Below are 216,059 nucleotides of genomic sequence, written 5' to 3' on the forward strand. Positions count from 1 at the left end.
CTAAACCTTGTTATAATCAACAAACTTAAAGGTTATGCCATCTTGTTGAGAAGCTTCTAATGAAGTATCTTATTAATTTTGTATAAGTCCCCATAGACACGGTATGCCAGTTTTCCTCCTTTCACCATCTTGCTGATGTCTTTGAAAAGGATGATCAAATTGGTCAATTGCAATCTTTCTCAGAAGCTGAATCATGTCCCTGGGTCTTCTGCTTCAGTTGCATCCATAATGAGTCCCTTGTATATTTTATCTATTACTAACATTAATCTCATAGGTGAATAGATTTGGGAAATTGCCTACTTCCTTTTCAGAAATTGGATCTAGACTCACCTCCTTTCAGTTGAAGAGTTGAGAATCCAATCAGCTATTAAATAAGAGGGCAAGTAGCTGCTTTAATTCCTATTTCTATCTTGAGGGCCTCAAGTGGATATCATGTCGGCCAGAATCCAGTTTCAGTTACTTGTTCTTTCTAAGTAATATGTTCATGTTTAATGTTATTGGTAACAACACGTAATTCTCCATTGATATGAATTTATTTAATATTTTTGATAGATACCAGAATTCTATCTAGATTATTGGCATCCATCTGAGAAGGCAATGTACCCAGATTACTTTGCCAAACGAGAACAATGGAAGCAGCTGCGTCTTATGAGTTGGGATAAAGAGGTGGGTGTAATGTTTTATATGCTGTATTTATCACAGAGGTTACAGTATGGAAGTAAGTCATTCAGCCCATCAAGTCTGCACTGGTTCTATGTAAGAGCAGTTCAGCTTATCTTATTCCTTTGCTTTCTCCTATAGCCCCTTCAGGTATTCAATTCCCTTTTGAATGTCACATTCCTGTAACAACTCCAGGTATATTGGTTAACTGATTTCTATTTGTTCACCAAGTAATTTATTTGAGTGTCCAATCACCAGTACTAAGAACCCTAATGTGTAGTTGGTACATAATTGTTGCAATCAATGGGCATTGTAGTAGGTTTATAGAATTTTAGTAACAGAATGAGATAGACATGCTGTGACATTCAATTATCCCTGATTTAGTTTGGTGAGGTGACTTCTTTTTGATCAATACAAATTGAAGTTTTTATTCACTCTGATCACAGAGCAGATAATGCTAATCTTGTGTTTTTCATAAAACTGTCTCTGCTCTTGTAAGCTGCTGGGCTGATCTACGTCCCAAATACAGGACTCCGTAGTCACTTAATGAATCTTTGCAAGAGTTTTACTTGATGTCAATTAACACGAGTTTTGTTTGCTACAGCAAGGGATGGAGGGAAACACATTTGGAGGTTTTTTTTTAATGTTTGAAACACCATTGACATTTAGCAATTTTTTCCTTTGGATGAATGGGAAGGAAGCTATGAAATAAACTTCTTAAAATAGAAAAAGTCTTGAGCACTTGCATTCTGCTTTTTGCCAGCATTGACAACTGGATGATTGACTTGCAAGTTTTAACTTATCAAAATAAGCATGGTTTGCTTTTGACTTTCTGCATTCTTACAGGGAGGATATTGACTTGCTTTTGATTTCTTTTCCCATCCACAGCAACTTTCTCCCGTGAAAGTTAAGGGTTTACTGTACCTCCCGCTAAATGTACTTTTGCATAACAAAGGGTTCTTCATTAACTGGGAACTAACTGCATGAAGAAATTCTTGAATTTGAGAGTGTTTTCATTGGAACAAAATATGGGTTAATTTGATACAGGCATCTGAAATGATATAGGAGAAAAAATGGTAGGTTAAATACAATTTCTAGTGATTGGGGAATCTGGTTGTAAGATCAATAACATTTAGGACAGCAGGTGGGAGAAACACTTTTGAAAATGGTTCACTGTGAGGCTATGAAAGGCACATGTGGAAATGGTGATTTAAGCAGAAGCCATGTCACTATTTAAGATTAGGTTAGTTTGGTGGTTGAAAAAAGTGTACTATGAGAGATATGAAAACAAGCAAGTGAAGTAAAAGAAAGCATAGGCTATTTGTATTTTAATTCTTCAAAAATTATTTACAACCTCTCAAAGTATGAAAATGCTTTGGAAGTGGCTTCAGCATAATATGTAAGCAATACACATCACTTCGTAATAAAATTTTGTTGCAGTGATATTGTCTGAATAACTATTAACCACTTGGAATTGGAAGAACAGAAGTGGCATTTAAGGAGGCACCTACTAGTTTTCAGTAAATATTACTTTGATTCAGAGGCAAGTTTACTATCAGGTGACCCATTGGTGTACACGTCCTGCAGGACTGTTGAATGCAGTGGGATTATCTCTTTTGATATCTTTATTGTAGGGTTGGTTGAGGGGAATAGCTACCATTTTTATCAGAGGCACATTTTGTATTTCTGTTTAATGTCTTGCTGGAGATATTCAACAAACATAATGTATGAACTCTGTGTGAACAGCAAAGATAGGTGTGCCAGTTAAAATTATAAAATGAAATTACTTGTTCTTAGTGCAGTATCGGAGGGACTGAAGTGAAGTGCATCTCCAATGTAACATCTTGTGTTCTTCCACGCTGTAGGTGAAGCAACTGCAGGAGGAAGTGACTGAAAATCCTGAGAGTGAGGTTCTGCCTCCAGCTCGTAAAGAAGGTGATCTTCCTCCACTGTGGTGGAACATTGTCACAAGACCCCGTGAACGGCCAACATAGAGGCAGACCAACTGAAGCGGATGGCTAAAAATGTCAGTGTTGTCAACAGCAGAGTATTTGACAGTTGACATTGTTTCAAAACAAACTCAATGAAGTCTAATAAATATCTAAAATTTAAATGTTTGTATTCATTTTATGCCACTGTAAAGCAAACTAAAAAAAATACCTATCCTGCTTTTGAAAATTCTTCCAATCATAGACATTGCATGCTGCTGTCAACCACAAGAACTGTGAGGCAATCTAATAACATCCAAGAAAATATACTTGGGTCTATTATCCAGATTCATTTCCTTCCATCCCTGATTCTGGTTGTATACTTTGGACCATGCAAAATTATACTGGGAATTCTTAGAATCTATCCTGTGACTATATCACTAGCAACATGTCCCCATCACAAGTTACAGGAAACAATTATTAACATATTGAAATAGATTGCTCAGGGATTATGGTTCGATGAAATCACTGTTGCCAGTTTAATGGCCATTGTGCTTATTTGTAGGTTGTTTACTGAATAAGCTGTATTCCAGTTAAGGTTGTGATTGTTGCTTGTGCAATAATTTAATTTAAAATCTAACATATTACTCTTTGACTTGGAGCTAAATCATGAAGGCAGTGCTTCTCATTAATCTTAATGTCTGGTGAAGCTGCAACTGCCAAGTTACATTTTATACAAAAGAGACTTGTTGATATTTTAGTTAAAACTATTTAGATGAGTATGGAGCAAGACAAGCACTGCCAATACGAAACATGCCCATAAACTGAATAAAATACTATTGGTGTTTTCCTTTCGCCTTTCATGTCACTGCAACTTTGCAATGCAGATTCATCAAGGTGATAGTGCAGTAAAATTACATTGACTAATTACACATCTAAAGTTCTTAATTCCATAAAGAACATAGAGCACAGTACAGGTCCTTTGACCCATGACGTTGTGCTGATATTTTATCCTGCTCTAAGATCTATGTAACCTTTCCCTCCCACATAGGCACATGAATGAAAGAAAAATGGAGGGCTAAGAGTCTCTTAAATGTCCCTAATGCATCTGCCTCCACCACCTCTGCTGGCAGTGAATTCCACACACCCACCACTGTGTAAAAAAAAGCTTACCTCTGACATTCTCCCCCTCCTCCCCCCACCATACCTTCCTCCAATCGCCTTAAAATAATGCCCCTTGTGTTAGCCATTTTCACCCTGGGGGGAAAAAAGTGACTGTCCACTTGATCTCTCCCTCTTATCATTTTGTATACCTCGATCAAGTCACCTCTCATCCTCCTCCACTCCAAAGAGAAAAGCCCTAACTCGCTCAACCTATCCTCATAAGACATGCTCTCCAATCCAGGCAGCATCCTGGTAAACCTCTGCACCCTATCCAAAGCTTCCACATCCTTCCTTTAATGGGGCAACTAGAACTGAACACAATACACCAAATGTGGTCTAACCAGAGTTTTATAGAGCTGCAACATTACATTGCAGCTCTTGAACTCAATACCCCAACTAATGAAGGCCAATACGTTATACGCCTTCTTAACAATCCTATCAACCTGTGTGGAAACCTTGAGGGATCTAGGGTTGTTAAGAAGGCGTATGGAGTGTTGGCCTTCATTAGTTGGGAGATTGAGTTCAAGAGCCGTGAGGTGATATTGCAGGTCTATAGAACTCTGGTCAGACCACACTTGGAGTATTGTGTTCAGTTCTGGTCACCTCATTATAGGAAGGATGTGGAAGCTTTAGAGAGGATGCAGAGGAAATTTACCAGGATGTTGCCTGGATTGGAGAGCATGACTTATGAGGATAGGTTGAGTGAGCTAGGGCTTTTCTCTGGAGAGGATGAGGATGAGAGGTGACTTGATAAGAGGTGTATAAGATGATAGGAGGCATAGATTGAGTGGACAGTCAGAGGCTTTTTCCCAGGGCAACAATGGCTAACACAAAGGGACATAATTTTAAGGTGATTGGAAGAAGGTATAAGGGGGATGTCAGGGGTAAGTGTTTTTTTCACACAGAGTGGTGGGTGTGTGGGACACACTGCCTGCAGAGGTTGTGGGGGCAGATACATTAGCGACATTCAAGAGTCTCTTAGACACATGAATGATAGAAAAATAGGGGGCAATGTGGGAGGGAAGGGTTAGATAGATCTTAGAGCAGGATAAAATGTTGGCACAACATCGTGGGCCAAAGGGCCTGTACTGTGCTGCAGTGTTCTATGTTAACCACTGAAGAAAGACTCACTGGCCTGTATTTTTCCTACAGTTGTCCCTACTCCCTTTCTAGAACAAAGAAGTTAATTAGAGATTTAGTGAAGGGGGGGTCTATACTTTAAAAGAGCTGGGCTGTTCAGGGTAATGTTGGGAAGGAAAGGCTAATGGAGATTTAGAATTCTTCCCTCAAAAGCTGTTTTTGAGCTCTCAGCTTCAGGGACTAAATTTCAATCCTACCTCAGGTGCTGCGTAGATGGAGTTTGCATGTACTCACTGAACTTCTGCTAAGTGCTTCAGTTTTCTCTCTCATCCCAAGGATGTGCTGGTAGGTTAGTTGGCTATTATTAATTATCCCCAGTGTAGGTAAGTGGCAAAAGAATAAAAGGGGAGCCGGTAGGCACATGGGAGAGAATAACCTGCAGAGAAATGGGACTGATGAGATTGCCCCTTTGGGATTAGTAAGGAATTTGGAACCAAGGAAGGCAAATCGAGTTGAATTGCATCTAACAACTCAATAGATAAACGTTGGTGTCTGAATGGCCTGTTCCAATGTTGTCAGGTAATTGTCCAACCAATTCAATGCAGGATGCTGTTGGCCAGACTTGTCATGTTTCCACACAGCATAGTTTAATGAAATATTACAACATGAGCATTAGTGAAGTTCCACATCCACAGCACCAGTTATCCATGAAGTTCAGTGGAGTCTATTAAAGTACAAACTACATACCATGCCACCATACTAGCATTGTCTGGACAGTCTTTGCTTTTGAGTTTCCTTGCACATCTTCTGGCTCATGCAGTTTTTGGGTGAAATGATTTCCAAATGTAAAGTTTAAATTCATTAACACATTGAAGTTATTTTTAAGCAAACAATGAAGTATTCAGATACCACTCCCCACAGGTACATGCTCTCAATTACCTGCTGTAACTCCAGCATGAAAATCCCAAAAAAATATATTTTGCAAACTTGCCACTGTTTATGAAACTCTTTAAAAAAAATGGTCATACTGGAATCTGGAGCAAACAACAAACTGCTGGAGAAACTCAAATAAGTCAGGTAGCATCTGTGGAGAAAAATGGACAGTCAACTTTGGACTGGTAAATATTCTTCCATCTGCAATATTATTTAAATTGGCTTTTGATTTGTTGTTTCAGTACATTTGTAAATCAAGAATACTTTCAGTATTTGTATTGCAAACTCCCAGGGAGGTTAATGATCTAGATGGAAGTCAATCCTTAAATGTAAAACAGAGCTATCTGCCATCTTGTCATTAAGACTTAAAAGAGCAAACTGAGGATTCACATCAAGGTTTAAACCATAGCTTAAAACAAGATCTAACTAAAAGTATACATTGAATCATTTACAAAAATCATGCCACATTACCAGAATAGCAGGCCAGTTCTGAAGGTTTATTACATTGAAGCAAATTTACAGCTTGCTTTTCTAGATGGGCAGTTGTTGGAAAATATTTATTCTACTAGAAGTTATCAGATTCTGATCCCTCTGATCTTCTCACATTGAGCCCAAATTGCCATACAAATTTTTTCTCCTAGTGACAATTTTGTGCCAAAAGAATCCACTTACATCATTATTGTACATGAGCAGCACAGTAATTTGGAATTAAACTTGCCTTCTACGTTTAGGATTTGGAGACAGCATATGCAAACCTAACTCTGCATTTCATCTACCCACAGTAAGATTTTACCCCCTTGTTTATCAAGAATCTATTTTTGCCTTCATGGACTCGTCCTTTGAGGAAAAGGCAACTATCTGAGAGAAAAGAATTTCACTTCACATCTGAATTAAATGGGCAGCCACTTAGTTTTAAACAATGACCCTTAGTTCTAAATTCTTCCCCACAAAAGAAAACATTCTCCCCACACCCACCCTGTCAAGACTCCACAGGCTCTTAAAAACAGAAAATGCTGGAAGTACTCAGCCAATCAGGCAGTATCAGAAGGGAGATAAACAAAACCAAGGACCCTCAACTCTGGAAACACCAGGAGATCCGCAGGTTTTAATTGCTTAAGGGGAGGGCAGAATAAACATGTCTGTGATGGGTGCTGACTGATTTTGTCAAGATAACAAATCAGCAGTTGGAGACAAAAGGAATATGAAACAAAGTGAAACAAATGTACAGCCACATTCTTGAAGAGAAGTTGCTACGTTCAATACAGTACACCCCCACATTATGGAAGGGTTGCATTTCTAGAAAACCTGTAGCACAATTTTCTGTAATACAAACCCTTGACAAAAATTGACAAAGTTTTCTTCTGCATTGTTCAGTCATTTTTCACCCCCTCAAATTCTGGAAGAGCGAATTTTTAATCCAGATTTCAAATTTTTTTTGGTAGTGCTTTGTGAATTCCGCAAGGACGAATTTCCATTACCCAAACTGCCATGAGGAGGATATACTGTATTACATTCTAGTCGTTGTAACATGCCCAGGCAAAAGATGAAATGCTGTTCCTTCAGCTTACTTGGGCATTGTTGGACCAAAACAAAAGGCCAAAGACAGAGGTAGAGACGGACAGAGAATTAATGGGACAGCATACTGGAAGATCTGGGCCATCCTTGCAGATTGACCAGAAATATTCTGCAAAGTACTCAGCCAATCTAAGTTTCTTCAAGGTAGGGGAAACCATACAGCTCACACCAAATATATTAAACTAAATTGGAAGTAGTGCAGGTGAATTCCTACTTCATCTAGAGGACCAAGTCCCTGGATGGTGGGAAGGACAGGTGCTGCATCTCCTGTATTTGCATGAGAAAGTGCCATGAAAAGGCATGTGATTGGTGGAGATGGATGAGAAGACCAGGGAACATGGATGAAACAGTCCCTTGTGAATGCTGCGAGGGCAGAGGAGATTAATATATGTTTAGTGGTGAATATTGTTGAAGATGGCAGCAATTAAGCAGAATAATCCACTACAAGTGGAAACTGGTGAGGTGGAAGGTGAGAATATGGTGAGCTCTATCCTTGTTCTGATTTGGAGCAGAAGTACGAGAAGAAGAGAGAATATGATTGAGAGCCCTGTCACTTATGGCAGAAGAAAAGATGTGGTTAAAAAAAGGACATTTTAAGGGCTCTGGTATGGAAAGCATCATCATCAGAGGAGATCCAATGGAGAAATAGGGAGAACGGAATGGATCCCTTACAGAATGCAGGCAAGGAGGTGTAGTCAAGGTTGACAAGAGAGTCAGTGGGCTTATAATGAATACTGACAGCTATCTCCTGAAATGGGGATAGAAATGTCAAGAAAGGAAGTAGTCAGCTATGAACCAGATTATTGAGAGATCAGGGCCTTCTACATTGCTCCAACCTCTAATGAGGTGCTATTCCTCCAGCTTCATCTTCAATCTGGGTACATAACAGCTATGTTATAGCAGCCAATGTAATCAAGCACTCCTCCCACCCCAGTCATCCTCTCTTCTCCCTTCAGGCAAAAGATACAAAAACTTGAGAGCATGTATCACCATGTTCAAAGACAGCTTCTATTCCACTGTTATCAGATTCTTAAATGGCTCTCTCATGCACTAAAGATGTACTCTTCATCTCTCAAATCTACCCTATGTCCCATGCACCTTATTTGTCTACCTGCACAGCACTTTCTCTGAAACTAACACTACATTTTGCATTCAGTTTTCCTTTTTACTACCTCAATGTACTTATGTATGGCATGATCTGTTTGGATGGTATGCAAACAAAAGCTTTTCATTGTATCTTGGTACTTGTGACAAAAATAAACCAATACAGGGACTTAATATCAAGTTTATCAATTTCAGGTAATCCTGTTTCTTTGCTCCCCACAGATGTGACTGTACCCTTGTTAATTTGTTTTGTTTTTCTTTTCTGTCTCCAACTGCCAGTATTTAACGTAATTGTTACCTTGACAACTTTAGGCATTCCTAAACCATCTGACAACTATCAGGCATTCCTTTTGTTCTCTTGACCCTCTGCATCTTAAAGCGTGCTTTTCACTTTTCCTCTTCTGATGAAGATTCCTTGACCAGAACTGTTACTTGTTTCTCTCCCCATGTTGCTGCTTGATCTGCTGTTTCTGGCATTTTCTGTTTGTTATGCATTTCCAGCATGAAGTTTATTGGTGTCCTCAGGATACTGTCTCTCTCTCCAGTCTCCTCTCACTCTTCTAACTCCAGCAGATACAAGCATAGCTTGTCCAGTCTTTCCTCATACACCAATCCTCTTCATTCCAGGTATTAGTGTAATAAACCTTCTCTGAACTGCTTCCAACTCATTAGCATCCTTCTTTAAATATGATCAGCAATGCATACAGAACTCCAGACATGTATAATGCCTTATATTATTGAAGCTTAACCTCCCTACATCTGCATTCAATTCTCACAATGAACAATAACAATCTGTTAGCTTTCCCCAATTATTTTCTACACCTGTACAGTAGATTTGAGAATCATGCACCAGGGCACCCAGATATCTCCATCTCAGAGCACTAATCTTTCACCAGTTAATGTTTTCTTTATTTTTCCTGCCAAAATAGGCTATTTCCAATTTCACACATTATACACCATTTGGCAGATCTTTGCTCACTCAGGTTTGACAGAAATTAACTGCATCATTCTGAGAAGTTAGTATCAAGAATAACTGGTGCAGGTGTCCCTAATTAAGATATTATTACCCTACTTTATACAAACGTAGATCTACTATGGTTGGTTCCGTGTCCAGACCCAGGAGGTAAAGAATGCACTGTACCATCCATCACCAACAACTAATCCCATTTGCAGCTGTAGAAAATCTCAGATTGTTTTCGTTGATGTATATAACATTTTTTATTAATTTGTTTCCAATAGGTAGACATCACTGCCAAGGCCAACATTTGTCTATCCCTAATTTCCCTTAAGATGGTATTCATGAGCCATCTTCTTGGATCACTGCAGTCCTCCTGGTGAAAGCAACAACCAGTGAAGCTTGGTAGGGAGTTCCAGGATTTACACCAAGAAATTATGAAAGATTGGCAACGTATGTCCTAGTTAAAATAGTCTGTCACTTGGGGAGGGGGGGGGGCACGGAATGCAGTTTGGCGTGTTCCTGGGCATCTACTGCCCTTGTCCCTCCTGACGGTAGAAGCTGGGTATTGCAAGATGTTTTTGGAGTTGACAAGATGAGTTTGTAGATGGTGGTACAGACTGCAGCCTCTGTGCTATAGCCAGTGTTGGGAATAAATGAACATTGAGGTGATGCATGGGGGTGCCAATTAAGTGGGCTGCTTTGTCATGCATGGTGTTGAAATTCCCAAGTTCTGTTGGAACTGCAAATGGAGAGTATTCCAGCACACCTCTGACTTGTGCCTTGTAGATGTAAAGACTTTGTGAAGTCATATGTTGAGCTGCTTACAGCAACCCACCCAGACTTTGACCTGCTATTGTAGCCATATGTAGAATGCATATGGCTCTTCCAGTTAAGTTTCTGGTCAATGTAGCATCTATTTATTTTAAAAGTACAGGAATTCAGCTTGTTACAGGACACAATTAAGTTATCATAAAAAGTGTACAATAAATAATTTTTGTACACTGATGACTAGTTCTGTGGAATCAAACTGCAATTTTAGTCATCAAATCAGTTTTGATGTGTGCTGGCAATGGCATGGCTGCAATACCCAATACAAATCTCACACAACTTCTGACATCAGAAAGTGAACAGATCACTAAGTTATAAACAGGCATTTCATTACAAAATGAAAACAAAATAGATTCTTTAAATTTCTTTAATATAGGCTGAAGCAATCATTACACAGAAGAGGCTGACACAAAAATTATATATTGTTATATTTACACCTGTCAAACAAAATGAAACTCCACAAGGAGAGGTCAACTCTCAATACAAACCAGAAACAAAAACCACAATAATTTACCATTAGAAACAATTCTAGTTTCAGTGTGATTTTTTTTTACAATATGCAAAACACGTCAAATGTTTACTATTCCAAAAACAATTCTGTTTACGCTTTATTAAAATTTTGGCAACATTCTTTAATATTTAACCATGAAGAGATGCAAGGATGTGTGATGAATTTTAGAATCTACTTTGACATACTATGTCTTGATGAAGTTTGCCTACGCTTCTCTTGCACTGAACAATTACTGTTGTGGCTATGATTTTAGTATTAAGAGCTAGTAAGTAACCATTGACTATTAGCATCATCTGCAATCTGCATCAGCTGGAATTACTATTGTAGATTAACTATTCCTGTCTCATTGTATATTTATTTTTTCAGTTACATTTTTGTATCAGAATCACCACAGGCACTACAAAGATCTTACTATTTTCTAACCAGGGACTTGTTTATTAAACATGTTGCAACTGTGTAATTTCAAATGCTAGTTTGCTCAATCTTTACTGCAAAGATCAAACACAACTTCATTTAAAATGAACAGCAGCTCTATATTTTGTGCCTCCAGAATGTTTTGTACATTCTCTTCGATGGAAATTATCTGTTTTCTGTGCCTCGTGAAATGTCAAAATATTATTTAAAAACACCTGCAAGATTAAAAACACTCATAATTGCGCTTTGTGGCTAATGCTTAAAAAAAACAAACTGCATTTGAAAACAATTTACACACTTGCTATTACCTTGTGCTGACATTGTAAGGGCATTGAATGATGACAGAAGAGGAATGAAGGGGATGTACTGGTTTACTGAAAATTGCATGAGCTATACCAGCCATTATTGATGCAAACAAAATACAACATTGACAAAGCAAAGGCTTAGTTTACCAAAAATGCTAAACACATATTAAAGTATTAATCATGCATAGAGGAGAAGGCAATTATACACAATGTTTGTACTCTCCTCAATTTACAGCTTCCCGTATTCAAAATTAGGTATGAATCGAGAGCTGCAATACATAACAAACAAGCCCCTGAAAGTATTTTTATTAGAATGTATTGTTGCACAAGGGATAAGACCTGAGCTGTAATTCTATGGCTACTGCTCTGTCATAGATGAAAATTGTGTTTTGTTTTCTTATTATTGTACTCTATGGGTTTTACTTACCCAGCCTGCTGGGTGAAACTTTTGTTTAAAAAGAAAATTTGAGAAAAAGGCAATGTTATTTAGAGAACTCCCTGCTACCTTTTGAGTTTTTAAAAAGATGTGATACTACTGTATGTCGCATACTTTCCACTGTTTTAGCCTACAATCCACATTTAAAATTAGAAAAATAGTGGAGAAAGGGAAAGGTGAAGAGGGCATATGAGCTGCTGCAGGTATAGAGAAAATAACATTAGGCCACATGCATACAAACAAGCCAATTTCTGTGGTCAGTTAAATTTAACAGAAAGCAATGTCTAAACAGTTTATGAAATTACAAATTCTGTTACTGTGAATGGCTCATTTCAATAGGATCAACATTAAGCACTAGAAAATTATTGTATGTTTAAATGTGTAAAAACATCCTTTAAATCTGTTACTGTCATGGCACTCTAACGACTAAACATTAAATCCACGCTGACTCATCATGCCTTAGTTGCGCTGTATTGCTTATATTATGTTAGCTGGTAGTCTGCTATAATTCACCTCTATTTACTGTACAGACAGTAAATATGTCTAACACTGAGTGATGCTGCTTATCGCTCCATCCTATAGAAAAATCTTTGTACATGGATAAAATCCAATAAATAAAATCTTCCATTTTCCTCAATATGCTCTGAATTCAATGTACTCTTCAACTTTCAATCACTGAACACCCACCCTGACAGTTTTAAATAAAATTATCCATTCCTCAATAAAAAAAATCTTTTAACATGTTGTGCTCTGTCAGATTACAATGAGATTCATAGCATGTTATATATGATTTGGCACCTTCTGGCAGAAGGGAGAAATAAAGCAACTGGCAAACTAAAAAGCAGCTGCAACAGGAAACACAGTCTTTATATTTATAGACTGTAAAATCCAAAGGATAATGCAACTAGTAAAGCTTCCCCCAATCCCCAACTGCCTTTTCCCCTTTATTCCACCAGTCTCCTCTCTCATGGGCTTCTCAAAGAATATACATGGTGGTACGTTACTGAGAGAATCATTTTTCCCCAAATACACACTGGAATGGATTTCTCCAGATCACAGAGACCCCTACCTTAATCTCCACACTATAATCTGCACATTTATGAAAATCTTGGGGCCGAACGGTCATTAGTAGTTGTTTTTCTCAGTTTTACTCCCCGTCGGATGGCGCTGAGCATGTCTTCACCTTGCGGAGGCAAGGGGGCCGTGGAACTCTCACTTGATGCATCTGGCTCCTGCAGGCTCAAAGCTACACCAGAGTGATCCCCTGCTGCAGGTGCCAAAGTGGGAGCCAAGTTGGGGGCTCCAAGTACTGTTGTCATCTGTTGGCTCATTGCAGACTGCCTCTCTTCTTCTGTGGGGTTTATGGACTGGGCTGGCACAGGTGGGGTGACAGGTGCCTGCGTGCATGGAGGTGAAGATGTATTGCTTTCTGCAGTCTCAGGACCCTGTTCTGAGCACTCCTCTGGCCCAGGCTGCATGCCAGAAGACCCACTTGCTTCAGGCACAGTTGGTGTTTTAACAGGAATCACAGGGGTCTTAATCGGTATTGGGCCTGCACCTACAGTTCCTCTTCGGACTGAGGGTTTGGTTGAAGGCGTCCGCCTAATTGTAGCAACGCCTGGAGTCATCACTGGTCCAGAGTTTGTGGGCAAGCCTGCTGTGGATGCAGGGCGCTTTGCCTGGAACATGCGGCGATAGGACTGGCTTATATCACTATTTCGTGGAATGGTGGAGGACTTGTCAAACTCAGTCTGTTCAACATCTTGGTCACCACTAACCGAGAAGTAATCATAATCTGAAACTAAACAGATTATTAAAAAACAATTTTTGAAATAAAATTGACTCTGCTTTGCAGTAAAATGTAGTGATATGCATAGATCTAAAGACCGGAAAATGTGTGGCTTGAATTCAATTTCATTCTTTGTTGCTGTTACTGCTAATGAGGGAACAAGGAATCTTTGTGTCTGCTAATGCCAACACATTACTAATTTCTAGTTTTGGCTGGCAACTGAAAATTAATGATCGAGATCATGTATTTGTGGACAAGGTAAAAACTCCCCAGTTTCATTAGCCAATACTGCAATGTATTGAAAGGCAATATCTGGAGTATTGTATTCAATTCTGACCACTGCACCTTGGGAATGATGTGGAGACTCAGCAACTGAGCTGTTTTTTTCCAAAAAATGTTTTTTCTTAGAATGGCTTCAGAATTTCACCACAGACAGCCTTTCTTCTTTATAGACTGGGATGTACAGGTGAGGTGACAGATGCCTGTGTGCAAGCAGTTGAAGATATATTGTTTTCTGCAGTCTCAGGACCCTGCTCCGAGCAGTCCTCTGGTTTAAGCTCCATGTCAGAAGACCCACTTGCTTGAGGCACAGTTGGAGTTTCAACAGGAATCAAAGATGTCTCAATTGGTATTGGGTCTGCTCCTCTACTTCCTCTTTGGACTGAAGGTTTGGTTGAGAGCTACCTACCAATACTGAAGCTGGGGTTCTCCTCAGTGCAGAGAAAGATGGGAAATTTCATACAGATGTACAAGATCACAACAGATTTAGATAGGATAATAGAGAAACTATATTACCAGATGGGTGTTAAGTACAGGAGGATATGAATTTAATGTCACTGGTAAAAGATGCAGTGTAACCTAGGGAAACGTTCTTTTTATCCCCCAGTCGTAGAGTGTTGTTATGATCGGGAATGAAAGCATAGTGGATGTAGATTTCAAAAAGGAATTGGATAAATACCTGAAGGTAAAAGATCTGCAGGGCCAAGAGTCAAGTACAGGGAAAATTTGACTGGATTGCCCTTTAAAAAGCCAGCGAGGACTTGATCGACCTAACAGCTACTTCCTATGCTGCAGTAATTTTACATCAGTTGAACACTGCATAAATGGATGCACATCTGATTATGCCAACTATCAAAATTAATTCAAAAGTCACTATAATGAGCAATTGCCCAAAATGCAGATAGCATATTACTAGATACAAGTATCTGGCAAACTGTTCTGCAAATAAGTGACTGTTGCACATTCTCTTGAATGGGAATGCATGGGGAAGATATCAAGGAAAAGTAACAGGGGGCACATGAATTGCTCCAAAGTATTAGCATTGCTGAATAATATTTCTGTTAAATGGGCTCCATCTGTCCCTGATTTTGCAAAGGATGTGCCTGGTCATGTTGTCATAGAATATTCCATTCAGCTGAACTGTGCAGTTTACCTGTCCCTTGTAGAAAAGTTTGTGCACAAGAACTCTTTTGACCATAGGTCAATCAGACAGTTGTCTGCACGGGATGTCCAACGCCCCGTGCGAGAAAGAGAATTCTGTCAGGTGTCTCCCCAAGTAGAATGTCAAAGCAGAATACTTCTTCACCAGAATTTAAGTGGTTGGATGGTGACAAGGGCCCTCTGTCAGACCCACATGCAGTTGAAGTAACCATGCATCATACGCTGCCCTTGAAGTGACTGGCAGGGATAAGACTGTCACCCATGTCCTCTGGAACGTGCAAGTCCTAAGGTCTGGAAAGGAATATACTAGTCTTTGTCAAGGTTCATCCCATACAGCTGTGTATCACGAGTCTATATGCTTTTCCAAGGATGCACATAGAGAAACGACAGGAGTCAGTATTGGAGAAATTAATAAAACTAAAAGGCAATAAATCCCCAGGACCTGATGACCTGCATCATAGGGTTTTGAAGGTGGCAGCTAATGGATGTACCGTCTGCTGTCTTCCAAAATTCCACAGATTCTGTGATGTACCGAGAAATTGGAGATAGGAAATGGAACCCTCTACTTAAGGAAGGATGGAGAATTGAAAACCATGAACCCTAGATGAATTAGACAGAGTTCAGCAGTAGGAACATCGCTGGAACCTATTAACTGAATGGGAATAGGGCACTTTGAAAACAGTAAAAAAAAGGGTTGGCAAGGTCAACATGGACTTCTGAAAGGGAAATCATGTTCAACGGTCTGTTGGAAATGTGAGGTTGTAATTAGCAAAACATACAAGGGTGAATCAGTTGAGGTGCTGTATTTGGAATTTCAGAAGGCCTTTGATAAAAAGGTACCACACAAGAGATTATTAAACAAAATTAGCATAGAAGATGTTGATGGTAAAGTGCTGAATTTAGAATAAAGAGCAGGAATAAATCAGTGACTTTCAAGTTGGGAGGCTGTGATGAGTGGGGTGCCACTGGAATGGGTGCTGGGGCTGCAACTGTTCACAACCTATATCAATGATTTGGATGAGGGGATCAATATATGCAAATCTGCTGATGATACAAAGCTGTACGGCAATTGGGCTATGAGAAGAAAGCAGAGACACTTTTTGGAGATATAGACAAACTAAATGAATGGCCAAGGACATGGAATATAATGTAGAAACATAAAGTCACCAGTTTGGTACAGAATATAGAAAGGCAGAGTATTTCTTAAAGGGCAAGGGTTTAAAAAGTTGTGTCCAGAAGGACTTAAGTGTTCTTGTACAGGAAGTTAACAAGTACTGTAAACAGTCAGAAAGGCAAACAGTACATTGGCCTTTATTGCAAGAGGACTTGACTACAAGTGTAGAGATGTCTTGTTCCAGTTAGCTGGTGAGACAACATCTGGAATACTGCTTACAGGTCTGGTCTTCCCAGCTACAGAAAGATGTACTTATATTGAGGGAGTACAGCAGAGGTTCACCGGATGAATTCTTGGGATGGCAGATTTGTCATGAGGAGAGGTTATACTTCGGTGTTGAGTGATGCAAGGTGATCATACTGCAAAGTACAAAATTCTTATGGGCCTGGCAGGGTAGGTGCAAGGATAATGTTTCCCCCCAGCTGGGGTGTCTAGGACTAGATGTCACAGCCTCAGGAGATGGATCATTCAGGACAGGAAAAAAAAAGGAATTTCTTCACCCAAATGGTAGCGAACCTTTGTGATTCTCCACCCAAGAGGCCAGTGAATGCTCAGTTGCTGAACATATTCAAGCCAGAGAAATCCAACAGATGTCAAGGGAATTAAGGGACTGGGGTTAATGCAGCAAAGTGGCACTGAGCTTTGCTGAGTGCAAAGTTTTCTTTCCAGCGACGAGAGAGCGGAGATTGCCGGAAAATAACGAGGTTTTTTTTTCTCTTTCTAGCGTTCGGGACAGCGGCGAGTGACTGCGCAGGCGCGTGACGTCACCCGGAAGCGCGCGGGCGATTTAAAAGTCGGAGGTTTGCCTTCAAGTTTTCTTTCCAGCGACGAGAGAGCGGAGATTGCCGGAAAATAACAAGGTTTTTTTTTCTCTTTCTAGCGTTCGGGACAGCGGCGAGTGACTGCGCAGGCGTGTGACGTCACCCGGAAGCGCGCGGGCGATTTAAAAGTCGGAGGTTCGCCTTCAAGTTTTCTTTCCAGCGACGAGAGCGGAGATTGCCAGAAAATAACAAGGTTTTTTTTTCTCTTTTTAGCGTTCGGGACAGCGGCGAGTGACTGCGCAGGCGCGTGACGTCACCCGGAAGCGCGCGGGCGATTTAAAAAGCAGACGAGCATATCTAGCGGGCAGCTGAGTGAGAGGGAGCAGAGTGGGTTCGGCTTTGGCTCAACGGGCTTCGGCGAGAGCGGGAAAGAGGCGAGATTATAGAGAGGGGTGAGTTATTAGTTTAGTTCAGTGTTGAGCTCAGTGATATTCAGCAGTATGCATCTGGGATTAGTGTTGTGTTTGGAGTGTCAGATGTGGGGCCCCTGGGAGACGACCAGACTCCCTGATAACTACATCTGCGCAAAGTGCACCGAGATGCGGCTCCTCAAGGAACGGATTGAGAGTCTGGAGCAGCAGCTGGATGACCTTCGGTTGGTTAGGGAGAGCGAGCAGGAGATAGACAGGAGTTATAAAGATTATGTAGACAGCACCTTAGTGGCGGTCCCCCTCAAAAACCGATATCTCATTTTAGATTCGGTTGGAGAGGATGACTTCATAGAGGAAGACCTCAGCAGCCAGGACCTTGGCACCGTGTCTGATACTGTGGTCCAGCAGAGGAAGAGACATGCAGTGGTTATTGGGGATTCGATAGTAAGGGGTACAGATAGGAGATTCTGCGATAGCGATAATGAGTCTCGGATGGTGTGTTGCCTCCCTGGTGCCAGGGTACGGGATATCACAGACCGTGTCGAGAATATTCTGAGAGGGGAGGGTGAGCAGCCAGAAATCTTGGTACATGTAGGTACCAATGATGTAGGTAGAAAAAAAGAGGTCCTGAAGGAGGAATACAAGGCATTAGGGAGAAGGTTGAAAAGTAGGACCTCAAGGGTAGTAATCTCAGGACTACTACCCGTGTCGCGTATCAATGACAGGAAGAATAGAAAGCTCTGGCAGTTAAATGCGTGGCTGAGTGACTGGTGCAAGGGGCAGGGCTTCAGATTCTTGGATACCTGGGACCTTTTTTGGGGGAGGCAAGACCTATTTGCTAAGGATGGGTTGCATCTAAACTCCAAAGGGTCCAATATCCTGGCGGGAATGTTTAATTTAGTTGTAGGGGAGGGTTTAAACTGATCTGGCAGGGGGATGGTAACCAGGATGCTAGGTTACAAGATGCTAAGGTGAGGGAGAAAGTGTATAGAAACGAATCCATTGAGGATGGCAAGAATGACAGGCAGGTGATAAGTCAGGATAATTTACTGAATAATAGAAGTACAACAAATCAGGATGTTAGGATACAGAATGTTAGGATCGGGGATGAGGATGTTCGGATACCGAATGTTAGGATAGGGGATGAGGTCTACACGAACATGTCTAAGATAGTAGGTAGCGAAGATAGTAAGAAGGATGGACAGGTAGAAAGTCAGGATAATCTGCTGATCAATAGAAGTACAATAAAATCAATAGCAGATACCAGTCTAAACATACTATATTTAAATGCACGTAGCATCAGGAATAAAGTAGATGACCTAGTGGCACAACTACAGGTTAATAAATATGACATCGTTGCAATCACTGAGTCGTGGCTTCATGATGGATGTGATTGGGAACTGAATGTCAAGGGGTATACAGTATATAGGAAGGATAGGAGGGTAGGCAGAGGGGGAGGTGTGGCCATGATGGTTAGTAGCGATATAAAATCAATAGAAAGGAAGGACATTGGGTCAGAGGAGGTGGAATCCTTATGGGTGGAGCTAAGAAATAGCAAGGGTAAAAGAACAATAATAGCAGTCATATATAGGCCCCCGAACAGCAGTCAGGAAGTGGACCATAAGTTGCAGATTGAGATAGAAAAAGCGTGTCAGAGTGACAATGTGAAGATAATTATGGGGGATTTTAACATGAAGGTGGACTGGGAAATGCAGCAAGGCGGTAGTACTCAGGAGAGTGAGTTTGTGGAATGTCTAAGGGATGTTTTTCTGGAGCAACTTATTGAGGAGCCCACCAGGGGATCGGCTGTTTTGGATTGGGTGCTGTGTAGTGAACCCGAGGTGATTAGGGAACTAAAGGTAAAGGAACCACTGGGAACAAGTGATCACAATATGATTGAGTTTAGTTTCAAGTTTGAGAAGGAGAAGCTGATAACTGGTGTATCGATATTTCAGTGGAATAAGGGAAATTACAAAGGTATGAGAGATGAGTTGGCCCAAATTGATTGGAGGAGTAAGTTAGCTGGAGGGACAGCAGAGGAAAAATGGAAGAAATTTCTACAGGAAATAAGGACAATGCAGGACAGATATATTCCAAGAAAAAAAGAAGGTTTTGAATGGAAAAAAGGCACAGATGTGGATAACGAGGGAGGTGAAGGATAAAATAAAAGCAAAAGGGGCGGCGTACAAAGTAGCAAAAATTAGTGGGAAAACAGAAGATTGGAACGATTTTAAAAATCTGCAGAGAGAAACTAAGAAGGTCATTAGGAAAGCAAAGATGAGTTACGAAAGGAAGCTGGCGGACAACATTCGGAAGGATTCTAAGAGTTTTTTTAAATACATAAGGAATAAAAGAGAGACACGGGTTGACATAGGACCAATTGATAACGGTGCAGGAGGTATTATAATGGATGATAGTGAGATGGCAAGGGAATTGAATGAATATTTTGCATCGGTCTTCACCGTGGAGGACATAAGCAATGTGCCCGTTAGTCAGGAGTCTCACGAATTGGAGCTGAGTTCAATTGAGATTAATAGGGAGAAGGTGCTTGGAAAACTAAAGGGGCTTAAGGCTGATAAGTCTCCCGGACCGGATGAGGTGCATCCCTGGGTTCTGAAGGAGGTGGCTGTGGAGATAGCGGAGGCATTGGCGATTATTTTTCAGGAATCGATAGATCCTGGCATGGTTCCGGAGGACTGGAGGGTAGCGAATGTAGTTCCGTTGTATAAGAAAGGTGGGAGGCAGCACAAAGGCAATTACAGACCTATTAGTCTGACGTCAGTGGTGGGAAAATTATTGGAGTCTATCCTCAAGGAGGAGGTTACCGAATACCTAGAGGCGCAAGGCAAGATAGGACCTAGTCAACATGGTTTTGTGAAGGGGAGGTCCTGTCTGACCAACCTATTGGAGTTTTTTGAAGAAATCACAGGTAGGGTGGATAAGGGAGAGGCGGTAGACGTTGTGTATTTAGACTTTCAAAAGGCCTTCGATAAGGTGCCTCACAAGAGACTGATTAATAAGATGAGAGGTCATGGAATTATGGGCAGGGTAGCAAAATGGGTGGAGAATTGGCTGGTTGGCAGGAAGCAAAGGGTGGAAATAAAAGGATCTCGTTCTGGTTGGTTACCGGTTACTAGTGGTGTGCCGCAGGGGTCGGTGTTGGGGCCTCCCCTTTTTACCTTGTACATCAATGATTTGGATGATGGAATAAATGGTTGTGTGGCTAAGTTTGCGGATGACACCAAGATAAGTGGAGGAGTAGGGAGCATAGAGGAAATAGAAAGAATGCAGAGGGACCTAGACAGTTTAGGAGAATGGGCAAGGAAATGGCAGATGAGATTCAATGTTGAGAAATGTGCAGTTGTACACTTTGGAAGTAGAAATAAGCGGGTAGATTATTATCTAGAAGGAGAGAAGATTGATAGTGCGGTAGTACAAAGGGACTTGGGGGTACTCATACAAGATACCTTAAAAGTTAACCACCAGGTTGGATCGGTGGTTAAGAAAGCGAATGCTATGTTGGCATTCATCTCGAGAGGTATAGTGTATAAAAGTAAGGAAGTGTTGATGAGGCTCTACGGGGCGCTAGTGAGGCCTCATTTGGAATACTGTGCGCAGTTTTGGGCCCCACATCTTAGGAAGGATGTGCTGACGTTGGAGAGGGTTCAGAGGAGATTTACGAGAATGATTCCAGGAATGAAAGGGCTTAAGTATGATGAGCGTTTGTCGGCTCTTGGACTGTACTCGCTGGAGTACAGAAGGATGAGAGGGGACCTTGTAGCGACATTTAAAATGTTGACAGGTAAGGATAGAGTAGATGTGGCTAGGCTGTTTCCCTTGGTGGGCGTGTCCAGGACCAGAGGGCACAATCTTAGAATTAGAGGGTACAGTTTCAAGACAGAGATGAGGAGAAGTTTCTTTACCCAGAGGGTGGTGAAATTGTGGAACTCCTTGCCACGCACAGCAGTGGAGGCCAGATCAGTGGGGGTATTCAAGGAGGAGATAGACAGATATCTAAATAGTCAGGGTATCAAGGGATATGGGGATAAGGCTGGCAAATGGGATTAGAATAGTTTTTTTTTTCTTCTTCTTTTTTTCCCACCCCATTTCTTTTTCCCTTTTCCTTGGAGCAGACTCAATGGGCCGAATGGCCTGCTTCTGCTCCCTTATCTTGTGATCTTGTGATCAGTTGCAAAGTCACTGAGATCAGCCAAGACCTCATTTAATAGCACAGAAGGCACGAGGGGCTGAAAGGCCTACCCTGCTTCTACTTCACAAGTCCTTGTGCTATTGAAAGATTTATCAACTCAAGTTGCCTAAAACTTGGACTTTCAGTGCAAGGAGCTCTCCATGCTGAATGCTATGAACTGGAACATTCCAAAGTTGAAGACTATGAGACACTCTGAAGCTTGGTACAGTCATGGCAAAGGCTCTAGGGGGATAGCCACAGATTAAGGTCCTCCCATCACTCCAGTATGGGGCCAGAGGCTGCATAAGTACTCTTGAACATGTTGCTCATGGAATGTATGTGAAAGAAAGATTGATGTCACGCCAATATAATGAAAATCTTGTAAGCAAATGGAATGATGTGCTTTGTACTTGAATGGTGCTAAATAAATGCGCTGTATTACTTTACTCAAGTTATGCAAATATGTATATCTTCGGAGAACCAGTGATTAGTTAATAGAACTGCTGTAGAGTCAGCTGGAGGCTGTGTATTGTCATGCCGAAGGAGCTCAGTTACTTGGAGCCTCTGCAATATCTGGACACGTTAGTTAGGGTCTGTCTGGTTGTTCAATGGCCCTCTGAAGGCACCAAATGAAAGGTCCTGCACAGGTGGTGTCCAGATATAGGTAGGGATGGTGGATGCACGTTGGGTTTCTGACTGAGAAATCCTTGTAACATCTGATTCTGGTGCTGTAGAGTCATGGAAGGTAGCTGAGAGTGAAGCACCGATGGTGAGCAGTTCTGTAAATATGAACATGATAACATTGTTACTAAGGTGAGTGTTCACTCTGGTGAAATAAAAGCGGTTATCGGCAGTTTATTCTGCAGTGTGAAAGTCTGGGATCTAGAAAAGACTGTGCTGAATTTCTACCACAGCTATTTAGAGGCCACATTGTATCTGTCTGCACATATATGTACTTAAGACAGGAGATATTTACCATGGGACAGATGAAGATCCAAACTAGCATTGTGGATCGACATGGGATTAATGTGCTGCTGTCTGACCATCTTTACATGGTATTCACAGTAAAACAGCCTTTGCTTTTGGGACTGAAAATGGAATTGTTGTTGTGAAAAGCCTACAGAATCAAGCATCTGCAGTGCCTTTGTGGACTGTGACTGGTCTCCAATACTTCTTACACATCTCTCCTCTTTTGCTTTAAAAAGTAACTGACAACTGTATCCTGGCTGGTGTTGACACCAATTTCTTTGAAGTGTTTAGGAATAAGTAGTACAACTGTATTTGAATGTATGATGGTTACCTCAGAGTTCAGATCTACTCAGCACAGCAGGTTGCAACCATCAGGATCTACACCATGCAGTCAGCATGGATATGGACATAGGAATGCATGAGAGGGTGGTGGCAGTGGTAACATAGAATGCGGAATTACCATTTTGTACCTTCTCTATGATCATGCTACACTTTTGAAGTTGTGCTCGAAGTTGAGCAACCACACCGGCAGGTCACCGGCAAACCTAAGCATCAAAGATGTGGCAGATAAATCAGGGGTGGGGAGATGGAAACCATTCGTAACTTTCACGAGCAAAAATCTAAAGTGTTAACTAGTCTCAGCAAAATTCTGTGTCGTCCCTCCATCAAGTTCCACTGAGATCTGCTTTGTGTGGTAAAGTAAACAATCCAAATGTTTTATTTTTGGGAGGAGAAGTGTTTGGAGAAATGGTAATGTATATTTGAGAGAAATGTCATCCATTAGAAATTGGTAGCCAACTGGACTAATGATATTCTTAAATAGGTGGCTTATGTACTGGTGGCATCGAGCTACTGGAATAACTTGATCCCTAAGTCTATTTTCACATCAAGTCTAGATGAGCAGGAAATTAAAAAAGCCTTCATTAAATGTGGAAAAATATCACTTAATTGATGAGTCAGCTCCATTACAATATATTTATTTCTACAACACAATGTTAATTGCCATTGTGTGCAACATAAAAAGACTTAAAAATTATGATAATTCTCCTGTTATTTAAATGAGTATTGAGGTTGATACCCATGTCATTGTGTACCAGTTAAATTTAAATTAGTTTGCTCCAAGATTATCGTTGAAAACTAGACCATTTCTGGCTGAAAACAAGGAGCTTTCAATGATGAAAATCATACATTGCCAATATACCAACTAAATTACTAAAGGGTAAAATGCTTCATCCAAATGTCACCTATCAAATACAACAACATTCTGAAAACTTTTTAGTAACTAATCATTCTTAGAAGTCCAAATCAATTTGAGTTGCGTTTGTAACAGAGGAAAATTAAGCCTTTTTGTTCACATAACCAACTTTTATCAGTTTTTCCTTGTAAGCCTAAACCAGAGTTTCCCGGAACTTGTAAGCTGTTGTACCTACTGATCGACAATAAGGATACAGGAAGGACCAAATTTCAACCCTATTGTACTGAACCGAAGTGTAAAAAACATAATATTTACCCTGCTAGATTAATGTTTGTGAAATTCATAGTAGGATATTGTGACTCTACAAGTCACTAGGACTCCTCTTCATTAAAGCTTGTTTTGACTATTACGATGAGAGGATTGTAACAATCCAGGTGTCCGTCCTAAAGATAAAATTAATAGGTGTGCTCACATTACCTTGCGAAGGAATTGTGTCTTCTGAGCAGCATGGTGTGGTAGTCTGTGTGCTGTATCCACTGGAGCATTGTAAGGAATCCCTACTGCTCCTCTGCGTATCCAGTTGAAGACCTCGGCTCAAGGCCAATGCTAATTCTTCATGAGTTTCTACTTCCTCCCCCTGCTGCCAAAATAATGTACGTTACATTAATACTGCAATAATTTTAAAGCTAAGATTTATCTAATTATATTTAGCATTCAAACCAAGATATGAAAAAAGTTAGTTTCTCATTTTAAATATTTTACTCCTTAGGTGTGTTCCAGGTTCAGCCTTTGAGTCATTTGTTCGTGACAGAAAATTCCTCAACCTGCTTTTTGAAAACTGTGTTGAACTTCCGAGAAGATGGATATATTTTTCTGCTGTTAATGTAAAAATATATCTGGCACTCATGGTACCAAGTTGATAAAACTAGCAAAACAAACATTGTCTGGAAAATGTTAAAAGACATGATGCATGCATTCATCTCCATTCAGGTTTCACAGTAGGTGTCCCTTTAGGTGGTTAGCTGAAGTATGTAGCATCTCTGACAACGTATAGAATTTACAAGACATGACTGTACTAAAATCATTACCTTTGCAGCAGTGGAGACAGTCATACTTCGAGTTCTCTGAACCTCATCCATCTGTACGTTCTGGCCAATGGATGCTGTTGCCTTAGGTTCAGTATCTCGACGCTGCTCTGTGTCTTTACGCTTTGGTAGAGTGTTTACACCTGGCTGATCATAGGGACCTGGTCTTGCCCAGTCCTAATTAAAACACAGCAAGTTTAAGAAAATTCAAATGTATCCAAGTTGTTATTATTTTTGGATATTGTATCAAAAGATCCAAGATACTGCAAGATAATGATAGGGAAGTTGATGAGAGGAACACTAATTATGGCTCCATTGGCTCAGGTGAATGCAGAGTGTCAGCAAATGCTTTTAGATTGAGTTTTATCTAAAAATAAAATGATCAGATTATTTTAACCAGTTCAAGTAAGTAGATTTGACAGACTGGAAACATTTTTCCTTTTCAGAAAACTAATTCTGACTTGCTCTATAATAGAGTAGGGTAGAAGTGGGGAAGATAACTCAAACAGAAATAGTTTAAAGGAATTATATAAGTATGAAAACAGCAATTTTTATCTGTTTTAAATTCTTAGTAAATTACAATTTAAATCATAACACAAATGTTGTAACACAATGTTATTTCTGCAAAGATGGTGATAGAATGAAGAGCAAGAAGGAAGAGGAAAGCCAAAAGGTAGTTGAGGGAGGAGATGAAAGTGGCTGGGGTAATTCATCTGAAGTGTAACACTTCCTTATGATATCTTGAAGACCTAATTAGGTACAAAAGTAATGCAAGAGAGTATCAGATCAAAGTGGCTTTGCAAACTGTATAAGCTGTTCTTCAAACAATAAAAGGTTATCTGTAAAGAATGCCAATTAACTTTACTTAATTAATTCAAGCTCATTTTGGAAAAGCCGAGTACGATTGCTTTTAAAAACCACATGAAAGTCATCCAAGGAAACAGTTTTGGAAAGTAATAGAATATTTTTTTAAAGCTATGCAAAATAAAATTAGAACCACAAACCTTCCAGCTAGGAACTGATGATGGAAACATGCCAGGCCCAATGGTATAATAATGAGGATAAACTGGGAGAACTGCTGAACAAGGTCTGGAACAGGGTCGGGAACAGGGCTGAAAATGTGGGAGAAAGCGTGTACCAACTGAGGCAAGGTATGGTTCACTAGATGAATTGAAGTGATCAAACCCATTTGTCAACTGCAAATAAAAAGAAAAGCACAACACAAAAAACATACAAATGGAATAAAAATGATGAAGAATGTCTCAAGAACAATAATACAAAATCAGAGGGAGCAATAAACATGAATTGAGAGCAATCATCACAAAATAAAACAATATTCATTACTGAACAACCTCAAGGCCAAACTTCTTCCATTGAAAGATAAACATTTCACTTAAAACACAGTTAACTTAGAAGCACATATTTCTAATATTAAAAATATAGAAAAAGGAAATTCAAATGACTCTACAAATAGTATAATGGGACTTCAGTAATTTCCTATATCCTTACTAAAAGAACATTTTTAAGCACAGGTATGTTTTTATGGACACAGGATCTGAAGCTTTCATTACTAGGTTAAGCACCTCAACAGGTGTTGATTCATTCATGGATAGTTTGAACAGCAAATATCAACAAGTAGTTTGATCCCCATTGACCCAGTACATTGGACACACATACACACATCATTGGAAAGTAAATTAGGAATGGAAACTTCATGTAAAGTATTTATCTTCTTGCAAATGAGCATGAAGGTAAGCCAGCAGTATCCTCATCACAATTTCAGCTAGTTGATCTTTTGCTTCAGAAATCACATTAACTGTTGCATGACTCAATTCACCCCTTGGAAGTGTAAACAATTTCAAAAGACACCGATCTTATTCTACAATTGACTCTGCAGTAACAATACGAAAACGTAGACTTTTGGGGATAAAAAGATTGAATAAAAGATGAAAGCAGGTAGAGTAATAGTAATCTGGACTTTTCCTGTGCCTTGGGAAAAAGATTTGTCACCTTTTCTGTTGATGCCCAGGCTCCCATTGTAGAACCCGAGCTTACTGAAGTGGGTGAGCTGCACTCACTAACTGATTGGCACGTTTCAGAAGCTTCAGAGGAGGCAGAGCTTGATGAATTCTGTAGCACACCAATATAAACAGGGAAGAGGTGGGGAGAAAAAATGGAGGAATAAGAACCAATAAAAGACAAAGCAGGGAAAAAGGAGAAGAAAAAAAATAAGATCAGGGCCTAGTTGTTACAAAATATTGTGCAAAACAACCAGCCTCAAATAATTTCAAGGATAAGGCACAAAAATTCAATTATACCATTGCACAGAACAGAGAAAGAATCAAAGAACACAATATATACTGTTATGGAATCTAGTTTCTAATTAATAATTAGAATAGTTAGTTAGTTACTGGGAAACACCAGTATTAGTTAGCAATGATCATTAGTAATGTCATAATATTTAGCATTGCTTTATGCTCATACCTAACAAAGTGATTGCTAATAAAATGAAATGCAAGTCATTCTAACTACAACAGGATATACAATAGAAATCATAAATAAATATAATGAAATAATACATCAAGTGAAACAGTGGATCTATCAAGAAGCATTTATATGCTTTCCTAGACATTCTTTCACCATACTTCATAATTGATCATAGATGCCATTTGGTGTGTCAGGCTTGATGTATGATGGCAAACACCACAGAAGCCTGATTTGTTAGAGGGGAATTACATTATAATACTTTCCTTCCCCTCCCCTCCCTCCCCCACTGCCTTCTACACTTGATTTAATACATTACTTTCATCTTATAGCCCAGGAGAATGGACCTTCCAGCTCCATCCCTCCCCACATAGATAATGCTAATTTCACTGCTCTGGCTCAAGTATGAACCAGGTTCCCAATTCCAAGAGACAGGGAAAAATATAGCGAAAGGAAGATAGAACTTTCTAATGGCAACTGTTTAAAGTATTATTTATCAGCTGTTGTTTCCTTGATTACACTTTAGAAGCAGAAATGAGACTTTAGAACTGGGATGTCCTGTTGGAGCTATGTACTGTGTCTCAACATAATTCACACAGTCATGAGCAAGATGGGTTATTACGACAGGTATAATCAACAGCAGCTTGGTCTTGAAAAGGGGTAAATGAATTTTTACAAAATAACACTCAATCAACTTTAGAGCAATACAGGTATAATATCTCGTGCTGCTATTACCCAAAAATAACTAAAATTTGAAATAATTCAAATTATATTAAATAGCCAAAGATTATAGGGTGATGTTTTAAATGGATCAGACCGCTGAATGCTATATCAGCTAAGTTAATTGAATGGGAACTTACAAACTTAAGCTTGCAACGAATAAACTTTTGAAGTAGTGTTCTTGGCAATGGTCTAAGATTTGTATCATAGCAATTAATTAGCCAAGAATAGGATGATAGTAATGGGGACAGATAATTTTCTTGAAAGAATATCACTGTTGAACCTTTATTGAGCTATGTATAAAGTGCAGTATTGAATCAAGGTTCCATATTCCTAATATTCAGTTTCACTGCTCAACTATAACTTACAATTGCAATGAATAACCAGCAATATTCACATAAAAAAACTGACTTCATATGGTAACATTTTTTCCATTAGATGTTTTTTATATGCGTTACTTCCAATATATACCACTTTTAAAACATCAGTAGCGCAAATTATTATTTAATCCTTTGAGTGCAAAGGTTACCCTGTAGATTTTAAACATAACCACTATTTATGAAAAACAATCTAATCTTGCCAAATTGCTTATTTTCTCAAAGTCTGTTAGAGTTTAAAACCTTTTTTCTTTTAAGAATTTATCTCTTGTACATCAGAAATATTTATACTCAGTTATATTTCATTCGGGCCGAGAAATCCAATTGCAGATCTCAGAAGATTATTTGGGTTTACAATATTTTGTTAGCATAGACTATGACTCTAGTTTTCACTTGACCTCCAATAATGCATAGCTTAAAGATTTAACCTTGTATGCAATTTCACATACCTGGTTGGTTCCTTCTGGTGGCATTGGGGAAGGGGACTTGGACTGGAATGCATCCTGGGACATGAAGCCAGAGTCATGGGATGATACACTGGACAGCCTCATTGGAACTTGTTGCGGCTGGTTGGAGCTGCGGTAGCGATAGTGTGAAGTGGGAGAGTGAGAGTGGGATCCACTGGATCTGGAGTCACTACTGTTAACGCTGTTCAGACTGCTAAGAAAGACAAAAGGAAGGACAGGAAGGGGAAGACCGTTTGCAATTAAACACTCAAGCTCTGCATATCCGAAGCAATAGCCATTCACCTTCAAGCCACAAAATCATATCAAAAACAAAATGAATAGGTGTGCATTGCAGAAAGAAAAAGCAAATTGGTGGTCATTCACTATCCCTGGCATGCCAGCTGGCTCTTTCAGCCTCCGCTACTATTTCATTGATGTTACTATGTTAGCAAGACTAGAAATGTGTCTGTGAACAAAGACAGCAATGAACTTTGCCAAGTTTCTTATTTAGAGCAAAAGTGCATGAATATTTATGACAAGAATGCAAATACTTCATGCCAACAACTATTATGTTAAGTGGAAACTTTACAGCAGTGATTAAGCAAAAGTGATTGGGGACAGAACAAGGTAAAATATCACACTGCAAAACATTTATCCCTCAGCCTAAAAATAAAATACTTCAAGCATTTGACCCTTTCAATAAAACAAATTTCTTTCTAATCTAAATTTACAAAATATTTTACAAATGTTTTACAATTTCCAAATTTCAATATTTAAACATACTTTGTACTGTAGGACTATATGATACTTCAGTAATCAAATGGTTAAATGAAGTTAACTGCAAAAATCAATTCTAGTAATACCTTCTGTAAAATATTTACTGAATTTAATATCAGCAGCTTTGCCATAAATCTTCAGCTTAAGACAAGGGTCCATCATAGCCATTTTAAAATTTGAATCTTTATTGCCTTGTGCAGCTGAAATCTGGAAACTGTCTATGAGGATTCATTACTAATAGTGGGGCTCTCAGGTCCACAAGTCTGTCGCTCACAATGCAGCAAACCAAAAGAAAAACATGCTAGAGGGATAATTAACAGGCAACATTTCAATTGGAAACCATAAAAATGGCATCTATACTAGATGACCTGCCTCTATATTGAGAAATGTTAGTGGAATATTAACACTGTACCGTAAGATGTCATCAATACACAGCTTCATTGTTAAATATTAAGGTACAATAAACAAACATTGCATGCAGCAATGAATTATTAGGCTTTTAGAAAGTTAGATATTAATTTGAATCTACTCCAAAAGTGAGTAAATTGATCCAAGTGGATCATAAAGCATCAAAAAACACAATGTTCTATGGTTTAACCTCATGATAAGAGTTTGAGGTGATTGTCACACTCTTAATTAAATCCTAACACAAGAGAGACTGCAGCTGCTGGAAATCTGGAGCAACACACAAAATGCTGAAGGAACTCAGCAAGTCAGGCAGCATCTATGGAGGGAAATGGACAGTTGATGTTTCAGGTCGAGACCCTTCATCAGGACTGGGATTAGCTAGTCCTGATGAAGGGTCTCGACTCAAAACATCGACTGTCCATTTTCCTCCATAGATGCTACCTAACCTGCTGACTTCCTCTAGCACTTTGTGTTGCTCTTAACTAAATCCTTAGAAGATTGTTCAATCTTAATTAATATCGCATACAAACTGAGAACAATAAAGGACATTACTTTCATCATGAAGCACCATAATTTAACATGAGACAGCTTTATATAAGAGCAATGGAACCAAGTGGATGGTTTTCCAAGAGTTGGCAGAGGTGCAAATGGCAGCTATACGTTGCATAGAAGCTGGCAAGACACCCAACTCAAACCAAAAAATTGCAGTTATCCTCCTGTAAACCAATGTCTTTAAAAATACAAATTATATAGTATTATACTCATTATAACAGATGTGTCTAAAATGTCTTTAATAAGTTTAAGTATTGCATACAAAGTCAAAGGGAAATATAAAATTGATCAACAACTCTATACAATTCAAACATATGACTCAGCAAATATTAAAGCTACTATGAAATCACATGACAAGAGTAGAGCTGGTCATTCACTTACCTGCAGACACTAGACTTCCTGGACATGGTGGTGCTTGGAGAAGACGGAGGGGTTTGGTATGTCCAGTTATAATCAGAGCCCTTCAGGTCAATAATTACCTGGAATACATAAAACTATAAAACTGACAACCAAGAAAACCTACCAATCTAAAATCATTTGTAAATTGCAATTTATAGAGTTCTCCAACATGTGTAGGTTATCTACGAGTTTAATCTTGTCAATTTTAACACTACTCTAACATGGAGTGATGGCAACACACAAATTGCCTTGGCAGAATTCTCCCACAAAGGAGGCTTTCAAAAATATTAGTCACCCAAGTACCAATTTCACAGGGTAAATTCCATAAAGTACAAGTTGATATCATTTTGTGATAAGAAAATCACATGGGCTGCTGACTCACTCACCTGCTCACTGGCTGTTGGTAGTTTGTGAGGATCCATTGTCAGATTAGTCAGGTCATCTGCAATAGTTTGCAGATGGGTTACTTCCCCTAGCATTGACATTTCTTCTTCCTATGAATGAAGTTGTAATTACATCTTAAAAATGACATTTTTATGCATCACTTCTAAAGCTGTTGACAGTATGCCAATAATGGTCCAAAACACTGCACACATAATAATCCATTTATAGGTTGAGTTTTAATAAATCTTAAGTAATGACAGTCAAGTTGAAATTAGGAAACACACTTCAATCTAATTGGTAGAAGTTTGGAACTTGTTCCAAACAGTAGATGCTCGGTCAATTGTTAATTTAAAATCTCAGATTAACAGATGGTTAATCAAATACATCAAGGAAAATCGAGGACAAAGTGTAAAGAGTTCACAAAAGAGCTACGATCTCATTGAATGCTTGAAACAGTAAATGGCCTACTCCTGTTTCTTTGTATTGGTCACATCTGCTTCAGAAGATGGTATTCTATTGTGGAAAATATGATGCTCACCAATTTTCACACTTTGATAAACTGATCCTACAACAGACAATCCCACAATGATGTCCAGGGAATTTCAGACAATTTACTGACAATGAAAGGGCAGCAAGTCAAGGTCAAAATGGTGCATGGATTAAAAATAGATTAACAGTGGTGGCCCAACACTCCTTCGCATGGAGAGGTGCATTATATTGGAGGTTGCAGTGAAACAATGTACTGATGAAATAAATATGGTAAGTTTCTACAGCACATCCTATTGCTCGTATCTTCTATACAGCAGTATGCCAAGGATGGAGCAAGTAAATACTTAGCCCAGTGGCAGCAGCAGTCTGCCCTGTATAATTTTGAACCAAAGTAAAACTGAGGCAGCACCCAATCATGATCCGGCTTGATCTTCGTGGATATTAGGGTGGCTTCCAAAGTCAAGAGGCAAGTCACTGCAAACTATCCCATTCGTTTCCAGCTGATTTGGTCATTCCCATTAAATGTCTGGTCAACAGTGACTTTAATTACACTTATTTAGTACCATCGCAATGAAAGTGCCATTGAGGTTTGGAGATAGCTGAAACGAGTTTTCAAATTAGCACTCGCAACTTTTTCTACTCAGCTGTTACTAACAGCACACTTCACTCACATGGACTAGTTACTTGGAAGTGAAATTGAGCGCTAAGCATTTTAAAATTTGTGAACTTCTGAAATTCATGATTGTCAGAGCTTTGATGCTCACAGATGGTCCCAGGACCAAGCATCAAAACCAGCCCCCAGGCTGATCGGATGAAATTCTCTCCCGTCTGTTAACTAGGACTCCTATATCAAATGTGTTTGGGCAGTGTCATCTAACTTAGAGACATGGACCTTGCAGTTTTACTCAGACTCTGGTGATTGCAATGAAGTGACAAAGGACATAAATTACTTAAATTTTGTTGTGAATTATTAGTTTATTTTGAAGTTGTGCAGGAACTACAGGCGAGTACAGAAGTGAAACAATATGAACAAAAAGTGACTGATTTCTGAAATGTACTACTTCACTATAAACTGTGTGGAAGTGACATTACACCACCTGGCTTCTCATTCAAATTTACAAAATGCCGTGGAGTTTCTGTACTTGCTTTGTAAATAGAGGGTACTTACTGAAATCAGTTGGAAGTGAGCTGGAGTGCATGGCTCAGAGCAAACAGTGTATTGTACAAAATCAGCTTACTCAGAAAATAATCTTAGAGCAAGAGGAAAAAAGGAAACCATAGCAATTTCTCCATTAAAAACAGGGCAATTTCTCCAGTAAAATGCAATGAGTGAAGGTTAATTGCATATAAATTGCACAAAATTTATTTCATTCATTTACAGCAGTATGGACATCAAGCTTGATTATTAGGATAATTACCCAATCATCTCCACCCCACCCAACTGTAGCCTTGCAATTATGGATTAAAATTTCCACAGGAAGATAAATTTGCCTACTTCATTCTAATCACCTTTCCCTGCATTTTTAATTACCACCAAACTCTTTCAGACTGAAAATTAGCTTTACAAATATGGACCATTCTTTCTTTCGCTTCTTATTAGAATATTTTAAAAGCTTTTTTGTCCTTTCTCCCCTTCCTTTCATCTTAGCTTTTGCGATAGTTTTAAAATTAAAGACGCTGAAGTCAAACCCCCGATTGAGACTCCATAGTGCTCTAACTCTTCAATCTACTAAGTTTAAGTGCATATAACTGCTTGTTTTTTTTCCAGATGCCCTGTACAGAGTGCCATGTCATTGTGCAATCTTGCACTAATGGAAACTTGTTATGTAAATGCTGATGGAAATTAATTAGGTGAAGGAAAGCTGAACTAACTGTGCTTATGTCATTGGCTAGAAGTACCGAGGAATCCAATGAAGCATGAAATCAACCCAAGGGCTATTTGATAGCTATTTCTGACGTATGCTCGGTAGAGTTTGTGTGGGCAGTTTAAATATTTATACTAGGAGTGAGTGTTACAATGGATGCTGAAGAATATAGGCTTTTGTGATTAAACAAACAAATAAAATCCTACTTTTTCATGAGATTTGATTTTAATAATTCTCACTTGTTTCCAAATTATCTTGCTCTCACCCCTCCTCTGGCAGTAACAACTTTGCAACATATCACACTTCCCCAGTTCCTATCGAGAATATCCCTGGTTTTAAGTGGTCCATCACTGCTGACTAGGCCTTCAGCTAGCAAGACCATGAGCTCTGGAATTCCCTCCTACTTCTCAAGTCTCTACTTCTCAGTCCTCCTTCAATTCTAATATTTTATTTAGATGATTCAGAGTACAATTTTGTTTGATAGGGCCTCTGTAAAGTGCCTTGAGATGACGTACAATATTAAAAGGCCCTGTGCAAATATGACAATGGTAATTTGAACAGATATTTGATTTCATTTTGCATTGAATAAATGATACACTGCATATCTACTTAAAGATCACAAGATTGAAAGTCATTCACCAACTGAAGTTCAAAATCTAGAAAGATCTTCAAGTCTCAACACAGTAGAATCCAAGCATTTCCTCAAAGACTTGAGATTTTGACCCTATGACTCTTATCCAGAAGTATAATCGTCATGTGCTGGGAGCTCTTTAAAAATATGAGGAGGAGTAAGCCTGCTTTGCCATTCATCGAGAACACAGCTAATCTTCTACCTTAGTTACATTTCCCTGTACTATACCCACACCTCAATTCCCTTAACATCCAGGCATCTATTGACCTATTCTGAATGAACTCAATGACTGAGCCACCAGTTGCCTGAAGCAGAGAATTCCAAAGATTCACCAATCTCGACAAAGAAATTTCTCACCTCATTACTAAAAGGTTTACCCCTTATTCTCATCCCTAGTTCTGGACTCCTCAGTCAGTGGAACCATTCTCTGTACACTCACATCAAGCCCAGTAAGAATTTTCCACGTTTCATTGAGATCCCCTCTCGTCCTTCAGAACTAAAAAATATACAGACTTCATCTACTTAATCACAGTAACCAGTCTGGTGAATCTTCTTTGAACTCCTATGGCAAATACGTCCTTTTTGTTTTAAGGAGACCACAACTGTACACAACACTCCAAGTGCGGCCTCACCAAGGACCATAACATAACTGCAGTGAGGCAGCTTTACTCCTGTTCTCAAATCCTGTAATAATGGACCAAAAACATTTGCCCTCCTAATTGTTTACTGCACATGCATATTAACTTTCATGGACTTCAAGGAAACTCAGCTCTTTGAACATCACCACATCTCAATCTGTCAATAAAACAAAATACTCTGCTTGAGACAGAAGAGACTCTAGATGCTGGAATCTGGAGCAACTATCAATCTGCTGGAGGAACTCAGCGGATTGAGCAGCATCTGTAGGAGGAAAGGAACTACTGAAGTTTTGGGTCGAAACCCTGCATCAGGACAGCTGCTTGACCAGCAGATTGTAAAATACCCTACTTTTCTGATTTGTGCACTAAAATGGATGACCTCACATTTTCCACATTCCATCAGCCACACTCTTACCTACTCAATTAGCTTGCTGATATCCCTGCAAAGTCTCTTTACATCATCTTCCCTATTCACAATCCCATTTTGTTTTGTATCAGCGAACTTGGAAATATGATATTTAGGCCCCTCAACCAAATCATTGATATGGTATGTGAACAGCTGGGGATACAGACCAGCCATGGTCTCAATGAATGACAGAATGGGCTTGAAGACCAAATGGCCTACTCTTACTCCAGTTCCCAATTCTTTAGGTAAAGAAAATCTTGCTATCAATCCTAAATTTGTATCTTACTTTGAATTTGTTCCTTTTATCTTAACCTTGCACCTCAGTTAAATATTCTTTTCATCAATGCCACCCCCCACCCTTTCTCTGCTTCAGTGATGACTGCATTGGGGCTGCTTCTTGCAGCCATGCTGAGCTCGTCAACTTCTTCAACTTTGCCTCCAACTTCCACCCTGCCCTCAGATACACTTGGTCCACCTCCGACACCTCTGTCCCCTTTCTGGATCTCTGTCTCCATCTTTGGAGACAGAATAACCATAGACATCTTCTACAAACCCACCGACTCCCACAGTTACCTTGACTACACCTCTTCCTACCCAGTCATTTGCAAGGATGCCATCCCCTTCTCCCAGTTCCTCCACCTCCGTCACATCTATTCCCATGATGAGGCTTTCCATTCTAGGACATCAGAGATGTCCTCCTTTTTCAGTAACCAGGGTTTCCCTTCCATCACCATCAGTGCTGCCCTTACCCGTATCTCCTCCACTTCCTGCACGTCTGCCCTCAGACCCTCCCCCCGCTGACATAACAGGGACAGGGTTCCCCTTGTCCTCACCTACCATCTCATGAACCTCCCTATCCAACATATCATTCTCCGCAACTTCCACCACCTCCAACGTGATCCTACCACCAGGCACATCTTCCTGTCACCTCCCTCTCTGCTTTCCGAAGGGACTGCTCCCTCCGTGACTCCCTTGTCCACTCGTCCCTCCCCACTGATAGCACCCGTGGCACTTATGCCTGCAACTGCACCAAGTGCTATACCTGTCCCTACACTTCCTCCCTCAACCACCATTCAGGGTCCCAAACAATCCTTGCAGGTGAGGCAGTGTTTCACCTGCGAGTCAGAGGGTGCCATTTATTGCATCCGGTGCAGCCTCCTGTACATCCGTGAGACCCGACGCAGATTGGGTTATCACTTTGTCGAGCACCTTTGCTCCGTCCACCGCAACAGCCAGGACTTCCTGGTGGCCAGCCACTTCAATTCCACATCCCACTCCCATACTGACATGTCTATCCATGGCCCCCTCTACTGCCACATTGAGGCCAGACACAGGTTGCCGGAACAACACCTCATATTCTGCCCTGGGAAGTCTCCAACATTAATTTCTCTAACTTCCGGTAACCCCATCCCTTCTTTTTCTTTTCCCTCCCACTCCTTTGTCTTTCCTTATTCCTGTGGCTCCCTTCCCCCGCCTTGATGACCTGCCCATCTCATCACCTCTCCTCCTCCATTCTTTATTCCATGGTCCACTGCCCTCTCCTACCGGATTCCTTCTTCAGCCCTTTGCCTCTTCTACCCATCACCTCTCAGCTTATTACATCTTCTCCCCCTCCCACCTACCTTCTTGCTCTCACCTGGACTCGCCTATCGCCTGAACTCACTTATCCCCGGCCTGCATGTGCTCCTCCCCCCACCACCTTATTCTGACTTCTGCCCTCTTCCTTTCCAGTCCTGATGAAGGGTCCCAGCCCAAAACATCAACTATTTCCCTTCATGGATGCTGTTTGACCTGCTGAGTTCCTCCAGCACTTTTTGTGTATTGCTCCAGATTCCAGCATCTGCAGAATTTTATGTTTTATGTTTTCCAAACCATTGACCATTTTGTTTGTAACTGTTAAATTACTGCAGATACATTCTTTCACAGCAAAGTAGTACAAGCTCAAGCTTCTCCAAATCTTTACACATATACAGTGGTCCATTTACTCTCAGACTCCAGAAGCATAATATACCAACTCATGGAAATGGAGCAACTTTTCTTCCCAAAGATCTCTTAGCAGTAAACTTAAAATGTATTGAAACAGCAGAGTCCACACATAATAATCTGAACTATCACATGCTTGTTCAAACAAGCTAATAAACAAATGTCACTTCTATGCTCAGGAAAATGGAAATAATTAGATGAAGGGATCCAAAATAAATTTACAATCTAGTGACCTGAAATTGGAAGGAGGAATATAACCATGGGTGAGGAACCCATCATGGACTGACCCGATTGACTCTAGTGCTGCAAATGGTCCCAAGGTATCGCTACATCTTGCACTTTAGATTGGAATTGCACAAACAGGTTGCAAACAGTGAAAGGGAAAACAGTGAAAGGGCCAACAGTGTAGTTTCCATAACCCTGACCATTTAAAACTGCAACTGGCAGATACTGTGTGCAAGGTCAAAGTAGAAACCATTCAATTGACATTGCATTGCTTATTGCTGCACAATGCATTGCTCTTATTCTGAGAGTGATCAACAAAGACTACAGATTGCACCAGGAATCTCCAATTTACATTAGAGATGTTGGAAATATGTGACATCATCGCGTATGCAATTGATGCTGAATAAACTTCAACTGGAAAAAGGTGAACTGTGCATGCAAAAACCCTGCCCCTTTTGGTTTGACCCAGAAAAGATTGGTGAGATGGTCTAAACTTGGTAAACTAGTTTGCTTATGTGAAAAGCATGCTCAAATAGATCAAGTTTCCAGGCATGTTATTTATAAATGTTATTTACAAAACAATAAGTTCTTTACGCAAAGGTTAAAAAGTTCTCATCTTTTTCCTCTGAAAAGGGAGATTACAGAAACAACTGAAAAACAATTTAGTTCATGAGAACGTTTGATAATGAAATTTGATGCTTAATTGCTTGGAACTTATCAGGGGTCTCAGGCTGTTACATTGTGTCATGAGCTTGAGGATATTTTGTCCTCATTGGCAACATAATAATGGTTTAATTTTCTTAAAAATTGTTGTGAAATGCACACAAAAATGTAAGCGAGAGATCATAAATAAATATGGGAGATCACACTACAGTGACGTACTCTTACTCAGCACCTAATTCAGCCATAGATAGTAAAGAAAATGCACCTGCCATTGAAAAACATGGTAATACCTCAATAATCCATCTATTCAACTCTGTAAAGACACGTGAAATAAAGCTTCTACCAGTAATTCTCTCCATTGATCCGCTGGCAAAAGCTTTACAGCTATAGCTATACAGCTGATTTGTTGCCTTGCAGTTGGCTCACTAATCTACCTTTGGGAGAGCAGAGACCTAGCCAAAACACTCCAGAAGTTAACCGTGGTGACATAATCTCTATAAACAGAGGCAATCACTGAAGATACAGCTTCATTTCCAATGATCTCATCTGCAGCTTCTGCTACTCTGATGTCAGCTGGAAGATTAATATAGTCAATCTTTTCAAATGCACTTTCATTTGCATGACAGCACAAGTTCGCATCAGTGATTAAGCTCTAGGACCATTTCTAGCTCTTTTTAGGAGCTTGTGGCAGGCTTAAAAGTTGTCACAGTGGGCAGGTGTATGAAGCAAAAACAAACAGGAAGATTAGGTGATTTTGATAAGAGAACCAACAGAGAAACTGTTGGGGAGGTTAACCACGTTATTTAAAATTACAGCAGCAACTAGCACTGCTGCTTAAATCATCCCTGTGAGCAAAAACATATCCCTTCTTTATAAGCAAGCTTCCTTCAGCTATTAAATTCAGCCACTTGTAATCTTTTATTATACAATTTTTATTATTTTGGGTGCAAAATACAATAAGGGGTTAAAAAAAAGCACAAACTAGTGAGAAGTATTTAACAGTCCTTGCACAAATACTGGAACAACATTTTGTTTTGTCCTTTATAATGGTGGTGGGCATAATATATAGGTTGTACTTTTGACTTTGAGTCAGTAGGACCTAGCTTCAAGGCTCATCCCAGAGATTTCAACACATGTTCCACATTGCTATCTTTTGTGCATGATTGAGAAAGTGCTGCACGACAGGAAATGCCATATTTTGAAAAGCTACTTAACTGAGGCTTGTCTGTCTCTCAGATTTGCAAGGAAGATCCCCAATAGAACCCCTAAACTTTAAGCATGTCTAAAATAGTTTTTTTTCTGATCATGTATCACATTTCAGACTTCAAACTTTGCTGCGTGCAAACTGACTTTCCTTTACATTTCTTTACATTATATCAACGACAAAGTTCATTAGTATTCATTTGACTGTTTTGCTTTGGGATGTCCTGAAGTCATTAGAAATACAATACCAGCCTTATCCTATAATGGGATTCAGCATGCAGAAAACTAACAATCCTGAAAATAATCTTCCAACACAAACAGAGAATGGATCAAGAATCAAAAAAAAAGGGCAAAATAGGTCAGTCTTTAACATGTAATTTAACTTCCAATGCAAAAGGCTCAGATATTCATTTGTAGCTTTTACAAACGCAGTTTTAAAAAAAACATTTGATACAATTAAACAGACATGGAAACAAACTTACAACCACAGGTCGCAGCATAGAAACAAAAGCACAGAAACGACTACGTTCCTCGATGAGGGCTCTACGAACAGCTTGCTTTTCTGTTTCTTCGAGCAGAAGATATTTGTCATTTACATCTTGCAAAGCACTGTCCAGCTGAGGTTGAATGTCTCCTTTTCCTGAAAATACAGAAATAATTATCAATTTAAAAAAGTTACATTCTTAATTTTGAGTATGTGCAGTATTTTAGCTCCATTTCATTTTCCAACACCCCCAATATTTTGCTTTTAACTAAATTGGCAGAGTACAAGACTGAATTCTGGGTCTTCCCTAATCTGCATGGCTCATTTGCATTAATGGGCATGCAGGTGAGTGCCAGTCAGAGGTGGTGTATTTAACTAAATACAAGCAATTCAAACTATACTCTTCTATCCTCCAGTTTGCATTGTACACGATTCCTGCTTACTCTGTGGAGTAACTGGAACTCAGATATTTATAAATAAGGGAAAATACATATGCCTATCTTGCACGGTCTTCCTTTGCATTGCTGCTTTGAATATCCAACCTGTAAAGCATCTTTATTCTTATTGATCACCAATATTTTAGTACAGTATTAGAGTTATTGCATTGTGCCACAAATCATGTAAATTAGCACCATTTTTCTCAGGTTTTCCTCTTTTAAAATGTACCCTCTCAAAATGGAAGCCAGAGCATAATCATCAAAAATATTAGAAAATATAGTATTCAGTACCACCCTCCCCTCCCAATAAACAGAAAAGCTTCATATTCCAATATAAAATAAAAACATTCTAATAGAGACTTAATGACAAAGTCACTGTTGTAGAATTGATTCTCATATCATGTACACATTCATTGTTTCATCTGAAATTAAGGTTTATAGCCCAATGCAATCGATTTGTTCCTTTCATCTACTGCACAAATCATATAGGGTCAAATTATGCTTTTCTTGTCCCTTTCAGAACCCAGATTCACTCAAAAGCATTACCTCTTATTTATCAATAATATTGACATAATTTTTTGAGTGAATCTAAAAGCAGCCATGTGGTGAAATATATATTCAATTCTCTGCTACTTAACTGGAGCATTTCAGGAAGATAAAACACTATTGCATTAAAATCTCAGATATCAAAAAGAAATGAGAAAGGATAATAGACTATGAAATGTTTAAAGCAGGAGTTCTAATAACTTTAGCTACAATACATAAAGCCATTTTTCTGATCATTAAAAAAGCACAAAACTGATCACATATCAAATTGGAATACTTAAAAATGCAATGTGCCCCATTTTCAACCTATAAATACAATCACAAAACACCAAAAGCACAACCAATACATCTCAAGTAAAACTATGGTGAAAATACTTGGACGAGACACTATTAACATGCTTAATGTTATAAATTACAGTGTCTATGATTCAATCATCAGTGATACTTCAGTGCACAATCCATTCACAAAACACTGAGATAGTGCAGAAGGAACAATAAACCACGAACAAGGCTACCACACAGACGATTACTTTAGGAGGGGGTGTGTGGGGGTAAAGGAAGGAACAACATCAACTGCATGTATAGAGTTGTTTCAGCTCCCTTTGCCTCATAGATTCAATCCAAGTAACACACGTTTCCAACGATCCTATTCAACCCTGGTTATAACAGCAAAATGATTTGGTTGAGTTACAAATGTACAACAAAATGTACTTTTAAACCTGAAGTAAAATTGGTAGCATTGCATGCTGTCCATTGGAAAAGAAATTTGTAGGACTGGAATAGGAAGATTTGTAAAGGATTATGATGCTCTAAGAATATTTTCTGCAGTAATTTTGATCCTTCTAGCCAGCTTCCCAAATATTCCCCTCTCCATCAGTTCATCACAACTCAAGAAAAATGTAGATTTTTCAATACTGGTATTAAAGAATGCTTGGAAGTACTTAGTTTTAATAATTAAGACAATACACTGAACATTTTTAAATTGGAAGATTGTTTATAAGATTTGCAATTCTTAAATTAATATAATTACTTTGAAAGACTGTCATTAGATCACACAGTGAAATGTCATTTACTTTCAGATTTCATTCAATTTGTTACCGCTGAATCATTCTTATTTTACTTTTACATAAATAATTTCTTCCCAATTTTTCTTAATACACAATGCTCCTATATTAATTGCCAACATAACCTTGGGTAAGTTCTTTGACTGGCAGCATTATTACATTGGCCATAATATGTACAATTCACTATTTTAGGAAGTGTAAAATTCAGCCTCTAAGCAATTTCTGCACTACATAAAATCAAACTTAATTGTCATTTACCTCTGTGCAAGACAGAAGTCTTGTGATTTGTAATATCATAACCCAAGTACTGAGTAATCTGGGTTAATTTAACACGTGAACTAGTTTGATGAGTCAACATTTGATTTATCTAGGTTATGAAGGTTAAGATTCATAATTTTTTCTCACGACATAGTATAGCTGAAATCAATTTTGCTATTTTGTGTGTTTTATTGTCACCTGCTTAGGAAAGAACAACATTCAACCAATACTGTTTAAAACCTTAAGTGTAATTTCTGTTGATTTTTTAAGGTACTTTTCTTGATACATTCTCTAGGACCATCCTCGTTTTAACTGTGTCACCTGTGCCCGCCTTCCTCTATATTTAAGCTCTTCACAAATTCCTAATTTCTTTAACCAAACTGACAAATCTACGGAGAAATCTTCAGGCAGCTTCGACTCTGCATTTTTTTGGGGGGGAAATCGTCCCTTTTAACATCAGTTTTTGTTTGAGGACTTATGTGAAATACTTTATGAATTTTTTTCTATATTAAATTGCTTTATAAATGACAGGTATTGCTATGGTTGATGGATCAAGCTATGCTCCAAGACGAGCTCATAAACAGAGGGAGAGACAGGTTTTTTTTAAATACTTGTTCTGAAGCTAACCTTGAGAGTTCTAGGTTCCAAGTATCCTTATTTTAACTTGGCTAATCTCAACACTAGTAGACTTGTTAATTTATTAATTTTAAATGTTGTTGCCTGAAAATTATAGATGTTCCTGAAAATTACTTGATATGCCATTTGCTCAGAAGTAATATTTATATTTGTTTGATCTAACATTCATTCCAACCTGGACGTTATTTATACATCAGTACCTCAAGAGCACCAATGGAATCAAAGCTTAAGGGGGGTCATTGCAGCATTACACACACAAAGATGCATTACCGACAACACTACTGTGTTGGGAACCTGGTGTGAATATCTGCACTTTGCTGGTGCTTTCACAATACAAACTGCCCATGGCTTGATGTGGAAAGGCTACCCATGAGGGCTGGTGTTGGGCAGGCAGGGGTGAATGGTGTGGCCGTGCAGGGCTTCTCCCTGGTCATCAAAGTGAACACAGGAAATTACTAGGGATTTGTGGCAGCTCCTATATGCTGACGGACAACCAAATACTGCTCTCTTTTTCTCTAATCACCTCCTATTAAACACGATGAAAGCTGCTGTCCCTCCTCTTTGGCTGCAATTGAATTCCCCAGTCTAGAGACTTCTTGATATTAACAAGTTCAATGAGGCAGTGCAGCCACAGAGAGGACAAGACAACAACTTCTAGCACATCACATCACATCCAACAGGGAAGTGATGAGGGAAACTATAAGATCAGGAGCCCTATAATGAATCAGCACTTTGCAGGGTAATGCTAACCAGGGTACCAGTGTACCTTCTTCCCTGAAATCAGATTTCTGAAAGCTTGCAGAGTTGAAATCACTCACCGAGGCAAGAAATAATGACCCCACAAAGCTGAAGTTCTCCATCTATGACTCCCTTTGAAAAAGCATGGACAGACAGATCAAAGATGGCTCAGAACTTTATTTTCAAAATCACAGCTTTATTTTAGCCAGTTGAAATGCTTTTAAAGAAAATACTGTTTCATCAGGTGGAGAGGTATGGGAAGTCTTTCTAAGTTTTATTTGCCAGGAGAGGGCACTGGAAAGTCAAAGACACAAATGGTCACAAAATCATGAGCATTGTGTTTCTGAAATTCAGGTATTTGCTTTTAACAAACAAGGCTCTCCTGCTGAGTCTATGAATTCAAAAGTAGCTCAATGTGTCATAATAGAAAGAATACAACTTCTTTCAAAAGTGCAATGGCTAGCAAAGTTATACCTGCAGTCTAAGCTGCATCAAAGTGCCTATATCTACACATTGAAAAACAGGACAGAATGGTACGTTTACACAAAAAAAGGTTTATGGTTTTAGGCTTTTCATACCTTATTTGTGACTAACAAGTAACTGTAGATGATTCATTAGATTAATTAAAATCGTTAAGTAGTGGTTTAGATATAAACAACAGCTTTCAATTTTAAATTTCCAAATATAGCAGTGAATTTAGATTCACTGCTTGCATTTAGATACAGCTCAACTCTTATGAGCTTGTATATATGAGTATATATTCTAAATTTGTAGAGATATCATTGCACTCAAACAAAATATAATGCTTTTCAGTTTTACCAAATTCTTACTTTGAACGATCTATATTTGCAGCTTTGGTCAACATTAAATCCATAGGGCTGGTCTAATCTTTCACCATCATAATCCTTTACATTTTGTTTTAATGATATTTTGGCATGTTAAACAGCATTAGAGATTTACAATTAATATCAAAATTACCCAACACCCAGAAAATTAAATTTCAATAAAGCATGACTGTGATACAACTGTTTTTAGACTAGTTTCCAATTATATTGGAGCTTAAAGCACATCTTTTGCTAGATCAGATTTATTTCTATATATGACACAACAGAATACTTATTTGCAATGTACTATTTCATTTCAAAACAAAAAGTGCCAGCTTTAAAACACTCAGATATTCACATGCTTTTTCATGATGGGAGGAGGAGAGAAAAGAGGCAAAGGGAAGAAACAGACTAGCAGTTACCGGTGAATATTATTTATACACATGTATCCCACAGAAAGGTGTAATCACTAGCCAACAGGGCAGAGCATAACTTACCAAAAACATCAGCTAGCAGGAAGATAGGGAACAGCAAAATTTGATACAAAAAAGGAAAAAATATTAAGTTAAACTAACCTTCATGGTGTTTTGCACAATTTATATGCTTGGCTATATTTTTCTATAAGGTATATTAGCCCATGCATGGCATTTAGGCCCAGTTACTTCGAAGTATCTTCGTGAACAAAAATACCAAAAGTTGGGTGAAAAGTTCATTTTAAAAGGTACGTGTGAATGTGGGAAAATTATAAGCATATTTGCCAAAGTCAAAAAGTGAATAAGACACTAACTACAACTTCAATTTAGTTTATTGCTGAATTCTGTAGCCTTCTTTTCCCATTTTAACTCATTGCAAAAATCAGTAAAACAAAAATCATAAAAGTTGATGGGAATTTTTTTTTAAACACCAGCGTGTCACTATAAATTTACTGTGCAACGGATGAAAGTTAAAACAAAATTTCAGGTTCCCTGCACAACTATTTATCCACACCATCTTATTGGCCAGTCTGTCCAGAGTTTTAGTGATGTAACTGCACAATACAGACAAATTATTGTGAACAAATACTGAGACATTAATAAGCAAGTCATCCTCAAGCCTGAAAGACTGCCAAAAGGAGAATTTTTCTGTGTGACGACATGCTCACTGAGAATTATGATTTCCAGATTCACAGATGCCATTACTTACCTTTCTTCAAAGGTTATCAAAATACTTCTGTAGACTTTAACAAATTAAAAAAATACTTTGAATAAATCTATATCAGGACAATAATGGAAAATTAATTTAAATTTATCCCACAAATTTCTCATAAATTGAGTACGAATAGAGAAGTGCAGAAATTAAATAAAAGCTGGAGACAATCATTCTACTTCAACACTCAGTTCTTTTCTATCAACATTATCTGGCCTGGAGCATCAGATCCAATTCTAACCCCCACTTCAGGAAGAATGATGAAAGGGTGCAGAGGGGATTTACTAGAATGGTGACAGGGAAAAGGGACTTCAGTCCATGTGCAGAGTTCACAGAAGTTAGCATTGATTTCTTCAGTGCATAAGTATTTAATTGATGTGCAAAATCAAAAAACTGCATCAGCTGGAGAACCTGGAATAAAAAATTCCAGAAATACTCAGGCCAGACAGTATTCTGAGGAGAGAGAATAGTAGTTCATGTTTCAGGTTAGCAATGTTTCATCAGAAATGAAAAAAATAAATGTGTTTTAAGTCACAAAGAGATGGAAGGATGAAGAGAACAAAGGGGATGTCGTTGCACATTCCTTTTGCTCTCTCTACCCACCCTCACTCCCCATGCAACTTAACACACAATTGTTTTCTTACTTGAGAAACAAAGGACTGCAGATGCTGGAATCTAGATGAAAAACACGATGATGCTGGAGAAACTCAGCAGGCCGGGCAGCATCAGTGGAGAAAAGGATGCAGTCAACGTTTCAGGTCAGGAACCTTCTTCAGGACTGAAAATAGGAAAAGGGGAAACCCAATACATAGGAGGGAAAAGCAGAGCAGTGATAGGTGGACAAAAGAGGGGAGGCGGGGTGGGCACAGGGTGGTATTAGATAGATGCAGGTAAGAGATAGTGATAGGCAGGTGCAGAGGAAGAGGGGAGAGCAGATCCACTGGGGGATGGGTAAAAGGTAAGAAGGGAGAGGAAAAAAGGCTAGGAAAGGGAAGAAGAGAAGCAGCATGGTGGGGGGGTGGGTGGGGTGGGATTACCTAAAGTGGGAGAATTCAATGTTCATGCCGTTAGGCTGCAAGGTTCCAAGATGGAAAATGAGGTGTTGTTCCTCCAGTTTGCACTTGGAATTCTCCTGGCAGTGGAAGAGGCCAAGGACTGACATATCTGTGATAATGTGGGGGAGCTGAAGTGATTGGCAATGGGAAGATGCAGGTCATGGTTATGGACAGAGCACAGGAGTTCTGCAAAATGGTCACCTAGTCTGCATTTGGTCTCACCTGGAGCATCAAATGTAGTAGATGGTATTAAGGGAGGTGCAGGTGAATCTGTCTCACCTGAAAGGACTGTTTTGGTCTCTGGATGGAGGTGATGGAGATGGTGTAGAGGCAGGTGTTGCACCTATGGTAGGGGCAGTGGAAAGTCCCCGGGGTAGGAGCACTGATCAAGGGAGTCATGGAGAGTGAAGTCCCTGCGAAAGGCAGGAGTGGGGAGGGGAAGATAAGCTTGGTGGTGGGTTCCCTGCAAAAGGCACCAAGCATACCTCCCAGTGGATCTGCTCTCCCCTCTGCCCCCTCCTATATATTGGGCTTCCCCTTTTCCTATCTTCAGTCTTGAAGAAGGGTCCTGACCTGAAACATCGACCACCTGCTTTTCTCCACAGATGCTGCTTGGCCTGCTGAATTCCTCCAGCATCATGTTTTCTTACTTCTCCAGCTCTGATGAAGGGTCACTGACCTGAAACATCAACTCTTTGATTCTCCACTGAAAGACCTGCCAAGTATTTACATCAAATTTCTATTTTTGTTTTATGGTGTTTAAAATTACAAAGGGTTTCAGTAAGATAAACAGTGAAACTATTTCCAGTAGCGGAAAGCTGGTAAACAAAGAACAGATTTAAGGTAGTTGGGAAAAGGATCAGAAAGGAGAAGCAAAATGATGTAAGTGAATGATCATGATTTGGAATTCATTGGCAGTAAAGGTGGCAAGAAAGATTCAACTATAATAGAAAAATTCCAAAAGGAAATCTGGCTATGGGCAAAGAGCAGGAGTGTGGGAAAATCTGGGAAGGCCATTTCAAGAAACCTGATGCTAGAATGATGGACTGAGTGGGATTGCTCTGTAGTGTATTACTGTATTATTCTTTTCTAATTTGGTCCTTCACTGCATTCCCTGCCTTCTGCCCAGCCCCTAACCAACTGATGGAATAAGACGCAAATATAACGTGCTGTTGCAAAGCCATTTCTGGGCTGCAGTAAAGCTGTTCATTGATGGGATTCAATTTACCTGCAAAGTCATCTATTGGAGCCTTAACTTTTCATAAATATCGATTGCTTGGATGAAGGAAGAGGAGTTACAGGTAACAACTAAATCGGGAGGAACAGTAAATTGTATGGAGGGGACAGGATAAATCTAGGAAACAAATCCATGGCAGAGTTGAAGAATTCAATGTGGAGAAGTACGAGGCAATTAACTCTGGGTCCAGGGCAAATGAAAACAGTTTCTTCATGAGTCTGAAATGGCAAAACACCAAAAGAGTCTTTGGTATCCAAGTAGACAAGCTGGTGCCCAGATACAAAAGGAAAGAAAAACTGATTAAAAACATCAGAAAATAGTTTAAGTAATCTTAAGAAATTAGAGTACAGGAAAAGAATAAAGGTTGGAAATACAAATACAATGCATTCATGTTAGATTTATGATAACTGTATAAAAAATAAACTGAGTAGCCATTACGGATGTTGATTAATCTCTCCCTGAAACACCTTCGCCTAGTTTAATGAATCATTGGTACTAATATGGATCATGGTCAATGATGGTTTATCTGCCTCCTCCAGAAAATTCTTCAACAGTAATTGTTTTGAACCTGGACCAGGGAGGCAATACACTCACTACCACAACAATGCCCGCCTGCTGCTCCTACTTCCCTAACTGTGGTATCCCTCATAACCATTAGTCTCTTGACCCTTCTTCCCCCACCATACAGCAGAGAGGCAGAAGGAGTTTTTGGCCTGGTTCCAATTGCACTCCACAGGGGAATCTTCTTCCTCATCAGTATTCAGAACAAATATAACTCTCTGCTCCTTTTCTATCCTTCTGGTAGTTACTCAGTCCTTCTCTTCCTGTCTTAATTTGTTGCAAGAGCTGGTCATGCCATCTTGTCCACAAAACAGTCAGCCTCATGCATGGACTACAATGTCATCAGTTGTTGTTCAAGCACAAAAAGCAAGACCTCAAGCTTCTCCAAATGGATGTTTCCTACACTTGTGATTGCCCAGGACAAATGGAACTCTATAACATAAGGTGCACATTCCATTGATCTGAGGCAACCTGTTGTGCCTCTATTTATTAAGCTAACTTATTAAATTGATATAGACTTAAAATACCCACTTACTTAATTTGGCTTAAAAACACAAATGCAAGCCAAACCAATTCAGTACATTGAAAGGAAGCTATACTAACATTTTTATTTTAAAATCTAAAGATTGGTATCGCAGTAGGAAAAAGAATCAGAAATACAAGCAAGATTTACATCATTGGTAATATTGCCTTAAAGAGGAGACTTTATGAAGGGCCAAGAAAACAGGAGATTTCCTGAACTGCAACTTCATGCAAATAGTTTAATTGCAAAAGTTACTCTTATCTCATGCTACAAAAAGCACACATTGAACCGTACAAAAATAAGCCACACCAAGATTTGTTTTTATAGCTGAAAACTGCATGATCTTGAAGTTTACAGAATTAAAGCCAAAACTGAACAGATTTCCAATGCATTTTCTTCAAATGGACAATTCAAATGCAACAGTTTGAAACCAGGGTCCTGAAACAGGCACTCTATTCCAAGCTCTATCATGGGAAGCGGTTGCCAGGCAAAGAGAGGAAAAGATTCAAAGGTGTACTCAAAGCTGCCTTGACGAAATGCAACATTCCTACCAAGTCCTGGGAATCTCTGGCTCATGACTGCTCAAAGTGGAAGAGCATTAGGGGTGGTACTAAGAACCTAAAGACCATGCAAGGGGAGTATAGAGAGGACTGTGCAAGAAGGAGACAACCATCTCAATCCACCTGGGCTGCTCTCTCATAGGTCATGTGCCCAATGTGGAAGAGTCTGCAGTTCCAAAACTGCCCTTGTTAACCACTTTGGAAGCTACAAAACCAGAGTGGAAATAATTCTTGATCCAGAGCGACTGCCAAACCCAAAGACATGGATGCACCAGATGTGCCTGTAAGTGAATTGATCCTGACTGAAGTCTGCAGCACAGCCTTCCACTTAGAGTGCCAGCCATAGCTCTGCACCAAAGGAGCCTTCAAAGAATCCAGAGCAGCATGGGAAATCTGTCTGCTGAACCTGGGCCATGTTCTGCCATCACATCAGCACAGCAGGCCATTTTCACTTGGAGGGGCCCCATACTACTTATGAGTCAAGAGCTGGCCTTGCAGCAGAAGTCTGCCCCCTTTAATACACTGGAAGACAATGGTCCAGACATAGAAGACAGGAAATTTAAAAGGGAGTGGATAATCTTCCCCAATGTCTTTGTCTTCATGACAATATTCATGAAATTAAGTACTTCTATTGTGAAATCAAAGCAGGAATTTCTGCTGCACATTTTAGAAGTTGAAGATAAACACAATATTGTTCCACATATCATACCAAAGAACTCTGTAAACTGACATTTATCAAGAGTCTTTAGTTTACCTGCAAGGTACCACAGACCAAAACTCTGTTGGAACGTTTTTGATGAGATGGAATGTGGTTAAGAATCAAAAATGGAAAACATCCAAAACCTTCAAACATTATATTCTACAAAATGGAACACACATCCTACCTTTTGCCTTTCAAAAGAAACTCAAGAAATTTTGGGGAGTCTGTTACTGATAGCTTAAGAAAGAAAAATATGATCTATGAATGGCAAAAACAGTATATTCTTCCAAAAATATTTTATTCAATATTTCCAGATTCTGTATGTTTTTTTTTTAATTCTTGAAAACGTTTTTGATACCAGTCTTGTGATATGGGATATGGTCAACCATTAAAGAAAATGTAACACTTAAGTACATAACGCACTTGAAATAATATGTAGGAAGTTTTGACGTGCAAACTGAAACATAAATTTGGTTTTAATTCCAATTGTTTCCCTTCAAAAATTGATTTTAGAATTGGGCAAAGCAAAGGTAACTCTAGAGTTGGCTTTGCAAGAAAATTGTATGCACCAAGCAGCTATAGTTTTATCATAATACGCATTAGAAAACATGTAAAACCTTGGACAAATGAGGCAATGGATCCAACAGATACTGTATAAACTCTGTGCATGACCAAAATATAGTTATCAACAAATTAAGCATAAATGTGCAACACCCCATAAACAATAAAACAAAAAAAAATTGTAGTCAAGGATTAAAATTTTGAAATACTTGGCATTTTTGTTTTTAAATCGCTTCCTTTGAATAGATGTGAAAATACATACGAAGCGAACTTATGGGACTGGCAAGTCAAAGGCTGGCAAGTCTCCTGAACTTGACTGGCCTGCATAATGGAATATTAGAGAAGTGGCTGCAGTGGCAGTGAATGCATTGGTATAATCTATAAAAAAATCATTCATTCTGAAGGTCTCAGAGGATTGGGAAACTGCAAATATAACACTACTAAAGAAAGAATGGCGACAAAAATCTGAAGGTAGTCTAATATCTGTCATTGGGAAAATGCTGGAATCCATCATGAAGGAAGTAATAGCAAGACATTTAGAAAATCAAAAGACAATCAAACAGAGTCAACATTGTTTCACAAAAGATAGTGTATTTGACAAATTAGAGTTCCTTGAGGATGTAACTGACAAGTTGGATAAAAGGAAACAAGTGGATATAGTGTATTTAGATTTCCACTAGCCATGGAATAAGATGCCACAAATGGTTACTGCACAAGTTAAGAGCACATGGGCTTGGGAGTAATACTCTTACATGGACAGAGAATTGGAATAGATGGGACATTTTTAGTTTGGTAATCAGTAACTAGTGGGAAGCACAAGGGTCAGTGCTGGGACCTCTACTATTTACAAATTACATTTATTACTTGGATAAAGGAATCAAGTATGTTGAGGTCAAATTTGATTATATAAAGATAGGTAAGTTAGCAAGTTATGACGACAGAAAGCCTGGAAAGGGATATAGGTTGCTTAAATGAGTGGGCAAGAGGTAGCAGATGAAGTGATAATGTGGAAAAGTTTAAAGTTATCCATTTTGGAAGGAACAAAGAAAAAGCAAATTATTTAAAGGAGTAGAATTCAAAATTATGGTACAAAGGGATCTGGGTATCCTAGTACACGAAACACAAAAAGTTACCATATAGGTGCTTTAACTAGGAAGGCTAATGGAATGTTGACCTTTATTGCAAAAGATGTGGAGTTTAAAAGTAAAAAGGTTTTGATGCAATATTATAAGGCGCTGATGAAACTACAAGTGGAGTACTGCATACAGCTTTGGTCTATTTAAGGATGTACTTTCACAACAGCAATGTAGAGAAGATACACAATACTGATTCCCGGGATGAAGAGACTGACATTTGAAGAAAAGTTGAGGCTATACTCATTTGAGTGTAGAAGAATAAGAGGTGTGCTTACTGAAACAAAAGATTCTGAGAAGGATTGACAGGATGGATGCTGAGAGGATATTTCCCCTAGTGGGGGTTTCTCAAACCAAAGGGCATGTTTTCAGAATAAGGAGTTACCCGTATTAGACAGACAAGAAGGAATTTCTTATTTCAGAGCGTTGTGAAAATTTAGAATTTTCTACCCCAGTGAGCTGGGGAGGCCAAGTTTTTTCAATATATTTAAGGCAAAGACTGACTTACATTCAAATTACAAGGGAGTGAATGGGTATTGGCAGAAAACAGAAAAGTGGTGCCTAGGCCAGGCTTGGATCAGCAGCAGGTTTGAGGGGCCAACTGGTCTACTCCTATTTCTTATGTTCTTAAGGAGAATGGCAGAGAAAAGTATAGTGCAAACAGCAGAGATTATTCAGCACTTGAAGGATTTTCAATGAGGCATGTCATTTATCATGCAAAAAGAATGCAAAATACAGAAAACACAGCTACCACCCAAGCAAAAGATGTGATATGCTTCTTATAAAATGTGACTATGAGAAAAAATTAAAGAGAAAAAATATTTGCAATTATTTTTGAAATGAGTAGGAACAAACTTGATCACTCCTGTATCAACCAAATCAATATTTTTTCCTCTGTAAAAAAAAATATAGTGAATTGATTATTTATTGTCTATCAAAGTCTGGCTGTGTTAATATGAATTGGATTTCAATGTTCACAATTTCATATACCATAAATGTGCATGGAAGAATTGGTCCAAAATCAATGCAGTTAATAAAATAAACCCAACATTAAACATTTGACTGTTTATAAGAAACAGCCAAATTGCCATTTTGAAATCAAGTACCTTTCTTTGCTTTTTTCTGAAGTTTCAATGTATCAGATGATTTCTTTTTGATTTCTTGACGAGCTTTCTTATATTCTTTAAAGAAAAGGAAACTACTGTCAAAATTTACATTTTGCAATATTGCATCACCTACTGCAACAATTTTTATATTCTGGAAAATTATTGCAGCACAGATCAGGTTAATAAGAGTACACATTAAAATCTATTTAGCAAATCTGAAATACATTTTGAACTTATACCAATATAGCTTTACCATAATTAAAGAGAGAAGATTTCAAGGTAGGAAGCATTACTTTATCGTAAACCAGGACCAATTTGTAATCTGTGTACAAAATAAGCTGGATACGTCTGCACCTTCCTGGCTGTCTGCCACTAATATTCCCCCTGAACAAGAATAAATACTGACTCACCAAGGAAAGCATTTATATTTCTCAATTATTTGCAAAACAAGAGTAAATTGCTGCAGATTTTGTTTAATAAATACAACTTCATTTTTAAATAATCGTTTGTTCAAATTATACCATAACTCATTGAATCTTTGGTTAAGTGTACCTTTTGCATGGTCCTTGTCGAGCTGATTGGCCACTTTCTTCCATTCTTCCATTTGATCCTGCAGCGGATTTATCAGGCAATCGATCAAAGCTCTAGATTAATGAAACAGTATTTAGCTCAGAACAGGCAATTGCTTTGTTAGACAAAGAAGAATGCAACATTTCATTTTGTAAGAACATTATAAGGCATGTATTGTAATGACAATAAACACGCTGCTCGCCATTATCGCACCCCCCCCCCCCAAAGGACTATTTAATTGATGTTACGTTAAACATCTCAGAGCATTAAAACACATGCATGATATACTACATCTGAAATTAGTGCTCCTTTCGATATCTTTTTAATCCGTATATTGCACAACAACTTAAGATGAAAAAAGATATTAAATTTTAAAATGGTAATTAAAAGGCTGGTCATAAGCAAGAATGGCCTGTGTCCAACCAGATATTCCAACGTATAACTTGATGCCAGCTGGTAAGTCTGCAAACAAAATTGTGGAAGATGAATTGGGTCAGCTGATTGAGCTCATTGGTTTTACTCAAAATTTTATCTCTGAATAAACTTTCGCATAATTGGATCACCTATAAGATTATAATTAGCCCAAGTAGATAAGAAACCAATTAAAAGAAAACCAATTTATTTTAATTTGTGACATTATTCTACATTTACAAAGCCAAATAACTCACGCTGAGAACTGACGAAGTTTAGCCTCAATGCTTCTGTGTCTCATACACATTCTGGTTAATGCTGAACCAATCTCTCTTGTTGCACCTGAACAGATAGAAAAAGGGAAAGAAATCATTACAATTCTTTGCAGACATAATATGATTTTAACGTTACACCAATATTTTTATATTTCAGCTTCAACACCTTTCATTATTTTGAGATCTAAATTAAAGCCTTTCTGAAGCATGGACTCTTTCAATTTTACAACTGGAATGTTAGCTTTTATTTTAAAGGCTGTTTGAATTATACATAAACTTTTTATTAAAATATTACCAAACTAAAATGTTGGAATTTAGCTACGTAATTAGATTTATATTCATGCAAAACAACTGAGTTAAGAGTATACTGCAAAACAAAAATAAATGCAAGTAGCATAAATATTCATCCCAATCAAACAATTATGGATGTTTCCTTGTAAATAATAAAACATTTATTTCCTGTCATAAATAATGGCAGCTGTTAGTGGCCAAAACATATGTAGAAGTAATCTGAAGATTCTTGTGCAACTTTTGGGCTACTCTACTTGGCATTTATATTCTCTCTATACCAAAATTTGAATGAAGAACTCTTCAGAGCCCAAAAGAACCTAAGCTCTGATGTTTTGGTGAGAGTCCCACCATGACGATAGTCTTGTGTAACAAACAAGTCATCCATCTATAAGAAGTGGGTTGCACCAAAGCATTAAGAAACTAGTCACTCTTCCAGGCTTCCAGGAGGCTGCACAAGTAGTCATCCATCTTAAGCAGCTTTCTAAGATTTGCCCTGATGGGCTTTCCTTAACATTGTGGTAGATCCACAGTTAAATCTGAAACTACATTTTACTGCTTCACAATGCAAAAACTTATGGAAGTGGTTGACCAAAAAAAGCACTAAAAGAGCATTTCACTGGAAGACGTACCAACCCATTGTTAATAATTCATTAACATAGCAGCTATCAGACAGATGAAAGTTGCATGCATGTGTGCCAATCAACAAGACATGCATTTTACAACCTTATTGCTTATGATGGGCTCAACATACAAACAGTAGTTGAGACCAGGTAAATTAAACATTTCAGAACATTCACATACTTCTGTTAATTAGGTGGATTAAATGATATGTAACCAATTAAAAGGAATGTAAATATTGATCAGCTATGATCTAGCTGAATGAAGAGGTTTGATAAAATCAATGCAAATATTCAGGTTCACAACACTTGTTTCCATAAGTCATCAGGGCATTGTATAGCCTAATATTATGATTACATCACAATACTTCCAAATCCACTTCTGGCTGCTTATTCGATAAATAGAAAACTTGACCGTATGCTCATGCACACATTCTACATTTCCAGAACAATTCAGGACCCAAATCAGGAGAATCAACTGTCAATTTGCTTTCACCTGAGGATAACTGAAACCTTTGCTGAAATTACCAAACTCTCAAGGAAATAAACCAGGAACTTTATTTAATATTAGTTCAGTACCATGCAACACCACCACATATGAACATATTCATTTACATGTGAAAGGGAAACATGTGCTGCCTCGTTGAATAAATTAACTCAAAATACTAAGACAAAGGACACTACAGATGCTGGAATGAGTTCTTCTGACGTTGTGCATTTTATTTTTAAGTCAAATTCCAATTTGGACAGGCAATACACCCAGCAGATGATGCTAAATACAAAAACGCACCAATCTAACCTACATCACCATTTACTCAACAGACCATTTCACCTTCCTTGCACATTTTAACCTGACTGATGCAGCCATTGATATCAAACCAAGTAGATCTAGAGTTAAAATAACATGCATTCACCAAAGAAACACCAAAACTACTTTTATGTTCACCAATCTAAAATTACTAAAAGTATCAGAAGAGCTGTCAATAAGCAGGGGACAGTCTAGAGAACGATTGGAGTAATTCAAACTGCAACACTGATTTGCATAATACCCTAATAAGCTAGATTTTATGATCAGCAGGGAACGGAAAATGCTTGTTGCTGAACTTGAAGAAAATTGCCCAATATTTCAATGAGCCAGTCTGTGTGGAATTCCCCTTTTATAAACCAAGTTGCAATGGGGACCCACCTGCAACAAATCTGCAGTATCCAGTAATAATGATGGTATTAGAAGGACTAAACAGCAAATCAAATTGATACATTTTCAGATAGCCAATGAGAAAGCCAAACATCTTTTTTCATTAATTTTTTTTTAAAAAAGAAACATTTTATGGAAAGCAAAACAAACAATAGGACATTCAAACATGGGATTAAGCTAGGTTGAAAGAGTTTTCTTATATAGCAAGAATAGTGCACAAGAAGTTGAAGTTCAGTCAAATTACCAATTCCACTAACACATTGAAATGGTAAATTCTGACAGCAGCTTCTGAAGTTCCACATTTAACTGTGTACATCTATATGCTTAATGTTAGTTTTATAGAATAAGTATGTGCTGACATCTCCACAGTCATTCCAAGCCTATACCAATCAATTCCAATTCTCAGGATATTTGCATTCAGGAATGCGCTATTTCTTGTGTATACCTAGCTGCCCCAAAATATATGAATTCAAAATGAAGCATCATTGTTTTGTACAAAATATTTTTTATCCTTACTTTTAGTCTTTAACACCAGGACAGAACATAAAGCCTATACCTCATGCGCACAACCAATTTTGATGGAAAAATACGATACATATTCAACTCTGATTTCTTTAATGAATGAGTGCACCCCAATCTTATTGAAGTTAACACTGCTTTATTTTCCTGGGGGAAAGTGCAAGAGTTTACATTCTCACTAAAAACTGCAAACTGCATTCTCTCTCCAGTTTACGCTGCATAAGGCCTTGGGGAAGAGAATAATTTTGATGAAAGTCAAGGCAGATAAGAGAATGAAAATGCTGAATTTAAAGCACTGTGTCAAAGACAAGGGAAAACAGGCGTCAGCAGCACAATGCTTTGGATACCAAGTGAGAACTAAATTACAGAACTAAAAGAATTCTATGTTGGTGTGCAGTCTGAGTCTCCAGCAATGAATTATACCAATACAATGCAGCTTTGGATATGGACAACTAGGATTTAACTTGTGGCAAATGTTAATGTTATTAGTTGCAAGGAAAAAGACCAACTCTGCTTCTCTCTCCACAGATGCTGCCTCATGCTGAGTATTTGAAGCATTTTCTGTTTATAATCCAAAAAAAGGTTTCCTACATCAGTAGTTAGGATGGGGATGAATTAACCTCATCACATTGGCACAATCAGAAAACAAACATCACATTCTACTACCCCCCTATATTGTTTGGTACTGGTTTTAACTGGCTCTATTAAATGAAGAAATTGTGTGGAATAGCAAATAACCTCAGAGTACATGGCTCATTTAAATGCAGAGCTAAGTGTTGTAAGTGCAATTATCTTTAACATTAGGAATTCTTCATTAACAGGGGAAACAAACTGCACCAATCTCAAGGTACATTATTGCATCCATCTGCCATCAAACTTCTCAGAAGACAAAACTGAAAGGGATAAATGCCTGAAAATTATAGTGGACCAATCATTATTTGCCTCTGAAAACAACTGTAACCCACCATTTATGAAGAGCAGATACCAAAGCTGGACTGACAAGGAAAGAAACGGCAACCATTGAGCTCAAAGAACTTATTCAACTTTGGCATTATGGAATAGTGCAGATACTGTTAATTTTCCAAATAAGACCATTAATTAATAATTTTATTTTGATTAAGGACTTTCTGTAATTGGATCCTCCAGGAACATTCTTTGTGGGAAGGAATAAACTTGTTGAATTGCAGAGTAAAGGACATGCCAACACGACAACAAAAACTCTTATTTGGCAGAAAACAACTGGTATTACAAGCAAAAAAAATGATCATCCACATGTACATTGAAAAATGTTATGAGAGTGTGAAGGCTTCAAGACAAAACATTAGTTAACTGAATAACTTGCATTATTGGACCTTTAATAAAGTAAAACATCCCCAAGCAGTTCACAGCTATGCTAACAAAATTTAGCAATTACCATAAGAAATGTGGACCAAGTTGAAAGGTTAATGGGGAGAATTTAAAGTCAAAGGTGGGGAGAAAGGAAATTGGAAAATGTACAGAAGTCAAAGCTGGAGGAACTAAATTCTGAGGGCTGGAGCAGCTTACATAGACAGAGGGAAGCAAAACCAAGGTAGGATTTGAATACGAGCATGAAAATTTTAAAATCTGAGGATATGCTGGAACAGGAGCCAATGAACTCAGGGTAAGAGAATGGGATTTGCTTCAACTTACGAAATGGCAACAAGCATTTTAGGATATGCAAGAACACAAGCAAAGCAAGTATAATAGCATAATTTCTCTTCTGCTTAGAGAATTACATTCAGTTGGAATCATCCAACAATAAAAAGGTTGTGTTCCATCAATTCCCCCTCCCTGCCAAACACCCAGAAGAAACTGTGTTGAGGTGAACCAAAGCCCAGTCTAAAGATGATTTTTTTTAAACAGACAACAGAAAGTGACAACTTCCATTTCAATAGCTTGTTCTGGACTTTTAACATGCCTCAGAAATGGAAAGAGCAATGCACTCTACTCTGCACATATCATCCTCAGCAATAGAAATACAGAAAATAAATATCTTTCTCATTGGAGAGGTGCTTTGGGCATTGTCAGGTATTTAGATTATCTGTGTCAGAAAGAAAATGGGTCAACATTCTAACCATCTAATTTCACAGATTCATTAAATTTTAAAATTAAGTATTTTTGGTAACTCTGAAAGAGTTGCCCAATTATCCCCACTTGGCTGTTTTGTATTGCAATGTTCTTCTCTTCATGTATTTATCCAATTTTCTTCTTAAAGCTGCCATTGAATCTGCTTCCATTAACCTTGCAGGCAATGACTCCCAGATCATAAAACAGAGGTTGAAAAAAAAACCCAAGCTCCGCTGCCAATTAGCTTAACTTTTTTATTATATCCCTTCAGCCAGTTTAATCACTCTTAGTTTATCAAGATTTAGTTTTGAACTCCACTATTAAACATCATCCCTTAACCTTCTCTGCCTGGTCCTAGAGGAGCATTCCGAGTTTTTTTTAAACATAAACTGAAGATCTTCATTCCACGTTCCATTCTTGGAAAAAATGCTGTGTCACAGTTAAAGCCTTGACATCTTACCTAAATCACAATGCCTAGAACTAGACAAGATACAATCCCTCCCCCACCCCACCCACAGATGCCTCTCTACTCAGAGTTCCTCCAGAAGATTGTTGCTCCCAATTCCAGCATCTGTACTCTCTTGCATCTACAATATACAACAGATTATCAAAGTTTTAACATACCTATAAAGTCAAGAATTCTGAATATTCTAAATCAGTACAACATCGGATTGTCATGAGAACATCTATATTTGCTGAGCTATGTTGGTAAGCATCATTTCCAAAAACCATGTTTTACCACATTAAAGTTACATTCTCCAAATTAACTCACTACATTTTATGTCCAAATTGTAATTAAGCATTACAAAAATGCAGCAAGTTTTATTTTATTTATTGAGCCTGCTCCAACATTCAGTAAGATCACGGCTGATCTGGCTGTGGATTCAGCTCCACCTACCTGCCTTTTCCCCCATACCCCTACTATGCAAAAATCTATCCAACTGTGCCTTAAATATATTTAATGAGGTATCCACTGTTTCCCTGGGCTGAGCATTCCACAGATTCACTACTTTCTGGGAAAAACAGTTTCTCCTCACCTCCATCCTAAATCTATTCTCCCGAATCTTGAGGCTATGTCCCCTAGCTCTAGTATCACCTACCAGAAGATTCCAGTGAGTTGACGAAAAGCTCCAATACCAGTGAAATAGGAAGGGTACAGTAGTAAGTTGAAAAGGTATGGAGGAATTTTTCTAAAAACTGAACTTGTTAACACAATATTCCAGTTCAGGGAAGTCAGTGGGTAACCATTACTGGGCTGGAGGTGAAAGGGAATGAAATGGCTGACTAGAGATTGTAATAAGAACATGGATGGATAATGCCTGATGGATGTAGTCAGAGGGAATATTACTGGTATCTAGACCATCTGTCCAAGTGGAAGTTGGTATCAGGTAACTTAAACAACAAGTGACAGACGAGCAAAGGAGTTAGATTGCAATGCATATGAGAAATGTGACTGCTTCAAGTGTAGTAAGGGGAAGTGCAGGAAAAGGACTACACAAGGGAAAACAGGTGGCTGATGTTGATTAATGGTCGAGGGAAATAAAGTTTAATGATCAGAAGCTGTGTGAAGAGTCTTATAAAGGTGGTGAGGAGATGCAATTAACAATGGACATCATGAAGCTGACTAAACATTCTCAGTTTTGGACACAAATTTATGAACTGCATGTCTGGTGACCCAGAGGACAAATGGGATGGGACAACTAGTTTAAGGATTTGTTCTGAAGTAAAAAGAAGCATGAAGTTGCCCTTAGCTTTAAAGACGATTGAGATGTGTCTGTTAGCCCAAACATAGTAGGGATTCAGTTTTCCCACATGAGCTATTATTGTAGTCTTTGAAAGAAATGCCATTTTAGTATGATATCTGGGTCACTTTTGCACAAGAGTCTTGTCATTAGAGCAGAGTTGAGAATGACCAAATCAGCTGCATATAGGACAAACACAGCCATCAGACAGAAATGCTCATCCTATTAATCCAGGTATGACTCAAATTCAGGACACCGACATAATAGGACAGACCTCTTGCTCGCTGCATCATCTAGATTTTGTGATGAGCTTCTAATAAAAGTAACTGCATGCTGAGAAACTGCATCAATGCTCCAATAAGCTGCTCTATAAAATACAGGGTGCTTTATTCCCTAATCAAAGCCAGCTTCTGATGTTGGGAATAGGTGTCATGACAACCAGCCAACCTTGTGCTCATCCTTCCAGAAATTCTTTAACACATTTCATGGCCTACTTCTTGACAAGTGAATCCTACAGACTGCATGAAATCCAAATAAAAAGAATAATTTTAAACAAAATCTGAAATAAAACGTTGAGGAAATATTCATGGAAACCAGAAAATTTTTGACACAGGAGGCCATTCAGCCCATCATGTCTGTGGCAATTGATAAAACTTTATCCAGATAAATTCCACTACCAGCACTGGTTCCTAGCCCTGCAGGGCACAGCTCTTAAAGTACATGTCCAAACACTTAATATTATTAATCAAATATTCACAGGCAACAAACTCAAGAGCCACTTTCTTCCATCCATGCACACTACACCCAATAACTCATTGCCACAAGAAGTGATAGGTGAATGGAATGAGATACCTCCTCTTAAAATAAATATTTTGGTTAGTCAACAAATTTTCTAATGACTTCTATGAATCTTTTCTGAAAACATTTTCTTTCAAAGGAACAAAGGAGCTGGAGGAACTCAGTGGGTCAGGCAGCATTTAAGTAGGAAAATGAACAGTGGACATTTTGGGTCGAGACCCTTCATCAGGACTCGTAAGACTCTTGACCTGAAACATCGACTGTTCATTTCCCTCCATAGATGCTGCCTGACCTGCTGAGTTCCTCCAGCTACTTTGTGTGTTGTTCCAGATTTCCACCATCTGCAGTCTCGGGTCTCCATCTTTCAAAGGTAGTAGTAATGCTCATGTAAAAATTCCCCATTTGCTTGGATTTCATCATCTCTCAGATTTTGTTGTCAAGAAGAAAGCCATGAAATGATTTCCAGTAAATCCAGATTCCTGCTTTTTGATCACCATATAAAAACATCTATCTGACAAGATGAGCTTTATCAATAGGGATGAGTAAAGGATCTCAGAAGTCATTGCAAGTCTGGTGAATATTCCCTATAAAATTATGGACTAATCTTCAGCACAGAAACTGGGAATTATTTCAGAAACCCAGCAAAATTCTTCATCTTCAGCCGTTAATTTAAATGACACCAAACGATAAGAAATTAGAAGTGCCTGTTGTGAAATGCCTCCACAGATGTTTTTATTCAGCTGCCTTGTCTGCTATAATTAGGTTGTTGCTGTACAGTTGAGAAGACAGTTGTTCATGACATCTTACAACCCTCAACTTCAACTATGAATCACTTCAATTTGAAAAATAAAAATCAGCATCAATACCTTTAACAATATCAACTAGACTTTCATTTGGTTTGGTGATGGGAAAAAAAAGTGGGCACACAATTTTCCTTGGCACTTCCCACTCCAATTTACTTTAGCAATAAGTACTGCAAATTCAAGCACCTGGCCTTTTTTGCACAACAGAAATGCAAAAGAACACAGGAGGAACTGGGAGGAAAAAAAAATAAAAGGGAAGAATGCAAAAACAGAGCCCACTTGATGTCCAGGTAGTATTCTTAAGAAATAGTGCATGCATTTCTTAAGTGAAGAAAGCAAACCTGCAGGTTTTGTTTGATTGGAAAATAAAACAAAAACTGCAACAAAAACAGAAAATGCTGTAAACACTCAGGTTAGGCAGCATTTGTGGAAAGAGAAACAGTTAAGGCTTTAAGTCAAAGATCCTTTGTCAGAGCGAGACGACAAAAAAGTTACTTTTAAATTGCAGAGAATATTTGGGGGGGGGGGGAAAAGGGGGTCATGATGATAGTTGGATAGGACAAAGGGAATATTTGTGATAAGTTGAAGCCAGAACTGTGAGGGTGAATTGGTAATGGGGACAAAATGTACTAATGGAAAGGGAAAAAATTGGGAGTAACTACTTTCCTGTCCACACAAAATCTAACAACCCTGTCAACAGTTGCAACACAAGCGCACACGCGAAGAAGTTTCAACAGGGCACAGGCAAGCATCCAGGACCAGTGGAAATGTAACTCTGCAAAAAGTGCTACCTTCAAAAGATCAGAAGAGTAGTTTGAAGTTAAATGTGTCTGTTATGTTTGTTCTTCATCACGAGACAAACTTGGCATGGGTTTAACATCTGAACATTTATTAAAACAAAAGGCTGCAACAGACTTGCCACAGACAGGCTGCTTTTCCCGCTCTTTCCAGTCACTTCCTGTTTCCCCATGTGAACTCTTGCATTGCCTACTGGGAACTGTAGTTCTTTATTATAACTACATAATAACACATCTTCCCCCTTTAAAGAAAAAACAAACAATACTTTGTCCTTATAAACCTGCCAAGAACCCTTGTCCACTCAGCAGCTTTCAGTCTCTGAGGTGGTTTTATGGTTCTTTTTGGTCTGGTACTTGTTTCCGCAGGTGTGTTGCTTTCATTTGCTGCATTGGTGTTTTCCTGGGAACTCTGGTCCCCATGTTCATTTTTTCCATATGCTGGTCCCTTTGGTGTACTGACAGGAGATGGGTCACAGTCATGAATTGGAGCTTGTGGTCGTAGATCCACACGGTTCCTCCTCAGAGGTGTCCCTCGCTCCGTCTGGATCTGGTATGAATGCTGATTTACTTCCTCTTGCACAACCCCTTGCATGGACCATTGTCCAGAATCATGATCTCGGATTCGCACTTGATCCCCAGGCTTCAAGACTGGTAGGCTTTTCGCTGTCTTGTCGTGATTCCATTTCTGTTTTTCTTTCCCTTCCTCTTTAGCCTGTTTGACCTTGTGTGCTCCTTCATGTGTCAACAGGTTTTCATGCATCGGAAGGTTAGTGCGTATGCGTCGACCCATCAGCATTTGGGCTGGCGAAAGGCCGTTCTGTAGTGGCGTACTTCTGTAAATCATTAGACTTCTGTGGAAATCCTCTCATCCATCTTGCATTTTCTTCATGAGACCCTTCACCACCTTAACTGAACTCTCTGCTAGGCCATTAGATTTTGGGTGATGTAGGCTTGAGGTTATATGTTGAAACCCCCAAACATTGGCAAAGGATTCAAATTCACTGCTCGAAAATTGTGGACCATTGTCTGATACTACTTCACATGGAACCCCATGCCTCGCAAACACAGCTTTCAGGAACATGATAACTGCTTTGCTGGACGTTGATTGCAGTGTTGCAACCTCTGGGTAATTGGAAAAGTAGTCTGTTACAACAATATGGCTCTTCCTATTACAGTCAAACAAATCCACTCCAACTTTGAAATACGGCCTGTCTGGTTCAGGGTGTGGTGTAAGTGGTTCTGCTTGTTGCTTTGGTCTGTAGGTAAGGTATATTTCACATGAAGCAGTAGTCCAGCCGATGTCTTGGTTCATTCTTGGCCAGTACATCACTTCACATGCTCTACGTTTACATTTTTCCTCCCCAAGATGCCCTTCATGTATCTTCTGGAGCATCTCCTTGCGTAGTGACACTGGAAGCACAAACCTGTTCCCTTTGAAAACCATATCTTTCACTACTGACAGTTCAGCTCTGCATGCCCAATAATCCCGAATACACATTGGACAGTCATCCTTTGCTGCTGGTCATCCTTTCCATATTGTATCCTTGAGTACTTTCATTGTTTCATCTGCCTCTGCTGCTTTCCTAACCTGCTCTGTTCTATTCGGAGATACTGGAAGAGAGGTGACAATCATGTCAACATAGGCCTGTATATCTGCATTAACCTGTTGGTCACTTTTTTCTGTCTTGTCGACTGCTCGAGACAGCGCACCAGCAGCAAACATATTTTCCCAGTGTGTAGATCATCTTCACATCATATTTCTGCAGCCTTATCAGCATGTGCTGTATCCTCATGGGACAGGCATTCAGTGGTTTGGACATAATTGAGAACAATGGTTTATGGTCTGTCTCCATTTCAATAGCTTGCCCATAGAAGTACTGATAGAACCTTTCACATGCATATGTAGTGGTGAGAAGCTCTTTCTCTATCTGTGCATAGTTGGCTTCTGCACTTGTTAAAGCCCTTGATGCATAGGCCACAGGTTGCCATTTGCCATCATGCTGCTGCAGTAGTACTGATCCAAGGCTATGCTGGGACACATCAGCTGATATCCTGAAACACCTTTCTGGATCATAAAACTTCAGCAAGGGCTCTTCAGTTAGGACGCTTTTCAATGTCTGGAAACACTCTTTTTGCTCATGAGACCAAATCCATTCATTTTGTTGCTCAAGGAGTGACCTAAGTGGTGCTGACACTGTTGACAGTCGAGAGATAAACTTAACCAGGTAAGTCACCATCCCTAAGAAACGTCTCACTTCCTCTTTGTTTTGAGGCCTCTCCATGTTCTTAATGGCTGATGTCTTTCTTGGGTCAGGCTTCACTCCCTCTTCAGATATGACATCTCCTATGAAGGTCAGTGTCTTCACACCAAACTCACATTTCTCTTTATTTAATTTCAAATTGATACTCCTTGTCTCAGTCGAGCAATTGTCTCAGTCGAGTATTGTGTTCCTCCTTGGTGGACCCCCAGAAATTGATGTCATCCACCATGGTCTCGACACCAGGTATTCCCTCAAAAATCACGTGGATGGTTTTATGGTAGACTTCTGATGCGGACAGGATCCCATATGGCAGCTGAAGATAGTGATATCTTCCATGTGGTGTGTTAAAAGTGCACAGTCTCAAACTTGCCTCAGCAAGCTTCATCTGCCAAAATCCAGACGATGCATCGAGCTTGCTAAACCATTTGGCATCTGAAAACCGGGATATGATCTCCTCCCATGTTGGCAATTTTAGATGCTCTCTCTTGATGGCTTTATTCTCTTGGGTCTAGACATATCCGCAGTGCTCCATTTTTCTTTTGCACAATGACCAGTGAACTCACCCAATCTGTTGGTTCTTCAATTTTCTGTATGACATTCATTCGTTCCATACATGCTAGTTCTTGTTTAAGTTTATCTCTGAGTTGAAACGGAACTTTCCTGTATGCATGGACAACAGGAGCCACTGCCTCATCTACGTGAATTTTGTATACACCAGGTAAGCATCTTAGCCCCTCAAAGGCATCTGCATACTCTTCCATGAGTGTTGTGTGGTCATCTTTGGCATGTGAAGCTACTGTGAAAACTCTTTTCACACGCACTCAGACCTAATATTGGCTGTACTCTCTTTTCTACAATCAGTAGCTGTGGTTTTAAGTGCTGCCCTTTGTGCTTAAAGGTCACCATACAGCCCCCTTTTTACTGGAACTTTCTCTCCAGTGTAGCCTGTCACTTTTAACTTCACAGGGTAAATCATACTCTTTACTGTGAGAGTCTTATAATCATCCATGGATAACAGATTCACCTGCGCTCCAGTGTCAAGCTTGAATGGAATTACTGTCTCATTCACAGTTACTGGAACAATCCATTCTGTTTTTACCAGCAGCCACAGTCTGTACAGGATCCACAAAGAATTCCTTCATTTTCTCATCAACTGTGTGCACCTTTCTCTTGTTAGCCCCCGCTCTGCAGCACCTTGCAAAGTGATTCTTCTTCCCACAGCTATTGCAGGACTTCCCATAAGCAGGACACATCTTTGGAATGTGTTTACCTCCACATCTGCTGCATTTGCTGTTTGATTTGCTGTTGCTTTTGGAAACACCTTGCGAGCTGCTTCTCTGTTTTCACAGCATGTACTGTTGTGTCTGCTCTGTACAGCTCCTTAGCTTGTGCTTGTGTGGTTTCTGCTGCCCTACACATATTCACCGTCTTTCCCAGGGTCAAATCTTTTTCACGCAACAGTCTTTCTCTGAGTCCATTATCTGGAATTCCACAAACTATTCTGTCTTTAACTAGTGAGTTTCTCAAATCTCCAAATTCACAAGACTTACTCAGCATCTGAAGCTCAGCTAAGTATTGGTCAAAGCTAACACCTTGTTTCTGGTCACAGGAAAAGAATTTCCCACTCTCTCAAATGTGATGTTTTTACTTGGGGTAAAATACTCCTCAAATTTTTCCATCAAGGTGCCCAACTCAAAAGCTGTCTCATCAATTTGAAAGCTGTTATAGATGTCCAAAGCATCTTCGCCAATCATGTGCAGAAAAATAGACGCTTTCAATTTTTCATCGTTCCTTCCCGCTCCACTAGCATCTAAATATATGTTGAATCGCTGTTTGAAGCGTTTCCAATTATCGGCGAGATTGCCAGTAAACTGCATAGGCTTGGGAGGACTTAGTGTATCCATAACGGGAACTCTCAACCTCTCATCTGAATCTCTTGACAAATCCAGTGACCGCTGAACTTCAGGAACAATGTGCTCCTTTGCTACGTCGGCCGGCTTTTTCTCCGTCTTTTTACAGATTTTCTTCCGTACTCACCGAGTCTCTTTCTCAATTGCACACAGTATTCATTTACTTTCCTTGTTCAGACCTCACACCAACTTCTGACACGTTATGTTTGTTCTTCATCACGAGACAAACTTGGCGTGGGTTTAACATCTGAACATTTATTAAAACAACAAAACAACAGGCTGCAACAGACTTGCCACAGACAGGCTGGTTTTCCTGCTCTTTCCAGCCACTTCCTGTTTCCCCATGTGACCCCTTGCATTGCCTACTGGGAACTGTAGTTCTTTATTATAACTACATAATAACACATAATAATAGTGTCCACATCTGCTAAATCTGGCTGGATGTGTTTAAATATTTATGAGGTCATTACTTCCACAGAATATGCGTCAGATCTTTTCAATATTTATAATTCTAGTTATTTTTGACACTCAATATCAGGACAATGTAAAAGCTTCACAGAGCTATTTTGGCAAAATTCAATGGAAATTTCAAATAGGAAAGTACAATATGTGTAAAATTTATCTTTATAAAGGTAATTAAGAAAAATGTTTCTTTCTGAATCCCTTTTCTGGTGATTACTTAACTTTAACTGTATTTGATTACACTGCTAATGCTTTATGTCCGATCCTTCTACTTTCAATTCTGCCTAATTTTTTTTACTTTGCCCTGAGTATTAACCCAGTTAACGAGAATAAAATTAATTTTAAGATTACTCAAAGGATAAGTAGAAGCTTAAGCAAGTTACAAATAGCAGCTTGCTGCTCATTGCTCTATTTAATCAGTGACTAAAAATGCCTCATTGTTATCCTTTGAACTGCAGAGATGGTAGAAATCCAATATTTACCTATCAGATGGGCTAAATAAAGGATCTAAAACATGGACAGTTCTGAGAAATGGTGCTACTCAAGATTTTAATACAGCTCTTCTCTTTCAAACACTTCTATGCATTTTCAAGATACAAGATTAGTAATGTGTCATTTTGTTATATTATTAGCATTACAGGAAAGATACATCATGCATTTGCATCACCAAGATACCCATCTACTTTATAGTCATAGCCATTCCCACAGTTAATCAGTGGGAGGTTGTTCTTCAATGACTAATTTCCTATAATTTATAATTGGCTGAGAACTATTTAGCTTAAAATGTATTAAATTAACGGGTGCCACAATTTAAGTTTTTAATTTACCATGACACCTACAGTCAGAGGTGGATTTTTCAGCATAAATTTTCTTGCTTTACATAAATACAAGATTAGAAGCACAGGTGATTTATGATCTGAAAGTGGCAGGGCAGGTTGAGAAAGCAGAGTATAAACCCAGGGAGGTCACGCAGAACCTTTATGAAACAGTGATGCAGCTTCAACTGAGAATTGTATTCAATTCTGGTTGTAACATTTTGGGAAGGATGCAAGTGTGTTCGAGGGGGTCCAGACAAGATTAATGAGAATTGTTCCTGGTTTATAACTACAAGGACAGATTAGAGAGGCTGGACTACCTTCTTTAGAAGATTGAGGGTAGATTTGGTAGATGTATGTAAAATAATGAGGACACTGAACGAAGTGGATAGTGGGTGGCTGTTCCATTTGATAGAGAAGTTGAGGACTAGAGGTTACAGACAAATAGGAAAAGAATTAAGAGCGACATGAGGATAAACTTAGCATGGTATTTTAATCTGGAATGCAATGGCTGCAGATATAGTCGGGGCAGGTTTGATTATGGTCTTTAAGAGAGAACTGGATAAATATGAAGAAACATTGAAGGTCACAGAAAGGACCGAGGTAGGTGGAACTTGAGAGTTGCTCTGGTAGAGAGCTGGCACAGACCATTCTATGGAGTAATACATTTTCCAAAATGAGAGGTGGTAATTTATAGCATCACAGAGTTATTTCACATTTATTCAATAGTCTTTCCAATGAAATGGCACACCGTACAAGAACTGTTGTGTGAATGCCACCATTCACAACTGTATTCAACTCAGTAATCATTTAAACAGCCTTTGTATTTCACATTCTAGATTAAAGCAAATACTGTTATACATAAATTAAAAGGAACAACAATAATTTTGTAAACTAAAAAATTATTTTTGAATGTTACACGTCATGAAATTCATCTCTCAATGTGATGGCACATTTGAACAATAAAAAACTAGGCCAATCTAGTTTATGGCATAATTGAATAAAACCAGAGAAACAGAGCCCTCATTTGACCTGATTGGGAAGCAAAATGTAATGAAAGATCCTCCAAGAAAGCAGGTAATCTGAAATATTAACAGATGCTGCTATATATAATCAGTAGGCAAGGCAACCCACATGGAGAAAAAGTTTCAAATTTCACAAATAATTATAAGATTCTTTCTTTGACAAAATGCAAAAATCTGAATACCTTAAGGCCTCTAATATCCTTTTGTTTCATTTCCTCAACTCTTAAGTTCAAAAGTTATAAAAAGTTCTATACAGCAGTAATATATTCATACAATTTCAAACTACAAAATTTAAAACCAAATTTTGTGTCACAACAATCATCAACCAAATGAACCTCAGACTACACTTAATGCACTAGTATAGTTGTTCTGCCCAATAAAAATATGAACACCCATTCAATGCAATAAAACAGCAACTTACTAACTTACAAATTCATTATCAAAGTACACTAAAATCAATACTTCCTTAGAGATCTTCTCATTCCATTTCATATTTAACTCCAGTGCCAAATGAAACATCAACTTTCAGTTAAGGGCTCAAGAAATTGATTTATACAGAATCTTTAATGTATCGATTGAAATCACTATTTATCAGAGAACATCAAATATTGTCTGGCAAATGAGCTCTATTAGTACTGAAATATACAAGAGTTTAATTACACTTCACTGCAACATCAGACATGGTCTGTTTGGAAGGCCTAGCTGTATTCTGAAATGTGGTTATGGCCACCAGTCTAAGAAAACTTAATTAGGTGCAAGAAACTCCTTGGATAACCTGAGGTAATGCAATATGTCATAGGAATGCAAGTTCCTTTCTTTCTGTGTAAGTGTTTAAAATGCAATTTGATGGGTATAAAATGCTTTGTGACATCCTGACAACATAAAAGTGAACTGATCTTTTACAAACTGATCAAATGCAGAATCTGTAGGTTTTTTAAAAATACCAACAACTCAAGCATTTAATTTCTACAAACAAATTTTATTTTGAAAAATTGAAAAAGTGGAACAAAGTTGTTCTACTTCACTATTTTGAATTTGGGTTGCCTGTGATTCTCATTCGTATGTTCCCATCCACGTGCATCCTAACCCTCAGGTCTCCACGACAAAACAGATTCTTAAGGTTAATAATTTATACCATTGTCCGCTGAACAAAAAATTTCACATCTACAAGTCAGTGATAATAAATCTGATTCTGAAGTCCAATGAATTGGTATTGGCTATGTTTGCACAAACATTAATTTTGCAAAATGGGAAGAAGGTAAGCCTGAAATTATGAAAAGGTAGGGCACATGTGGGAATGTTACTTTATTTGTAAACCAGTTAAATGGCTTCAAATTAAGCAGAACCAAATTATTGTAACAAAGGAAATACACAAAAATAAACAAAGGAAAGCAATTTAAATTGAGACTGCTGATTCACTGTAGTGGATCCCACAGGACGATCAGTGAAAGACATGCAGCACCAGAGATGTACGTCGACTATCTACATGTAATTTATGAAGACAATGGAATTTCCAGATTTAAAAAAAACAGCCCATCTCATGGACCCCCTACCATCCAGTAACCGTCTGACATAACAGATCAATTTTTCTAAGTACTCAACATCTCCAATATATAGCCTACAAAATACCCACACAAGGTGAAGAAACACTCACTGCTGTGGAAACTAATAATCTTGAGATACAAGAATTGTACAAGACGTTGATGAGGCCACACTTTTGAGTACTGTGTTCAGTTTTGGTCAAAAGGGAAGGATGTGACTAAATTCCAAAGAGTGAAAAAAAACATTTACAAGGATGTTGCCAGGACTCAAGGGACTGAGTTATAGTGAGAGGTTAAACGGGTGGGGCCTTTACTCCTTAGAGTGAAGGAGACTAAGGGATGATCTCAGAGATATACAAAATCATGAGGGGCACAGACAGGGTGAGCAGCCTTTCTTCCAGGGTTGGGTAATCGAAAACTAGAGGACATAGTTTTAAGGTCAGAGGTGTGAAAGGTTTAATAAAGACCTGAGGGGGGCAACTTTGTTTTGTTATATATATATATATATATATATATATATATATATATATATATATATATACACACACACACACACACAGTAGGTGATAGATACTGTATATGCAGCCAGCTGCCAGGGAAAGTGGTTGAGGCAGGAATGTTAGATATATTTAAGTAGTATGCAGACAAGTATATGGATGACAAGAGTTTATAGGGATATGGGCTAAGTGCTGGGAAATGGGATTAGCTTGAATTTACATCTAAAAACATAGAATAGTACAGCACTGGGCAGGCTGTTCAGCTCATGATGTGAAGATCTTGATGCAAATTTATACTAAATATCCCCCTCCTTTGCATTATCCATATCCCTCCATTCCCTTCACATTCATGTGTCTATCTTACAGCCTCTTAAATGCCACCAAACTGCCTGCTTCCAAGATTACCCCTGGTAACCCATTGCAGGCACGTACCACCCTGTGTAAAAAAAAACTTGCCCTTCACATTGCCTTTAAACTTCCCCCCTAACCTTAAAAGCATGTCCTCTGGTGTTTGACATTTCTACCCTGAGGAAAAGATTCTGACTATCTACCTTATCTATGCCCCTCATAATTTTAAAATCCTCCATCAGGTCTCCCCTGACCCTCTGACACTCTAGGGAAAACAACCCAAGTTTGTGCAACCTTTTCTTATAGCTCATACCCACTAATAGAGGGAGCATCCTGGTAAATGTCTTCTGCATCCTCTCCACAGTCTCCACATCCTTCCAATAATGGGGTGACCAGAACTGCACGCAATATTCCAAGTGTGGTCTGATTAAAGTTTTATAAAATTGCAGCATGACTTCCTTACTCTTATACTCAACACCCCTACCAAAGGTGGCAAGCATACCATAAGCCTTCTTTATTACCTTACCCACTTGCGTAGCTACTTTCAGTGAACTATGAGCATGGACCCTAAGATCCCACTGTACCTCAATTCTTTTTAAATGGGCCTACCATTAACTGTATACCGTTTCCTTTCATTTGACCTCCCAAGGTGCAACACCTCACACTTGTCTGGATTAAGCTCCATCTGCCACTTCTCTGGATTAAGCTCCATCTGCCACTTCTCTGCCCAGATCTGTAACTGATCTATCTCCCACTATTCTTTGATAGTCCTTCACACTGCCCACAACTCCACCAATCTTGGTGTCATCTGCAAAGTTGCTAATCCATCCATATTTTCATCCAAATCACTGATATATAATCACAAACAGAGGTCCCAGCACCGATCCTTGTGGAACACCACTGGTCACGGACCTCCAACCAGAATAAGTCTTCCACCCCTACTCTCCGTCTTCTATGGACAAGCCAGTTCTGAATCCAAACTTGCAATTCACCCTTCATCCCATGCATGTGTTTTCTGAATCAACCTAACATGAAGGACCTTATCAAATGCCTTACTAAAGATAACATCCACTGCCTTGCCCTCATCAAGCTCCTTTGTCACCACCTCAAAATTCTCAATTAAGTTTGTAAGGAATGACCTGCCCCCAACAAAGCCATGCTGACTGTCCCTAAACAGGCCATTCCTTTCCAAATACACACAAATCCTATCCCTCAGTATCCTCTCCAATAGCTTCCCGACCACTGACGTAAGGCTCACTGGCCTAAAATTACCTGGATTATCCCTATTTCTTTTCTTGAACAAAGCACAACATTTGCTACTTTCCTGTCCTCTGGGACCTCACCTGTTGCTCATGAGGACACAGATTCTCATTAAAGCCCCAGCAATTTGCTCACGTTTCTTTCAATATTCTGGGATGTATGCCATCAATCCCTGGGGACTTATCCAGCTTAATGCTTTTCAGAAGACCCAGCACTATCTCTTCCTTCATCTCAAAGTGTCCCAGCACATTAGCCTGCCCCACTTTGCTTTCACTATCCTCCAAAACCTTCTCCTCTGTAAACACCGACACACACTACTCGTTTAGTATCTCAGCCACTTGCTCTGACTCCAAGCACAAATTCCCTCCTTTATCCTTGAATGGACCTACCTTCTCCTTAGTTATCCTCTTTTCCTTAATACAAGTATAAAATGCCTTGGGATTCTCCTTGATCTTACTCGCCAAGGACATTTTATGGCCCCTTATGGCCTTCCTAATTGCCTGCTCGAGCACTTTCCTGCTCTCTTTATATTCCACAAGGGCCCAGTCTGATTTTAGCTTCCTAAACCATACCTATGCTTCCTTTTCCTTCCTGACTAAATTTAGGGCCTCTCAGATAATCCAAGGTTCCCTTGCCATCCTTGTCCTTACTGGAACATGCCAATCCTGAACCCTGATCAGCTGGTCTTTAAACAACTCCTACATGTCAGACATGGACTTGTCCAACAGCAGCTGTTTTCAATCAATGCCCCTTAGCTTCAGTCTTATCCAGTTGTAATTTGCCCTCCCCCAATTTAGTACCTTCCTGCAAGATCCAATTCTATCCTTGCTCATAACCACCTTAAAACATTATGAGTTGCAGTCACTATTCCTAACATGTTCACCCACTGTCAGATCTATCACCTGGCCTGGCTCATTTCCCAAAACTAGGTCCAGTATGTTCTCTCGAGTTGGACTCTTGGTCAGCATGGACACATATGGGCCGAAGGGCCTTTTTCCATGCTGTATAACTCTATGACTCTATAAACTTCAATCCACCACTGAGTGGGGAATTCAAATTCAATTTATTAAATAAAGCTGGAACTGAGCACTGATATTAGGAACAGTGACCATGAAATTAATTAACCCAAATGTCCATGAGGGAAAATAACATGCTTTCCTTACCTGCCTGGTCCTTATTTGATTCCAGATGCACTGCAACTTGTTCATCCTTTACCTGACCTCTGAAGTAGTCTAGCAAGTCAATCAATTGTCTCAAACCGCTACATGAAAACATACCAGGACAAATCTTCCACAGACCAACTTATCACTCATGCTCATTAGCTGCCTGCATGCAAAGCCCATTCTCACCTAGACCAGTCCTCCAAAGTAAATTTCCCCAAGCTGGCTCAGAGGCAAATAACAAGATTGTGCTGTGCAAGGCCCTTCCATTCATAATGCCCACAGATTTGGTTTGACAGCCACTTAAGCCAAATACCCCAGACTTACCAGGCAAGGGTGTCAGGCATTAAATGTTTTGAATACTGACATTTACTTACAGTCCAAAGAGTTAAACGATAAAATATTGAAACACCACTGGAAAATAGAGAATTAAATAAATTAAATATAAAATATATTACCATATGCTTAACCTTTTCCCTTTCAGCTGTTTGTCTCCATTCAAACATATGGGCCAGCTGCTCTGTGTCGGGTCTAACCCAGTGCAGGCTCAGGTGTATTTGCCAGTACAAGTGTTATAAATATAAGGATGTTTATGTTCCACCACTGGACTTCATGAAGCTTCAGTCATGGATTGTAATCAAGAAATCCTTTGCCATCAGATTTGAGGAAGTTTAGCACCATACAGAACTCTGTAGTTACAGCAGTTAATATCAACAGTTCTGTACAGAACTGACAGAAGATTCAGGCCATTAAAACTGAATGGATTACCCTATATTGACCATGACACCAGATATTCCCTTCACCCAGTGCCAGATTCCTATATTACCATCCCAGGATAACTTCCATAAGCAGGCCAACGCACCAAAAACTTTAGCACTGTGCTATTCATTTGAGGGCAGTGGTCCTGGGAATTCTCAGTACCAACTCCAGATCCCATAACATCTCAAAGCATCAGGTTAAACACAAAGATTAATTCTCTTGCCCTTCATCAGTTCATTTATTGGTATTCCATATGCAACAGTATTTGAAAGAGTCAAAGTAGCAAATAGAGAAGGTGAGGAACTTCAATTTCATCACCAAATGTTCCAGAAGCACCATTTAGTAGAGACCCAAAAAAAATGACATTTAAGGGAAGGGGTACAGAACCAGTACAGGGGCAAAAAGCCGTTTAACCTCTTCCTCAATTTACCTGTTGCAGATGCATTTGTCCATAATAGTATTAAGAGGAATGGCCACCATATAGTCTTTTTGGAGACTAAGTCCCATGTAATATTGAAAACTTATTCCATCATCTCATGTTCCACTACCCCGAAGTGCTTAGAACCAAAAAGTGGTATTGTGTGGACTTTGTCTCCTTCTGAGATACCAAAGAGTGAGTTTACTGAAACACAAGATTCTGAGGGTACTTTACAAGGTAGCTGCTGAGAGGACAATTCTCAAGAGAGATGGGAAGGGGAATCTAGAAGTTTCAGATCAGAAGGTTGTCCATTTAAAGACTGAGGTATGAAGGAATTTCTTCTCAGAGGGTCATGAATCTTTACATTTCTCAAAGAAACAGAGCCATGAAGTTGAATCATTGATTTATTCAGAGCCAAGTACAGAGAGATATTTGGTCTATTGGAAATAAGGTTACAAGAACAGGCAGGATTGTGGCCCAGAGGCCATGATCATAATGAATGGCAGAGCTGGCTGGAAGAGCCATACACACTGCTCCAATTGCTTATTTTTTCATATCACAGATTTTCATGCTTATTGCAGTGCTTAATTCAATTTACATTATCTCAGACAATATGAAACGAGAGCTAGATAATATTTACCATTCATCAGCCCATTCGAAAATATCTGCCTCACAAAGTGCCAGGTAATCAGTTTCCAACAAAAGTGGTTATTCACTTCCTTTTCAATGCATAACCAATTGAAAAGACTCACATTCTGGGAGTGACCACCCACTAGATACTTAAATTGGCCAGCTCCATAAATACCATGATAACAGAAACAAATCAAGGGCTAGACATACTTTATGATTTCCTTTAGCTTTTCCACCACACACAAGAGGAAAGTCAGGGGTGTTACAGAACACACTACCTGTCTGGATGAGCACTGTTCCAACAACACAAGGGACTCTATAACATTTGGGATGCCAGATCCACCACCCTAAACATTTGTTCACACTGTCAACAGAAAATTCATTGCAGCAACTCACCAAGGTGTTTTAATAACCTAATCCTTGACCGCTCCCACTTCAGGATCAAAGGATAACGATACAAGGTCCACTGAAATTCCACCAGTTACATGATTTCCAAGTCATATGACATCATGGCTTGGAAACATCGTTGCTTCATTGTCAATGACGCTGCCACCAATCTAATGACACTGCAGGATACCCGCATCACTAAATAGGCAGCTCACTACTACATTCTCTCAGACAATTAGGAACAGACATTTAAAAACAGCCTTGTCAAAGAGAACCATATCCCATGTACAAATAATAAAAACTTAACCATAAGGCAATGCTTCAATTTCTCAAATGTGAAAGTCAAAAAACTGCAAAGCCTTAACAACATTAGAAAATACTGGAAACACTCAGTAGGTCAGGTAGTGTCTGTGGAAAACAACAGAGTTAACATTTCAGTCTAATGACCCAATTCTGAAATGTTAACTATGCTTCTTTTCAGAATGTCTGGCTTGCTCTGTGGGTGTTTCTCCACACTTTGTTTTTATTTTAATTATTCATACTTAATCTCAAAATGTTTGAAATCAGATAAAATTTCTTCTGCATATTAATCAATACAGTTTGCTTCCACAATATCTCCCGGAAAAGCCTATTCCATAAGTTAATCATTCAAAGATTATTTTCCTGCAGATTAGTTTTCAATTTACCTTCTTTCAAATACAGATGTCCATTGTTTTTGACAAGGTGAAAAAACTGACCATCAGCTATATTATCTCATCCTTCAAAAAAAAACCACTAACATACCAATTTTCAAGACGAATTTGCTCAGTTTTATTTTCTATCATAATCCAATTGCTCCATTCCTATCATTGTTCTGGTTCCATTCTCTATAACTTTTTCAATAACTAACATTTTTTGTTCTACAATGATCAGAATTGTACACCATATTCTGATAATAGTCACAAATGAAGTGACAGAATTTTCTGAAATAGTGACCTTTCAAAACATCTCAAATTTTAATTTGCTTCACTTTTTGACACAAACAATGTAGTTATAGCTCCAACTTATTGACAACCAGAACACTGCTTTTGTTTCATAGATGATATTTTCTGCTATTCAACTATTAGTGTTGTCTTGTTTTTCTAAAATTGTCATATGTAGATTTTGCACTTCCCCACACAATTTTTTTTGTTCAATTTTTGTTTGAAAGGACATGGGAGAAGCAATTTTCTGGTAATAAAATGTTAAACAATGGCGATTATTCAAAATAAACAATGAGATTGGAGAATATTCAGAGACTGTATGGTAGTAAATCTAAAATGCAAGTTTTTGTCACAATGCTGTGGCATTAAAACTGGCAAAATGCAGGGTAACATTGCAAAAATAATAAAAGGTGGGTTTATATATTTTTCAATTTTATACTTATAACATGGAAGGGGGCCACATGGCCCATTGGGTCCATACCAATTAACAGCAGAGCAATCCCTTCACTCCCATTTCCTTACAACTCTGAAAGATTCTCTCCCATGCCCATTAACACTCTTGATTTTTTTGCCACTTGCCTACACCAGGGGTAATTTACAGTAGCCAATTAAACCACTAGCATGTCTTTGGGATCTGGTAGGAAACCATCACTCAAGTTTAGGATTAAACCTAGGATGCTGAAGCTGTGAAGTTGCAGCACTAACTATTGTTCCACTATGCCACTTTCTGTACAAGTTACAAGGATAAGCAAATTCACGCACAATATTTTTGAAGCCTGCATATGAAGAATTGTACACATACTTCCTTAATTTCCAATGAAGGGACCGGGAAAACATGGAGAATTGTGTATAATGCAATTCTTAAACTGTTGCTGGTACAAGAATGCCTTTGTTGGGTGTAAAGGCAATAATGAATGGTTTATCTGTCCCAGTACAGTCAGTATTCAGTCTTATCCTTGGAGAAAACAAATGGGGCTGAGTTTCAATTACTATACCACAAGGTTATTGGATGCTGATCAAGTATCAGTGAAATGAACATTTAGTGCAAAGTTCAGATGGCCAACTGCACTGCAAGTTCCAGTAAATGATAATCAATCAACCCTTGTCCTGAAATTCAAATATTCAAATTATCAATTCAAACCAAGACAGTGAATACGCTCTGAGAATGACTTTAGGAACTACAGTGACAAGTGTCCTTTTGTGTTTCAAAGCTGACTAAATAAGGCCAATCCATTCATTATTTTTGCTAAATGCCTTGATAACTCAGGATGTTTTCTGAAGATCAATTTCTGCTGAACTTTAGATCCTTTATTAAAATTGCCTCATGTGCAGCTGTGAATTACTCTAGCCATCAAGCCAATCTTTTAGAATCCACTCCATTAAATGACATGCCAAGCTTTTACAGTTGTTAAAGGAAATGAATTAATTTTGCAGTTAAAGTACAGTGTAATGTCTATCTCATTCAGGACAATTGTGTCATTGGGTTCTGCAGACCCAATTCATTTCCACTCCTGTGCCAATAAGTGCCAAATGATTAAGATTTCAAAGCTATTTTTGAAGAGCATAGTGGGCTCCTGTTAACAACAGCTTTTTACAAACTATGTTTGTCAAAGAACGGAAAATCACAATTATATTTTTAACAAGCCAAAGTGTAAATGTTGCACTATGCAGGGAAATATATGCATAGCAAATCCAATGGGATTATTAAAAATAATTTTATGATTAGTTAAATAATATTCTTCAAATTTCTAGCATGCATGTCAGATCAGAGGGCAATTAAATATAAATGTCTTTAAAAACTCCTCACTGCAGAAGGATCCACAGAGGATGAATTTTATCTTCCAAGGTAGAAGATGCATTAATTAGTTAGCTACTAATAATTGCTTAGAAATCACCATAAAACAGTTAGCACTACACCATTTACGGGGGTATAGATTAACTTTAACCCACTTGAACCATCACTAGTTTTTGGCTTTAAAATTGATCCCGCTTTATAGCAATCTGCTCTGATTACTACATACATACTGGGGCCTGGAAACCAAGAAAACCATCTAATTTATCCTGGCTAACTCTGGAGATTTTAGAATTAGAACATAGAAATACTTAAGTTACAGACATTGAATTCAAGAAATCTAGACTCCATTACTCAAATAACTTGCCTTTTCAGTAATCCCATAGCACAATAGTTTTACCTAACACATCTGTCAGTCTGCAGAACTGATTCAATGCCCACACATCTTTGACCTTGTGATATGAATGAGGGTACCAAGTTACCATCACATTTTGTTGATTGAGAAGAGCATTTCCATTCACAACTGTTGGTATACGCAAACTGACTAGTAGGAATTGCCCTCCTACGCATTTGTCTATCATTTACGATATGACTGAAGAAATCCAGATTTAAAGTCAACTCAAATATTATGTCATATTCCCACAGAACAAATGAACATGGGTTACTAATGGAATGCTCTAATTTGCATTGGTACAATTTTTTTCCTGTAAATTACTGGCCCTGGTACACAATTTTAGAGGAACTGGCTTGCAGCCACTGTAATTTGTAACATTTGCCAAAACTCAACTGTGCGGTTGCGTATCAGGGTTTCATATATCAGATCAGGTCATTTGGACATCAGTTGATTGCACAAGTCTCTAAGATTTGTATGTGCCGATCAGGCTAGAGGCAGAGTTTTTCTTGGGGCATGGAAGAGGGGTCGAAGGTGGGTCCAATTGTCCTGTGCTTTGGATAAAAGTATGTTTGAGAGCGTGAGAGCAAGAAAGCGTGGGTGGTGGAAGAGAGTGAAAAACGATTGTGGTCAAAGATCAGTGAGAATTCCAGTCAATTACAGACCAAGGATCATGGGAAGCCATGAGATAAGTCACATACGTGGAGTTTGGAGATCAAGTCCTCCTCATGATTAGCAGTGGCAGTGATTTGGGAGGGGCGATAAGATAGCAAAGCAAAATGCAAGGACTTCCCAAATGGAATACTAATGTAGCATTGCAATGGGAAACCTAGCTGTTCTACAAGTGCTAATGATGGTTACTCCCGGTACAACTTAGTCCAAGTGGTCCAGCAATGCTCCAAAAGGAATGGCATTATCTCATGGAGGTCATGTTGGGAGCATAACAACATTTTACAATAAGTTCTGGTTAAGCAGCATAAAAGCATTGACTTTTTGGGCCTATGTGTTTTAACAGGTGCATACTTAAAAATGCCATCAGCCACAGAAGGGATACATCCAGCCAATAAATAAAGAGACAAGACACTGCAGATACTGGAATCTGGAACAAAAAAAAAACTACTGGAGGAACTCAGCAAGTTAGCTAGCATCTGGAATAGTCAACATTTCAGATCGAGACCCTGGTGGGTGAGGAAGGAGAGGGTCGACCATGCCTTTGCCTTCATATATGCTGCCTGACCTACTGAATTCCTCCAACAGTTTGTTTTTTGCTTCAGCCAATAAATAAGACTATTTTTGCTTGATTGACAATCACCATCCAACATGTTTTACCCAATTCACTTATATACTTAGACCAAGTTTGAAATTTATGTCTCAAGTGTCTTTCAAAATTATTCTCAGTGCCAAGTCATTTCATACAAACACCTGAATTAAATTGCTTGGATTAAAATCGAACTAATTGGATTAATTCACTTACATTCACGCATTACAGATGCTTTTCACAGTTGCCATATAGATATAAACACAGCCATGACATGACTGGCGCCTTCCATCTTGCATTATTTTCCTGCTCATAAAATAGTTAACCTACATTCAGTTTATCATACAAGGCTCAGCTGAGGGAAGAGAACTTCCAAATGTGAAAAAAAAGTTATAATGACCCTGTGCACAAAGTTCTCAATATTGTTGGCCAAATTGAACTGATAGCTGCAGATAATATTGAAACAGAATACACGTGGGAGATGATTGCCAAGTAATTTTTGACATGCAAGGTTCATGGTCAATCATACACACTTACAAAGTAGTGTTCATCCACATTCATACTGAGGAATCTCACTATGAGCATTTGAATTCAGATGAAATGACTTCTAAAAATGATAATGGATTTAATAGGCAAGTATGCAAGACTCTATCCTTATCATGCTAAATATAGAATTGAAACAATTTTCATATAACTAATATCCTAGGCATTATAAAGTCATAAAAGTAAATTAGAAAATACAAATGCAATCTGACAGATCTATCAAATTAAGAACAACTATAGACCTACATTCATCAATGATTGAAAATCCATTTAAATTCACTGGTTAGGCAGGGTCCTTAGAGCTGTGGTCCCATTTGCACAAACCATAGTCTCCCCACACCAAGTCATCTTAAGTCTTAGTTCTCCCCCTTCAACCCAGCTTGTTACTGCACACTCAGTACAGGTACGGCTCACCACATTTACGTGCCCTAGCATGTTCTGTATGTTATTTTGTACACTGATAAGTAAAGAACAAAGATAAGTGGTAAAGAGATAGCAATAATATACAAAGTGAAAAGCACAAAAATTGTTAAATGCACAGATTTAGTGCACATTTCTAGCTACGAAATCAATGTGCATGTAAGCGGGTTGAACTGTTTTACTATTTATAGTTATGACGCAGACACACTGCAATGCAGCAGGAAGCTTCTCTGATTAGCTCCTTTCAGGCTTTGATGTGATAATACTGTCACTTCCTATAAAACATGCACCCACTTCCTAGTGGCTAATTAAAATGCTCATGCATCCTGCAAAATAATAGCAGAGAAATGTAAAAGTACATTTTTCCAGTTCCACTTTAAAAATAGAACATAAATAAAACTGCCCCAAGTGTTATGTTGCTATAGCTAAAAGACACTACATCTGTAAATTAATATAATCCCTGCAATCCCTGCTAAATTCTGCAATGCCTGCCAATAACTAAAGCCATAAAATCTACACAATTTCAATAATCTTGAGGAGCAATGTGGCTAAAAGTACAAAGATCATCTGCTTGAATCTGCACAGATTTACCACATTTCCCTACTCCCAGGAACCTACACCCAAGCCACTGCAAGATACAACCAGTAGCAGTTTGGAAGAAAACATGAAATTAAAGTATCTGGAATAAACATCTCACCTCAGACCCAAATATAAAACATGGAAGGCTCTAAATCAGATCTGAATGGACCAAGGCCAGTGGTCACTTGATGTGTATTGGGAGATGTGACTGTGGAAACCTACTCGAACTAAAGACTGTTACAACATTATGCCCTCTGTACAATGTTGACAGTTGCTTTACCTCTTCTCAGTAGTAGTAGATTGGTCACCTTGCATTCGACTGGATTAATAACTGTTGCACTGTCAGCAATGCAAAAATAAAGGTTGTTTTGGAACAACTCAGATTTATGTCTTTTTTTTTAAATCATAGGTTTTGTTTAAAAAATGTTGGGACATGGAGTAAATCCTCACCTTATTATGTTTATTTATAGAACACTTATAGAATTTAATTATTAAATTTTGAAGTTATAGTTCAAAGTGTGTGGCGAGAAAATTCAAACAAAGGGAAATAAAAAGTAGCTTGGATTATACTACATGCAGCAGAACAAACAATTTCACTGCAAACTCATGCCCTTCACAAAGAACAGAACTAAATCATCCACTAAGGAACAACCAGGAGGCCTAATTCAGGCTCTGTATTCGCAGCAGGTAATAACGCTCCATGGAAATTGCACATAAGTTTCAAGCAGGATTTTTGGAACTCTTAAGGATTAGTGATTAGTGCTGACCAAATGAATATAAGTGGGATAATAAACTACCAAGCCTAATGATTAAGCACTAATATAAACAGGAAGATGAAGTAAAGGATCAGAAAGTGTTCCCACTGTAATGTACAGAGGTGGAAGAGGTTTTTAGAACTCCAGATCCAATGGCAACATGGAGCTTGCTTTATCCTTCCAAGGGCAATAATTAAAAGTGAATACATTTTGCATTTAAATGAGAAATACAAATTAACTTTTATAACCACTTCTACAAACCAAGAGTGATAGTAACAGCACCATTCTCAATAGCAATGGCATGTAATAGCGCACAATAACCAACAGATTAAATGCAGTTCAGTGGAAAAGCAGCCCAGACAAATAGCTTGGTTGCAAAAATATTCTAATAGGCTCACTCTCAAGTCTATGACTGAGTGTAAATGGATCAGTAATTAATAGACAAGTAGAAACCAATTCCTCTACAGTTATTACACTTAGTAACATTAGATTGCTAATACATCAAAGCACAATAGATTTTTTTGACAACTAAGAGACCTTGAACTGCCAAGGTCTGCTGTGAAAGAATATATCATTAAGACTGAAGGGAATAAGACAAATGACAAAGTAAACCAGAATATGGCCATGAAAAATCATTTTAAGACCCTGAGGAGTAGAGAAGAAAGGGCAAACAACACAAGGTGTCATTTTCCAGTCCTCGGAAAGGAGATGACAGAAGGAATCAAAGCCTCTTTTGCTCTTTCCTTCCACTCTTTAACACAATTTTCTCTTGTGGTTTAAAAATTATTTTCCAGCTTTTGTCTGAATGATATTATCCAGCTTTATTTTGTGGATGCATGCAATGAGGGAAAAAAAACTCGTGTTTTAAGATGAATGCCATTCACTGCTGAAAAGATCCTTGCAGCTATTCAGTCATTTATTGGTAAAAACTCATTGAAACATGCAATGACTGGAAGGGTTCTTTTCATGACTCAATACCACCAGCCATGATTCTGAAATGGATTTTCAAACCAAATATAAAGCTGGATTATCATTTCCACATCATGAAAAAACACCTTTGGAGAAGCTGCTAGTTAAGGGATTAAAATTACAAGTTTAAAGGGGATAGAGATGCATGCTTTAGCCTACATCTTGTAGTCCGATAAAAGTAATCACATTTGAGAACTTGGATGGAACGGGGCAAGAAGCAGAATTACTTGAAACATCTTCAATAATGCATAATTAGCTATGGAAAAAAGAGCTTCAAAGATTACAACAAACCCTTTGGGTCAACATTAGATAGTAAAACTGACCATGCAAAAATGCTCACATATTCCACTTTAAATGAAGTACATGTAAAATATCAAAAACATATCTGTATGCAAACTGATACATTGAAATTGAATCATCATGGCATGAAAGTGCCATTGGCCTATCGAGTCCATGTCAGCTTTCTGTAGAGCAACAATGCTCTGGTAGTTTATTTCCCTCACTCCCTTTCCAGTTTCCTTTTGAAAACATTAACCATCTCTGCATCGACCACCCTTGTAGGCAGAGTTCTAGGGCATTATAAGATATCATTCTGTAAATGAATTCTTCCTTACTGTCCTCTGTACCAATTGCCCAAAACCTTAAATTATTTCCCTTTATTCCTTGTACCATCTGCCAATGGGAACAGATTTTCTTTGTTTTCCTGATCTAAACCTTAATCTTGAAAACATCAAACCTCCCTTCAATCTTCTTTACTAAAAATAATTCCAACTTCTCTAACCTAATCTTCTAGCTAAAATCTCTCTTCTCTGGAACCATTCTGGTTAAACCCCTATACACTCAAGGACCATCACATTCTAAAATGTTGTAACCATAACTGAACCTCGAGGATTAACCAGATCTTTGTAGAGGTTTAGCAAAAATTCCCTACTTTTATACTCTATATGTCTATTTATGGAATTTATGATCCTTTACGCTGTACTGACTATTCAATGTCTTGCCAGTTTGAAAGATGTATGCACATGAACATGCTTCCTCCCCCCCATTACCCCATACCTTCAAGTCCCTGTTAAAGCACACTCACTAAAACTGTGCCATGAAGTTCATTTTGCTGCTCTCTATCCCTTCTGTCATGCTTTTGCCTTAAATTCCATCTGCCACTCATCTGCTCAATCTGTTAGCCAATCTTTTTCAGTAGGTGTGTATTATTCTGTTTACCACTGATGCACCTTTGGCATTAGAATACAAGAGTAAAATTTCAAAAGTTACTAATGTCCAAATCGTTTATGGTTATATAATCAAAACAAAAACTGTGGTCTGAGTACTGACTAATTTTATATTCATTATGACATGGTTCTCCTATTCCATTTTGTGAACTAGCATTGTGTGTTACTTTGCATTATGCTTTCTAAATATCCATCGAGACAATATCCACTTCATTCTTTTAATCTGTTATTACACGAGAAAAATTAAGTTAGTCACCTGTACAAATCAGTGCTAATGCCTCTTACTTAGTGAAGCCTCTACAAGTGCCTATTATTTTTTCGTTATTGTTTCTAAAACCTTACACACCATTGATGTTAAACAACTGGCTTACAATGAATGTCTTTAAACTGTTTCTTGAACAAGGCATCACATTTGCCACTTTATATTGGAACATAATGGCAAACCTTCCTGCTAGCTCCTCACCTTGCAACCTGGAATGAAAGCTGAGTACTGCCAACCTCTTCAGTACATCCTATCAATTTTTAAATCATCCATTACTTTTGCCGTCCCCACTTCTACCAATATTTGGCAGTATCCTCTCCTTTGCTGAAGCCTGATACAAAGTACCCTAACTATTCCATCGCCTTCAAGCATACCATTTTCTCTCTTTCAATTGCTCCCACTTTCTACAAATTAAAGGTATAATCACAGGCACTCGCATGGGCCCCAACTATACCTTTTTGTTGGTTACGTGGAACAGTCCTTGTTCTAAAGACTCTGGCACCCCTCCCCAACTCTTTCTCCATTATATCGATGACTGCATTGGTGCAGCTTCCTGCACTCGCATGAAACTCATCAACTTCCACTCTGCCCTCAAATTCACCTGGACTATTTCTGACACTCCTCTTCCTTTTCTGGATCTCTGTCTCCATCTCGGGAGACAAACCAGTCACTGATATCTGCTATAAATCCACTGGACTCCCACAGCTACCTTGACTACATCTCCTCCCACCCTGCCTCCTGTAAAGAAACAACCCTTTCTCTCAATTTCTCCTTCTCTGCCACAACTGTCTTCTAGATGAGGCTTTCTGCTCTTGGAAATTTCTTCCTCCTACCAGAAATGTGGCTTCCCTTCTGTCATAGCTGGAGCCCTCATGTTAATTTCCCCCATTTCCCACACATTCTCCTGATCCTCACCTTTCATCCTACTAGCCTCCACATCCAGCGTATCATCTGTCGCCACTTCCACCAGCTCCAATGGAATTTCAACATCAGCTACATCTTCATCCTCCCCTCCCTTTTTACCCTCCGCAGGTACCACCATCTCAGTGATTCCCTAACCCATTCGTCCCTTCTCACCTGCCTCTCCCCGTCCCCTGGCACTTTCCCCTGCAACCGTAGGAGGTGCAATACTTGCCCCTACGCCACCTCCCTCACATCAACCAGGGACCTAAACAGCCACTCCAGGTCAGGCAAAGATTCACATGCACCTCCTCCAACTCTGCCCACTGCATTTGATGCTCTCCATGTGGCCTTCTCTACATCAGTGAGATCAAGCAAAGACAAAGTGACTGCTTTGCAGAGCACCTGTGCTTTATCCACAACAATCATCTTGAACTTCCTGTTCCACGTCATTTCAAGTCTGCTTCCCACTCCCACACCAACCTGTCCTCTGTTTTCTCCACTGCTGCATCAAGGCCAAATGCAAACTGGAAGAACAACACCTAATATACTGCTTGGGTAGCCTTCAAACCAGTAGCCTGCAACCCAATGGCATGAACATTGAATTTTCCAATTTCAGGTAGCGCACACCCAGTGTTCTTTGCTCACTCCCACCAATCCAACTGGGTTCTCTCTCCCTTCATTCATCTTTTCCATCCCTTCTCCCTCTCATTACCTAGACTCATCGGCCTCCCCCAATTAATTCCATCTGCCCATCATCACATACCTATCCACCTGTGTTTCTTCTCCCTTGGTTTATCTTTCCTATCCTCTCCTCAACCCCCCGATTCCAACTCATCTGGTTCTACCTATCACCTACCATCCCATCTCAACACTACATCCTGCCCCTCCCAGCTCCATCTGCTCATCATCCATTATCCCCCAAGCAACCCCCCCCCCCAATCATCTGTTTCCATCTACCGCCCATCAGCCTCGTCTCATCCCTCCCTTTCACTTCTATACACTGGCTGTCTTCCCTCTACACTCGCAGTCCTGATGCTGGATCTCAGCCCAAAACATCAGCCATCCCTTTATCTGCTCTACTTGTTCAGTTCTTCTAACAGTATGTTTTTTGCTCCAGATTTCCAGCATCTGCAGTCTCGAGTCTCTATCATTTTCTTTGTCCACTTCAGATCCCACTCCACTTTATACACCCCACTATTTATATATGAGGAATTTTTGTTTTCTTGTAATATAACTGCCTTTCCATGTCTGTTCTTTACCAGATTTTCCTTTATTTTAATTCTCATCTTATTGTATTTAGCCTGGTTCTGACTTGAAACATTCATCTGGCCTGTGCTCTCTTATTTGTTTCATCATAACATGAATGGAAGACTGACTAACAGGAAACAGAAAACGGGCACGTATGTGTCTTTTTGGTTGGCAAGATGCGAGAGTGGTGTACCGCAAGGATTGATTAGGCCCCCAACTTTTAACAATTTATATAAATGACTTGAATGGAGGCACCGAAGATGTAGTTGCTAACTTTGCTGATGACACAAAGGTAGGCAGGAAACCAAGTTGTGAAGAGGACAAGGAAAATACAAAAGGATATAGGTAGGTTAAAGTGAGTGGGCAAAAATCTGACAAATGAAGTATAATGTGGGAGAATGTGTAGTTGCTCATTTTGATATGAAAAAGAAAGCAGCACATTACCTAAATAGCGAGACACTGCAGAGTTCCAAGCCAGAGCAGGATCTGGGTTTCTTACTGCATGAGTCACAAAAGGTTTATTTGCTGGTGGCACAAGTTACTGGGCAAGTTAACAGAATGATACCATGACAGAAGTTTGCTAGGTGCCCAAGATTGGATTAAATTTTCCAGAGTGACGGGAGAGTCTCCAGAAAAGTTGTTTTATTTCAGGTAATAAAGCTGTTCATTTTCCAGCCAAAGGGAGAGTGTGATAACAAAATAACATTTCTATTCACACAAATATCTGTCCGTGAGAAAACACCTTGGTAACAGTGGTGATTATATTGTTAGGGTTAGATTAGTAATGGAGAAGAGCAAGTAATGATCTAAAGTAAAAGCTTCAAATTCCAAGGGGACTAACTTCAAAGGGATGAAGGGATCAAGCCAGGGTAAAATGGAATCAAAACACTAAGAGAAGAAACTTGGCCTACCTAATTCTCTAGAAAGAGATCCAGCAACAACTACTTCCTAGTTGGACCAAAAATGTCACGGTTAAGAAAGTTCTCTTGAATACATTTTGTAAATTCCCATACTTTTTCCCCTTCACTCAAATGGTAGATCAATCAACTTTTGGGTAAATGTGCAATGTTAGCATTTTTTTAAATCATAATTTACTCCTTGGACTGGAAATTATATTGAACAATTTTTTCTTATGAACCTCCTCTACAATGCCAAGAAATTTGTTCAGGCAATGCTCTTTTTCCCAACATCGTGTGATTGAAAGCTGACTATACCTGGAGTGAAACACATTAATCATTTCCCGGGCATTGCCCATCACTCTTGGAAATGAACTTTCCTGGAGTGCTACATATACTCCTTGTGCACCAAACACAATTTCTGTGCCAGTCACAAATGAGACAACAATCATTTTTCAATGCTCTTTTTGCAAATGTTTGGAGGGGAGGGGAATGGCGATTATTGATCCCTACTTGCTTTTGATCCTTTGCCTCCTCCACCCCACACCCTATCCCAAAGGCACTAATGAACCATCCTACTTTTTGATGCTATCCACAATTGCACAAGACCCTGACAGCAAGCTTCCACCCCTCATCTCACAAGGACCAGGCCATGACTAATCCACTGGAACCCCAATCCCCACTGGTCTGGACCTGAAGCCCCTTCCCTGGCTCCAATCCTTCAAATGGAACTTCTCTCATTCACATTCTTGGTCCTGATCTTTTAGGTGCTTACAGAACAAAAGTGTTAATAAAATTTTTCAATGCCATTTCAGTAGCACTGAAATTTGTAGCAACTGACCTACAAATGTAATGGCCATTAGTGTACTGCTGTAACAGAAAGCATTTGGGTACAGAGAATTTTTATGCCCAAGTTCTTTTGAAAGAAATGGTCATGAATTGATCATTGATGGTTAAGAATCAGAAATTTATTATGAACACTTAAAAGGATTCAAAGAATAACACTGCATTGCAATTTGAGTGAAAATACAATGCAAATGTTTTGCCCAACAATCATACGATATCGAAGTATAACCATAAAGAGTGAAACACTCATCAGGTACAACTCCCGAATCTTCGCCAGCTCCATTTGAGGAAGCTATCTGCTTTATATTTCCTCAACACACAACTCAGACTACAAGTTCCTAAATATTTGAAGTGGTTTTGCACCCACCCTCCATAATGAAAGCAACCACAATACCAGTGCAACACAATTTATCTTACAGAAGCATAAAGAAAACAAAGGGCTAGAAAATGTAGTTAGTTTTAATATCATGTGTTATACCCCACCGTATTACAATAGTAACGAGACAAACTCCTTGTAACAGAACATCATGGATCCCGAAAGGTCAGTGGCATGATCATTTTTTTTAAACCCCATAAGTTTCCATCCAAAAATAAATGCAGGAGTATGAAAAATTAATGCTTACATTATAGTATCCGCCATGAAGCCAATATACAAATTCACTTTCCTCTCATCTACCAATTGAGTAGATCTCTGAGTATGCAGCAGACAACATGACTTTAGAACTATCAAATTACTATCTGATATCAATTCACAAGCCACAACAAAGCCTGATTGGTTACTTGGAAAAAAGAGCTGCTGCTTAGCCCTGCAATAAACTCCACATTGGGTTCCACTCATTGCATTCCAATTGCCATCAATTGCCAAGGTTAAAATAGGCAACTGATATTTCCCTTTTTTTAATCTAATTTCACATACTATCATTACTATCTACCCACTTTCAGCACCTCAGCTCTCTCTAACTCCAATATTATCTCAGTGATGCCATGGTTAAAATGTTAATATTTTTGTTATATCTATCACTTCATTATATCAAATCTCATTTTACTGCTTTCCAGTCTATTTAAAGTATAATTTCGTCCAAACTTCCAATGCCCGTTGACTATACTACACAAAGCTTCACTTGACCATCAGATCCCATGCTCAATATCAGACACTGGCTTCCTGTGTTGTATTATGTTCTGTAAGCTTATCTTCCAATCCACCGTTTTGTCAAACATCATTGCACCCTATCCCAAGCTTAAAACTGTCACCTACCCACACAAAATTCAGCTGCCCTCATAGATCTTTCATTTCACTAGATTGTGAGCACGGCCTTTTATCATGGATTCACCTTTCAAGAATTCCCACTGTGACTTCACACATTACTTTTAAAGAACTTCTCAAAAAGCATTTCATCAAATGTCAATTTTGATAAACAGTTACACTCTTACCCGAGTGGTCATGTGCTCAAGCTCCAATCCAAGCTTTGAGCATCTGTAAACTGTAACAGCACTCCAGTGCAGAAGTGAGGTAGTACTACATTGTTGAATTTACCGCTTATCTTTTCAAGTGAATGCAAATGATCCCACTGCACAAGTTTATATAAAAAAAATGTAGGCTAACAACACTCAAATAATGACAAATCAATTACTTGGTTGTTATTCATGGGATTTTACTGTGTGCAAATTGGCTGATGTGGTTGCCTCCAAAATAAATGACTATGTTTCCAAGGGATATATAGCTAACATAAAATGAAAATGCCAGTTCATTCTATTCATCATTTCTCTTAACCTAGCACTTGTACTTTAGTAACACTTTAGTCAGACGTCCTGATCTCAACTATGTAATTTAAGACTTGTTTCTCTATTTTCATTGGTGAATAAACATAGGGCTTCAACCTAAACTTCAAAGGCACTTCAAATATGGTGGTGTAGTGAAGTTTTGTTTATTATTATCAAATTACTGTTAACCCCAAGTACCATGAAGTAAATCAGGTGGAAATAAGAGCAATTCTGCTTCTTTGCCACTACAGAAGTCACTAAGTCAACTTTATGATGCAAATTCATTTTCAATAGTTTTATTTTCAATAAATATTCTTAAGTGTAGATAGACTGGAAAATTCCACAAACACTGAAAAACCAACAATTTGATATGTCCAGGAATTCTCAAACTTAGATTTCTTTTTAAAATGGTTAAAATGCCCATTCCAATCTAAAATTGATTTAAGGGATGAAATTGTTAGTGCTTTTTTTTAAAAAAAAATCTTTTAATGAGAGAAATACTGAAAATCTTAAAAGAAAACTGAAGATGCTGGAAACACCTAACACACCAAGCAGCTTCTGGGGATTTAATCTTTCTTCTCCAGTATCAAGGAATAGTTACCAATCCAACACAGATGTGTCTACTTCACAAATATTTCTTTTTGTATTTAAAAGTGAATTTTGTGAATCTTGTTAAAATTACTGACAGGGTCAATGTTTTTACAAAAAAATTCAATCAGGCTTTTTACCCTCCAATAAAATTTGCAAATATGTCACCATGGAACAAATCAGAACAAAATCCACATTATATCTGCATCAGTTTTTTAAAATATATTTACATACTATTTCCATGACCAAATTGTCCAAAGTATTTTTAAACAAAAGAATGAGTTTCTCAGGGTGGCATGGTAAGCAGGATGAGCCTTGAGCTGTGGCCATTCCTCAGATTTTTCTTCCAAATATATGCTTCATTCACAAAATTTGTGAACATATAATACTTGCCAGTATATGACATACCAGTCCATTTGATAACATTATATAAGCATGATGTCAGTTCCCCATTCCTCCAATACATTCCATGAGCAATATCTGTTTGAGGGGTTCTTGCTATTAGTGCTTTTTATTTCTTGCATGGGTTTCAGCTCTTGTGCAAAGGAGAGTGCAATTTAAACGGTGGCCTTTCGCTATACAGCCTTTGTGGCAGTTGCACAAAACATCAGTGCATCTTTCAGCATACAATCCTGGACCTTAGAACGTGCCACTCTGCAACGTTTGATTATGGACTGCTTTTTGCACTGGAATACCACCAAGCTTTGGGCAGATTAAACTCCATTTTTTACCAAGTTGATAATCTTCCAGCTGCAGTTAACATTCGTCTTTGTGTGCAACCGAGAACAGCCCATAGAGCACGAAGTCCTGTGTTACTCAGCTGCTAGGAATGAACCTCCACAAAGTCCACTGCATCTCTTTCCAAAACTTCTTGGCAAACAGACACAAGACAGATGGACAAGTGTGCTTTTGTAGGATCATAGGCAAATTGACAGCAGCCAAATTAATTTGCTGCTTCCCCTGTTTTCTTCCATCCTGTTGGTTAAACTAGCCTGCAGTACATTTTTGCTCCATTCTACCCAAAGGCCTATGGTACCTCGGAACACGGCTCACAACAGAAACAGAAAACTTAATACAACTATAAATCATGAGAGCAGCAGGCTATTAATGGCCTCTTTGAAAGATGCCCAAAAGCAAGGTGTACTTAAATAAAAAGGAAAATTCCCAGGGCCAGGATTACACTACTTCACAGCCATTCATTCCTTATACTCCAGTTATTGCAATATAAAGCTGGTCAAAAGCCATGTAGTAAGCCACATGAAAAACAATTGTTTTCTCAAACCAAAAGCCTCACAAGCTGTACATATTTTCTTTTTAAAAGTTATACACAACAAGCCTGCTTATTTATCAGAATATTTCCTTACTGAAATTGATTGGCTGCAAGAAATCTACAGAAAGGTTGTACAATTCAACTATATTGGGAATTATTTGGTTTTCTATTGGTAATGAAATAGGATACTTTCTCAAGCAGTTTTCAGTTAATAACTATTTCCACAGTTATTCTGCTGAATTATCTCAAAAAAAAAGCATCTTTGTGGGTGCAATTTGAAGATAAAGAATCACTACCATTGATTGTTCTTTTGCTGTTTATAACAAGTTCATTAAAACCCAAATAAACCAGGTCAACAGAGATAACCGTGTTATGATCTTCTACTGATCTACATAGGGCATCAATTGGCTTTACTCTTCCATAACCTGTGACCAAGACAACTTAACCGATATAGACCTCTGTTGTTTGTGATGCAAGTTATCTGATTATTAAGTTTGCAGACAACACAAAAATTGATGGAAAAATTGTGGATCGTGAGGAAGGTTGTCAAGGGATATAAGAGGATATAGATCTGTTGGAAATTTGGGCAGAGAAATATCAGATGGAGCTTAATCCATACAAGAGTGAGGTATTGCATTTTGGGTGATCAAATGAAAGAGGAGATTATACAATAAATGGTAGGACCCTTAGGAGCATTAATGTACGCAGGCATCTTGGGATACAAGTCCATCGCTGCCTAAAAGTGGCTACACAAATGGATAGGGTGGTAAACTCAGTGCAAGGCATGCTTGCCTTCATGAGGCAGGGCATTGAGCATAAAAGTGGGAAGTCATGTTGCAGCTGTATAATACTTTGGTTAGGCCACATTTGGAGTATCATGTGCAGTTCCAGTCGCCACATTACAGAAAGGATGTGGAGGCTATGGAGAAGGCTAAGAGGTTCACCAGGATGTAGCCTGGACCGGAAAGTATTAGCCATAAAGAGAGTTTTTACAAATTTGGATTGTTTTTGCCGGAGCATCAGAGTCGGAGTGACTTGATAGAAGTATATAAAATTATGAGAGGCATAGACAGGGTAAATAGTCAGAGTGTTTCTCCCAGTATGGAAATGTCAAATACTACAGGGCATACCTTTAAGGTGAGGGGTGGAAAATTTAAAGGAGATTCGTGAGGCAAGTTCCTTTTTATTTTAAAAAGAAATGAAAAACAGAGCATGGCAGGTGCCTGGAACGAGAGGTGTTTGGGGGGTGGTGGGGGGAATGGGAGGTTGATGGAAGCACATACACTAGTAACATTAAGAGGTATTTGGATAGACACATGAACAGAAGGATACAGACCAGGTGCAGGCAGATGGAATTAGTTTAGATTGTCATCATGGTTGGCCGAAGGGCCTGTTCCTGTGCTGCACTGTTCCACGTCCTATTTCCTAGTGAGTGGATAGTGATAATATTCCCCCACCAAACGTAGTCTGATATTTTCTCTGAAGGTGCAAAAAATTGCTGGGAGGAACTCAGTGGGTCAGGTAGCACCTGTGGAGGGAAATGGACAGCCAATATCTCAGGTCAAGACCCTTTACCTGGACCTGAAAGATCAACCATCCTCTTCCCACTGTTATCGTCAGGCAGGAGATACAGAAGCCTTAAGTCCCACACCACCAGGTTTAGGAACGGCTACTTTAGTATAACCATCAGGTTCTTGAACCTGCCTGCATAACCCTAACACAGCAATGGAACACTACAAACCACCTTTTGCACTAATGTGGACTCGTAGAACATAACAGCACAGTACAGGCTCTTCGACCCACAATGTTGTGCCGATATTTTATCCTGCTCTAAGATCTATCTAACCCTTCCCTTCCACATAGCCCCCTATTTTTTCCTATCATTCACGTGTTTATCTAAGAGTCTCTTGAATGTAGCTAATGTATCTGCCCCCACAACCTCTGCCGGCAGTGCGTTCCACACACCCACCATTCTGTGTAAAAAAAACTTACCCGACATCCCCCTTATACCTTCCTCCAATCACCTTAAAATTATGTCCCCTTCTGTTAGCCATTGTCGCCCTGGGAAAGTCTCTGACTGTCCACTCGATCTATGCATTTTATCATCTTGTACACCTCTATCAAGTCACCTCTCATCCTCCTCCTCCTCTCCAAAAATCCCTAGCTCACTCAACCTGACTTGTCTTTGTCTCTTCCTTTTTGCACTAAGGTCTTGCCCCCCACCCCAGTCTACGGTATAATTTTATGTAAAAAATATTATAGTTTATATTCTGTGTGTTGTCTGTACCTACATGCCTGTGATACTGCTGCAAGTTTTTTATTGTACTGTACCTCACTGTACTTGTGCACATGATAAAAAACTCAACTTGACTTGAACTCTATTTTATCTGATGGTGTACATTATGTCCAAAGTTCAAAAGTAGCCTTTCATTGCTTTGTACTGAACATCACAGCTGGCTTCTTTGAAGAATAACTTGCAGCAATACTGTAATGACCTTGAATTTCTAACCTAGTTATTTCCTCTTGCTAGATCACTGGAGGTCAAAAGGTATTTGGGCAAATTGCAAGTCAACCATCTAAGCACAGTTTCTTATTTACAAGATGCTCTTCTGTCCAGCCTCATGCTACTCAAAAGGTATTTCTAGCATCAGTAGGATATATGAACAATCACAACCAATTAGCTTTATAAAGCACAAGATCATCAACATTGCTTTTTTTTTTGGAAGATGCAGTCTGAATGTTCTTTTTGTTACACTCTTCAAATAGCTGTTGGGTGTTTTATTAAGAGGCGCAAACCTTGATGAACAGGGTATTTTAGTACCGAGAACAAAAGCAGAAATCTAGTTGCAGACTGAAACTGCCTTAAACTGTACTGGCGGCAGTGGCAATGTGACGAAACAACTTAACATTTGAAAAATTTAACTGCAAACATTTGGGGGAAAAATAGCCAATTGTCCCCGAACACAGAAATCTGTGCTTGATCCATGTACTCCAAATGTGAAAACATATTCACTTACAAATCCTTCAGGGTTTGAAATTTATTCTGCTAACTAGAACAATGCTTTCTCTGCCCATGAAAATAAGGCCTATTGGTGGTGTCAAAAAATAATTAACTTTATGTTCATGGATCATTACAAGAATTGGACAGATTTGTCAATTACACAAACCAGAACTTACACTTCCGTGCATTCTTAGGCCAGAGGTCAGTTCCTTAAAGTGGAATTAATTGTTTAATGGCAAAATCAATTTTTTGATAAATCAACTTAGCACCTTTAGGTGTAGTCCTTTTGACTCTTTAGAGACTACAAAAATTTAAGTGGACTTCTGTCGCCCATGCTATGGATAAATTCTTTCTAGCATTCTGACCGTTGTCTATTAGTAGACAATGCATCTTGCCAGGCCACAAACCCCAGATGTGGGGTTGGAGAATGGACTCACCCCAAACTTCCTGGTGATCTCAATGTCCCAAGCACCACCACTAAATTTGTACATAATTTTTTTTGTAGAAAAGTCCTGAAATGGACAGACCCACGTATCTCCTAGACACTCGTCACCCTAGGATTCAGGAATCCTGAAAGAAGGGCAGCAGAATGTTAGTCGATCTCAATACAATGGGGAGGTAAAAGAACAGCATCCTGGGCCAAATGGGCATGTCATGTGCTGTACTGTTCTATGTTAACAGCACATCACAGAACTCAATACCCCAAGGACAATGGCCAGATAACTGAAGTCATTATAGGACTAATGTTACTAATGAGGCTTCAGACAAAAATCTTCACTTTTCAGGAATAGATAATTTAAGGACTGAGGATAGAGGTTAACAAAACCTGAACTGTGCAGATTATGACTTTCCAATCATTAATTCTAATATTTCTAAAATTATGCACATCCCCTTCTGCTCAAGATTACTCGTCACAGGCTTCTGTTTCGCTCAGGTCTGTTGTCTACAAGTTTGGCAACAAGTAGATCTGACAAAAGCTGGTGATTAAGTGCACAATGGCATTGATCATGGGGGAGGGGTGTATAAAATACAAGATCACAATTGTATTCCTTCAAGCTACTTTACATCCTGGCTATGAACTGTTTACTAGTGCACTATTTATCCATAATGTACCACAAGCACATCAAATTTTGGAATGCAGTTTACCCTGTACAATTGGAATTCTGATTATAATTTGACATAACAGCAAGAGGCTGGCTGCAAAGAATGCTGCTTTGGAAAGAAGTTTCATACTGAAGCAGAATTATAATCAGGAATTTGTTAGAACAAGATTTCTGCACGTAGATGTGGGGCCACTGAAGGGATATTAAAGTAGAAGCAAAGAAACCTCAAGCTCGAGAAGTGTAAGCAGATTTCAAAAACATTTTGCTAATCTTGTAAAATAAATCAAAACAAGATTAAAATTTGCCTATTTGAAGTGTGATGCTTTGTCCAAATGTTAAAATTATAGCTAATGATTGAGTGAATTTAATTTCTTCTAAATTATCGTAAATGTAAAACAACAATTCATAGCTAGTTAGTTCTATTGCAAGACTGGAAATCTGACACTTCTTCACTCTTTATCTGTTCAAGCAAAACTTTTAGATGCAATTTAATAACCTTAAGGATGCACAATATTGTATTTAGATGTGGAAGTAACACATACAAGCTTAAGTTCAAAACAGGAACATCTCAGAACTGCTATCTGGCATAGGCGAAAGTGTTTTGTTAAAAAGATTCTCAAGAATGACTCCATATTCAATTAATTGTACTAAAAACTTTAATTAGAAAATATTTGAATTGGCAGTCACATTTTACCAAATTTAAATGTACAAAGCATGACGAGGAAATGAAAATGTTTAAGGCTACAGTTTTTGATTTATAGAAGTCCTGGCAGGTCCCCCATTATTTTGAATGCCAAATGGGTCAACCATAATGTACAGTGTGCAATTTATTGGATCACCTTACTATTGTTTATCAACAAAATAATTTCCAGCCATTTAACCACAGCTTTTATTGTTAACTTATTCCTAACTGTATTTAAAAATCAACACATCATCTTGCTAGTCCACAGTGCTGATGCCAAGCAACAAGCATGTGGCAGCCCAACCTTCCAACCACATAAATGTGTCATAAGTAGGCAGAATAAGCCACACACAAAATATTCTAGAAAACCAAAGCAAACCCTCACAGCTTTGCCATTTGTCAAAACTGTCAAAAGTTTTCCCCTTCTATCTGAATGTAAACACTAGAACAAAAATGATTTTAAAAAAATTAATAGAAATGATCAATTGAAAACACTTATAAAAAATCAAGATAGAGCTATAAAAATGTAATTCAAAACAATTTAACTTATTTTCATTCTTCCTTGCAGCCGTAAAGTTCAAATCAATGGGACTTTAGATCCTGCAATAGATCTAAACTGGGGTAGGATCCAGGAGCCCATGCTCTAATGCAAATGCTGGGCAAATCTCGGTGGACACCAGCTCGTCCACCAAGTGAGAGCATCCTGTAAATCGCAGAGTTGTCCAGTAAGTTTGAGACTTTGCCCACTCAAGGAACACAGAAAAACTGGGGTCATCTATTTTGGTTATAGTTGTGATGATCGGATATCTATTCCACCATCTAACATGCATGGAAAAATGCAGAGATAGCTGCATTTAACTCTTCGCACAAGCTTTTTCCCAATAATGCATTCAGCAGTACTGACCAAAGATGATTGGTAAAGAGTGCTCTATCCCAAAAACATGATTGGTAGAGTTTTATAAGACATAAAACAGATAAAACACAGGAAGTAATTGGAATGACAATGCTCTGAATTAAAAAGAGGTGTAAAAGAAAACAAATCATGTACAGATACTTCCATACAAGATTTAGTTTATGAATACTATGAATTATCAATCTGTGATTATAAACAGAACTAAACTATTAAAATAATTAATGGATGCATTTATGAAACATGAAATTATTTTTTTAAACTTTGGTTGGTAGATAAATGAAAACTGGCATGACAAAGGGGGAAAAAAGTTGCCCCCATATGCCCATGTGCTTGGTGGGGGTGGGGGTGGGGTGGGGGAGGAGGAGGAGGAGGAGGGCAGCTAATTCATGGGAAAATGGGGACAATAAAAATGGAATCTGTGGAAGTGGGCGCTTGATGATTGACATGGACTCGGTGTGCCGAAGGGCTCGTTTATCTTTAATATGATTATTACTCTTAAAGAGCGAAAAAGAGATCTGCCTCAAAATAAGTCAAAGCATCAGGTACCAATGCACTGAAGTAATGTAGTCAATGAAGTACTCAAACACAGCATGGGGTTCAAATATAAAGATCAACATACTACAAGACACTACTGGCACAACCAGTCTTAGCTTGTTTCTATGTACGTTAAGTATGTGGAGAAGATTTGGAACCAGTATGATTTTCAAGATCAGCTTCACTACATTGCATACTCACAACATAGTCTGTACATACCATTCAGCAAAGATTTGAAAGTACACTGACAGACTTCTGGTGCTCGAAAAAAATTCAACAGCTGCAATTAATATAATAAGCATTCTCAGAAGCTTTATTTAATTCATCAAAAATAGCACTAGTAGCTGCAGTTGCCAGCCAAATGATACATTTCCACTTTGAATGTTTGTTTGCCCAACTGTAACTTGAACAAAACTGAAGCAAATCACTAGTAAGTTTACATCTAGTTCAAGCCACATGAACCACAAGGTGCATGTTAGACATAACCAACCACCTCAGTGTACCTCAAAGTAACATTAGGTGAATGTAACTTCTGTCCCCAGTTCTGAGCCCGTAATTATTAAAGCATCATCTCTAAACATACTGTATGACATACCTTTTTGACAGGCTCATACTTTTTACACTGGCACCAAGAACGAACCATGGCCAGATGGACATGACACACAGTGGATTCCATATTAAAATTATGACTGTTGTAAAGTCAGTGCACTGGCAATCACTGTTCTTGATTCGGAACTTTGTGCAGTTAATCAGCAATTACAGTTTCACAGTGAAATTATAACTCCAGAAACAGACCTCAACCTTCCTCTAATCAGCTTGCCCTGCTTTTAGTGGCCAACTAGCTCTACTTTCTCTTCACCTTGTACGAGTATATCCTGGCATTATGTCAAGTCGAGCTTAACAAGAAAAAATGTAGGTACTCAATATAACCAAGCAGATAACCTGGCATTTACAGCATTGTTTTTATTTCAGAATTCCAATATCTGCAGTATTTTTTGCAGTTGGATTATCTTTAAAAGGTATCTGTCTCTTGTAAATACAAGGACACTTGCTTTCAATGTGTGGAGTAAAAAAATTCTCATACACAAATCACATATAAATATATACACACACACACTTGCCTGCATTCTCAAAATATTTAAGTTCACAGCTACTTAGTCCTGCCTTAAGTCCCAAGCACCTAATTTACAACCAAAGGTTCTGCCACTGTGGAACTGATTCTGTAGCTAAGACTAAACGTAATATCAAAGAGCCATTATGGTCCACTTTCCAGTACTACGATAATGCACATTGTAGATATATATGGAACTTTAAGCTCAAAGCTCATCAGGGTTAAATTTCAATGAAAAATACATGATTTGTAAAATGGAATGCTTACACCTGGCCCACTACCCCTTCTCTTTCCGCTCCCCTGCCCTCACGTCCTGCCCATCACCCACATCTTCCTCCCCTGGTTCCCCATCTCCTTCCCTTTATTCCATGGTCCACTGTCCTCTCTTATCAGATTCCATCTTCTTCAGCCCCTTTGCCTTTTCCACATATCACTTCCCAGTTTGTCACATCATTCCCACTTCTCCCCCACCTACCTATCTTCCCCCTCACCTGCATTCACCAATCATCCACCAGCTTGTGCTCCTCCCCTCCTCCCACCCTTCTATTCTAGCATCTGCCCTCTTTCTTTCCAGCCCTGAAGGGTCTTGGCCAAAAACCCTGACTGTTCATTTCCCTCTAGATGCTGCTTGACATATTACATAGAACATTACAGTACAGAACAGGCCCTTTGGCCCACAATGTATTGATTTAATTAAATTAGTAATCAAATGCCCAACTAAACTAATCCCTTCCACCTAAATAGTCATATTTACATTTTCCACTCATTCATGTGCCTATCTAAAAGCCTCTTGAATGCCCCTATTGTACTTGCCTCCACCACCACCCCAGGCAGTGCATTCCAGGTACCCACAACTGTGTAAAAAAAACTTGCCCTGCACATCTCCTTTGAACTAACCCCCTCTCACCTTAAATGCATGTCCTCTGGTATTAGACATTTCAACCCTGGGAAAAAAGATACTGGCTGTCTACTCTATGCCTCTCAATCTTATAAACATCCATCAGATCTCCCCTCAGCCTCTGCCGTTCCAGAGAAAACAACCCAAGTTTGTCCAACCTCTCATAGCACATGCCCTTTAATCCAGGCAGCAACCTGGTCAACCTCCTCTGCATCCTCTCCAAAGCCTCCACATCCTTCCTAATAATGCAATACTCCAGATGCGGCCTAACCAGAGTTTTATAAAGCTGCAACATAACTTCCTGACTCTTGAACTCAATGCCGCGACTAAAAAAGGCAAGCATGCCATTCACCTTCTTTATCACCCCGTGTAGCCACCTTGAAGGAGCTATGAACTTGGACCCCAAGATCCCTCTGCTCATCAACACTCTTAAGGGTCTTACCATTAATAGTGTACTCTCTCTTTACATTTGATCTCCCAAGGTGCAACACCTTACACTTGCTCGGATTAAACTCCATCTGCCATTTCTCCACTCATTTCTGCAACTGATCTATATCCCATTGTGTCTTTTGCCAGTCTTCTACACGATCCACAGTACTGTCAATCATCTACAAACTTACTAAACCACCCATCTACATTTTCATACACAGAGGTCCCAGTACAGAACCCTGTGGAACATCAGTAGTCACAGACCTCCAGCTAGAATAAGTCCTATCGATCACTACCCTCTGTCTTCTATCGGCAAGCCAATTCTGAATTCAAACCGCCAACCACCACCGTGGATCCCATGCATCTTAATCTTCCAGATGAGCCTCCAATGAGGGACCTTGTCAAATGCCTTACTAAAATCCATGTAGACAACATCCACAGCTCCACCTTCATCAATCACCCTCAGCACCTTGTCAAATAATTCAATCAAGTAGTAAGACACGACTTGCCCCACACAACGTTATGCTGACTGTCCCTAATTAGGCCATGGTTTTCCAAATGCTCATAAATCCTATCCCAAAGAATCCTCTCCACTAACTTCCCTACCACTGACATGAGACTCGTCAGTCTATAGTTTCTAGGATTATCCCCATTTTCCTTCTTGAATAATGGAACATTAGCTACTTGCCAGTCCTCCAGGACCTCGCCTGCGGCTAGAGAGGACACGAATATCTTGGTCAAAGCCCCATCAAACTCATCTCTTGCCTCTCTCAACAACCTGGGGTATATCCCATCAAGCCCTGGGGACTTATCCACCTTAATGCTCTTTAAGAGACCCAACACTATCTCCTTTATCTCGAAGTGCCCTAGCATATCTGCACTGATCTCCCTATTCTCAACATCCTTCTTGATAATTACTGACGCAAAGTAGTCATTTAGGACCTCACCCACATCCGCTGCTTCCAGGCGCATGTTTCCTCCTTCATCCTTGAGTGGTCCTAGCCACTCCCTAGTTATCATCTTGCTCTTAATGTATAGAATACCTTGGGATTCTCTTTAATCCTACTTTCCAAGGACTTTTCATGGCCCCAATTGGCTTTCCTAATTCCCTTCTCGAGTTCTTTTCTGGTTTCTTTATAATCCTGAAGGGCTCTGTTTGATCCTACCTTGCTAAGCATTACATACATCTCCTTTTTCTTCTTGACTAAATGCACCACCTCTTGACATCCAAGGTTCCCTTATCCTGCCATCCTTATCCTTCCTTCTTACTGGAACATACCTGTACTGTACTATGCAGTTGGTCTTTAAACACCCTCCACATGTCAAATGTGAACTTGCCCAAAAACAGCTGTTCCCAAATTTCCCTCGTTCCTGCCTAATGCTCTTGTAATTTGCCCTGATCCAATTTAATATCCTCCCGCAAGGTCCATACTTATCCTCTACAGCTATCTTAAAACTTGAGTTGTGATCACTGTTCCGTAACTGTTCTCCCATTGAAAGGTCAGTCACCTGACCAGGCTCATTATCCAACACCAGGTCCAGCACGGCCCCTCCTCTCGTTGGACTATCTACATATTGATTTAAGAAACCCTCCTAGATATGCCTAACAAATTCTGCCCCATCTAAACCTCTTGCACTAAGGAAGTCCCAGTTTATATTAGGGAAGTTGAAGTCCCCCACGACAACAACCCTATTGGTTTTACACCTTTCCCTAAATCTGTCTGCATATCTGTTCCTCAATGTCCTGGTGGCAATTTGGGGGGGGGGGGGGAGTGCTTTAGTATAATCCAATCAGAGTGTTTGCACCTTTCTTATTTTTGAGTTCTACCCATATAGATTCAGTGGATGAGCCCTCCATTATGTCCCATCTGAGTGCAGCTGTGATATTGTCCCTGATTAGTGCAACTCCCCTCCCCCTTTTTACATCCTTCTCTATCTTTTCTAAAACCTGGAACATTATGCACCCCTTCCTGTCCCTCTCTCAACCAAGTCTCTGTAATGGCCACAACATCACAGACCTGCTCAATTCCTCCAGCATCTTTTACTTCTTCCAGGTTAGGAGAAAAGACAAGAGATAATTAAATGTTCTGAATGCCTTTTGAAGGTTTGGGAGGTCAAAGCCAAAAGCTTGAAATGTCATTTCTTAATGTTTTCTGATTTGTGCACTTGAGTTACTTTGGACTGTTAAGACAATAAAGATTCTAAGTATGCTATTGATATCCAAAAGTTGTGTGTCACATAATAATCAAGAAAAAAAATTGTGTAATGCCGAAAGTGCTATTTACTGCATTTGGAAAGAAAGTAAATGAAATTGTGGGAAGTGTTGAGAATTTATGCTTGCCATTTCCAAAGGAGATCTTGAGGTGGATTTGATACCATAAATTAGGGAGGGATTTTAGCCCATGTTACATACTCTAGAAACATCACAACCATTCTATTGATAAGCATAAGAGTAGCATGCTATTTAAACAAAATAGTCAAGTCCAAAGTAGGGCTGTAACAAAGGATGTAAAATTCTATTTCACATGCTCAGTGGACCAAAGAACCAATGATTCATGATGATCAACTCCCTGTGGCTGTAACACCCTTCCATCAACTCAGCAGAATTTCAATTGGATGAATGTGGAAAACCGGTAATTCTAATTTCTCACTCAAATTTCTTCTCTTCCCACCACCCCCACCCCAGCAAGTCAAACCAATAACATGCAGCTACCTGAGAACTTGATCACTGCATCCTAAATAGAACATTGATTTTTATTTTGCTGAAGGGAGAAACAGGAACTCTGATACATGGACGGTTGATCAAGAGGAAATGTTAGTTTTTAAATATAGTGGTAACTATTCATAATACTAGAGAGCTTGTGATCTTCAGTCATATACAGATTATATCTGGTACTATAATACTTTTACAGCCTTGTACCATACTCTAGTGTTCCAAAATAATAATGTGAAAATAGAAGAAAAGTGACCTTACTAAATAAATCAAGACATTACAGCCCATTTCATACTGTATGAGCCGTAATGCCAGTTACCTTGTGGTAAAAGGATTACAAAGTTTTTTTTTGTAAACAATGAGCAGCATCTTGATTTATTCAGTTCAGCTGACTGCCCTTTACACAGCAAAGTGAGCCTACATTTTGATTTTAACTCCCAAGTCACCCATATTAGCCAAAGCACATCAGGGGTAGTGCCTTTGTCACTACATACATATCAAGACAATTCATCTCTTCTTGAACAGTACCTCGAGGTCAAAAATGCTGGGATTGGTAGGCAGGTAGATTGGGAGATGAAGCATTTCTTTCACTGTTTACACTGGGATTCTATGTGCTCCTGATGCATGAAGATTAGGCCCTCAATGCCATTCTGATTTCTCCTCCTCTTTGAGTGGTCATGGGCCATGAGTTGGTTGGAATATCATACATTTCCAAGAAAACTTTAAAAACACCCTTGAATTGTCTCCTCTGTTCTCCTAGTAATTCTCCTGCCATGATGGAGCTTGGAAGAGAATCTGCTTCAGAATTTGCAGAATCAAATTGCCAACAAAGCAAAACCTCCACTGAAATTTTAAAAACCTGATAACACATTAGTCAAGCCATGTACGACTTGTCAAGACCCACTTTTCCAGTAATAATGATTCCCAAAAAGACAAATTTAAGTCATCCAATTATTCTCATTTGTGGCATGCTTGCCTCAGAGAATTCATATACATATTTTCCAATGGATTTGAATGAAGTCACTGCCTTTGACAGAATAAACACTATGTATACCTGCAAGTTGTCAAGGTGGTCTGATTTTATTATACACAATGTTTTGAACATGTTACATGCCATCATTTGGAAGTGGTATTTCAAATGTAAAGTAACAGAAAAAAAGTTGACCAGTCTTCTTGACAAACCATTAAAAAGTCTGCAATAAAAATGTTTGTGTAAACAAAACAGACAGACAGGAAAGGAGTCTAAAAAAAATTATGCAAATGCTGGATATCTGAAATAAAAAGAGAAAATGCTGAGGTGCTCAGGAGGCCAGGCAGCATTTATGAAGAGAGAAACGGTCAAGGTTTCAAGACATGGCACTTCAGGAAAAATGTTCCATTCAACAGTTTGTCATATCTTAAATGCCATTGAACAGGCAAGCACCCATTTTGTGCCAGAAATTGTTATCTTATCTCATCTCCCTTTCAATACTCAGAATGGAAACTGTTGCAGAAAAAAATCTAATAGTTTATGTCAATGCTGAAGTTTACTGTTTGAAGGCATCACATCATCACCCCAATGCCTATCTAAGTTTGGGCAAAATGACAAAAACTTAACGATTTTATATAAAATGTGGTTGAAAAACAGTTCATTATTTGTTACAGTCATACTAATTGCCTAAAATGATCCCACATGAAAATAGATTTAGCAGGCCTGGACATGAGTTCACACCATAAAACTAAATTTGGCAGAGAATCTCACAGGCAAAGTATGAATGATGAGGTAAACAGAAATGTCATACTGGTTTAGTAAGGGCCCTTGAGGTCAGTCACCAAGTTAAAAAAAAATCAGACCAGAGGGAGCCATATTTTGCACGTGTTCCTAAAATGCCTGATGTAGTCATTATGCACCAACAAAAATAAGTGTTCTATTCTTAAAAGATAATATTTTAAACCTAATTAGTTCAGCAATTATTTTGGATAAACTAAGAATGCATTTTGTTATTCGAAACCATTCAAACTTTTCCTATTCCTTTTCTTGTTATTTCATTAAACATTAAAGTTCTCTCTCAGCATACACAGATACATAGACACTTAATATAGATCAAATTTGATCATCTTGAAATGCAGTAGCTGAATCACATTTTCATTCTATTCATGCCCTTTAGTAGGCCATTGAAAATCTGGTTAGCTCTAATTCTTCTGAAGTGCAACTGCTGCAAAGTCTGATTCCACCTATGATGTCTCCACACCAAAATGTTTTGTATTAAATGCTTCTACAGCTCTAGCAAGAGCAGAAGTAAAGACTTTTCTGCAGACTCCAAGTTTGTCATCGAGTATAGCTCTTTTCTAGAAAAAAAATGAATGTAAAGGTGGACAAATATTGGTCTCTCATTACCAGTGGGCAAATGGATGCACTCCTAGCCTTTCCTTAATGGCGTTCATGGACGGTGCCATTAAGTTCCACAGAACCTCACTTATCCTCCATTGGCATCTTCCTTTTCCCACTCATTTCGAAGATTTTTTCCCTCAAATGTCTGAGAAGCCAAATCCATTCAGGTAACCCTCTTCGAACAAGGGGACCATTTTTAAAAACTCCTTTCGAGCCCTGAACAGGATATATGAAAAAACTTATGATCTTCTCACTTCACATCTACCCATTTCCTTCTTCAAGTTGCCCTAACCCTACTTCTACTTTTTCTACTTCTTTTACACTTCTCACTTTTGTTTACCTACAGATATGAAATCATTCTCTCTATACCATCTGCCTGTGAATTAGCATCCAATAGAATCTCTAATCCTAATTAATCCTCTGAATCACAACCACCTGCACCTTCAAGACACTTAAATTTTTCAATTCCCTCAAATCTCCAGGCCTTCAACTCAAGGTCTCCCTCATCTAGCTGTCCAGGAAAATGTGACCAAATTTGGTTTCATCTCATTAAATACTAAAATATTAAACATTAATGAACTACTTAGTCCCCAAATTGGGTGGAATATGGTTCTATTGGAGAATGGCTCTACCAAACATTCAACAGGGTTCATAGTGTAGCACACTGCACAAAGCCCTCAGTTTAGTCACATAAGCCAGGAAGTTTCCTGCACTGAGATGACTTGTCATATTCCTACACACCAATCCAATGCACATATGGCCTTTTCCTTCATTAAGGACCCCGGATGACAACCGAAGTTCAATCACCAGTAACTTAGTGCTGTTGCCTTCATACTCTTAACTAATGACAATGAATATAGCATTACCTCACTGAGTTTGCATACTGCATTTTACAAGTGGATCATGACATTCAATAGATTTAATAATTAACTGAATAAAATTCTTGCCCCATTGCAAATACATCTCTCTACCATTGATAAGATAGCCATCATGTTTGAGTCAATATGACCTTATCACAAATATGGAGTAGCCATGTGCCTTTAGTCACAAGTATATTATCTATCCACTTTATTCCCCTCCCAACATAGTATTTTCTGCCTTTTTAGCCTATTTATTTTACTCAAATGAAAAATAATAACGACTAAAAACTAAAGAGAATTTTTAGGACCCATATTTTTATATTTCAGGAAATAATTTAGAAGCCAAATACGTATGAAATAGTTGCAACCTTAACAGATAAAATCAGTCTGCTTCAGTGGTCATGTCCATTTAGCACTCATGCACTTAAGTTTTATATCAGCAAAAATGGGTCATCTCCCCACAGAGAAGTAAAACAGGTCAAAATGGGATTAAAAATATCAGTTCAAATGCAAAATATTTTCATCAATGAACAATTTAAAGCTCATGCAAATATGACTGGACACAAAAAAATTCAACTGCATTGGAGATTTGTTCAGTCTACAATAAATCTTTCCCAATGTGGCAGACTGTTTTAAAGCTGAAATATTTCCTGACAGAAAGAAAAGTAGAATGATTTGATCATCCTGACAGCCATGACAACTTATGTTATATTTGCCTGAAAGGCAAGCTTGTTCATTTCACTGCAATTATTGGCATATTATCTGCAGCCAGGCAGAAGTACACTCAGTCATCGGCACAATACAATCACATTTCACAAATTAACTTTATATACATTGTATTTTGTTTGTTTGATAGAACTACTGGACATGACAAGGTGTTTAAAGACAAAACTAATTGCTCACATAACCCTTGAACTGCACAATCTTCAAAAATATAACGTTGAAGATGAGAATTCTTGTATTAGTTCTGGACATCAAACATGTATAAAACTAAATTTTGCAATCAGCAAAATTACAAGATCTTGTTGACACTTACAGGTTCTTGTCTGCATTGCATTAACTTAATTTGATGAATTAATGGTGACAGTTACAACAAATTTACATTTTCCAGACCTAGCGATAATGATATACAAAGTGGTATTTACCATCCTCTAACCTACCCTGCCCTATAACTTCATAGCACCCAAATACCTCACTAGTGAAAATTAAACCTTTCAAATGGAGGTATACAACAGAATTACTTGGAAATATAAGAAAAGAAAATGTAAAGCTACAGTTCAACTAAAAATGTTAAGCCACTCCAAATTTACAGCTGCTTATTATAGAATTGCATAGAAAGAAGCTATTCTACCCACTGTGCCCATGCTGGATCTCTGAAAGAATTTTCTGAACTACAGTAAACCTACAATAATCCAGCATCTGACTGTTTGGAAATCCTAATAGTTCAGCATCTGGGTTATTCATTAGTTCAGGGTCTGAACCAGAGGGGGAGGTTGAGTGAAAGTGGGGTGTGCAGCCAGATTCAGGATTCTAGAGTGCGGCCAGGGCACAGATAACTAGGTGTCAGAAACATAGGTCAGTTTTTGGCTGGAGTGCTGGAATGTTTCCTGCTTCTTTTAAACTCGAGCTTGCCTGGAAAATTTATTACAGTAGTGTAGCATGTTAAAAAAACACAAAAAGGTGTTAGGGTATTATTTGGAGTAATATTCAACAGTCCAATAAAAACTTCTAGTCTGGCACCAAGGGTGTCAGTTTATTCAAGTTTTATTCTAGTCTCACATTCCTGTTCTTTCCCCACAAAGATGCAAAATTTTCCGTTTAAGTATACAGGTGACCACACCGCACGGGTGGGGTTGTTGCTTTCCTAGAAAATGGTCCGCATTGCAATTTTCTGTAATGCGGAGCTGCATTATCTGCGCATGCATTAAGAAATGCAAGTTGAAAAAATAACTTTTTTTTTGATTTATTTACTTTCCCTACCACAACCCCCCCCACCACCCACCCCCCCCAACAAATTCCAAGAGAGCAAATGTTATTCCATATCTCAAATTTTTGGGTAGTGATTTGCAAATTCTGTAAGGACAAATTTCCATAACCCAAACAGCCATAACATGGGGATCACTTGTATATCCAATTCAAGTATATATCCAGGTCTCTTGAGCGTTGCCATCGATTCTGCTTTTGACAGGCAGTGGAATCCAGATCATAACTGAATTATGAAAAAGACATCTCCTGTCTGGTTCATTTACACTTGGCTAGGAAGGGGGTGGAGGAGAGGGAGAGAGCGGGGATGGGAGCAAGAGATCTTTTAATGAGAAAGAAGAATAGGCAGGAGCTTGAAACAAGTATTAATTGCCGTTGAAGCAGTCAAGTGGCTTTGGAATACTGTGGAATGGGAGAGAGAATATAGGTGCAGAGAGACTTAACTGTATTGCTACTGGCTGTACAGTTTATTTGCATACTTTTTTGGAACGTTATCAATATTAATATCGTTGTAAACATACATTGCTTTGCAAGATTATCTTCACTTGCTGAGGCACTGTGAAGGAAAAGGAATATTGTGCAATTAGCTAAGAACACCACATCTGATGAAAGGAAGATGAAGCAGAAAATGGTAGGGTCTAGAACACTGCCCTGAAGAATGCTTGCAGCAATGCCGAGGCTGAAATGATTGACCTCCAACCACCTCAACTACTTCAAAGTAGTCATTAGTATACTGCAAATTACACTGCTTTCCTATTTTACGTCAGTCTGAAAAGGAAATGCACTTCATTTGCCTGGATTATTTCTATAAACCCTGATACACAATTTATGGATTAATATAAGCAAAATTATCATCTTTCTGTGGTTTACTTGCCCAATGGCTGTTTTCCAGAAGGTGTTCTGTTAACTACATTTTACCTTTGAGGTCAGAAGTGTTCATACCATATACATTATGGCAGTCGGTGTGACAGCATAGCAGTTAATGTATTGGACCAGCATTAAAGTTCTGGATTCATTGATCCAAGAACAGGTGTATGAATCCTACTACAACAGGAGGAAAATTTAAATTCAAATAATTAAATATGGACTTAATGTTAGTCCAATAACAGCAACCAGGAACCTATCAGATTGTTGCAAAAACCTCCGGTTTACGAACAACCTTCAGTGAAGGAAATTTGCCACCCTGACACACGCTGGTTTATATGCATCTCCAGACTCTTTCCTGTCTCCTTAGTTCATGGGCACATAGGAGGGAACGATAAAAGCTGGCGCTGCTGAATATGTCCACATGACATGAAATACTCTGTTGTGATGACTGATTACCAAGACGATAATGTATTAAGCCAAACTATTTTTCTAATGTCTTCAGCTAAAATTAAAAAGAAACATCTATTAATCCAATTAAGGAACCTCTTAATCCTTGTATTTTCCTTTTGCCATTGCAGTTTCAAAAAAAAAGGCTCTCTGCCCCAATTCAAGAAATTAAAAAAAAGGAATAGAAAGAAAGGTTAACCTAGAAATCACAATTAGATGATGCCATACTGGTTCTAAAATTTTGAAAATTGTAGAAGACAGAAGATTATTAGGAGGTAAAAAAATTCCAACTTACCAAGAAAAGAACCAACTTTCATGACATCTGAAGGAAATGCGCCTGTTTTTATTTAAACAAATCTCTGAAAAGCTTCATCAGCCTGTAGGAACTTGCAAAATGACAAGATATCTAGCTTACCTTCAATCTTCCTGGTGGTTCATATATACTAATATATAATAATAATAATAATAAGTTGTTGACAAACCATAGCAATTAGTTTTAAGTTAGCACAGAAATCATGAAAGAAAAATCACCAGAGTAAAGCCTTTTGTAAATATAGATAGTCACCTTTATCTTCTGTACTGGATTACACTTGTCACACAACATTTATTCACATCGTGTCCAAAAAACTGTATTTTTGAAAAATCTAATTTGCATTTATGTGAATGAACACCAAGTGCTTCCACCACCTCCCTTGGGAATCTATTCCATAGTTCACTCATTCACCAAAATATAGTTTGCATAGATTAGTTTTGAATTTGCCACTTTTTCACATGCAGATAATAAATTCGTTTTGAATATTTTGACGGGACAACGTAAGGACAACTGAAGGAACCAGTCTTATAATTGATGAATTCTGTTGAATCTTTTAACTTATGGAAGATGTAGAATTGCCATAGTTTTGTATAGAACAAACATTTCTTTAAAAAAGGTTGAAAATGAGCAGATTTATGACAAACATTATACTTGCTGATGGAAAAACAAATTCATTACTTGGCCTATAAATTTCAATATTCAAGTTTTCACATTGAAATTAATTCAATTCAACATTACTGAATAATGTTGGTGCAATACTCAGAGTACACCAGCTTCTAACCTTACTTATTGTAAAATCATACATGCGCAACTCTCACCTTACTTTCTCTCCTTTTTAAATTTTGATGTTTCTTTGAGTGATCACCGATTCTATACATTCAGGATGTTATTTCCAGTTAATAATTAATAAAACTACTGCACATAGTCTGAAAGCAATCAGAAGACTAAAATCATTAATATTCTCTGCCTGTTTTGAGAAAAATTCAGATCTTCCCCAACAGCTAACCAACATAGATTTTTGTTGCAGCTTATTTTCACGTGAAGCAGTGCATAACGCTTTCTAAATACAGTCATTCTTTTCTTAATCTGCAGAAGAACAGGTAAAATCATTAGTGTCTGGAATTATCTATAACTTGCTGATTTCAATTTCCAACACTGCCCTGTGAACCACAGTAACACCAAGGTGGTCATGCACTCAGAGGAAGCAGTCAACAGCAGGCCCACATTACTCCAGCATTTGATCGTATTTTAAAAAAATCCAGAGTCAATGATGAATTGTCCTGCTCTGCACAGAATCTGCTGGTCATGCCCACACGTGCAATTGTTGATTTTGTTTCTCAAAACTCAGCTTCATACATTACTGATGCTATCTGATGTTGCTTGAAGTTTAAAGTACGTAGATGGTCCTAACTACTAAATTATTAATGCATTAAAGTAATGAAGGCAACTGATAATGAAATGGCTAACTTGACTAATTTCAATTAGCCTGTGACCTTGAATTCAGAGTACATATTCAAGCAAAAGTTGCTACTGATTAATAGGTGGGGAAACCTATTTGCAATATTCTTAATTTATAATACAGTACAACTTTTAGAATTCTCCCACGTAAATAACTTGGTCAGTTAAATATTTATAGAAAACAAACAGATTTTACTGCAGAGCAGCTCCCTGGAAAAGCATGTCATGACATTTAATTTTCACGTCTGTCACAAGCATATCCAACAAGCACAAAATCAGGGGGCTGGTGCCTAGAGGTTGTTAGTGCCAAGGGAGATAAGCAACATTAGTGATCGACATGCTGCATTCTGAACATACAAAAGAAACACATTGTACAGATAGCACAATCCAAAAAAAAGATGTGTAGTACTTTCACTGCTTGATTTACTGCTCTAGTTAAGAGCAGATGGTTAATAATTTGGTCATCAGAAATGTTGGCTCCTGGGGTGCAGCACCTGTCTTCTCTCAGCACGTAAATACTACTGTTCAACAGTGCACCAGTTTCACAGAACAAACATTTTTGTTTATATAAATGAAGGAGGACAAGGTCATCAAATGCAAACATCACATATGGATACTCAGTTTTGGATGAATTTAACAACTTCAGCTTCTCTTTTTTATTACCTTTGATAGAAATGTTGCTGAATTAAGAGTGAGTCTTTAAAATGGATTGCACACTATTGTTAGTCTTTATTAGACCAAAGCAGTTATTATAAAGTGAAATGATAGATGCAACAATAGGATGAATTAAACCAATCAGGCCGTGGCTTTCTCTGAAAGGAAAAGCAAGGAGATAGGGGCCTTGTTCCTCCTAATCACAATTTTTACTTGGGCAATTCTGCAACAGGAGCAAGGCGGTTGAATTTTTAATCAAATTTAATCCAGCCTGGCCTACAAGGTGGCAGCCTCCTTTTCAACCACCAGAATTTTTTAAAAAAGTACTTGAGAGTTAAATACAGGTTAAGTTAACAGCTGTATAGCTTAAAGTAGGGATATTTTTAAAACAAGTGAACTTGCAATAACTAGAACACAAGAAAATAGGAGCAAGAAAAACTGCTGGAGGGCCTCAGTGGGTCAAGCAGCATCTGTGGAGGAAAAGGAATAGTCAGCGTTTCAGGCTGAGACCCTGCATCAGGACTCAAAACGTTAACTATTCCTTTGCCTCCACAGATGCTGCTCCAGCCATTGTGGTCATCCAATTTGTCTTTTTGCTCTAGACTACAGCATTTGCTGTCTTTTCTGTCTACAAGAAATTAGCAGGAGTAAGCCATTTGGCCCTTCTAACCCAACCCCACCATTTAATATCATGGCTGATCTATGCTGACCTCGACTCCTCTCCTGTGCCCTTTCTCCATACTCCTTTATTCCTTGATCAAGCAAATATTCATTCACCTCTACTTCTAATGATCAAGCTTCCACCACCTTCTGGGGCAGAAGATTCCAGATTCACCACCCTCTGCAAAAAATTTCCACATACAGTTGCTGTTGAAAAGATTAAAGGTAATTTTGCAATCCCATTAGAGTATCATGTAACTACATGGCAATTCACACAAGCTCAACCAAATAAAAGCAAACAGCTTTTACTAAGTACAATGAATTCATTACTAAAACAGTAATGCAAAAATTTGCATGCATATTCATAAATTCTTAAAATCACTGTTACACAATGAGTTTTGATGTTAGCAATCAAAGTTAACAGAATACAAAAAGAGCTTGCTAAAATTGCTTAAGAAGAACTTTATCTATTATAATTGAATAATGTGCAACATTTAGGAAAACTGCAAAATTTCTCAATTAGTGGGTTTTATACTGGAAACTGCACAGAGGCTTGCACACAAACTTCAATATTGTTAAATTGTATTAAGAGTACAAGAGTGTCAGAATTGTACAGCACAGAAACAGGCCCTTCAGCCCACCACATCCACGCCAACGTTTTCTCCCCCATCTACTCTAATCTCATTTGCCTGCATCCTTCTGTGTCTCTAAGTGTCTGTTTAAATGCCTCAAATGTAGTAATTGTATCTACCTCCGCCATCTCCTCCAGCAGTGCGGTCCAAATATCAACCACTGTGTAAAAAAATTACCCTTCATATCCCCTTGAAAACTCCTCCTTTCACCTTAAACCTACATCCTCTTGTTATTGATGCTTTTCAATCTTAGAATCTTCTATCAGGTCACCCCTCCATCTGCTTTGCTCCAGGGAAAATAAGCTTAGCTTCTCCAATCTCTTGTTATAACCCAAGTCCTCCAATCCAGGCAACATCTGGTGAATCTTCTCTGCACTCTCTCCAGCAGTGAGGTTGTTTTAGTTACACAGCTGTTTCCTATAAAAATAAAACAATCAACCTGGAGTTTGAGCTAATTAAAATTGCACTTGAAACTGGAGGTCATTTCAATAGCTCCCAAAATTACAGAAAAATTTACATTTCAGATTATATGTTTTTGTTTTCATAAATATGATGCATCAAGCATACATCTGCCGCAAATTTGGTACCATTAACTTTTGAGAAGTTATCCACAATGGAATGAACATTGTTTTCACTGAGGAAAACATCAGAAAGTTTCACAAACTAAATGAAAAATTGTCAGCTCAATGGAAACAAAGCAAATATCTTGTTCTTCAAATTTAAATTCCCTTTTAAAATGTTCTATGCATTCTGTATTGCTTTAAATCAATTGGACATATGGGCTGGGAAAAAATCTCAGATGAAAATGGAGAAAATTAGTTGATGAAATATCACATGCAACTTCCACTATAAATCTACTATCTTCTGAATTATATTGAAACATTCCAAACGTTTAAACTCAGAACAGGTTTTATATAAGATTAACTTCACAACATCTTGTATTCTGGTGCAGAGTGTTGACTTTAAGCATGTTTAGCAAATTATGTCAATAACAAATGAATACTCACGCTACCTTCACCTGCTTGTAAAGTTCTAAACAAATATGAAAATAGTCATCCTAGTACAAGACCAACTAGTATAATCAATTAAATCGAAAGAACTGCAGATGCCAGAAATTTGAAATAAAACCCCAGTGCTGGAAATATTCAGGTCAGGCAGCATTCTATGAAAAGAGAACAGAGTTAATGTTTCAGGTCATTGACTCTTTGAGAACTGGAGAAGCAAAACATTAACTCCACTGATGCTGCCTGTCCTAGTGAATATTTTCAACATGTTTTATTTGAGATTTCCAACATCTGCAGTTTTTAATATCTTCCAGCACAATGTATTACTCTGTTGCTTAATGGCTGGGAAAGCTTTTAAAACCCAGGTCAGACCAGTAATTAATTACTCTTGACAGATTAGACAGTCTTAATACAAATCTGTACTAGAGGGCAAGAGCTTCTCAATCTCTTTTCAACAATGCAAAATCTAACTCAAGCAGGGAATTCAGTTCAGCCTTGGGATCAAACCACTCAACTGTAATTGTCTTGAGCCTAATATTTGTGCTGGTTTTGTGATACTACTCATTTTTAATCAGAAGACTCTGGCTTCAAAACCACTTCAGAGACAACCCAAAATCTATCCAGACACTTCAGTGCAGTATCCAAGGAGTGCTGCACTGTCAGAGATGCCTTCTTTTAACAGATCCACCTGTCCTCACTGGTGTTGTAAAAGATCACACCACACTATTTTGAAAAACAAGTCATCCTGGGTGCTATCCAATATAAACTTCAAACAACACAGAAAATAAGCAAGCCATAGTTGAATTTGCATCACTGCTGCAGGCATGAGATTTAATGTGGTCTCTCTCATCTTCTATACACACACACACACAGGATGTCAATGCCACTTTTCCACAGATGATACCAGACAATGAATTTGACAAGTTCTGAATGATGGCATTATCAATAACAAGGAACAGCATCTAAAACACAGTTTTGATGGGTCAGAACTAATGAATCAATCATTTTAGATGTTATTCATTTTTTATTGATGTTGCCATTATATTTTCTCTCTCCACATTTGCTGCCCAATCCTTGTACTTCCAATGTTTGTTTTTACATACACGTCTGATACATTAGAAGATCTTATCAGCACAAGCTCTGATCATTACATGACAGATGCTTCAAAATGAACTTCATACAGGATCTATCCAAAAATTCCAAACAAAATACCACAATGCCCTCACTTTGCCACAAATCTTCACCCTGGAGATGGAATTACTGATTTATGCTTCTTACCTCTTCAGTGTATAGTTTTCAGAACTTCACAAATCTCCCTCCTTACAATGCAATGAGAATCCTTCAGGTATTTGATACTGAGCTCTTGTGCGTCACAATACCTCCCACTGGTACACCAACAGTATCTCATTCATCAACTTCTTTCTCCCACCCAAAAAGCTTTTTCTATCTTTTCAATCATGATTTTGATGCTTTTCATTTGCACTCTTGGATTTTAGTGCATTTGTAAAGCACCTTAAATTAAGTTGCTGTTTGAATTTTACCCAGATTGGAAATTGGAATCTGAATTGGGCAAATATTCCCTCTGTAAATTATGGATTTAAAAACAGAGGTACTAAAGGAGATGCTGCTCCTCATACTCCCAAATTCATATATTCACATAATAAATTTGATAAATGATCTTACTATGTCCAGTTAGTCTTGTTCATACACACTAATGATAAGGGTTTCCAACTGCTTTTTAAATTAAGCCCTCCTTTATATTAAATCCAAGCACTTAAAATTAGGTTACAAATTAAATTTGGTGCAAGATAACCTGCAGATCCAACATAATTTGAATTTTTTACTATGCAAGATTCCCATTTTATGTTTAATTTTCTCACTTTGCTTCCTGCTTCAGTGATAAAACATTAAAAAAATTAAAAAATTATGTACATTTATCCCCACTTAACATCAGCTTAATTTTTAAGCATTCAGTGACAATCACATGGAACAGGCAAATTTAAATAAGAATACGAAATGACCAATTTCAAGTCAAATTCAATTCCTTAAATAGCATGGTTACATCTTGTCAGCAATGAACAGAGCCTGAACTGCTCCTTCAGACAGTTATAACAATGACAGACAGAAAAAACTGATAAAGTCGTATTAAATTCCTTTGAATGCTATTTTGAACACAATTGTAAACTATAAAGGAACAATTGGAAGTAATGTCAAGATAACAGGCACAAATACAAAAATAATGCTGTCAGGAGCTGAAAAATAAAATAAATCCTCAGTGCACAGTAGAGCAGGCCTTCCCAAAGCTGATCCACTGTCATTCATTTGCATGGCTGCAAATGGTCTCAATGCACCAGAAATGAATTAAATCAGAGAGAAATTACAGTGCAAAAGACAGTAGTCAGGTCCATTTCTGCAGGTATGGCATCAGGCTCATTTTCATATTTATTCCATGAATTGAGCAGTTAACTAGCTTTAACCAAGAAAACTGGGTATCCTCAAACCTTATTATCCCTACAAGCCATCTGACGTGGCTGCTGACCAAAAAAGGTCTCTGTCAACCTAAGCGATCATAGTGAGAATGACATTACTAATGGCTTGTATCCCTACAAACCTCTCCATACCAGGAACAGCCAAGGGATTGGTGCTACACCAGCAGCCCATTCAGGAGGGTAAAAAGGCATAACAGAGCACTCACATTTTTATACTTAAATATCTCCTATAAACATAGCATCAAAATGCAGTATACCAGTCAAATACACAAAAAAGACAAATATTAGAACTATTAACCTGGGTTCCAAAGGATCCAAATACAAATTTAATGCTGCTCAGCAATTCAGACTAGGAAATACTAAGTAAATTAAAAAGAATCTCTACTGAGTTAGCTGAAAGTATTTAATATTAAAATCATTCATTATTAATAACGTGGTGACTATTGAACATACACAGCACCTCGGACAAGACTACATCTTATTTTAGCCACGAGGGAAATAAATGAACCTACAGAAAAATACTCGAGATATACCATCCTGAAAATTCAGCAAAAAAAAAACTGGCAGTGCGAATACCGTGTCAGCAGCTCTCAACATTGAACTTGGAGTACAGGAGTGAACCGCCAGTTTCCAGTTGCCCAATAAACCTGGACCAGATAAGATTTAGTACAAGCTCAGAGATTGCATTCATTTTCAGAGGAACAGAAGAGAGTGGGGGGAGAAAAGTGAGTAAGAGAAAAACTTACAGGCCATCCTATATATTTATTTACATGTTTGTATTTTCTGATGTTTTAAATATTTTACAGTTTTTATTAACTGCAAGATGTTTACATTCAAACTCTGACAGTTGATTCAGCCTGGGGGATGTGGCCTCACCAGCTGTCGAGCACTTCCGTGGAATTTACTATCTGTGAGGCCCTGCATTGCTCAAAGTTCCCTGACCAGATTAGAGCCAACTTCCTTGAAGTTCACATCCCAGGATCCACTCAATGCAAGACCGGGTTTAAGAAGTAGATGAGGAAATTCACGAAGAGAAATCATCTCTCCCACCCACCACCCCCCCCCCCCCCAACCCAAGAGATTACCCTGTGAATTGAAGTTACAAGTAATATAGGTAGTGGAAACAGTGAAGATCATTTCATAGGATACTAGTGTTGTGGTTTGGAAGAACAATGAACCACATGAACTATATGAACTTAGAAGCGTCAATGCTTCAGTAAAGACCGATTGTCAAAGCAAAATATAGTTGATGAGAACGTTATATACTTCAAATTTCAGAATTTGATCTTTAATTCTTGGTGGATGAAAAATCTTCTTATCCAAAGAAGGTTGACCCTAATAGTAAATGCAAGTTTATTTCCAAAGTGTAAAACAATTTACCAGCTCCAAATGTATTCCAAATCCTTGTTTTGGAAAGACCTTTAATCCTAAGGAGGGATCTTAAAGGCAACCATGAACAATCATAATAGCCATCAAAGCTTTTTGCACATTCTTATTCTATATATTTAATAAACTAAGACTAAGGATGATGATTATGATAATGTGGGCAAAATCTCAAGCAAACACCCATGGAGTGGACTGGCATCAAACCACTGCATGATCACTTGTTACTGTCAGATATTTCATGGCATTAAATTCCCACTCCAAAGACAAGAACAAGAGAGCATTACACTGTTGAAGCCAGGGGGAAATAAAAGATCCCACAACATTATTTTTAACAGTGAACTTATTAACAGGATGTCACCCAGTGGGTTGAAAGTGGATGAGAGAAATATGACTCACAGAAAAACAAAAGTCAATTTACTCAGAAAACAATGTCCATTTGGAGAGGAAACAAATCACAGCAACTTTAACATAAATGGTAATTTCTCCAGGAGAATGCATTTAGTGGAGGATATATATATACACACACACACATATACACGTATTCTCTAAGCAATTGCCCAATCTGGGTGGGTCTAGCTGCGTCACAATATACAGCCCATTTCTGTAGATGTTCAAGAATTATCCTCCAATCTTAACCAATATTTTTCCTTCAAGCAAAATCCAAGAATAGATTACATGGTCATCATCATCATAATGCTGCTCATGGGAGCTTAGAACATAGAACATTACAGTACAGTACATGCCCTTCGGCATATGATGTTGTGCCGACATTTTATCCTGCTTTAAGATCTATCTAACCCTTCCCTCCCACATCGGCCTCCATTTTTCTATTGTTCATGTGACTAAGTCTCTTAAATGTCCCTCATGTATCTGCCCCCACCAGCTCAACCGGCATTGCGTTCCACTCACCCACCACTATGTAAAAAAAAACATGCCTTTGACATCTCCCCTATACCTTCTTCCAATCATCTTAAAATTATGCCCCCGTGAGAGCCATTTTTGCCCAGGGAAAAAGTCTGACTGTCCACTCGATCTATGCCTCTTATTATCTTGTACACCTTTATCAAGTCACCTCTCATCCTCCTCCTCTCCAAAACAAAAGCACTAGCTCACTCAACCCATCCTCATAAGACATGCTCTCCAATCCAGGCAACATCCTGGTAAACCTCCTCTGCACCCTTTCCCCGAATAATGAAGGCCAACACACCATAGGCCCTCTTAACAACCCTATCAACCTGTGCAGCAAATTTGAGGGATCTATGGACGTGGACCCCAAGATTCCTCTGTTCCTCCACACTGCTAACAGTCCTGCCATTAACCTTGTATTCTGCCTTCAAATTCAATCTTCCAAAGTGTATCACTTCACACTTATCCGGGTTGAACTCCATCTGCTACTTCTCAGCCCAGCTCCGCATCCTATCAGTGTCCTGTTGTAACCTACAGCAACCTTCTACACTATCCACAACACCACCAACCTGTGTCATCAGCAAACTTACTAACCCACCCTTCCACATCCTCATCCATGTCATTTATAAAAATCACAAAGAGCAGGCGTCCCAGAACAGATTTCTGTGGAACACCATTGGTCACCGACCTTCGGTCAGTGTATGCTCCGTCTACAACCACTGTCTTCTATGGGTGAGCCAATTCTGAATCCACACAGCCATGTTTCCCTGGATCCCATGCCTACTGACTTTCTGAATAAGCCTTCCATGAGAAACCTTATCAAATGCCTTACTGAAATCCAAGTACACCACATCCACTGCTCAACCTTCAATGTGCTTTGTCACATCCTCAAAGAATTCAATCAGGCTCGTGAGGCACAATCTGCCCCTCACAGAGCAATGCTGACTGTCCCTAATCAGCCTATGCTTCTCCAAATGCCCATAAATCCTGTATCTAAGAATCTTCTCCAGTAATTTGCCCACCACTGAAGAAAGACTCACTGGTCTGTAATTCCCAGGGTTACCCTACTCCCTTTCTTGAACAAAGGAACAAATATTTGCCACCCTCCAATCATCTGGCACTATTCCTGTAGCCAGCGAGGACACAAAGATCATCGCCAAAGACACACAATCTCTTCCCTCACTTCCCGTAATAACCTTGGATATATTCCATCCAGACCCAGTGACTTATCTATCATAATGTTTTTCAAAAGTTCCAGCACATCCTCTTTCCTCATGTCGACATGCCCTAGTGTCCATTCTTAAGCTCCCTCCTGGATGCCTTGCAACTCTCCAGGGCTCTCTGATCTTTGCTTTCTAAACCTTAGGCAAGCTTCTTTCTTCCTCTTGACAAGATGTTCTACGTCTCAACAACCACTGTTCCTTCACTCTACCATCCTTGCATTGTCTCAAATGGGACAAACCTATACAGAACTCCATTCAAGTACTCCCTACACAACCTCCACATTTCAGTTGTGCACTTCCCCAAGAACATTTGTTCCCAATTTACGCTCCCAAATTCCTGCCTGATATCATAATCCCTCACCCCCAATTAAATACTTTCCCATATTGTCTGCTCCTATCCCTCTCCAAGGCTATGGTAACGGTCAAGAAGTTATGGTCACTGTCCCCAAAATGCTCTCTTACTGAGAGATCTGAAACCTGATCGGGCTCACTGCCTAGTACCAGGTCCAGTATGGCCTCTCCTCCAGTCGGCCTGTCCACATACCGTGTCAGGAATCCTTCCTGGACACACCTAACAAACTCTGCCCCATCTATCCCCTTTACACTCAGGAGGTGCCAATTCAATACCACAAATGTAACTACACTTGAAAAAATTATACAATGATCATGAAAGGTGCAACATAAAGATCCAAGTCTCTGTTCGAAGTTATACAGAGATCAACTGTCACAAGGACAGATAAAGAGAACTGCACATTTAGAATATCAGCAATGTAACAGCTACATTTTGGATGCCATTTGAATTCACACAAATTAGTTCAATATAAAATGAAGCACAGCAAAGGATGACTGTGACTGAGCAAGGCAGTTAAAATGGGCTGTTTCAATGTAGTTTGCTGAATTAATATATTGAAAGTATCAAAAGATTGTGGCTTACATCTGCAAGAATTCAGAGTGACTATCAAAGATGCAGCATTTGCATAGAACATACAAAACTGTACAGCATAGGAATAGGCCCTTCAGCCCAGGATGTCTGTGCCAACCATGATGCCAATTTAAACTAATCCCATCTGCCTGCACATGTTCTACATTCCTCCATTCTCTGCCTATTTATGTGCCTGTCTAAATGCCTCTCATCAAACACTGCTATCAAATCTGCTTCCACCACTTTACCTGCCAGTGCATTTCAGGCACAAACAACCTGCCTCGTATGTTTCCTTTATATTTTCCCCCTCTTACTTTAAAGTTATGCTCTAATATTTGACGTTTCCACTCGGGGGGGAAAAGTACTGACCATCTACCTTACCCATGCCTCTCATAATTTTATATACTTCCATCAGGTTGCCACTCAGCTTCTGTGCTCCATAGAAAACAACCCAACCTCTCCTGAGAGCTAATCCAGGCAATAGTCTAGCGAACCTCTTCTGTGCCCTCTCCAAAGCCTCCAGGTCCTTCCTGTAATGCAGTGACTGGAACAGCACACAATACTCCAAATGCAGCCCAACTAAAGTTTTATAGAAAGCCTCCCAACTTCTATAATCAATGCCCCTACTGATGAAGGCAAATTGTAACCATTGTCCCCACAAATGCTGCAGGGCACGCAAAACAAATTTACGTTATCAACTTTTGTGCTTCAGGAAGAAAATGATAGTTTGTAAACAAACCCTGAGCCATGCTTTTAACCCCATATCCTCTTTTCAACTACCATTACTTTGCCACATAAACACTATGTTACTTTAATGCTTGGCTACCTTTGATCAACTACCCACCAAAATCCAAGAACAATTATGCACCATCTCCTTCTCCCAACTATACAACAGACCACTGGTTCCCTAATTCAGATAAAAAGTTCATTCATAATTTAAAATCCTTAATGTATATGTCCGTACTTAGCTCCAAGTTCCTTTAACCCTAAATGTCTAGTAGTACTTCCCAGTATCCTTTTCCTCAGATTATGGTTTCTTGTGCATTTGCTCCACCACCCACCTGCAGGAATAAATGAGCTGCCATTGTTCAGGACATAAGTGATTGTAGGCAATAACTGAGGAACTGTCCAATAAGATTTTAGAGAAAGCATGGGAGGAGAGCATAGAAAATAAAATAAGCACATCACTCATGGAACTAGCATCTTGAAGCAGAGACATTTTTATCTCATGGACTCGAGTCAAATATGCAACCGGTATGACCTGTCCATCAGAGTGACGAGTGCATTTAGGACCTCAATTCAACGATGTTAATCTGGGAGAGGAGAACAATAATGGTAGACTTTTCCTGTCAGTGAATTTAAAGGACTATTTACAGATACCACACTGTTGGTATCGCTCCATTGCTTTAAGTGTCTACTTGTGGATAGTCTGTGACTCAGAAGCAAAGCTAAGGGCATAGATCATTGCAACCTGGATATTGAGCTGCGTGCCTGATTTGAGGTCTTGATCTTCAGACTCTACCTCTCATGGTAAAAGCTGCACAGTTGCTCTGGTGGTGAGGTGCATTTCATCACTGAACACATCTCTAGGAGGTAGCATCTGAGATATAGGAAATGGACCATGTTTTCCACAGTCTCGTCACTATCTTTATTGTCAGAGGCTGGTGTGGAGCAATGAGGACTGATTGGCAGAGGACTTGAGTTTTTCCAATGGCATTTATAATGTCTATTTTTTTTCATTAGTTTCAGTGAATGAGTCAATGACAACTTGAAGCCTAATCTCTGAATGTGCTCACATGCTAGTGTCATCTGCACACTACAGCTCAAAGAACTAAAAAGTTGGGACGACATTGCTTTTGTTACAGCAGTGACAGCTTCTCATTTGTGCTAAAGATGCTCCAACTTCAAAGCTTTTTAAGAAAAATTCCTGGAAGAAAATTTGTTAACGTACTATTGATAGATTGTCACAACATGCCATGAAGTGCTGAAGCAGATGAAAGCCAAAAGATGCTTGAACCTCCTAATGTGTTTAATAATGATTAAGATTCAACAAGTTAGGTATATATGTGAAAAAAAAGGCATCTGGCATCAGGATGCCTGTCTGCTATTTTACTAAGCACACAACCAATAGAAAAATAAGAAGATGAGGAAAAAACTAAGTTTTTTTCTTGAAAGGACAAACAAAGTTTTGAAATTTCAAACGAGGAGATTTAATTATTTTATTATTTTTGTGCACATCAAAAAAGACTGTTTCAACAAAAAAGCAAATGAACTTGAAGTTTCTGCCAACCAGAATTCTACCTACTTTATAATACTGCACTGCCCAAAGTGGATCTATGAGTAAGTCAATAAATAAAATCAAAAGCCCCTGCAGCTTAATTCAACCAAAGAACAGGTTTTACCACCACCTTAAATGCCACAACATTGACTAACCTATTGGCCAGAATATTCCATATAATTTTGTATTTTGAAACAATCACACAGAACTCTACTTTTAACAAACATATATAGAAAAGGACTTGAAAATATTAGACATTTCAAAATCAGTGGATTCAACTAACCTTGATTATAGTAAATAACTAATCAACAGTAACCAAAATCAATATCATTACCTGCGCATTTGACAAAGTCTTTGAACTGAAACCAGAACTTCAGTTTCTCTTTCCAGAGATACTGCCTGACCTGTGGATTATTTCCACCTTTTCCATTTTTATATTATGGACAATTTCCCAATTTATGCCTTAATTCTTTGGGTCATAGATTTCCCTATTTGCAAGTTCCTTCAGCACATTATGAATGCTGCACATTAAGGAGATATTAGAATGCTTAATTTATTGTACCTCTATCATGCAACCCGTTTCAGTTTGGTATTTGGACAACCGCACCCCCTCCTCCCCCAAAGTAGTTTGTCCCCAATGATCTTTTCTGAAGCAAGTTAATTTCTCAGTTCCATATTTTCCATGACTAACATACCATCTGGAAATCTTCAAAAATAACTACACAGGAAAAATCTCTTTCCAACACCCATTAACTAATGATCAGATTCTTCAAAGGAAGTTGTTCGTCATGACGCTGCATCCCAAAACAAATCTCAAAATCTTGCTTTGAGTGAAAGCTCACAATAGTGAAAGTGAGATGGTCAAATAATTGGATGAATATAGCTTCAATGATATACAAAATACCTTTGTCATACATTTCAGTAGATGGATTTTATTAATATATAGCTACTAGAGCAATGCACTACGTGATGCATGGTCTTGGAAGGATGCCACCACCTATGATGGTTTGGATTATGGTGGTGTTCTGTAATACCAAAATAACTGTTCAAACAGCAGTTTAACAATAAGACCTTCTACTAAGTCACAATATTTCTGGCCAAATAAGCAAGCATTTTCTGTTGTCACAATGACTGGGACAGAGCTACCGTAAAGAAATGTAGTGAAACTGAAATACAAGGATATCTTTAAAACAGCAATGTATTATAGATGTACAACTATTTAAAACTACATTAGAATTAGTTTCTGATGTTGCATAAAGAACACTCCAGCTGCTCTAGCAGTTACCCTTATGATTTATTTTACCAGGATGCAAAGAATTAGATGGGGAAGATATTATAAAACATAACAAAGAGAGGAAAAAATACTTAGCCCATAGTATCTTGCAAGGTCAAATGGCACACAAATTATAAATATTAGAGCTTCATTTATCTGCATTAGTAAATTGCACTTGCAGGTAAACCACATTTTCCCAATACCAAACTATTCAGCAACTGTTGCTTATTTCCTCAAGTCTTTTTTTGATTTGTTACTTGACACTCATATCCTCTGATACCACTACTATTATACTGAAACTACACATAATATACAAACAAAAAAATGGAATCAGAATCAGGCTTATTATTACTGACATGTCGTGAAATTTGTTGTTTTGCAGCAGCAGTACAGTGCAAGACATAAAAATTTCTATGTTACCAAATAAAACAAGTGCAAAAATAGAAGGAATAACGAAGTAGTGTTCATGGACCGTTCAGAAATCTAATGGTGGAGGGGAAGAAGCTGTTCCTACATCGTTGAGTGTGGGTCTTCAAGCTCCTGTACCTCTTCCCTGATGATAGTAATGAGAGGAGGGCATGTCCCAGGTGATGTGGGTCCCTAGTGATGGGTGGCACCTCCTTGAGGCACCACCTCTTGAAGATGTCCTTGATGGTGGGGAGGGTTGTGCCCATGATGGAGCTGGCTGAGTCTACAACCCTCTGCAGCCCCTTGCGATCCTGTGCATTGGAGCCTCCATACCAGGCTATGATGCAACCAATCAGAATGCTCTCCACCGTATATCTGTAGAAATTTGCAAGAGTCTTCAGTGACACACCAAATCTCCTCAAACTCCTAATGAAGTAGAGCCACTGGTGTGCCTTCTTCGTGATTGCATTAATGTTTTGGGCCCAGGATAGTTCCTCCAAGATGTTGACATGCAGGAACTTGAAGGTGCTCACCCTTTCCACCCCTCAATGAGGACTGGTGTGTGTTCTCCTGACTTCCCCTCCCCGAAGTCCACAATCAATTCCTTAGTCTTGCTGACGTTGAGTGCAAGGTTGTTGTTGTGACACCACTTAACCAGCCGATCTCTCTCACTCCTGTACACCTCCTCACCGCCATCTGAGATTCTACCAACAGTGGTGTCATCAGTGAGTTTATAGATGGTGTTTGAGCTGTGCCTTACCACACAGTCATGAGTGTAGAGAGAATAGAGAGTGGGCTAAGCACACATCCTTGAGGTGCGCTTATGTTGATTGTCAGCGAGGAGATGTTATTACCGTTCCGCACCGACTGGTCTCCCTACAAGGAAGTCAAGGATCCAGTTGCAGACAAAGATACAGAGGCCCAGGTTTTGAAGCTTGTTGATTAATACTGAGGGGGTGATGGAGATAAAATTTATAAACAGCAGCCCGACGTATATTTTGCTGTTGTCTAGGTGCTCCAAAGCAGTGCGGAGAGCCAGTGCGACTGTTGGCAGGCAAATTGCAGTGGGTCCACATCCTTGCTCAGGCAGGAGTTAATTCTAGCCATAACCAACCTCTCAAAGCACTTCATTACAGTAGATGCAAGTGCTACCAGGTGATAGTCGTTTGAGGCAGATCACCCTGTTCTTCTTGGGCACCAGTATAATTGTCGCCTTCTTGAAGCAGGTGGGAACCTCCGACCGCAGCAGTGAGAGGTTGAAGATGTCCTTGAACACTCCAATCAGTTGGTCAGCACAGGTTTTCAGTACCCAGCCAGGTACACTGTGGGGTCCTGACGCCTTGCAAGGGTTCACCCTCTTGAAGGATATGCTGACCTCAGCCTCCAAGAGAGATATCACAGGGTTGCCGGATGCTGTGGGGATTTGCACAGGTGTAAAGTTATTCTTCCTTTCAGAGTGCGCAGAAAAGGCATTGAGCTCAATCGGGGAATGAAGCATCACTGCCATTTATGCTATTAGGTTTCGCCTTATAGGAAGTAATGGCATTCAAACCCTGTTACAGATGTCACGCATCCAATTGTGATTCTAACTTAGCACAGAATTGCCTTTTTGCTCTCATGATGGCCTTTTGTAAGTAGTACCTGTACTTCTTGTAGGGTTCTGGATTGCTGGTCTTGAATGCCACAGATCGAGCCCTCAGCACACTGCAAATCTCCTGGTTTATCCAGGGCTACTAGTTTGAGAAAACCTGATCATGTTCTCGAAGGCAGACATTCATTCACACAGGTCTTGATGAAGCTGGTGATGGCCGTGGCATATTCATTCAGATCCGAAGATCTAGACCATATTCAGATCCCTGAACTAGTCCACCAATTCAAAGCAGTCTTGTAAACAGTCCTCCACCTCCCTTGACCATACCTTCGCGGTCCTAGCCACTGGTGCTTAGGTGCTTAGTATCTGGCTATATGCTAGGAGTAGAAGTATAGCCAGGTGATCAGACTTGCCAAAGTGCAGGTGCGGGTTGGTATGGTAAGCATTCTTGATGGTGGTGTGACCGTGATCGAGTGTGTTGGCTCCTCCAGTTCTGCAGGTGACAGATTGGTGGTAGTTGGTCAGAGACTTCTTCTAGCTAGCCTGTTTGAAGTCCCCGACAATGATCGGGAAGACATCAGGGTGTGCTGTCTCGTGACTGTTGATCACAGTGCTCAGCTACTCCAGTGCCATATTGACTTCTGCCGGGGTGAAATGTACACCACTACCAGGATGACAGTGGAGAACTCCCTTGGCAGATAAAACGGACAACACTTGACCGCCAGATGTTCCAGGTCAGGGGAGCAGAACTGTGACCGAACTGCCACATCTGTGCACCACAATGAATTAATCATGAAGCAAACGCCACCATCCAGTCCATACAGTGGATGGTGAAGCCCTCAGGCTGGAGCGCTGTCTGGGGTGATGGGGGTGAGCCATGTCTCTGTGAAGCAGAGTACACAACAGTCCCTGATGTCCCTCTGGTACTGCAGTCTTGCTCTAAGGTCTTTAATTTTATTTTCCAGACTGTACATTAGCCAGGAGGATAATTAAATGTTAGCTTTCCACAGTCTGAAAAACACTCCCATACCATCCATCCATTGTATTTAGATCATGTGAAGCTTCAGCAGTTAATGAAGGCCATCTAAAGTGTTAAGTGGTGATAAATGTCTTTTAACTTTGAAAAGTTTCTCATGAAATATACTAAGTACACATCCAATCTACTGAATTGTTAGCACTGTTGCCAGCATTCATAATTTAATTTTTATCCCAATGGTTAGTCTCTTTTAGCAGAAATGATCAGAAATACAAGTGATACATTTTCTATTGTTTACTTTCCAGTGGGGAGTTCAAAGTGTAATTTTTCATTTAGATACTTATGCTACAATATCTACATTATTAAAAAATAAAAAGACACAAAATTCAAAGTTTTGAAGAGTTTTAAAACACATTTAGCACAGTTCTAATAGCTACACAGATTGAACTGATCGTAACCATAATTTTAGTGAAAGATGGGGCTAAACAATTTTCTAAACTGGCTGAATTACTTTGAGGAGAGCACCATTTTATACCGAAGATAGGCGGGAGGCAATGTGTTAACCACAAGAATTTACAATCATATTAATTTCTTTTTGAAAATAATATTTTACTTGACATAGTCAAAGAAAAAACTCAAAAATAGTTTGTGCAAAATATAGTGCAGAATTTCAGAATGCCCATATGTTCAAGTTGCAACATGTAAATGCATTTAGAGAACTATAAATTCCATCAACTGTCATATAAACAACCCTCATGTTGTGGCTATGCAGCATCAAGGAGGTAATCTTACAGCTCAGTGACAACCTAACAATACAGCTTCTGCCTGGTTCACTTGATCCCCAAAATACCCCTACCACTGCAATGCTAACTTAAGTGGAACATTTAATTCCTATTAAAGAAATAGTGACGCAATGTACAAATAAGAGTCCACTGGCAAAATAGTTTAATAGCCTAACATGAGGCAACATTGCGAATAAGCTATGTAACAATTACCTGTGATGAAGAACAAAACTGTGATCTTTAAAGAACTACTGATATACTGTCAACATTTTCTGCAACGTAACTGTCTAATATTTTTAGATAACACATATGTAAATACAATATGTAAACCAGTTTGCCCAACATTAATCACTAATACAAGATTGTCATTCAAACATTATAAATACCCATGTCTGTTTGCACTAATCTTGTGGTTCTTACTGTATACCCACTTCAAAATTTACTAAGTGTCCTTGGACCCCAACTAGCATAAACTGACAAGGTATGTCAGAAAAGAGCTAACTTCAGTGGTCCAGAGGGAGGGAGGCTGCAGACAGAGACTTCAGGGGTACCAGTCAGAACTTCAAGACCATGTAAGCAATCTACCAGCTTCATCCTGCAGAAGTTTAGGTAAGAAACACTGACAAAACAGCAGGAGGCCAGCCAACAGCTTGAAATAACCCTTTAGTGCCAGATTCTGAACAGGAGGCAGATGTTCCTGCTAATCCAGGTGGCCCTCCTGCTCATACCAGCATGACTTTACATCACTCGTGGACTACTCAACAAGGAGATACGTGCAGGGGAAGAGGAGCTACGAGATCCAACCCTGTACCAGCACCCAGGACAGCAGACCTTCAAAATCTTAGACAACCCAGTGTGCAGGATGTAGTCCTGCCCTCCAGCCCAAGCTGAACACTAACCGGCTGGCTGGTAAATTGTCAAGACCTCTTAAAGAGAGTAAAACTAAACCTGCCACTGCACAATTTCTCCCATGCACTGCCAGGGCACTTGGAAACCTCATCCCAAGTCAACACATCCTTCCCAGCAAACCTTGGTTCATCTAGCATACTTCATCCTATCACAAGTATGCAATGTCATGGAAGGAATTAAAATCCATTTCCCAGTGACAGCAATACTTAATACAAATCTGCTGCAAGGGCACAACATCTCAATAATTAAGAAATTAATCTGGCCAAGATGCTAACAAAAGATTTAAATTACTGCTGAAACTATAACCAAGCAGTACCTTGAGAGTGCACACTACTGGAAACACTTCAACACAAATTTATATAGCTATACAGTAATCTTAATAACTGAGCAAAATCTTTCATATTTTTCAGCAATTAAATCTTCACAATGCCTCTACAGGAGCACTTGAACCCACAACATTCTAACCCCATAAACCATCTCATGCATTCTGCTCAAGCAGAATCCCTCCACAAACAGTTATTTCAGACCTAAGAGCTCAGCTACCCAAACAAGCAGCTGCCAGACTGTTATAATTGACTAATATTGACTAACTTCCAATATAACCAAGAACATAGATGTACAGTTGTTGTTTATCATATGCAAACTCACTCTAAAATCAAGGCAGAGTTATGGTGATTTTTGACTCTGCAAAAGAACAATCCACAGTAATTATATCTATCTACTAGGTGATCCATTATTTGCTTGTATTCAGTGATAATTACTGTCGATTGCAAAGCAAGTCAAGCACATAATCAGAGTAATTGTTCGTAGTTTCATTTTTTAACAAAAACATCTACTTTTGTTCTAGACAGTATGCTTCACTTCCATGCCAAAATTACCCACTTATCTTATGGAGGACAGATTAAACAAAACAGAAAAATGTCACTCAATGTAATTTAAGCACATTTTTGCAATATTACAAAAGACAAGTTTTATATTCAGAAAATAAAAGTTTAAACAAAAAGAATATTAGAAATAATGCTATTTACAATGAGCCTTTTAGTTAAAAAAAACTAAAGGCACATCAGCTCCATGCATGAAACCAATTGCACAATAACTGTATTTCCCTTTAGAAGTTTGATCTGGATCACTGATATTGAAATAGAATATATTTTGCGAGTACCATAGAACTTGAGGCAAGAATCTGCAAATAAACAATGCTTTCACCTCCAAAATAGACTGAAGACACAAATTTTGCTTGCATTCTTCCTCAACATTTCATCCACTCAACTTTAAAATAGCTTTTATTGCTATTCTCAGAAAAGCATGTTTATTCTACTCAGGGTCAAGACTTGCGCCAATGAATTATCAATAAATCAATTTGTGGCGGCATGGTAGCGTAGTGGTTAGTTGAACACTATTACAGCACCAGCAATCGGAGTTCAATTCCCACCATTGTCTGTAAGGAGTTTGTACATTTGCCCCGTTACTGCATGGGTTTCCTCTGCGTGCTCCGGTTTCCTCCTATATTCCAAAGACGTACGGGTTAGTAGGTTAACAAGGGTGTAATTAGGTGGCGCAGGCTCGTTGGGCCTGTTACCGTGCTGTAAAGTTTTAAAGTTTTAAAAGTTTCAAAATAGTAGCCAATAGCTATGAAAGAAGCAACTATTCTATGGCCGCTTAGAAAATAAACTGCTCCTGTCCATAATCACAACTAGTGATTTAAATGAAGACCCAACTTGCTTACACTCACTGCTAGCGTGCCAAGTATATTTTTGTTTATACTTTATCAACTAACTAAATTCCCTCAAAACTAATAAAGCTTCATAGGCCGCTGAGCACCACCCTCTAACACCAAGGGTGCCATGGGCCCAGATCAAGAACCACTGACCTGGATGTCAGAAATGTTTCATTTATAAATTCATCAAACTCTATACGATAAACTACCAGTTAGCATGGTCACACCTGAATAAACCACAGGATTCCTGTATTCAGCTACTTTTGCTCCAGACTGCAGCATTTGCAGTGTGGTCTTTAATTGTCTTATTTCAAATCATTAACAGTTTAACAAGGAACTAGTACTTCACATCAAATCTTCTCTTAAGATTTCCTTTGCTCTACAGTATTTGTGGGCAAGATAAAATAATTATCTCTAAATAATGACCAAATCATGTGCTTTCTTGTAACTTTGATGGATAAATATTGGCTGGAGAAAAGAGGAGAACCCCCTTGCTCTCTTCAAATTAGTGTCTTCGTATCTTTTCTGATCACTGGAAAGAGTGGGCAAGGACTTGTCTAAGATCTTATATGAAAGGTAGCACAGCTATGGAGTTCCTTCAGTACTGAATTTGAATGTCAGCCTAAATTTCTCAGGTCAAGTCTCTACAGTAGCACTTGAACCTACAACATTCTGACACCATAAACCATCTCATGCATTCTGCTCATGCAAAATCCCTTGAACAGTTGTGGTTTCAGTCCAAGGAGCTCAGCTACTCAAGCAGGCAGTTGCCTGTTATAATTAACTAATATTGACTAACTTCCAATATAAACACAACAGCAGATCTAGGCTCTAAACTGGCAACACAAGAGCAATTTCCTGAAGTGGCTCTTAGCCAGAAGGTATACAAGGGAAGTCACAAGGTTCAAGCTCTGCATCAATATCACATAAATTTTAACCGGGTAGTTAAGAAAGCTTATGGGATGTTAGCTTTCATAAGTCATCGGATCGAGTTTAAGAGCCGCGAGGCAACGATGCAGCTCTACAAAACTCTGGTTAGACCACACTTGGAGTACTGTGTCCAGTTCTGGTCGCCTCATTATAGGAAGGATGTGGAAGCATTGGAAAGGGTGCAGAGGAGATTTACCAGGATGCTGCCTGGTTTGGAGAGTATGGATTATGAGGAGAGACTAAGGGAGCTAGGGCTTTACTCTTTGGAGAGGAGGAGGATGAGGGGAGACATGATACAGGTATACAAAATATTAAGAGGAATAGATAGAGTAGACAGCCAGCGCCTCTTTCCCAGGGCACCAATGCTCAATACAAGAGGGCATGGCTTTAAAGTAATAGGTGGGAAGTTCAAGGGAGATATCAGAGGGAGGTTTTTCACCCAGAGTGGTTGGGGCATGGAATGCACTGCCTGGGGTGGTGGTGGAGGCAGGTACGTTGGTCGAGTTCAAGAGATTGTTAGATAAGTATATGGAGGAATTTAAAATAGGGGGATATGTGGGAGGAAGGGGTTAGATAGTCTTAGGCGTGGTTTAAAGGTCAGCACAACATGGTGGGCTGAAGGGCCTGTATTGTTCTATGGTTCTAACATAAATTCAGATTAACAGGATAAACAAACATGTTGAGAAATGACAATCAATTTCAAGATGCAAAAAAGTAATACTGTATCTTTAGGCATTACCTTGCGCTAAGTGAACCTAGTGCACTTAATTCCTCTGACAATATAAAGCGTACCATTTTGTACTACTGTGATGCATTATACTACAGTAGATACTTGGCCCTCCATATTCTACTCTTCTGAGCATGCGGGGAAATAGTGGCAACAATAGTTTTGATACAAAAGCAAAATAAGTTATGGTTCTACAAATGTTGGAAAACAGTAAAATATGGAGATGATCATTAAAAATTTACAGCTCTCTTATACCGATGCCTTTTAAATCTTTATTCCAAAAGGCGGATCCCTACAAGTCAACCTTGAGCGTTTTCACTGACAAATCCAAGTTTCTCAATCTGACAGCACTCAATTTTATTTGCAAGTTTACCAATCATTCACTGGGATAACAGGGACTGGTCCTGTAATCTTATAAAAAGCGTGGCAACAGAAAGCAATTAAAGTTGAACACAATATTCACTGAAGGCAAGTAAACAAATTTGCTCACACAGAATGGTTAGCCTTACGTTACTGGAACCAAGTAATTAAATGAGTAAAGTCTTATTATCAATAATTACAATGCAGACTGAACCTTTATCAATATTTATGGTTTGGCTAACATTGAGACAAATGTTTTCAGGCAAAGGTCCAAACCCAATTCAAAAGATTTAAAATCAACACGATCTAAACAGACTGTGCAAATCTAAAAAGTGTTCAGATTAGATTCACACAGCATTTCTTGTTATCACGTTACTACTCTTTTTTTTCCTGAGTTGAAATATAGGGTTCCTTTATTTTGAAGCAGTTCCTTCTAAACAAAAGTGCTGTTCCACAACCAGTGAACAAGAGAAATGAGAGGAACCTATTGCTTCAGTTGAATGAAATATCAAAGTGCACCTTCCTACTGTTTGAATTCAGCAGTAGATACTTTGATAGGTGGCGTAAACCAAAATGGAAAAGTACATATGCATGATCTATCTGGAGATCAATTCCTACAACAGAAAAGCAATTCATCAAATCACCTATTACTGAATTGATCATTAGTCTTTCTAGAACTTCTGAAATACAATGAGTTTACTCTGGGAGAAATGCAAAACATCCCAGAACATCATTGAAAATGTACAAAGGAGGTCAATGGTGCAATGCATCTATGCAACAGGCCTTTGTTCATTGCCCTTCAAGCACATATGCAAGTATTTTTTAAAATGTGAAGAAGGTATCTATCTTAACTTTTAAGGCAGCAAGTCCTAGACCTTGAACATCTTCTGGGTGAAGACATTTTTCCTCTTCTCCCCACTGATGTTTCCATTAATTACTTTGTCTATATTCCCAGTTTTTGGTCTAAACTTCTCTCTTCAGCCTCATCCATTCCAAAAAAAATAAAGCAACCCCTACCTATATACTCTCATTGATCTCAGGATTTATTTTCTGTCCAGTTTGACATATGGGACTCCGTTAGAAGTCTTGCTAAAATTCACACTACACTATACTCCCATTAACCCACTTACCTCAAAAAATTCCATTAAGTCAGTCAAATGTGATCTTTCTTGAATAAATCCATTACCTGTGCCTTTCCAAATGAAGGTTTATACTGTCCCTCAGAATAGATTTCAATAATTTGTGCACCATTGAAGTTAAACTGGCTGCTAATTAATAACTTTTTTCAAACAATGATTCAACTTTAACTATCTTTCAAATCTGCAGCACCAATCCAGTCACCAAAGAAGATTGGAAAAACAATGGCCAGAGCCTCTGCAATATCACTTCTTGCTTCTTTTAATAGCTAAGGATATACTTAACGCAAGCCCAACAATTTATTTAGAAGAATGCCAAACCCCTTAATACTGAGTAAAAGAGGATGCTTATCCTACCCAGTAATCCACAAACTTACAACATTAACACCCTCTTATTATGATAGCTGCAAAATATTCTTTAAGAATCTTATAGCTCCTAATAGGCCCCATTTTTTAATTATCCCTCATGCTCTTCATATACTTAAGCATCTTTTGATTTTGTATTGATTTTACTTTTCAGTATTTTTATGCCATCGGTTTTCCTGATTTTGTGAAATTATGAAATGAAATTGGCTCTATCAATTTACTTGAGCATATTTTCTTAAACTGAGTATGACCTACAGGTTGGGAGCTACAATACACTTTCCAGGAAGGAGCATAAAGGTAGCTACAGAATTCAAAATTAAATGAATTCCTAAGAATAAAATTAACATATTTAGGACAACACAGACAAGTTCTAGTGGTTAGTTTGCAGCACTAAAATACATAGCAATACAAAATACTTTGTCTTTAATCACAGTTTTGCCTTTGCCCACTTTTTTAATTCCCTTTCTCATATGTCCAGTCAACACAGTGGGTGCTGCTCACATAAATACTGTGAATGGCTTTTTCTGTTAAAACAAGGGCATTTGTGAGCTCTAAAGGAAACAGAATTTGGAGGAAAGAGTTGTGCACAATTTTCAGATCAAAGGAAAACTTTACAATCTAAATCATTGAGGGCCACTCACATGAAACCTGGCTTACTTAACTATATATAACCAGAAACTGATGATTTTAATCATGTTTTTGATGGTACAAATGCTTAAATTTGTTAGCAACCTAGTTTTGTACAAATTGCAACCAACCAGCTAGACACTAATGTTTCCTTTATTAAAGAGAAAGAAATGACATGTAACTTTGTTTACCTTAAGTTTTTTTTCTTCGTATCACCTCCCTGCACCGCCCCCCCCCCCCCCAAAGTCTCCAGCACTCATTAGCATTTTGGTACATCCCATCATAGATTTTATAAAATTAAAGTTTAATTCTTAAAAAGAGTACAAGCACTTTCATCCCCATCAACCTTCTACTGGACTTCATGCTAGGAGATGAAAGGTCACAACAAATCAAAAAATTGTTTCCAAATCAAGCTACTGAAGCCGGGAATTTGTTTGCCTGACCTGCTGTACACATCATTCTCTCCCCCCAGCATCCCCGCCAATGTCTTGTTTTTGGCAACATACAGGTCATTTTTTCTGAACACAGTGCATAAAGTTTAAAATGGGTTGACAGAAAGTGTATTTATGACAAAATACACACATAGCATTACTTATATTGAAGCAACTAAAAATCAAACACGTTATCCCAGCAGAGTACTAGTAAACTTGAAGGTCGGAAGGGCACGTTTGGGCATTTACTCTGGAAACTGAGAGGTCTTTTCACATAAAGAGGCACTAAATTCCCCCAGTAATGCTGGCTGGATATCAAGCATCAAGACTTTGAGAAGGGGAGGGAGAGGGGCAAGGATTAAGTGGTTAGCAATGGGAGTGAGACATTAATTGCACAGCATCTCAAGCGAACAAATATTCTGCAAGTTGGATGTTTCAGCAGCTTGATTTGGAAAACTCTTAAAGATAATGGCTCTTTTTATGTTGTCAGAGAATCAAGTAGCCAATAAATTAACGTTATCAATTCAGGGCAAATGGGAGACACTCCGTGCCCATTGCAATCACCCTCCCAATATAATGAAAACTGCCAATAACATGCACAAGAACCACATGAAAGATAGCCTTTCTAAACTATCAACTATGCCAATGTAATTTTACAGGTGTGGGCGTATGGAAAGTGGGACATTCTCTCCCCCCCCCAAAACAAATGTTAATTTTTCTTCTTTCTTGAACTTTCCACACTTGCCATCAGTCTGTTATTGTGAAGCTGATGCACCAATTACTCTGAAACTAACCAATTGGACACAGGGTGTTGCTGAGTGACTTCCTTGAATGTCTGCTGTCTTTCTGGTGAAGGTACTCCCCTAGTGCTATAAGGTAGGGAGTTATAGCATTTAGCCCCAGCGATAATGAAGAATTGCCAATATTTCTAAACTGCTGATGTGTGACTTGGAGAGTAACCTATAGATGGTATTGTTCCCACGTGCTCTCGGCCTTGTTGATGGTAAAGTCACAGGTTTGGCAGGTGATAGCACAGTAACCTAGATGAGTAACTGAAGTTCACTTTGTAGATGTCACCCAGGGCAGCCACTATGCAGTGATGGTGGAGAAAATTAATGGCTGATGGGGTGCCAATCAGGCAGGCTGGTTCGTCCTGGATGGTGCAGAGTTCCCAGAGAGCTGCTGAAGTTGTACTCATCCAGGCAAGTGAAGAGCATTTCATCACACCCGTGCCTTGCAAATGGTGGAAAGGCTTTGGGATGTCAAGAAGTGAGAAACTTCCTGCAGGATACCCAGCCTCTGATCTGTTTCTGTTACCATTTACTTGGCTGATCCAGTTGAATCTCTGGTTAGTGATGCCCCCCACCCCAGATCATTGATGGTGGGGAGCTACTGAATGTCAGCATTAGACTCCCTTGTTGGAGATGGTTGCTGTTTGGCACTTAGTTTATGGCGTGATGTTACATGCCACTTATCATCCTTTGCCTGAATGCTCTCTAGGTCTTGCTGCACGCATACACAAACTGCTTCATTGAGTTGCAAATGGAACTGAACATTCTGCAATCAGTGAACATCCCCAATTTTTGATAATAACCAAATTAAAAGCAATGCCTTAAAAATTAGAAGTTGTTGTTCTGCATTATCCTTAAACACACCCTTATCATCAGCTTTTGGACATAAATTCAAACACTCATTAAAAAGGAGACAAAAACATCCTACAATAACATCACAAACTGGCACATTGGCTTTCCTCTGCAAACAGTTTCCTGGACCCAACACAGTTAACTTTCCCAGTATACATGTCTGACAGTTACCAGCTCCAACAGAATGCTTTAGAAGCTCGTACAAGTGTTAAGCACATCTGTTGCTGCCATAGGATTAAGATTTACTGCATTCATGCACTGCAATACAAAGCATCAGGCCAGAGGCAAAACACTTTTGCACCACACAATTGGACTCAAAAACAACTACAGAATCTCACTGTTTGCCTGCTAACTGGGATTTTTTTACAGATGGCAGATTTGCCATCGCCCACTAAAGCACATTCTTGGTTTTGGTCCCTGTTGAGATAGGACTATTGAAAAGAAAAATAAATCAGTATGCTGGTAGCCATAAACAGTTCAGTCTACAGCTACAATCCTGCATTTTCTGTTTTTATGCCCCAAATATTCCTAGCACATTGTTTGAGATGTTGAGTTAAACAAGCAACTCCAAAAAAGAAAACTTTTGTTCCAAAAGGTCATACTCCAGGGCTAAGCAAGTTTGGCAAAGAGTATAATTATCTTAGATGCCCTATACACATCCAGATTTGGCATAATAGTTAAGAAACTTCGATTCTTCTGTAATTACTTACTGTTGATCTCAACCACTACCAGGTACTAAAATTAATGTTTGTAAACCAACTTAACATTTATAAATTTCTCCTTTTGTTTACTCAGCATGGCACAACACATTCATAAGCAAATGTGAAATATTCTGGTGGCAAAAATAAACTTATTATCGCCGATAAATTCAATCCCTGTTTCAACTACATTGCAATCAGATTTCAGGAGCAACTAACTAAATTTAGTTTCTGACTGAAAACAGCACTTTAAAAAAATAGAACTACTCACAAATTAAGTCCAGTAAAATGCCCTACTGGCAACTTACCCTGGGGAGAAAAAAAGATATCCACTCAATGAGGTCAATAATACCAATAACTCAAATTGCAACATTTATAGAACAATAATTAACAGATTGTTTTTGACTTGAACGGACTTTGCTTTCACTATCGTGCGTGTTTTGTAAGCAGTCAAGAGGATTCACTGGTATCATAGAAATTTATTGGTATCTCACTTGGTGCTCAGGATGTACTGCTAAGACCACGAATGCCAGTAGGCCAGGATCCTGGTTCAAAATGCTGCCCTCCCCACTGCTGAGTGAATCTGTTCTGGGAACCTTAAGAAAATCCTTTCCCTCTGCTGGCACTCCCACAGCAATGAAATGCTCCATGCCTCAGTGTGGAGAGGCTGCCTGTGACACAGCTGCTCAGTGCAGAGGTGTGGGGCTCAGGGTTGCACCAAACCATCAAGGTCCTTTGCTGTGAGAGAACCAGAGATCCAGGGTTTACACAAGGTTTCTGGCACTGGACCACGGAGGCCAGGAGCTCATGAATTTCACACGAGGCCGAAACAGATTTCTCTTTTTTTTTTAAAAAGTACAGTGGGTACATACCTACGAATGTACCAAGAGGACTATAACAAATCAGTGCACCAAGGGCCAGTGCCAAGCAGGTACTAGCAAATAGGGCAAATCAGAAACATGTCACTTCAACTTTATTTCCACTCTTATTCATTGATAAGCCATTGGGTTCCAAAGTAGTTCTCTCCAATATCTTTCATTTTACAGCTTCATTGTGTATATAGTGTCTATTTCTTTAAGGACCGTGAATATAATTTGGTATGTTTTTTTGAAAAAAAAATCACTGTATCAGAATGCTGTTAGTTAAGTGTTTGTGAACAACATTGATTGATTGATTAGATAGTCTACAAGATTAGTCTATCTAATCATTGATTGATTGATTGATTAGATAGTCTACAAGGCCCAGGAAGAGGACAGAAAAAAAGCACATACCCATACATGTAAAGAGGAAGGTAATATTACTACCACTGGCAGTAGGACTGAAGATGTACAAAGCACTGGTGAGTTTATTAACTCCATAACCATGCACGTGGCCTCCAATGAGGATATTGCAATTCTAGTGGGACATATTAATCCAGTATTTTTCAGGAGTTACACATTTGGCATATGCAACCAGATAATGGACAAACTACTGGAGAAAGCATTTATCAATAAAGGTTTCATACAGTTGACTTGTTAAGTGTGTGTGTGTGTGTGTGTGTGTGTGTGTGTGTGTGTGTGTGTGTGTGTGTGTGTGTGTGTGTGTGTGTGTGTAGGTAATTAGATACTTGTATCATTTTATATTGTCTGCAAATATTTAACTGATAAAGTAATTTTATATGCAGATTGTTAAGAGTTGTTACTTTTTTTGAAAAGGGAAATCAGTGTGGTTTATATCGTGAACATACTTTTGCTTAGAAGCTCTATTACTTGTCTTACTTAATAAAAAGAATATACAAATGTCACTAGTACCTTTAACAAAGCAACAATGCCTTATGGTACTTTACAGGTAAGTTCTCAAACAAAAAAATTGACATCAGGTCTCATGTGAGTAGGGTAGAGAAAGATGTAGGGAGATGCAAGGAAAGAATTCCTGAGCTTTAGGGTTTGGCAATTAAATCTGGGAATGATCTAGAGATCAGAAATCTCAGAGGGACCTGGAGTTGGAAGAAATTACAGAAGGCAAGAACATAAAGACTTCTGAAGACAAGAAGTTTTTTTTTAAATGAAATGTTACTTAAGAGTATGTTGGATAGAGACAGTGCAAGTTAAGACTCAGGAAAGCTTTGCCTGACATCAAGTTTCAAGTTTACAGAGCATGGGATAAGGAATCCTGGCCAGGCATGCATTGGAGTAATCAAATTTAGAGGCAAATGCACAGCAGAAGAATTGAGGCTGAAGCAGAGTCAGGTGATGATACAGCAGTTTAATTCTGTAACAGACACTACCCAAAAGCTTCTGTAATTATTTTAATTCCCAGGATAAAAGCTACATGGCATTTAAAATTTCTCTTTGGCAATGGGATGTTGGACCTTCTTGAACTGGTTTCAGTTCTCAGAAGAGATCCATTAAGTTATAAACAATCTTTATGGCCCACATAATATCACCACTGATGTAATAAGATAAATGAAAATTGCCATCTATCAAGATGGTGTCTGATTTGGAGGCAATTGTATTCTCACGATTTTCATTCCTCTCTTCCGCGTTTATCGAAGAGGACTCAGGATTAAGAGATAGTAGTTAATTAAGTGACTTACTGCAGTCTATCATGTAATTTGTGATATACTCCAGTGTGTCAATAGCAAGGGGGTACTAAAGTTCCAATAGCAGGATCAATGATCATATAATACTGTACTCTACACGATGGAGGCTTTGTTCAGTTCTCTTACAAGTTTACCAACCTTGATGTGTCATTAGGTCATTCCATTCCTGACTTTAGACAATGGGGTTTTCAGGGCAGGAGGCAAGGTGAAGTACCCAGCCTCTGTAGCTGCACTGTTGAAACAGCTTATTCAGTTAAGCTTCCATATGTTCTAGATTTTGGTGTCTCTTTGAAAAGAATAAAATTGATGGACATCTCGTTGGAGCAGTCAGTTATGCACAGATGTTATCTACCACTCATCAACCCAACCCTGGATGTTGTCTGGGCTTTCTTAGAGTTTTATTATTGGAAGATTTCACTTTTTTTTAAATGGAACTTTATACTATATATCTGTCAGCAAACAAGCCATTACTGAAGTTGACAAAAATAATCAGGCTGAGAACACTTCCACAAGGAACAAAGGCATTAATGTAGTTATTGGTTTCTGACAAACAAAGCCTCAGGTATTAGGTATTTCTCCTACCACCTAGGCATCATCCCTTCACTGTTCACATAGTAGACAAGGACCAGTTTTGCCAGAGTCTCTTGGCTTCATACTTAGTCAAATCCTGCCTTCAGGATGAGAGCATTTACTCTGACTTTACATGTAATCCTAGGCCTGCATAGGTCAGAAACCACACATTCCTGGCAAAACCCAAACTAAGCCCAAGCAAACAAAACACTGGCAGCTAGGTGCAACCTCATGGCAACATTGAGTTATTTCCATCAACTTCCTGTTATATGACTGCTTAGCTTAGACAACAGCCTGCTATGTCCTGTCTTAGCATGCAACTCAGCTATGGTGGCACCTCATACTCAATTAATATTTTCTTACTTAAAACCAAATGGGGAATTCTGAACAGGACAATGCTCTACATCCCTTGCATTTATTACACAGAGAATGAAAATGCTGGAAAATGTTACAAGTTTGAAGTAGAACTACTTGGTTCCAACAATTGAATGAAATAGTTAGGAGCCCAGTGCTGTAACAAGGATAAAGCCAGCCATTTTTTCTTTAAATAAACCCCTCACCTTCAAAGAATGCCTTAAATTTTCTCTTTGGAACTCCAGATCTTGTAAAATAAAATTAAAAGTAATGGACAATTATGTAATTATATGCTTCTATACATCACACCATTACTATAAATCACATTGACAGCCAAGTCCAATGCAAGTTACTGATATTACTAGATAGACTAAATAAGGAGTACAACATCCTGGAAGCAGCAATTCTATCATACTAAACATACATGATTAGATTTATTAAAAAGATCCACATAAAAGAAATACTACAACAGCATAACAAGCTTGTCTCAGTATATATTTTGTTTTACAATGTCTTGTAACTAAGATCAAATTACATAGTCGACACACAGCTGTCAAAAAGCCCCCAAAAAAACTAAAACAATAAAAAAGGAAATGTGCTCTATTTTTGAATAAAAACACCAAATGTCATCAGTTGCACCTACTTCCTGAGAGCTAGCATAGTCAATAAATCACTGCGACCAACAGCTGTTGGAAATAACTTTGACAAACACAAGCACTGTAATACAAACCACCTCAAGCTGGTCTTGCTGGGGAAGTGCAACTACATTATATTCACAGCCACATTAATGCCTCCAACCACAACTTGCTGACAAAATAAATATAAGATCCCCAGTGATAATAAAGTACTTACATCAGCTACAGATTTCAAGTTCCAAAAATCACTGCCACCCCATTGCAGCAACTATGAAAATAAGGAACCAAACTTGATACACAATCAACTTTTGTTAGGCTGCTCCCTGTAATGCTATTAAGTAAAAGTGGGAAAACCATCCCTCAGATTGGTATAAGGAAATGCCATTGAGGAATTTGGTATTATTTCAGGCACAAGGCTATCCAGAAATATCAATATATCATGGAACAATATGACCTACCAATAGCAATCTAAAATCCTTTAAACTGACTTGAATCAAACTTTTCAAACAGAATTAACCAATGAATTTTACGAACTGTTTTTCCATTTACAAGAAATTATGCTCCATGTTAGGGGTTTTGGCCTGGATTTACCAGTCAGCACTGTAGTGATCTCTGCTCCTTTGACAATTCAGCCCTTCAACCCATTCCAGTTCTAAATTAACCACCACCTTAGAAACTTAATTCCATTCACTTACCTTTGCTCCTCATCTCTCCCTAAAGATTTTACCTGCATTATTAAACTGGACCAATCGCGTCATTCTCAATTATATTTTTAGTTTGTGGTCAATTACTGGATGCAAGCCAGGGGAGTGTAGAAATGCATAACAAATTTCAGGATTCTTGGGCCAAGGGGAAGTCCCAATTCTTGCTCCCATTATTATCAAGAGGTCCCTGCTAATAGTATATATCACATAAGAACAGGATCAAATGCCATTGTTAATGCATGGTGGCCAAATAAGCTGCTAATACACAGCCTAGCCACCAAGTCTCACTCATAATTTCTACTGAAAAGCTGCAGTGCTACTGTAAGCATACCCAAAGGTCAACCATTTCTGAGAGAAATAAACAGAAAAGTCAAGGCACAAAGATAATAAATAGGCTGCTAAAAAGAATGTTAACAATTCATAGTGCATAGCTGGCATGTTTTAATCACATTTATTAAATAAGGATGGGTTGCAATGACAGTAACAATTACAAAATATTCAATTTCGATGTGGGTGACACCAATAAAGCCACACTGATTGCTCTCTTCTCGTTCTCTTGTAAACAGTTAGCATTTAAGGCACCTAAATATGTACAATGATTGTAGTGATAGTGATCTTAATATAGTACTAGGTTGGCAATTCCAGGACGATGACAAGGAATGAAAGGATAGCAAGATTATAATATGCAACTTTTGAGAACCTGCAAGTGACTTTGCCCTGATAACAATGATGTTCTAGACCTTCTCTGTGACAAAAGGTTGCAGGAAATGTTATTAATGTCATGTTTACTGCAATGTATTCTGTAAGCAGTACACATCAAGGATACAGTACACAGTAGTGGAGCAGGTGAAAGCTTAGTTCAGAACAAATGAACTGTTTTACCCTGAATGTTAGCAAGCTTCTCAATTACTAATTCAGGGATCATATATCCAACTGCACTCACACTCCTGATTTAAGGAACTTTGATGGGTCAGGAGGTGACTCGCTTATTTCAGAGTAGACACCCTCTTCTGTGATTCAGCAACCATTAATCATCGGTGACTCCCAATATGTTAATGGAGAAGACTTGCAATGGAAGTACCTTTGAAAATTAGGGCAAATGGCAGGGTTTTTGTTGTACCAAAATGGCTACCACCAGGCACTTGTGATGGAAATACTCAGTCAAATGTCATTATGAATTGGTCTGAGCCTTATTTGGTCCTCCTGTTAACTAACATGGGTTGGCTCATTGCCAGTGGAGCTGTAATCAGAGTTAAACAATGTCAAATTAGTAAATTACCACATTCCTGAAACTTATAACAGAGATTGATTTATCATTGGTGAAGCAGTTGAGAATGCTTAAACTAGAAAACTCCCCCAAATAAACTTACGTAGCATTACAACCATCTCCCTCTGCCTCAATTTTGAACAGCCTCTCAAGAGATTACCTTTTCACACCCCTGGAGGTTGAGGTTCCTTCATATACTACTGTAATTCAGTCAGGTCAACTTGGTTTTGATCTCATCTTTTATCTGGATTCAGCTCATGCATCCATGCCTGCATCATGCTTGTGATGAGACTTGAAGACAATTGATTTGACCATGAGCTGAATTGAGAACCATGGTGCAGATTATTTCTATGTCGGCAGTACTTGATGCCATTGTTGTCACTTTAACACTTACTTGATAATTGAGAAAAGTATAATTGACTGTTTTACTTAATTCCTCTTATTTTGAGAAGATGGGTTATAAGTTCTACATCATTCATCACATACCAAGGGCAAAAGAAAATAACCAGCTCTGCTGTATGGATCTTTGATGACGCAGCTGGGTTATCAGGACTGACTGTTTGTTACAGCCAGCTAATTGAAATGAATCAAATTGGCTGACCATTCGCAGTTGTAATGGAGGTAAGTGATTGGGATTTGTTACTCTTAGGTGTAGCAAGCAAATAGATGCATTTCAATTTAAACTTTCTGTAACACAAATCTGAGAACTTTAAAAGTATTTCTGATTTAAACTTTCCAGCATTCCTGATTTAAGACCAGAATATTGAATTTGTTTTTTTAAATTTGGTCACATACAAATTTAAATTTTTGGCTGCCTCAGGCCAACTTAAAACTGTACCAACCACCAATGTCCATACAAACAATTCATACCAACAATCGTCTACAAATACATACAAGTAGACAAGCTAATTTCTATTATCCATATCACAAAGGAATATTCTAAAATTTTTCCTGAGTGAAACCATATATTGCAGGTACAGTATTCATAAAGTGAGCTCTTCAGTCCAGAAGAAAATAGGAAGGATTTTGAAACAAATTTAGACTAAAATATCTGTAATTTTCATTATGAAGGAATATACTGATTTTGGAATACCTTACTTCATTTTGAAAGAAGTCCCCATTTCTAAATGATTTAAATACTGAATTAACACTCAATATTAATCTTTAACCAAACTCTGAAATCAAAAATACTTTTAACAAAACATTTCAAAGCAAAATGTGAAATATCACATTAGTCTTTTCTGAATGTTAGTCTCAACCATATCACAGCTACTCTGCAATACAAACTAATTATATTTTGAAATAAATAATGGGAACATAATCCATGCTGCAACCAAGCTACAACAAGATATGGAAAAATAGAGCAAATGTTTATACTTGTTGCCATCTAAATTTGTAGTTTGACAAGTCAACAAGTGGTGGTGATAAATTTTAAAATCCATAGGTATACATTGGCTTCCAAATATCAATGTATCTGAAGCCTTTGGCTAAATGAAATATAAAATTGCAAGTTCAATAGAGGGCACCCATTTTGAGTACCATAGAAGCTATGTAGCACAAGTCTGCTTACCACGGGTATTCGTAGCCATATCTGCCACTTTCTGAAAGGCATCCAAAAAAGCAGCAGCAGCCACCACAGTGGTCCTGGAATAGAAAAAAAATAATCCTAAACATGAATTTCTGACTTAATAAATGAAGTTTCCAGAAAATACACACCTATAAATAACAATATACTTTGTATTTCTGCTGAAAAATCTGAATATGTTGATATGCTCATCTCCCAAGACAAATAGAATACTTCTTGCTAAAGGACTTTGAGCAAACATAGTTGTTTATGATTACTATCAAGGGGTAAAAGAGGACTGACAAGAAACAATTAAGGAAATATCATATAGATTGAAAAGAAACCTTGTTGTGTTCTTCCAACAAGATGCTAAATTTCCTGTCTAAGAAGCTAAATAAATAAGGAAGCCTGGATTGCATTCTCTGTTGTTATCTAGTGTCAGCATCATTCTATTAGAGCAGGTATGAAACTTTGTCCACTATGAACATTTCTATCTCCCACAGTATATATTCAGACATCCATGGTTGTGACTGTAGAATGATCTTTAACAATTTGATGAGAATTACAAATAGATTTACGCTTGATACAAATCCTAACCAGACTGTGTTTAGGGAACAGGTGGCAGTGCAGAAAGACATTGATCCTATAAGTCTAGACTTGATCCAAAACAGAGAACTTAAGTGAATGTAAAAATATAGCAAGCCATGACATGTTTCAATAAAGCCTTATTATTATATACTGAGTTATTAAACAATGAGAAAACCAAATCAATGGAACTAGTTTTATAATTCTGTATCACTTCCTGAAAATTATTTAAAACAGGATATGTTGACACATGCAAATTTCTAACATTAATAAAATAAATTGCAGAATTCATCCCTTCAACTTGAGTACATGAGAATATGTTGAATATTTCAAAAAATCTGCAAAAATTAAGACTTAAATTACCTTAATAACAAACAGTGAGGATATCTTTTCCTACAGGATGTAGCAATTATGATTCTAATCAATTTCCTGCAGCACAATGCAATTTTAAATACAAAGCATCTTTATTTACGACTGCAGTTTGCCTTTTTAACCTTTCTGATCATTGTGCACATGATAAAGATAGATTTGAGCCAGACACACCCAATTCCCAATGCATCCTTTGCTACAAGTTCAAAGATTTCTTGACTTCTGTTGATAATTTGACAGACTCCCTTCCTTGCAAAATGAAGGACTTGGACGATATCCTGCTAAACCAGGATTACAAATATATTTTGATATATTTTATATATTTTAGTAATATGTTTATTTCATCCACCCTCTCAAGGACTTTATTCTAAGCAGATGCATTACCTTTGAGTTGCTCATGCACAAGAAGTTGTTTGTAATAACAGTAACCTACCTTAGTTGGGACTGCAGCTTACCCGCTTTGCTAATAAAGTCTTCCCAGATTGGGTAACTTCCCTATGAAAGAAAGAAAATATTGTTAAACATAGTGCAGCACGTTTGCTTTTGTAAACTAATGAGATAATATTTCTATCATAATGTGAATCATATGATCACTTTTCTGCATGTTACACGTTTTTTTATATGATCGGAACACCTTGTGATTAGAAATTAAGTGTCAAGCTAAAAGCAATCTTAGAAGAAAATGGCTATACTTTTAACATACAAGTAGACAAGCTAGTTTATTGTAAAACATTGCTAACTAGAGCACCAAATTGGGACCATGTCACATTGTTTGCATGAAGTATAAATTTACTTAGCAACTAGCCTATACCATTTTAACCTGGGAGCAGTGAACATATTTTTAATATACTATGCATTGAAATGTTGAATAAGAGCAACAGTCTCAGAGAACACCAGTGCAATTTCTCAACATTTTGAAAGGAGCAGGGTAAGAGGTAGTTTAAAGGGGTTTCTACTTAAAATAACACACATATTGACTGCAAATTGTTGAAATTACTGCTTAGTAAATCTGTATTCTTTTCTGCACATTCAGAATAATGTTAATTCATGAATTAGAGATACCTGGTATCATTACATGAAGAAATCCACTAATATATCAGTCCATTCTACTGTAACATTCCTATCCATACTTGAAATCTCTCTAAATTTGTAAATTACAAAACTTGGAGGCCAAAGTTACCAAGAAAGGAACTTCAGGTCAATTAGAAACGAAACCTTCAAAATGTAACCTCGAGAGTGATTAGGTGTCATAAGTGCAGCTGTTCAAATGCTGGCAGACAGCAGGGTATTGTTGAGTTTTGTTCTTTCCTCAGTCAACTTTTAAGTTCAATAGCCAAAGCATCTAGGGTATGTATGGCTCTGGCAGTAAAGGGGCAGGAAATGTACAAAGAGTCAAAAAGCCTATCTGTCACAGAGAAGTGTCTTGGACCAGTCCACTGTCATTGAACATCTGTACCTAATGATGCAGCTGTTCACACACATAGCTGTGGGTGTCTGTGGGCAAGAAGGTCTCAGGGTCAGCTAAATGAAATAGTTTTCAAGTATAATCCCTAGCCACAGCAGCATCGACAGATTGATAAATGTCACTGGTCTAGAAAAAAATCCCATATCACATATTTGACCAGAACTTTCTGCATATGGCAAGCATCCATCACTTGTTGCTGATCTGTGTACTTGTGTCGATCCACAGGTATCAGTTTGCTGACAAGTTCCAGTCCTAAATGTCAAGGGACTTTGTATAGCAAATACCATCACAAAATCTCAAATATGTCAATTTTTTAAAAAAACTTTCGAGTCAGCTGAGCCATGACCCCTAGCTTGGCGAATTGTCAAATCTGTGAAGACCATGAATGTTTCAGGATCTCTTTGATGTCCCCAACATTCAGAAATATTCAAAAGCAATTAAAAATTAATGAAACAATTACAATTTTTAACAAGTCCATATATTAAATTAGAAAAAAATGAAACATTTAAAACATTCTCAATTAAACATAAATTACCCAAAACTGTACACTGTAGTTGTTTGTGGCTATTGAAATGAATGGGCTTGCTATTTGTGCAGTGCGTGCTCCAGTGTTCGGCTTCTTAATAAGCCAAACATCAGACATAGTTAACAAAAGCCCAGAAAAAAAAAAGGAGAGCAAATAATATCAAGACCTTTGCCTTCATGACAGAATCTGACCTTGGTGGCAAATTTACAAAGAAATGTTGCCAGCAAGTTCTTTCCAATGTGCTGCAAAACAAACTGCTGGAAGAAAACTCAGCAAATCAAGCAGCACCTATGGAGGCAAAAGGGATACGTCAATGTTTCAGGTCGAGCCTATCAAGAATGTGAGGTGGGGGTGGGGGCAGTGGGTGCCGAGAAAAGATGGCCAGTAGATAGAAGCACTGGGGAAGGGTAGGACAGGAGCTGGTAGGTGATAGGTGGAACCAGATGAAGAGTAGGAGAGTGGAAAAGGTGAACAAAGGAAGAGAACCTGGGAGAACAAGAGTGGGTAAGGAATACCTGTCCTCCCAGGTTCTCTCCCCCTTTCTTCACCTTCTTCAATCCTCCCCTTCCTCCCCCATCTGCCCATCATTCTCTTCCTCATCCAGTTCCACCTATCATCTACCAGCTCCTGTCCCACCTCTCCCCCACATTTCTATATAATGGCCATCTTTCCTCTTCTCTCTCTCCCCCCCCCCACCGCCCCCCCCAACCACTTCCCAGTCCTGATGCAGGGTCTCAACCTGAAATCCCAACACATCCCTTTTGCCTCCACAGATAATGCTTGACCCACTAAGTCCTTCCAGCAGTTTATCGTTTACTCCAGATTCCATCTGCATTCTCTTGTTTTTCTGTCCAGTGCTCATGTGAAGAGTTATATTTTTTCCACAAGAAAAGTAAGTTCTGCGTTGTTTTGGTAAGAGCCCAGGAACTGCAGAGAACAGAGTGTTTAAGGTCAATGTACAGAAATCACTAAAGCAAGTAGACAGGGGCAAAAGGAAACTAAAAAGGCTAATGGAATTTTGGGCATATTCTCGGGCAGCTATAGTATGGCAGGTGGGTATGAACTTATACTGTAGTTATATAAAAATGTTCTTGGACTCATTTAGATTGCTATTCAGAACTACGTGCTGCACCTCAATGTGGTGCCATGCAGATTCATGAGGAAAGGGTTAAAATTATGAGGGCTGGTCACATTCCCAAGATTGCATTCTCAAGTACTGTACTTAAGGTTATGTGATGCAATTGAGCTGTTACAGGTGATTGAAAGATATAAAAAGGATAAAACGGAGCACAAGGCTTTTAGCTCTGATCAGGAAGCACATCTTAACACAAAAGTAATGGGGACACACACTTAACTAGTCATGCAGTTGGATCTATACCTGGCAGTTCAAATCTATTTTCCTCCACAACATCAAAATATCTAAAAATTTCAGCTAAATTGTACAAACAGAAGATTAAAATTCAATGCAAAAGATGAGTGAAACCAATCTCTATTAATCTAATCTACCTCTACCCTGTTAATCAGTCTTTCAATCTCGTATGTTCAATGAGATCATCTCTCATTCTACTAGATTCCATTGAGCATATGCCAACCACATTCATTGTTTCATTATGGAATAACTCTCTCAGCCTTGGAATTAATCCAGTGAATCCACACTGTACCACCTCCAAGTAATGTCCTTCCTTAGATTCTGAGACCAAAATTGCACACAGTTCTCCATATGTCATTTTACCAAAACCCTGCAAAATCTCAGCAGGACTTCCCTCCTTTAATCTCCAATTCATTTGCAATCAAGGTCATCGGTATCACTCGCCTTTCTAATTGTGTGGTATAAATATATATATATTCTGTACATTAATATCGACTTGTTTTCTGTCAGTTTTAAAACTACCTTCTCGTAATAGAATTTCACATCTTCCCACAATATAATCCATTTGATACCTTCTATTTCACTTAAATTCACTCATCTTCCCACTTAGCTTTTTATTGTCGCAAACTTGGATAGATTGCACTCTTGCCTTTCAAAGTCATGAATATAGAATGTAAATAGCTGAGGGCTTAGCAGCAATCCTTGTGGCACCCTGCCAAGTTGAAAGTGAAATATTTACTCCTACTGTCTTCTGGCCTTCAACCAATCTTAACTTTTCTAATATATTACCACCACAAAATGTAATAAACAACCTTTGCTAAGTAGCTTACCAAATATCTCTTATATATCCATATGCACTACATCTGCTGGTTCCCAAGTTGCCCTGCTATTTGCATCTTTAAAAAAAGATAATTTATAAAACTACTTCTTTCCCAAAGCAATGCTGACTCTGCTTAATCATAATTATTTTTCATTCAAAGGGATAGATTGTAATCAGTCTTTAGATACCCAACAGCAGTCATTTGAACTGCCAGCAGGTATACCAGGTATTCTTATGAGCAGCACAAATCAACACAAAAAGCACCTGCTATTATAATCTGGAGACTGGGCAGCAGTTGATCAGTATTCATTGGTGACACTGTATAGGATTTCTGTTTTAAGGTTTAATGAGTTCTATTGTTCATGTTAGTTATCACTGCATGCCTTATTCTTGCATGCTAATAAAACAATTGCACAGTGGATTGAACATGTTGGATTTGTTCATAAAATACTCCATTGGTATGGGGTGCACTGACTCCCAATTACACTTAATTCTTAATACTAGATTTAAGTTCAGTAAATTCAAGCACAAGAATGAAAAGAGATAGCATGCTACCCTCATGTTTTAAAATGGTAGGGTAACAGCATACTGCCTTGGACTTCATATTACAACATTTGGTCATATTAAACTCATACTGGTATCCTAGCACCTCAGTTACCACAGCAACAAAGATGCAGCCAACAAACCTTAGCTCTCTTTTGAAAATAATTATATCTACAATAGGTCAATGAACACAAGAGGGAGTCCAATCTTTTGGAAATCAACAGGTTTTTAAGCATATCAAAGGATATGGAGCAAAGGTTGTCAAATGAAATTGAGTTACGAATGATCTAATTCAATGGTAGCATGGAGGGGTGAAATGACGTATTCCTATTTCCATGAACCCTTTCTAGTGGCTGACATTTCACCCTCTGATTTTCTTGCCCCATCAAATGCAATCACCATCTGTTCACCTCAATATCACAATGAAGTTTAAACAACAATTGCATCTGGAATTTCCTAGCACTTTAATAGCCTCGCACCACAAAAAATATTTACAGACTTTAAACATCTTCAAAGTTCCCAATCATAAATGATCATACAAATCTGCAATACCAAAGTTACTGGCAAAGTTTACAAAGCACAATAAGGACAATCAAAATTTAAATTAATCACATTTTTCTAACGACAACCATCAGCAAATGAGAGACATAACAACTAGTTGAAATTTTCCTTTCCAGGGGACATTCTATAATTACATGGTTCAGTATTTTTACAGTGGACTCAGCACAGAAACGCTGTATGCCCATACCCTCAATGGATCTGACACAAATAGGTTATTAATGAAGACTAACAGAGTTCTGCTCTTCTTTCTTTTAAAATGGAGAGCCTTATTTTCAGCTATTACCATGGGATATCCTTATTATCAAGGTGAATGAAAGCAGTATGTGGGTAACAGGTTTGTCAATTAGATATCTTTCAATGTAATCAGATTTTTCCTGGCAATCTTTCATCTCCAGGTCCAAATAAACCACTGTGTTCAGTCTAGGAGTCTTACTCTTAAGTGGGACAATGCATCCAAAAATCCACAAGGCATTCAAATAACTATCAAAGATAGATTTAAAATACGTTACTAGGGTTAGGTGACACAGCAGGTTGGTCTGTCACAGATACTGCATTCAGCCTTGCACATCATAATTTCCCTAAAGGCTTAACAGAGGCTATTCAACTCTTCTCTCCCTATTTTACAAGCTGCACTTCAACTTCTGCAGCATCCAATCCCTCAGAAAATATGGCTCCTGTCAAAGGCTGTCTCTCTGTTGGTTTATACATACATATGCAACACCAAACAAAATGATTTGAATAAGATTAGAGTAATATCGTGGATTAAACATAGCAGAGGTCACCATTTAATTTACGTAGTCTGAATTAAAACAGCGTTACAGTTATGCTGTACTGAGTGAAGGGATTAGGAAATCTCATCAATGAGGTTTAAAAATTGGGAAAGGTGTGGGGGGAGGCAAGAAAAAAAAATCTTCCAAAACACATGACAATTTCAATTAATAAGAATTTTGAAAGAAAATATTGGGAACACACAGAAGTACTTCCTAAAGTTATAGCAGTAGCAAAAGCTACACTGCAACCTCATATCTTTAACACTTCCCAACAAAAGATTGAATACATCTATATTTATGAGAAAAAACCCTCAAATGCTGCACAATCCATTGAAAAAGTTGCTACGTTCAGCAAAACAGTATTGCCACAAACTCATTTTGCACCCTATTGCAGATAATACCCATTGCCACAGCAAGAAAAATTGTACAGAAAAGGATAATTCACAGTACAGCAAAACATTTAATGAAAAGTAATGGAAATTGAAGCCACAAAGCAAAGGAATGTGGAGTTTAAAACTAATACTACAATTTCCAGAAAACTGACATGCCTTTCATTTGACTGGTAAGAACTCTAATCAACTTAAGTTTAATTACATATGGAATCCAATTAGATTCAGGTCAGCTTTGAAGGTCACTAGTCTCCTTATTTACATGTTATGGAATGACAGTCAATCGAAACAGATAAATAGTCAAGCTCTAAAATTAAACCAAAGCAGAGTATTTCTCGCCGTGTATACTTTATTTCTTCTCAAATTCCAATTAAGGTCTAATTGGCATACTGGATGGCAGCCTATTCCAAGGCCTCCCCAGTCAGTGATTAGAAATCACATACAGCAAGTGGTGGTCCCCTTGCCTGCTGAAGATCTCCCTGTTGTACAATCACCGGGCATCTTAGTACCTTGTGATAAGTTCAGGGTATCACATACATGAACCCACCTGCCACCCTGTACCCACAGAAGACCATGTACTATGTCAACAGACAAACCATGGGTAAATGTATTTTTTATGTTAATTTGAAGCTAATGCAGATAAAGGTTGCAGCAATACACCACCCTTTGCAAATTCAAACTAGCACCACACATACTCCATGCAGAGGCTCATATGGTTATCATGCACTTTAATCTCCTTAGTCACAGCAATTTCTGTGTTGTTACACATTCACAACCATTTTGCAAACCAAATATGCAGCCTTGCATCCAAATAAATCAACTTTGTGCCAGATTCCTAAGTGTAACACAGAGGATCAGGAGGTAAAATTTAGCTTGTAATCTGCAACACAAATAAGCTTCTGATCTTGGAACTTTGTTATTTGGTATTGTGGGGGTGGAGGAAAATACAGGGAGAAATTAATCATCCTGAGGCACCCTTCTTATACTCATGACTCATACCTCCTCTCCCATCAAGTGATTCAAGAGTGATATTAGAGGCAGCCCAGAAACAAGTAGGTTTCTCTACTGGTGAATTATCTGGGGATCAAAAGCAGAAGAAAAAACTGGAGCTTCATAGAAAAATCTGTTGTTATGTATTATCTGAAAATTAAATATTTCATGAAGATGACTAAAACATCACAGACAGGTGCAGAATCTTCCTATCCCCATTCTGTTCAAACTAATCCAGTTCAGCAACTGCAGCCACCTGCTCCAGGATTCCATTGCTAGTCAGTCCTATTTGACTGCTAGAAGCTCCATTAAGCACACCCAATTAAAGGGACGTGTCTGGCAGCAATGCTGAGATATAGAACTAATTTTTCAGATAGCAGTGGAAATGAAAGAGTACTTCATTGAATTAGGTATTTGCATTTATGACTACTGCAGCCTCCAACAAATGGAAAGCTTTGTAGCAATACAAATAGATTCCGTCTTTCAGAACTTTATCAGACTCCATTTAATAAAACCACAGGAGCAAGCTTGGCAACCCAGGGAGCTTTCACAAAACAGTGCCCATATCAACACAAGTTGTTCTGACAGAAGAGTGATGAGATAGCTCTACATTCAGTGTCTGGGTTTACAAAGTAAAATCTCAGTTGGGAGTGATAGTACGGGTGCCACCATTAACCTTGACATCCCTGTACAAGAGGAAGTTAAACCCAGTTAGAGTACCAATTTGATTGCTACCAGGTGACATCTGGAAAATGCATTGAGTGGATGCCAAATGAAAGCAGGATTTGGGTCAATTCCAACTCCTCAGTGTAATGGCCAGTTGGCACCTAATATCTAGGCTGATGCAAGAATGAGGACTTGAATGAAAGCCAAAAGGGCAAACACTGTGGATCTGTCCCCAGAAATAAACATCCACAAGTGAGAAGACAGATTGAAGGTAAAAGGAAACAAACATAATATCTTGTTAGAAGTTATGTAAAAGAGGTACTTGGGAATTTGCTCTACATTTAATGAGACAGAAATGAAGACACCACACAATTGCACCAGAGACAAGGCTGCAGGTTTCCCTTCTCATTGTGCTGCCTAACTGGTCTGAGTCACAATGATACAATTGGTCTCTGCCAATTACTGGAGTTAGGCAAGAAAAACAGACAGCATTAACACCCATTCTCAACTATTAAACAGGGATCCTTGGAGATGGTTCAAGAGTTAAGATAGATTCCGGCTTGCTTGATTTGCTTCCACTCACTAAACCAAGGACGAACCATCTCCTCTCAAGAATGTCTAGTTACCAAAGGGTACCTAACACCAATATTATCCAGTAGCAGTCAACAATTAGATGTTTCTTTCACCAGAAATGTTGTCTGACCCAAGCATTTCCATTTTATTTTTCTGAAGTAGAAAAAGAGGCACAATAATAAAAACGTATCCTTGAGGAATCAGAAGTGAAATTATCTAATCCATGCAGTTCTCACAACGGTAAAATGAATGAGTTTGAATCATGTTAGTTACCCCAAAGGCAGCAAGAAGATGCTTTTTTTTTACAAGTTTTCCCACCAAAATTGCATCTCAAGGAAATTACAAATAAACTGGTGTCTAAATAAATAAACTGTCTAAACTTTAATCAAGCGTGCATTTTGGTTAAAATTTATTACATCATCCTTTGGATGATTAACATAACAGCAAAGGAAAATATGAAAGCAGAGAGATGAAAATAAAAACATACAAGATACAAAGCTTCCCACAAATGCAAATTGCTGAACTGGATTTTCCGAAAATACCTATTCACATTTTAATAAAAGCATAAGATCCAATATCCCAATAACAGTCAACAAACCTGCACCAAACCACCGAAAGCCGTTGACAGCTTTTGACTACAAGAAGTCAGTTAAGCTATAAAAATATCTACTAAATTCATTGAAATATTACGCTGAACATGAAATGTGAACAAAAAAGTCAAGTCGGCAGACAATTTCAAAGCACTTTAATTCTCATCATTAAATGGAATTCGTTTGTAGGATTGCAGTTTATATATTCGGTCACTGAAAATCGAATTGCTCTGATGGTCGATTTAAAGATATTTGTTTCTACTGTTAAAGGAGGAAAATAAATGATTCATGAATCGCCTATATATATGTAACATGCAAGGATAGCGAAGAAATCCACTTGCATACATGTTTTTAGAAAGTGACAGGTGCAGTTTACGAACTGATTACTGTACTAGTCTCTTCAAAATGGTTAACGTCGAAAAGGAATTGCAAACTGAACACCAGCGAGTTCAGAGGCGCGACTGTACAATTTAGCTTTTCAATTCACCTTCGCATTGATGCCCTCGGAAACCTGTAAAGTACAAACAGCTGTTTCCATCACAACAGCCTACTGTTCGACCATTAATTTACAGTATAAGCTGGCCAGTGCCACAACCCTCTTGCATGAAAACAAACAGGGTTAGGTTCTACAAAAAAAATGCAAACACTACTTTTTACTTAATTTATTCTATGCAACGGGCATAAGGATATAAAAAGACACCAACCTTCATGTCGCCGATAATGGTCTGAAACAGTCCACCAAGCGCACTGCATTCCTTCCCTATAACAGCCTCCATTTTTCCAATAAAAACAGTTGGGCTCCACAAACGAAAGGATAAAATACCTTCACAGTCTCTTCGGAGGGAGGGGGTGGAAAGCCTAGGCAAACCCTAAACCCGCCGAGCAGTTGCGTTCGTTCGTCTAAATTTTAAACGAAAAGCTTCGTGCGGGAGGAAGGGGATAGGGGCAAAGGTAGGGGTGATGATGAGGGAAAGCAATGCCGCCGAGGGTTTTTTTTGTTGGATGAATGCAAAAAGAAAACGCACTCTTATTCCCTACGGTCAGCGTTTATCCCCGCAATGCCGAGAATATCCATTGTTCTCTGTCTGTCGACATTATGCGGCAGGTTGTAAAAAAAACACACAGGGTGGAGGTTTAAAAAAACACTGCTTTCTGCACCGACTCGATGCACGAAATGATCCCTGCACACATATAAAAAAAACTCAAAAGGAGGTTGAAGTATGAGAAAGCTCCCCCTTCCTTCCTGCATAAAAGCTCACGAACCAACCCGGAGCGAGCGGCCTCGGCCGATTCCAACCGCCCCTTCGGCTCAACCCGCTCGCGCGCCTCCGCGAGGCCCCAGAGCCGCCGGAGCGCGAGGTAACCTGACGTCACGCAAAGGTTGTCAGCCGCCGCCACTCCCGCCTCCCTCGCGAGCGCGCGCGCGCTCTCTGGGACTGTTGCATTGGGTGGATGGTTCGCGAGCGCGCGCGATGAGACGCCGCGACCGCGCGCATTCGCGCGCAAAATCTGTTGAAGCCGGTGAGGCGAGAGACCTGAAATGAGGAAGAAAATTATGCATATGCCGCGGAGGGAGAAAGAGAGCAAATGCTTCAGGTCGGTCATCTTGCATGAGAGTAGGCGGGCGGGCGGGCGGGGGCGGCAGCAGCAGGTGATGGCTTGGTCCCAAGTCCTTTGTATTGGGCAACGCTGTTGGCAGAACTCTTTTTCCCCCGACTGAGGAGTCTAGGAGCAGCGGGTAGGCACAGCCTCGGCAGAAGGAGAGGACCTTCAGGACTGAGATGGGGCCACATTTCTTCAGAGAGCAAGAATCTGGAGCAGGAATTGGCCATTGCGTCCTTTGAGCCTTCTTCAACATTCATCGAGATCACGGAGAGACAAGAGTCTGCAGATACTGGAATCTGGAGCAATGCATAAGAAGCTGGAGGAACTCAGTGGGTCAGGCAGCATCTGTGGAGGGAAATGGGGAGTCGACGTTTCGGGTTGAGACCCTTCACCAGTCCAGATGAAGCGTCTGGATCCAAACGTCGACTGTCCATTTCCCTCCACAGATGCTGCCTGGCCCGCTGAGTTCCTCCAATTTTTTGATTGTTGCTTCATTGCTGCTTCACTACTTTCATGTTATTTTCCTACACTATCCTCATATCGAGAAATTTATTGATCCTTGTTTGAGTGGACTCAATTACTGAACCTGTGCAGCCTCCCGAGCAGAGAATTTCAAAGCTTCACCTTCCTCCATATGAAGAAATTTCTCCTCCTCTCAGTCCTAAATGAGGGTGCCATACCCTTTACTCTGAGACTGTGGCCACTGGTTCTAGACTCTCAGTCAGAGGAAACATCCTCCCTGTAAAGCCTAGTAAGAACTTTGTAAGTTTTGATGAGACTTCCTCAAATTTTAATACACTCTAGTGAATATAAGCCTAGCCTACTCAATCACTCTTCCTTCTGCAAACCCACCATCCTTGGAACCAGTCTAGTTGAATCATTAAAAACTCCTCTAGCACACCAATGTCCCTTAAGAAATAAACTCCCTTCCCAATGTCCAGAGCTCTGAAATTGAATAGGATATTGTTTTATGTTGAATTACAAATATAGTACCAACAGGTCCATCCAAGTATCTATCAAGCCTGTATTTGTTCAGGCCCACAGCAATGTGGTTGATTGTTACTGACTTCAAAAATAGCCTCACAAGCCACTCAGTTGAAGAACAATCAGACACAGGAAATAACCACTGGGCTCGCCAATGACTCCTACATCCTGCAAAATAGATTAAAAATGAAATGAGATGCTATAACATGAAGCAGAGGATAATAAAATATCAGAGTCAATGTTCTATAAAAAAAGAAAGGAATGCTTCAGTTTTGTTTAATTATATTACAACACATCAGTGTTCCACAGCCTATAATGATTTCCAGTAAATTAATTATAAGACAACAATCCAAAGGAGAGTTTCAGATGAGTGTGAATATTTTGGAATGAAAGGACACAGTTGATTTAGGAACAGCAATCAATTACATTTGATTACCAAATTAATTCAGGGTATTCATTATTAGACTATGTTAGACTATTGTTTATTGACTACAGCTCCGCCTTCAATACTATAAATCTGCGTGGCCAGATTCTGCTCTATAATTCCAAGCAAACTCATCACCAAACTCCGAGACCTGCGACTCAACACCTCCCTCTGCAACTGGATCCTCAATCTTCTCACCGACAGACCTCAATCAGTGAGGATAGGCAGCAACACCTCCAGCACGATTATTCTCAATACTGGTGCCCCACAAAGCTGCATCCTCAGCCCTCTACTCTACTCCCTATATACTCATGACTGCCTGGCCAGATTCTGCTCTAACTCCATCTACAAGTTTGCAGATGAAACCACCGTAGTAGGCCGTATCTCAAATAACGATGAGGAGGAGTACAGGAAGGAGACAGAGAGCTTAGTGACATGGTGTCATGACAACAACCTTTCCCTCAATGTCAACAAAACAAAAGAGCTGGTCATTGATTTCAGGAAAGGGGGAGGTGTACATGCACCTGTCTACATCAATGGTGCTGAGGTCGAAAGGATTGAGAGATTCAAGTTCCTTGGAGTGAACATCACCAATAGCCTGTCCTGGTCCAACTACGTAGATGCCACAGCCAACAAAGCTCACCAGCGCCTCTACTTCCTCAGGAGGCTAAAGAAATTTGGCATGTCCCCTTTGACACTAACTTTTATCGATGCACCATAGAAAGCGTCCTATCTGGATGCATCACGGCTTGGTATGGCAACTGCTCTGCCCAGGACTGCAAGAAACTGTAGAGAGTTGTGGACACAGCCCAGCACCATGTGGAAACCAGCCTCCCCACCACGCACTCGTGTCTATACCTCTCGCTGCCTTGGTGAAGCAGCCAGCATAATCAAAGACCCCACCCACCCAGGTCATTCTCTCTTCTCTCCTCTCCCATTAGGCAGAAAATACAGGAGCCTGAGTGCACATACCACCAGGCTCAAGGACAGCTTCTATCCCACTGTGATAAGACAATTGAATGGTTCCCTTATACGATGAGATGGACTCTTGACCTCATAATCTACCTTGTTATGACCTTGCACCTTATTGTCTACCTGCAATGCACTTCCCTGTAGCTGTGACACTTTACTCTGTATTCTGTTATTGTTTTTACCTGTACTACCTCAATGCACTCTGTACTAACTCAATGTATCTGCACTGTGTAATGAATTGATCTGTGCGAACGGTATGCAAGACGAGTTTTTCACTGTATCTTGGTACAAGTGACAATAATAAACCAATACCAATACTAATTACATCTTGAATATTGATTATTATTTATGAATGGGCTCAACATATATTCTTTGGAGGAAAATTAATTCCTATTTTGTAATGAAGTTTTGACCTAAGTTAATGGATATCATGAATTCTATTCATTATGGAACATTGTGACCTAACTGTTAGACATTTTAAGTTATTTGTAATGTCATTTTTGTATACATTTTGTTCAAAGTAATGATTTTCTATTATTATTTTCTATGGCAGATCATCACATAAAGTGGAAGTACAGCAAGCCTGACATCATAGATTCAACATACTTTTGAGTCAAATTACGTTGACATATCCCTTCAGGTACTATATTTCATATAGTAAACAAAACATTATAATTATTAAAAATCATTGATTCAATAGGTTGATGCTGTGATCAACTAAGGGCAATCAACTTAGACATAAAGGCTAGAAAGTCTCAAGTTCATTCCCTGGTCCAAATTGTGTTCCAAAGAAAACAAGCAGTAAGACTAGGAATAGGCCATATGTTCCCGCAAGCCTGATCCTCCATTCTTTACATACATAGCTGATCTGTGTTTGGCCTTAACTCCACTTTCTTTCATGGTCCCAGTAACCTATGATTCTCTTAAAATTTAAAATCTATCTTCCTCAGCTTTGAATATGTTTCATAAATCCACAACTCTCTGGAATAGGGAATTCCAAACTCACCAACCCTTTTAGAGAAGAAATTCTCTCCATCTCAGGCTTAAATGGGTGACCACTATCCTGAGACTATACCCATTAGTCCTAAGTTCTCTTGCCAAAGGAAATATCATCTCAGCATCTATCTTGCCAAACACACCCTTACTGAAATATGAAAATTGCCTGAAAGCAGATCTGGTTCAATTCTCATGCTGTTGAACATACTGCCAAAACTCACTAACGACATTTGAGTAATTGGCACTTAGCAAGGTGATTGATAGAGCTGGGCAGCCATGGAATTGTAATCCTGGAAGCAGCCAACATTGTCACAAGAGGAAAGGGAGCAGGGTAACTCATTGAACACAATGATTGGCTTGCCTCAATGAATTTAAGCCAGTAATAGAAACTTGGGCATTAGCAAAATACTATGAATGCTGGAAACCTGAGATGAAAACATCAGCAAGATAAGCACATCTGTATAGAGAGAACACATTAAGGTTTCGGTACCTTTCATAGAACTGGGGTTTCATGGTCCACTTGAAGTTTTGTGAAGAAATTGATTAGTTTGGTGTACTTCTGTTCACTAATCAATTTTATCTTATTATATATCTGCTGGAATTTAGGGAGAAATTATCTGAATGGTAAAACAGTTTGCTGTATTGTGCTGTGTAGTGTAGTGCTGTGTGTTTCCACAGCATGACTTTCCAAACTCGAACGTGCTGCTGTAGGAACATGCCATGTGGAGAACAGATGGTCACAACTTTAATTTGCATATATTTGGAGCCTTTAGCACTCTTCTGTGTCTTTCCCTGATTTTCACAATTCATCCTTTCAGTATCCCTGTCAACCTTCACTTTCCATCATTGTACCTTATAACACACCATCTACTCAGTTCACTGCTGGAACTCCAATACTCCTTCAGCTGCCCTGACTTGGCACAAAAGCTAAACTTCCACATAATACTCTTTGTGTCTGTCTCAGAAGATTAGGTCGGCTTGCTGCTGGTCATCATTTTGATGCAATGCACTTAGCTGCTGCTGCCATTTCGATCTGGGGTTTTCTCTGTTCACTCTTCAGCAGTCTGTCAGTAAGGGAATTATGTGAGCCACGATACAGTCGCCAGAAGCTTGTAAACACAATCCCGGGAAATTAGGTTTCTTCAGCCTGTGTGCATTTTACACAGACTGCACACAAATAAATAATTCAAAGCTGAAAGTTTTCTTTTCATTAGATGATACAGAAAGGCAAGGACCTGTGAAGGCTATTCAGCCTGTTAATGTACATTATTCCAGAAATCTTAATCTTCTAATTATGGAAGTCAGCACAATTTTAAAGAATTCCAGTGCTTTTGTCTGGCCTATCTCCCCATCGGTTTATTTCAGACATTTATAATGCAGGGAAAGAGGTTCTTGTTAATAATAGTTTTAAATTTACTATGAACTAATTTAACATTCAGACTCCTGAACCTACGCTATTGCTTTAATGTGAAGTTACAATGCAATCTTACCAGTTACATGTAACATGGCCTCCTTTAAGCCTTCCTCAAAATTTATCTCCCTTCACATTTCAGATCAATGTTGCCACTTTTGTCTGCTTTGTCACCAATGCATATATGTTTCTGTTGCAATGTTTCAGAAATTGAACATGGTAATGTCATGATAAAGTTTATTGAAAATAATTTTAAAAATCTGAAAACATAAATCAGTAGTGGAAAAATGTGAAAAATCAATGACAATAAAGAGCAAAATAAGTATCCTGTAAGGTATACAAAATATGTATCAAAGCATTTATCATAGAGACAATGCAGCCACGGACTTCTGAAAGATATTTCTCAAAACCATATTTCAGATAGATGAGAGTAGCAGGATGTGAATGTTCATATTTGGGAAGGAGTAAACTTATAACAGTGATCAGGAAGTATTTCTTTTCACGATGCATAAAGAGCAGCTACAGTGTGTGTATTGGTATTGGTTTATTATTGTCACTTGTAATGAGGTACAGTGAAAAACTTGTCTTTCATACCGTTCGTACAGATCAATTCATTACACAGTGCATTGAGGTAGTACAGGGTAAAAACAATAACAGAATACAGAGTAAAGTGTCACAGCTACAGAGAAAGTGCAGTGCAGGTAGACAATAAGGTGCAAGGTCATAACAAGGCAGATTGTGAGATCAAGAGTCCATCTCATCGTATAAAGGAACCATTCAATAGTCTTATCACAGTGGGGTAGAAGCTGTTCTTGAGGCTGCTGGTATGTGCCCTTAGGCTCCTGTATCTTCTGCCTGATGGGAGAGGGGAAAAGAGAGAATTACCTGGGTGGGTGAGGTCTTTGATTATATTGGCTGTTTCACCAAGGCAACAAGAGGTATAGACCATGGAGGGGAGGCTGGTTTCCATGATGTGCTGGGCTGTGTCCACAACTCTCTGCAGTTTCTTGCGGTCCTGGGCAGAGCAGTTGCTGTACCAAGCCGTGATGCATCCAGATAGGACGCTTTCTGTGGTGCATCGATAAAAGTTAGTGAGTGTCAAAGGGGACATGCCAAATTTCTTTAGCCTCCTGAGGAAGTAGAGGCACTGGTGAGCTTTCTTGGCTGTGGCATCTACGTAGTTGGACCAGGACAGGCTATTGGTGATGTTCACTCCAAGGAACTTGAATCTCTCAATCCTTTCGACCTCGGCACCATTGATGTAGACAGGTGCATGTACACCTCCCCCTTTCCTGAAATCAATGACCAGCTCTTTTGTTTTGTTGACATTGAGGGAAAGGTTGTTATGACACCATGTCACTAAGCTCTCTGTCTCCTTCCTGTACTCCTCCTCATCGTTATTTGAGATACGGCCTACTATGGTGGTATCATCTGTAAACTTGTAGATGGAGTTAGAGCAGAATTTGGCCATGCAGTCATGAGTATATAGGGAGTAGAGTAGAGGGCTGAGGATGCAGTTCTGTGGGGCACCAGTATTGAGAATAATCATGCTGGAGGTGTTGTTGCCTATCCTCACTGATTGAGGTCTGTTGGTGAGAACATTGAGGATCCAGTTGCAGAGGGAGGTGTTGAGTCGCAGGTCTCGGAGTTTGGTGATGAGTTTGCTTGGAATTATAGTAGTGCAGGCAGAGCTGTAGTCAATAAACAATAGTCTAACGTAGGTGTCTTCACTGTCCAGAGATGAGTGTAGGGCCAGGGAGATGGCATCCCCTGTTGACTTGTTTCGGCAGTAGGCGAATTGTAGTGGGTAAAGTTTTTCCAGGAGGCTGGAGTTAATGCGTGCCATGACCAGTCTCTCGAAGCACTTCATGATAATGGATGTCAGAGGCACCGGTCGGTAGTCATTAAGGCACGTTACCTTGTTTTTTTTAGGTACCAAAATTGGTGGGTAAGTCCAGAAGACGGAATTCAATTCAGGAACAACTAGAGGTTGTAAATGGAAGACAGTACTGTTCATATTCTTGAGGATAAGCTCATGGGCAGCGGTATATCTGCATTGCCATTATATTAGAATAGACTCTTCAGCATTGTTGTAGCACTTGAGAATTATCTTTTAAAAATGCTGCTATACCTTTGACATTTCTGGTAAAACCAGATTGTTTTATCCTGTCCATGGGAAAAAACTTTGGGATTTAGATTTGATGTCCCTCATTCACTTTCTCCACTTCCAGTGCACCATGGCTGCACTATGTATCATTTATTGAAAGCATTGTAGCACTCATCCATACCTTTTTGACAACATCTCCCTAACCTTTGACTTCTACCATTGAGAAGGATAAGGGCAGCAAGTGCACAGAAACAGCATCCACTTCGAGTTCCCCTCCAAATCCCACACTGTCCTAATTTGGAAATAAGTCACTATTTCTTCATCGTGATAAAGTCAAAATCTTGGAATTTATTATCTAGTTCCACTGTGGGAAAGCCTTTACGTCACATGCAAGACAAATCGGGTAAAGTAGGCAGAATTTATTCCTAAAGGAGGTTACTGAATCCATTGGGATTTTGTCACATTCTAACAGCTTCAAGATCACTTTTAGTGATACCAGTTTTTTTATTTCCATACGTTGTAAATAGAATTCAGATTTTCAAATGGAATTCAAATTTCTGTTTATGGGAATTATAGATCCAGGCCTCTGGATTACAAGTCCAGCAATGTATCCATTATGCTATAATATCCTATATATCCTATATAATATCCTGGTATCCTTTTTTTAATTTTGTTTATTTCTTTTGCTATTTGTACAGAAAATACTTGCCTTTTTATACTGTGGAGGAAGGTACATCTTATATTTAATGTATTAGCCCCATGAGATTAAAAAGTGAATATTTTTGCCTATTACTTCAGAGTACTTTTCCTTAGACTGCCTAATCATACCTTCATATTGTGTACCTTTGTAATTTATTTTCTAAGTAAAAGCATCTTTTCAGTGCCTCAAATCAAGCTTTCAAAAGAAGCTGAAGCCACAGATGGACATCTTCGCCTCAGGACAACAGACTCCCACGCATGCACATGTGTACATCATCTGTTTCGGTGTACATTATTGTGCATAACCTTGTGACCCATGAAAATCAATTAGACACAAAGAATTGCATATGTTTTACAGCATGCAAAATATGATTACCCAACCACAGAATGACATTTATCAGGATTCACTTTCATGACATTGATTGTCAGGTTTCATTGCCATTTCATTGTTTTGTGATCTGTTTCAGTTACACAATGATAGTTTTTTTGTCTCTCAACTTTGAATTATATCTTATATTTCTCTCACACTATACTTTCTTGGTAAATTTTGGATCCAAATATGTATTTAACTATTATTATAGTAAATATAACAATTGTTACAAAATATATCAAAATCTAGAACTTAATCTGAAGGTTTAGTAATAATTTGAATTTGGTCATTGTTGCACTGTCACAATAGAAAAAGCCATTTTTCTCATATATACAGTATTTAGGAAATAGATTAAAAAGCTTTTGAAATACTGAGTCCATGTTTTCAAATGATAGCATGACAGTATTTTTAAACCATTGGTTACAAGATAAGATTATGTTGTATTATTCTGAATGCATGCAAGGTCCTCATGGTCCCATATTCCTTGTATTTAAAAAAGAAATCTTCTCAATCTAAAAATAGAAGGAAATGAAATGACTATAGTCCAGAAGCTTATGTGGTTTTAGTATTTGTCTTAGCATAGCAATTCTGAGTTTCAAGGCTAGCTATCACTCAACCATAATTGTGTTCGTTGGTGAGTTTAACAAGATGTTATTAGATGGAACACCACCTCAGGGAAGTGAGAAGAAAGTAGATTCATACATCCATAATGTCCCAAGTTTCCAATTAAAAGATAATTCATACATTTAATCGTAGGCATTCCATAATAGGGAACTGGAGATCAGAATAAGGAGAAAGAATGTCTTCTCAAGCATGCGTCATCAGATTGTAAGAGCAATTATAAACTAGTTTAAATTAAAGCACATAGAGAAGTAGATATAGAACATTTGGGCTGAGCTCCCTAATGTCACAGTTCCCAGTGCAAATACCAAGCAAGTGCTTTAGATTTCATCAAGCCCTCAGTTCTAGTCACCATTATTCACTTAATCGAATGATGTAACTTTATTCTGCTTTTTGGGAGTTACTTTCAAACATATCTGGCAAGTTTCATCACATTTCTTTAAAAGCTAATCCCACCTTCTTTATTCAGTTTTGACTCCAGCTTCTTCCTTTTTCACTAATGGTAATGACTCATATTTGTAAATCAGTTTAATGGCACAGACAGACTTGCAGTATTTAAGCAGTGGCAGTTCTCTATGTGACAATGTGATATGCTAAGGGATACATTAAAACATTGCACTTGCCTCAAAGGCTGTATGGGGAAAGGCCACATTTTAGGGCCTTCCCACCATGACACACTGAGGGAGTAGAATCTGTGTAAAAAAAAACCTCTCAGACACATTACTAATCGAATGTTTATTTTAAAAGAATTGATGCCATGCTCTTATATTGTAAACCTTATAAGGAAAAAGAATCAAATGTCTTCTTTTGTGAATGGCAACAGATATATATTAAGTATGTTACCATATTATATATTTGCAAATTTTATGAATAATGTCTATATTTGAAAAAAAACATCAAACATTATCAACATATTTTCACCTCCTGACACCCCAAAGCTTTTACACTATCTATAAATTACAAGTTAGGATGTGATAGATTGCTCTCCACTTGCCTAGATTGGTGAGGCTACAACAATACTGAAGAAATTTGGTATCATCCAGGACAATGCAATCCATTTGGAGGGTGTCCTTTCCACCATGCTAACCACAATGCCCACCATGATGTGTACCATCTATGAAAAACAGTTACCCAAACCCATGTTCTCTACCATCAAGGAGGACAAGGGAAGCAGGCATATGGGAAAACCACCAACTTTAGGATTCCCTGCAAGTCACACACCATCCTGATTTGAAAATATAGAATTTGTTCATCATTGCTGGGTTTAAATCCTAGAATTCTCCACCCAATAACATTGTGAGAGTACCTTTACCTCCAACAGCTCAAGTTTATCATCTTCTCAAGGGCATGTAGGGATGGGTAGTGAATGCTGGTGTGGCCAGCAGCAATCACATTCTGCAAAATGAATTGTAATTATTATGCTTAAGGCTGATCTTGTCTTTACTCAACATTCATATTTCTGGGCCAAAAAAAAGCTCTATAATTTCAGGCTAAATCAAAGCTGTGCCTATATAATCTGAGTTGTTAGATTTACACAATTCTGACTATTCAGAGAACATTGAGCTCTCGCTGATCAATATTCTCTCACTATCAAAAGTAGATTAACTTTTCATTCACCTCTCTTTTGTGAGAAAGTGCTATATGTAAAATAACAGCTGTTCTCTACCCAATGAGGCAGAAATTCAGCAAATGCCAAAAATTCACAGCCAATGCATTTGGCTACATGGCAAAAGTACAAAGTGTTTGAGTTCTTTCAATTTTTGTTCAAATGTGAATGTGATCAAGTTATATTATTATAGAATAATTCAATGTATATGAAGAAATTTGTGATTTTTAAGACAAAGTCTTTTAACTATCTTTCATGGCATGTGTTACTGAAAAGCTGTCTCAAATAATAATTTGATAATCTGATCCCACTAGTAGAGTATTGATGAGGGAATGTATGTAGGTTCTCCTGGTTTGCATAGTTCAATATCACGATACATTGCAGATTTGGAGCTAAAATCACTTTTAATGGTATTTTCATTAAGTTTTTATTTGTATCACATTAATCTAGTAGCAGATAAACAAGCTAAGGAACAAATCACACACTCTGTTGCTAAGTTTTCAAACTCAGCCCTTTCTGCTCTGCTAAAAATACCTTTTGACTTTTAGTTCAGGTTTCAATCTTTTTTTCCCACTTTGTGCTTGCCATAATTTCTAAACTGACCTGATTGTTGGGACATCAAAGCACAGACTTTTTCTTGGCCCTGTCTCATCCTTTTCTTCATCAGCATGTTAGATGATGTGAAGGATACAAATGTAAAGATAATGTGTAGGATAAAAATGTGAAGAAAGCTTAAGGAGAGGCAGAAATCTGTTGAACAAAGGAGAATATATTTCAAATATATTCTTTGGGTTTTCATAACATTCCAATTCAAATAGGAAATGAATATTCTTATTAATACTAATGGCTTTGCACATTACTGGTTAATATCTTTTTATGTATTCATTTTATATCACTGGTACTGTTAAAAAGTTATCAAGTGCTGCAGTTCCATTTTATTTGTCATGTTGATGCTGTTGATTGAGGTAATAGGAGCACCTGAGCAGATGGTTCTCTTGGGCGTCGGCAAAGTCAGCAGTTTCATGAGGTAAAAGTTCCACCTATATTTGTTGAATGTTATTCGATGCCAAACAAGTCTTGTGCAACATGAGGCAACACCAGAGGCAGTGGAAGGGTCATGACGAGGTAGATTGACAGATGAAGAGTTCATCTTTAGTGTAAAAGAGGTCTGTTGCAGAGTCTTATAACAATGAGATAGTAGCTGTCCTTGAATCTGGTGGTGCGTGTTTTCAAGCTTTTGTATCTTCTGCCTGATGGAAGGGAGAAGAGGAATCTTGCTGCATCTCAGTCAAAGCTGATAAATGACAAATCTCAAACAACTGCATATAAAAACGGTTTGACTACTGCACCATGGAATCTACTTCACCATATAAACATGGCAAATAAAATAGTACCAAGATCTAAATCTGTAAAAGAACTGCAAGTTCTAGAAGTGTTTCCACTGGATTGTCATCTCTTTCTATAAAGTACTTCCTTCTTGTGGTTGTCTTCAGATGAAACAGGATTGATCCAGAAGAGAAACTGCCAGTTCCAGGTCCAGTTCACTCAAAACAATGTTGCAGGTTTACATAAATACCAGGATCAGATCCTGGAAGAATGAAAACCCCCAAAATGCTGCAAATACCAGTTTCCTTATGACAACTTTAGTTTGTATTGATGATCTTTTTTGACTGTACATTCTCTCCTCAGACCAGCAAAATGTCATAGATTTATCAATAATGCAACATTGAAGAAGGCCCTTCAGCCCCACAGAGTCTGCTGGGGAATTCCTGACCCATCTTATGGACAGGGTGCTTTGGGATGTCCATAGCTACCCCTGCCCAGGAAATTTGAATATGAATTGAGACAACACTGGGACAAACTGACAACAGAAGCCTCACAGCCATTTCTGTCATTTCAGTCATTTCTTACAATTCTAACATGGTACCGCTACCACACAACTTCCCCTCTGCTCCTACTCCAATGTTCTGAAGAGACCATTCCCCCAGAACCATGGTGTACTCATTCATCTCCATCAGTACCTACTCACCTCATGCAGCTGCAGGAATAACCTCCCTAAACCTCTCTACTTCTCTCTGTCTGTCTGTCTACCTCTCTCTCATTCAAAATGCCCTTTAAAACCTAATTAGTTGTCCTATTTAAGCACTGAATGGGAACAAAGCAAATGTAATCCCAAATGTGACATGACATGTGACTCAATGATTGTATTATAATAGGGGGAATGCAGTTATATCTTTTTTTAATAATAATACTACTAGTAGACTTCCCTTCATACTGTACTCTATTAAAGGATTCACTATAAAAAGGAAAACAATATGATAAGCTGCAAATTAAAATTCAAAATTATTTTAATGCATCTGTGTTCTGCCTCCCAAGTTGTAATGGAATAATTTTCTATATTGACTGTGAGGGAACAGCTTTTCTTATATTTGTCAGATCTCCATATAACAGAAACTTAATCCAAATTCTCAAAAGCTAAATGCTTATCACACAGTATTGGCCACTGTTTTAGTAATCAGTCCAAACTTATTTTTTTTATTAAGTAGTGGAAGGAGGTAATATATGGGTATTGAAAAAAAGCAGAGTGCAGATTAAGATTATTAGAATTTCTCTATATCTCTGATTCTGTCTCATCTTTGTAATCTGTACTAGAAGTATTCTGAACCTACCCAACAGAATTATAACACTCACAATTTCACTGTTCTAATATGGAGTGGTTTCAAATTTTTGACTGGTCACATGCCTGACAAATTTCCTTAAGCTCTTTTATCATGTAAAAAGAGCTATATAAATATAGTTGTTGTTGCTGCTATAGGTTCTACTTTATCAGCTAAACCTTAAAAGTTTTTAGAAATGTCATCTAGTTACCCAGCAACTATCATGACAAGGCCCTGCAGGTCTGGGTTGTATTCAGGAACTATGGATGGTTCTAAACTAAGCTCCTAACCTATTGCTTCCAGCTTCTCTTGTGCCATCCTTAGGGACTTTGCTTAACTTCACCATCTGTTAGTCCAATGTGTTTTCCTTCAATCATCCAGTGAATATTTGTGCTTTTACTTGTCAGAGTGAGATTGAGTGTAAAGTCATGTGGTTGCTCATGATCATAACCCTCCAACTCAGCTTACTTTGCCAAAATACAAGCACAGACAAAGAAAAATGTTAATGGAAGTATTAATGACACAAAGGATTAAGATTATTAGAATTTCTCTATATCTCTGATTCTGTCTCATCTTTGTTATCTGTACTAGAAGTATTCTGAACCTACCCATATTATGATGAAGTATAGAAACTTATTGGTTGTTGGAATAAAATTGATATTTCTGGCCCCAGTATTTCATCTATCAGAAAAATGTCAGGTGAAGTATGTTTCAGAAACCGTTTTGAGTCACATCACTGGCGTGGTTTGGTATGTTTTCTCATAACTAATGAGGAGAAATTATATTTGTTTTTCCTGCTAGATATTATGACTGCATATCAGAATGTTGCAGACCCTCAGCTCATGGCACTTCATTTATTAATATTAGCAGATGGAACATTACAAGCTGGAGTTAATGCTGGAAATGCTCAGATTTTGAAGAACTTCCTGATTGCACTCCTCATGTGCACCTGCATTTTCATTATAGGAAATGAACCTTATAATTTACGTCAGTAAACAATGATGGCATATAATTCCATTTCATTTAAAACAGACCAGGAAGCTACTGGAAATGAAATCTTCTCATCTTTTTGCATCAAATGTCATAATTGATATTTCTTGAATGTCTGTCCTCTTTAAAGCAATAAATTCTGAACATTGCAGTTCTCAAGAAGTGGGGTGAAACTGTCATATTCTGCATCAATGGAGAGAACAGGATCACCCTCTTTCTCTTCACAGCTGAACCAGGCCTTCAATGAGGCCCAGGCTTTATTTTCCATCAGCAGTATTTAATTGACTGAATGAAAGGGAAACTGATAGACAAAAACTAAAGAAATTAGTTGGAATGATCTGATTTACTCACCTTTCATATGTATTTCCATATTCCATATTTTTATTTCTTCACTTGTATAATTTATGTATAATTTATGTTTCATGTGTTGTCTGAACATTCATTCCTGTGATGCTGCTGCAAGCAAGTTTTTCATTGTACCTGTACCTCACTGTACTTGTGCATATAACAATAATCTCAACTTGACTTGACATAATAGTCAAAGCAACCACTGGACAGATATGTGGTAATGAAGTCCTGTCTTCACACTGAGGATTCAATTCATTGCGTTGTGACACTACAATTGTCGGATAGGTTTAAAATAGATCCAGCAGTTCAAAAATAAGTATCCAAGAGGTGCTCTGCACTATTGCCAGCAGCAGTGTTGTATTCCAACACAAACTACAACCTTAGGCCCAGCATAGCGACTAATACCTTCAATCCAAAGAATCAACTTTGGTTCAGTGAGGAGTGTAGATAAGCATGCAAAGAGTAGCACCAGGTATAAATAAAAATGTGGTGGCAACATGGTTAAGCTACAACACTGAACTATATTAGCTGTAAACAACAGATACAGCATGCAATGGATAGAGTTTAGCATCTCCACAGCCACGGATTAGATCAAGATTTTGCAGTCTTGCAACAAAGAGTGAGAGACTATTAAACATCTAATTGGAATAAGAAACTTAACTCCTTCAAAATTGCCAATTTCAATGACAGTTCAGCTCAGTATGCAAGTGCAAAAGATGAAACTAAAGCTTTTTCAAGTATACTTAACCAGAAATGCCAAGTGGGTGATAATCTCAGCCTGTACCTGTGTTTCTCTGTGTGTTGTTAAAACACTGGTATCCAACTAATTGCTCATCTGTCCCAATCATAAGAAGTGTAAATCTAATCTGGCCAATAATCCCATCAGCCAGTCTCAATCATCAGCCAAGTGATTTGAGATTTTGTTAGTACCAGATGTAGTTTGTAGATATAGCTTGGAGGCCCTAGAAACATATAAACCATAAGCACCAGCCTCTTGGCCTCATCCTCCCACTTGTCACCTACTAGCCCCTATTTCACCCTCCCTCTCACCCTCTTTATACTGGCTGCCTTCCCTCTACGCTCTCTGTCCTGATGCAGGGGTCTCAACCAGAAACATAGAGCATCCCCTTGCCTCCACAGATGCTGCTTGACCCCCTGAATTCCTCCAGCAGTTTGTTTTTTGCTCTCAGATGGACAGGCTATCAATAAGGGAAACTGGTGTCATTAAGACATTAGAATAATAGGAAGCCTTCCATCTCAGGCCCAGGTGCAAGAAAATGAAACAGGTGGTCTAAATCATGTCAATATGACAGAGCCATAAATGGTCAAATAAAAACAGAAGATGCTGAAACATTCAGCAGCTATGGCAGCATCTGTGAAAAGAGAAACAGAATGTTTAAGGTTGAAAAATTGTTGTCAGAACATAGCCACTTTACTTTCTGATCAATTGTCCTCGTATCTAACTATATGAAACCTAATATATTCTAACCTCGGAGGGATTCTCATCAGTTCTCTGCATTTTTGTATCAAACACATAAATGCTCATTGCATCTACTTCTCTGAACTCCAAGTGGTATTTAATCCAAAGCTATATCATTGACAGTGCTATCAAGCAGCACTTAATCAACAAAAACTTGCTCACTGCTGTTTAATTTTAGTTTCACCAAGGCCACTCAGTTTCAGACCTCATTACATTCTTGATCCAAATATGGACCAAAGAGCTGAATTACAGAGGTGAAGAGAGTTCATAATGACAGTAATATTGCATTTTCATCAGCAGTTTATTTTAAAATGCTGTTGTTCTCCCTCTTACACTATAATGGAATGTTTTTTTCTACATTGAGGACTCCATATAAAAGCAAGTTGCATAGTTGTTCCTGCTGAAAGTGAGAGAACAGCTGCTTGTACATTTGACATAACTCCATTTAACTGAAACATAATCCAAACTCTAAATTTAAACACTGACAGTTCTTATGTTGTCTAATTATTCTGGTTACTGTTCTAGTAACCAGCTGCAAACATACTTAAGTGTTCAGTGGTGGGGAGGGACTGATATCTGAAAAAACATGGATATCTGAAAAAACAAACTGCAGAATTAAATTATTTGAAAGTCTTCCTGCATCTCTAATTCGATCTTACCTCTCCTTTATGCATCAGAGAGGACAGATGGTTATAGGGATACCATGCACCCACCAGTATTGCCACAATTGAAAGTGGCAACACAGGTAGACAGGGTGCTGAAAAGAGTATTTGGCACACTTGCCTTCATTGGTCAGGGCAATGAGCACAAGAATTGGGATATTGAGTTACAAGTGTACAAGACACTGGTGAGACCACAGTTGGAGTACTATGTGTAGTTCAGGTTGCCTAGCTATAGGAAGGCTGTCATTAAGCTGGATAGGCTTAATGTCATTAACCAGGACTGGAGGGCTTGAGTTATAAAGAAAGATGGGGCTGTTTCTGGATAGGCTGGGACTGTTTTCCCTGGAACATAGGAGGCTTGAGGGGTTCCTTATAGAGGTATATAAAATCATGCAGGACATTGATAAGGTGAATGGTCAGTCTTTTTCCCAGTGCAGGGGAGTCTAAAACTAGAGGACATAGATTTAAGGAAGTGGGGAAAGATTTAAAGGGGACCTGAGGGGCAATTTTTTCACATAGAGGGTGGTAGGTATGTGGAATGAGCTGCCAGAGGAAATGGTACAGGCAGAATAATTACACAATTACAATGCTTAAAAGATCTTTGGACAGGTATGTGAATGGGAAATGTTTAGAGGGATATGGGCCAAATGCAGGCAAACGTGACTACCTCACATGGGCAACTCGGTTAGCATGGACGAATTTGGTGTAAGGGCCTGTTTTCTGTGCTGTATAATTCCGTGACTCTACAATTACACTTTAGGCAGAAATGAACAGGCTTCAATGAATCAGTGGAGGAACAGTCAGGTGTTCAGTAGCGTGTTACCTGATACTTGCTGCAACAACAGATGTGATTTTAACAATCATTAACACTGCCATGCCAGTTGAGGAGATGTTCTGCAGTTAGCTTGGAGGATGTGGCACAAAGCCTTCAGGTTTTCCTTTCTGAATTGTAGCCTCTGTAGTCCATATTCCTTTCATATATTAAGATATATGCATCCCTGCCACTGAATACGGGTCTGACAATACTATTAGGTAGATGCATAGTGCATCTGGTGACCTCACTGGCATTTTTCTATTTGTTCTCCACTTCCTCTGCAAGGATGCACAGAAAATTTTAAATGGAAAATTTGGTGATAGATGAAAGGTAGCAGTGCCTCAACAATATAATAAATTTAATTTACATAGTTTCTTTAAACAGGTAAAATGTCCAAACATAATTCAGAGGAGCATTACTAAATAAAAAAAATTGGTGCTGAGTCACGATAAGAAGCATTCAGGCAAATGACCAAAAGCTTGATCAAAGAGGAGAATCTTAAGGCAAGTATTAAAGTAGGAAATGAAGTTAAAGAGGCAGAGGGATTTAGGAAGGGAGTGCCAGAACTTAAGACCTTGGAAGCTGAGGGTGAGGTTACAAGGCTGGAGCAATTACATTAGGGGCTAGTGTTAGTGAGGTGCAGGTATCTTGGAAGAGTAAGGATCAGAGCAAAATCTAGAAAGGATTTGATAACCAGGATGAGAGTGACAAAACCAAAGTGTTGCTTAACCAAGGGCCAATATAGATGAGCAAACATAGATTTGATAGGCAAAAGGGATAGTTCAAGGTAGGTTGGCTCATTGGTATTTCGGATGGCCAAAATACCAATGAGCCCAAACCAAATAATCAAAACAGCCAACAGTAAGTAGAAATTGTTAAAACTGGATGTAGAAAAGGTATGAATGAGAGTTTCAGCGGTAGATGAGATGAGGATCAAATTAGAAGACATTAAAAAGATGGTCAGAGGTGACACATTTGTCCATAGATTGGTTCAATTACAGCCATTTACTAGGGGAAGGTTGAAGGCAAAGCCAGGAGACAAAACTTGTGATGGGTATTGAGGACTATGGTTCAATCGTCCAAAACTTTAAGGGAAGAAATTTCTACACATTAAGTACCGGATGCCAGACTAACAGTCTGCCAGTCTAGAAATGGTAACGGGATTAGGGGAAGTTGGAGAAAAGTAAAGCTGGGTGTCATCAGTGCACACATAGAAACAGACAAATGGCTTGTATTCAGATGATGTGGCCAAGGGGCAGAAAGATTTGAGGTCTGAATATTCATGGGATTTGTGAATACAGTAAAGCTCTGATAATCCGCTATCCAATTATTCAGAAATCCCTGTAGTTTCACATATACCTCACTGGGTAATGTTTAAACTCATGGGGGCCCTGTTTCCAGTGCTTCCTTTAGACTCACTGGATGAGTTTAAAGGAACCATTTCTCAAGCTCACTTTAAGCTCATTGGGTCCCTGTTTCCTGTGTTCAACTTTAGACTTATCGGCTTTACTGCAAAATTTAAGAATAACATCCAATAGTCTGGAAAATCTGCCAGTCCAACATCACAGTGCTTTGAATTAACAGAGGTGTCAGGAAATAAAATGCTAAAATAATCTTTAAATTATCCCACCAATCTCCAATAAGATTTTTATAAATCTCTTTTGTAATTGGCACTATTGCCAGAAACTCCATGCAGCAATTTTAAATGGACAGCAAGGTGTGTCAGAAGGATCTGCTCCCATTATTTTCTGATTTGCACTGGCTGTGATGCCCCCTATTTCACAGGGCCTCAAAAGTAGCCCTCATTCCATTCACGAGAATACCATTTTTACAAGAGCACAATGCTTCAAACCATGGAACCTGCTTTGAGCAATCCATGAAGACTGACGAAAGGTTATCGACTCTTTCTCTCTTCATAATTGCTGTCTGACCTGTTGAATATGTCCAGCATTTCCCTCTTTTATTCCTCGCAGAATTTTTACTTCATATTACAGGCAGTTTGAGGTATCCATATCGGTTGATATGTTGTAGTAATATGGTAATTTAATAGTGACACACCATTCATTGGCAGCTACTAACTGCCTTCTTTACATCATTCTAATAATTATGTGAGTTGCAATATGTGGTTATCTATAGTTCCTCCTCAATTTAGTAAACTTTACAAAAATCAGAATTGAAAAAGGAACAAAAACTGGGTGTGTTAGTGTATTAAAGTTCTTGAAAATGAATGTAACAACACTCATGATTATAAAATGTGATTTGTAAACAAGAACTTGGCTTTGCTTTATAAAGGTTATTGACCAATTGCTTTATAAAGGTTATTGACCAATTCAAAGTGTAATCACAAGCATTCATTCAGTCCTAAAGTTTACGCAGGTCTTTAATCACTTAATCTGATATAGCAACATTAAGTATTCCTGTGAAAATTGGAACTTTCAAGAATTTATTTGCCAAAATACATTATGTGATTTCTATTTTTAGCGGTTTCTGAAGAAATGTATAATTCAATAAATAACAGGATTGATTGTTATTTTGTCAAGGAGATCTAGAGCTAGGAATGAGATCATCCACGAAGAATCATCCACTGAATTATGTTGCAAAATAAATATGCTGCAAACTGCAGGCAAACCACTTCATCTTTATTACCAGTAAAGGACTGTTTTGCCATTAATGGGCCTTCGAAAGTAAGCTAAGTTTTGAAATAACTAAGATAGTCTGTGCCAAAAGTTCTCAGTCAAGCTAAACATAAGGTTAGGCAGCTGCTGGAATTTTTGATTCATGGTAAGTTTCAATTAAAGTATGAAGATTTACAGGAAATTCCAAGGTCTGCAGTAAAATCTCTGCTAATTATATGATGCAAGCCCCTGTATACAAAACAAGGGAAATGTTTCTTTGTGTATTATGTGTAACAAAATTGGAGAAAACTTTGTAAATATACAAACCTACAATCTTGTTGCAGGTTCTGAAGATACAATAGGCAAATGCAAAATATTTTTGAAAGCAAAAGAATTCCCAGTACTTTCACACAACTTTTTGATAAAGTCACGCTGCAACTACATATTGAGTTAATGGATTTGCACTCTTGTTTTCATGAAAGGGAGGGCAGAGGGGGAGGGGGGAGGTGGGCAGTGACAGCTGTGGAATATTTGTGGTCAGTCTCTGACTACCAGGGAAAGAATTAGCCAGAATTGTCATGATCTTCAGCTGTTACATGAATAAGTTTTAAAGAGAAATAAATTTAATTGAAGTAAGGTAAACATTGCGAGGCAATGGCCATTTGCAATAAGAGGAAGTCTGACCATTTCCCTTTGATATTCAATGGCATCTGCAAGTGCCAATCTTCCGCTTTTATCACCTTGGGGATCACCATTGGCCAGAAACTGATCTGGACCAGAAATCTATATCTGTTCCTGCAATACTAACTTAGAGGCTGGATATTATGCCTTCATAAAGTCCATCCACTATGGCATATCATGGTTGTGTAAGAATATTCTCTAATTGCCTGGATGGTTGAGGATCTCAATTTATGCTTTTATAATTCTTTTGCTTCAAATTATTTCTTTTATTAAAAAAAGCCTAATAATTAAAAGTGTCTAATCAAACTTAATTTTACTTTTGTCCTCACTAGTGTAAAATCTCCATTGAAACGTGGATCAATTATCTGATTTAATCTATAAAGTTGCGGGAATCTCCAAACTTTATTCTTCTACTTTAAACTGCTTGAGGTGGCCAGCATCAGAGTTCTCTTAGAAAAACAGCAGTAAACTACTGACAACAATTTTGGGGCTTATGCATTCTCATTAGTGCATACATTTGTAACAATCCCAAAGTTGCTGATTGTTGCACAGAGAAACATGAGTAACTATGTCGACGTTTCCTCATGGGGTCCAGGCCAATGTACTTATAGTGCACTGGATTGTGAGTTACTTTCTCTGTGCTTATCCTCTTACAAAGTTGATCTCCATGTCCACAGCTGAGCTTCCAAAGAGAATATTTCAGAATGAAGCCTTGGAGCCCTGCCCTAGACTTGCAGCCCATGCCATGACAATTTGGTTCAATAGCTTACATTGAACCAATATTGACACTGGTGGGGTGGATAGTAGGGAAGAGGTCATGCTGACATTCTGAGAGAAGAGATGCCTGGTCTTTTGGAATCTATATTGACTTCCTGTCCACTGAACATTGTGTTTCTTAGTGCTTGCAAAAGGAACAGAAGCCAATTGAATTTCTAAATCATAATATATTTACAATTTTCAGGGCCATGACAAAACCTTGAAACATTGCACGCTCTGAATCTTCCATCTGCCCCCAATAATTTACTGAAATACCATTGAAGGACTGTTATATTATCTGAATTGCAGTCCTTTAGACTGGATGTTATACTGAAGTCCCATCCACTTGTTCCAACAGTTTAAGCAGATATTAAAAATGCTATTATTTTCAAAGCATGGAGTCCTGAGAAAAATCTGTCTCCCAATACTCAGTGTCATCAAATAAAATTTTTACCACTAATTCATGTTGTTGTTAATGAGAAGCTGCTAGCACAGAATTGATGGGTGCATTTATCTTCATCACATCAGTCACTGAACATCTGCAAGCAATTCACGTGCTGAGTACATTTTGAAGTTTTAATGGGGAAAGGAATAAATGTTATGTAATGAGAATGCTTGGGATGACTCACTATCTGATTTGTTATCCCTCCCTATGGAGAAGCACTTTGCTCAGATGGGTTAATTGAGAATCAGAACTCACCAAATAAAAAATTATTGATGCAGTCTAAAATCATATCACACCACTTCTTTACATAATGTGTTGGTACATTATGTGCTGCATCACTGTGCTACTAACTATGAATCTCTCATTATAATTAAGACCCCACAGAATGAAGAACAACATGACACACTGCCTGGCCTCTTCCCAAACAGCTCCTGGTAACTAACTCAACTGAGAAATTTGCAGAAACCTAAAAATAGACTACCTACCCAAACTAACCCCCCACCCCACAGCAATGTGGTTTATGGTACAGTTGGACTAAAACTAGTTTTTAAAATATATGTTCGGACAGAGCAGCGTACACTATCCGTTAGCTCTGGTTGATATTCCTGACAGGAATGTCAGCATGGAGGTCAGTCTCTGTCCTTTCTCTGATGTGCACAGGAGTAACAAATATGGAAACAATTCATACTGAATAAGTGCACTCGGAAATGAAAAAAAAACTCTAAAGAGTAAACATAAAAGTAGAGATGAAAGATCATTCTTGCAGGAAAGTAGTGACAATCTCACTCTGTATCTGACCTGTATTACACTTGATTTATCAAAAATGTTTTCTCCAGCTCTGATTTTATAAATGTCAAACCTGATTATTTTCACATAAATCGACTATATCCAGCCCTATGGGATAATTACAGATATGTATTGAGAAATTAGATTTTGTAGTGTTATGTTACTGTGTGCTGCACAAAATAATTTCTATGAAAACTAAAATGTGAATGAAAATAAGGATTATGGCACGGACTACAAAGTCTACACTTTTTGTTCTGGGTTCCTCCGTCCATCTACCATAGAATGCTAAAGACCTTAAACTCTGAAATTAATTTCCTAACCTCTCCACCTCTCTACCAGTCTTTGCTTCTTTAAGATGCTCGTCATAATCTTCTTCTTTGACTAAGCTGTTTGTCTTCTGCCCTAATATTCACTAGGCATCTTGGGTGTTTAATTCAATAGTGCTCACATGTAGTATCATGGGATATTTCACTGAGATATTATTTTTGTTTGCGCCTGACTTCTATTGAAGGACAAGCATTTTGGTCAGATTTTCATGGCATTCAGTTAATATGCAAAAAGAGGGATTTTTAAAAAATTTAAATCCTTTATTAACTATTCCTATGGAGCCAGAATAAGCAACTTCATTACACAAGATTCCCTTGGAGTTACAGCAGCCCATATATAAAATGTTAATAATGTCTGAGGTCCAGTTTTGGACATTGGAGGGGCCTCTTGATTGGGGTGCCTCCTGCCTGAGTACAAAGTCTGAGTTCAAAAACAGGTCGAAAGTACTGGATGTGGCTGATGTCAGCAAAACCACATTGTTGCCTATCTCCATTTACGCTCAGAGGGTAATTATGGATCTAATTGAACCACATGGATTCTTGTGAATGCTGATTCAACCATGGGGTTAAGTAGAGAATTCCGGATCTTGTATTGCTGGCCAATTGCTGGCCCCTGATTATGCACAGTTGGTGACATGAGAAGATTTTTGAAAGAAGCAGTTACAGCTATCTATTTTCAGCTTTTATACCAAATGCTACCTTTTGCCAAGCTTTCCATCTAATTACTTAATTGTTCTTGAGTGTTAATCTCTATGAACCTTTTATGTGGAACATCCTTAAATGCCTTCTCAAAATCTGTATACCTTTTTATCCATCTCAGAAAAAGGACATAGCTGAGAAATGTCATTGTGCTTTCCAGGTCAATCAGCTGGGAGGAAGAGTAAGCATGACAAACTTTAAAAATAGGTTAACTTCTTTTTTGAACATTTGGGCCAGCTTCTGTGTTCATTTAATTGCTTGACCAAAATACCTCTTTCTTGTTGGGTGGAGTTTTGGGCAAAAAAATTATATGGGCATTGTTAAACAAGTTAACTTTCACCCCCAACTACACCCTTCCCCAACCTCAGTGTCCCAGAAACATAATGATAGGGACAGCAACTAATCTTAAAGTAGCTGATGATCCCTTTAACTTGTGCAGGCGATGGTTCATCTGGGTAATAAATGCATGTTCAGCAAAGTGTGTTTCAGGGAAAGTATTATCTGGGACACCAAACTCCAAAAATTGCAGCACTGGCATTAGATTCATGTTACATGTTGGCATCATTTTGCATCTCTACATTGGATACTTTAACACCCTTACCATTGGGCCAGATTGTCTTTGGCCCAGCCCCCTTGTCGCCTTTGTCTCCCTTGGAATCCCCACAGTCACATTTATATTTTGTGGCTCTCAACAACCACGAGGTCTTGCTGCCATGGTCATTCCATAAGGTGAAGTCATCAAAAGCAAATTGGTCTCAGACAGTGTGAATAGAAGCCCTGTTTGTTGACCACCCTGATGAACTTCTGGCAGCTTTTCCACTGTCCCTAAATTTCTTTATTGATTAGAAGCTATAGAAATTGTAGAAATACAGTTAAATAATAAAAAACTAAATGTATTGAAAAATAACTAAAAATTAAATGTAATAAATTTACTTGAAAGCGCATTCAGCTTATGTACGTTAATTGAAAGTATTAACATTCAAAGCAAATGCTTACATTGACTTACCTTTTTGTGGAAACTCAACAAGCCTCTTCAATTGAATGGAACCATTCAGGATGTAAGGCCGAGGGTCCATATATGAAGAGCATCCAGTTTAGTAAGATGAGGAACTGGCTCTGCACTCAGTGGTGAATACAGTACATTGCGTACATCTCGTCTGCAATGTGCAGGTACACAAGTCCAGAATGCAATCACACACACACACAAAAACCTCTAAGGAATTGATGGCTAGCCATCAGTGTGATCCAACCCAATATGGTGTCTAGCATGACTTGTGCCATAGGGGTGCATGAGCCATGGCTTCCCTTAAGGCTCTTGTAGAACCCGATGAAATACACGCTACTAATTCCAATTTTGCTCCACTCCTTTGTTTGTTCCTAAATCTATGCTAGTTATCCATTTTGTTTTGTTGTGCTTTGTGGATGAATGTTTTTAATATTCAGTAAAATATCATTGAACATATATCAATGCTAGTCCATAAAGCTTTTACACTGCTTAAAATATTGTTCAAATCCTTTACATTTTTCGAGAACTGCATTAGTGTGTTTGGTCCAGCTGACCTTTGTAGAATATACTCGCATATGGTATTAATCCCCAAACTAAAGTCAGACTTTTCTGCAGAAAATTTATGACTTGGCCTCTGCTTATATAATACTTTACCTCAATAGAAAAGACTGCAAAAAAAAGCCTTCCATCTTTCACAACCTTACAAAATGCTTTAGAAGTCTTGATTGCTGTAAAGTCAGAAACTCACCAGCTAATTGTGAATAGGCAAACAGCAATGTAACAATCTGATTCCAGAGAATTTTGGTTGAGCAATGATAATTAACCAACACATAAGGGAGAATTCATTGCCTAGTTTGGAAATTGTGCCAGAGAATATTTTACATCTAATGGCACATGTGGTGCTCTGAGACTAATATATGGAGTCTTCATTGCACAAGTAACACTTTAGTTTATAATCTTATCTGAAAGTCAGCATTACCAATCATGAGTCACCAGCAGTACTGCAAGAGCATCAGCTAGTATTTTTGCTTAGGTTAAACTTGAACACACAGCCTTCAGCCATAGAGATGAGAATCCTACCACTGCATCACAACTGCCATAGAGAGAAATTATGTAAGACCAACACATCCCAAAGTAAAGAGGGTTGTGATTCATAGGAATTCCCTGCCCAAGCAGGCTGTGGGTGTTCAATTGATGAATATATTAGTGCAGGAAAGTGGTGGTGTGGTAAAAGATCAGTCATGATCTTATTGAATGGCAATACAGGATTGAGGGAAGGTCTGGTTTACTCCTGCTTCCAGTTTTTCCTCACTTTTGGGGGGCACCCTGTATAATGCAGGGTGCTTCGGTGATATGTAAGATATATTTTCTGTAAACCCACATTTCATTTCCATTACGAACATGAATGTAATCCATAACTTAGATACTAATAAACATTTATTCAAGCCAACATGTTCTTCACATGGTAATATCACAAAACCAGTTGTGGCATTGGAGACAGCTGCTTAGCAGAACCCAAGCACTTTCCCACATGGTGTGAAAGGGAAATATTGGCAGGTAAGTCTATTTAGAATTGCTTTCACACACCTTCTACCATCTGGATCAGACTTCATCTTGGCAGAGGTTTAGGTACTTAAGGGGGGAAAGATAAAATATTTTGAAATGTCAAAATATGCCAACACTATTGAACAATATATTCTTTTGGAGTTTCAATTTAAATTTGCAATGTTTCTATTTTTTATACTTATAGAGGTTGTAATACTTTTACACAATTATTTCTCATTATTTTGATCCACTCTAAGTCTGTATTTACAATTGGGCTTCTATAGTCTAAGTAACATCTGTGTTAAAAAGAGAAAGAAGGATAAGATTTAATCTTCTAGATGAGTTGTGCCATACATAGTTGAAATTGTAGTGGACTGCTCAAATGGGTCGAAACAGAATTTAACCTCACCTGCTGGAGAGGAAATCTTAGCATTGGCTTCAATTCTGAAGAAAGTTGGTTGGAATATAATATCTGCACATTATTTAAACATAGCTTTACTAACCATATGTTTTGCCAAAATTACCCCTGCTATGTCTGAGTGAATCAGGGGTCTAGAGCAGAGAGTTGGGAAAACTTTTTGGTAGTGTGTCACCTAAAATTATTCTAATGAAATGATGCTGTGATTTCTGATGGAAGTCCTGACTCAGCAAAATGGTAGCCTTGTGTCCTAATCACTGCTTTCCCAGCAATGCATCTATGCTCCCAGAATTTCAAACCAAAGAGTTCTGGCACTCAGGATTGAGGCACTTTTTCCTCTGCCTTCCTTGTGAACTCTCCCTCTGAACTGCAATGTGGCCAGGAGCTGCTTAAGGGAACATCAGATGTAAGGCAAACACCCCATTTACAATAAGATTCTAACATGCATTGTTCAAGGACCACACAGCCTCACACTATGCTCTTTATATATTAATTGCTGTGGCTGGAATATGAAGCAATAAATCATCATTTTTATTTTTTATTCTTCAAATTATTATCATATATGGGGTTATGTGCTGCTGCTTTTCATCACTGAGTTTCAAGTTAAGGGGAAGTTATATTGAAAACTTGTTAAATAAAAGACAAACTTTACTGCTGCTTTATTTTTTCTGGGTCAAGTAACCATAGCTCAAAAGTACAGATTTTGGCATAGGTTTTTGGTAAATTTAAAATTGGTTTATTATTGTCAAATGTATGGAGGTACAGTGAAAAACTAGTCTTACATACTGTTCATACAGGTCAATTCATTACACAGTACATTGAGGTAGTGCAAGGTAAAACAATAGCAGAATGCAGAATAAAATGTTACAGTTAGAGAAAAAGCACAGTGCAGGTAGACAATAAGTGCAAGTCCATAACATGGTAGATTGTGAGGTTAAGAGTCCATCTTATTGTAGTAAGGAACCATTCAATAATCTTATAACAGCGGGATAGAAGCTGTCCTTGAGCCTAGTGGTATGGGCTTTCAGGCTTTTGTATCTTCTTCCCAATGGGAGAGGGGAGGAGAGAGAATGTCCAGGGTGGTTGGGGTCTTTGATTATGCTGGCTGCTTTGCCAAACCATGGAGAAATATAGACAGAGTCCATGGAGGGGAAGCTGGTTTCCATGTTATGCTGAGTTGTGTCCACAACTCCCTGCAGTTTTGGGGCAGGTGACTGACAGTGTCAAAGAGAGAAAAGAGAAAAATTACGAAAGGAGACCGAGATGTGAAAGGAAGCTAAAGAATAACTAAGGGAGGGAAATTGGGGGAATTGGAATTTGTCAAAATATTGAAAAAAGTTCATGTTAATTAACTTGAATTAATTTACCATGTGCTTCCCTAACAACACATTTTTTCAATGCATATATTTAAATCTTATTTCTCTTTTTGCATTCCAGTTGGTAAGCAAATGCAAACAAAAAGTACTAAAGCGATGACGAAGCTGCATGATTTTTTTGTGGTCCACAAAAACCACTGATGGATTACAAAGAAAATGATGGATAATGAACACAATATGTGATATTTTTGTTGAAATCTCAAGATAATGCTCATTTGGACCCTTGGGATGAAATCAACTCTGGGAAATTAATCCTGTATAATCACAATGATTTAATTTTATTTCCAGCAGAATTGATAGATTTTATTTCTTTTGTTGTCATAGCAAACATCTGCAGCTAAAATGCTTAGTTTTGTTGCTGAGTGATGGTATCTTCAAGGAGCACTGTTATTAACATGATTATTGCAAATGTGCCAAATGATTGTCCCCATTTGATAACCAGAAAATAGCACAGTCAGTGTATTATTATTTTAGGATCATTGCAGAATCACATGCTTGCCAGTAACTGGTGCCAAATGCTGTCAGCCATAAATTCTATTTTGTAAGAAATCTCTGATTTTGAGCTCAGGGCCAATTCAGGGAATATAAATTCAAGAACCCTTGAAAGTACTGCTTTATGGTTTTATTGCAAAGTAGTTATATGTTTTCAAAATACTGATTGGAAAGAACTGATGTATCTTATAAAGAGTCAAGTACTTAACCATGTTTCAACAATCACAGATTGTAGACGAGAAATCCACGTCCATCATGTCGCCATATGGGATGGTACAAGGTACTCAGCCAGCTTCTTGTGCCTGTTTCACACTGCCTAGGAGGACTCATGCTAAGCTGTAATTGCATTCGGAGCTGGCACATTTGCAAATAGCTGACATTTCGTTCTCAAATGAATCAGTTGCAATACAGCCATAGAGCAAGAATAAGAGGTTTGCAATGTGAAAGGTGCTCTCCATCAGCATTACCAAACAATACTTATGAAGTAGATTATGTTCCTTGTAAGATTAACCACTGTACTTCCTAAACAGATGTTGGTAAATGCATTGTAAATAGATAAATTGAGTACAATATATTCCTAATAATTTGTTAATTCATATTAATCAATATTTTAAATTTAAAATGTCCTGAAAAATCCATGAAATTTTTTTGTCTATTTTTGGGTTGTGGGGATTGCTGACTTGGTGTCAAATATTTTGTTTGATAATACTCCATTGAAGCACCTGTTTTACTATGTTTAGTTATTGTATTAATGCAGGGTGTTGTTGTTTGATAAGACTGCACATTTTGGAATTTGAAGCTTAATGCAATGTATAATAGTCTGCCACAGAGCAAACCATATCCTGCTTGGATAAAACACCAGAAGTGTTATACGATGAATACTATGAAAGTTGGAAAATCACATGCTTGCCAGTTTCACCAGCTGGGTCTTCTTTGTCTTTCCTCCAGTCCAGTCTTTCCAAATGATCTGCTCCATAGTCTGAAGAGGCCACTGACTCTTGTGCTGGCCCTGCCAAATCATGTGGTGTGCATTGTGGGATTTAGGACATATCCAGAAATCAGCCATGGCATACACCTCCTGACATACACGGTTACATAGAGGTCCCATAATTACATAGAAAGTTCCATCTGCTGAATCCCACTTTCACTCTGGTCAGGGTCTCCCATGTGTGCCATTTGTACTTTGAGCCAGATGCTGACTCCTCCCTGGGGATGATTCCTCACTGGCTCTTTCCAATAGATTTGGTGCCTATTCCTGCCATTTTATTGCCAAGGGGTATCTCTAGTCAGTAATAATGTGTAATTATTGATTCCATAGAGAGTAGAAAGCTGTTCCTCAGTGAAGCAGGATGGTGCACTGCCTGATGTACGTAGTGGGCAGTAGCTGTTTGACTCTTGTGCATACTTGTCGTTGTCACTGCATCTTACAGGGCATTTTGCCAGATAGTACATATGGACAAGGAGCAGGGGTAGCTTTTAGACAGCCTGTTATGTGTTTGCATATAACATCTGTAGCAATGTCAATGAGTTAAATGTGACTTGATTGTCCCTAGATAGAGCAGGCGGACTTTGTCACAGAGAAACAGTGCTAAAGCTTTAATGTGTCAAATGGGTGTGTGTCCATTATAGAATTTGTGAGCCTTGATGTTTTACGTGTTGACCTTGATAGTCCTAGCCAGTATATTCTTTTGAAACTGAATGTATGGTACATGTTTATTCCTAAGTACAGTCAAACTGAGTGTCAGCTGTTGTTGGGCACCTGATTTGTCAGATGGAAGGCATGGATTTAGATTTTTATTGGTTGGGTATGAGGAAATTGGTTAAATAATCTGACATCACACTAAACTCTTGTTGTCAAAGCTCTTCTGCATGGATGAAATGCTGACATTCAGCAGGTTGTCACTGATTACTGGTGTCAATGTTGAATGTAAGTAGAGGACACTGACTGTCTTGTGTAAATTCCATTTACACTTTTGATCACATTTATTCTACTTTTATTCTTTAAGAAGCTAAGTGTAGCTAAGATCGAAATCATCAGTCATGACATATGATTCATAGCTATGGTTGCAGTGTTGGTGAGTATCATATGCAGACTAGACAGCAAACACAGCACTAAATGATCAATAGCTGTTGGAAACCATCTTCAATGTGTTGAGTGAGATTTGGAAGCTGACCTACACAAGATTGGTCTGGTCTGAAACCCAATTGTTGTCATCTATTTTAAAATCTAGCGAGGGTGAAATTCATTGCAAGATGAGATGCTCATAGATCTGTAGGTAATGCTAAGGAGGGCAATTAGTCTGTAACTTTACCTATTTTAGGCAAGCCATGAATTTTGTTTTTCTCCATAGTGATAGAATTTGCTACTCATTACACATTCAAGGAGCCACTGCCTTGCCTGGGAGATATGGGCATCACCTCCCATATTTTGTTTTATACCGTCTCCAGACTTTCCAATTCTAAAGTGCCTGGTTGTTGTTCCCAAGCATTCCTTTCCAGACTTCAGATCTCTCTCCTCCTAGGTTGTCTATTTTGGTTTCTACCAGTGCGATGGTGCATTCAATCCACCAGTAAATATAGTTGCTGATATTTGGTTGATGTTTGAAGTGGTTGATAGATTTGATCTCTAGGAGTGATGTCCAGGAGTTGTACAGTATGCACAATAGGGAGGTGTCTATTATTGGTATTGGTATTGGTTTATTATTGTCACTTGTACCAAGGTACAGTAAAAAGCTTGCTTTACAAACCAATCGTACAGGTCAATTCATTACACAGTGCAGTTACATTGAGTCAGTACAGAGTGCATTGATGTAGTACAGGTAAAAACAATAACAGTACAGAGCAAAGTGTCACAGCTATAGAGAAAGTGCAATGCAATAAGGTGCGAGGTCACAACAAGGTAGATCGTGAGGTCATAGTCCATCTCATTGTATAAATGATAACTATAGAGCATTTTGCCCTTATTTTGCAGAACCCATTCAATTTTAATTCTAGTTTAGGATATCTTTTAAAATGTGCTTTGTTCATTTTTAAATGTTCAAACCCATTAGGTCTGCTTCCCTACAGACTATATGTATTTTGTTTTGTCATTGATTGCACATCATCCATATAATTAGCTTAGGGAATTTTAGGTTAATTTCTTACCTAGAACATAGAACGTAGAACAATTACAGCACAATTCAGGCCCTTCGGCCCACAAAGCTGTGCCAAACATGTCCCTACCCTAGAAATTACTAGGCTTACCCATAGCCCTCTATTTTACTCAGCTCCATATACCTATCTAACAGTGTCTTGAAAGACCCTATCGTATCAGCCTCCACCACCGTTTCTGGCAGCCCAGTCCACGCGCCCACCACTCTCTGAGTAAAAAACTTACCCCTGACATCTCCTTTATATCTACTCCCCAGCACCTTAAACCTATGTCCTCTTGTGGCCACCAATTCAGCCCTGGGGAAAAGCCTCTGACTATCTACCCTATCAATACCTCTCATCATCTTATACACCTCTATCAGGTGCCCCCTCATCCTCCGTCTCTCCAAGGAGAAAAGGCCGAGTTCCCTCAACCTGCTTTCATAAGGCATGCTCCACATTCCAGGCAACATCCTTGTAAATCTCCTCTGCACCCTCTCGATGGCTTCCACATCTTTCCTGTAGTGAGGTGACCAGAACTGAGCACAATACACCAAGTGGGGTCTGACCAGGGACCTATATAGCTGCAACAATACCTCACGGCTCCTAAATTAAACTCCCCAATTGATGAAGGACAATACACCATAGGCCTTCTTAACCACAGAGTCAACCTGCGCAGCCGCTTTGAGCGTCCTATGGACTCGGACCCCAAGATCCCTCTGATCCTCCACACTGCCAAGAGCCCTACCATTAATACTATATTCCGCCAACATATTTGACCTACCAAAATGAACCACTTCACACTTATCTGGGTTGAACTGCATCTGCCACTTCTCAGCCCAACTCTGCATCCTATCTATGTCCCTCTGTAACCTCTGACAGCCCTCTAAACTATCCACAACACCCACAACCCCCAAACTTACTAACCCACCCCTCCACTTCCTCATCCAGGTCGTTTATAAAAATCACAAATAGTAAGGGTCCCAGTACAGATCCCTGAGGTACACCACTGGTCACCGACCTCCACTCAGAACACGACCCTTCAACAACCACTCTTTGCCTTCTGTGGGCCAGCCAGTTCTGGATCCACACTGCAATGTCCCCTTGGATCCCATGTCTCCTCACCTTCTCCATAAGCCTCACATGGGGTACCTTATCAAATGCCTTACTGAAATCCATATACACTACATCTACTGCTCTCCCTTCATCGATGTGCTTAGTCACATCCTCAAAAAATTCAATCAGGCTCATAAGGCAGGACCTGCCCTTAACAAAGCCATGCTGACTATTCCTAATCATATTACACCTCTCCAAATGTTCATAAATCCTGCCTCTCAGGATCTTTTCCATCAGCTTACCAACCACTGAGGTAAGACTCACCGGTCTATAATTTCCTGGGCTATCCCTACTCCCCTTCTTGAATAAGGGAACAACATCCGTGACCCTCCAATCTTCCGGAACCTCTCCTGTCTCCATGGACGACACAAAGATCATCATCAGAGGCTCCGCAATCTCCTCCCTCGCCTCCCACAGCAACCTGGGGTACATCTCATCCGGTCCTGGCGACTTATCAAACTTGATGCTTTCCAAAAGTTTCAGCACCACCTCTTTTCTAATATCTACATGCTCAAGCTTTTCAGGCCGCTGCAAGTCCCCACTACAATCCACTAGATCTTTTTCCGTGGTGAATACTGACGTAAAGTATTCATTAAGTACCTCCGCTATTTCTTCCGGATCCATACACACTTTCCCACTGCTGCCCTTGGTAGGCCCTATCCTTTTGCATCTCATCCTCTTACTCTTCACATACTTGTAGAACGCCTTGGGGTTTTCCTTAATCCTGTCCGCCAAGGCCTTCTCATGTCCCCTTCTGGCTCTCCTAATCTCTTTCTTAAGTTCCTTCCTTTTAGCCTTGTACTCCTCCAGACCTCTAACATTACCTAGCTCTCTGTACCTTTTGTATGCTTTTCTTTTCCTTTTGAGTAGACTTATTATAGCCTTTGTACACCACGGTTCCTGTATCCTATCATGACTCCCCTGTCTCATCGGAACATGTCTGTGTAAAGCTCCACACAAATATCCCCTGAATATTTGCCACATATCTTCCGTACTTTTCCCAGAGAACATCTGTTCCCAATTTAATCTTCCAATTTCCTGCCTGAGAGCCTCATAATTCCCTTTACTCCAAGTAAACACCTTTCTAGCCTGTCTGTTCCTATCCCTCTCCAGTGCTAACGTAAAGGAGATAGAATTATGATCACTATCACCAAAATGTTCACCTGACCAGGTTCATTACCCAATATCAAATCAAGCACAGCCTCTCTTCTTGTAGGTCTACCTACATACTGTGTCAAGAACCCTTCCTGAACACACCTAACAAATTCCACCCCATCTGAACCCCTCACTGTCTGGAGATGCCAATCGATGTTTGGGAAATTAAAATCCCCCATCACAACAACTCTGTTATTCTCACACCTTTCTAGGATCTGCTTCCCTATCTGCTCCTCAATAACCCTGTCACTATTGGGCGGCCTATAAAAAACACCCAGCACCGTTATCGACCCCTTCCTGTTCCTAACCTCCACCCACAGAGACTCCGTAGACAATCCCTCCACAACGTCCACCTTTTTCGCAGCCGTGACACTATCTCTGATCAACAGTGCCACTCCCCCACCTGTCTTGCCTCCCTCCCTGTCCTTCCTGAAACATCTAAAACCCGGCACTTGAATCAACCATTCCAGCCCCGGAGCCATCCAAGTCTCCGTAATGGCCACCACATCATAGCTCCAAGTATCAATCCAAGCTCTAAGCTCATCCTCCTTGTTCACAACACTCCTTGCATTAAAATAGACACATCTCAAGCCTGTCTGAACACGTCCCTTCTCTATCACCTACCTATGGTACTTAGTCCTAGCCTCCTCTATTTGAGAGCCAAGCACCTCTTCCCCAGTCTCTCCAGTACGGATCCCACCCCCCAACAATTCTAGTTTAAACCCTCCCCAGTAGCCTTAGCAAACCTCCCCGCCAGTATGTTGGTCCCCCTGGGATTCAAGTGCAACCCGTCCTCTTTGAACAGGTCATACCTGCCCCAAAAGAGGCCCCAATGATCCAGAAAACTCAATCCCTGCTCCTTACTCCAATCCCTCAACCACGCATTTAACCTCCTCCTCATTCTGTTCCTATACCTACTGTCGCTTAGCACAGGCAGTAATCCGGAAATTACTACCTTTGAGGTCCTGCTTTTCAACTTCCTTCCTAGTTCTCTATAGTCTCTTTTCAGGACCTCATTCCTTTCCCTACCTGTGTCATTGATACCAATATGTACCACGACCTCTGGCTGTTCTCCCTCCCCCTTCAGGATATCTAACCCCAAAAGATGGTAAAATAAATCTCCACAATATTCTGTCACTAACATTTAAATATGGGAGTAATTTTACACATTTCCACTTCCAGATCATTTGGCTTGCTAGGGGATGGTTTGGGAATTTGAGTTGAAAAAATTTCCAGTCATTGAAATGAATGGACAGGGAATTGCAGTGGAAATTCCTGGTGTATGTTAAGTAGATAAAATTCTATACCAGTAGAAAATAAGTATTATATTACCCCTCTTGACATTACCAAAATATACTTTTCACAACATGACATTTTCTTGATCTCAGAAGCAAAGACCCATTAACTTCTATCAAACATTTGATTATCTGACCATGTTTAGATGATAAAGACAGATAATCAATACTAGAGTTTTCAGTTCCATTCTCCATCAAAATATTTATTCAGTTCTTGGTTTGTGAAGGAGTTAATTGGTTTTACCTTCTGTATCTATAATAAATTGCACAGACTCTTCACTCTTTTGGGAATACAGATCTCATCTCATGTCTAACATTGTTTGAGATTTGCTAAATCTGTACCTGTGCCCTACTTTTGTTCTCTCAAACCAATAGCTTGCTTATATCTAACATTATCTAAGTCTTTTAACATTTTAAAGACCAAATTCACTCTCAATTTTCTTTCCTCCAATTAAATTAAGTGACCAACAATGGAGAGTTCAAATTAAGGCAACAACAGCCAGATGTTATAGCATTGAATAAACAAGGAGTCATAAGATTAAACACCAGAACTATAATCATGATAGTTGACAGAACAATGTCTAACATAAACTATTTCATTAATGGCAGGATGGAGTGCTGCAATCTCACCTCATTTTAATACTTTCTACACATTATTGATTAGTATTTCTAAAATGATTCCTTTGTGGGTTTTTACTTCAATAAATTTCCATCCTTTTAATGTGGAGTAAAGACTTACAAATCATGACCTTCTCTGTCAAAGGCTCACCTCACAGTAATCAGAAAATCTATCTTGATGTGATTGTCACAGGAACACACAAGAAATTGTAGCCTTCTGCCTGGATAGGTTTTTAGCTGACAGTGATGTATCCAGACCCTGGGCTTCTGAGACGGACGTGGCTCTGGTGGAAAGCTATTCAATGCATTTTAAACTCAAGAACTGCTGCTGCGCAGTCAAGTTAATCACTTTCTTGATCTTTCTTTATACTCTTTGGCAATGATTTTCTTCTTTTCTGATCCATCTCCTGTGTTGCCAGGTCCTTCCAACATAAAATAATTCTCTGGGGTCTTTTGGAGGAAGCTCCCCTGTCTAATCTGAAGAATCTACCCAGATAAATAATAGCGATTAGCTTCAATATTCTTCAGAGACTGCCGTAAACCAAGGTTTCAGAGCCAGATGAAGAATTTAAATTTTGGCAAAGTAATGTGAACTTCTAAAATTTTAAGTTCTTTAATTCTGGACAGCCATGCTGAACAGTAATAACGCCTATGTATGGTTCTTGGCCGAGTATAGGCAAGGTCAAATTGACAAAAGTTACTCCAGATAACACATTTTTGTTAATATATATGTTACACTATTGCCACCTATACATAGGTGGATATACTGCATTTTTCCCATACAGAAGGAGCATCCCAGTATTGGGATGTAAAGGCAGATCAGCAGACTAATGGCATCCAAAAATCTTTGTTTCTGTCTGCTCAGGTTATACCAGGAAGCTGGTTTACTCTGAGTAAGAAATCTCAGTTTTCACTTCACTAGAGGAATTACAATTTCAGGTTATATTTGAAGTGGCTTCATTGATACCATTCTTCCTATCTTTTACATTGTACCCTCTGCCTATTGTTGTTCTCATATTTCTTAGCTGATAACGTAGAACTTTAATTGCCCACTTTCCCCATTTTCAATGGGTAGATTCTTACCTCTTCTTTTCTGAGTTATTGTTGTTCTATGTAATTCTGACTTTTGTTTACCTTTTCCTCAGAGTTTATGGCGAAGAGAACAGAACAGTTGAGGGTGCATGTGACATTTCTGGATAGAGAAGGTTTGATAGACAGGATATGGGGATGAAAAATGCCTTTTTTTTAAAAAAAAAGGCAGATCTTTATAGGTTTGTAGTGGACTGGTGGGTAAAGGAGGAGAGAGGGAATATGGAGGAATCTGATGTTAATAACGATAATACATATAAAAGGATCATTAAGCCTTCACAATTTAAATTAGGGAGCCTCCTAAAGTTCAGAATGAGTTGAATGTTTCATTGTAGGACCATCGGTGGGCTAAGGGTACATACTGCTGCTGCAAAACAACAAATTTCATGACACATGTCAGTGATAATAAACCTGAATCTGATTCTGGTGCAAGAAGAAATTTTACCGCTTGACATTTTTCTTTGCTGCTATTATTGTTTCTGTGTTCTGATCACCAAATCAAACAAGCAGCTTTGGGCCCTTAGCATCATCTCAAGTAAAATGTGGCATAATATGGCTAGGAAGCAGCCTCTCACTTGCCACTGGGGTTTGACATTTGGTTCTGACCTCTGAAACTATTCAAATATATCATTCACTACATGCTGGGAAACTCATTAAAGTAGTTAAATGACCTGTCCTTGTATCATAGAGACCAAGTTTTTCCCACACAAAGGTATATCAGAGTAACACACCATCACAGGATGCTCTCAGGCATTTCATTAATGTAAGTTTTATACCAAAATTGACAAAGAAATCTTTCCATCATTTTAAAATTGAAAGATATATATCACATGTTTAGAAAGGAAGAAGAGAGGAAAGGGAAAATAAATATACCAGAAAAGCATTTCATTTTCAAAATAATTGATCTCGCCAATTGCTCGATGGATACAAGTATCATGTTATGTGGTTTTGAGGTAGATTGGGAAGATCTTGGCTTCAACCCCTAGGATGTGCTGAGTTAGATAATCTACAGCAGTTCATAAGGTGCTACAATAAACTCAGCACTTTAAGCTGCAAACAGTCAGAACCCAGCTAACATTAACTGTTCTAAATTAAAAGTGAGTATCCATGGAGTAACCATAGATGAGCAGTTTCCTAAGATCAGATGTAGTCTTGGAGCATTGTTAGCATCTCTATGTCCTCAGAATGGTCTTTAAGGGAAGTAAAAGGAAACATATTTATACAGGATATTTTTGGATTGGGTGGTGCTCTGAAAAACTCTGAGACCAGCATATAAGGTGCTGAACATGCACAAATAAGTTATGAGGAAGAACCATGTTTTTGGGATTGCAAAAAGTACACCCAATTTATAAATAACTAGCTGGTGCAGTAGATCATACATGGTTCACTTATACTTAACTCAGTTCCAGAATTTTTGGTCCAACTGTTGTTTTTACCACTAATTTGGTAATTTACATATATTGCTTTCTGTCATTTGCCTTTATTAGATTTCTTATTCATATGTTATGTCGGCACAACCTCGTGGGCTGAAGGGCCTGTACTGTGCTATAATATTCTATGTTCTAGAAATGGATAAATTGATACTACAATAAGTTCAGAAGAGACTGCAAGAGTTCAAAGGAAAAGAGTGGGAAGGGAGGAGGAGGACATTCAAAGAAATTGAGGATGAACTATGACAAAACAGCACAGAAAATGGAAGGGGTCTTCAGGCCTCCCTGGGATTGTCCTGGAAGCTTCATGAATTTCAGATTATTATAAGAAACTCAACATGAGCAAATAGCAAAATTATAGAGGCGTGATCTATAAAAAACCTTTTACATTTTCTTTAAATATTTTTATGAAATATGAAATTATTGGAGAGGGGGAAAAGACAGTTTGATTGGGTAGGGCAGATGGAGGTGGAAGCTCTTTCCTTTTTGTTTTTGTTTTTTCTGACAAACTAGAGCCACAGCATACTTGTGGGGAGTAAATGTTTAAAGGGTTGGATGGAGTGCCAATCAAATGGGCTACTTTATTCTGGATGGTTTGGGGTTTCTTGAGTATCGTTGGAGCTGCACTCATTTTGGCCAGTGGAGAGTATTTCCTTACAGTCATCACTTATGCTTTGTGAATGGTGAAAGCCTCTGTGGTGTCAGGTGGTGAGTCACATTGCAGGATACCCATTTTCTGCAAGCCACAGTATTTGTGGTTTATCAAATTTCTGGACAACACTTAGCCCTCTGATTCTTCAGACTCCAGAATGTTTGTGGTTTTGATGGTGGAAATGACATTAAGTGTCTTGGGGAGATGACTGAACATCCCTTTTCTGGAGCTCATCATTATCAAACACTCTGAAGTAGGAACATTACATTTTCAGCCCAAATGTGTTATCATTTGGGTCTTTCTGCAGGCATTTCATGGACTCCTTACCTAAGGCTTTGCGAACAAAACTGAACACTGTTCCATCAATCTGGTTCTTACCATGGAGGTTCAGTCATTGGTGAAGCAGCTGAAGATAGCTGGGCCATGGACTGAAATGATTCAGCATTTCAGCAACAACCACAGCCATGTTCATCCAGCCAGTGGAAAACTGTTCCTCTGTAGTCCAGTTGTCACTTTTGCTTAAGATCCTTGATACCACACTCATTTAAATACTGCCTGGATGCAAAAGGCAGTTACTCTGACCTCAACTCCGAAAGTCAACACTTCATTTGTGCTGTGACTATAATGAATAGTCTGTCAGTACTCAACTGCAGAGCAGATTATTGGTGAGTAACTCCACCCAGATGACATTGTTCATGAAACCTATCATACTTTGCTGATGATCAAGAGTGGACTGATTGGGTGATATTTGAAGCTTTTTGAGGACAAGGTGAACTGTGATAACATTCCACTTTGTCAGATGGTAGCCAATGTTGTGGCTATACTGGAACAGTTTCGTTAGGTATATAGCTTCTTATGGAGTACAGATCATCAGCCCCATAGTAATAATTACAAATTTTATAGTAACAGGATCACAACCAAAAGAAACCAGTTACAACTCAGTAAATGCTCCTGTGGCTTCTTTTAATTCTAAAGATGCCACACAAGTTGATAAGGTGGCAAAGAAGGCGCATGGTGTGCTGGCATTCATTAGTTGGGGGATTGAGTTCAGCAGCCGTGAGGTAATGTTACAGCTCAATAAAACTCTAGTTAGACCACACAGAGTATTGTGTTCAGTTCTGGTCACCTCATTATAGGAAGGATGTGGAAGCTTCAGAGAGGGTGCAGAGGAGATTTACCAGGATGCTGCCTGGATTAGAGAATATTTATGAGGAAAGGTTGAGCGAACTAGGGCTTTTCTCTTTGGAGCGACACAGGATGAGAGGCAACTTGATAGAGGTATATAAGATTATGAGGGGCATAGGTAAAGTGGACAGCCAGTACCTTTTCCCCAGGGTGGGGTAATAGCAAATACCAGAGGACATTCATTTAAAGTCAGAGGATAAATGTTCAGGGCAGATGTCAGAGGTAAGTTACACACAGAGTGGTAGGTGTCTGGAATGCACTGCCAGGGGTGGTTGTAGAGGCTGTTACAATTGGGACATTTAAAAGGCTCTTAGGTAGGCACGTTAAAGTAAGAAAAATAGAGGGTTATGGGCTGTGCAGGAGGGAAGGGTTAGATTGATCATGGAGGAGGTGCTCATATGGTTTGGCACAACATCACTGGCTGAAGGGCCCATACTGTGCTGTACTGTTCTATGTTCTATGTTTCCATTGTTGAAGGACTTCTCTCACCATTGGGATAAGCTGAGATCCTGGAGGTCTCCTCAAGGCACGGAAATGCCTTTAACCCTAGTCGATGAAAATATCAACCGAGTAACTGCAGTGTGCTCATTCTCTTGCCACCTTGTTATAAAACCTGCTACTACTCCATAATAGTTGAAGGCTGGTGGTATAGAATTATCAAACACTCACTCCATGCTACTTATAAACACATGTTTATTTATGCAGCAATATGCAAAAGGCAGACACTTTGTGTGGTACTTTTAGCAGAAGAAGCAAGTTTGGTGCACAACCATATTTAGACATTTTGGTTTTGAAGCATTTCTTTTCCCAGCAGTTTTATCAAATATATGGGACTCCAAATAACAGAAATCCTGCTCAAAAAACACAGCCATTAGACTGTTGAGTGAGAATCAATTAAGCTAAACTGTATTTTGACTGAATGGAGGTGATACTCAAGTAACAGCTAAAGCATTTTCTCCTCTAACTGAGATTGTAATTGTTTTGTGGAAAAACACTGAAGGGAATTCCCTATTGTTCTGAAGACACTGCAATTAACATTTATTTACATTTAAACCTGAGACCCAGCAATGTTTTATCATTAATGATAGGTTAGTGCCTTAGTACCTTTGAAAATCTACAGCTGAATTTAATTTTGCAAGGAATTCCAATTATTACGTATCTTGAAGCAAATGGAAGTAAAAATTAGACAAGATAGCTCATGGACTGTCAATTATCACCTGCTCTATACTATTCCATGAAATTATGCCAACTTCTTTCAAAGCTGCAATTCCCTTGTAAAAATGTAACTCATTAATTTGATGCAGTTTGAGAACAAAGTCCCATAGCTTAAACTAAAGATGTTTGCAAATGTGACAAGGTAACAATGCAAGATTAACTTTGTAGGTTATGATATTGTAGTCTGTAAATCTTTTACCTTTAACTTTTGACACCGTTATCCACATTTGGAGCCATCCTATAACTTGAATGCCTTTCTGCAAAATATTAGTGTAAAATTAATTGATGTTGGCGTTTCTTCTGCAGCCGCTTCTTGATCAACATTCTCACTCGGTTTACACTGAGTAAAAAGCCACTGTGCTCACTTCATGTCACCTTGAGTGTTTAATTACATACATCCTGAAGAATCTCTAGGGAAAAGAAGAAAACGCAATCAGTCATACAAAAATGGACTGGTACCTCAGGGTCAAAAATTGACCTATACATGGAGACAGCTAGGCATATAAAAAAAATCAAATGAAAAGTATAATTTGATTGCTTCAGAAAGGGTGTACGACAGATAATTGATTAAATATTATTCCCTCTTGTTAAGTACAGTAACATACCGCATTATGTGCATCTGTAATAATACTGCACCACCAGTACAATGCATCCGATCCTTATAATCTTGTGCAACATTTAACTTGTCTATTTGACTTGGGTTTCCATTTTGTGCCTCATCTTTCATAAAAGTAGAATCACAAGGTTCAGTGGTCAAGTGAACCCAGAGAAAGCTGTCAATTGGCTGCTGTCAATTTTACAGAAAAGTGCCAGTGAATACAGACAAGTTAGCCATCATTACAACTATAAATGCTAGGTTCCACCTTTTATTGTTTCCCCAGTTCCATGTCCAATTGTTCGGACAGGTATCTGTCCCACAGTTGCTTTGTTCTTATATCCATTCTTCACACAAGTAGTTATAATTTGCCTTATTCTTGCTCTCAGTGAAAGTAAGTTGACACAATAGGGTCGGGGTTACAGAGTGGGTGGACCCTTCTGTCAGGAAAAGATCATGGATTCTAAAGATTTTGAGGTGCAGTTTCTTCTAAGCATGGTTTTTCCTATCTATTCCAATATACAAATGTAAGAAAGAATTCTTACAGAATAATGTGTACCACATGGATTTTATTTGTGAAAACTTGGTCTAGATATTCCATACCATGGTCAAAAATGTTGTTGAAATAGTGACAAACTGTCAGCTCTTTCTATAATTACTCTGTAGGATTGATGATAATATTGTCTTAAATGTGGATGTTGTCAGTGATACTCTGATCTGCTGTAGGCTACACTGTTACAGGTATCACAGATACATTCAGAGAGCTTTAAATTGTTGTTAATTTCAACTTATACTCTTCTTCCTTCTTTTTCTGTCCCTTGGGATCAAGGATGACTTGCTCTCACACTGGTTTTCTGGTTCTAAAATGGTTTATGAAGCCAATCCGGGAACAGCAAACTGCACCATTTGTGGAAGAGAGGTGCCTGACAGTTCAGGTGAGGTGATGTGCTCTTTCTGCCACTTACCCAGGGCCTCTGTCTGCTCTGGCTAGAAGTTCTTAATACTGAGTGGTCATCGGCCAGAGATTGCCAGGTGTCAGTGGGGATATTGCATTTCTTCAAGGAAGCATATCCTTAAATCTTTTCTTCTGTCTGCCTGGCAAATTCTTCCCTTGACAGAGCTCGTAACTGAATGTTTCCAGAATCTGGTCTCAGGCATGCGAATAATATGGCCCACCCTACATTGTCAAATGAGTGCAATTAGGGCCTCAGTGCTGGCTTGGGAGAGGACACTGATGTTGGTTTGTTTATCCTTCCAGTGAATTTGGAAGATTTTGCAGAAATGTTGTTGATAGTAGCCTTCCAATGTCTTGAGATACCTGCTGCGGGTAGAGCAGGTCCCAGAAGCAGATAAGAGGCCAGGGATCACTGCTACCTGGTAGACCACAGGTTTTGTGGCAGGTCTGAGATATTGGTCTTCAAATACCCTTTTTGTCAATCAACCAAAGGTTGTGCATTGAAAGCATGGGGAATTTCATCATATAGGTATGCCTTCATCAACCAGTAGCTTCCAAGATGTGCAAAAAGTCCACATTTTCCAGAGTCTTGCTATGAACCTTTATTGTCAGAGGGCAGTGTGGTGCAGCAGGGGCAGGTTGGTAGAGGACCTTTGTCTTGTGGACAAGCGTGCATAATCACAAGCATCATCTGCATATTGCAGCTCGATTTGTCTCTGAAGTGTAGTCAGAATAGATTGAACAGTTTTCCATTAGTTCTGAGGTTTGTTGGAGGTGAAGTGCTACATTGTGGCAAGATACTTTTCTCAATGACACAGCCTTGCTTGACACCAGTCTTCGCTGAGTTTGGCTCTGTTATTGACCCATTGGTTAGTACCATGGCTTGCATGCCATCATAAAACAAATGTAATCAGGAACTGAAACTTTGGAGACAGCCAAAGTTAGGAATACATTCCAGCGTTCCTCCTGACTGATGGAGTCAAAAATTTATGTGAGGTTGAAACTGACCATGTATGGTGGCTGATGGGCTGGCTTGTATGGTGAAGATCATGTCCAATGTGCCTCCAGTTGGAAAGAACCCATACTGTGATTCAGAGAGCTGCTCACCAGCCACTGGAAGAAGGTTGTTAGAAGGACCATGGCAGTACTTTCCCTATTGCAGACAGAGGAGGACCCCTCTGTCATTCCCACATTTGGACATCGGGAAGTTCCATGTATCTCCTCCTCTTCCCAGAGGTGGACAATAAGACTGTGGATTTGTAAATGAGGTCCTTCACTACTGAGCTTTAGGAATTCAACATGCGTGCCTTCTGTCCCGGGGCATTGTTATTTTCTAGTTGGGATATGGCATTTTCATTTTCTTGCTGGTCAAGAGTGATGGCAAGACTCCCCAAATAGGTTGCTGGGGAATGGAGTCAAAGACAGAGTCACAGTTGAGGAGATTTTTGAAGTGTTTCTTCCAGTGGGCTTTGACCACCTCTCGTCCCTGATGAGTTTGCTGCATTCTTAGATCTTAGTGTGATGTAGCCTTGGGTGTTTGGGCAATTGATGGTTCATAGCAGCACCAAAGAACCCATGCGTGTCATGGCAAATACTGAGTTATATACTCAGCATTCTCACAATAAGAACCATTAAGATATTAAGCTTTGTTATTGAGATGCAAATGAGATTTTGATGGTATATTAGGACATAATGATGCTCAATAATTTCTCTGGCCCTGAAAGGCTGATTTTTGTTTTGCATGTGGATTGTCATTTTCCCAGATAACATTTAATAATGCTATGTTTTTAAAGGGATAAAACTTAAACTATAAATCGTGATATTTCAGTTTGACTACATACATACCACAATGTTTAAACATATTACAGAAAATGAAATAGTTCATGCTTTTACTTACTAATTTCTTGGGGTCTAATTGGGTGCTTAGTTTGCAAGATGACATCTGTTATTGGATGTCACAGAACCTTTACAGAGGGTTTCGAACTCAAAAATGCTTTAGGATTGGGGAAATCTATGCCAAATACCCATTTAATGTTAGTGGGAAGTTTTATTCATTGTTGGTGCCTGGAAACATGAGATCATGATTTTTGGACAGGAGAGCAAGAGATTGTGGTCTCATGCATAAGAGTTATATTTCATTGACAGTAGTAATTCTTCAACAGCTTTACATAGCCCTGAACAATACAAATGACTTAACTGAACAAAATTTACCATTTATGACTGCTTTCCTGAACATCTTCAGTTGAGTCAGGAGGTGATTGGGACCCACTGCCACCTAAAGTGGATTTGGAAAAGATAGAAAGCACAAAAACAAGTTTTGTAACAATTGGTTGAAAATGTTTACAAAATATTGTGCTGCATTAGAATTGAGTACTGTTTTAATTACCTGTTTAATTTGCACCAAAAGCAGTTCAAACTGGATTTTTTAAACTGTGCCAGCTACCATAGAGATGTATTAAGATGCAATTTTAATTAAAGAAGATGTAATTATGAATCATAGACCCATAGAATCATAGAACAGTACAGCACAATACAGGCCCTTCAGCCCACAATGCTGTGCCGACCTTTAAACCTCGCCTACGACTATCTAACCCCTTCCTCCCACATATCCCTCTATTTTAAATTCTTCCATATGCTCATCTAACAATCTCTTGAACTCGACCAATGTACCTGCCTCCAGCACTACCCCAGGCAGCGCATTCCATGCCCCAACCACTCTCTGGGTGAAAAACCTCCTTCTGATATCTCCCTTGAACTTCCCACCCATTACTTTAAAGCCATGCCCTCTTGTATTGAGCTTTGGTGCCCTGGGAAAGAGGCGCTGGCTGTCTACTCTATCTATTCCTCTTAATATTTTGTATACTTGTATCATGTCACCCCTCATCCTCCTTCTCTCCAAAGAGTAAAGCCCTAGCTCCCTTAGTCTCTCCTCATAATGCAGACTCTCCAAACCAGGCAGCATCCTGGTAAATCTCCTCTGCACCCTTTCCAACGCTTCCACATCCTTCCTATAATGAGGTGACCAGAACTGGACACAGTACTCCAAGTGTGGTCTAACCAGAGTTTTGTAGAGCTGCATCATTACCTCGCGGCTCTTAAACTCAATCCCATGATTTATGAATGCTAACATCCCATAAGCTTTCTTAACTATACTATCCACCTGTGAGGCAACTTTCAGGGATCTGTGGATATGAACCCCCAGATCCCTCTGCTCCTCCACACTACCCAGAATCCTGCCATTAACTTTGTACTCTGCCTTGGAGTTTGTCCTTCCAAAGTGTACCACCTCACACTTCTCTGGATTGAACTCCACCTGCCACTTCTCAGCCCAGCTCTGCATCCTATCAATGTCCCTCTGCAATCTTCGACAATCCTCCACACTATCCACAACACCACCAACCTTTGTGTCGTCTACAAACTTGCCAACCCACCCTTCTACCCCCTCATCCAAGTCATTAATAAAAATCACAAAAAGCAGAGGTCCCAGAACCAGTCCTTGTGGGACACCGCTAGTCACAGCCCTCCAATCTGAATGCAATCCCTCCACCACAACCCTCTCCTTTCTACAGGCAAGCCAATTCTGAATCCACATGGCCAAGCTTCCCTGGATCCTATGCCCTCTGACCTTCTGTAGAAGCCTACCATGTGGAACCTTGTCAAATGCCTTACTAAAATCCACGTAGACCACATCTACTGCACTACCCTCATCAATCTGCCTGGTCACCTCTTCAAAGAACCCTATCAGGCTTGTGAGACATGATCTGCCCTTCACAAAGCCATGCTGGCTGTCCCTGATCAGACCATGATTCTCTAAATGCTCATAGATCCTATCTCTAAGAATCCTTTCCAACAGCTTGCCCACCACAGACGTAAGGCTCACTGGTCTATAATCCCCTGGACTATCCCTACTACCTTTTTTGAATAAGGGGACAACATTTGCCCCTACTACCTTTTTTGAATAAGGGGATAACATGTTACATCTGATGAAAGTTATAGATATAATTGCTTGTAATTTCTGTAGATTACCCCAATCGTCCACTGTAACTTTGGTAAAGGCCCTGGAGAAACAGCAGGTATATCCACTTCCACACTTTCTCCTGGATTACTGCCAGAGAAATGGTGGAAAATTGGGAGAACTCCCAGGGAAATTCCAGGTGAAACTTATTCATAGTGGCGCCAACGCAACTCTATTAAAAACAACAACCCTGACATTCATGAAGGACCTTTCAATCTCCAGTTGTAATATAGGGATGTGAATAGAGCGCAAGGAAAATGGTGAAGTAGCCATTTCCAGCTATTTATTCCATTCCCTCAAGTGACTGCCAGTGACCAGTCAAAAATGACAAAGGAGGATTGGGCAGCCGCTTGAATATGCAGCAAATATATTTGTTGGTGATCAGACAAAAATAAAGGAAAACGTGTAATGAGGACTGTTAGTTAATAAATTCAAAACTATGTGTATAGTGAAAGCTGTTCCTGAAAAGAAAGAGAGCAGTTTGTGTAATGAGAGCTACTGTTGAATAGACAGCAACATGTACGAGCTGTGACTGAGTGAACAGAATGGAACAAAGACCCAGAATTTCCTGTGGTGAGATAATTAGGGCTCATTGCTTATGCTATGCTCAGTGGCTTCCAAAAGGGATTCTAGCTGAAAAGATGGAGCTCACGAGTGCCAAAGAAGAAACTTTGGTAATGCTGTAGCAGCAGGAGTTTAAGGGAGGGATAATAAAGGGTGAAAAGATCCAAACCAATGAAAGATCCAAACCAAGATCTAATAGAAGCCTCAATGGATGCCAGAAGCAATTTTAGACATCATTAAGGATATTTGAGGAAAAAACGAAACTCACGGTCCTCTGCCTCCACTGGGGCATCTCAGTTGTGTGAAGCCCTGATAATACAGGAGGAGAAATGGAAAACTGGTGTACAGGAAAGGAGAGCCCAATAGAAATCCTGGCAGCTATTGCAGGAATGGAATTAGCAATCAGGATTGTCAATGGTGGTGACCTCACTGGCATATTTTATCACCATTTCTACTGTAGAACTACTTGAAGGTCGCCCCCTCCCCCCGCAACTCAAGACCACACTGACTTCACTCTGTTAATGTGAATGCTGTTATCCTTGTGTCCTGTTCTGTATAGCCACTGTCAATTCCCAGAGGTGTTAATTTAGCAATGCTAGTAATCTGCTGGAGGACTGTTTGCAGGACCACTGATACCTAGCAACCTTTGAACACCAATTTTGCAGGTAATGTTGCTCAACAGTTTAAGCTTCCAGAAACAGAAAGTGCTTCTTTTCACACTTCCCTAATTCTGATGAAGGAGCATTGACCTGCCATTACTCTCTCCACAGAATGTTGCACAACCTGCTGAGTATCTCCAGCACTTTCTATTTGTATTTGAGCTTGTACAACTTCAATCTCAACTTCACTGCAGTAAGTAGACTTTTTGGGGAAGCCATTGTGTTGCAATAGAAACTAATCAGAAAGTGCAGGGAACATTCAGCAAGTTAGGCAGCTTCTGTGGAAAGAGAAAGTGTTAACATTTCAGGTACGAGACCTTTGTCAGAACTGAAAGGAGAGGTACCAGTTTTCAGTAGCAGAGAAGCTGGAAGAGGGCTAAGTAGAACAAAAGGAATATCTCTGATAGGGTGAGACCAAATCAGTTGATGTCGTAGTTCAAAACGGATTGTGCTCTTTGTCTGTGTTACATGCTGCTAGTGGGACAGGCTCGGCAGGCCAGGTTAAACTAATGGGAAGAGAAAAACTGAGCCAAAAATCACAGATGGATGACTGGCAGAAAGTGTCAGGAAACTGGAAGCTCAGGGTCACTCCTGTAACAGAAGGGAGTCTGCCACATTAATTCTCCATCCGATTCCCACTCTAGCCTATGTGTCTGTGGTCTCCTGCTCTGTTACAATGAGGCACATGCACACTCAAGGAACAATACCTCATCTTCCACCTGGGCACATTGCAGCCTCTGGACTCAATATTGAATTCACAAGAGAAACTGCAGATGCTGGAATCTGGAGCAACACACAAAGCACTGGAGGAACTCAGCAGATCAGGCAGCGTCTATTAGAGGGAAATGGACAGTCGACGTTTCGGGTCGAGACCCTTCATCCAGACTGGATGCATTAGGTGCGTTAGGAGCAGTCCAGATGAAGGATTCAACCCAAAATGTCAACTGTCCATTTCCCTCCATAGATGCTGCCTGACCTCTTGAGTTCCTCCAGTGCTTTGTGTGTCGCTCAATATTGAATTCTCCAACTTTAGGTAGTTCACTCTTTGTTTCTGCCTGTCAAGCATCTGTGATTTGGCTCAGCTTTTCACCCTCCATTAGTACAGTCTGGCCTGCTGGGCATGTCCCATGGCCCTGGTATTAGCAACACATAACATACAAGGAAGCAATAATGTGCTTCTAACTGTCACATTAACCCACTTAGTTTCACTCTATCAGAGATTTCCCTTTGCTCTACCCATCCCTCCCCTCCTTCTCTTTACATGAAAACTAACTTGTCTTCTCTCTTTCCCAGTTCTGACAAAGCACCTCAAACCTGAAACATTAAATCTCCTCTTTCCACAGATGCTGCCTGACCTGCTGAATGTTTCTAGCATTTTCTGTTTTTAATTCAGACTTCCCTTCATTTGCTGTTTTTTTGACACGAGTTCATCAGCAATTGGTTACTGAATTACGGCAGACTCTACAAGTGTTCTGATGGAGTTGGCAACCCCATGCTAGATAGTCCAGCACAAAATTAAATGCTTCGTTGGTGCCAGATATTAATCATAGACTGTCCTGCTCCTAATGCACCAAAGTACTGCATGTAACTAAAGCTGATCCCATCAAGTCTTCAGTAGAGTCCTCTGCAGCAGAATTTGGTTGCACTCTTGCTCTTTCATGAACTGTTATTCCTGCCCCCCTTTGGCTGCTACACACTTGAGTCCAGTCTCTCACCCATGTAGATGTGCCTCCTATGAAACCCCTAAGATATGCACAATGCCAATTTCTGTGCCAGTATCTGTGAGTGTGAAATTAAGTGACAGTCTTCATCATCCCTCTTTTCATGGTGTTACCCCATTGCCTGACTAGACTGCACTTCCTGGGCACCTTAAATGGCCAAGAATAAGGAAGGGAGGAAAGTCAGAGGTAGAGATATTCTGATGTGGAGAAAATGTAGTCCTCTGAGTCTGATTAGGAACATGAGAAATAGGGGAAAATAGCAGGAGCAGGCCACACAGTCTCCCAAACCTGCTTTCCTATTCAACGAGATCATGTCCAGTCTCCCTCAACTCCACCTGATCCCCTTATGCCTCAATTCCCCTGGATTCCAAAATGTATTAATCTCCACCTTGAACATACACAATGGTTAAGCATCCTCAGCTTTCCAAGTGGGCAGAAACTTCCAAAGATTCCCAACTCTAGAGATTAAGAATGTTACTCTGGAATTCAGTCCTAAATTCTGGCCAAGTCTGTCCAGCCAGAGGAAACATCAGTCCTGCCCTTCAAAATCTTTAATGCTTCAATTAGATCATCACCAATTCCCTCAAATTCTCTGGTATGTCAATTTGTTTTTCTTCAATCTTTCCTTCTAGGACAGCCCTCATCCCAGATACTCTCCAGGAAGATACCTGTTTGATTGGTGCTCTATTTACCACCCAAAACATTCTCCTCCTTCTTCACCACAGTGGCTGGAAAATGTGTCATCTACCAACTGCATAGCAGTCAATTGGCTGGATTACTTGCACAGCATCTCCTATACACATAATCACTACCAGCAAGGAGGACAAAGGAACTTAGTGAATAGGAACACCACTACTCATAGGTCCCTGTCCAAATGACACACTTTCCTAATGTGGAAATATACCTCTGGTCCTTCATCATCACTGGACCTAAATCCTGGAACTCCCAATCAACATTGTGGGTTTACCTTCACCAGAAGGTCTGCAGCCCCTCATGATGGTCACCCATCACCACCTTCTCAAGAGCCTTTAAGAATGGCCAATAATTACTCACCTTATTGGCTTTGCCCAAATCCCTTATGGTGAAGAAAAAAATGCCTGCATGTTTTCTATGGTTCATGTGCAAGGACACCTAAATCTCTCTGATCTGCAACATTTAAAAGTTGCTGTTGACTTAAAAGATACTCTGTTTTTCTATTCTTCTCAGCTAAGTGAATAGCCTTACAATTTCTCACTTTATACGCTCTTTGCCACATTCCTGATCACCCACTTAACCCATCTATATCCCCTTGCAGCCTCATTGCATCCTTGTCACAGCTCACTATCCCATCTAATAACTGAAATGCATTTTCTTGCATAACATTGTTCCTAATTGTTGTAACTTATTACCAGATCCAACATGTTTGAGGATGTCATTGATCAAATCTTGTGTTCTCCGTAACTCATTCATCAGAGTCAAAGTTGTATTTTCCTGCTGTTGGTAAATGTCTGAAACCTTCAACCGTAGCTTTTCCATCTCTTCCTGTATTTCTGTACTTGATGAAATGCTTCTGAAAAAAGAAGAAAATAGATGCTAAGTCTCCTTAACTTCCTGTGCTACAACCAACAAACCTGATTTTCAAGAATGCACCATAATGTAAATGAGGCTTTGTATGTTAATGAGGTATTGTAAATAGCAAGCAAATAAGATGGTCTAGTCTGATGTACAGAGAGGAGTATAAAGTAAATGAGGGGGTGAATATAAATTAAGATTGCCTTAAAGTGCTGTAATTTAAATGAGGTGCTGAATTGTTAATAGGGTAGCACAATGCAAATTAGGTTGCGCAATAGTAATGAAGCACTAGAGCAACACACAAAATGCTGGAGGAACTCAGCGGACTGGATCCAGTCTGGATGAAGGATCTCGACCAGAAATGTTGACTGTCCACTTCCCTCCAATAGGTGCTGCTTGACCCGCTGAGTTCCTCCAGCATTTTGTGTGTTGCTCTAGATTTCCGGCATCTGCAGTCTTTCTTGTGTCTCCATTAATGAAGCACTATATTGTTAGTGTGATGATGTCATGTATATGTAACATGGTGGCATTAAGAGACAGTGTGATGTAGATGAAGCAGTGTTTTGGACATGTAAGCATAGTATTTCTCCTGCTGAGCACTGTTGCTTTTCACCTCTGCTTTGTTAGACACTTGCTTTCAATGAAGGCTATCAATATTGTCTGCAATCACTGACATAATGTTCTTTCCAAATTTTGGGGAAAGCTTTGCTGACTGGAAACAATATTAACTCCCTCCTCATTACAAGTGGGAGAGACTAGAGGATGGGTAGAGAAATTTAAATATGGGGATTGTATCCCCAAGATTAAATATACACTCATCTGCTGTCCTTACATTGCAGATATTGGTCACTTGAAGCAAGATAATTAACACATTACATTGTCACAGACCAACAACTTAAATAGAAGCAGGAATAAATCACAAGTTTCATCAAGCATGGTCCATTCAATAAGATCCTGGCTGATTTTGCAACAGCTGATTTCTTATCTGATCCCTATATCCATCCAATAAGCTTCAAGTGTTCAAAAATATATCTTCAAGGCCTTGAACATACTCACTCTCCGAATATCCAAAGGGCTCCAAAGGAAGACAGTTCCATAAATTTATATTCCTCTTGGTTAGAAAAAAAGGTAATGGAAAATCTGATTAAAATTCACTACAGTACTAAAACATATGTTTTTTTAGAAATCCAAAAACCCAACAATGAAATGGAGATGGAAGCCCCTGGCTCCATGAGTTAAAATGAGTTTCATGATTCCTTGCAGATTGGGAAGTGTGGGACTGCTCCCCTCCACATCTAAAAGACACAAGAGACTGCAGAAACTGGAATCTGAAGCAACACACAAGATGCTGAAGGAACTCAGCAAGTCAGACAGCATCCATGGAGGGAAATGGACAGTCAACATTTTGGGGTGAGACCCTTCATCTGGATTCAAAAGATCCAAAAAGGTATTCACTTATGTTTTTGTTTCTGGGTGTATGGTTGGGGTTGTTGGGAGGTGGTGATTGTGCTGTAAGTTAGGGAAAGTAAAAGCAGTTTCTGATCAACAGCAAACACCAGGATGTTGATTGTGATGGCCACATCATTTGATTGTTAAGGGGAGGTGATTACAGTTTCCCTTCTTGGAGATGTCATATCTATGTGTAAGATGTACCAATTTAAAAATTTCATTCCAAGTTTCCTCAGAAATTGAAACCTGCAAGTCTTATTCCCAAGCATTTTTAATTTTATGTAAAGGAGCCTTACTCATTCCTAATAACCTGCCATAAATATTAGATATTGAGCCATCATAAAAAGGCTTCAAATTAAAAATTACATCTAGTAAGTTCTTATCAGGACTCATAGGAAATGAGTGTAATTGAGATCGGAGAAAGTCTCTAATTTGTAAATATCAAAAAAATGAGTTTTAGGTAAACTGTATTTAGTTGACAATTGTTCAAACGAAGAAAGATTTCCTCCAACAAACAGATCCTGAAAACAAGTAATACCCAATTTGTCCCACTCTTTAAAAACTACATCAGTCATAGAAGGTTTAAAAAAACAGTTAGAAAAATTGGGACTAGACAAAGAAAATCTCGATAAGCCAAAATATTTTCTAAATTGTAACCAAATCCTCAAAGCATATTTAACTACCAGATTATCAGTTAGTTTATTTAATGATAAAGGAAGTGAAGAGCCAAGCAAAGAAATAATAACTTTTTTTTGACAGAAGTAGCTTCCAAAGAAACCCATACTGGACAAACCTCATGTTTAATGTAATGTAACCAAAACGTAAGATTTCGTATATTGACTGCCCAGTAATAGAACCTAAAATTCGGTAAGGATCATATTTCGTTTTAATTTAATTCGCCTTTTATATAGAGCAGGATCTGGATCCAAGGCATATTTTTGGTCTAATAGTTTCAACTGATTAGCTAAATCAACTCTCTCTCTGTTAGCTTTTTTCTTAACGCTTGCCGTATAAGAAATAATTTGTTCTCTAATAAAAGCTTTAAAAGCATCCCATATAATAAGGCTAGAGTCTCTTCCAGCGTATTCTCTTTAAAAAGAATAATTTGTTTCTCTAAAAATTTTTAGAAGTATTTATCAGATAACAAAGTTAGATTAAAATGCCAAAATCTGTTTGTTTGAGGGAATCTGGGAAGATTTAAAGATAAAAACACAGGAGCATGATCTGGAAGAGCAATCTCTTTATATTCACAGGATCAAACTGATGGAATCATTTGATGATCAATAAAAAATAATCAATCCTGGAATATGTATGGTGAACATGAGAGAAAAACTTGGAATGAAATTTTTTAATTGGTCAATACTTCATCATTATGCGCCCGTCACTCTCTCCTTCAATTTAAAGTGGTCCATAGAGCTCACTTGTCCAAAGACAAGCTATCCCGTTTTTATTTGGATATATCTCCTTATTGTGATAAATGCAATAACGGAGAGGCTTCTTTAATTCACATGTTTTGAACATGTCAGAGTCTTAAAAAAATAAGGTGTTTCAAACTTTTTCTGTGCTTTTTAAAATAAATTTTAAACTTAATCCTTTGACTGCATTATTTGGGATTGTTGGAGAAAAAGATATAACTTTGGAGACTTCTGATCGACACATTTTGGCTTTTATTTCTCTTATAGCCAGGAGGGCTGTGTTGCTTAAATGGAAGGAAGTTACTCCGCTTTCTCATACTCAATGGTTACGGGATGTTATGTCATACCTAAATTTAGAGAAGATCCGTCGTTCAATTTCTGAATCTAACTTAGACTTTCAAACACCATGGGGACCTTTTTTGAACTATTTTCAAAACCTTTGATCTGGTGGCTAAAGTACAGATATTGGCTGACATCATTACGTGTCAAAGATTTTTTCCTTGTCCTTTTTTTACTAAACAGCTTCAGTCTTGGTAGTGGGTTTAGATTTTTTTATAATAAAATTATTCCAATTTATTCGTTATTAATTAATTATCATTTTTGATTGCTAATATACAGTATTGTGATTTCAAGTATGATTTAACACAATGTATTTAGTAGTATTTTTATCTTCTTTTCGATTCATGTACTATGTATTTTCTTTGTGGAATTAATAAAAATATTGTAAAAAAAAGATGTACCAAAATAAAACTGGTCGGTTTGCCATTTTAATCTAATGAAGAGTGACTGACAGCATAAATTAATGGTTTAAACGTATTATATTAAGATATTTAAATGGGAGGTCTTGCTTATAATATTCTAACATTTGAATAACATACTGACGATGTTGGATACATTTAATTTAGACAGTAATGCAAGAGGTAACTTGGTTGTATCAGTTATTGGAATATAAAACAAAATTATAACAGTTTATGCACATATTATATTAGCTTGACATTTGGAAAAGGAAATAAAGCACTAATAATGAAACCAAAAGTTATACTCCAGAGGCTGAAAGCAGATTAGAGTAGAGAAAAACAGTTCTGCTTGGATATAATTTCAATATGGTATCAACTGTGGCTCAGTTGGTGGCTCTTGCCTCTGAGTCAGAAGGTTGTAGGTTCAAATCACATTCCAGATTCTTGAACAAAACAACCGAACTGATACTCATAATGCAAATGCTGGAAATCTGGAAAATAAAACAAATTAGTGCTCAAAAAACTCAGCAGTTCAGGCAGAACTGATGATGCATCCTGGAGCTGATGGGGATTGTATCCCCAAGATGGATCCTTAACTGTTTCTCTTTCCATAGATGCTATCTGACTTGCTGAGATTTTGCAGCATTTTCTGCTTTTACTTACAATGCAATACTGCCACACAAATGGACTTTTTTTTCTTTTTTTTAGCTGTTAAACCATGAACTGACTAAATAGGTTGCTAAGTAGAGTTTCCAGTTGTATTTTCATTGCTGTTTTAATGTTCATGTGACTAATAAAACCATCTAATCTTATCTTAAGCCCATTTTCAGCTACTTTCATAAATCTGCATCATGTTCCTATTCTTGGAAACGTCAGGGAACATAAGTTATAGGCACAAAGAATAAACTATTACATCCAAAGCTCTGGTTAGTTTTATGTTTGTGATTTTGTAAATGTGTTTGAGCAGAAAATTGAAAACTTTACTTTGGAAAATCACAAAATTTTGAATGAAATTTGCACCCATTTTATCAAAACTCTGCCCCTTTATTAAAATGGGCCCAATAGAGCAATCCTAGCATAGGAACAATGAGATCACCTCCACCCAAATTATAGCACGTCCACGATGTGTTGCATAAAACATATCAACTGTGTATAGGATAGGAACATGGTTTGGATAGGTGGGCAGGAGTGGGGTGAAGAGGAGGAGGAGTAGAATTTTTTTTAACTGCAGGAAACTTTTAAAGGGCCATTGATCAACTCGAAATTGTATCACTTCTTAAGGTGAGATATGGGTGCAACAAGATAGTGATGATTTCAATGTGTTGCTCTCAAAGTCTTGGTCCAAGAGCTATTAGCCAGAAGGGAATGAATTTTGGATGTAAACAATATCCTGTTGTGAGGAGCAGTACCAGCACAGCATGAATGTCAATGATACAAATAACAAAAGCATTTATGCAGCAACAAGTCTTCAAGGACTGCTTCACTGGACTATTGTCAAACAAATGTTGATCACTTAGGACAGAGGCCAAAAGTTTGGTCAAGGTGATAGTTTTTAAAGGAGCATCTTAAAGAGATAGAGAGAATTAGGGAGTCAAAGGTTTAGGATGAAGCTCCAGAGGCTTAGCGTCTCATTAAGTGGGATGGCAGAACCAAGGATAGAGTAAGTAAATCAGGAATTTGCAAGAAACCAGAATTGGATGAATGCTGATATCTTGGAGGGTTGTTGAGCTGGACACATATAGGGAGGAACAAGGACATAAATGAATCTAAAAGCTAGGACAAATTTTTCAACGTTAGTTAACGGAGTACAATGTTGTTTTACTTGTTCACAGAACATCACAGCAGACAGATGGAAAATCTAAAGCTCCCTGTGATGCTTCCAGGGT

General features: G+C 38.8%; 2 protein-coding genes and 1 long non-coding RNA gene across 9 annotated transcripts in view; 2 read left to right on the plus strand and 1 right to left on the minus strand.

Moving 5' to 3' along the window:
* ndufb9 (NADH:ubiquinone oxidoreductase subunit B9) overlaps nucleotides 1-2,773 on the plus strand; it is a 10,904-nt gene extending 8,131 nt beyond the window's left edge. Inside the window, exons 3-4 of the mRNA XM_052023162.1 lie at nucleotides 553-666; nucleotides 2,526-2,773. Coding sequence (XP_051879122.1) covers nucleotides 553-666; nucleotides 2,526-2,654 — 243 coding nt within the window. The 3' untranslated portion in view covers nucleotides 2,655-2,773. The remainder of the gene's footprint in view (nucleotides 1-552; nucleotides 667-2,525) is intronic.
* A 7,806-nt stretch (nucleotides 2,774-10,579) lies between these two features.
* On the minus strand, nucleotides 10,580-159,156 carry LOC127574085 (protein MTSS 1-like). 7 transcript variants are annotated; one of them, XM_052022739.1, is made up of 15 exons: nucleotides 158,442-159,156; nucleotides 148,909-148,970; nucleotides 147,528-147,601; nucleotides 54,426-54,510; nucleotides 53,740-53,831; nucleotides 53,188-53,262; nucleotides 40,062-40,219; nucleotides 31,479-31,586; nucleotides 31,075-31,172; nucleotides 28,960-29,170; nucleotides 26,940-27,059; nucleotides 25,934-26,125; nucleotides 24,933-25,106; nucleotides 24,322-24,484; nucleotides 10,580-13,697 (listed from the first exon to the last, which is right to left on the minus strand). In XM_052022739.1, exons 1-15 carry the CDS (start codon nucleotides 158,511-158,513, stop codon nucleotides 12,994-12,996), a joined length of 2,388 nt encoding a protein of 795 aa, XP_051878699.1. In that variant the 5' UTR covers nucleotides 158,514-159,156; the 3' UTR covers nucleotides 10,580-12,993. The 7 variants fall into 7 exon arrangements, with proteins under 7 accessions (XP_051878699.1, XP_051878701.1, XP_051878700.1 ...); XM_052022741.1 differs by having other exon boundaries at nucleotides 10,580-13,691; nucleotides 158,442-159,100; XM_052022740.1 differs by having other exon boundaries at nucleotides 28,960-29,167; nucleotides 158,442-159,099.
* A 45-nt stretch (nucleotides 159,157-159,201) lies between these two features.
* On the plus strand, nucleotides 159,202-214,116 carry LOC127574567 (uncharacterized). The gene is made up of 5 exons (XR_007956925.1): nucleotides 159,202-159,333; nucleotides 162,276-162,362; nucleotides 201,937-202,042; nucleotides 211,836-212,019; nucleotides 213,704-214,116. It is a non-coding gene; the product is annotated as an uncharacterized LOC127574567 (long non-coding RNA).
* The last annotated feature ends 1,943 nt before the right edge of the window (nucleotides 214,117-216,059 follow it).

Source organism: Pristis pectinata, chromosome 9 (genome assembly GCF_009764475.1).
Source record: "Pristis pectinata isolate sPriPec2 chromosome 9, sPriPec2.1.pri, whole genome shotgun sequence".
Classification (NCBI taxonomy): Eukaryota; Metazoa; Chordata; class Chondrichthyes; order Rhinopristiformes; family Pristidae; genus Pristis; species Pristis pectinata.

What these genes read in the sequence shown, in the direction of transcription:
- LOC127574085 (XM_052022739.1), bottom strand. Translation starts at nt 158,513, where the DNA reads ATGGAGGCTGTTATAGGGAAGGAATGCAGTGCGCTTGGTGGACTGTTT. An exon ending in CTATGCTGCGACCTGTGGTT is followed by an intron (nt 31,587 to 40,061) that starts GTAAGTTTGTTT and finishes CTTCATTCATAG; the next exon opens with GAAGAAGAAATGTCAATGCT. An exon ending in CCTGGGCATCAACAGAAAAG is followed by an intron (nt 26,126 to 26,939) that starts GTGACAAATCTT and finishes TTTTATTTGCAG; the next exon opens with TTGACAAATGGGTTTGATCA.